At 40.5% G+C, this 279,328-nt stretch overlaps 7 protein-coding genes across 21 annotated transcripts; 3 read left to right on the forward strand and 4 right to left on the reverse strand.

Annotated features, from left to right (window-relative positions):
- Window positions 1-426: 426 nt before the first annotated feature.
- Window positions 427-33,771, reverse strand: CFAP97 (cilia and flagella associated protein 97). Of its 3 annotated transcripts, none has more exons than XM_082680360.1 (5): window positions 33,707-33,771; window positions 25,265-26,316; window positions 10,838-11,106; window positions 3,298-3,448; window positions 427-1,940 (listed from the first exon to the last, which is right to left on the reverse strand). In XM_082680360.1, the coding sequence occupies exons 2-5, from the start codon at window positions 26,310-26,312 to the stop codon at window positions 1,813-1,815; spliced, it is 1,596 nt and encodes a 531-aa protein (XP_082536486.1). In that variant the 5' UTR covers window positions 26,313-26,316; window positions 33,707-33,771; the 3' UTR covers window positions 427-1,812. The 3 variants fall into 3 exon arrangements, with proteins under 3 accessions (XP_082536486.1, XP_082536487.1, XP_082536488.1); XM_082680361.1 differs by having other exon boundaries at window positions 33,605-33,750; XM_082680362.1 differs by having other exon boundaries at window positions 33,601-33,750.
- A 34,751-nt stretch (window positions 33,772-68,522) lies between these two features.
- SNX25 (sorting nexin 25) lies at window positions 68,523-152,522 on the forward strand. Of its 4 annotated transcripts, XM_082680459.1 has the most exons (19): window positions 68,523-68,559; window positions 72,686-72,902; window positions 76,483-76,655; window positions 77,786-77,972; window positions 103,128-103,198; window positions 120,543-120,724; window positions 123,664-123,795; window positions 126,054-126,326; window positions 129,262-129,426; window positions 132,473-132,604; window positions 133,933-134,049; window positions 135,653-135,793; window positions 138,216-138,329; window positions 142,351-142,515; window positions 144,302-144,419; window positions 148,115-148,181; window positions 150,996-151,177; window positions 151,443-151,543; window positions 151,962-152,522. In XM_082680459.1, exons 1-19 carry the CDS (start codon window positions 68,538-68,540, stop codon window positions 152,040-152,042), a joined length of 2,640 nt encoding a protein of 879 aa, XP_082536585.1. In that variant the 5' UTR covers window positions 68,523-68,537; the 3' UTR covers window positions 152,043-152,522. The 4 variants fall into 4 exon arrangements, with proteins under 4 accessions (XP_082536585.1, XP_082536586.1, XP_082536587.1 ...); XM_082680460.1 differs by lacking the exon at window positions 133,933-134,049; XM_082680461.1 differs by lacking the exon at window positions 133,933-134,049 and having other exon boundaries at window positions 144,308-144,419.
- Window positions 152,523-155,338: 2,816 nt separating this feature from the next.
- Window positions 155,339-193,189, reverse strand: LRP2BP (LRP2 binding protein; the record flags this gene model as incomplete). Of its 3 annotated transcripts, none has more annotated exons than XM_082680506.1 (8): window positions 155,339-155,569; window positions 173,284-173,458; window positions 175,073-175,296; window positions 176,178-176,283; window positions 176,365-176,507; window positions 189,234-189,347; window positions 192,228-192,340; window positions 193,069-193,189. In XM_082680506.1, the coding sequence occupies 8 exons, from the start codon at window positions 193,172-193,174 to the stop codon at window positions 155,504-155,506; spliced, it is 1,047 nt and encodes a 348-aa protein (XP_082536632.1). In that variant the 3' UTR covers window positions 155,339-155,503. The 3 variants fall into 3 exon arrangements, with proteins under 3 accessions (XP_082536632.1, XP_082536631.1, XP_082536630.1); XM_082680505.1 differs by having other exon boundaries at window positions 176,365-176,504; window positions 193,069-193,174; XM_082680504.1 differs by having other exon boundaries at window positions 193,057-193,174.
- Window positions 193,190-208,882: 15,693 nt separating this feature from the next.
- ANKRD37 (ankyrin repeat domain 37) lies at window positions 208,883-211,555 on the forward strand (the record flags this gene model as incomplete). 2 transcript variants are annotated; one of them, XM_082680376.1, is made up of 5 exons in its annotated part: window positions 208,883-209,039; window positions 209,244-209,396; window positions 210,263-210,354; window positions 210,889-211,092; window positions 211,344-211,555. In XM_082680376.1, coding segments are annotated over exons 1-5 (477 nt in total). In that variant the 5' UTR covers window positions 208,883-209,012. The 2 variants fall into 2 exon arrangements, with proteins under 2 accessions (XP_082536502.1, XP_082536501.1); XM_082680375.1 differs by lacking the exon at window positions 211,344-211,555 and having other exon boundaries at window positions 210,889-211,096.
- Window positions 211,556-211,648: 93 nt separating this feature from the next.
- On the reverse strand, window positions 211,649-236,242 carry UFSP2 (UFM1 specific peptidase 2). 3 transcript variants are annotated; one of them, XM_082680422.1, is made up of 12 exons: window positions 236,192-236,242; window positions 228,068-228,146; window positions 225,500-225,683; window positions 225,352-225,418; window positions 222,953-223,110; window positions 222,372-222,564; window positions 220,902-221,048; window positions 218,309-218,473; window positions 217,974-218,098; window positions 216,706-216,782; window positions 215,674-215,798; window positions 211,649-211,815 (listed from the first exon to the last, which is right to left on the reverse strand). In XM_082680422.1, the coding sequence occupies exons 1-12, from the start codon at window positions 236,192-236,194 to the stop codon at window positions 211,729-211,731; spliced, it is 1,410 nt and encodes a 469-aa protein (XP_082536548.1). In that variant the 5' UTR covers window positions 236,195-236,242; the 3' UTR covers window positions 211,649-211,728. The 3 variants fall into 3 exon arrangements, 2 of the variants coding, with proteins under 2 accessions (XP_082536548.1, XP_082536549.1); XM_082680423.1 differs by lacking the exon at window positions 236,192-236,242 and adding an exon at window positions 233,231-233,263; XR_014298436.1 differs by lacking the exon at window positions 216,706-216,782.
- Window positions 236,243-236,335: 93 nt separating this feature from the next.
- Window positions 236,336-250,239, forward strand: CFAP96 (cilia and flagella associated protein 96). 5 transcript variants are annotated; one of them, XM_082680424.1, is made up of 8 exons: window positions 236,336-236,393; window positions 238,602-238,789; window positions 240,454-240,673; window positions 242,484-242,621; window positions 242,722-242,797; window positions 244,390-244,569; window positions 248,344-248,513; window positions 250,074-250,239. In XM_082680424.1, exons 2-8 carry the CDS (start codon window positions 238,690-238,692, stop codon window positions 250,120-250,122), a joined length of 933 nt encoding a protein of 310 aa, XP_082536550.1. In that variant the 5' UTR covers window positions 236,336-236,393; window positions 238,602-238,689; the 3' UTR covers window positions 250,123-250,239. The 5 variants fall into 5 exon arrangements, with proteins under 5 accessions (XP_082536550.1, XP_082536552.1, XP_082536554.1 ...); XM_082680426.1 differs by having other exon boundaries at window positions 242,538-242,621; XM_082680425.1 differs by lacking the exon at window positions 236,336-236,393 and adding an exon at window positions 236,571-236,654.
- An 8,868-nt stretch (window positions 250,240-259,107) lies between these two features.
- Window positions 259,108-270,576, reverse strand: CCDC110 (coiled-coil domain containing 110; the record flags this gene model as incomplete). The annotated part of the gene is made up of 7 exons (XM_082680249.1): window positions 259,108-259,157; window positions 259,470-261,522; window positions 262,198-262,257; window positions 262,357-262,467; window positions 263,684-263,749; window positions 264,013-264,068; window positions 270,117-270,576. 7 exons carry the CDS (start codon window positions 270,574-270,576, stop codon window positions 259,108-259,110), a joined length of 2,856 nt encoding a protein of 951 aa, XP_082536375.1.
- Window positions 270,577-279,328: the final 8,752 nt, after the last annotated feature.

Consider the following 279,328-nt stretch of genomic DNA (forward strand, 5'->3'; position numbering starts at 1 on the left):
ACATTAAAAGTGCAATAAGTTAAAAAACAAAACAAAAACCGTGGTTTAGTATAGCTAAAATTTATATATAAAGCAGAGCACTAAGTGATGGAAAAATCTGTTCACCAGAACAGAATATCAAATAACAGCGAAGGAACATTATAAGCTCAAAGGAAGCAGCAGAAAAATCTCACAATCAGGTTGTGTTCACACAAATTTTTTAACCCCATTCTTCCCCCGTTTCACAGGCCCTATCTGAAACAAAATCTATCAATACAAACTAAGACCAAGAAATTCTGAATTGATGTTCAGTAAAATGCAGTTTGGCTTACTGCCAAAGGTATTAAGAAAAGTAAGTTCGGCGTGCACGCTACAGAGCTTGAGTTAACCCAGAAAAACAAAAAACAAATCTTACTGTGGTTACAGATAAAAAATCCACACTAAGAAAAAGAAAGATTTAGCATTTAATATAGAAACTTGCCAATACATTTTAAGGTATACAGAAAAGGCCAGTAATGAAAACAGTGATAATTAGGACAGCAGAAGCAACATGACCTAGATATACTTTGTTGTATAATATAAGAGCCTTTAGATTGACAGAAAAATATTCTAATTTTAAAAGTCAACTATATTACACCCCACTCGCCATTACTAATTCTATTTAAGATTATTAGGACTTTAAAAGTGGGACTGATAAAAATGATACTTCCAGGATTCAACACAAATGCCCAAACCAAAACAAAGCAAGAAAGTTAGCTGACATTTAAAGTAGCCTCAACAAATTTTTTTCCCCTTTATCATTCACATTTTTAGTTTTCTTTTTCAGCCCTTAAAAACACTAGCTGGAATTTCTATAGCTGCGAGACAATGCATTTCTTTCTTTTCTTCTCACTTAAAACAATAAACTCTAAGGATAACACAACTCATTAACAGCATCACTTAAAACACTGTCCTGACACAACTCAGGATCTGCTTCTTGGCTCTTCAAACTGGTGGTGCTATTTTGCTGATTCAATAGATACTTGCTTTTGCTTATGATGATCTGGTCCTTGGACAAACTATTCACAATGCAGTAGCTCTAAAGAAACCTAATTTCTCAGAATCATTAACTACTTTCCCTGAATATATAAAAACATGAAAGAGGAGCTTCTAAGTTGAGCTTTCTAATACTCACAGTTTGAAATGGTTCAGAATGGTTGATAACGTGTTTGAGATCTAACTCAGTTCCCTTCTGCGGAAGTAGTAGGCACCTCTGGTGAATCCCAAGGATTGCCCCAGTTCAAGCTTCACTCAATCTGCTCATCAAATCTAAATCAGCTCCACCAATGAAAACAAATTTCAAGATTTGTTTCATAATAACTATCTTACAATTAAGTTATAAGTCACACTGCCCAAGTTCTGAAGCAAAGAGAAAACAAAGTCAGTCAGGAGCTATGCTCATGGTATAAAGCTTACAAGAAATGAAAAAAACAACAAACAAGAACTATATAGCTAAACATCTTGGGTCCAACATTCAGCGATGCTATCACAACTGTTTTGTCAGTCTGACAGCTGAACCAATTTCTATGTTGAGAAAATACACCGGCATACTACCATTTCTCTGTAAAATACATACAAGTCTCCTATAAACTCCTCCTCACAGGAAACACTGATTTTATATTAAATTGTCTTTTTCAAAACAATTTTGCATCAAATTACAATAAATTACAAGTCACTGTTGTACACCTTAAATTGCTTAAAGAAGTATTTAGATGTTTATACAGAGAATGATAGTAATATACAAAAGCACTTCAATAAGAATTTGATGATCAATGTTTAAAGTAAAAAGAGTTTTTATAACCAAGCTGTACGGACATTAGGGGGCTTAGGTCTTAGCAACAGGCCACTGGATGTGTCAAAAGCTGATTGCTCACTCTTACAACTGAGACCACTGGTAGCACTGGATGTCCTGGAAGCTCCTCCTGAAAATACATAAAGAATAAGAAATGATTTGAATTATTTAAACTAAATCATCATCTAATAAACAACTTCTCCTATCTTGAAGCCCAGAATAAAATTGTCTTCCCTATCTCACAGGTGTTTTTAAGTCTAATGTGATTCTCAACCAGGAATGTACTTCTGAATTCCCCATGGAACTTAAAAATATAATAACAAACATGCCCAAACGCTATTTTAGGGCATTTTGATTCAATAGATTTGGAGTGGGAATAAATGTTTTTAAAAGCTTCTCAAAGGATTCAAGTGGGAAAAAAATCTCTATGTATAACCATTTATACATTTATTCAACAAATAATTTACTGCTTTCAAGGCATAATACTAAGTGTGAGTAACTGGAATAAGACCCTTTCTTAGTCATGAACTCTGCCAAGGAAATGATGCTTGAAGGATGAGTGAATGGAATTACTAGTCATTTGAGTGTTTAAGATTACAAGCGGTTCCAACTTTCTCTTAGGATTAGCTTCTACAGACTTTATAGTTTTTTTTTTTTTTTGGCAGTACGCGGGCCTCTCACTGCTGTGGCCTCTCCCGTTGCGGAGCACAGGCTCCGGAAGCGCAGGCTCAGCGGCCATGGCTCACGGGCCCAGCCGCTCTGTGGCATGTGGGATCTTCCCGGACCGGGGCACGAACCCATGTCCCCTGCATCGGCAGGCAGACTCTCAACCACTGCGCCACCAGGGAAGCCCCAGACTTTATAGTTTTGAACACGTACATGAACTAACAAAACAGACTTCTGTAAGGAAAAAAGGTCTGGCCTTTCCATGCGTCACACGCCCTAGCACTCAGTGGTCACTCCCACCTGCGTTCTCCGGGACACACTACCCCGGGACACACTACCGGCCAGGCATGTAACGGATCATATATTAAGTATTAAGAGGGATTAATCTGATGACTACAGATTTGCTAATTCTTCTTTTAGTTACCAATGAGGAAGAAAAAGCACATATTAGGGCTGGAAGATACTACTAAAAATTCTTAACTGGCTAAAGAGAATGTTACAGTGACTTTAAATAGCATATCTGTTCATTTCTTCCTTAAATAAACATATTGAAAGTAAAAGTGTCTCCTCCATTATCTAAGAGATAACTGGTATTTTCAATTGTTTTTTCTCCTGGTTTCCTTCCTATGCTGCCATTATACACTGTAAATGAAACCTGAAATTAATGAAGTAACACAAATAAAACAAAGCATGCCAGTGAAAAACAACAGACAGCATTCCAGAAGTCAGCATTTTAAAACTCTATCATAAGAACCGAAGTTATATGTTTTTAAAAGGACAAAAGACACGAACAAGTACAAAATAATTTTGAGTATGCTTACTTAACGGGCTGTACTGGCCAAGAGTGGACCTCACTCGTCTGGAGGTCGGGGATGAGCTGAAATAACCCATGTTGCGGTGATAGTCTGTCAGCTGTTCTGAGCGTTTCATACCAACTGTTGGTTTCACAGCTTCAAGCCGTTTCAATAAAGCCTTCATTTAAAGACAACCCATTTAAAAGCCAACGTTAGAAAAATAGCAATAGTTTTTTAAAAAGGCGAATACTTTCTAGAACCTGAAATTCACAAAATGAAGTAGAAAAGACTTTAAGTCACTGTGAAAAAATATTTCAAATAATGTACTTTCAGGAAAATCTAAGGGTTTTCACCTAACCTATGGCTAACCAAAACCACTATGATTTTAACAACCGACTGTAGGCACATCTCTCTTCTTTGTCGGGTTACAATCTTAGAAAAGGTGCTGTAAGCTGAAATACATTAAACCTGATTTTCTCATAGAAATGACATAATGGGAGCAATAATGCTAAGAGCCCAGTGTTCAACCCTAGAAATGACTGTGAACACATCTAAGCTACTATTATAAGTTCTATCTATATATGCGCACAGAGCAGTGACTGTCAACCTGTTTACTTTCCAGTGGTGCCTCAGGGCTCCTAGGACGTTGAGGAAAGGCCAGTGGGCCGGCCTCTCAGGTCTCCCACTCCTAATTTCTACCGGCCCAACCATGCTTTCTGTATTGTCTGTTTTATATATTGAAGATTCTGCATAAAATTGTTTGGAAAAAAAAAGTTTTTGCTCTTAAGAAGTTTGAAATCAACTACTACAGAACATAAAGGTTTTTAAAGATTGTATAAACCAACTAGCCAAGGCAAGACAGTATCCAGTAGCGTGGTATGTGCATTAATACGATTTTGTAACAGAGGCTAATGTGTAATGTCCCTAATTTTATACATAATCCTTCCTTCACAAATCAGAAGGTGAAAGAGTTTCTTTTGTTTGATTTTCACAGGCTTCAGTGAGAAAGGAATGTTTAAGTAGACCAAATGGATGGGGGAATTGATCCATGGTTGTGTTTTATTATTTTCTTTATTGACTTAAACTTCCTCTGTAGCAAGTTGATCTTTGTTTGAAAAGAGAATGCTGTCCTGCACTAAGATTCACATTATAAAGTTAGCCTCATGAGTTTAGTCATAGGACAAGTTTTCTCTGGACAATCTTTTTTCCTTCTCCCTCAACTTAGTTTTATCTTTGTATTGTGGTATAATCCACATAAGATTTACCATTCTAACCATTTTTAAGCCTACAGTTCATCACCACCAACTGTCTCCAGAACTTGTTCTCAACTGTTATCAGCCCCCTCCCGCCCTGCTATTCTGAGGCTCCATTATCAGTGTGTTCCTGCGCGATTCCAGAGAAGCCAGAATATTGAGGGAAGAGCTATCGAGGAAAGGAGAGCAAGGGTTGTAGAATGAAAGGAGCTTGCAGACAAACGGCAGAGGCGCAGGACACAGGAAGAAGCAGCCGGACCCACCCAGAGGACTCAGCCTGCCAGCTCACCTTCCTGCATGAAATGGCCTTCTTCAGTTCTGAGCCTTCAAAAGCTAGAAAAGAGTCAACTCCTCAGTGAAGTCTTACACAAGTAGAGGAATGGTTCTCTTTGCTGAGTTCAGAGTCAGGATTTATCTGTGGTTCCACCTGACTATAAAGTCTACGGTCTTTCCATAATAACATGCTGTCTTTCTCTCTTTGTAGACAGAGAACCTGTACAATTTAGGTGCCAAGACCGACCAACTAATATATCTCCTCCACCTGCAGTTTATAACTGAGTAAGAAACTTGCTGGGTGTCACATCATCGATGTATTTTACTGGGTAGAGAACCATTCGCTGTTTTATCTGATTATCCTATTAACTACCCATTGAGCTGTGCACAGTGGAATGGACAGCACAGAAAACTTGGTATTTTCAGTTACCTACCAATTTTGTTTTCTTGCTGGTAGAAGTCTCAATGTTTTTTAGATAAACTGCTAATTCCCTAAATTTATTCATTTGGTTGTATGTATATTTTTCTTTTACAAACTTTAAGAAAATTGCAATGCTTATTTATCAGATATAAAACATATAAAGTAATGTGATCAAAATCAATTTGGAAATAAGTTAACAATAAGGCAAAAAGTAAACCCATTCTGTAATGCTGATATGTCACTTATCAAGTTTACATGCAGAAACCTGGGGAAATAAGAGCAATGATTTGGTTCAGCTATCCAAATCACACGGAACTGTGCCATGTATCTGTGTGCGATATGAACACAACAAGCTCAGCAAAAGCTAAAGGAATGATTTCAGATACAAACAGCTCTTACTTGTAGAAACAATATATTGATTAAAATATGAAGGATTACAGTAGAAGCCCTATAATCAAAAGTATATACATTTCAATCTAGTCATCAATTTACAACTCCTGAGTAAGACTTAAAAATGATAGGTCAAAATACTGTAACACTTGTAGTTGAGTGATAAAAAAATATAAGTTTTCTAGTCAGAAAGACCTGGATTTAAACCTTTGCTGTGCCATTGATTGTGTGACCTTGGTCAAATGACTTAATAGTGATATTAACAATGAAATAAAACTCAAAGAGTCAGTTTAGGGTACTAAATGAGATAATGCATTTAAAATGCTCAGAACAGTGCCTGGTATATAGTAAGGACTTATTAAATATTAATTGCTATCCTTAATACTGCTTTGATTATTTTCTAGTTGTTTGACACACTCTAGTATTATCTTCATAGCTAAGTTATATATTAAATGACAGGGTAGTATTTTATATTTTTTCTTATATCCATTCCAGTTTCTTACATAGCTCATAGCAGACATTAAACAAATATCTGTTTAAGGGATTGAAAAATGTAAGAATGGTTACTTATATTCCCATTTATGGTTTACAAAATCTTAGAACTGCTACTCAAATCAGATTCTAATAATGAATTCGAACAGTTTGTTCAAATATCTCTGTTCTATCTAGGAAGTATTCTTTATCGAAAGAAAATTAACCTAGCCTGAATCCTGTCTTCTGAGGTGGAAAGGTTAAAACAAATGAATGGACAAACAGTGAGTTAATGATTTCTGCAGCTGCTAGCAGAGGAGAGTTGCTTTATTGTTTCTAAAGCGAAAAAGCAAAGACCCTGAAGGACATTAAAGAGTAACAAGTGTCCTACAGTCTGGGACAATCACGACTGTTCTACATATTTGTCTATAGCTGGAGTTGTATTCAGTTATCATTAGTTTGCTTTCTTCTATGGAAGGAGATAACAGACAATAAGCAGAGAAGGAAAACCAAAGCGAGTGAACTGTAAATTATTTCAAGACCTTGGAACAAAGGTACTGACTAATCCACAGATAATACTCATACTTGGTATGAGATTTGCTATAAAACTTCATCTTTGTGACAACATATCACTCTCTAATAGTTTTCACATCTATCTAACATTACCTCCCTAAACCAGCAGACAAAGAACAGAAGAGGGAGGATTTTATTGCTCATCTAATGTTTTTAAGATTGGTTTGAATTTTATAAATTTACATTGGGTTGGCCAAAAAGTTCGTTCGAGTTTTTCCGTAAGATGTTACAAAAGCCCGAACAAATTTTTTGGCCAACCCCATACATGCGTTACTTTTACTTTAAAAATAATATTTTAACACAGTAACTCATGAGTGGAAAGATTATGGTTTACTTTATTCAATTACTCCTCTCCCCACCCCCTTTTCACAGCTCAGGAAACTGACAGACATACATTTAAGAGCATGAAATAGCCTCATTATTTTTAGAGTAAGGTGAAACTATATCCTCACTGACCCCTTCTCCTTCTGCTAAGGTTATTCTTGCACTCTTTCATAAAAACAGAATTCATATTATGTCCAAATGAATATAAAGAGACATGGTTTAACAAGAATATTTCAAAATTCATGAATTAAAAAATTTGTTCCCTTTTGAAATAATGAAGTTCTAATATAATTGAGTCTATATGTAGCAAGCATGCCCTCTACTGGATAGAGGGCTCTCCTTTTCTACCTCTTCTGCACAGCACTACTTTGTCTCAAGTCTAACAGCCTCTGGATTACTAAGGAACTAATTTGAGAGTACTGGAACAGAACTGCTTTAGTCATCATGCCTGTTAGCCATCTGAACTGGCCTCTATCACTGGAGATGGAGCAAAGGAAGGATTATAAATCATGAAAATTATAAAGTAATGGACCCTGCTTGTGCAGTACACCTGACACAAAAGTGCTGTATGAGCACGTCTGTACCCATGCATGTGTGTTTTGACTACGAACAGTTTAGCAAACAGGTTAAAAAGTATATCATCTCACCCTGAGGAACTATTAGAGCCAATGTGGCTCTAAATAAGGATTTGGTAGGTGGCTGCTTATATAATAAATACACAAAAAGTGATGGTTTACAAAAGTAACCAATTAGAAAATGTAATGAAAAATTTCATGGCAATAGCATAAAAATATACAGTTTTAAAAAAAACTATAAAACCTTACTAAGGTAGAGTATAAGAAGGCTTGAGTAAATGGAAAGACATACCATATTTCTAGATAGGAAGGTAATATTTTAAGAGTGCCAAACACTCTGCAATTAAAATGTAAAGTCAACACAATTCCAACAAAAATTTAATAAAAAAACTTTTTATAAAGAAAAAAGTCAGTCAGTATGAAGAATAAATGCAAAGGAATAGCCAAGAAAAAATTTTAAAAGGTATAGAATTAGTTTTATTTTGGTATAGACGGTGAAGAGTTAAGCATAAATCTGGAAGATTATTTTTCCTTACAATAACGTAACAATATTTTATAATAAATTATGTTTATTTTCCTGTTTAGCTTTAAGCTACTTTTTCCACTTATGAATTAAGCTTTTGTTTCAGAGCTGCACTGCCCAAAGCCACAAGCCATATGTAGCTACAGAGCATTTAAAATGTGGCTAGTCCAAATTGAGATGTGCTCTAAGTATAAAATATACAACGGATTTCAAAGACTTAGTACCAAAAAAAGGTAAAATCTCAATTTTTTATATTGCTTACATGTTAAAAAGAAATATTTTTGATTTAGTCAGTTAAAATATTATAGCAGAATAATTTCACCTGTTTCTTTGAACTTTCTAACGTGGCTACTAGAAAAACTTAAATTATACATGTGGTTCACATTATATTCTACTGTCCTAGAGTATAACAAATAAGACCTTACTATGAAATGGAGAAAAATATTGCTCACATATACATATTACTAAGCATACAAAGTAAAAAGAATAAAATAGTGGTAATTTTCCACTGTTTATTAAAACAGCTGAGATGTACCACTGATATGGGGGATGATAAAAGCTGTAAACAGAAGCTGCTTAACAGTTTTCATCCTGTTCATACCAGTAAAGCCTCTAGACAGTATGGCTTCAGCTTCTCAAAAGTAAACCCAAGTTCCTCAAAAAGATAAACACAGAATTACCATATGACCCAGCAATTCCACTCTTAGGTATGCACCCAAAGGAACTGAAAGCAGGGACCTGAACAGATACTTGTAGTCAGTGTTCCCGTGCAGCATTACTCACAGTAGCCAAAATGTAGAAACAACCCAAGTGTCCACCATCAGATGAATGGGGAATCAAAATGCGGCACATACATATATGGAATATTATTCAGCCACAAAAAGGAATGAAGTTCTGATACAGGATACAACATGGATAAACCTCAAAAACATGCTAAGGGAAATAAGCCAGACACAAAATGACAAATATTCCATTATTCCACTTATATGAAATATCTAGAATAGGCAGATTTATAGACAGAAGGTAGATTAGAGGTTACCAAGGGCTGAGGAGAAGGTGGAACGGAGTGTTATTGTTTGGTACAGAGTTTCTGTATGGAGTGATCAAAAAAGTTTTGGAAATAAGTAGTAGTGATGGTTGCCCAACATTGTGAATGTAATTAATGCCACTGAACCAATCACTTAAAAACAAAATGGCAAATTTTATGTTACGTATATTTTACTACAACTTATGAATTGTACACTTTAAATGAGTATGGCATGTGAATTATATCTCAAAAAAGCTGTTAAAAAAAAGTAACCCCAAAGCTAGGTAACCGGGACATGATTCTGCCACCTGCTAGCTGTTTAACCTTGAGGAAGTCCCTGCGCCCTACTCAGTGTCTCATTTTCTCCTCCACAACAACAGTAAGTGTGTCTTTAGGTTGCTACGAGGATTAAATGACCTAAAATTGTAAAACAGTATGCACTATGCAACTGCTTGTTAAATAAAACAAGACTCCAGAGCCATGTGGGAGAGTGAAAATAAGGTAAAACCAGATGTTCGTGACACACACTAATTCCAAATTTTTTAAAATCATGAATGAATCTTGAAACTGCCAGAGTGACGTGCAGGAAGTTATCATGTAGCTCACTACCCACCAACCTCACTTCAACTCGTTTTGCTGTTACCTACTTCCTGCCACATTCAGGGTGACTCTCCTAAAGGGCCCAAGAGTACTATTTTTGTAAATATACCAACCCAGCTCGCCAACTCCTGGTGCTAGTGATGGTAACAAAGAAATTCACAGGAGTTGTTACTCTTGCAAGTTCAGGTTAAGTACATAGTCAAATAGAACTGTACTGATGACGAAACATAATGAGGGTGAATTTTGCTAATTATTCTAGTAATTTTAATAATAGCTTTACCAATTATTTTAGCTCTGAATGTATGTGCTCATTAAGGGTCTAATTTTAGTTTAAGATGCTACGTGGGTTTAAAATCTTGGCTTAGCCACTTCCTTACCAGCTCCTTGTCCATGGATTAATTATTTAACCCTTTTAGGTCTCAATTATTCCATTTGTAAGATGTGGATAAAAATAAAGTACCTACCTGAAAGAATTATTGTCAGGATTCAATAAGCTAATATTTAGAAGACACTTAGAACAACGCCCAGCATTAAAGAGCTCAATAAATATCATCAATTATTATGAACTGCATTTTATAAAGAAAATGATATGCTATGAATAAATAGGTTTTAATGTGAAGATTTTCAACAGTTTCCATATATATTCCTTAGGACATCAAAGCGTACTTATATGGTTTTTAACAATCAATGTCTTTCATACATTCAAGCAGCAGGGCAACAAATTTGACGTCTCTGAGAATGTATTTATTATTTAAAATAAATGATATTTAAATTATTTTAGCTTTCGAGGATAAAATGAAGTGAAATAGATTTAGCTCTCCAGAAGAGACATGTATCTCACCCTTGGACACCATTTCCTGTACTACTATAGTGATTCCACAGATATAGTCAAATAAATAATGGAGCTTTCAGTATTTTCATTTAATATTCCCTTAAAATATAGTTTCCTGGATAAAAAAGCATACATTGTACCTTCCAGGCTCATAGCTCATCATGTATTTCAGGCCATACGTATCTATTCCTACTTTTATATAAGTAAGTTAGAAAATTTCGCTGTATTGGGTTTCCTGAAAGTTGGACTAACAAATCAGTACAAATGCATTTTCTTTGATGACTAAAAAAATCTCAGTTACTTACCAAATTTTCTCTTTCAATCCTTTGTTGTTCCCTCTGTCTGTTGAGAGCACTATGATATAACCTAGGTGGAGGACCAGTCGATCTTCTTGGAATCGTACTTTTGCTTCCCGGTTTTTCAGCCTGTCTCGACAGTTCTTTCAAAAGCCTCTGATTTTCCCGATCAATCTGTCTCACCTCCTCTCTTGTGAAAGAGTAGTTTTTCCTAGGTGCTACTGAAGGCTGATCAAAGTGATGTTTTTGTGGTCCCTTTTTATCTAATTGCAGAAAAGCTACAGAAGTGAGCAAAAAAAGGGAAAATGGCTAAACAAAGTAGCACAGAAATATGATGGTATATGCTTTAGCTCCTATAAATGGAAACAATTACATTAAGTCATGAAAAGGGATGTATGAAATAATGCCAGTGACATCCAGACTACAATTGGGTAGAAAAAAACTCAGCGGCAGCTTAGAGGTTTCTGCTCGTTGGGTTCTTTGGGAATAAAATGCTAATATAAAACCATGAAGATATTTTAATGAGAAATGTTCATGGCACTGGTTGTACACTGCTGGTATAATTTATGGAAAATGCCTTTGTCACATTCGTTTTATGTTCTCCTAAGGCAGTTTAAAAGTTAGAAACCTCTGGTGGAGTGTACTGACGCAATACTTAGTTGAGATGGTTCTTACTGGTTGGAGGGTATACTTCAAAAAATAAAATGTCCTCAGCAATGCAAACAATGGCCAGAAAATGGCAAAAGCAAACCCATAATATTCTGAAACCTTCAACTTAACCTGAAAATATTTTACTACACAAGATTTATGACCTTAATATTCGCATTAAAACAAATACTTGTATAAAAGTCAAACTTTTATTCCTGACTAAACAAAAGCCAAATAAATACATTATATAAAAGGAGTTTTTAACAAAGAAAAATATTTTCCATACTATGATTATCAAATGAAGCTTTTATCAACATGCTAAATTCTTAAATTTTCATTATTATAACAATTTTCAGTAAGTCACAATTATTACTAAACATTTGTCAGAAGTTTCTAAAAATATTAAGCTGGCTCAGTGTTTCGGCTTAAGTCTGTGCTAAAAATGAATACATTATATCAGATTAACAGAATGGTACATTTGTTTTGTTTTAACAATATTTTTTTAGAGTAACCATTATTTGTTTTTATTAGAGTGTAGCTTTATGTAAACTCTTTTAGTTCCTTAGTATTTTATACTGTTAAAAGCACAGTGCTGTAAGGTAAAGAGGCATTTTAAACTCCATTTAAAAAATGTGACTGGTGCAAAAAAGTTAAATCCTTTGAGCAAAGTCACAAAAACTGTAAATCTACCTCCCAAAGCTTAAACTGAACACTATCAAAGATTACAGAAACTTTAAAAAAAATGAGTAACAGTGGCTTCCTGAGGGGAAAACTTAGGAAATTAGTGGTTGGTAGTTTGTTGAAAACCATACCACACTAATGACAAAACCTGAATAGGAACCCATTTAGAAAGATATATATGGGGTTCAAGATGGCGGAGTAGAAGGATGTGCGCTCACTCCCTCTTGCGAGAGCACCAGAATCACAACTGACTGCTGAACAGTCATCGACAGGAAGACACTGGAACTCAACAAAAAAGATACCCCACATCCAAAGACAAAGGAGAAGACCTAATGAGACGGTAGAGGGGCACAATCACAATCAAATCAAATCCCATAACCGCTGGGTGGGTGACTCACAAACTGGAGAACACTTATACCACAGAAGTCCACCCACTGGCGTGAAGGTTCTGAGCCCCACGTCAGGCTTCCCAATCTGGGGGATCTGGCAATAGGAGGAGGAATTCCCAGAGAATCAGACATGGAAGGCTAGCGGGATTTGACTGCAGGACTTCAACAGGACGGGGAAACAGAGACTCCACTCTTGGAGGGCACACACAAAGTAGTGTGCACATTAGGACCCAGGAGGAAGGAGCAGTGACCCCACAGCAGACTGAGCCAGACCTACCTGCTAGTGTTGGAGGGTCTCCCGCAGAGGCGGGGGGTGGCTGTGGCTCACCGTGGGGACAAGGACACTGGCAGCAGAAGCTCTGGGAAGTACTCCTTGGCGTGAGCCCTCCCAGAGTCCAACATTAGACCCACCAAAGAGCACATAGGCTCCAGTGCTGGGTCGCCTCAGGCCAAACAACCAACAGGGAGGGAACCCAGCCCCACCCATCAGCAAACAAGCAGATTAAAGTTTTACTGAGCTCTGCCCACCAGAGTAACACCCAGCTCTACCCACCACCAGTCCCTCCCATCAGGAAACTTGCACAATCCTGTAAGATAGACTCATCCACCAGAGGGCAGACAGCAGAAGCAAGAAGAACTACAATCCTGCAGCCTGTGGAACGAAAACTACTTCACAGAAAGATAGACAAGATGAAAAGGCAGAGGGCTATGTACGAGATGAAGGAACAAGAGAAAATCCCAGACAATCAACTAAATGAAGTCGCGATAGGCAACTTTCCAGAAAAAGGATTCAGAATAATGATAGTGAAGATGATCCAGGACCTCAGAAAAAGAATGGAGGCAAAGATCAAGAAGATGCAAGAAATGTTTAACAAAGACCTAGAAGAATTAAAGAACAAACACCTAGAAGAATTAAAGAACGAACAAACAGAGATGAACAATACAATAACTGAAATGAAAAATACACTAGAAAAAATCAATAGCAGAATAACTGAGGCAGAAGAACGGATAAGTGACCTGGAAGACAGAATGGTGGAAATCACTGCTGTGGAACAGAATAGAGAAAAAAGAATTAAAAGAAATGAAGACAGCCTAAGAGACCTCTGGGACAACATTAAACACACCAACATTCTCACTAGAGGGGTCCCAGAGGGAGAAGAGACAGAGAAAGGGCCTGAGAAAATATTTGAAGAGATTATAGTCAAAAAAATTTCCCTAACATGGGAAAGGAAATAGCCACCCAAGTCTGGGAAGCGCAGAGAGTCCCAGGCAGGATAAACCCAAGGAGAAACATGCCGAGACACATAGTAAGCAAACTGACAAAAATTAAAGACAAAGCAAAATTATTAAAAGCAACAAGGGAAAAATGACAAATAACATACAAGGGAATCCCCATAAGGTTAACAGCTGATTTCTCAGCAGAAACTCTACAAGCCAGAAGGGAGTGGCATGATATTGGGGGATTGGGATTGAAATGTATACACTGATGTGTATAAAGTGGATGACTAATAAGAACCTGCTGTATAAAAAATATATAAAATAAAAAGATATATTTGTACTATATATAATTGAAGTATCTTCTTCCAAGAAATATCCATTTTGTAGAATTTAATAAGGTTTCTTGATTAATTTAGCCATTTATGAGAGGCTTTAAAATTAAATTCTAGAGGGAATTAAAAGTAAGCTATTTTCCTAATATCATTTTAAAAAAGGTTTTAAAAATAAAAGAAGGCAATAGCTAAAAAATAAAATAAAACAAGAATTTCAGTCTAATTCATTTAAAAAGATAGCATTCTAACTCTCCTTGATGGAGAAGTATATGTTGGATGTTATTTAGTGACACCAGGTATCACTAGCACATTTTTCTAAAGTGGCTGCTGTGTGCTTCAGCACATGGCAACCTCCAATATATAATCCATTGTCTTTCCAATTAAGATCTAAAAAAAGTTAACTTGAATAAACTTTCAGGGATACAAACATATTTATATAAATATGTACATATTTAAAGTCACACATTTAAGAAATATTGCTTTTTCCTCATTTTCTTTAATGAAACAATTTTGCTCAAACTCTTTACAGTATTTCAATATGTCCATCATAGCTAGAGCCACTTCTTGATTCATCTAACTACTGGAAGTACCAGCTTAACTTGCACCTAAGCTAATTGAGATATGACAGCATTTAAATATGTTATGTGTAATGTTATTAATGGAAAATTTATCCCAAGCCATATTAAGTCCTTATTCACATAATATTAGTTCTTAAAAAAAATCCATCCTGTAGGCATATTCATGATCCCTATTTAAAAAAATCAATGATATTTGCTTTTTAAAATGATTTTTAAAGGTTTAAAAAAAATCCAACTCTTATAATTGAGAGGTGACAATTCAAGGAATAATAACTAAGTTTACTAAGCTTCTTTGTCTTCTTTATGAACATCTTGTCAGATGAGAACTTCTGTGACATTCTTCTGGTCTCCTTCCTTTGCATCTCGGCAGGCCTGTGATGGCGTGGACCAACACAATATAGCCCAAGGCTCAGCAAAAACGGAGACAGACACAGGCCACCCCCCCACCCCTTGTTGGCTGGCCCAGGGGCCCAAGCACAAGGATTCCAGCATCCTGGAAGTATCAATGGTTTATTTTACCACAATAATAAGACAGGATAGAAAGAGATGAACTAAAAAAAGGAATGGAGGGGGCTTCCCTAATGGCGCAGTGGTTAAGAATCCTCCTGCCAATGGAGGGGACACGGGTTCGAGCCCTGGTCCAGGAAGATCCCATATGCCATAGAGCAACTAAGCCCGTGCGCCACAACTACTGAGCCCGCGCTCTAGAGCCCGCGAGCCACAACTACTGAAGCCTGCGAGCCACAACTACTGAAGCCCGCGTGCCTAGAGCCTGTGCTCTGCAACAAGAGAAGCCACCGCAATGAGAAGCCCACGCACCGCAACAAAGAGTAGCCCCCGCTCGCCGCAACTAGAGAAAGCCCGCGCATAGCAACAAAGACCCAATGCAGCCAAAAATAAATACATAAATTAATTAATTTTAAAAAATGGAATTGGTCACTTTTCAAGCAAAATTTAGACAGAATATAAGAGTCAGGACTTTTGGGATTCAAAAGTATAATTACTACTTCAGCTTCCTAGTCTCTCCCGGCAGAAGATTTTCAAAGTACTCGAGCTATAACCGAGGAACCACGCCCGAGGAGCCACAGCCGCACCTGGACTCGATTTAAACCCTGGATCTCCAGGTTGGAGGATGTATTTGGAAAGGGGGAACATTTTTGCACTGGGGAGGAATGTAAATCAGTGTATGGCCAGAGGCTGGACTGAAGAGGTTTTGAAACATGTCCATGTTATTTGACACTCCTCCCATTAAGAAGGAGCGTCTATGCCCTGGGAAGGTTTATAACCATTTAAACCAATAGAACATGGAAGAAATGATGCTATGTGACTTCCAAGGCTAGGTCATAAAAGGTGATGAGGTTTGTGCCTTGTTTCCTGGAACACTGTCCTTGGAGCCCTGAGCCAGCTGCGCTGAGGCTGCGGTATGTGAAGAAGCCAGGCCACGAGGAGAGGCCACCCGTGGGTCCTCCACTCAGCAGCCCTGGTCTTCAAGTCACCCCAAGCCCAGATATCTGACGTGTGAGTAAACCAGCACTCAGATGATTCCAGACCCCCAGCTGTCAAGTCACTCCTGCCTTTGAGTCTCTCCATACCCTAAATGTTGGGGTGATTTGCTATGTAGCAACAGAAACCGATATTTCATCACTTAAAAATTTTTTCTGTGTGATAGACAAACAAAATACCCATGGCCAAGAGCAGTCTACAAGCAGGTAGTTTATGCTTTTTTTGTTTTTTTTTTTTTGGTCTAACTGATTTGGTCTAACCAATTTGATCATCTAGTTCTGCTTTGCTTTTATTATACATTTTAAATCAATGGCTATTAAATCTTTTTAGCACATTTGGTCAGTTTATTAATGTAAAACACTCTTCTTTGTCCCTTTCAGTAATTTTCACATCCTGAATGCTATTCTGTGTACTACTAAGATTGATATTTCTATTTTCTCCTTGTTACCTGTTTGGCATATCAAAGCTCATTCCTCCTATACTTTTTAAAATATCTTTGCAGGTTGGATTTGATTAAAAAATTTTAACCCCCTCTGATATTATCTTCTGATAAAACCATTTACTTATATTGTTTGATCTCTTTTCTCACAATTTTATTTCTTTAAAAAATGCTTTTTTGGTTATTTCTTCTTTTTTCCCCATTTTTCCCCCTTTTGGAAGACTATGATAAATTTTTTTTTCTCTAATTGACTACAAATGCTATATTCTAATTCCATTCTTCTGGAATAGAAGTTCTTAAACTTCTTGGTCTCAGGACCCTTTCATTACATCTAAAGATTATTGGAGACCCCAAAGAATGTTTATGTGGATTACATCTATCAATATTTATCATGTTAGAAGTTAAAAGGGAAAATTTTAAGGTATTAATTCGTCTGAAAATAACAATAAACCAGTGATATGTGAACATCACATTTTTATAAAAAAGGTTAGTGAGAAGAGTAGCAGAGTTGAACATTTCTGCAAATATTTTAATGCCTGCCTTAATAGAAGACAGCTGGATTCTCATATCTGCTTCTGCACTCACTCTGTTGTGCTGTCATTGTCATGTAGCCCCTGGAAAGCTCCACACGTGACAGGAGAGAGTGAAAAGCAAATCATGCCTTCGCTTTACGAGTGAAAATAGTTCTGTCCTTGCAGATCCTCTCTAAAATCGTTGAGCTTGCTCCTTTAACACTGTTTCAGGCATTAGGTTCTTCACACGAGCATGGTGCCTCTGTTGATTTGAGCTTTTATCAAACCTTCGGTAGTATCTGGTGGTGGGCCGAGGGTATCTGAGATTTCCTGCCTGCCTATATGAACCCTGTCTGCTGCAGCCTGCCAGCAAAGACAAACAACGTGCTGCCAAGGGATGTGCCAGCAGCCACTAGTCCCAGTGTGGGCATCCTCTTTCTTACCGAGGGTAACGGGGGCTGTATCTTCCCCTTGAATACCATACTGTTTCATTTCCTCCTATGTTGCTATCTCTGCTCATCAATGCTTCCTTATCCCGTTTCTTTCTCTTATATTAGTTTTTCTTCCCAGGATACACCCTCTAATAATGAATCTAATTATTTCCTACAGAATCTAGGTGGTAAAATCGGAAGTGGTGCATTTCTAAACCATCTCTGTTTCGCCCTCCAGATTCTTCCTAAACTGACCTCATTTTACCGTTACAAAGGATGAAAGGTACTTTAAAATCTAGTCATGTCAACTTCACTGCTCTCCAAACAGGAGCCATTCATGCCATAAGCCAATGCCTAACTTTGGTTTCCTCCACTACTCCACTTTCCAATGCCCTCTCTGCCTATTCAGGGATAAACAGCCCAAGGCCAAAGAACTAATTCCAATCATACCCTTTCGACATTTGCACAGCAAAGGAAGGCTGGGGATGGGAGTGGGAAGTCCCCCCAAAGTAAGATGTCTAATAATTCTAGTCTCCACTGACTTTCCCTTCTCACATTCTCACAGAACCCCAGAATCCTGTATTTAGAATGGACCTTAGCAACCTATATCAACTACCCCCATCTTACAAATGAAGAAACTGGGGCACAGAAAAGTTACTGCTTGTCTATGGTCATGTGGATGACACCCAGAAGCCTAAAAGTTGCTCTTTTTAAGTCTTTATTGAATTTGTTACAATATTGCTTCTGTTTTATTTATTTTTAAAATTAATTGATTTTTGGCTGCGGTTGGGTCTTTGTTGCTGTGTGCGAGCTTTCTCTAGTTGCAGCGAGCAGGGGCTACTCTTCGTTGCGGTGCGTGGGCCTCTCATTGCGGTGGCTTCTCTTGTGTGGAGCACGGGCTCTAGGCGCACGGGCTCAGTAGTTGTAGCACGTGGGCTCAGTAGTTGTGGCTTGTAGGCTCTAGAGCGCAGGTTCACTAGTTGTGGCACACGGGCTTAGCTGCTCCGCGGCATGTGGGATCTTCCAGGACCAGGGCTCGAACCCGTGCCCCTGGAATTGGCAGGTGGATTCTTAAACACTGCACCACCAGGAAAGTCCCTATGTTTTGGTGTTTTTGGCCCCGAGGCATGTGGGATCTTAGCTCCCTGACCAGGGATCAAACCCACACCCCCTGCATTGGAAGGAGAAGTCTTAACCACTGGACCACCAGGGAAGCCCCAGCCTAAAAGGTTCTGATTCCGCTTTCAGAATTTTCTTCACCCCTCTGTGTGAGTATTCAAGTTCAACACTGTTTCATTATCCCATGGCCTATAATTGGGACACTTGATTTTATGTTCTTTTATTATTAACTTTTCTTTCACAGGTTTAATATTTTTTCGTTTGAACTCACAAACTTATTAACAAAACATTTTTAAACCAATAAATAATGTTAACACTGTTAGCTAATAGAGGCATCCCTATCTAAAGTCTCGCCCAATATTTGCTGTAATAGCTTGCAAAATATTTACCTCAGAATTCACTATCTGAACGAATGAAGTGTTTTACTGTAGCTGTACTTGAGCTAGTGAGAATGTTTAAACTGAGAGGCTGCAGAGCATGCTGTGTTCCTACTCAGCTGTTCTCTGATGGGATCACAGGTCCTGCTCATACTTTTTAAAATGTGTTACCATTATCACTATCATCTTCCTCTCATTAAGTGAATTTAACTTCCCAGGAAGTGGAAAAGGCTGTGAAGAAATTAGGTGAGCCAAGGAGACCTAAAAGGCCCACAGAGTGGGGTAAATGTTGGAAGTAATAAGGCTTATTGAGATATGAGTGCAGAGGGGCATAGCTTGGCCAGGCACACATCGCATCTGACATGTCCGTGGAAACTGGACATGTGAAAACTTAATGAAAGAAATGAAGAAAACTTAATGAAAATATTCTTGGATCTGAAAAGCTTCACTGGGTAAACCGAGAATGAAAAATAATTTGAAAAATCTAAAGAAATACCTTATGCAATAGACTGATCTCCATAATTAATATTTAAAATACTTTACTACCATAAAGAATCTTTGGTGGTTTATTACTGACTCCAATAACAGATGTATCAACGGGCAAAACGCTGCTTTGTCCCTGTGCCTGTAGAAGCCCTGAATACCGCCTACTGGCAGGTCACTGCGATCAGGGCTCCCTACGGTGCAGCAGTATGAATAAAGCTTTCCTTTTACATTTTAGCTCAGTTTCCGGGTTAAACCAGTGTTTCAGTGTTTCAATTATATTTGGGAAACGGATAAGGGATTTGGGGTGGATTATCATTTTTCCAACTTAAAACTTAAAAATATATAGGCTTTCTGTATCTAAAAAGTTTCAGAAATGGACTAGCTAAGAGTTTTAATTATTTTCAATGGGACCAGGTAGTTTTTTTAACGTCTTGATACTCAGACTAGGGTCCTTGAATCAGCAGCATTGGTATCACCATCCGGCTGGCTAGAAATGTAGCTCCTTGGATTCTACTCTAGATTAACTGAACCTGAATCTGCATTTTAACAGGATCCCCAAGTGATTTGTATGTATATTGAAGTTTGAGAAGCTCTGGCCTAGTGGATAAAGCTGGCTGCCCAATTAGCATATATTCCTACTGTTGGGGTTCTGGGCAGGTCACCCCCAAACATGCCAAAGTGCCATATTGATGATTTTGAATTAAAGTTACTTAAGAAAAAGCTGATGCAGGAATGACACTTTGACCCTCCTGTCTCTCTGAAAACAAGAACTGAATCTCTCAATGTGAAAGGTGCCCTCCCTGTACCAGGAGGGAGAGAGCCAATCTTATCACCAGTGATAGGGAACCTAGGACAAAGAAGGCTGCATAAACAAGCCTTGTTCTTCTTTGCTGATTTACTACTCCAAGCCCAATCCCTGTTAAGATTCTTCACTAATTAAAAACCCAAACCTAAGTTTCTTTGTCCTGTCAATTCCTCACAAAATTTATTGTTTGTCTATAAAGTATGAAAGCTGCCTGCCTTGCTTACTTCTTAGCTCCTATTTCTCTGAGACCTCCGTAAGTACGATTTAAATTTATTTTTTTCCACTGTTAATGTTTTGTCTCAATTTAATTTTTAGGCCAGCCAAAAGAACTCAAGAAGGAGAAGGGGAAAATTTTCTCCTCCCTGACACTACTTTCCCCTCCTTCTTACTTATTAACACATCCTGATTTTTAATTTTTTTTAATTTTTTTTAAGACAGCTAGCTCCTCCCCATGAAGCTATGTCCTTAAGAGGAAGTTGACCTCCCTCTCCGGACTCCCAACCCTGACTCCAGAGTGAGTTTACTGGCCTGGAATAATCCCATTCCCCTTGCCAGTCACTGTTTCAGGAATGGGAGTGTAACTCAGTTCTGAGCAATGAGACATAAGTGGAAGTCAGTTCAAGGTTCCTCCACTCTAAGAGAGCCAGACGTAGAGGCAGCTTCCATTTCTCTGGACACTGTCATGTCTGCATGTGGATCGTAAAAGTTGCTGCAGACATCTCTTGGTAGCCTAAGGATGAAGCCAACACTAGGGCTGGGGGAATACAGTGACAGAACCTGGGTCCCTGAGGACATTTTTAAGCCACTGAGTCAGTCAACCCTCAAGCTGGTCTATCTCTGGACTTTTTGTTATGTGAGAAACATTGTTTCATTAGGAATTTCTGTTTCTTACATCCAAAATCACCCTAAATAATACAAAGAGATAATCATTGATGGTACTGAACAAAAAGCTCAGATATCACAGACTATTTTCCATTAGATGGTTTTTTTTAAAACCTGACAATTCCAAAAGGGTCAAATGTTTTCTCCCTAAAGCAAGATAAGATTTTTATTGGCTGTGTCCTCTCTCATTCCTAGAATGGAGTGATGCTTATAATTTGTGGAATCAAACAGTACTTATAAGAATAAAAAAATGGAACAGTGAGCCCTTAAAATGAACCTACAAGTCATATTATACATTTTCATTTATCTTCTGTAACGTTTATTTTCAATATACTTACTTTTCTAATCTAAGAAAATTTTGTAAGATACTTTATAATGCCAAACGTTTGGCTGCTACTTTTAAACACATATAAATCACAGTAGAAATTATTAAGAACAATGTAGCAATAGACATTTGACACAGAAGAAACAGCAAATATATTAAGATGCATATTATTAATACAAAACATTAGGAGCAGTCTGCATTATCACATCAGATAGATTTTTATGCTTTAATTTCTTTTTTAATTTTTATTTATTTATTTTTTTGCAGCACGTGGGCCTCTCACCGTTGTGGCCTCTCCCGTCGCGGAGCACAGGCTCCAGACGCGCAGGCTCAGCGGCCATGGCTCACGGGTCCAGCCGCTCCGCGGCATGTGGGATCTTCCCAGACCGGGGCACGAACCTGTGTCCCCTGCATCAGCAGGCGGAATCTCAATCACTGCGCCACCAGGGAAGCCCCTTTATGGTTTAATTTCAACTACCTTCCAATTTTTTGCATTACAAATATGATTTTAAGAAACCTGTCACTTCAAGAAAAACAACTGACAGTATCTGTTGGCAATCATAAAATCTGAGCATTTTAGCAAAAATTAGAATTTTTGATAAACCTGAGTTTGATAGCTTCCCAAGAGCTTTCTAGTGAGATTGGTAGTGATATTAACAACTGTGATTTCTGTATGGTGTACTATGAAATATGTCAACATTTACATGCTCAGTGAACCAACATTTTCCAAATAACCTGTATATCATGTTACAAAACCATGCAAGGGCAAACAATACGTTCAAAATGTAAGACGGAGCAATAAATTCTAATGTAATGGACTACAAATTAACATCAGTTTCAAATTGTACATTGCAACTAACATTTAAGAAACTACTACTTGTGGAGTCTTGGTGTGGTATCAAAAAAATATCTAAAATTAACGGAAAAGGCTATTAAAACGCTCCATTTCCAGTTATATATCCTTGTAAAGCCAGATTTTCTTCATATACTTCAACCAAAACAATATATCACAATAGCTGTATGCAGAGGCTGACATGAGAATCCAGCTATTGCCAGGCATTAGAAACTAGCAAAAATCACTAACTTTTCTGGAACTATAGTTATGTTGTATAGAACACGTTACTTATATTAATACATAATGGGTTTACTATTACTTTTTTTTTTTTTCAGTACGCAGGCCTCTCACTGTTGCGGCCTCTCCCGTTGCGGAGCACAGGCTCCGGACGCGCAGGCTCAGCGGCCATGGCTCACGGGCCCAGCCGCTCCGCGGCATGTGGGATCGTCCCGGACCGGGGCACGAACCCGTGTCCCCTGCATCAGCAGGCAGACTCTCAACCACTGCACCACCAGGCAAGCCCCCACTATTACTATTCTTAAATGAAGTAATAAATATTTTTTAAACTTCTGATTTAATTTCTAATATGGTAAATATTTATATAGATATAACCCACTAAACAAAAGCTTCCTGGGGTCCTCAATAATCTCTAAAAGAGTGCTTTTAGTCTTAAGGTCAAAAAGTTTGAAAACTGTTACGCTAGAGCACTGGGACTGATGCTGGAGATCCGGAAGAGATGAAGACAGAGGCAGCCCTCAACCTGACGAATTATCAACCCAATTTGTCATACACCTGATCTTACAGACTGCAAAGTGGCCATTACAATTATTTTTTAAGTGAAAATTGTTACACTGAATGGCTTGATAAAAAATTAGAGATATTGGGGCTTCCCTGGTGGTGCAGTGGTTGAGGGTCCGCCTGCCGATGCAGGGGACACGGGTTCGTGCCCTGGTCCGGGAAGATCCCACATGCCGCGGAGCGGCTGGGCCCGTAAGACATGGCCGCTGGGCCTGCGCGTCCGGAGCCTGTGCTCCGCAACAGGAGAGGCCACAACAGTGAGAGGCCTGCATACCGCAAAATAAATAAATAAATAAATAAATACTGTCTATTATGTGCCAATACTTGCTAGATTTGGGGATTCCATCAAGAAATAGGATGCTGCCCTCATGTTGCTTACACTGATTCCAGAGTCTCATGGAAGGAAATATGTTTTTGTGACAGAGAGGCAGAGGTGGGGTACGCAGCTTCTACACAGAATGTTCAGAAAGAGTATCCCTGAGAAGGTGACATAGAAACTGAGACCCTAGAAACAGACTGAAGTAGCCTCTACAAAGAGAAAGGCCAACGGCAAGTGCAAAGTGCCTCATGAATGCAAAGTATTCTGAGAACAGTAAGGAAGGAGTGTGACTGGACCAAGAGGTAATGAGAGAGAGAGAGGAAAGGAGATGTAGGCAAGTATCCATATGACGGACAGCAATGAATCATTCATCACTCTTAACTGCATATTAGACCAAGTGCATCAGAATCTCATGGCAGAGCCTAGGCATCAGTATTTAACAGTTTGTTTTGATAATTTAACAGTTCTCCAGGTGATGCTAATATACTGCCTCGGGTGAAAATCACTGATGTAAAGTCTGTTAGCCTATGATGAGGAATTTGGATTTAAACTAAGAGTAAGCCCACTGAAGAGTTAAGAAGAAAACTAATAGGATTGATTTATTTTTTAAAAGATCACTCTTGGTTGTTAGGGGAAGAAGGAGAGGGGCAAGAATAGAAAACTCAATCCTGAAAGTTTTAAGAGACTGAATGAGCATTTATCAGGAAAGATATATTGAGTAGAGTCTTAACCACTAGATGGTAATAGCCAATGCCAAGAATCTGATTTTTCAGACACACTAAACAATCAATAGGTACGATCAGAGCAAAGAAAACCTATAAAAGAAGGAACATTCACAAGTGTAAACTGCTCCAAAATACACTTTATCAATCTATGCGACTCATTTGACTAAATAGGGGATTTACTTATGCCCTTACATTGCCACCATATGTAGCTGAAGATTTATTCTTTCAAATAACATTTCAAACAAACAAAGACAGTGAGTCCTATTTACAACTTAAAAATTTTATCTCCAACTGCCTCAAAACCTAACCAGCAAGCTCAGTATTTTTACAGTTTTATATTAACTAGTCAAAGATAAAGTTCAAAGTTGCTTTTATTTCACCTGGAATATTCTGTTCCTTTCAAACTAAATAATGGGTAATAATAAATTGAGACAAATACAGCAATCAGGATTATCCTAATTCTAAAATACTTCTATCTTAAAGTAACTACAACTTGAATTATGCTATTTTATCAACTTGGTAATTACTTTCAAGTAATGCTCTTCAGCCTTTCATTTAAAATCTGAAGAGTCTCCTACAGTTTACTTTACGTTCTCTAATTTGCCAGCATTCTTGCCACTTTCCCTGAAACAGGTCAGGTTATTTTAACCTTAGTGCTTCTGCCTTTCTCAAAGAAGAAAGTGAAACATATCTTATGCCTGTGTCTCTACCAAAGGTGGGAAAACATCTGGCTCCCCTTCTCTTGTTTACTTTATCCATCTGGTCTCTCCAGGCATTTTGAGTTTGTAAGGCACTAAACAGAATCAGTATGAAGTAGTTTCTAGTCCTAGCTGAGTAGCTTTGCAGTAATATAAACAATGATATTCCAGATATTTTTAAATGGAATATTTGGTAAAGCTATGATAATATCAATGATTCCAAACAATACAATTTTTTTAAGTGAAAAATCAAGGCAAATTCATATCATTTAATATTTAAGCTCAATATAATATTAAGTTTAATATTTAAATTCAATACACAGTTTTTAAAATTACCTTTTAAAAGATGATTCAGGTCCATTGTGTCATGTAAGACTTTTTCCTTGTATCTGTGGTCTAAACTGGAATCCAACACTGCCGACACTGAGGCAAGACTGGGCTCATGTTTTTCTTTCCCTTTTTTGTCTGATTTCAAAGACTTTGAATTATTTTTAAAATCCTCAACATTTTCATATACTTCTTGACTCACGTTCTCTTGCCTTTTAACTTTCATTTTTTGATTGTTTGATGCAGCCAGTTCAAAAGACTGAACAGGGCTGATGTCCGGAGTTGATAAAGGACTGACATCTGTCACAGTATCTTCAGATTCCTCGGTGTAGTCACCGACTTTTGGCTTAGTACCTGAAGTTTGTGCTCCTGTTGATTTTTCTCTCAGTTTATATTTCTGTTTTGGTGGCAAGTGGGTTACACCAAAGAGACGCTTCTTTAATGACGGAGATGAATCAGATAAACAGACATCAGACGCGGTATTTGAACAGTCTGTATCAGAACTTGAAGACGAGGAGGACAGAGAGGAAGAGGAATTACTTCTGGAATCCTTTTTACTTACGCTTTTCTTGAAGTTATAAGATGGTTTAGCTGACTTTGACCTGACATGATGCTTTTTCTCATCATCACTGCTTTCCTCTCCATCTGTATAGTAATCACGTTCACCTTCTTTTACAATTTTGGGAATGCTACTTGGGATGGGCAAGTGTATTTTATGTTCTACTGTAGCATCACACAGTTTTGATCGTGAAGAAGTGGTCAAGAACAAAGAGTCCCTAGCTTGTATATTATCATTTTCTATGGGGTGTTCTTCTGGAGAAATTTTCTCATTTCTTTCAGTTCCCTTCTCAGTAAGATCACTTTTCCTTCTCTGTATTCCAAATTTCAAGTTTACATTTTCCGTATCTTTATCTATTCTCTCTTCAGCGTCATCATTTTGCTTGTCAAAAACTGAGTTACTTTCACATTTCTTTGCTTCTTCAAAGTCACTGTCAAAGAAAGAATGGTCCACTTCACCTTCTGATATATCTCCAAACTGATCCATGATGGCAAACATATATCTGAAAAGAGGGAAAGTGTAACCATCAGACAAAAGAGTAATTTCCAAATACTTTTCATTTTTATACAGTAATTGCAAATTTTCCAAAACTGAGAAGTTTGGGTAATAGATAAAGAGAAACATGAAAAAAACAAAACAAAAAAACACTACCAAAAACCAATAACTTGGACTTCCCTGGTGGCACAGTGGTTAAGAATCCACCTGCCAATGTAGGGGACACGGGTTCGAGCCCTGGTCCAGGAAGATCCCACATGCCGCGGAGCAACTAAGCCTGTGTGCCACAACTACTGAGCCTGCGCTCTAGAGACCATAAGCCACAACTACTGAAGCCCGCTTGCCACAAGTACTGAGCCTGCACTCTAGAGCCCACAAGCCACAACTACTGAAGCCCGCGCGCCTAGAGCCCGTGCTCCGCAACAAGAGAAGCCACAGCATTGAGAAGCCTGCGCACCACAATGAAGACTAGCCCCCATTCGCTGCAACTAGAGAAAGCCCATGTGCAGCAATGAAGACCCAACGCAGCCAAAAATAAATAAATTTTTAAAAACACCAATAACTCAGTGAAATGATAATGGGGCTACAGGGGTAATATCAAATAGCACCAATGATCTGAACAGTAAGTAAGTCTAATAGTTTGGTTCACAAGAAAATAATAAGAGATCGTCAGGCATATCACAAACATGGATACCTAGACTGGCCTCCAAGGAAAACCTGAATGCTATAAATTAAGTACAGTTAGAGTTTAGAATAAGAAAGGATGGTGTTAAAACCTCTTCAGATCAGCCTAGCCAGCCCAAACACACATCATTCTGGTAGAAATAGTTCAATGGGGATTAACAAACTTCCCTATTTCAGAACTTGTCTTTGTCCTATTCTGCTCCTCCACTGCCCTCACTGGGGGAGCAGCAGGAGATAAATCCTATTAAAAGTAAAAGTTCCCTCTGTCTCTTCTTAAAGAGGAACAAAACCTCTAAGACACATGTATACACAGTACAGGGAGCTTGGAGGAAAAACTTCCGAATATTTAATCACATATTGTTACATAACCACAATAAAAAGGGGGAAGTATGCATGTCTCATTGTGCTAAAGGGAGTCCAGCGTAAGAGAGATTTAGTATCTACTGAGATAGTAGACAGGCTTCTAAAATGGAAAAATTAAGGCATATTATTTAGACACGTGGAGTTAAATATCAGAAATGGATTAAAAAGTTCAAAGCAATTGCTGCTAACGTGGTGCCGGGACCACTATTTTGGCTATAAATCTTAAACTATTAGTTGACCTGTAAATTTATATGTGTACTACTAAGGTAAAAAATCAAAATTGATTTTAAAGTATTTTAATACTTCATGCAATTGGGATTAAACTGGAAATGTCAGTATAAAGTCATATTTTTCTTTCTCTCCTATTACAGGGGTCTACGCAGCAGTGTCACAGTATCTGTCACTAATAATCTAGAATTCAGAGTTTGACCTCTCTAATACTATTCTCCACTAAAACCACTCCCCAAAACCAAGATCCTTTGGAAGGCAGCTGATTCCATTTCTGGAGGTAAAGACAAACAATAAGCCCAGAGTAGTGGTAATAAAACAAAGGATTCAGTTTAAAGGGGCTTCCACTGTCCAAGCTGGACAATCCTGCACTGAAGAACAAAAAAACACAAAATACACTTAAAAATAAAAAAGTAATTCTGTGGAAAGCCATTAGTTGATAATGAATTTCAAAAGAGGCAAATAACATGAGCTATGTCAAGGGAAAGGTATATACAAAATTCCAATAATAATAATAATATGTAGCCAACAATCCAATTATGGGTTCACTATATTCAAATCATGATTAATTCCATTACACCACATCAAGCAATAAAAGACTATGTAATCTGTATCCTAAATCAGCCATGATACTCTGCAGCCTTTGTTTAAGTGACCCTGCAATCTATAAAAACAAGTAGGTAGAGACATGATTTAAAAAGCAACCAAACTTATACTATTAACACTAATGTGACAGATTAATATGATAGGTTAAGGTTTCTGCCGTTAAAGTTTTGAAAAACTTAAGAGATTCTGATATATTAAACTTGCAAAAATTTAACTGTAATCAACTTTTAAACACTTAAGGGAATCTGATTAAATCAGTAAGTTTAGACTTAGGTTTACAAAAAACATCTAAGTACTTAGGTTTCCTTTGTGAGATCTATAAGTGTGTCTTGTTAGCTGTTTGAGGTACTTAAGAAAATCAAATATACTAAAATTGTAATCGTGCCATTAATTAAGCAGGTTTGCAAATGGTATAAGTATTCAGGAAAATTTAAGCTAAATGAAGATAAATTAAGAGAGGATTAAGTACAAGTGAGTTTTAAAATTCTAACACATTATTATATTTAAACTGAAATAAGATGTAAGTAGATTTTAAAGATTTCAGAGAAATTAGACTAAAACATAATATTTATTGTATTTGATAAATATTAAATACAAGAAATATTATTTCCCGCAGCATGGATTAATGCCCTCTTTATGTTTTAAAATTCAAATCAACAGAAGGAAGCCTTCTCCCCAAAGGATTTACATATGTTTAAAAAAAAGAAAAATTCAAACAAGTACATTTTAAAGACCTAATTGGCTTTATTGAACAATTCATGAATCAGGCAGCATCCCATCCAGAGAGTAGAGGGGAGCTCCAAAGGGCTACAGAAAGGGAAAGGTTTTTAAAGGCAAGACAAGGAACTCATATATAAAAAAGACTATTTCAGGCTTAGGTAACCTACCCATGGGGGACGAAAGGGGTCTGTGTGGCAGTTTACCTCATCTCCCTTTGGGGGATGGACAGGGCCCTGTGACAGATTACCTCACTGGTGCTGACCAGAACATTTATGACTGACCGGTTAAGACTACATTTCTGGGGGAGGTTGAAGCTTCAAGTAGGTTAGGTATGAAGCCCCAGTTTGGTGGGGCGGCCCAGCAGACGTGACTCCATCTGGAGCCTGTAGTTTTCTTTTTAACAACTCCCCCGTTTTGATCAGACTCAGCTTAAATGAGAGATGTGATTAAAATCTAAGGCATTAGCACCACTCTCAGCTACTGCTCTGAAGTTCTCAAAGTTTGCTGTTCCTTTGTGTGGCATCCAGAGGTTATGATGCTTTTGCTTAACCCATGTGATATTCACAGGTCACAGCTTCAGGCTCAATCTTTAAGTCAGTCGTTTTCTTCTTTACTTTTCTGACGTTCAGTCTTAGGGAGATCATTTCCTTGATGGTTAGTGGCTGTGACTGTGCATTACAGCATTTCTTTTAATACAGAAAAAAACTTGAATATAGGAATATTATGAATCCATTAAAATAATTATTTAAATCAGGGGTCAGCAAACTACTGTGCCTGGGCTAAATGCAGCCCACCATTTGTTTCGTAAATAATGTTTTATTGGGATACAGCCCCACTTACAGGTTTAGGAACTGTCTCTGACAGCTTTCCCACTACACCTGCAGAGTTAAGTAGCTGTGACCAATACCATAGGGCCCACAAAGCCTAAAATATTTACCAACTGATCCCTTTAATGAAAAATTTTGTGGACACCTGATTTAGGTGCTATTATCAGCATGAAAAATGCATAATACAAAATTGTTATCCATCTTGGGTTAATAATACAATTTAGACATTTAAACAAAAACTAGGGGAAAAAAGAACAAAAATGAAGAGTTGAAAAATCAACAATCCCGCTGCATTTTTAATATTTCCATTACTGTTATTGTAATAGTGTTCATGCAATAAACTAAGCAAGTAAGTGATGACAGGGAGTCTGCACAGTGAAAGAGAACAAATTGAGCCAGACACTCAGGCTCAAAACTTGGTTCTGATGCTTCCCAGTTGTGTGTTCCTGTGCACAAGTACAAGGATGTTCATCACAGCCCTGTCTGTCACAGCACTGACTTAGAAAAAACTCAATGTCTAGTAAGAGGAAAATGGATAAGCAAAATGTTGTATATGATATATTATATATCAGTCAAAAAGGATAAGCTGAGATCTACAAAAGTTATGTTTACCAAGAGAAAAGAATTAAATGAATGACAATACAATTATGAAAAACAACACACACACACAAAACAAAACTAAATTCTCAAGGGCACAAACACATAAATAAAATTCTACAGCATGGGCTGGGAGGACATACACTAAACATCTAAGAGTATGAGCCTATAAGCGGAGGGAGGAATGAGGCTGGGAAAGTGGACAAAGGAGAAAAGTTAAGAACCTGGGCAGAGGCGCAGAGGCCTGTGATTACGGGTCATCACAGACCTAAAGAGTACGACTGATCGTTATCAATCCAATTCTGCCCACCTGAGTTCAAAAAGAAAAACAACAAATCAAATCAGCTGCTGAATGATGGGCAGCTCTTATTAACATTGCCATTAAATTCTCCCCAAAGTCAGCCTTTTTTGTAAGGTAATTCACCCTTTAATCCAAAATGTCAAGGGCTGGAATAAAAGAGCTGTGGTTAATGTTTTTCCCATGGTTAAGACTGCCTTTAGGACTCAAGAATTTTTTTTACAAGGTTCTTAAAATTTTAAAAGCGAATGGTTTCATAGCACAGCCCAGAGCACAAATTTCCTAGCCAGTTTAAAAAACAAATCTTTTAAAAAGCTAATCATCCAAATCATTCCAACTTCCATCCCTCTGCAAAACTTGTTTACATTTCTATGGAAATAAAATTACTAACATAACTAAGTCTCACTTGTACTAGTGCTGTTATTCTACTACTACTAATAGCCGGAAGTATTGAGTATTTACATGTTAGCATCATTCTAAGTGCATTACAAGTATTAACTCATTGAATCTCTACAATAACTGTAAGAGATATCATCACTCCCATTTGGCAGAGAGGAAGCTGAAGCAGACCAAGAACTTGCCCGAAGCCATAGAGCTAAGAAGCTGCACAGCCAAGATTCTAAAGCAGGCTGTCTTGAGGACCATGCTACTAACCACTGTTCTACTCTGCTTCAAAGTATGGTCCTTCCAAAAGGCTAGGAACTGAGACTTCCTTTTTTGAACTTTAAAACACATTGTTGTGATATCTATTATTTATTTGATGGTAAACAGTGGGCAAGATAAGAAGACCTTCCCCTCACAGGGATTTTTAAGGGAAATGGGACTTGTTTAGCAATAGAGCTTTAGAAACAGTTCTTTGCAAAAAAGGGTGGTCTGTACAGTTAAAATTAGATACATATGTCAGTGTTTGCCACGCATTTTACTAGATATATTTGCTGTGTAGCAGTTTTCCTCTAACAAAGTAATCTGGAACAAATTTCATTGCCATTGCAAATTAAATAAACCAGTCACCTTAGGTAAATTGTTAACCTAGGTAATAAGAATTCAGAACTTTGAATCAACTTGTGACTCTCTATCCCAAGCTGAGCTTGGGACCCAACCCCCTTTCCAAAGAGAGTAATGAATTCCAAAGGTATTTCTGGCAAGGAGAGTGACATTTCTGGAAGTCATTAAACCTGGAGTAGCAACATACAGTGTAGGACAACTTGCATTACATTCTGCTTGGTCAAACCATTGGGTTAGCCAAAAAGCTCGTTCAGGTTTTTCCGCAACATCTTTTTGAATGAAGCACTTAGCCCTGGGTGCGCTATGGTGAAGAGTCTAGAACTGAAGTTATGATTAATTGTTTATCAGACCAAGGGCTCATAGGAATAAAAGAAATGACTAAGAGAAAGGGTGTGTTCAGATACTTGAAGGACTGTGATATGAAACAGACTTGAGAGCTATTATTTGTAGCTCCAGAGGTAGAACTTGCATCAACAGATGGAGTGCATACGAAAGCTGTTCTGAGTTTAACATTAGAATTGCTGAAAAATGGAATGGGCTGCCTTCTAAAATTAGGAGCCATAAGTCACTAGATAATGTTGGAGCGAAGACTGGATGGCCATTTGCTGGGATGCTGCAGAGGGAATTTATAAATTTGGAGGCTATGATCTTTCCCAGCCCTAACATGAACTAGGTCTAAATCCCAAAGTCTAACCGTAAGCCAAATGATTACAGATCCTTCTTTGAAATCCCTGTTTCTCAAAGTTGTTTCCTGCCTTTCCTGTCTTACCAGACTGGGAACTCCTGGTATCTTGCTCATCTTTATATCCTAGTGCCTAAAGTAGGACCTGACAAATACTAGACATTCAAAGAATGTTTATCTGATGAAGGAGTTTGGAGTTAGGAGATTTAAGGCTGGGCCCTAGTTCTGCTCTTTGCTAGCCAGTTATGTAAGCACAACAATCACCTCTTTCACCTGAGCTAGTTTCCTACAGCTGTCCCTCATTCCCCGCCTCTCACACACACCGGAATCAACTATCCCCTTATCTGCATTTATAAGCTTCCTGTAGTCCCCAGTAGGTGTAAGCATCTGTCTCCCTAAGGGGTCACAGTTCACGAGAGGGGTGCATAGCCCATTGCCTGGGAGACTTTTCAGGTTTAAGTTTAGGTTCATAACATCCAACAGACCGGTTATTGTAAGGACTTAAACATTCAGGTGATTTAATTAACGGAAAAATTATCCAACTGTCCCGCTAAGCAATCCTTTTGATAACATTCACTTCAAAGTGAGATTCAAATCAAATGACAGTTCATCAGGCTGCAATAACCCTGCTCGTGCTCAATGAGGACAAATACTTGCCAAAGGTGCCCGGGAATCACTTGGACACACAATTTGTACAGCCCCTGCAGAACCAGCAATAGAAATACTGATGCTTTCACGTTCCATCAGGAAAACACACAAATAGGAATCTGGCATTTTTAACTGCCATTTTGATACTATGACATTACATTTCTGTAGTTTTGACATATGATTTGGTCCAAAGAAGGTAACCGATTGGGTACACGAAAATCTCGGGCCAAAGTAAACACCTGTATTCCAGGAACTCTGGTTCTTTACACGACCCCCTCCTGATCTCGCTAGGTAGCGGATAATAACTGACATCCCCCTCCCGCCTCAGGGGTCAGGGTCAAGTCCCCGGAGGTGGAAGGCTGTGCCCTGAGCCGGGATCCCGGTCACGACCACGTCTTAAATTCACGGCCGATCCCGACCCCCAAGCCACCCGCGAACGCGCCCCAGGGCAGGCCGGGCCGTCCCACCGCGGCCGGCTGGGGTTGCGGGCCCCGTGGTCCCGCCGGCCCAGACGCCTCCGCGGTGGTTACACCCGCCGTGCGAGGGTCTGCCCGTGCCGCAGAGGAGGCGGGGCGCAGGGCTCGGGGCCCGGCCGGCCCGCCTTCCTAACCTCCCGCGCCGGCTTCCGCATACCGACCCTGCGTGCTCGCCGAGGCCTGGGCTCCGGAGACGAAAAAGTATCCTGAACGGGGGGCGGGGGCTCTGCGAGGGGAGGAAGGGTCGCCCGCGCGCCGCTCACCTGGGAACCGCGACCACCGCAGCAGCCCAGCGCCGCCCGCGGCGTTCCGGCCTCGCGCACGCGCACGCGCTCCCGCAGCCCCGGCGGCGGCTCGAGCTTCCGGAGGCGGAGAGAGCGGAACTGGAAAAGAGGTCGCAAGGGTACGCGGCGAGTCCCGTGGGAACGGGGCGGTGCCAGAGGCCCCGCGCGGCGCCGTTCCTCGCGGCGGGCGTCACAGAGTGCGGCGGGCCGGCCCCGCTCCGGCCGGCGGGGGGCGCGAGGCCTGCCCGACGACCCTCCTCTCGAATGGCAAGGGACGCGGGAAGAGAGTGATCTCCGCGCCCTCGGCTGCCCGGTGCCCCGCCAGGGTGTTACTGCTGCTGCCTCTCGGCTGTTAACCGCAGTGCGGGTGGACCTAGTTGTTGCAGTGGCTGATGTCATGGGGAAAGCTGCTTTAATTATCTTGTACCCGAACAGCAGCAATGATAATAAATACGAAGGCGGCTGTGCCTGTGATTATTTCTATCAGCAAAGTTCAGTTCAAAGAATTAGTTAGCTTTATGGGCCAGGGGCTGGTAACACATTAGAAAGTCCTCTGACTACTGGTAAATGAGATGGGTAGTTAAAACAATATAGGAGGGGCTCCCCTGGTGGCACAGTAGTTGAGAATCTGCCTGCCAACGCAGGGGACACGGGTTAGAGCCCTGGTCTGGGAAGATTCCACATGCCACGGAGCAACTAGGCCCGTGAGCCACAACTGCTGAGCCTGCGCGTTTGGAGCCTGTGCTCCGCAACAACAAAGGCCCGCGCACTGTGATGAAGAGTGGCCCCCGGTCTCTGCAACTAGAGAAATCCCTGGCACGGAAACGAAGACCCAACACAGCCAAAAATAAATTAATTAAAAAAAATAACAACAATCTAAGAAAAATGATTTCTGTCCAATGTATTGAAGGCAGCAATTTTTCGCTTTTGAACTTGCAGGCACATAGTAGGTACGGTAGAACAATGGTGCCCCGTAGATGCCCACCTCCTATTCCCAAACCTGTGAATATGATGCTTTACATGGCAAAAGGGACTTTGTGATTAAGGATCTTCAGATAGGAAAATCAACCTAGGTTATCCCAGGTGAGCTCTATGTAATCATAAGTGTCCTTATAAGAGGGGAGGCAAGAAATTCGGGGTCAGTAATAAAAGACATGGCACTAGAAGCAAGAGGTTGTAATACACAGCATGGTGACTATAGTTAATACCCTCTTGTATATTTGATAGTAGCTGAAAAAATAGATCTTAAAAGGTTCATCTTAAGGAAAAGAAATTTGTATATATGTGAGGTAATCAATGTTAACAAGACTTGCAGTGATCATTTCGTATTATGTACATAAATCATTTTGTTGTACACCTTAATGTTATATGTCAATTATACCTCAATAAAACTGGGTTAAAAATTTTTTGTTTTAAAAAAGAAGCAGCAAGAGGTTGGAGTAAGGGGCCGTGAGCCAAGAGTTGAAGGCACATCTGGAAGCTGACAAAAGGAAGAAAGGGGATTCTCCCCTTGAAGCCTCCAGAAGAAATGCGGCCCAGCCCATACCTTGATTTTAGATTTTGACCTCCAGAAAGGTAAGAGAATAAATTTGTGTTGTTTTAAACCGCTAAGTTTGTAGTAATTTGTTACGGCAGCAACAGGAAATTAATACAATAGGTACCCAATATTTTTTACATGAAAGTATAGGGAAAGGAACTGGTTAGCCATATCCTAGGGAGTCTCATTAAGGAATTGGCTCTATTTTTGTTCTTCATTATGCATTTTGTACTTACTGGTCGTAACTACCAACAAGCACAGAGAATCATTTCTCTGTCGTTTTAGGAGGCTAAAAGGAAGGATTTCACTTAATTTTGCTTGAAAAAACTATGCTAACACCATTTTCCAGGGATGGTTGTCCACCCTGTGGTCAGAAGTTTATTATACAAAGGAGTTGAATAGCCATTTCTCCAAAGAAGACGGCCAATAAGCACATGGAAAGGTGTTCAATAGCATTAATCATTAGGGAAATGCAAATTAAAACCATGAGATATCACCTCACACACATTGGGATGGCTATTAAAACAAAACAAACAGAAAATAACAAGGGTTGGCAAAGATGGGGAGAGATAGGAACCCTTGTGCATTGTTCCTGGGAATTTAAAATGGTGTTGCTGCTGTGGAAAACTATGGCAGTTCCTCAAAAAATTGAACACAGAATTACCATCTGACCTAGCAATTTCACTTCTGGATATATACCCAGAAGAATTGAAAGCAGAGTCTCAAACAGATATTTATACACCCATATTCAGAGCAGCATTATTCACAATAATGCTTCCAAAGGATGGAAGCAACCCAAATGTCCATCAACAGATGACTGGATAAATGTGGTATATACAAGTAATGAAATATTCAGCCATAGAAAGTAACGAAATTCTGACACATGCTACAATATGGATGAACCTTGAAAACGTTACACTAAATGAAAGAAGCTAGACATGAAAGGACAAATATTGTATGATTCCACTTACATGAGGTACCTAAAATAGGCAAGTCATAGCAACAGAAATTAGGGTCGAAATTCCCAAGGGAAGAAGGGAATGGGGGAGTTATTGTTTAATGGGTACAGAGTTTCAGTACGCAATGACAAAAATATTCTGGAGATGGATAGTGGTGATGTTGTGCAACAATGTGAAAGCATTAATGCCACTGAATTATATTAAAAATGACTAAAATTGTAAATTTTGTGTATATTTTACTATGATAAAAAATAAGATTATTACATCTCAAGCTTTAATTTTGGCTCTTTTCTGTGCTATGAATTTGTAAGTTTTGCCCTTTCCCTGATTTTCTTTTCCTGAAGGAGCATCTATATTGAATGAATGAACCAATGAACTATATTGTAAATAAGCTCCTTCATGACAGAGATTTTATTTGCTTTGTTCCTCTTCATAGTTCATATGAGGTCATCAACTCATAGGTGAAAAAAGGTCTTTCCCCAAATTCACTGAATCTGGACTCTTTTGTCAGAAAAGATGTAAATATTGTCCCTCCTGTCCTTTTTAAAAATTGTTCCTCACTTATTTGTAAACCTCCCGAAACAATTAAATAGAAGAAATTCAGAAAGCAAAATGACTTAGATTCCCAGGAAAGGTAACATTTGAAATTTCCTTAACTCCCACAAAGCAGAAATAGCTCGCCTCTTGTCACCCTAGAACTCGGTAATACCTTTCTTATAATATGTATTACATTACTTTATGCCTCCCTTCCCCACCCCCTTTTTCCTCCCCCCACCCCAATTAGACTGTGAGCTCTTCAAGGACAGAGACCGTATTTTATACTACTTTCTAGCAAAGCCCCTGGCTAATATTTTTGGACTGAGTGAGAGAATGACTAGAAGTCACGTACTGCCTTCCAGAAGTTTACAATCTATTTCCCTGGCAGTCCAGTGCAAGGGGTGGGGTTTGGATCCCTGGTCAGGGAACTAAGATCCCACATGCCGTGTGGTGTGGCCAGGAAAAAAGCCGAATGAATACCATTATTATTGTATTAGTTTTGTAAGGACATTTTCATGTAATGTAGAAAGCAGTTTGTTTTGTCCTTTGACATTACTTTTAACTATTGTATTTGAAGGATAGCATAATGAAGGAGAATCCTATAATTTAGGTCCTACCACCAACTAGCTATGTGATTTTGGGCAAGTCATGTAACTTCTTTGAACCTCAGTTCCCTCATCTGCAAAATGGGATTTTAATATTTAACTCTATATTCCTTTATAGAGTTGTAGTGAGAAACATATGTTTTAAAAAGGATTTCTGAAAGTTAAAGTTCCTGTTCAAATATGAAATATTTTTATTACTGTTATTTTGTCTGTTCAATTATTCTAGATATATTTTCCTAGAAGGATAACATTTATTCATTGAAAAATATGTAAATTAAGGACCTACTCTGTGCCAACCCCTGTTCTGAACTGTGATTAATTCTCTAATACTAATTTTTACTTCCCCAAAATATGTTCTCTTTCCTATAGCAAATAAATGACAAATCAGAGACACTGGCTTCTTTTAGGTAGTGTATAAAAGCTTTATATAGGGCTTCCCTGGTGGCGCAGTGGTTGAGAGTCCGCCTGCTGATGCAGGGGACGCGGGTTCATGCCGCAGTCTGGGAAGATCCCACATGCCGCGGAGCGGCTGGGCCTGTGGGCCATGGCCGCTGAGCCTGCGCGTCCGGAGCCTGTGCTCCGCAGTGGGAGAGGCCACAACAGTGAGAGGCCCGTGTACCGCAAAAAAAAAAAAAAAAAAAAAAAAACTTTATATAATCTTAAATGCATAGCATTAATCTTAAACTATTCAAGATCCTTTCCTAACTTATGCAAGTACGTGTAATAATTGTGCACTGCCTACTTTATATTTTATTCTACTCATGATAAATATGAAACAGCATATAAGTCAGTTCAAAGTTTTTCAGCGTGCATATATTTTGGAGAAATTAGATAAAAAGTAAACAATTTATTTTCTTTCTCTATAATCTGCTGTCCAATAATACTGGATATCCAAATCTGAATGAGCTTAGAATTTTCTTTTATGCTTTGTGTTTCATAGCTTGAAAATGTTAGGGTAAAATAAGGCTAACGGCTACATCACCAAACTTCCAGCTGACATAGTTGTACACTGCCTCCTATGTCCCTATCCTTATCCAGGCTCTTTTCTCTATCTCATAGGTAGGTGGACGCAGATTATGAACAAGAACAGGAACAAGAAATGTGAACTTTAACATGTTTGAGGGATAAGTCCTTAGATGCTACTGATTTTGGTGACCAGCTGGATGATCCAACAAAAACTGATGAGTGTATTCTGTCAAAGTAAATTGTGGTGGGTTGTTAAAGTAATGGAACCAATGAATTACACTTCCCAACGTTTAACTCCACACGTAGGCCCCCTCTCCTATTTAACTCCTGGTTGGGCCATATGATTTGCTTTGGCCAATGGGATGTAAGCAAACATAACACAAGTGAAAGCTTAAAAAGAACTTGTAGTATATATCACATCTCTGAGATTGTCATGTGAAGAAGCCCAAGCTACCTCTTGGAGGATAAGAACACAGGGAGCAGAGACAAGCCATCTCAATGGAGGCTCCATAGTCCAAGCAGCCCCAGCTTATGCACCAGGAGATCACAGCGTTGTTAGTGACCCAGGCAAGAAGAACAGAACTAACTGCCCAATGACCCCAGCCCAATTGCTGACCTACAAAATCATAAGCAAATAAAATGGTTTTTATTTGGTGGTAGTTTGTTATACAACAGCAGATAATTGACATGCTCTATTTCCCTAAATTTCAGGTCAAAACTTAAGTAAATTGAAATTATCCTTTTTTGTGTGTGATCTACCCTCGTCAATTCTTTATCTTGATACCAGCTAATTTAGTTTACAATACTTTCCTTTGTAATTCTCTTTCTCTTTGAAGATTAATACAAAGACACTTCTGCCTGAAAGTTTCCCAATATGAATAATTTTACTTACTAATAAGGAGCCTCACTCAGCATAATTTATATATCTGTGTTCTAAAATTTTGTTCAGATTCACCTTCCTCTTCGAAATGTTGTATATGTTTCCTTTAAGCTTTAACAGTCCACTATTTTTTTAATAAATTTATTTTAGTTATTTAATTTATTTTTTTGGCTGCATTGCATCTTCGTTGCTGCTCGCAGGCTTTCTCTAGTTGCTGTGAGCGGGGGCCACTCCTTGTTGCGGTGCGTGGGCTTCTCATTGCAGTGGCGTCTCTTGTTGCAGAGCATGGGCTCCAGGCGTGCAGGCTCAGTGGTTGTGGCTCGCGGGCCCTAGAGCGCAGGCTCGGTAGTTGTGGTGCACGGGCTTAGTTGCTCTGTGGCATGTGGGATCTTCCCGGACCAGGGCTCGAACCCGTGTCCCCTGCATTGGCAGGCAGATTCTTAACCACTGCACCACCAGGGAAGCCCTACTATTTGTTTTTAAAGTATTTTATAATTTTTTCACTTTTATTTTTTGAAGTTTGACCATACTTATATCTGTATTTTCTGTAAATCACACTCTGCTTGAAAGTTACAGAAAAGAGAGGTTAACGGACCTGTTAGGGTCTTGCACTGAATCAGTAGGAGAAACTATAATGATACCTAGGTCTTTTGATTCATGTTAATACCTATTCACAATTTTATCCAAAGTGGTCAAAGGCAAATACTGTGGTTTTCTCTCTAATCCTGTGGTTACCTTCAAGGAGAGCCAGGGGGTTTAAGGAGAAATATACTAAATAGTGAAGGGGAAGATGCATCACATATTTTGACAGAGATTGGGTGTTGTCTACCTATTTACACTATCTAATATTTTAAATGTCAAATTTTCACTTAATTTGTCCTTATAATATCCCAGTGAGTTCAGACAAACACCATTCCCATCTTACATAAGAGAATAATGAAGATAGCCTGTGGAGCATTTAATTATAACCTGTCAGAATATGCTGGCCATAAGGAATATAAATAAGGCATCTCTACTTAATTTGGTCTTTAACTTAGACCTGGTAGGACTCAACACCGACTTCTGGGAGGGAACACCGGATTCTAATTTAATACCTGACTTCTCCCTCAATACCTCCTGATCCCGGGCACTCCCTTGTATATCGTACCACCTCTCAGTGTTCCTCAGACCTTGCACAGTGTAGAAACCCAACTACTACTTGTTAAGTAAATTTTTTTTTTTTTAAGTAAATGTTTGAATTGTCAATGCTGACTTAGCAAATACGACATATACTTTAAGGAAGTTTTCTGACCACGAATGTACATTTCTCCAGATCTGCATTCCTGGCAACAATATACAGGTGTGTTGGAAAGATCATGGTCTTAAGAGTTACAGACCAGGGCTCTCAATAAAAGATAGTTTCCCCTTTACTGATTGTGGTTTTACTGACTTTAGTGATTATTATAAATCACTTTGCACTTGTCAGGGGGCTGGCTAAGATACGAGCCATACTCACAAAGCAACAAAACTAAACACTTTTAAAAGCATGGAATACAGGTACTAAGCTCATGGATTTAAACCCTGTTTTTTCTCCTTTGGAATAAGGGATGACGAAACGAGATAGAGTTTTTACGCCTGCGTGTCCGGAGCCTGTGCTCCGCAGCGAGAGAGGCCACAACAGTGAGAGGCCCGCGTACCACAAAAAAACATAAAAAAACAAAAAAACAAAAAAAACCCAATAAACTTAAAAAAAATGACAAATGTGAACATATTTATTTTTATATAGGTACATAAAATAATTCATTTCTATGCTGTTTTGTTAGGGCTTAATATTAGGGATAATTTTTTTTAGACCTCCTACTTCATCTCCCACTTGAAATCCATGCCATTCCAGGAAAATTTATTACAATGATGTGAATACATGGGTGGGCTGTTTATGGACACTGGTATTTCTTCTTTTGATTAATAACCTCTTCGATAATACTTTGTTTTAAAAGAATAAATATCCACTAAATAGTTTACTTTGTATGAATGTTATATATTTTTTCCTCTGTTGAAACGACAGATATTGCTTACAGAAAAACCCAGTATAGTCACAGTATTTGAAAATATATTTTAATGCTTACTTTTCCTAACTATGTCTCCTGGGAAGCAGGATATAACTCAATTTATTAGGAAACAATAGCGCTTTTAAACTGTTGAAATTCTTCATGACTGCTGCATGGAGAGAGTTCTGGGCTTTTGCTTTTTAATGTTTCCCGTATCCTTCTCGGCTTCTCTCATCTGTTTACCTCTCTTTCCCTTTCTTCTCCTTTCTATTGTTGATTTGCCCTCTCTATCACCCCCTTTTAAATTATCATTAACGTCTTTAGAATTCCTTTATTCATTAAAGATACATCTGCTGCTTTGCTGGCGTTCATAATTTCTAGTATTTCGCATGTTGGCATCTTCTCAGTAAGCATTATCTGTATATTAACGCTGGGACCATGATAGGAGAAGAAAATATGTACTCTCAAAATTATCTGGACTACTTTCACTTGCGTGGGTAGTAGCATTTGTACTGAATCGTCGGCGACAAAAATACAGGGACTTGGAGCCAGTGACTATGGCAGCTGTGCACACCCTCTGGCACCAGGCAGACTTTTTTGGGCCTTTCCGTAAGTAGGAATTGCAGGCTTCATCTACTGCTCCACATTTGTCTGATTCCGTTCCTGAGGCGGCTGCGTGGGAAAGGGAAGGTTGTTAGGAGAACTGTGTTAAAAGTGAGGATCAGGAACGGTTGCCTATTTAAATAGCAGGTGCAAACGGCGCAGAAATTTTGGGGGCTGTAAGCATGCGAGGAGGTTACTTGTCAGTGATGCGCGGGGAGAGGATTAAGGGATCACCTGAGCTCGAGAATTACAAACGCTTCTAACACCTGCAGCAAAAATGTCCATCAACAGACGGTATGCTGGGGGAGGGGCGGGGAGGAGCGCAGGAAGGCAGTTTTCGCCGGGATTGGTGGCGCCCCTTCCCCGCTGGGCAGCGGCGAGTCGGACCCCGCCCCCGCACCGCGGGTGGGCGGCCGGGCGGGGCGGGGCCGGGCACCTCCCAGCAGTCGCTCAGCCGGCCGCTGTGGTTCTCCGCCCCCTTCTGACACGCACTCCACGGCCGCCCCCGCCCCCGTCCCCGCCCCCACCCGGCCGGCTCGAGTCCCAGCCGGGTCCGGCTACCTGGGCACGCCCGGCCGGGCTGCTGAGGGCCCGGCGCCGCGTGGCGGCGCTGAGGGGTCGCCGAGAAGAGCTCCGCGGCGTCTGTTGGAGCCGTTCCCTCGTTGGGCCGCCGGCGAGGGCATGAGCGCGGACTCCCTCTGCCTCCAGAGCGGCGGGAGCGGCGAGGGGAGGAGGCGCCGCTTGGAGGCCACCGTCCAGGGCAGCGCCGGGAGAGAGCAGGGCGGGAGATGTGCCTGTCCTTAGCGGCCCAGGAAGCAGCATGCACCCCGAGGCCACCGACAGCAGCGGCGCCGGCCTCACGGAAGCCCCGGGCGAGCGGCGGCCGGATTCCCGGGAGGACGCGGCAGCCCCCGGGGGCCCTGGCGGCGGGAGCTGGCGGGCGCCGGTGGCCGTGGCCGCCCTCGCCGCCGTGCCCCTCTGCTTCCTGGGGCCCGGCTGCTGGGAAGCGGGAAGCGCGGGGCCGGGCACCGTCCTGCTCAGGCTCAGCCTGTACCTGGGCTGCGCTGCGGCCGCCTTCTTGCTGGGGACCTTGTTCTCTCTGGTCTGCCGGAGCCCGCGAGCTCCGCCGCCCGACTTCGCTGCCGCCTGGAGACGGCTGGCCGCGGCCGCCCGCCGCCCGCCGGAGGTGAGTACGGGTCTCCCCGCCGCAGCCGCCGCCGCCGCCGCGCGCGCCCGCCCGCAGCCTCGCCCGGCCCGCCCGCTTCCGGCGCCCGCCGCCAGCTCCGGGAGGGCCGGGGGTCGCGGCGGGCCCGTCTTCTCGGCCTGGCTCGGCGGACGCCCGAGGGAAACGGGGCTTGGGGTGGGCCGGCCCGGCGGGGAGACGCTCGCGTCCCCTCGGCCCCCGCGCGGGGCGGGCTCCGGGCTCCGTGGGTTTGCCGAGATGCACGTTAGTAGGCGATGTAGTTGCTCGACACCATCCTCATTTCCAGCCTCGGTAGTTGAACAATCCTTCCAGACCTTCGCTGTGGCTCTGCAGCTAGCGAGTGGGAGCGAGGGGAGCGCGGCGGTCGCTGTACGCAGGCGCTGCTCCCTGGGCTGGTCATTACCTTGGGTTCCGATAACCGTTCCCTGTCGGGATGACTTTATGCCCTGTTACAGACGAGGAAGCTTGACGCAGAGGGGCTGACTTGGCTTAGGTCACCCACCCGGTACCTCATGCCCAAGCCTGGGTACACTTTTTACCACGCTGTCCTGTCTTCCACCATGTTAAGTATCGCAGTTTCAGTGATTAGGAAGGGGATGCCCGAAATCACTGTACTTTGCGTCAAAAGGAAGGCTATCATCAGTGAGGTGTGGCGATATAGTAAAGAACGGTGGTTATATAGGGAATATAGGGAAGGACAGTATTTTAAATGAGCTCTTCGCTTCCTTAGTGCCAAACCACTGCTTCCCCTATCTCCCAGCATCCGTCTCACCGCCCTATAAAAGAAACTTTATTCTGTCGTAGCTTGACTCTTCCTGCTTGACTGAATGATACTGTCATTAAACTGAAATTGACCAAGAACTCTGGGGTAAGGGAAATAACAGTGGCTCAACTTCCTAAGAATATTTGTTGGAAGTGTCATTACCCCCTGAGTTTTGTGTTTGCTTATGATATGACCTGCTTACTTTTTTGTGAAAATCATCACACTCTTAACCAAAAGTACCGTTTCCTCAGTGTGTCAGTTCCGAATGCAGAGCTGAGATAATGGCTGAAGGGTTGTAGGTAAAAGAGTGGGGCATCCTCACTGTGTAAGCTGAGCAGCAATTCAATATAGTAAGGAACAGGAACTTCTGTTTTCATAAGTAGTCTCAAATTACGTAGTTGTGTTTATTTCTCTTAAAAACCTTCACTCAGCTGTCCATTTTTTCATATCTAATTTAGCAAGACTTGGTGAGTAGGTGTATTTTTCCTCTTGCTTCTTCTCTACAATGATAAAAAAAATAAAGATCCCAAGATTTTACTAGTTGGTTTATCGATCTGTGAATGACGTTAGAATTCTTTAGAGTATTGTAAGACGTAATTCGTTCAGGACGTAGTTATTGAGTATTTTATGCCAGCCAGGTATTATTTTGGAAGCTGGGGTTGAATCAACAAGGCAAAAGCCCTGCTTTCTGGAGACTGTATTCTTATGGGGGAATCAGGCAATAAATAAATGGAGTTACTTTTGGGTAGTGGTAAATGCTTATGAAACCAAAAGTAACTAAGAGTCAAAGTGATTAAGAGTGCCTGATATGTGAGGGCAGGAAGTTTAGATGGTGGGGTCGGGGTCAAAGCTGTAGGATTGCAGCTCACTCTGAGGGCTTGGAAGACTCATGTTGTGGGTTACCTCCCCTTTTCCTGGAAAATACATCCCCTCAAACCTCCCAACTCACTTGTACCTCTGGTAAAACTTGGGTTATCATCCGGGAAGGTGCTTTAGTAGAGGAAGCAGAGAAAATACTACATTAAAGGTGACAGAAAATGAAGCAGCATATGTAATCTCTCATGTATACTACCCGAAGATTTCAGGCAGTAGAAGAGGTGAAGTATGATTTAAGGAAAGTAGATTATTGGTCATTTCTTTTTGAATTCAGATTTCTACAGTGTTAAATAAGAAAATAAGTACACTAGGATGTTTACTTTCTGGTTGTGTTACTTAGAATTGAAATGCATATTATTCACATAAAATTATATATATATATTTACAGTACCAGTCAGTTTACTCAAGCCTTTTGTTGTGCTGTATTTCCAATAATTTATGCTTAAGATTTTAAAACAATGTTCTTTATGAATGGAAGCATAAGCATGTGGTGTAGTATAAACTGTCCTTTCTGTGGTGGTAGGAGCTGGACCACACCGGTCATCTAACACAGGTGGAGGGGAGGCTGTTTTGGAGTGAACCAAATGGTGCCTCTTACAATACAGTGACTACTTCACTACAGAAGTTTTGATTCAGCATTAAGAAAAGAATCCTCATTTGTTCTTACATATTTTGGGTTCTTCTAGTGTCAGCTAGACGTGTCAGACACGGGGATCTATCCTATCTGTCCATCTTTCCTTCCTTCTCTTTCCTTTTTTTTTTTTTTTCCTTCTTGGCTTCCTTCTATAGAGGAAAAAAATACATACACTATTAAAAGCAGGCAACCAGAGAAGCCTAAACTAAAAGGGAAAAGGTGTTTTCATGTCTAGGAGTGTTCAAATGCTCCTGCATGCTTCACAAGGTAGTTATTGGCTGTCAACTCTATGCGGTTAGGACTCATGACTGACATCTTTTGTGAGTGTTTGCTGATGATAATGAAGAAAATTATGTCAGTGTGCGGTCACTAACTCTGTGCTTTCCCCCTTAAGTTAATCTAATACTTACTGGGCGTCTCTTATGTGCAAGGATTTTGATTTTACTTGGCTGGGAATCACTATTGATTAAAGTGGTAAAACTAAATTTTCATCTCGGGTAGAAATAACATCCAGTGGTATATCCAGTGATCATTAACTCTGTGCTTTCCCCCTTCAGTCAATCTAATATTTACTGGGTGTCTCTTACGTGCAAGGATTTTGTTTTTACTTGGCTGGGAATCACTATTGATTAAAGTGGTAAAACTAAATTTCCATCTTGGGTAGAAATAACATCCAGTGGTATATTCAGATGGCAAAAACTTGTGTAAGGTCAGAAAGGTTGATGGTAAAGTCTTGACAGTTGCTACCTGGGCCCCACTTTAGAAACACTTGGGCTTTTTGTAGGCCAGCCGACTGGAGCTGTGATGCCATGGGGCTGGCTTGCTCCTGGGCAGCAGCTGCTAGCCCGCCTTTGCTGAGTACGCTGCCAGAGTGTGGTGTTTCGAGTCCAAGGTCGTAGTTTGGTCTTGTGCCAGGCCAGTTAACTCATGCGGACCAAGAGCCTTAGATTCACTAGCCACAGTTACTTGACCCTAGCACATGATCTAACCAAGGCAGCGCCAAGAAGAATATGGGAATAGTGAATCAGTAGTTCAGAAAACTTACTTTCATTCCTGGACCAGCAGGATCTAAGTGCATCTTCATAGAATGGAAAAAAGGGAAATAATTTCTTACATTTTGACGATAGGAATAAGAGGGAATAACTTCTTTAAATGTCAATCATGGGCTTCCCTGGTGGCGCAGTGGTTAAGAATCCGCCTGCCAATGCAGGAGACACGGGTTCGAGCCCTGGTCTGGGAAGAGCCCACATGCCGCGGAGCAGCTAAGCCCGTGCGCCACGACTACTGAGCCTGCGCTCTGGAGCCCACGTGCCACAGCTACAGAAGCCCGCGTGCCTAGAGCCTGTGCTCCACAACAAGAGAAACTACCTCAATGAGAAGCCTGTGCATCTCAACAAAGAGTAACACCTGCTCACGGCAACTAGAGAAAGCCCGTGCGCAGCAATGAAGACCCAACCCAGCCAAAAATAAATAAGATAAATAAATTTTAAAAAGTCAATCATTCACATAATAATTATGGATTTTTCTCTTTTACATTGTAGTTTATTAGATACTTCTTGATTTACATCCCATTAAGTTAAAAAATAAGCAGTTAACTAATGAGGATTGGAGGGCTGATGCAAGAAAGTCCACAAGTCAGGCGATTAGTAGCATATGGGAAACTGCGGTCCATTGCTATGTGAAGAAAACATTAAAGACTTTTCTAAGTTTAGACAGATAGCAAAGTTCAAGAAGTTCATCAAATCTCTTACATTTACTGAAGATCTGGTGCATATCTGCTTTTCTGATCTCGTGAGATCAGTTTTGGCCTAGTTAGTTGCTGAGTGTCAGTGCCAGGCACATAAGTAAGTTCTCTGTAGATGGATTTTTGTCCTGAGTGAATGGATTATTGTTTGAGATGAGAACAGACTTGAGAATCCAACTGACATTTTTAGATTTGAAGTTTCAACCACAGTTCCCTAGAGAAGGGATCATAGTCTTGCAGTAGGTGTCACTAAGAGCTTCACTAATTGCTTTCTGTTAAGTGCATGGCAGTGTTTTTAGTGTTGGGGAGGAATCAAAGGTGAACGGACTCTCCCTGTTCCCATCCTCTCAGGCTGAGTAGATTAGACTGATAGGGAAGACTGGAGGGGAGAGCAGATGTTTATAGAGACAGTAAAAACATTCACACAGCAACCCATGGTGCCACTTGGCTTGGGTAGGACTTCTAGAATCCCTAAATGAGTTCTTTTACCAATACAAAAGTGCTTTTGAGTAAAACAAACTTGATTTAGTTACTCGAGGGAAAAAGGAAAAGAAACAAGACTTAGGGAGACTATACACAGCCTCTTTGTGACTTCCCTTTATTATGCTAATGTGATAAACTAATCCTCAGTAATTTGATAGTGGATAGTGGCATAATACACTTACTGTCTTCAGAATATTTGATTGTATTTTGACTGGGGGATTTAAGTCATGGTGGCTACTGGGAAAAATGTTTTTGAGGAAGTTGGCTTTTGAGACCCCCTTAAATCTACCTAACTCTGTAGTGTAAGGTTTGTTTGCCTTAAATTCATTCAAATCATAATTTTTAAATTTAACTTTTTATGCAGGTTATACAATCACATGGCTTTCATAAAAACACATATAACAAGATATGCAGTGGAAAAAAAATCTCCCTTCCTTATAGGCAGCCATTATTAACAGTTGATTATTCTTCCAAATGTATATTATGTATATACAAGCAAATACAAATATGTACTCAAAAACGGGAGCTTTTGATACCTATAATCTCTTGATATATAAACAGTGATTACACATAAAGGAAAATTATTTTCTGTATCTTTATTATGAAGGAACTATTTCTAAGGGTTAGTAAACATAAGTTATATATGAATAGTGATAACTTCAAAGTAGGAAGCTACAATACACGATTAAACCTGAACATAAAAAAAATGCTCATCAAAACTAGCAAATGTATTCTAAGAAATGATGTGTGTGTTTTTGAATTTAGCAAAACTGTCTGAAGGCGGCAATATATATTTTCACAATTTGTACAAAACCAAAACAAACCCAGCAAATCGTTTTAGAGACGGAGTACATGTACTTTTTGGGTTTTGAGTTGCCGGCGAGTGTATGAGATGAATCCTCAGAGGTAGGATTGCAGAGGTAGTTTGGGCCAGGCTGTGGAAGTCCTCAGCTGGGAGAGTAGGGTTGGATTATAGTCTGTAGTTGGGGCAGGTACTCACACTTTCTGAGCTCTGGAGTGTAGCATCAGAGCTGGGCTTTAGAAATGTTAAATGGAAATGTGATTGGGAGGGACTCAGGAGAAACACTGATCAGTTGCATTGATAAAAAGTGAGAGTTAATGAAGTTGTGTGAATGGAGTCTGGAGGCGAAAAGTCAAGATTGAGTGAGACGGTTCTTTCATGTTAATTATCAGTAGTTATTACAGATTGGTTCAAGAATCTTTTCTAGAGTATCTTAACATTCCCTCTAAATAATAAATTCAAGCCCCAAACCAAAGGGTCCTACTGTTTATTCACAAATGTGAAGACCAAAGTCTCCAAGCTTGAGTGGTCTGCTTGGAGCCTAAATTCTGGTCATTCCCAGGAAGCTTATTTCTAACTCCCTTGAATCTTAAGCTGCTTTTGCTTTGGCAACATGCTACGATGTCACCTTAGTAATTGAATGTTGCCTTCTTAAAAATATCTTAGGTTTCATTTCCTAACCTTATCATTTTGGGGGTAGGAAGTGCCCTAGATTCCTTAGAATGTATGAACCCTGTGCAGTCAGAATAGTGCACACAATTGTACTTAAAAAAAGGTGACTCAGCAAGTTTGGTGCTGAGGGCTTAGGCTTTAGAAAAGGACGTGTCTGTAGAAGGCTGTTAGTATTAAAATGATGGCATACCAACTTGCCCTTTTTTTTTTTGCAGCTTTGCTTTTGAAAGACTTGCAAACTTGGAACTTGTATTTTTACCAACTTCACTGTTAGGTCACTTTCTAAATGAGGGTTGGTTGTTTGGGTGGAGATGACATGACAGGGGTAGATAGGCAGCCCTTCTCAGGGACTCTGCTGGGTACCCTGGGGGGCCAGGGCTTGGGTTCAGTTACTCACTCCTACACCCTCCTTTAGTCCTGGGGTGTGTTATTTAGTTTCTCTAAGCACAGTGGAGCTTTCCAGAAAGCCCAGTGGGGTTTGGTTGCATTTTGGTGGGCTTTTCAGCTCAGATGCTGCTTTGGGAGAATGCAGTTAGGAGAGTGAGCTCTGCCAGTCTGTCCCCAGGGCTGGCCCATGCTTATCAGTGACTCTAGGCACTGGCCAGTCCTGGTACATTTGTCAGTCAGCCTGGGGTTTCCATGTATGAACGCCATGAGCTGGATGTAGAGGAAAATGAATATGGTAACTCCAAGTAAAATGCCTCCGAGGCCAAAGGGGAAACCGGAATGAATAGTACATTTTTAGAATAAGACACTGGAACTTGTTTAGGTCACTAAGATCTGTTTAGTAAGCTTTCATTTTAGTGTAGAATACACTTCTTGGAAAGTTGGATGCATTTTTAACAAATACTCATTTCTAAAGTTACCTGAATTTCTGTAGTTCTCACCCACCTTGTATGTGTGAGTGAGTTTACATTAATAGCAGTAACTCAAATTGTCTAGGGTTTGCTCCTGTCGCCTCATGCAGGACCGCATCCCGCAGCTCTCCCCTCATTTCTGCCAGCCCACAGGCAGTATTTATGTGTTTATGAATATGTTCACTTATGTTCTTCCATTCCTGGTGTCTGGAAAACATTTGAGAGAGCCTTCTTTCTGTCACCCGTGCCAGTCTGTGAAAAAGCACATTTCTTCTTGGGCTACTGCTGTCTCAGTCCCCTAAAAGTGGATATCCAGGTGTGCTTGGTCCTTCTGTTTTGTTTTTGTTTTTCTCCTGAGCCAAAGCCGCTTTATGTGCTTTTTGGAAGTTGAGAATGTAGCCTTGTTTCTTTCACTCGGGTATACTTAAAATTTTTTCTTTTTTACCGTGTAATAGAAGCTGAGGAGCTTACGTCTTTGTTTGCATCTCCTGTGAAGACAGCCCCATCCCTTTTGTCTGTCTCCTTTCTGTACCTGGCTCAGAGCAGCCCCTGGGGTCAAGCTCGGGCTCTCTCTCCTAGCTCCAGAGCTTTCTCTGTCTCCAACCTTGAGCGGCTACACGCAAGGCACCTCCCAAAGGCCTCTTCCTCGTATACAAATATACTCCAACAAATATACACCTGAGGGCCATGTGCAAAGCCTGCCAACTTGTTAGGCGTGGAATTAACACCTTAAACATCCCAGAAATTGTGACGTTTTTCCTGAGTCACAGTTGTTAATCTCATATTCCTTCTGATTTTTTTTTCCCATTTCACTAAACCTTTCTGAGATTGCAATCCCTAGATTAGCTCAGGAGGTTGCTTTGTTTTCTAGATTTGAATTTTGATCATCCTTGAGATCCCATTTTTGGAAGTATCTCACTCTTAGGCGGGCTTCCCTGGGGACCCCTGCAATAACCATCTCTACACGGAGTCGAGATTTCCTCCTCAGGCTTAGACTCACTTATTCAACTGCTTAACTTGACCTTTCCATGTGGTACCCTCAGTGGTGCCTGAAACTCAACAGGTCCAAGGCCCCATCTGTCTTGTGATCAGTGTCTCCGTCCCTCTCCCATTGCTCCTTGCGTCAGTGACTAAGCACCTCCGAAAGTCCTGCAGCCAGAAGCCCGAGTCCTTCCTGACCTCTCCTTCTCCTTCCTCCCCACCTGTAGTCCATCCTCCAGACCTGTCTCCTTACCTCTTGAGTATCTTACGTCGATCCACTTGTTTCCATCTCTCCTGCTTGGTCCCAGCTGCCATCATGTGCCTCCTAGGTGACTGCAGTAGCCCCTCAGTTCATCTCTCTGCCTCCCTGTCGGCTCCTCCAATTCCTTCTCTTAAAAATGCACACCCAGTCCAATCCCTCTTCTGCAGCAGTTTTAATTAAGAGCCGTCAGCTTCCTGTTCTTGCCAGCTCTCCAGCCTGGTCTCCTGTCATAATTACCTTCACTTCTCATGCTCTATCCTCAGCCCTCAAAGTGCCAACCTTGCTCTTTGGATGGCAACATTGAACATCGCTTGCTCTGCCTGGAGCCCCGCTGCGCCCTTACCTGGCTAACTTCTCCTCAGTGCTCAGCCATCACTTTTGCAGAGAGGCTCATATATTCTTGTGGCACCGTAGACCTTTTCTTCATTGTACTTAGCACAGTTGTGATTTTATACTTGGACGTTTCCTTGTCCGTCTTTCTCATTAACCCTTGAACTCCATGAAGGCAGAAACTCCCCGCTGTGTCTTTAACATCTAGCATGATTAAGTAGGTAAGCAATAAATATGTCTTGAGTGACTGAATCCCTGGGGATCAGTAGAGCATAGGCATAAAGAGAATGGTTCTGGAGTCAGCCAGTTATTTGAATTTGAACCTAGCTCTGCTTTAATAACCCTGTGACAGTGGGCACTTAAGATTCCTAAGCCCCAGTCTCCTTATCTGAAAAGTGGAGATAGTAAATACCTTAAGAGGTTGTTTGGAACAATGTGATAGTATTTGAAAATATAAATACTAGTATTTGTAAAAGTGCTTTGAATTAGAAGGTGTTAAATGGTAGATGTTACACTTTCACCTTTTTAAAAAAACTTTTCTATAAGAATAAAGATGCAGCTTCAGAAAAATTACACAAAATAAACATATAGTTGGATGAGTGATTATAAAGACAATACCCTTGTAACTTCCAGAGGCCCCAGAAGCCCCCCTGTATCTCCACCCCAATGGCATTCCCTTCCCTTCCACCTAAGTAACGCCATCTTGACTCTATAATAATCACGTCTTTACGTGTTGTTACAGTTTTATCAGTCAACCATGTATCTGTGGACACTATGGTTTAGTCTTGCCCATTTGAAAAAATTGTCTTCCCAGTATCCTTTTCTTTTCCCTATGGGTTATCTGTTGAAGAACCTGGAGCAGTTGTCCTGTAGTGTCCTATAGTCTGGATTTTGCTGGCTGCATATGAATGATACAGCTCAGCTTGTTCCTTCCTCCTTTGTATGTCCTGCAAATTGACACTGGACCCAGAGGCCTGATCAGACTTGTGTTTGACCCCTTTGGCAGGACTGTAGGTGGTGGTGTGACCTTTCATCGGGAGGCACATAATATCTGGTTGTCTTTCATTTTGTCATGTTAGTAGCTGTTGATCCTCAATACCTGGATCTATTAATTTTTGGGGGGTGACAAATAGGGATGTTTTAATTCTGTCATTTGTCTTATTTATTGGTTTGAATATTTTTTTAAAAGAGACATTTTTCCATCATCTACTATTTGGTTGCACAGTGGTACAGTTCCTATAGAAAAGCAGGATAAATGCTAGATTCTTTCCCATTATCAGTTTTCCAGGATAATGAGTTGGTTCCCCATTATCCTCTGAAGGTGACCAATTAGTTATGTGTTTAAAAAAATATTGTGAACTCATGGATTTGAATGTATTTGGTGGGTTTCAATTAATTGTAATTATTATCTTTTTTGAAGCTTAGGCAGTCCCATCTCTGCCCAGTGGGAACCTTTTCAAGTTGGCTCCTGAGTCCTTTTGATATGACCCTACTAAGTCTGAGAGTTTTCTTGCTATCTGGTATAATAAGATATTTCAGGTTCATTTTGAGCATTTTCTGCTCACACCTGGAATTAGCCATTTCTCCACAAAGAGCCCTGATTTCTTTTAAGGGAAAATAGTATTTCATGAACTCATTCTGTTTCAGTTCTAAGCAGCACAGCCAGACTCAGAGCCAACTGTTGGGACTTCACCTGCTCATTTGTTTGTAGGGTGACCAGTTGTCCTGGTTTGCTCAGAACTGTCTTGGTTTTAGCACTGAAAGCCCTGTGCCCCTGAGAGAGTGGGGGACTCATTCTAGGTGTTAGGGAGGCTCATAGCTGTTGGTTTGGTCATTGTGTCTTGGCCTTCTCTGTGGAGAGGTTGGAAGAAATATGTATGAGATCTGTCTTTTGCAGAGAATAATCACTCAGTAGTTAGATTTATATACTCTATGTCTTCTTCAAGACAGGTAACACTTAGTTTGAACAGTGCTTTGCAATCGTCTTTGCCATTCGCTTATGATAGCCTATAAATTGACATTGTTTATGGGTTCAGGAAAATGGTTTCTATGGCCTCAGTTTGATTCATTTTACTCTAACCCATGGCTGTGAATACAGTGGACCAATAAATGCACTACAAGAGTCATAATGTGAATGTCATAAAGTGAATGCCTTAGTAATTGCTATAGCTAAACTTAATATTTATTGCATTTACTGTATGCAGGTGCATATATGCATTACCCAGTTAAATTTTTATATCTTCCACGTGAGGTAGGGACTGTTAATCTCATTTTACAGATGGGAAAACTGAGGTTTAGAGAGGCTAAATCATGTGCCTGGAGCAAGTGGAAGAACTAAAACAAACCCAGGTCTTTCTTATTTTGGAGCCTCTGTAGTTAACCATTTTATTACCATTTTAATTATTAAACATTAGTTTGGTCTAATTTAAAACCTGATTCACGTTTTAAAAAACTTGGGAATCTTTGGGCTGGTTCTAGGATCTGTTTAGGAATTAGTGTCACGTTAGAGGTCTCAGAATGATGTCACAGCTGCCCTTTCTGTGCTCATGGCAGTCATTGCTAATCAGGTAAGGCAGCTTTTTTTTTTTTCCCCCCCGAGTCTGGATGAAGCCTCAGAATCCTTTTCAACATAGCATTCCAGGCAGCCACTAAAATTTTACTAGAGTTGAGATATAATGTGAGACCCACCTGCCATTCTGAGTGAGAACCTCGTAGAACGGCAGTGAAGCCTCTGGGGTCCCATGGCACTTTTTCTGTGCTACTCTGCTGTCACTATACTGTATCGTAACAGTCAGTCATACATTCTTTTCATCTGTTCTAGGAAAAATCAGTTTTCTACGCTATGATCCATAAACACTTAATTTCAGAGATGCTTTTAGGTATACTGCAAAAACAGAAGAGGCAGGATGAGAGGCTTGCGGGGGTTGGGGGGAGTCGCATAAATTTGAGAAACCAAGTTCTTGAAGCTTTACACTGTGTATTGCTATGCTAACGTTGTGAGAAATCCTAGTAAATGAACCTGTTTAGCTGTTTTTTAACCCAGTGTTTTCTAAACATGACTTATACCTGTATCCCTACTTTTTTTTTTTTTTAAGCAACAAGGAGTTTTATTACCTTAAGAAATGATACATAACCCAGAGGTAGGGCAGGCTCCACGTGGGAATATCCAGCTTCAGCACCATCTCTGTATCTTTCTTAGCTCTGCCCTCCCCGTGGGTGCGCCTGACGCCCTGGCTAGTGGCTAGATGGCTGCAGGCATTTCAGGCACCATAGCCACACAGGATGAGATCTAGATGGGGAAAGGCCCTTTTGGAACAAGGAAAGTGTTCTTAGAAATGAAGTGGCAGTGTTCCCTTCGTGTCTCTTTGGCAAGGTTTGGGCGGGTACCCGCCTGTATGGAATTGTTGGCTGCGGGAGGGGACCATGATGCTGTGACTGGCCTAGCCAGCCCTTTAAGGAGGAAGGAAGCAGTGGAGTCCAAACAATGAATGTTTCGCTTCATAGCCAAGGTTTTCAGGATAGGAGGATGCTCTCTTTTTAGCCTTTCACACCTTCACTTACTCCTCACTTTAACCAAGCTTCTCGCTGTTCCTGAATTTACCTTTATGGGGTGTACGTGTTGCACCATGGGCCCCTGGGAAGACCTCTGCCCCCATTTCTGCACATTCAGTTCTTGTTGTTAAAGACCTAATTCAAGCTCTTCCATCCGGTCAACTCTACCACGCTCTTCAGTTCTGCCCAATAAACATTTGTGGAGGGAGGAGAGGGAAAAGTCAGGTGAATTCCAGGTTTCTGACTTGGGTGGCTGAATGGACATGGTCCACGTGGGCAGGTTTGGGATGGTGGAAGGTGAGGAGGTAAGTTTTGACCATGCGGATTTTGAGATGCCTGTGGTTATGTTCAGCCTGCACGTAGGCTTGCAGCTCTGCTATTAGAGGGAGAGATCGGGGGAACAAGTCTGGTGGGGGTCAGTGTGCACGTGTAGTTAAAGCTACAGGTCCATGAGACTGCCGAGGGTGGCCTGCCGTGGTTGAGAAGCAGCAAGCTGAAGGGCAGGCAGAGGAGGGAGAAGGACGGTGCATAGGAGAGAGAAACCCAGAGAAGCCAAGAGAGCAACAGGGACCCAGTGGCCAGAGGTGCTGGGTGAGGTGGGGGGAGTCCAGAAAGAGGGCAGGGAAGTGTCCTTGCATTTGGCCCTGGACACCTGTGCGGGTGGTGTCTGGGGAGGGCAGGGTGGACGTGGGGCAGATGTGGTATTTATCCTCTCAGGTGAGGGGTGGGGGACAGGTGGGGAGGCTGAGGCGGGGTGCACGGTGCCCCCTGGGAGCTTGGACGAGAAGGAGAGAGGGCGGCGTTCACAGGTGCGTGTGGTGCTTGTGCTTTGGGAATTTTTGTTGTTGAGGAGAGATTTAATCACATCTTTGGGTTAAAGAGGAAGCTTGAAAAGTAGAGAGGGAAATCCCAGAGACAGGATGCTTGCTAGAGCAGCGCCCAGGCTGACGGGACCAGAGCACTGGTGGAGGGTTTAGTCTTGAGACTAATGGGAAAGAGGTAAAAGTGGGAGCAGAGAGAGAAGCTCGCAGGCAGCCGGCAGGGAGCTGAGATGTTTCAAACTGGGTTGCCTCAACTGTCTTGGTAACTGAGAGGCAAATTAATTGCCCACAGTGAGGAGGATGGCGTGTTGAGGTAATTTTTAAGACAGGTGGAAAGAGCTTCGGTGAATCCTTTGTGACTGCCCCAATTTATGTAAAATGATTGCTCTACTCCTGTCTTAAAATAAATCTTCCAAAGAATAAAACAACTCAGCTTTTTTCAGGGGTCATAATCTTTTGTCGTCACGACCACTTAGTGGTGTTTCTCAAGATGGGGTCTAAGGATTTACAAATAACTTAGGAATTCTTGCTAAAAAATGCTGTATGTCAAAGACACACCTTATAAACTTTCTGAATTAAGAATCTTTGTGGGGGGAGGGAGGAATAGGATCTAGAAATCTGCATTAGAACAGATTCCCCAAGTGATTCTTGAAAATGAGTTAGTGTATTTTCAGGCAGCGGATGGGGGCCTCCGGATGTCAGCAAGGGCCGAGGAGACTTGGAACCGCGTGCGGTGTCCGTGTCTGACGGACCCACACATGAGAGTCAGCGTTGCTGCATTCTCTCTGCTCAGAGGTAGAGTGGCTGCCGCACTAAGGCTTGTCTTTAATACCATGTTTCTCATGAGGGAAGGTTTTATTCTTTGAATTTGAACACATTTATTTTAGATAGAAATGGAAGAAAGAATTTTTATGATCTAGACCTAGGCTGGGGCAGATGATTTTTACTCTCCAGTTAGGAGGGATGTAAAAATCGGCCTGTTTGAATTGTATTTTTGGTTTTTTTGCAACTAGTAGTTTTATGGTAGTAATCCATCTCACGCACCTCAATATCTTGTACATGTGTGTTATCCGGGCCACTGCCCAGAGCTCAGCTTTTCGCTTCAAGGGAACTATGAAAATAGAAATCCCGCTGGAATTGGAATCAAATTACCAATGTGATATTTTTCTAACCAGGTCCTAAATGTCTTATCACCAGTTTTCATTTAAAAGCCAATCAACAGATTTAATAAGAATGGTATTACGGTATCCAGGACAGTAACAGAGTTTAAAAAAAAAGTGATTGCTTTCATTACTAAAGATCTCTGTTGAAAAAAAGCAGTTCTGTGTGACTCATTGAGTTGTTGGGTTACATGATAGCTTTGAAGCAGGGGCAACCCCTCTTCTACATTTATGTTCAGTGGTTTCAGTGCGAACTCTTATGAAATGAGAATAATTTTTGTAACTTCAGTACGTATGACCTTCAAAATTCTCATGAAATGATCTCATGGATTGGTTGTATATTTGAGTAGCTGTTCTCCTGTGACCTGGACCGGAGTGTGGAATGTAGAGGAGATACCAGAATGGGAAGAATGTTAGAATTCCTAAGCAGAGCCTGCCCCATTGTTAGAGCTCATCAGTTACTGGATTATGAGCTTCTGTTCCATCAAGGATAGATTAAGCCCCTTGAGCACAGAGAATGTCATGTATTTACCTTTGTCTCTGGTACCCAACTAAGTGGCAGATGCACAGAGTCCTTAGTATGTGTGAGATGATTGAATGAGTTGATGGAAATGTGATTTATATCTTGGAAACCTCTGATTTCCCTTATGAGCTCAAAATTACAATGGAAGCCAGTGATAAAATGGCTACAGAATTTTTATTCCTACAGACCTTTGCAGGAATGCAAAAAGCTAATGCCAGTTTTCAGTGATCTTTCCTAAGCCAATGTGCTTTTTCTTCATTCTTCTCCCCCAGCCCTAGTCTTTGTTCTATATTTGCCGGTTTAGACAAACTGCTGCTGCCTGTATACTTTCAAGTGCATGTTATAATTTCAGTTTCCAAATCTGTGTCTGGTTTGAAATATACTTAAATTTCCCTTGTAATCAAGTGGAGTGTGTTTTCTAAGGATCTTCAGACTTGAGTCCTTGACATTAGAAATGAAGCACATATTTTCTTCCCACGAGTCTTAATTCTTCCAACTGAATGGAAAAACAATCCTTAGTATATTAGCCTATCTCAAGAAATACCTCTATTGATCAGTTAATAGAGATTTTGCATTTGCATTAATAATCATTTTTCTCTTAGAAAGCAGATTAATCACCAAGAAACATTATTAAAGGAATCTGCTTGTGATACTAGTCAAATCTGAAAGTATGATAGGTCATAATACTAATCACGTGTAATATAACTATAATCACTCTTTGATTAACATCGTAAAAAATTTGGACTAAGACTTTTGGCACCATAATAACAATCTATATTTGAATACTGTTTTGTAATGTAAAAAAACCCCTTTTACGTGCATTATCCTTCTTGAGGTGCATAATAATCCTTTAGTATAAATAGGGCAGGCATTATTTAAACTGAATCTCAGAGAAATGGACATGTTCATTATAAGCAGCAAGAAAATGGCAAAGAATCAACTATCGCCTACTTTTACCTGGGTCTCAATTAAGTGCTCTTGCCACTATCGTGTGATGTCATATGCTTTTGCCATAGTAATAATAATGGGGTTATGCTCCATCCTGAAGCACATTTGAGTTTCAGGTTTGTTCAGAGAAAAGATGTAGCTGATTTCGTGCCCAGTCATAGGATCTAGTCTCAGGATCTATCCTGATTATCTTTCATTGTAGAAATGGAAACAGAACCTTGATTCCTACATCCGCATGCAGGCAGGGTTGGCCTTCAGCCTGAACGCAACAATACTTCGATAACTGGAGTAATAAGCTACAGAAGCTACTGATAATCTAATCTACCATTGATCTCTTGCCAAATTCATTTAGGTAAAATCATGATAGAGATTTATGCTTTCGGAGGCCAGAGTGGTTTACTTTACTGTGTAAGTATCCCTGAGGGTAGAGAAGGCCCTGACCTGCCCGTGTGGCCATCACTCATCTCCCCACCTGGAAATAAATACCCTGCAGTGTTGGGCTTTCAAGGCACGTAGGTTAGTGTTGGTTGAAGAGTCTGGAAAGGGACTTTTCCTGTTCAGCTTTGCATAGTTTGTGCTTCAGTGTCCCCTACCCTCCACGCCCTGTTGTCCCTTCAGTTTCTCGTTGGCTGATAGAAGACTCTGCTTGAAGCACATCAACATTCTCGAGGCGCACAGTCCTTTGCAGTCAGAGTCCAAATCCACTGTATGGTTCACAGACACTTTTAGTATTTTTTAGAACATTTTTGGTGGTACTACACTTAGATCAATAGCATGGAAAGGAATATGTTTTTCATTTAAAATGGGAAAAAATGGTGAGGCCAAAGTAAATACACAGTAGTTATAGTTAAATTACAGTATAAGTCAGTCAAAATAATATATTCCAAATCTTTCATTACATAAAAGATGCTCATGATATAATACTGAGCATGAAAAACCAGGTGCAGAACTGTGTGAGTACTGTGATCCTAATTTCTTCAAAAGTGTATGAAAATAAGGGCTTCCCTGGTGGCGCAGTGGTTGAGAGTCCACCTGCCGATGCAGGGGACACGGGTTCGTGCCCCGGCCCGGGAGGATCCCACATGCCGCGGAGCGGCTAGGCCCGAGAGCCATGGCCGCTGAGCCTGCGTGTCCCGAGCCTGTGCTCCGCAACGGGAGAGGCCGCAGCAGTGAGAGGCCCGCATAACGCAAAAAAAAAAAAAAAAAGTGTATGAAAATAAAAAAGTACCAATAGTAATTTTTATAATTAATAATGTGTTGTCAGGCATTGTTTAAGTGCTGCATGTGTGTTAACTCAGTTAATGCTCGTATCAACCCTAAGAGGTAGGTACTGCTGTTATCTTTGTTTTACAGATGAGGACATGAGGTACAGAAAAGTACGTTGTCCAAAGTAAGTAATAGTAAGGATTGGAGTCGCTAACTAGGAGGAAATAGACCAAAATATCAATAGTGATTATCTCTGGATAATGGTGTTATCAGTTGATTTAATTTTGAATTGCATCTATAATATAGAATGTGTCTCTGCACTTGATATAATTAGAAATAGTATTTTTAAAAGAAATTGAAGCATCTTTGGAATCTAGAAAAACCATATGAGAACATTTGTAGGTTTGAATTTCAAAGAATAGCTTCTCCTAATATCTAAAACAGAAATTATTCTTAAGAGGGGTAAAAACACACAAAACCACTACTTTCTGTCAATACAGTCTCCCTAAATGATAACCTCTCAGTATATGTTTGACAAATTTCTTTTAGCGATAAGGAGAACAAGACCTTTTCTAACTCATGGTTAAACATTATATGATTTCAATTTTCTTAAATTTACCAAGGCTTGATTTGTGACCCAAGATGGGATCTATCCTGGAGAATGTTCCATGTGCACTTGAGAAGAAAGTGTAATCTGTTTTTGGATGGAACATCCTATAAATATCAATTAAATCTGTCTGGTTTGTTGTGTCATTTAAAGCTTGTGTTTCCTTATTAATTTTCTGTCTAGATGATCCGTCCATTGGTATAAGTGGGGTGTTAAAGTCCCCCACTATTTTTGTGTTGCTGTCGATTTCCTGTTTTATAGCTGTTAGCATTTGCCTTATGTATTGAGGTGCTCCTGTGTTGGGTGCATATATATTTATAATTGTTATATCTTCTTCTTGGATTGATCCCTTGATCATTATGTAGTGTTCTTCCTTGTCTCTTGTAACATTCTTTATTTTAAAGTCTATTTTATCTGATATGAGTATTGCTACTCCAGCTTTCTTTTGATTTCCACTTGTATGGAATATCTTTTTCCGTCCCCTCACTTTCAGTCTGTATGTGTCCCTAGGTCTGAAGTGGGTCTCTTGTAGACAGCATATATACTGGTCTTGTTTTTGTATCCATTCAGTGAGCCTGTGTCTTTTGGTTGGAGCATTTAATCCATTCACATTTAAGGTAATTAATTATCGATATGTATGTTCCTGTTACCATTTTCTGAATTGTTTCGGGTTTGTTTTTGTAGGTCCTTTTCTCCTCTTGTGTTTCCCACTTAGAGAAGTTCCTTTAGCATTTGTTGTAGAGCTGGTTTGGTGGTGCTGAATTCTCTTAGCTTTTGCTTGTCTGTAAAGCTTTGGATTTCTCCATCGAATCTGAATGAGATCCTTGCCGGGTAGAGTATTGTTGGTTGTAGTTTCTTCCCTTTCATCTCTTTAAATATATCATGTCACTCCCTTCTGGCTTGTAGAGTTTCTGCTGAGAAATCAGCTGTTAACCTTATGGGGATTCCCTTGTATGTTATTTGTCATTTTTCCCTTGTTGCTTTTAATAATTTTTCTTTGTCTTAATTTTTGTCAGTTTGCTTACTGTGTGTCTCGGCATGTTTCTCCTTGAGTTCATACTGCCTGGGACTCTCTGTGCTTCCCAGACTTGGGTGGCTATTTCCTTTCCCATGTTAGGGAAGTTTTTGACTATAATCTCTTCAAATATTTTCTCAGGCCCTTTCTCTGTCTCTTCTCCCTCTGGGACCCCTCTAGTGAGAATGTTGGTGTGTTTAATGTTGTCCCAGAGGTCTCTTAGGCTGTCTTCATTTCTTTTCATTCTTTTTTCTCTATTCTGTTCCACAGCAGTGATTTCCACCATTCTGTCTTCCAGGTCACTTATCCGTTCTTCTGCCTCAGTTATTCTGCTATTGATTCTTTCTAGTGTATTTTTCATTTCAGTTATTGTATTGTTCATCTGTTTGTTCGTTCTTTAATTCTTCTAGGTCTTTGTTAAACATTTCTTGCATCTTCTCTATCTTTGCGTCCATTCTTTTTCTGAGGTCCTGGATCATCTTCACTATCATTATTCTGAATTCTTTTTCTAGAAGGTTGCCTATCTCCACTTCATTTAGTTGTTTTTCTGGGATTTTCTCTTGTTCCTTCATCTGGTACATAGTCCTCTGCCTTTTCATTTTGTCTATCTTTCTATGAATGTGGTTTTCGTTCCACAGGCTGCAGGATTGTAGTTCTTCTTGCTTCTGCTGTCTGCCCTCTGGTGGATGAGGCTATCTAAGAGGCTTGTGCAAGTTTCCTGATGGGAGGGACTGGTGGTGGGTAGAGCTGGGTGTTGCTCTGGTGGGCAGAGCTCAGTAAAACTTTAATCTGCTTGTCTGCTGATGGGTGGGGCTGAGTTCCCTCCCTGTTGGTTGTTTGGCCTGAGGCGACCCAGCACTGGAGCCTATGTGCTCTTTGGTGGGTCTAATGTTGGACTCTGGGAGGGCTCACGCCAAGGAGTACTTCCCAGAGCTTCTGCTGCCAGTGTCCTTGTCCCCACGGTGAGCCACAGCCACCCCCCACCTCTGCGGGAGACCCTCCAACACTAGCAGGTAGGTCTGGCTCAGTCTCTAGTGGGATCACTGCTCCTTCCTCATGGATCCTAATGTGCACACTACTTTGTGTGTGCCCTCCAAGAGTGGAGTCTCTGTTTCCCCCAGACCTGCTGAAGTCCTGCAGTCAAATCCCGTTATCCTTCCATGTCTGATTCTCTGGGAATTCCTCCTCCTATTGCCAGATCCCCCAGATTGGGAAGCCTGACGTGGGGCTCAGAACCTTCACGCCAGTGGGTGGACTTCTGTGGTATAAGTGTTTTCCAGTTTGTGAGTCACCCACCCAGTGGTTATGGGATTTGATTTGATTGTGATTGTGCCCCTCTACCATCTCATTAGGTCTTCTCCTTTGTCTTTGCATGTGGGGTATCTTTTTTGTTGAGTTCCAGTGTCTTCCTGTCAATGACTGTTCAGCAGTTGTGGTTCTGGTGCTCTCGCAAGAGGGAGTGAGCGCACGTCCTTCTACTCCGCCATCTTGAACCAATCCATGGTTAAACATTATAAAGCACAATCCAGGAAACTGATTCTGATCAAACCAGGTTTCGTTTGAATACTTAAAAACTTCACCAGTGATAGAAAGTGTAGAGGCACATACGCAGTAGAACATCTCCAGGACATGGACACTTTGCTCTCTGCAAAGTACAGCCTCAAAAGCAACAATGCTTTGGGAACACTGTTCTATTATGTAGTGTCTTAATTTTGGTGACTTAAGTTTCAGCCCTTCTCTCTTGCTTTTGTTTCCACTATACCTTTACCTTCAGAAAACCAAGAAATCTGCTGTTAAACCAACCAGCTGATTAGCCTCAACTTGTCGCAAGTTGATTCCATTTTGAGCTTTATTAGTGATAATAGCTGTACTTTGCTATATGTGCCAGGAATACTGCTAAATTTTTTCCGTGAGCCAGCAATTACAGACCAGATGCCCAGCGTTCCAATGTGGCTCAGGATTTGGTCCAAACAGTGTAAGCCCACAGTGTTTGGAGTAAAATGAATTACTTGGAGATATGATATAAAATTCTTGATTTCCGTTTTTTGTTGGAAACAGTTGGGACCCCGAGCAACCCCCTTAACTCGTTTATTTTCCTGCCAGGCTCTTGCTGTCTTGTTTCTTTTTTGGACCCTTGCTATTATTTCCTTTAATTCTCTGAGGTGTTATAAGCCCACTTCAGCTAGAGAGGGAGTGGCTGGGACAAGGACTTACCATTAGTAAGAAGTCCTGTTGGACTTGGGAGCCCTCATAATTCCTCACGGTGGCCACTCGGCTTCCATTCTGACATGACTGCTGTCATTCATGTCACAACCTTTCGTCAGGGTCTTCCTATCTTCCTCAGAAGGGATATGTGTGGGTCCTTTGTTTCTTTGGTTTTGATTAAATTATTTTTTGAGGAGGAGGCAGAATATGGTTGGTTTGAAAGGAGCCATGGTTTTGAGAATAGCATAGTTTAAGAATGAGAATATTAGTCATGAGATCCCGGTAGACTGTCAGATGCTGAAAATACTTGGAAACACTCGGCCACGTGACAACTCCACGTGGATAATGATGATTGGGGGTTTGTGTTTGTTTTCCTAACATAAGTCACTCTTTCAATAGCTTTACAGGAAATTATACCCATCACTCCTTCAATTGCTTTTCCTTTTAAAATAAACCAAAATAAATAATTTTTTTTATTATTGTTGAAGTGTATAGCAAAGGAGAGAAACACTTGTTTATTTGAGTAGCTCAGGTAATAGGCATGAAAGGAATTACCAGTCATGGACTGGCTGTTCTAGCCCCAACTCTGCTCCCACAGCAAGGAACACAGTAAGCAATGTCATCCTTGTAAACAGTGGAAAATGAGGTGTATGTCTCAGCTGGATTCCAGATCATTCCTGGTTGTCTAGTTGCTAATGGTGTCAGAGTACCCAGGTCTCTCCACGTGGATTCTCTCCGAATGTTGTTCCCTCAGGAGAGGGTGTCTTTACTCTGACACAAAGACAATTTGAGTGTATCATGGCTATAGACTAACAGCTGACGTTCAGGAGTAAACAGAAAGCTGATATGTACTCAGGAAAGGGTTTGTTGATATGGCATCTATTCCTTGTTGCTGAGAATCATATATCAGAGAAGAGCTTTCAGGTTTTGCCCTGTCTTTGGAAAACGTTTTCTTTGGTTTTTATTTATTTAGTTTTTGGCTGTGTTGGGTCTTCATTGCTGTGCGCAGGCTTTCTCTAGTTGTGGTGAGCGGTGGTGCGCGGGCTTCTCTTGTTGTGGACCATGGGCTCTAGGCACGCTAGATTCAGTAATTGTGGCTCACGGCCTCAGTAGTTGTGCCTGGCGGGCTCTAGAGCTCAGGCTCAGTAGTTGTGGTGCATGGGCTTAGTTGCTCTGCGCATGTGGAATCTTCCTGGACCAGGGCTCGAGCCCATGTCCCCTGCATTGGCAGGTGGATTCTTAACCACTGTGCCACCAGGGAAGCCTGGAAAACGTTTTCAAAATGAGCAATTATATGTTGAGGCTGCTCACTTTCTCTCCCCAGGGAACTCACTGAGTGATTAAAAGTGATCTTGACAAGTTGGTTCTAAGCTAGGTTTACATCTTAAAATGAAGACAGGTTTCATTTATTTTAATTAAGTAAAAAATAAGGTGTATTTTTTACATGGCAGGGGTTCTGGTTCACCAAACTCCCATCTATCTTAATATTGGGATATGGAGGCCAAACATCAGATGAGGGTGGACTGCTCAGACTGTACTCGAAGTCCTCAGTTCTGGATCGAGTAGTGAAGACTTCTGTCACTTACCCTTTGTGACAGAGGGAGAAGGATGCCCATTTTTCTCTCACCTTTCCTAAAACCAGCATTCTTAGGAAAGTGGTTGTCAGGAAGAGGCAGGCTTTCCCTGAGGGATGGGAGGGACCTGCGTAGTGCAGAGAGAGGGAGGTTAGCATTTGCTGTAACACATCTTTTGGGGAAGTCTCTGTCGTGTGGAGTTCCTTTTTTCAAACCTATAAATGGAAGGAGAATGAAGACAGGTTTTGCTCCACTGCCCTCTGGGCCACAGGAATGCACATGTGCCTCTGTTTTAGTGCCGGCCTTCTCCCTTTCCTTCCCTTCGTCCCCTTCTTTCTCTCTTTCTCCACCTCGGGATAATGATTAATTAGTGAATTCCATCTCTGTGATCTGAAAGGAAAGGAGTATGTAGTGACTAATCTACACTCATGTAGTAGTTTAGTCACGAGGAGATTCTGGCTCCATAAATATTAAATCCTTAAAAAAGGAATTTCCATGCATGGTTACCCAGTTACTTTGGGCCCGTGATGCTTTCTTTTATCTTCCTGTTCTCCTTACTTACAGACTCGCCATCAGGCTGTGAGGATGGGACAGGGCTGAAGAACTGTTTTTTCTTTCTATTAAGGGCCAGTGACCCCCTGGGGGATGGGGTGCAGGGAAATCCAAAATCAGTTTGGAAAATGAGATGGAAAAAATAATAGCGCTTTTAGGTAAAGAGCCAACATAGAAAACGTTATTCTCATCTAAGCTTTTTAAATTAAAGAGAGTAAAGGTCTAATTCAGGTGCAGTGAGTAGTGACAAACATGTTTATTGTAGGTATTACATCTAAGTATGAAGCAGAGAGAGAAAAGAAATATGCAGACAGATGGCAATAATTAGTAAAGCCATAACTAGGGAGAGAAAGAAAAGATAAAAAGTAAGAAACTGTTTTGAAGGAAGTTGTAACGATAGACACAGGAGCTCACAATATGCTTAGATATGCATGTGCTGTCGTATTCACACCCGCTTCTCTCCCAGCCCTTAAAGACAGTTTCCATTTTAAGAACCCAAATTCAGGAATTTCTCAATTAAGCGTTGTTTGGCTGTGGTTTCATCATCCGGTTAGTACTGTGCCTGAAAACTGCCATACCTATATTTGGGAAGCTATAACAGACTGCCGAAGACTTGAGAAGTTGTGATTAAAGTTATTTATCAGTATAGCGCTCTAAAAGTATTAACTCAATTAAAATTTTGTCCCCAGTTCATAAGTTGTTGAAATATCTGCCTGATGTTCTAAAAAGCACTAGAATTTAAAAATTTTTATCTCTTTAACTTTTTTCTTTCACAAACTAAAATTTTTTAAATTGCAGTAAAATGTACTGACCCCTTAATTTTATAACAAGCTACTCAAGAGACTAGAAAATGGTTTTAAACGCATGAGAGTATATTTCTTTTAGGAATAAAGTGGCTTTTGTCTATAGGATTATGTATGATTAAGGTTTTTTTCTAAAAATGATTCCTTGGGAAAGTGTTGAATGTTATATGTTAATTTGTAGCATAAAGGGATTCTTGAGGCTTTTAAAAGTGTTTCAGCTAAGGAATCTCAAGACTATGGCATTTGGGACTTCCCTGGTGGCACAGTGGTTAAGAATCCGCCTGCCAGGGGACAGAAGTTGGAGCCCTGGTCCGGGAAGATCCCACATGCTGCGGAGCAACTAAGCCCCTGCGCTACAACTACTGAGCCTGCACTCTAGAGCCCCCGAACCACAACTACTGAGCCCATGTCCCACCACTACTGAAGCCCGCGTGCCTAGAGGCCGTGCTCCACAACAAGAGAAGCCACCGCAATGAGAAGCCCCCGCACTGCAACGAAGAGTAGCCCCCGCTCACTGCAACTAGAGAAAGCCCGTGCGCAGCAACGAAGACCCAATGCAGCCAAAAATAAATAAATAAGTAAATTTATTGAAAAAGACTATGGCTTTTGTTTTTTAATAACAGTGATCACAAAAATGGTTGATACTCTTGGCATTTGACCCATGGGTAGTGTGAAACTAAGCCAAGGACTAGAAGTTCTCTGCTCATGGTCGGGTGGTCCAGGGCCATGGGGTTGTTTGCAGCTGTGTTGGGGTGGTCTGCCCAAGAACAAAGGGACTTCCTCATGCTCATTTACTGGATGAAGGTGATGCTAACATGAGCCATTTAGATCTCCTGAGTGACTGTGGTGGTGCTAGTAAAGCACTTGTAATATTTCACATGCCTAAAGAAGTGCTCTACGTTCCACTACTAGTAACTTTTTTTTATTGCTCTGAAACCAGTAAGTGGCCCAGTTACATTATACATGCTTTTGATCACTTTGGTATGTGATCAATTAAAAGTTTTCCTCTTTAATGTCATCTTACTAGCCAGATAGTGGGATTTAAATCTGATACATTGCCTCTCTCTGTTTTTGTTTTTTTGTTTTTGCCAGCTAGTATCTTTTTATAATTAAAAACTTAAAATTTACTGTTACACAGACACATGTGGAGGAAGAAGTTAAAATCCTATGCCTCTGCCTATTAAAGGAAACCACTTTTAATAGTTTAGCATGTGTGCTTCCAAGCATTTTCCATCGTGGAAAACTTTCCATGAAGGCATATGTATCCCTAATTCATTCCTTTTAAGGGTTGCGTTATATTGTAAAATATGAGCATATCATAATTTAACTCTTTGGCTATTGATATGCACTTGGGCTATTTCCAGTTTTTTGCCCTTACAATCAACACAGCAGTGAAATTCTTGGTATATATACTTTTTTGCAACGTGGAGGTATTTTATGCTGGCTAGATCCCTAGGAGTGGAATTGCTGAGTGAAGGTAGTGCATTTAAAATAACTCTTATACTTTGTGTCTTATTTTAGAGAAATCTTCTCCATCCCAGGATTCAACACAGCGTCTCCCTTGTTTCCTTTAAATGCTTTTTTAGTTGAAAAAAATATTTAGCGTTTTAATCACTTTGGAGTTATTTATATATGAAGTGTGAGATAAGACTCTAATCTTTTTTGCCACATGAATATCAGATTGTCCCAACACCACTTATTGAGTCGTCTGTTTTCCTCACAGATTTCAAATTCTTTCTCATTATGTTCTTAATTCTCACATATAGATATGTATCTATATATAGGTATTTTTGTACTTTCTACCATTCTGTTGATTTGTTTATTCCTACACTGATATCATACTGTTTTGATATCTGGTAGGGAAAATCCTTCCTTAATTCTTCTTTTTCAAAAATTTCTTAACCTTAAGCATTTATTTACTTTTCCAGGAGAACTTTATAGTCTGTTAAGCAATATTTTAGTGCCTGTTTAAATGGTTTTTCATACCTTTGGTTTTATTTTTATGTATGATTTATTCATTCAGTAATATGCATTTTTTATTCTTCTTCTTCCATTTCAGAGTCCTGTGTGTGGAAACTCACACGAGTCAGTTCAGTCTAGAAGGGTAGTCATTTCTCATAACATGGACAAGGCTCTGAAAGAAGGTAAGGATTAAGTTAGGATATATAATTACCATGGGAAGCAATTCATTATGTTCTAAAAGGAAAATAATCATTCCTAGCAAATTTATCTATCCTTGTCTACATGTTGCATTTGAATTTTTTCTTCATGAATTTTTACTTGAAGACTTAATAAATACATCCATATTTTAGTTAAATGGATGGGATCTAAACATTGATTAAGTAGGAATTTGCAGGTCACATGAAACTACCCAGCTAAGTGGAGCTAGTTCCAGGATAGGAAGCAAGGATCTGCTCTCTGTTACCTAAAGTAGGTATCAGGAAACTTTGTTTCTTTTAGATATAAAGTAGAGAAGGTGCGTTGGGGATGAGTACACTCAGGCTCGCTCATGGACAAACCAGTTAACCAAATTTAGGGATATCAGTCATACCTTATAAAAGAATGAAGGACATTCACGTGAAACTTGTATTAAGGATGATTGGAAAGGGGATTGTGGGGGGTACAATATTATCTGTCTAGAAATGGGGACAAGTAAGTGTAATTACAAATATTAAAGTTTAAAAGAGAATAATATATTTTGATCAAATTAAATTTTAAAAAGATATTTTAAAAATTAAATTTCTAAAAACTGATAATTTCAGTTATATGTACAGAAAACAATGTCTGAGGTTTTTCAGATGAAAATACATGGTGTTAAATATGAAGTTAGGAGAGAACTGGCAGCTATACCAGACACCCTTAAAAGGTTTTCTCCTGAAGTTACATTTCCTAGAAAACTGACAGAAGATAGACTTGTTTGTTTGTTTGTTTTGTTTTTGCGGTATGCGGGCCTCACTGTTGTGGCCTCTCCCATTGCGGAGCGCAGGCTCAGCGGCCATGGCTCACGGGCCCAGCCGCTCCGCGGCATGTGGGATCTTCCCAGACCGGGGCACAAACCCGTGTCCCCTGCATAGGCAGGCGGACTCTCAACCACTGCACCACCAGGGAAGCCCAGAAGATAGATTTTTAAAAATCTTTTTGACTTGCTATTAAATCTCACTAGATCCATAGCCTAATTTTCACTAGACTCCCCTGAATTATCTCACTAATGTGGGCCAGAGAATTTAATTCAGTAATTATCGCGTACCTGCTGTTTGTTTGCTCAGTAGACCTGGACTACTCTAAGTAGACAGACTGCTTATACTGTCCAAGGATTAGATGCTGACACAGCGGAAGCAGAGCTAGTACCTCAAAGAGCATGACTTCCCCCTCCCCATAGGCTCAACTTACCTTGTTCATGACCCACTCTTCCTTCCTCCCTCCCTCCCTCCCTCCCTCCCTCCTTCCCTCCCTCCCTCCCTCCCTCCCTTCCCCCCCTTCCCCTCTCTCTTTCTTTCTTGCTGTGTTGGGTCTTCGTAGCTGCACGCGGGCTTTCTGTAGTTGCGGCGAGCAGGGGCTACTCTTCGTTGTGGTGTGTGGGCTTCTCATTGCAGTGCCTTCTCTCATTGTGGAGCACAGGCTCTAGGCGCACGGGCTCAGTAGTTGTAGCACATGGGCTCAGTAGTTGTGGCTCGCGGGCTGTAGAGCGCAGGCTCAGTAATTGTGGTGCACGGGCTTAGTTGGTCCGCGCATGTGTGATCTTTCCGGACCAGGGCTTGAACCCGTGTCCCCTGCATTGGCAGGTGGATTCTTAACCACTGCGCCACCAGGGAAGTTCCTCATTCATGACTCTTTACCTAGTGGTATGAAATATCTGTCCATTTTTGTTGAATGAATGAATAGATCAACCAGTGACATAACCTAATAACCTCAAAATCTTCCCAGAAGATGACTTTCGTTGTGCACACAGAGAGTAATTATTAATTGCATTTTTGAAAACTTTGTACACCGTAAAGGGCCATCTATATGATCAATGAAATTGTTGTTCTTATCATTATCGTTGGGGCAGTTCCTGGTGGAATGCGGACTGTTTCTTTGTGCCAAGAGACTCAGGTCATGGACATTTACCACCTGCGGGGCTCTACCTCTTGGGCATGGAAGATTGCACCCTGAGTTATCCTGGGGAGAAGGCAGAGATGGAAAATGGCTCTCTCGGAGCTTCTCTCTCATACTGTTTACTTAGGTTGAGTCATTCCTTGTTCTGAACATTTATAGATAGAGACTTAACCTAGCATCACATTTTCTAGACTACATGGTAGCTTTTTAACTGGTCTCTTCACCTCTAGTAATTCTCTACTTTGTTACCCTAAATCCTCTTTTCAGGTTAATCTAACTAAAGCTGAAAAGTTCTAATCATGTTATTTCATTCTCTCTAATCTTCAGTGATTCCCTCTTACCTACTTATTTCTTTGAGAGCCGTCCTAGAAATTAGATGTATTTGAGTGATAATAGCATCTGAATTTGTGTTGGCTGTTATGCCTTTAGAAGAAAATCTCTTTGCTTGGCAGTGAGAATAAGTGTTCTTTCACTTCTCTCTGTGGTTTGTTACATTTCTTACACTTATTTCTTAATGAAAACCATAAAATGATTTTATGCTCACGAAGTTCTGTCTTCTTGAATTGACCTAGAAGGTATATTTAAAAACATTTTGTTCATATGTGTACTTGTGTAGGTGAGTGTATGTAGTTAGGTAATACATACTTAGAATCATGGCTTTGTTTTGTACTTTTTATATTTGTTATATTTTTATGATACTTAGTTTGAAGAGGGTTACTGATGAGCTATTGATGGAAGATATGCCTGTGGCTAACATATATCTCTATTACTGAGTACAGATTTTTGTCAGTATTTATTTTTATCCATTTCTCACCAAAACATATTATCAGAGGAGTATTTTAGGTGTGTAATAATTAGAGTATGCAGTGTGGTTAACAAATGTAGTGAGACATTATGTAGGTGAATATGCCCTTCACATAAATCTTTTAGCTGAAAAGATCTTATTTTTAGAGATTAAGTCTCTTATAATTGCTCTTAATTTCCTGCTTTAATTTGAAATTAAATTTTAATGAAAGGAAAAATGCTTCTATTTTTCCAAACGTTTTGGTTTGCAGATTTATTTGCCACTAGCTAAAAATTCTTTGGCATGAAAACTTTGTTTGATACAAGAGTATGAGAGAAAGAATTGCAAATGAACGAATTAGCAGTGTTTTACTGGCAAGGTGTGTGTCATCATGCTCTTGTTGCTTGGCCTCGGGGTTCCCAGAAGGAGGGTAAAAGGCTATAAAAGCCTGGAGGTCATGTAATCCAGCCCCACCGTCTCAGGAAGTAATTTTTCCATGTCATCCTTGTCCATTAGATACTCAGCTTGTTTAAAAATTTCTTATGATGGAACATTCGTCATCTAATATGGCAGCCTCTCGAATAGCTTTAATGTTTTTATTCGGTTCTTCCTTATGTTGAACAGGAAAAACAACTTCCTTGTGATTTCCACCCATTGGTCCTATTTGTACTGTCTAGAGCAATTTAGAATTAAAAAAAAAAAAATCAGAGGGTTTGGTACCAAGATAGAATATTTAAAGATTGGGCTATCTGAGAAAATCCAGTACCTATGGCCACCACACCCCCAAAATTCTAGTTAGATGAGAATCTCTCATTTTGAAAGGCTTCAGGGAAGAGTGTGTCTTCCCTTGTTTTGTTTTCTACTCTCTTTAAATTTTAAACAGTGAGGGACTTCCCTGGCTGTCCAGCGGTTAAGACTTTGCCTTCCAGTGCAGGGGGTGTGGGTTTGATACCTGGTTGGAGAGCTAAGATCCCACATGCCTCTCGGCCAAAACACCAGAACATAAAGCAGAAGCAATATTGTAACAAATTCAATAAAGACTTAAAAAAAAAAAAGGTCCACATTTTTTTTTTTTTTTTTGCGGTATGCGGACCTCTCACTGCTGTGGCCTCTCCCATTGTGGAGCACAGGCTCCGGACGCGCAGGTTCAGCGGCCATGGCTCACGGGCCCAGCCGCTCCGCGGTATGTGGGATCTTCCCGGACTGGGGCACGAACCCGTGTCCCGTGCATCGGCAGGCAGACCCTCAACCGCTGCGCCACCAGGGAAGCCCGGTCCACATATTTTAAAGTGACTACTAAATAGCAGGTGGCCAGCTTCCAGTAGAAAAGCCGTCTCGGTGTCTGTTGCTTTCACCCAAGTTTGACGCGTTGCTCTGTCTCTTCCTGGTAGTGTTTGACTACAGTTACAGAGACTACATCCTGTCCTGGTATGGAAGCCTCAGCAGAGACGAGGGGCAGCTCTACCACCTGCTTTCCGAGGACTTCTGGGAAGTTGTCAGACGGCTGCGCCACAGGCTGAGCCGCGTGGACATGGTCAGAGTTGTCTGCAGTGATGTTGTGAGAGCTTTACTCGCTCACTTCTGTGACCTGAAGGCGGCAGACGCCAGGTAACTGTTATAATGGGAACAACCTCCCCTTCACCTTTATTCACAGTAGAATATTTTACTTATTGAGAGGGTCGTTGAAGTCAAGACAAAACTCGGGCACATTCATCCTGTTGCTGGCACTCGGCTGGAAATGTAGACATACTGGGGGGGATAATTATAATGTTCTGATAGAGTAAACTTAAAAAATTTTTAACAGAAAACCACTTTGTGGACTTGTTTGCTTTTGTAAATAACTGAAACAGTGACGTGAATTTTATGGAGCCAGCAGCACTATCATGAATGTATTTAGACAGTATTAAGGGTGCCTAGAAACAACATTTAAATATAGCGCTTTACACTCGGAAGAGTGTCAGTGAGTTTTCAGTTTTCAGGAAAGTTTAAATGAAGTTCATTTTTTGTGTGCATGTGAGTCCTGTGTTAAGAGCTCTGTTGCGTCACAATATCCTGAAAATTGATTTTTAAAAGGAACTCAGGGTTGGAGCATGTGGGCTGTGATTGGAGAAGGTCTTCCAATGTGAAAATTGCTAATATTTAGGCTTTAGTTAGCCTTTTGCTCTGTTACACGGGAAAGGTTTGTGTCTGTGAGTTGACTCTGCCTATGGAAGAAGACTGCAACAAGGCCTTTCTGTGCTCATAACAAATTCTTATTCTCTTAGGTTTGCGGATAGGATTTTAAGTGTTTGTCTTACTCTTGTGTGAGTGACAGCATGGTGACTCATAGCACCTCTAACTGGGACATAGAAAGCAGTCTTACTGCAATAAGTAGCCTTCTGCCTGTTTGCATCTGGACTCAGTTGGAGTAGCAGCAGGCTCCCTACAGCTCCTGTGGCCTCTTCTCATTGACACTGCTCTGCCTCTGCCGTCGGGGACAAGAGAAAGTATTTGCAAAATACGTAAGGGGATGAGTAAGCAGAGGCATCCTCGTCGGGCAGGTGGGAACTCACATTCTTCTAAGAAGCCCTGTCTTGCGGCTCTGTCAGAAAGTACTCCCTCTCTGCCTGTGAGGTTGCTCTGGGGCCTGGCTGCCAAGGGCACTCGGTCGTGCAGCAGCAGCCCTCTGTCCTTGGCTGTGCCGCCTCTTCCCATGAGTTGTCCCCTCTCCCCATGTCCACGCAGCTCAGGTCCACGTGGCCAGAATCCACAGGGCCGCCATATGCCTGTTCTTCTCCAGCTTGCTGACCCCGGTGTGTTTTGCAAACTTTAAAAATAAAACCAGGAATACATTCTATATTGTGATGCAGTTTCATCAAATAATGCTCAGTACCTGTGAAAACTTTGATATTTTTTGTTCTTTACCATTTAAAAAAAAATGGCATTTGAGACTAAATTTTATTTTGTTCCTTGTGGGTCACAACCCACGGTTTGAAAAAATTACTGTAGAGCTACAGTTTTCAGATTTCGTGGTCTCAGAATCCCTCTACACTCATAAAAGTTATCAAGGACCTGAAAGAGCTTCTGTTTAAGCGGGTTAGAGCCGTGGTGTCCCAGGGCCGGCTTGTGCTGGGTGCGGGAGCGGACGGTGCACATCTCTCAATTCTGAGGTCAGTGGTGATCACCTTGTCGGTTTGTAATTGGCCATGGCGTGGGTATTTACTCCTTGAAATCGGCAGATGCTACAAATCGGAGCTTTTTTTCCCCCTTGGAGAGCCAGTTGAACATTTACCAGCTCACCACTCATCCTATCGGTCAATATTTACCATATTAGATATTAAACTAAGACTTTTATTTATTTATTTATTTTCCTGGTACGCAGGCCTCTCACTGCTGTGGCCTCTCCTGTTGCAGAGCACAGGCTCTGGACGCGCAGGCTCAGCGGCCGTGGCTCACGGGCCCAGCCGCTCCGCAGCATGTGGGATCTTCCCGGACCGGGGCACAAACCCGTGTCCCCTGCATCAGCAGGTGGACTCTCAACCACTGCGCCACCAGGGAAGCCCGAGAGTATATTTTTCACTGAGACGTTTATTTACCAGCTTCTGAAATTACTGCTTTTGTGGATAATATAAAGATATTGTGATGAGTAAGCATCACAATAATAGAAACAGAGAATTGATTCCATTTTAGAAGCTCCTTTCCTGTGGAATTCCAGTTTTCTCGTGCCAAGGGTACATTTAGGCTATGCCTAGAAGCTTCTAGTTGATGATTCTTATTAAAGGAAAAAAAATCTACCATTGTTCTCTGACATTATGGATATTTGAAAAAGTGCCAGTAGGTCACTGGTGTTTTGCATATAGATGATCGTGCCCTGGAGGTGAATGCTGGGGATCTAATATCTGATTGTGCATCACTTTCTACAAATCACACAGTGAGAGTGGCAGAAACCTAGGTTCGATGGTTATCTTGGTACTTGCCTGCCCCAGGTAAACAGTGCCCTCGCCCTGGAAATCACCCTTGGTGTACAGGTTTCCACTGGCTGCAAAATGACTGTGGCAGCCAGGAAGCACCCAACTGAGTTGGCCACTATCAGGCAAGAGAATAATAAATTGCATTAATAAAAGCAACGCATCCTCTGGTTGACTGTTAGGCAGTTGTGTGAGGCAGTTTTCCGGTCAGCCTGTATTCATTTCCCAGCTGACGTTCTGTTGGCTGCTTTAAGCCAATCCAGATCATACTTAATTTTTGCCTCTGCTTCCTCTTCCTTTGCCCCATCTGTCTTGTCCAGCATGTTTCAGGAAAACCTAAAGATGATTGTTTTTATGCTGTTACATCAATGGCATCTTTAATTTCACAGCCTCCTTTTTACAATCTGTGCATTTTGTTTACTGGTCAAGCACAGGCATGTTGTTTAAGGCACAAAATAATGCTTGTTTTCACATATATTTCTTCTGTATCTCTGAAATTTTTTTCCTTTTCACTTTAACAATCTCTGATTATGGTGTAGCGTTAAAGAGTCTGGACTTGAGAGTCAGAACAGGACCTGAGAGTTATTTCTACCATTTGTTACCTCTGTGACTTTGGACCGTTCACGTGATCATTCAGATCCTTAATACTCTCATCTATAAAACGGTGATGATGATACCTGCTTCTAGATGTAGGTGGGAAGATTAAATAATACTGCACGTATGAAGTGTATGGAAGGGTAATGTCCTTTTGCTCACTCACGGCATGAGAACCCAGAGGTAAGTACTAGTAGTTGGAATAAACAAGTAGCAGATCCACACTGACAGGAGGACGCTGCCGGGAGCTGGTGACCCTGGTTTAATGCTTTGTTAGATTTTTTATTTTTTTTTGGAGAAATGAAGCTATAGATCACATTTAGGGAGAGAGCTAGGAGACTTAAAAATGATCTAGTTAAAGAGCTGCTCACCCCTTTCTAGATTGTTGCTGTGACTTGGGAGTCGTGTATGAGGGTTGATGCTACTTAAGGTTGGAAATCCCAAAAGGCCATGCATTTGCATTTTTCCAGATTAGTCTGTGGTTGAGAAAATTACTGACTGTTGATATAGTGAAAGAGTGGACATAGTTATTAAAACTGTGGCGTTGCCCATTTGAAATTTTTTTTTACCTAATGGTACATAACCAAGCTGTTTCTAGAAACGTCTTTCCTTCCCTTTCCCTCTCTTCATGTATTTATTTTTTTCAGACATGAAGAACAGCCGAGGCCCTTTGTGTTGCATGCATTCTTGAGGAACTCAGATGATGAAGTAAGATTTCTACAAACGTGTTCTCGGGTTCTGGTGTTTTGTCTCCTTCCCTCAAAGGATGTCCAGTCTCTCAGCTTACGCATAATGCTTGCAGAAATTCTCACAGCAAAAGGTAGACTTTCATAACTAATTGATATTACTAATGCGATACTTGTGCAAGCTAATGTGCTACATACGAATGTGATAACACTTTATACGACACCTATGCAGACCTTGTATACTGTGGGACATACGGGAATTAAAGTATTTTCAAAAGGTCAGGTTTAAATGTCACTCAGAGAAGGCATCACTTGGCCCTACGTGATAAACAGATGTTTCATATAACATATTACCAAATACATAGTCCACTCTGCTGTTTATAATAGGCAACCAGTCCTTATGCCCACCACAGTGTAGCATCCACCTGGGATAGATTTTGAGTCACCCAGGCCAGTTATGTGCTTTATGAAAGACTGTCTATACTCAAACTCCAGTATGCGTTTGCTTAAAATACCTTTGCTTCAGGATTCATTGGCAATGCCTATATGTGACTTAGAATAAATAGAAGAGGGACTGTACCACAAAATAATGTGGTTGTTAGAAGAAAAGTGTATCCAGGGAAATGCTTAGCTAGGATAAGGAAAAATGGAAGAAGATATCGTCTGAGAGAAACTTTTCCTATCTCAGAATCTCAAACAAATAACGTTGTGTTTGATGTGCTGTGATTTAATATCTCATTTATTATCTCTGGGTTAGCCAGCTGTACCCATTAGCTGGTATAGCTAACCACAGAGAAAAGGGGAACTTTCTAACCTAGTGGGATGAATCTGTCATAGTGTCATTGACTTTTTTAACAACTTCCTCCCTGACGTCTGTTTCACCGGTTGGGAGAATGTTAACTTTCATCTTTTGGCAGACAAAACATATTGAGCCTTATAAAAGAAATCAAAGGGAAAAAAATGAATGTACTTAATTTTGATAGCTTTGTTAACAACTTGGGTTCCAGATGGCTTTCTTTCATTATTCTTTTACATGTAACTCATTTGTTAAAACGGCCACTTGGTTGTAGCCATAACTAGTAGCAAACCCAGAGGGATGGGTAGCTGTGTGTGGGGGTGTGTGTGTGGGTGTGGGTGTGTGTCTGTGGCCCATTTGGGTAGTTTTAAAATGTTTCCCAGATGTAGTTTCAATTATATAACATGAAAGCGGTTCCTTTAAAGGAGAATACCCTTTTTAAGTGGTGCTCTCTTCTCTGTCCCACAGTCTTAAAGCCAGTAGTGGAGTTACTTAGTAATCCAGATTACATTAACCAGATGTTGCTTGCCCAGTTGGAGCACAGAGAACAGGTGAATGAACATCACAAGAGAGCCTACACCTATGCTCCCTCCTATGAAGAGTTCATCAAGCTTATTAACAGCAACTCTGATGTTGAGTTCTTGAAGCAACTAAGGTATTTGGTCTTCAATTATAGTGTGACAGTGCTACTGACTATCCTCCTCTACCTAGTTAGGTAAAAAAAAAAACAAAAAACTGTGGTTGTCAGGGAAGAAGAAATAAAGGAAGTCCATAAAACGTACTAATCAGTAACAGCAAAATGTATCCAACTTCTCCCTTGGCAGCGGAATTCGTTCAAAGTATCATGTTTTTCAAATAATTAGGTTATAATAGAAAGCTGTTCAGTTGTTAGAACCTGCGTAGCTGCTCAGGTGCTTACCTTGGAAAAGAAGTGGAAGGAAATACTGTTTTGGGGGGGGGTTTAAAGGATAATTTTTTTAAAAAAATTTATTTATTTATTTTTGGCTGCATTGGGTCTTCGTTGCTGCGCGCAGGCTTTCTCTAGTTGAGGCGAGCAGGGGCTACTCTTCGTTGCAGTGCGCGGGCTTCTTACTGCGGTGGCTTCTCTTGTTGCGGAGCATGGGTTCTAGGTGTGCGGGCTTCAGTAGTGATGGCACATGGGCCTCCGTAGTTGTGGCTTGCTGGCTCTAGGGCGCAGGCTCAGTAGTTGTGGCGCACGGGCTTAGTTGCTCCGCAGCATGTGGGATCTTCCTGGACCAGGGCTCAAATCCATGTCCCTTGCGTTGGCAGGTGGATTCTTAACCACTGCGCCACCAGGGAAGCCCAATGCTGTGTTCTTAAAATTACAGTGCAGACCATTTGTGTTGATTTTCATTTTTCTTAGGAAATACAGAGGCCCAGGTTTGGGAATAAAGGGTTCTTGACTAATTGTTTTGAGAAAACACATTTGAAATATACCTCAGGAATCTAATTTATAGGGGAATTCAGTCTCCTTTACGGTACTTGAGGTATTTTTAGGGGTGAGTGTGTGTGTTTATTTTTAATTTTTAAAATACAGGTTATGCATATACAGTATGATTATATAGTATTGTGTAGTTTGTGGATTTTCTAGGCTTCTGTTTCTCTACCCTTCTGTTTTAGTGTCCCCAAATAAACATGCATGGGAAGAAAGGAAACTCTGGCCTGTCAGTTTTGCTTCTGATAGGTAATTTTTGTAAGTCTCTGGCGGAAAAGTAAAATATTGGCTGAAATTGGGTCTTTGAACTGTTTGAGGGCTTTGGACTTGCCACATTTATTTGCCCCTGAACCAGGGTCAACATTAAAGTGAGTTATGCTGCTACATTTTCTAATCTGAATAATACACCCTCTAAGAAGCACACACTGTGAATGCCTCTGTGTTCTCATAAACTGTGCTGTGTCTTAATCTAGGTCCCACAAATGTATAATGATGGGTTCGATTGTATGACTTTGTTTATAAGTAATTTAATTCTTGTGAGATATAGTCTCTGAAGATTTTAATCATGTTTCTCTTTCCATTCATAATCTTGAATAGGCTATATGGTACTTATTTATTATAGATTTGTGATTATTTATGTCTGAATCTAGAAATTCCTTTTTCATAATTGTGGCACTTGAGCTGATAGAGAACCCAAGAGCCAGTATTCCAAGTTTGTCACCTGAGGCTTACAGGTCACATCTACTCAAAGATCATCCTTACTGTGGCTTCCTCTGACTCCTTTTGAAGTGTCATTCCACAGAAAGTGAAAGAGCCCACAGGTCAGACACCCTTGTTGCTTCCTCATCACCTTAAAATTCTCAACACGACAACCCACACACACCAAGCTCTGGTTCTAGAGACGCTGTTCAAACTTATACTCTAATATTCCTCTCCCTGGTGCTTTTATAATATTGTTCCCAGATGTGCTGTGTGTGGCTTGACCAAGGTAATGTGATGACCACCCTCCATGGAATTACAATTTCCTCCTAAGACTGTTTATGAGCAGGTGATACCTCATGTTGATAAATTGTGGGTGCATTGAATTCCTAAGCATTTTCCTCTGCCAGACAGTCTCTCCACAGTAAGGTCAGACATGGACCATTTGAAAACTCCAAGGAAGTTTAAGATAACAATCTAGAATCTAGTATTCATTCTTCTTCCAGACTTGTGCATGAGTGTTCTATTTTCTGAACCAAACAAAAGATTCCAGCACTGCACACATGGTGACATAGTTAATGGTGTAACAAAAAGGCACCAAAAGACATTTTTTGATCAGAACTAATTATTTTGAATGATCAGCTATTGGTACTCTAGCACCATCTGTCATTTTGTATCTGAGCACAGTTCCTATATTATGAGTGGATCTTGGTAAGAATTGATGGCTTACCTTCTTTAAAATGTACTAGCGAAAGTCTCCAGACTATTTGAAATACTATGAATGTCTTAATGTTGGCAGTCTGTCATCGAGTAGGTAAAGAAGTAGCTCAGCAAGAGCTGCCTTTTAGAAAAACAGAAGCATGGTATCTACTGTCCCAGGATGACTGGACAGCCTGCTTTCGTCACGGTCGGAGTGTTATGGATTGCCCTCACCGTGTGACAGAAGATTACACTAGAAGTGCTGCATAATTTTCCCCTTTCCCTCTCATACGTGATGGAACAAAAACAGTATAAGCACTTAAATCTTTTTTGACATCACTTCCTCTCGATCTCATAAATAGGGCAACACTGAAGGGTATCCCACTGGGGGTCCCAGGAAGCAGGCCCTCTGTTGAGCGCTGGGAGACTTAAGGGGCCGTAGAAAAGCTGAACTAAAGAATGGCTTTTTCAAAAATTGAGATATAAGTCACATACCATAGAATTCAACAATTTTAAAATGGACAGTTCCGTGGTTTTTAGTGTATTCAGAGGCCGTGCAACCATACCCACTAATTCCAGACTGGTTTCATCACCCTAAAAAGAAACCTTATACCCATTGGCAGTCATTTCTCATCCTTCTCCTCCCCCCAGCCCTTGGGCACCACTTGTGTGCTTTCTGTCTCAGTAGATTTGCCTATTCTGGACATTTCATGTAAGTGGAATCATACGATATGTGTCCTTTTGTGTCTGGCTTCTTTCACTCAGCATAATGTTTTCGCGGTTCCTCCATGTTGCAGTATATATCAGTACTCCATTTTTTTGGCTGAATACTATTCCACTGTATGAATATACCATATTCGGTTTATCCATTTATCAGTTAGTGGAAGATTTAGGTTGTTGCACTTTGAAGAATGCCTTTTGAATGATCATTGAGCATCTTCAGCAGTACTATCAGTGACTGCTGATAAATGAGAGTAAAATAAAGTGTTGCAGGTTCCTAACCTCTTCCTCTCACCACCTCCCCTCACTCTAAATACCTGCCCCCAACAAGGAGTGTTGGAGTACAGACACCCGGAAGGGGTGTTCGTTTAGTGCATTATTCCTTTTCCACATATTGTCTTCTCTTTTGTGTCCTCCACCCTACTGTTAGAAACACCTTACTTTAGGTTTCAATGGGGAGAACACTTGGAGGTACTTTGGTGATTAGACAATCAGACTCTTAAAGTGCCTTGTCTATTAGAAGCACAAAGAATCCATTTTCAGATTTAATTAAGTGGACGTAATGACCTATTCTTTTGACCTCCATCCCTTTGTAAGCTTTCAGTTCCTCGTGTAAATCTTGGGAAGTATGTTGATAACTTCCTTTAGACAGGCTGCAAAATTCTCTTGTAACAAGGGGCATGAACTTCTTCAGAGAGTCAGATGCACCTGACAACATCAGCTCTGGGATCGTAATCCTGAAGAATGTATAGTCTCCTCAACAAGCCTGGCAAAGAACCTTAGGAGAAAATACTGTGAAAGGCATTTTTGTCAATGATAGATACACACATCCAGAGTTGCTCTCTGTATACTTGTGTAAATAGTGCATTGTCCTGGGGCATCTTTCCTGGACCTGTGACCACGAGACAGTTCCTTGGGCATTGCTTTATTGTGACATTTTAGGTGGTTCTCTTCCATGTGGCACTGGTATAGCTTTCGTCCTTGGGGTGGGTGTCCCTTTTCCTTGTACCTGAGGCACAGATCTGAGGACTAAGTTTTACTCCCTGCTTCTTGCCCTAGAGAGGCTACCAGGAACAACTCTGTGATGGGAGAGATTGATCTTTTTGCTCAAAGAGTAGGTGATGCTGCATAAATTATCTTGTTACTTGACTGCTTACTGTTCACCTGATTAAAAAAAATTGCCCTCTATTTAAGGGTCAGTTCTCCTCACTCGTAGTGACAGGCAGAATTGCTTTTTATCAGACTTCTGTCTACAGCCCACGTTGACGAGGCCTATCGGCCACATAGCACGAGTGGAGCTGCTTTCTTCAGCCATAGTCTCAGCTCTTGTGTTGTTTTTCTGGTACAGTTAGAGTCCTCTGCCCTCTGACTTTATTAGGGTTTTAGGTCATTGTCTTCAAATTGCTCTCAGTAAAATTTTGGGATAGGCTGCATAAGCCACGGAATGCGTCTTATTTAGACTAAGTGAAACCATCCACTTTTATTTTATACATATTTGGGAGTTAGATGAATGTTTTCTAAAGGAAAGAGTCATTCAGCTCTGCCAGGCTGGAGTGCATTAAAAATAAACAAACAATAACAACAACAAACCCTTAAAGGTGCTATTTGTAATTCTGCAGTAGTTTGTTGTTTTCTCTGAGCGACCATGAGATCTTTTCACAGTAGGACTATAAAGCTAGAAATGTGTCCTTCACGTATACTAAGTTAGTGGGGTTGTTTGTTTTAACATCTTTATTGGAGTGTAATTGCTCTACGTTGCTGTGTTAGTTTGTGCTGTATAACAAAGTGAATCAGCTATACGTATACTTATATCCCCATATCCCCTCCCTCTTGCGTCTCCCTCCCACCCTCCATATCCCACCCCCCTAGGTGGTCACAAAGCACCGAGCTGATCTCCCTGTGCTATGCGGCTGCTTCCCACTAGCTAGCTATTTTACATTTGGTAGTGTTTATATGTCCATGCCACTCTCTCACTTTGTCCAGTTTACCCTTCCCCCCTCCCCATGTCCTCAAGTCCATTCTCTACATCTGTGTCTTTATTCCTGTCCTGCCCCTAGGTTCTTCAGAACCTTTTTTTGTTTGTTTTTTTTTTTTAGATTCCATATATATGTGTTAGCATACGGTATTTGTTTTTCTCTTTCTGACTTACTTCACTCTGTATGACAGATTCTAGGTCCATCCACCTCACTACAAATAACTCAATTTCGTTTCTTTTTATGGCAGGGTAACATTCCACTGTATATATGTGCCACGTCTTCTTTATCCATTTGTCTGTTGATGGGCATTTAGGTTGATTCCATGACCTGGCTATAGTAAATAGTGCTGCAATGAACATTGGGGTGTATGTGTCTTTTTGAATTATGGTTTTCTCAGGGTATATGCCCAGTAGTGGGATTGCTCAGTCGTATGGTAGTTCTATCTTTATTTTTTTAAGGAACCTCCATACTGTTCTCCATAGTGGCTGTATCAATTTACATTCCCACCAACAGTGTAGGAGGGTTCCCTTTTCTGCACACCCTCTCCAGCATTTATTGTTTGTAGATTTTTTAAAAATAAATTAATTTTATTTATTTATTTACTTAGTTTTGGCTGCGTTGGGTCTTGGTTGCTGCGCGCGGGCTTTTCTCTGCTTGCAGTGAGCGGAGGCTACTCTTCGTTGCGGTGCATGGGCTTCTCATTGCGGTGGCTTCTCTTGTTGCGGAGCACGGGCTCTAGGTGCGCGGGCTTCAGTAGTTGTAGCATGCGGGCTCAGGAGTTGTGGCTCACAGGCTCTAGAGCGCAGGCTCAGTAGTTGTGGCACGTGGGCTTTGTTGCTGCCGCGGCACATGGGATCTTCCCGGACTAGGGCTCGAACCCGTGTCCCCTGCATTGGCAGGCGGATTCTTAACCACTGTGCTCCCAGGGAAGCCTGTTTGTAGATTTTTTGATGATGGCCATTCTGACTGGTATGAGATATTGTAGTTTTGATTTGCATTTCTCTAATGATTCATGATGTTGAGCATCCCTTCATGGGTTTGTTGGCCATCTGTATATCTTCTTTGGAGAAATGTCAATTTAGGTCTTCTGCTCATTTTTGGATAGGGTTGTTTGTTTTTTTGATATTGAGCTGCATGAGCTGCTTGTATATTTTGGAGATTAATTCTTTGTCAGTTGCTTCATTTGCAAATATTTCCTCGCATTCTGAGGGTTGTCTTTTCGTCTTGTTTATGGTCTCCTTTGCTGTGCAAAAGCTTTTAAGTTTCATTTGGTCCCATTTGTTTATTTTTGTTTTTATTTCCATTTCTCTAGGAGGTGGGTCAAAAAGGATCTTGCTGTGATGTATGTCATAGAGTGTTCTGCCTATGTTTTCCTCTAAGAGTTTTACAGTGTCTAGCCTTACATTTAGGTCTTTAATCCATTTTGAGTTTATTTTGGTGTATGGTGTTAGGGAGTGTTCTAATTTCATTCTTTTACATGTAGCTGTCCAGTTTTCCCAGCACCACTTATTGAGGAGGCTGTCTTTTCTCCACTGTATATTCTTGCCTCCTTTATCAAAGATAAGGTGACCATGTGCGTGGGTTTATCTCTGGGCTTTCTTTACTGTTCCATTGATCTAATTTCTGTTTTTATGCCAGTACCGTACTGTCTTGATTACTGTTGCTTTGTAGTGTAGTCTGAAGTCAGGAAGCCTGATCCCTCAGCTCCGTTTTTCTTTCTCAGGATTGCTTTAGCTATTCGGGGTCTTTTGTGTTTCCATACAAATTGTGAAATTTTTTGTTCTAGTTTTGTGAAAAATGCCATTGGTAGTTTGATAGGGATTACACTGAATCTGAAGGTTGCTTTGGGTAGTATCGTTGTTTTCATAATGTTGATTTTTCCAATCCAAGAACATGGTATATCTCTCCGTCTGTTTGTATCATCTTTAATTTCTTTCAATCAGTGTCTTGTAGTTTTCTGCATACAGGTCTTCTGTCTCCATTGGTAGGTTTATTCCTAGGTCTTTTATTCTTTTTGTGGCAGTGGTAAATGGGAGTGTTTCTTTAATTTCTCTTTCAGATTTTTCATCATTAGTGTATAGGAATGCAAGAGATTTCTGTGCATTAATTTTGTAACTTGCTACTTTACCACATTCATTGATTAGCTCTAATAGTTTTATGGTAGCACCTTTCGGATTCTCTGTATAGTACCATGTCATCTGCAAACAGTGACAGTTTTTCTTCTTCTTCTCCAATTTGGGTTCCTTTCATTTCTTTTTCTTCTCTGAATGCTGTGGCTAAAACTTCGAAAACTATGTTGAATAATAGTGGTGAGAGTGGGCAACCTTGTCTTGTTCCTGATCTTAGTGGAAATGGTTTCAGTTTTTCACCATTGAGAACAATGTTGGCTGTGGGTTTGTCATATATGGCCTTTATGATGTTGACATAAGTTCCCTGTATGCCTACTTTCTGGAGGGTGTAGGCATATCATAAATGGGTGTTGAATTTTGTCAAAAGCTTTTTCTGCATCTGTTGAGATGATCATGTAGTTTTTATCCTTCAGTTAGTATAGTGTGTCACATTGATTGATTTGCATATATTGAAGAATCCTTGCATTCCCGGGATAAACCCCAGTTGATCATAGTGTATGATCCTTTTAATGTGCTGTTGGATTCTGTTTGCTAGTATTTTGTTGAGGATGTTTGCATCTATGTTCATCAGTGATATTGGCCTGTAGTTTTCTTTTTTTGTGACATCTTTGTCTGGTTTTGGTATCAGGGTGTTGGTGGCCTTGTAGAATGAGTTTGGGAGTGTTCCTTCCTCTGCTATATTTTGGAAGAGTTTGAGAAGGATGGGTGTTAGCTCTTCTCTAAATGTTTGGTAGAATTCACCTGTGAAGCCATCTGGTCCTGGGCTTTTGTTTGTTGGAAGATTTTTAATCACAGTTTCAATTTCAGTGCTTGTGATTGGTCTGTTTATATTTTCTATTTCTTCCTGGTTCAGTCTCGGAAGGTTGTGCTTTTCTAAGAATTTGTCCATTTCTTCCAGGTTGTCCATTTTATTGGCATAGAGTTGCTTATAGTAATCTCTCACGATCTTTTGTATCTCTGCAGTGTCCGTTGTTACTTCTCCTTTTTCATTTCTAATTCTATTGATTTGAGTCTTCTCCCTTATTTTTTTGATGAGTCTGACTAATGGTTTATCAATTTTGTTTATCTTCTCAAAGAACCAACTTTTAGTTTTATTGATCTTTGCTATCGTTTCCTTCATTTCTTTTTCATTTATTTCTGATCTGATCTCTATGATTTCTTTCCTTCTGCTAACTTTGGGGTTTTTTTGTTCTTCTTTCTCTAATTGCTTTAGGTGTAAGGTTAGATTGTTATTTGAGATTTTTCTTGTTTCTTGAGGTAGGATTTTATTGCTGTAAACTTCCCTCTTTTGCTTTTGCTGCCTCCCACAGGTTTTGGGTCATTGTGTTTTCATTGTCATTTGTGTCTAGGTTATTTTTGATTTCCTCAGTGATCTCTTGGTTATTGAGTAGTGTATTGTTTAGCCTCCATGTGTTTGTATTTTTTACAGATTTTTTTTTCCTGTAATTGATATCTAGTCTCATAGCATTGTGGTCGGAAAAGATACTTGATACAATCTCAATTTTCTTAAATTTACCAAGACTTGATTTGTGACCCAGGATATGATCTATCCTGGAGAATGTTCCATGAGCATTTGAGAAGAAAGTGTATTCTGTTGTTTTTATATGGAATGTTCTATAAATATCAATTAAGTCCATCTTGTTTAATGTGTCATTTAAAGCTTGTGTTTCCTTATTTTCATTTTGGTTGATCTGTCCATTGGTGAAAGTGGGGTGTTAAAGTCCCCTACTATGATTGTGTTACTGTCGATTTCCCGTTTTATGGCTGTTAGTATTTGCCTTATGTATTGAGGTGCTCCTTCTTTGTCTCTGGTAATAGTCTTTATTTTAAAGTCTATTTTGTCTGATACGAGAATTGCTACTCCAGCTTTCTTTTGATTTCCGTTTGCATGGAATATCTTTTTCCATCCCCTCACTTTCCGTCTTTATGTGTCCCTAGGTCTGAAATGGGTCTCTTGTAGACAGCATATGTATGGGTCTTGTTTTTGTAGCCATTCAGCCGGTCTGTGTCTTTTGGTTGGAGCATTTAATCCATTTACATTTAAGATAATTATCGATATGTATGTTCCTATTCCCGTTTTCTTAATTGTTTTGGGTTTGTTTTCGTAGGCCTTTCCCTTCTCTTGTGTTTCCTGCCTAGAGAAGTTCCCTTAGCATTTGTTATAGAGCTGGTTTGGTGGTGCTGAATTCTCTTAGCTTTTGCTTGTCTGTAAAGGTTTTAATTTCTCCATCGAATCTGAATGAGAGTCTTGCTGGGTAGAGTCATCTTGGTTGTAGGTTTTTCACTTTAAATATGTCCTGCCAGTCCCTTCTGGCTTGCAGAGTTTCTGCCAAAAGATCAGCTGTTAACCTTATGGGGATTCCCTTGTATGTTATTTGTTGCTTTTCCCTTGCTGCTTTCAGTATTTTTCCTTTGCATTTAATATTTGATAGCTTGATTAATATGTGTCTTGGCATGTTTCTCCTTGGATTTATCCTTTATGGGACTCTCTGTGCTTCCTGGAGTTGACTGACTATTTCCTTTCCCATATTAGGGAAGTTTTCAACTATAATCTTTTCAAATATTTTCTCAGTCCCTTTCTTTTTCTCTTCTTCTTCTGGGACCCCTATAATTTGAATGTTGGTGTGTTTAATGTTGTCCCAGAGGTCTCTGAGACTGTCCTCAGTTCTTTTCATTCTTTTTTCTTTATTCTGCTCTGCAGTAGTTATTTCCACTATTTTATCGTCCAGGTCACTTATCTATTCTTCTGCCTCAGTTATTCTACGATTGAACCCTTCTAGAGTATTTTTAATTTCATTTATTGTGGTGTTCATCGTTTCTTCTTTCCTCTTTAGTTCTTCTAGGTCCTTGTTAAATGTTTCTTGCATTTTCTCTATTCTATTTCCAAGATTTTGGATCATCTTTACTATCATTATTCTGAATTTTTTTTCAGGTAGACTGCCTATTTCCTCTTCATTTGTTAGGTCTGGTGGGTTTTTACCTTGCTCCTTCATCTGGTGTGTATTTCTCTGTCTTCTCATTTTGCTTAACTTACTGTGTTTGGGGTCTCCTTTTCACAGGCTGCAGGTTCGTAGTTCCCATTGTTTTTGGTGTCTGCCCCCAGTGGCTAAGGCTGGTTCAATGGGTTGTGTAGGCTTCCTGGTGGAGGGGACTGGTGCCTGTGTTCTGGTGGTGAGGCTGGATCTTGTCTTTCTGGTGGGCTGGACCACGTCTGGTGGTGTGTTTTGGGGTGTCTGTGAACTTATTATGATTTTAGGCAGCCTCTCTGCTCATGGGTGGGGTTGGGTTCCTGTCTTTCTAGTTGTTTGGCTTGGGGTGTCCAGCACTGGAACTTGCTGGTCATTGAGTGGAGCTGGGCCTTAGCGTTGAGATGGAGATCTCTGGGAGAGCTCTCGCCGATTTATATTACATGGAGCCAGGAGGTCTCTGCTGGTCCAAAGTCCTGAACTCGGCTTTCCCACCTCAGAGGCTCAGGCCTGATAATTGGCGCATAGCTTTGGGGAAGTCTGAGATCTTCTACCAGCGTTCAGTAGGTGTTCTGTCGGAGTTGTTCCACATGTAGATGTATTTTTGATGTATTTGTGGAGAGGAAGGTGATCTCCACGTCTTACTCCTCTGCCATCTTGAAGGTCCTCTCTCTTCACACCTCTTGTTTCTAGAGGATCCACATTTCATCTGGAAAGGACATAAATCTGGCAGTCTCACTTCAGGCCTAGCCCTTCCACCTTTTTTCCCTTTGTGCTTGGTCTGTTTCACTTGCTCATAGCGGGCCCCGTGCAGAGGCCTTGCCCCCGGCCCTTCAGACCAGAGTTCCTCAAGAAACGGCCGAACTGACACCTCAGCTTGGGGCGTTTTCTGAAGCTCCTCACAGGACACTCAACTCAAGATGGCCTAAATTAGTGGTTTTTAACCCTGTCTGTATGTTAGAATCAACCAGGCTTTAAAACATTACAGTTTGATATCCTGCTGTCCTTTTGAGATACTCCCTTTTCTAGCATCCAAGATGTCAAAATGAGGATATGGGAGCTAGACTGGTTTAATATTTTGAATTTTCTGGGTCTTCTAGTAGGAGCAGTGATCAACTCTGCTAAAAAAAGAGGAGCCAGAAATCTGAGTGTCATGTTGATGCAGGATTTTAAAGGGCAGATGAATAGATTCCCACCTGGTGTGGCTGGGGTGCGGGGGTGATGGCCACCATCAAGGAAGGCAGAGCAGTGTTCAGGGTCCAGGTGCATCCATTTGTGAAACCCCACGTCACAGCCATACTAGAGAAGGGACTGTGTGTTCCTTTATTTTGAAGATAAAGCAGGAGTCAAAGTGAATGTTAAGCAAAGGAGCAGTGAAAGGTTTTGCCCCAATGGAACCTCTTGTAAAGAAGTAGGCAGACCGTGGTCCAGGAATCTGCCGCATCCAGGGCTGCCTGCATTCTGTACTTCTTCAGTGCATTTGTGAAAAGTACCCTGATGGAGATTATTTGGTCCTCCATGGAAGGTACAGATGCCTAGGCTTCACCCCCCAGGAACTTTTATGTAACTGGTCTAGAGTGGATCTTGGTCATCAGTTCCCCAGGTGATTATAAAATGCAATTAATACACCGAGAATCTCTTTTAAACGTCATGTGCTTTCACATGCTGCCAGTCTGAAGTCTCGGCTAGATGTCGTGTCATGTGATTCATTATGTTCTGATTCTTTGAAAACTGTTTATTACTGTTTGAGATGTCTGGTAACTCTGTTGAGGAGAATACTGACTAATCAGGACACCTCATTCTTCTGCCATGATTATTGTAATGAACAGAGGGCATTTTATCACTGACCTTCCTGAGAGATGTGTTTAACCCGAGGTTTCTCAGCCTTGGCAAAACTGACACGTGGGGCTTGATAGCCCTTTGTTGTGGGAGTTGTTCTGTTAACTGCAGAATGTAAGCGGCATCCCTAGCGCCTGTACCCACTGAATGCCAGTAGCACCCGCACTGCTGTGTCAACAAGAAATGTCTCTGGACGTAGCCACATGTCTTCTGGGGGACAAAATTGCCCTTTCTTAAGAGCCACTGGTTTAACCCCGTGAACAGTTTGGAGGTACTGTACTTATATTAGTTAGGATTAGATTCAGCTGAAAATTATAGAAAACCCACAAAATAATGATGCCTTGTCAAAGTACAGAGGGTTTTTCTTCCTCCTTGCTTAAGGGAAGTCTGTAGTACCCAGTCCAGGGCTGGTGCGTGGCCCCGCCTTCCTCAAGGACCCAGGCTCCCCCTGGCTCACTGCTCTGCCATCCTGTGTTCCGGAGTCCTCCTGGCTCAGGATGTTCTCTAGGGTGCCATCCGTCATATCCTAATGCCAGGAAGTGGGATGGAGGCAGGGAAACATGGTGGCAAAGGTCCTGTACTGCTTGTCTTTTAAGGATATTTCTGGAAGCTGCTACATGACATTTTTGTTTATATTTCATTGGTCGAAACAATTGAGAAAAAGCAAGTAGTCTCATTCTGGGCACCCTTAGGCTTCGTTAAAAATGGTGGATTCTATTACTGAGGAAGGAAAAAGAATGGGTATGGAAGAGGCAAATAGCTGTTTTTGCTACAGTACTTCATGTTTTGTAGTTATAGTGAGGCAGGATAGCACTGCTTCCCACACAGGCATTGGAGAAATGGCTGCTTCCCTGGACTGGGCATTTGCCAGGGTTAAAGAGATGCCAAGCAGATGCTCAAGAAAGGAAAACTTTCTTTGTTTTTAAGCTACCATTTGTTGAATATCCAATATGTGTCAAGCACAGTGCTAGGTTCTTTATAATCATCATCCGATTGTTATAACCACCATGTGAAGTAGGTACTGTGATTCTCATTATTTGGTTGAGGAGGGGAAAGCGACTTGCCCCAGATTACAAAGCTAACAAGTAACAGAGCTGGGATTTGAATTCAGGTCTGTCTGACTTCAAACCCCATATGTAAAGCTGGGTAACTTGCTAGCCAGGTGGGCAGAGAACAGCAGTGACACATGGCCCCAGCCTTGTGGGATTTTCTGCAAGTGTGGAGATAACTCTCTACTGTTCGTGAGCCTTTGCAGGCACTAATCCTTATGTGGGGAGCAATACCATCAGAAGTACCATCACCTTTCTCTGCCAGAGAAACAAGTAGTAAGAAAGAAAATCAGAGCAGCCTGTCATTGCCATAATCTCATTTACCACCAGCCCAAATCTTTATTAGATTTTTCAGTTCTGTATTTGTTTACTTCTGACCCTCATTTAAACAGCAATGTGGAGAATCTAAAAATAGATAGGAGTGCTTCCCTGGTGGCGCAGTGGTTGAGAGTCCACCTGCCAATGCAGGGGACACGGGTTCGTGCCCCGGTCCGGGAGGATCCCACATGCCGCGGAGCGGCTGGGCCCGTGAGCCATGGCTGATGAGCCTGCGCGTCCGGAGCCTGTGCTCCGCAACGGGAGAGGCCACAACAGTGAGAGGCCCACGTACCGCAAAAAATATATATATATAAATAAATAAAATAAAATAAAATAAAAATAGATAGGAAATTCTAATAATGAACGAAAGGTTTAAAATTAAAGAGATTAAGGATTATTTAGTTTGGAGAAGAGAAGGGGAACCTTTTATCTAGCACATACTGAGATTGGTATGGTGTTTTTCAGTTTTACCATACTAAAGCAAGAGGCAATGGGCATAATGAATGGATTAACTTAAGAGATCATGACTAGCAATGGGTTACTGAGGGGTTGCGTAGTATTTTTTTCTTTCGATATCATAAGGGGGTGGATTTTCAACTCTGAATCAGTTTAGGTGCATTTGCACATGAGGATAATATTAAAAGTATTAAAATTCTTAAAATTGCATGCTTCTGTGTAGAAGAATTTAAATTAGTTGAATGTGCAGCGTTTTGAACAGTGATTCTGAAAATGTGAATCTTGCAGTAAAATAGGATTACGTTGTAGAGGAACAAGAAAAAAGAAATCAAGCATACCTAAGACAACCTGCTGCAGCGTGTAAGAAATCACTGAGCGCGTGTGGAATGCTGAGGAAGGCTCGTGTGGGTGGACAGGGAGATGGAAATTCGTAAGTGTAAAACAGAAGCCTGGCAAATTTTTATGAAAAGAATAAATGAATATAAATTTAGTTTAAAAAAACACATTAAAATGTGAGGCTGCCTATGAAAAGTGTTCTAAAATATCTTTCAGCTTTATGAAAAATAAAAGTACATTGACTTTAGAATATAACTGCTGCTAGTGTCTGAGAAATAGCAGAGGGCACAGAGGGGTGGGAGTTAAACATACCCGAGAACACAAATTATTTTCGTTTAGGAGGAAAGACAATTAAGTGTTGGCAGCAATGTAAAATTTGATATGAGAAGGGGAATCTTGGTATGAAGAAGTTTATGATGTCTCTGAAATTAAAGAATACATTACGTGCTTGTGTTTGGAACAGCACTGGTGCCGTGTTAGGTGTGGGTAGAGTTACCTGCTTTCTGAACGACATTTAGGACCACAGGTCAGTTCATGTAAAGCACTTGGCCCAGGACCTGCATGTTCCTAATTGTTAGCTGACACTATTATTGTTACTGTTTATGATCATTAGACTAAGGATCACAAATAGATTTAGTTTCTTTGGGAAGACTGGGCGGTTCCTAATGGCCCACTGGGATGCAGTGTTTCATCTTGGGGTTTGAGGAGGCCTAATGAATAGCAGTGGTCCTCTCTCCATCCTGAAGGCTGACCCATCTTAGGGCCAAGAAATAAGGCAAATGAAGACCACAGTGTCACTCTTATTACTGGAGATCCTGGACAATGTAGTTTATATATGCAGGCAGTGCGCTCTCTAAAACTGAGTTTCACGATTAGACATTCTTTCCCACCTGTCACTGCTGGGTCGGAATCCCTCTCCTTGTCCCCGCTGCTCCCTCCTTCCGTCTCCCTGGTAGGTGCAGTCTGCTTGCTGGCTGCCCTTTGGAGGCAGAGAACACACGCCCTTAAGAGGAAGGGGAACAGAAGGGCTGTGCTTCACAGGCACAGTTCCTCCTCTGCGATCAGATTAAAAGCTTATTCCTCTCTGGGGAGGAGAGGAGAGGAATGAGTGAGAGGTGGAGGGAGGCCAGAGATGGTGCTTCTTGGACTTAAAACATGAAGAGTTGAGGGAGCGGGGAGGTCAATAGGTACTGCTTGCTTCTTTAAAAAACAAAGACAAAAATTGTGCTGAGTGCCTCCTCAACAGAAAAGAACTTTATGGTTCACAAGTAGAGAAGGCTGGAGACTTCCCTGGCGGTCCAGTGGGTAAGTTTCCGCGCTCCCAATGCAGGGGGCCCGGATTAGATCCCTGCTCGGGGAACTAGATCCCACATGCGTGCTGCAACTAAGAATTTGCATGCCTCAGCTAAGGAGCCCGCATGCCTCACCTGTGAGCCCGCATGCCGCAACTGTGAGCCTGCGTGCCTCAACAAAGATCCCGTGTGCTGCAACTAAGACCTGGTGCAGCCAAAAAAAAAAGGTAATGAAGGCTGATGGAAGGGTGGTAGTGAAGGGTGGAGGAATGGATGTAAATAACCTTGAACATAGGTAATAGTAAAATGAATGAAATTATTAGGAAGCGATGAGTTCTGTTTTTGTTCTTTTTTTTTGTGGTACGTGGGCCTCTCACTGTTGTGGCCTCTCCCCTTGTGGAGCACAGGTTCCGGACGCGCAGGCTCAGCGGCCATGGCTCACGGGCCCAGCCGCTCTGTGGCATGTGGGATCCTCCCGGACTGGGGCATGAACCCGTGTCCCCTGCATGGGCAGGCGGACTCTCAACCACTGTGCCACCAGGGAAGCCCAACGATGAGTTTTGAGTACTTTTACTTTTAAAAAAACAGTAGGTTTGTGTAATTTAATTTTAATAATGATGGGTTTAATTGCTGAAATGCAACAGCCAGCTCTCCTGAGCCGGCATAGGCCTCGCAGGCTGACTTCAGCCCAGCACTGAGTAGCAGCAACGTGCGCTCTGTCTTGCGATTCCCCAGCGCTTGACAGAAATGCAGCTCTTCTAGAGGCCGAGGAGCATTCGCAGCACAAGAGGTCAACCTGTAGTGACCGGTCCAGCACCAAGGCAGACCCTGGCCACGAACACAGGCTCAAAGGTCCGGCAGGCCTGGATTTCACAGACCTGGTTTGCACTGTGGCTTCACTGCTTGCGGAGTGCATGGTCTGAGGCAAGTCATTTACACTCTGATCCTCAGTTTTAACTGTGAAACAGAGAAAATAGCTCCTACTTCATAGGGTTGTTGTGATAATTAAATGAGATGATGCATGTAATGTGGGACATCCAGGCTCCCAGTAAGAGCTGAAAAAAGTTCCAGCTGTTGGGAGCAGGCTAGAACATGCTCAGGCCCCGACTTGAGCGGGGTTAATGGGTGAGCCGAGATGACAATAACTTCTTTCAGAAAAACTTTGTTCAAAATGTATAAGAAGGGCTTCCCAGGTGGCGCAGTGGTTGAGAGTCCGCCTGCCGATGCAGGGGACACGGGTTCGTGCCCCGGTCCGGGAGGATCCCACATCCCGCGGAGTGGCTGGGCCCGTGAGCCATGGCCACTGAGCCTGCGCGTCCAGAGCCTGTGCTTCGCAACGGGAGAGGCCACAACAGTGAGAGGCCCGCGTACCGCAAAAAAAAGAAAATGTGTAAGAAGTCATTAGGACACTTTAGATATGGAGCTTAAAACTAGGCAACTGAAGATGATATTGAGTAGCCATTCTAAATGAAAATGCTTTAGGTAAGGGCTGGGAGTGGAAGATACTGCCGTGGTGCTAAACACACATCCGTAAATACTTTGTAGCTATATTAGTAGCTGATGTAAAAATATGAGGAACACAAGTAGAAACTAGATACAGACAACAGAGAGAAAACTTTGGCTTTCCTGAGGTTAGCTAAAGGGCACCAGCTGGCCTGTGGTGACAAAGCTTTGGCTGCTTCTGTACCATGTAATTTCTGTAGGCTCTGGGAACTAGAAAATGATATATGGTAGTTATTTTAGGAAGATAAAAAGATATAAACAAGATCAAGAAAATAGAAATCACTTATTGCAGACAGATAAAAACTGTGAATACTTGGTGTATATATATATTTCCAGATTATTTTCTGTATATATAACATGAATCCTGTGTGTGTGTGTGTGTGTGTGTGTGTGTGTGTGTGTTTGCATACACTCAGGATTCCTCAGGCTGCTCTGGTGCAGAACTTTTCTAGCTGGTGTAACTCAAATACAGTGCATGGGTGTTCAGAGATGACTGGTCTCTTAAGCCCACGAGGTAGCTGGGTAGGGCCTGGGATGGCTGTTCACCCCCGTGTCCTGATCAGATATTGTCACTTGCTATGTGTGCCACGAATGGAAAAAGGCTGGGAAACGTGCCTTAGACTCTCTGTGAAATCGGCTGCCCTCTGCATGCTGGAAAAGTGGAAAACAGGTTTAAAAGCCCCTTTAGCGGAAAGTGCCTCTTACTCCTCTGAGCCCTAACTGAAAATGTTTCCCCTGCTTGTGTTACAGCTCCGGCCACTTCCTGTTTAATACCATTAAATATGCCTCCTGAAAAGATAGCTCAGGACCTTGCTGTTATCCTCAGTAGTACTCAGTCATAAAAGCTAAAATGATATACTTTTCTTTGTTCATAATATTGGTGAAGATTAAAAATTTAACACCTAGTGTTATCAAGAGTGTAGGAAGATAGGCAACTTCATGTCCTGCTGGTAGGAGTAGAAATTATGGCCTTTCTGTTGCAGTTTTTATAATCTGAACAAAGGTCACAAAGTGTGCATTTTGTGATACACTCTTGTGATACAAAGTGTGCACTTTTTGATACATTCATTATTCATAAGAATTTATCTTAAGAAAATAACCATGATTACATGGAAAGATTTTTCCAAGAATGTTTCTTGTAATTTTATTTAAAATAGAGAAAAGCTCTAAATAATTAAAATGTCTAACAATAAGGGTTTGGTTTAAAAGGTTTTGGCTCATCTATACAATGGATTGCCGTGTAACAATGAGGTTGCATCAGAATATTTAATAATATTGGAAGATAGTAACTATACATTTATAAATTAAAAAGGCTCTAAGCCAGTATTTATTAACATAAATTCCATCTTATAAAACAAAAAAAATTGTGTTTGCATAGAAAAAAGTTTATAAAGATATACCAAATGTTAATAGTAGTTAACTTTGAATGTTGTGCTTTGTGTATTTTCCCATTTTCTTGGAAGAGCATATGTTACTTTAGAGAAAGTAAAAATGGGCTCGGACTGAGAAAGTAAAATCTGCCAGTCTGTTTATCAGGCTGGGATAACAGACACTAAAACCAGCTACCCAGGTAACAGGAAACAATACTTCTTCCAAATATATTCAGTGGCTGTAAAATGTCATAATGATTCTCCTCACTTAGTGACTACTGCTTTCTTATCCACTGAGAAGCATTGCTCTCTAAATTCTATCAGAAACTTTGCTGTGTGAAATTATATCCGTGGGAATGACACATCCTCTTCTTGCCTGGAGGATTTCAGTCACTTTGACACAGAGAAGCAGTCTCATTTTAATCCAGAGGCAGAGCTGCAGATAAGGGGTTTCTGGACTCAGCATCCCACATTTATCCTAACTTTGTAGTTTCCAAGGCAGTGGGACCCTATATCCATCTGAAATTGACTCCTTTACAAGCCCCGCTTTGAGCCTGTCACAATGCTGCTTCATTTAAATTTCATCCACACCCCACCCTTCCCCAGAATCCAGTAGTAACCTTATCTTTTGCTTTGTTTGGGGAGATGTCTCATGGTTCCTCTTGCTGATGGCAGTGGGTCAGTAAACCTGAGGCTGTTGGACTACAGTGACCCTGGTGGTCTTCGATTGATCAGGCTGAGACACTGTTATAGTCTGGAAAAAAAGTAAGGTTGCTTAAAATGGCTTTTATAGATATTTTACAAGCACACACACATACCATCTCCCTAAATTGCACGTATCTGAGGAGTCAGCAGCAGTGTTAAGGAACAATAATTGTTAACGGTCATTAAACTCTCACTGAGGGCAGGTGCTGTTCCAGATATTGTAAAGGTGTTCTCTCATGTAGTCTTCATAGCAACCCTAGGAGGAAAAATGCTGTTATTCCGCTTTTTGCAGATGAGGACTCTTCAGTTTTGAAAAGCTTGAATAATTTTCCCAGGGTGACACAGTAAGTGTCGAAAGCAGCATTTGAACACAGGCCATCTGGTTCCAGAGCTCACATTCTTAGCTACTCTGACCCACTCCCTAAATAACCCAGCAGACCTTGTCAGTAGTGCTGTGGATGTGGGAAGCAGCTCCAGCTTAGCTAGCGGAAGTCACCATGGTTTCATTTCTTAAACACTTTAATCGAAGTCTCTTTAATGAAAACATTATCCCTAGTAGCCTAGTACAAAGTAGCCTGTGGCAACTCTGAAACATTATTTTTAAATTCCTGATTTTTTCTTAAACATTTGTGTGTATATGGTATTCTGTTCCATAATAGATCCTTGCTAATTTTGATATAAAACGGCATTTTAAACCGTTTACCATATGGTACACTTAGACTAGGGTTTGTCCAGCCTTTGACTCCCCTGAGACATTCCAGCATGTGCACACCCAAGACAGCTCTAAAGTAACACTTAACAGGTGTGCCTGATGAGATGGCGAGACTAATTTTTTTGGTTTGGCTTCTAAGTAACTTTGAAATCAGTTCTAATAGCATCCCAAAGCTGTTCTGAACATTTGACAGTAGAAGGTGTTGATTTCTAAGGTGATTACTTTGAAGGACTGTGTAGCATTCAGGCGAGATTAACATTGTGGGAAGAGTTCATCAAAACAGTCTTCTTCCAAGTCTGTTAATTCAGCGAGGTGTATAAAACTAAAGAGAGGTGAGGTGGCAGCTCAGAGGGACATTGGCAGCTAGCTGTGTGTGACGTTTTCGTTATCCAGAGACAAGGGGTGCTCTGGGTAGGATCTTGCCAGAACTGGAAAAGAGCTGAATTCTTGGTCCGCTGCTTCCTCCTAAAACTTGAGTTTACAACGTCATTTTGGAAAAACGTACTAACAGTCTCTGCTTTTCTGATCAAGAGCGTGTTGACAAATAGTAGTCCTGATTGTAGAGCCTCCCTTGGCACCAGCTAGGCCATGTCCGCCTCTGGAGGAGGAAGGCCAGGTGAGTGCCGGGTGCCCCCAAATACCCCCCAGGTGACTAAAAAGCCTGTGCCGTCAAGGATGGCCAGCATTTGGATGTATGTGTTGCATGGTTTCGCTGAGAATGAGAAAGTCTCTCATTTCCTACTTTGCCTCTTGGTATCAAGTGAAAGTGAATTCTACAGGTTCAGTAATCATCTCCAGACGCCTCCTGTGCACAAAGCACCGTGTGAGGAGGGCCTGGTATTTGTAAAGATGAATCGCTTGCGGATCTTTGGATTCTTTCCCCGCCATCAAGGTGTTCCTTGTTCAGTGTAGGAGACCCCTGTGGGTGTAAATAGCTAAATATGAAGCAAGGTAGGCCAGAAGTAGAGTGTGAACAGCTGAAGAAGTGGGTAGGAGCAAATCTTTCATCCTGTAGCCGAGAGGAATCTATGAGGCCTGGGTGTTTGGGAGTGAACAGGATTTCAGCAGGTGAGGGGGGAGGCTGTGTGTGAGAGGGAGAAGAAGGGGAGCAAAGGCTGGGAGGCAGGAAAGAGCTGCGTTGCGTTTGTGGTGTTGCACATGGTCTGGTTTGGCCAGAAAATGGTATGTATCCAAGAGGGATATGGAAGGCAGTACGGCTGGAAAGATGGTCTGGGCTTGGCCATGCTGATGTGCTTTGAAGGGCCTTAGACAAAATAAACACTAACCTATGTTGAATTTTAGGGCAGCCAGAAAATGGTTAAGAAGGTGAGCTTCAGAATCAAGCCCTAGGTTGTAATTTTGGCTGTTGTACTTAAAAGCAGTGAGACCTTGTATAGATTTCTTCATACACCTGCACTCTAATCTCTTCCTCTGTAATGTGGGGTTAATTACAGCACCTTGTGAGGATTAAATGAGATACTATAAATTGTCTAATCTGGTACCTGATGAAAGGACTCTGTTAGGTGGTGTTACTTTATAATTTTATGGATTTGTTTGAACATTTTACCTCTTTCTCAGACGGCATGTATTTTCTTCAGTACCATTGATGACTTATTTGTCGCTGAGTGTGAATCACTAAGAATATCGAAAGAACAGATGGTTCAGAATGTTACGTGTGCCTGTTAAGTGTTACAGATGTTAACACTTATTAATGTAGCTCATTAATAAGTCAGTTTGGACTGCTATCACAAATATACCATAGAATGGGAGGCTCAAACAACAGTTATTTCTCCTAGTTCTGGAGGCTGGAGAGTCCAAGATCAAGGTGCTGGTAGGCAAATTGGGTTTCTGGTGAGGGCTCGCTTCCTGGTTTATAGACAGCAGTCTTCTTGCTCTGGCCTCATGCGGTGGAGAGAGCTCTCTGGCTGGGGGGTCTCTTTTGTAAGGGCACATACCACCCTCGAGACCTAATGACCTTTCAAAGGTCCCACCTCCAAATACCATCACACTGGGCATTAGGCTTCACATATGAATTTTGCAGGGGACACAAACATTCTGTCCCTAGCACTCATTAATATTTACTGCCAAGCTAGGTTCGGTTGGAGAATCCAAGACTCAATCCCTATCTTCAAGAGGCTCATGATCTAGTTGGAGAGAAAAAAAAGGTAGCATATCTTTTTTTATAGACAAAGCCACAATTTTGTCTTAGGCTCAGACGTGTGACCATTTTAAAAAGAAGGGCGAGGCCCTGAACACACTGGACACACCGTTTTCTTTGTTCACAACACTCTTTGTGGAAATGTGACTCTTTAAAATAACAGTATAAAATAGTAGATAAATGGGTACCATTATAGAGCAGAAGTAATTTAGGGTTTCAGCGAGGAGAAATATTAATGTGAATTAGGGGGATTGGGAATGACTTGAGGGAAGAAATAGCATCTGTAAGATCTAATTAGGTGGACAAGAAGGGAGATGGTTTTCAGAAGGAAAGAGCATGAGCGAAAGCCTGGAAAGTGACTACAGGCTGGGGAGAGCAGTGTGGAAACGGTCGGGGCTTCAGTCCAGGCTTATATGGGGGTCGGGTGAGGGGGCCAGTGCCAAGGTGCAGAGCGAGCGGGAGGCTTGAGTGGAGGCTTCCTCCTCTGGGGGCGTCCCTGGAGGGGGTGAGTGGGGGTCGAGGAGCTGAGAGTGGGCTTTGAGGAAGGTGTTTTGACAGGGGTGCTCGAAGTGGGCTGGGTGGGAGATAGAAAGCTTGACATCAAGGAGACAGACCGTTTAGCTAATGCAGCTGATCCACGGGTGAGAACGCCTGGAATAAGGTGGTGACAAGAGGAAGAGGAGGAGAGGAACTTATTTAAAGATTCAAAGGACTTTGAGATTCATATTTATGGGAGGGCAGATATCGAAGATGATGAGATCGCAGTGTAAAGGATAGAAGGATGATGAGGCTGGTGTAAAGAAAGCTTCCTGTGCAGGCAAGAAGGTAAGTCTGTTTGAACTGGCTGAGATAGATAAGCAGTTTGGGAACAGTTTTAAGATGACTTATAATTCTACCATTTTAATACGGATGCCCTTCATTTTTATCTCTGTTTTGCGTTGTAGCCCTGGTTCACATACCCACATATTTACGTATCTGCCATCATAAGCGTACATGCCATTTTGCATTTTAGAATCAGTGTGTCATTAAAATCTATTTTTATGTAGTCTTTCAAACATTATAGGCTGAGCGTTTTCCGCTTAGTCTGATATATCCCCAGAGCTTTCTGAAAGCAGATACCGTATTGGTGTTGTTCATTTCAGTGTGTCTAGAAACTGATTTAAAAAGTGTTTGTTTAGTGAAAGCATATTGCCCACATAGATTATTCTCATGCTTTTCTTCGTAGAAGTTTCTGCAACAAGCATATGTTTGGAGTTGGGTGACATGTGTTGGAGTTGAGTGAAAAGTCAGTGCTTTCTGCTTAGAGAACCTAAGTCCAAGGTTAAATTAAAGACTTGGTTAAGGAGTGTTTGACTTTGATGATTCCAGGTTTGTGTATGCTTCTTATAAGCTGTTTCCTCATCTGTTCATAACTGGCAGGAAAAATCACGTGAAAAGCTACTTTTGTGTTTTACCATTAATGGAGGAATGAAGGCAGTTCCATGAGACAACTTTATTGATCATTAATGTCCTAGCAAGGCCTCCTTTTGGAGAACATCACCTGAGTGTGTATTCAGCCTGGAGATAACTTCTCTATGGATGGAGACTTCAGAGAGCTGTCTCTCAGCCAGACAGCATTTGGCCGTGAGACGTATCGACGCACAGTTACTTAAACAAGTTAGGGATTTATTCTCCTCAATAACAAGATGTCCTGAGATGGACAGGCTGGGGCTATTTTCATGGCTCAGTGATGTCACTGGACACCTGAACTCCTCCTGTCTTCTCCCGTCGCCACGTGGCTTTCCTCCTCATGGCTTCTGTGCTTTCATCCAGCTGCATCCTTGTTCCATGGAGGAAAATTGAGGAAGGACAAGGACAGAAGACTGAAAGGGCTTTTCCATGGAGTCTGCCCCTTTAAAAAACCTTCCTGGAATCCCCTCCCGGCAAGTTCTGCTCATATCTCACAGGCTAGAACTATATCAGATGGCTGTCCCTAACTGCTAGGGAGGAGGTTAGCGTTTTGAGCTGGGTGCATTGCTTTCCCCTATAAATGTGGTCCAGTTAGCGGGGAAAAAGGAGAGGGAAGGGTGTTGGCAACCAGCAGTCTGCCAGAGTCTCCCGGTGACCGCCGGCAGTGCCCCTGACAGCCTGTTCTCTGAGGTGGTGAGAACGGGCATCGATATTCTTACCGCACAAGTGAAGAAACAAAAAGATGTAAAGTTGTGAGGTGTCCACGAATAGCTGTGACAGATGAATTCACGTCTGTCATCTGGATTTTAGTTGAAAAGCAAAAGAACATATCTTGTGTTCTAAAAGCCAACCAAATGTAGCATTAAATCTTAGAATGCTGCAAAGTTTGTGTTCAGATAAAGAGTTAATGTTAAATAGCTTTATTATAGGCAGACTCTTAATCAGTCAACATAATTAAGGGCTAAGAAACACTCAGGGTAGATAAGTTTGGTTAGGGCAATACTTAATAATAATTAAATAGCACTTAAGAACTTGGGGTCATAACTCACCTGACTTGAATATGCTCAAAATAGCCACAATTCTAGGGTTGTACTTGGCACTAAAAATGTAAGCTTTTCTTTTTCCTCACACAGAGGTGACCTCAGTCACATGTACATCTACCTGGTGTTCTGCTCTAGTGGCTGTCAACTCTCTCTGTGCGTGGGAATAACCTGGGGAGCTTAGACACTGTTGACACCAGAGTCCCACTGCAGATGCTTTGAATCTGTTGGTCTGGAATGCTCTTCTAAGTGAGGAGTAATGCAGGAAATCACGAAGGTGGTGACAGTGGGACTGGAGGGGAGAGGACAGCTTTGAGAAGTGTGTAGGACAGTACCATCCAGTGGAACTTTCCGCAGTAATGGACGTGTTCTCTTTGCACCGTCCACTGTGGTCCATGAGGTCCATGAGGTGGCTGAGCACTTGAAATGCGGCTGGTGCAACTGAGGAGCTACAGTTGTGGTTTAACTTAAGTAGCCCACGGGGCTCGTGGCCACTTCATTGGACAGTGCAGGCCTAGGAGGTAGGCTCTGGTTACTGGTAGGCCTAGGCTCTGGCTCTGGTAGGCTTAGGAGGTAGGCTCAATAGGCTCTGGTTACTGGTAGCAGGGAGGAGAGCAGAGGTCGGGGTGGGGGAGAGGGAGCAGCTGATCATAACCTCAAGGTTTCCCTCTTCATTGGGGGGCCAGGTGGGAGTGCATCTGTACAGGGAATGGAGTGGGGGAAGTACGTTCACAGCTCTTACATTCCGGTCTCAGAAATGAGTAGCATGTGGCCCAGCACCCGGACCAACGACTTCATCCATGTTGGGTGGTTTAATGATACTTGGGCAGGATTCACAGTGTTATAGTTGATTAGTACAAATATAGTCTAAACGCATCTCTGAAAAGAGTACTTTTTTCCTATTCAATCTTTTCTTGTTTTCTCTTTTTAAAACTCAGGTATCAAATTGTAGTGGAAATAATCCAAGCAACTACAATTAGCAGCTTCCCCCAGCTGAAGAGGCACAAGGGTAAGAACCAGTTTGTTTTCTTCACGTAGACATACTAAAGGTTGTAGGTCTGTCTCCAGCCTTCTCTCTCCTGTCAGAGCTTTGACAAGTATGAGCGTATATTTAAATATTTCAGATTTGTTTAAATAATGGTATAACAACGTAAGAGAAAGTAAGTGTAATTTCATCCTAATAAAAATCTTTGTTTGTAGTTCTGTGTTCCCTTATACACTTTATTCATCTGTAGTCATAATTTTTAGAATATTAGTCAGTGAGTACATATTGCTTCTCTTCTGTTATTAAACTAAACATGGTTTCATAATTTTTTCTCATTAAAATTTAATCTAAATATTCATTGATATTTCTATATTGGAACATAATCTTGATAGTGATTTGAATGACTTTCGTGAATTGATGTTTCATAATTTACTTAACCTTTTCCTTTATATTTTTATTAATTTTTTAAAAAATATTTATTTATTTATTTGGCTGCATTGGGTCTTAGTGGCGGCATGCGGGGTCTTTCATTGCGGCACGCGGGCTTCTCTCTACTTGTGGTGCGTGGGCTCCAGAGCACGTGAGCTTAGTTGTCCCTTGGCACGTGGGATCTTAGTTCCCCAACCAGGGATTGAACCCATGTCCCCTGCATTGGAAGGCAGATTCTTAACCACTGGACCGCCAGTAAAGTCCCTCCTTTAGTTAAACATTTGTATTGTGAACATCTTTCCTCCTCTACTCTTGTAGATTTAAAAATATACATAAATATGTTCTATAATTTTTTCCTGTTTATTTCTCTTCAAATAAAGAGTTGGTTATCCAGGCTTTGATACTGAGGAATAATCAAGGTCTGAAGTTGGCTCCCACCTCCCTACAGTTTGCCCAGTGCTTCGTTTATGAAGTTGCAGGACATGTTACTCTGTGGAGGGCAGAGAAGGTCAGGATTCCTAGCTGATAGGCACCAACACTACTACCTTGTAGGCTTGACTTCCCACGGAAACCTCCAGGCCCCCTCAAGTTCCTGTCTGGGAGTGGAGGGTCCCGAAAGGACAAGAAGACGTGGGCCAGAGACTCTAACCTGTGCCCAGGTTTCTAATCAGCACACAGAGGCAAAGGGTGCTTGGGGACTTTTACTTGTCTTTCTGAGTCTCTGACAGAAGGTAGGAGCCATATTCAAAAAAAAAAAAAAAAAAAAAAAGGGTATAGACTCTGAAGAGGCACTTACTCTTCATCTCAGCCCAGTGAGGAAGATTGCGCAAATGCATTCATTAAAAAATGTTTATTGAACGCTGACTAGGTGATTAGGATCCAGCAGTGGACATGGCGAAATCTCTGCATTCACTGAGTCCCTGAACTAGGCTGGGAGGCAGTCGGACAGTCAACAAGTAAAATGCACAGCATTTCAGACGGTGAGACGTGCTTTGGGGAAAAACAAGTTCTCCCTTCTTGTTGAACTGTGGCGAGGTGGGGGCCGGTGATAAGGAATGCTGGCTCAGCTAGAAGGGGAGGATTTTGCACTTGGATAGGGTGACCTGGGGAGACCTCGCCCAGGTGGGGACCTGTGAGCAAAGCCCTAGTGGCCCGAGGGGGTCTGGAGAAGGACAGGTGCAAAAGTCTGAGGCAGAAGCATGCAGACTTGCTTGAGGGGTGGGTGGAGGGAGAGAAAGCCAGAGATCAGAGGTGGCAGGAGACCCTGTCCTGAAGGGCCTTATTTATGCTATAGGGGCTTCAGCTTTTTCTCTGAATGAGGAAGTCTTTGGAGGCTTTTGAGCAAAGGAGATGTGATCTGATTAGTTCCTCCAAGAGTACAGTTCCTCCTCTCCTTTTCCTCATTGTTCCTGCAGAGAAGATAGTTTATTTTCAGACAGTTTGACAGACATTTTAAGGAGAACACTAGAGAGGGACTTCTTGTTGCCGCCACTGTCTGGCTTTTCTCAGTGCTTCCCCCTGTTGTGTGTTTAGTCAGAGACACCTTTCTTATCTTCGTTATTGTGTTAGTTTACTAAGGCTGTGTAACAGAGTGCCACAGAGTGAGTGGTTTAAATAACAGAAACATTTTCTCATAGTTCTGGAGTCTCAAAGTCTGAGATCCAGGTGTTGGCAGCGTTGGTTTCTTTTGAGGGCAGTGATGGAAGAATATGTTTCAGGTCTTGCTTCTTGGCTCTTACATGAGAGTCAAGCAGTACATCTTTGGCAGGACATCTGCAAAGACCTGTTTCCAGGTAAGGTCACATTCACAGGTACCAGGGTTTAGGACTTAAGCGTATCTTTTGGGGGGACACAATTCAACCCGAAACATTATAACTGGTAAGTTCAAGATAGCATTGTAGGAACTTGCCTGGTGGGGCAGTGGTTAAGAATCCACCTGCCGATGCAGGGGACATGGGTTCGAGCCCTGGTCTGGGAAGATCCCACATGCCGCGGAGCAACTAAGCCCGTGCACCACAACTACTGAGCCCGTGTGCCTCAACCACTGAAGCCTGTGCACCTAGAGCCCATGCTCTGCAACAAGAGAAGCCACTGCAATGAGAAGCCTGCACACAGCAACGAAGAGTAGTCCCTGCTCGCCGCAACTAGAGAAAGTCTGTGTGCAGCAATGAAGACCCAACGCAGCCAAAAATAAATAAATAAATTTATTTAAAAAAAAAAGATAGCACTGTAGTTCCTCTTTCGTGAAAATGCTAGAAGCATTTATTTTCAGTAAGGTCTATAACCACATTAAGATTTACTACATTACTTTTCTTTTGGGTTAATTCTGTTACCAGTAGTTAGCTTTTCCTAAATTAGTCTCTTTTAAGTCTATAATAGGGTTTAGATTAAGAAGTAAAATCTCAGAAAAAAGTTGGGCAGCCAAAACCATATAGGCAATTTCAGCTACCGTGTGTCTTCATGTCCAGAACAAAGACAGGTTCCATGGAATCAGTGTTCTAGCAAACTGTGTGGGTCTGTATAAGAATGAGGGGAAGTATAAGTGACCAGAAAAAGGTAAATTGGATTTCATCTAAAGTTAACAACTTGTGTCTTCTGCAAGAAAGTAAAAAGACAACCCTCAGAATAGGAGAAGGTATTTGCAAATCATGTATATGATATAGCGCTTGTATCCAGAATACATAAAGAACTCATACAACTCAGTAATCAAAAGACAACCCAATTGGATAATGGGCAAAGGATTTGTATAGGCACTTCTCCAGAGAAGATATACAAATGGCTAATGAACACTTGAAAACATGCCCTACGTCATTAGACGTTAGGAAAATGCAAATCAAACCTAATATGAGATACCACTTCACACCCACTAGAGTGGCTAAAATAAAAGACAGAGGGTGACACAGTGTCCAGGAATGACGTATAGCAATCAGGGTGTAGATAATGGTGGTGAAAAGGAAGGGATTGATAAGGAAGGTTATAAAGGAAAGACAGCCTAGTTGGCAACTAATTGGATGTGGGGAGGGATCAGATGGGGGGACATGATGGCGCTGGTACCACCTGCTGCCTTTACAGATGAGGACATGGCTGTCCAGAGCTTACGTCTGAGGTCCCAACTCCTAGTCTGCTGCTGTTCCTGTGAGGTCCTGCTGCTTCAGGTTGGTGAGATGAGGTTTGGGTGCAGAAGAAGAAGTGCGGGAGCTGGAGTTTAGGAGGGCTTGGTTCTCTTGCCAGCTTCCCAGTGAAACCTGGGCACGTCCTTCACTTCTCTAGGCCTCAGTTTCCTCAGTCTTTGGGTTGCCTGCTCTTGGTGATCATAAAGGGTTTCTCAGTGAAGACACTCAAAGAGTCAGGAGATGTGTAGGAGTCTGGGTCAGGGGTGAGAGAGCTCACCGGTCCTGGCGTTGTGGACCTGGGATGACAGGAGGGTGGAGAAGTGCCCATCCGGCGTTTCTAAGCTGGGATTCACGCTGTGGGGAGAGAGCAACCCTGAGGAGAAGTGCTTGGAAGTGACAACAAAGAGGTAATAGTTAATCGTCTCCTATTTATGTGTATCTTTACACAGCCCATTGTTAGGAGAGAATAATGTGTTAAGAGTCTGAAGTGACTTCCCTCATAAATAATACCATCTGCTGTCTCACTCTTGAAGTTCATGTGTAGGTGGTTTCAGTCTTAAAGAATTAGGTTGTTATAATTTAAGTGCAGGTTTTTTGTTTGTTTGTTTGTTTTTTTTGAGGTACATGGGCCTCTCACTGCTGTGGCCTCTCCCGCTGCGGAGCACAGGCTCCGGACGCGCAGGCCCAGCAGCCATGGCTCACGGGCCCAGCCGCTCCGCGGCATGTGGGATCCTCCCGGACCGGGGCATGAACCCACGTCCCCTGCATCGGCAGGCGGACCCTCAACCACTGTGCCACTAGGGAAGCCCATTTATTTTTTTAATAAAATGGAAGGTCAAATTGAACATTCCCCATTGTCCTTTTTCTTTTAATAAAATGTCCAGTAACATATTATTATTGGAAACAGTTCTTATTTCTCTGTGACCTTTGATGTACAGCTGTCACATAAAAAGTTACTTTATCTCATTCTTTCTCAAATTAATCTGTAATTTATTTCCAGACAGATGTTTTTTGTGTGTGTTTTTTTCCCGCCCTGTAAAAGGCACTACAGAAACTTTGATTTTTTTACCATTAAAAGGCTCACCTCAAATAGAATCGTTTTGTTGTTTTTTGAGGATAGTGCGATCTAGTGAAAATATCATCGAGCGGAGAATCTGGGGAAAGCCTCAGTCTGTGTGTTAACCTCTCGTCACCAGCTGCACCTGTCTGCACTGTTTCCTTAAACCTGGAAAATCGGGCTGTGCTCAGAGTGACCGTGTAATGATGCTGCCGGGTTGTGTGTGAGGTTTTAAGCAGTTTCGTTTCCAGTGTTGTTTCTCCTTATTTCCATGTCCTGTTTGTGAGTGGGAAACTGAAGAAGTTTAAAAAAAAGAATGACCAGGTGGAAGATACTAAGAATACTTAGGATTCAAACTAGAGATGGGAACTTTATTTATGAAAATAGTATATATATGCTAAAGTATAATTTTGTTGCTACATATAAATATGTTTCAGGCAGGTCTTTTTCAACTATAATTGTTGATGATTAAGAAATGGTATGCAATTGTGAAAATAGTTTGAGGATTCAGCGGAAAAAATGCCGTATAACAAGTGGGGAGAAATTACCTGATTGTGTTTCCTCTGAAACCTTAAGGAATTAACCAGCTGACTCTGCATTGACTTTTTTCAGGATGATAGAGTAGGGTCGGGGGGACCGCTTTACTTTGTATACACAGGAAGGTTCAAATAAGGCTTCTGAGCGTCAACAGACTCCAGCAAATTCACACAAAACTCTGTACATGTTTTAGGTTCATAAGTAGATTAGTTTATCTTAAATGCAGAGCAAGTTCCTCTCTTTAACAATGTAGAAATTTCAGTTTGATTCTTTCCTTGATGGCTTTTTTCTTACAGTACTTTGATCTTTTTAAGAAATCAGGTATCGAATGATTTTAAAAGTCTTTACAGTGCCTCAGCTAGTTTAACTGCTGATACAATTCTAGGGAAAGTAAATAATCATAAAAATAAAAGTTTTGAGACCATCTAACTCAGATCCTTGTCCTATGGGCAAGAAAATTAGGTATGATTAGAGAAGGAGGTTCTTAGAGCAAATTCATAGATATTAAACAATTTGAAGCCCTTGGTCTCAGAAGTTAAGTCTGCTCACAAAATTTTCTTGCCTCTGACCTTATTTTACCATTCATGCTGGCCAAACGTATTGGCGGAGGCCTGAATTTTACCTGCTAACCACGTCAACTTCTTGTTGGTGATGGGATTTGGGAAGTTTAGTAAGTCCAGCTAGCTAGTTTCAGTGAACATTTTTCCGTCTTCATCTTTGACTGTTCGGCAGCATCTTTGAGACATTGGTGACTACTGTCTTGCTGAGCTTTCAGCCTGCCCTGGCTAACACTCTGTCATTCTAGTTGTTTGTTTGTTTTTCTGCTTGCTTATTTGTCTCTATTCAGCTTTTAGATGTTGGAGTTCCTCAGGATTTGTTTCTAACTCTCATTATTTTATACCTGTGCTGTCCAATATAGTAACCATTAGCATATGTGGCTATTTAAATTAACTGAAAGTAAATAAAAATGTAAAATTTTGTTTCTCAGTCACATCAGTTATGTTTCAAGTGTTCAGTAACCATGTGTGGCTACCGTATTGGATAGCGTGGAACGTATCCTTCATCACCACAGTTTCCTTGGGTGGCACTGCTCTGTGTTCTTTGTCTGGTTAGTCTTTCCTTTATCTATATGCTGATGACTTTCCAAATTTCTATCTACAGAACCTCTATTCTCTGCTTTTCTACTTACCTACTGTTTACTGCACATTTTTATTTGGATATCAAAAGACACCTCCAAATGAAAAGGTCCAGATCAGGTACCACGTAACTGGCCATCTTCTGTAGTTTCTTGTCTCTGTGAATGGCATTGCCATCCGTCCGAGTAAGTCAGAAACCTAGGAGTCCTCCTTGTTCATTCCTTCTCCGTCATGCGCTATATCTAGTCCATTATCGTCCCACAGACTGACCTCTAAATATATCTCAACTCGGCTCTTTCTCTACACCACCATTTTCCACCACCCGTCTCTCTCGAACTAAGGCAGTAGCTTCCTAATTGGTTTCCTTGTATCCACTCCTGCCCCTATTCAATTTATTTTTCATACTGAAGCCAGAGTGTTTTTTAAAAATACAGATCTTAATCATGCCACCCTCATGCTTACCTTTCATTGTCTTCCCATTGTTCTTAGAGTAACAGTGCTTCGAAGTGAAACCTGCAAGGCCCTGCTTACTCTGGCCCCGCCTCCATCTTCAGCCTCATCTCCCGCCAGACCACCCCCTCCCTCTGAACTCCAGCCACCCTCACTTTTCTCTTTCCTCAACTCACCCCAGTTCCTCCCGCCTCATATTCTTTGCACATTCTGTTTCTTCTTCTTGGAATGCTGCCCTACACTCAGTATCACTCTGCCTAGGTAACTCCTACTTATCCTTTATATTTTATCTCGAATTTCTCTGCTTTGTTCACAACACCTCCCCCCCGCCCCCCGCTGATCCTGGGTAGATGAAAGACCACCTGAGTTCATAGGACCCTTCACGTCCGTAGAGAAAGGACTCTGAAGGATATCTTCCTTCAGAGAAGGAATCGCCAGAAGTAGGTCTTCAGTCACTCAGCAAACATCTTGCGAGTGCCGTTATGTATGAGGCACAGCTGTGCAATGCATGAAACGGTCCCCGACCTTCAGGAGGAGACAGGTGGATACACAAACAAAATCACAGTACAATTTGGTAAATTCAGTGAGTGTTGCAGGTTCAGGATTGAGTAGTGGCACAGATGTGTGGAGTGTCAGCTCTACCTGGGCCAGAGCTCAAGAAAGACGTTTTCTTAAGGGTAGCAGAGTTGAGTCCAAAAGATTGAGTGGCTCTCATCCCCTTTGGGCTTGTCGGGTGGCTGCGGCTGGATGCTGCCCCGTGTGCGTTTGTATGTGGGTTATGTCAGCTGAGACACTGTGCAGGTGCTTGGGATGTAATGGAGAGATGAGCCTTGATGGGAAGACGGGGGCCGATCCTAAAGGGCCTTGGGAGCTGTCCTGAGAAGTTCGGGCTTAATCCTGGAGACCAGTCGTTCTCAAACTATAGTGTGTGTCAGAATCACCTGGAGGGCTTGTTAAGATGCAGGCTTCTGGGCCCCAAAGTCTGTGATTCTGTGGCTCTGAGTGGGCCCTGAAAGTTCGCATTTCTCACAGGTTCCCCAGAGATGCTGATGTTGCTTATCCAGTAACCACACCGTGAGGACCGCTGCAGTAGAGCCAGTGATCTGTTCGCGTTTGCATTTTAGTGCCCAACTCTAGCTTTTTATTTACAATTAGAACAGCCCAGGTAGTTGAGAAGTGGTCTAGTAAAATTAGCTGGCTGCTAGGGTCTCAATAATCGTGTTCCCCCAGAATCCTTTCGTTGAAATCCTAACATCCGAACTTGATGGTATTAGGAGGTGAGGCCTTTGGGAGGTGCTTAAGTCGTGACAGTGGAGCCCTCATGAATGGACTTGGTGACTTATAAAAGAGGCTGCAGAGAGATCCCCAGCCTCTCCCATCGTGTGAGGACACAGCAAGAAGGTGGCAGTCTGCCACCGACAAGAGGGCCTTCACCAGGACTCAACTGTGGTGGCACCCTAATCTTGGATTCCCAGTCTCCAGACTGTGAGAAATACATTTCTGTTGTTTATAGCCAGCCGGTCTGTGGCATTTGGTTATAGTTGCCCGAACTAAGATACTGGCCAAGTGTAGGAATTCTAGTAGTAATGGAACATGTGCTACATTTTCCCTGCAGTTGGATGTGAATGAGACCAGTATTTCAGCTCCCTTTAAAGCTTTCCCCCACCCCACTGCTGTTCTGGATCCTGAAATGTTATCAAGAATAGTTAAAGTGGGGCTTCTCTGGTGGCGCAGTGGTTGAGAGTCCACCTGCCGATGCAGGGGACGTGGGTTCGTGCCCCGGTCCGGGAAGATCCCACATGCCGCGGAGCGGCTGGGCCCGTGAGCCATGGCCGCTGAGCCTGCGCGTCCAGAGCCTGTGCTCCGCAACGGGAGAGGCCACAGCAGTGAGAGGCCCGCGTACCGCAAATAAACAAACAAAAAAGAATAGTTAAAGTGATCACTAATTAAGAACCTGCTGTAGAGCACAGGGAACTCTACTCAATACTCTGTAATGGCCTATATGGGAAAAGAATCTAAAAAAAAAAGGGTGGATATACGTATACATATGACTGATTCACTTTGCTATATACCTGACACTAACACACAACGTTGTAAATCAACTATACTCCAATAAAAATTAAAAAGCAAAACAAAACAAAACACATAAGCTGTTTCCCCGGTAGGAAATAAAGGATCCTCTATGGACAAACAGACCCTGCAAATTAACAAGACTTCTGACTAATGATGCTGAAACATTAAATGAATTGTTAAAGACAAAAAAAGAATAAAGTGATTCAAGAGTAGTATTTATTCAACTGACTGCAAAGAGGGACATAACGTTGATTTGAGTCTGGTAGAAACCGCCGTATATAAATACTGCACTCTGGGGGGTGACGTGCTCAGAGTGTCGATTGGGAGGTGTTGGCAGCATTGTGTGTGTCTCGTTTAGAGTGTAAGTAAAGAGTTTTGGAACCGCATGTGTCAAGCAGAAGTGTAGAAGAACTTCAGGCTGTATTGAGTGCGTACATACACACAGTTACTTGTTGATAAGAACCATAATGATTTCCATTAGGAATTATTTTTTTAATAATATTTCTCATCTGATTTGGGATGTAAAGGTGTCCCTGCCTGAACGAAGGAGCTACTCTGTAGACTCTAGCGGACTTCTCAGAGTCCTTTCTAATGCTCTGTGATCTAACTTCCTAGCATTGCAGTAATTTGACACAGTTTCTAATTTATAAATGACCTAAACTTAGAAAGCACCCCAGGCCATTGCTGCAGGGCACTTGCCAGGGTTTCCCTCTGCCCAGCCCTGATGCTCTGAGTGCGGCAGCGTCCAGAGCCTGCGGTTCCTTCCCCAACATCCAACACAGCCCCATCCCTTACCTGCCTTGCGGGACCGAGGACTCAGGGCACTTCCATCACACTCTCTACAGAGAGTGTAGTTTTATATAGTTACATATAAAATTACACATATATAATTTTATATCCAACTCTGCTCCCACCTCTCTTCTCCCAGAAAACTTTAGTCATCTTCCATTCTAAGACCTGCATTTATACGAATAAAGTTCAGGTCCAGAGATGTTAAACAGGTACCTGGTTAGTCACATGCTGATCTGGAACCTGAACCCACGTCTCCTGGACTTTAGTCCTGGACTCTTCCCACCGCACTGCTCACTCACACAGGCAGATGCTACGCGAGTCATGCTCCAAACTTAGAAATCATACGCGTCAGAACTGCGTTCTAAGTGTCTGTCTTCTGTCTGTTCACATCACAGTTCTAATGTGGGAGAAGGGTTCTCCCGGCAATTTGATGTGTGGATTTAAGTGATAGGACGCTATTATTTAAAGAATCTATTGCAAGCATGCTGGAGGGCCTTAAGCCAAAGGAAGTACTGGAAGTTTCAGCCCTTGAGATGTTTAAAGGAAGGAGATAAAAAGTGCGCTGTAGGCACCCTGACTTGGCCTTGCCTGGCCCATGAGGCCCCTGTATTCTTCTCCACTATAACATGAGAGGCTCCACCATCAGCTCCTGCTATAGGATCTCTGCTTATTCCTCAAATATACTTTCTACTAAAGTGGAGTGACACACTCCAGACTTTGAAATTTCAGGTGTTTGGTGTGGTAAGAGAATCCCACTTGTAAAACAGAGAACATTCCGGCCTCAAGTTGAAAAGGAAGGTAAATATTGTTTTAGTTCCTGGGCAGCTTTTGAGGTGATTTTCAGATAACTCTGAAGAAGTTTGTGACGATCAGTAACTACTGAGAATTGCCATCAGCTTCACAGTAAGAAGGAAGCACCATTTCTCCTTTGGAAACTGGACTAGTCCCTGAGTAAATCCATACCTGTTTCTTGAACCCTCTTCTCAAGGGGGTTTATTGAAACTTGTATTTCAATGTCCAAGAAAGATTCAAAGACTTGTTAGCCTGTCGGTGACATTTTCTAGCGAGGAACCCCCTAATCCCTTCCCTTGATTGCATGGGGGGGTGTGAGGAGACCTGTGCATCGTGGGGGACAGAACCCAATGCTGGGGAGTCGGAGTAGTGTAGCCTTGCCTTCTGCACTCTCACAGGAGCTGTGCCTCTGTATTAATACTTCTCAGCAGGGTGGGAGGACAGGGCCATTTGACAAGGTCTGGAGACATTTTTGGCTGTCACACAGGGGGAAAGGGATGCTACTGGCATCTAGTGGTAGAGGCCAGGGATGCTGCTAAACATCCCATGATACACAGGACAGCCCCACAGCAAAGATTTATCCACCCAGAATGTCGCCGGTGCCCAGGCTGAGAGATCCTGCTGTGTGTCATCCGTGGAATTCCTCAGTCAACCTGCCGAGGCTGTTGCAGTTAGGCTGTGCCTTGGAATTTGATAGCGCACTATGAGAAAAGAAATAATCTATTGTTGACACTTTTGAGTACTTGAAAAATACAGCGGTGCCATTTGAACCCAGTTATACTTGTGCTACTTCTGGAGCCCTTGGTTTGCACTGTAGGTTACTTTACCCTCCTTTGCCACATTGGAAATAGTATCTAACAGTTGTCCCCTGGTGTTTTTGTTTTACTGCAAGTCACTTTACTCACTTAAGGAAGAACTATGTCATGGGCAGAAGGCTTACAGCAAAAAGCAGTTCTGTGATGTTGTTCATAGGTCCACTGAAATATCCTTAAGGGTTCGCCTAAGGTCTAGTCCAAATGTCTTTTTCCGCAAATGACCCCCTTTCCTTTTGCTCTGACCTCAGTAGAATCTAGACTCTATAGGAAGGAAAACAGTCGACATTTATAATTAATTGTCGTAGAAGATTATATCACTCGTGTGTTCTTCTCGGCACCCATGCAAAGAGCCACTGCCACCCAGTGTGTCACCTGCCACTGTTTGTGGTCTCGGCCTTCTTTTTTAAGCTGGATTAAACATTGTGTGGTTAACCGGTTTTTAACAGTGTGCAGCATTACCTAGGTCTCTGCAGAGAGACAGCTGCAGGAGTCTCGCTTGAGCTGGGCAGCGCATCTTCCACCCTCTTGCCTGCGCTTCTCTTGGCGTGAAGATTTCTTGGATGGACGGGTTCTCAGGTCACCAAGAAGCATATTCATCTGCATCGCTGGATTTACTGGGATTTTTGCACGGCAGTCGCGTGCGCTGCTGGAGTGCCCTGTTAGTCATTTAGCCCTGAACATGGCATTGGTTTTCTGAGGCAAAAATAAACAGAATTGTCTAAGCAGCAAGTTGCCGTAGCGTTTGTTAGCAACAAGCTTTGTCATCAGACAATGGCTTTGTCTTGCCCTTAACAAACAGAATGCATTCACGTGAGCAGGGGACATTCAGGCAGGACTCCAGAATGTTTTCTCAGCTCTGCAGCTGGGTTTTAGGGGAAGGTTTATTCTCTTTCTTCCTTCCCTTTGGAATTTGCCTCAGTTTTTGTCCTTTTAGAAAGACTTTTTTAAGCCTTCTCAGGAGAAGAATTTGGTTGTTGTTAAATGTGTGTCAGTTTCTTTCTCTATATCTTTCTTTTTATTAGTCTATTTTAACCCAAAATTAAAATTGCAGTCTAGGTTTATTCTATAAAAGGCAAATTTTTGTCCCCCAATTTTAAAGTAGCTTAAATGTTATGTACAGAATTTAGAGTTTAAGGATGTATGTTTCGAATGTTTAAAGTAAATGTAACCAAAGCAAAATAGTTTAAGGATATGTGCTTTAAATCTATTTAAAATAACTGTAATCAACATGCAGAATAGTGGATTATAACTGTAGGAGTTTAAGCTCCTTAGAATCTAAGTATAATGGAACTAACATGAGCTTTGGAGGTAGAAAAATAAATGAAAACTTTTCTGAAAAATTCACTAGTCCCAGCATGTATTTCTTTAGGTATACACGCGAATAGTTTTAGTTTGCAATAGGCTAATTTGGGGACAGACTGCATTTACTTTTGTCTTCCCACTAAGGGGGCTCTGAAATACACTTTTTTCCTCTCCAGATGAGTGCTGAGATAAGTTCTTTGGTCAGGGCCTCTCTGTCAGCCAAGAATAGGATATGCTGAGAAACCATCACTGAAGTCAAATGAAAATGTCTCCTCAGCACATGTATGGAAAACATCCTGTAATACCTGACAGACCCTCTTGAGCAAGGCTGACGTTGACTTGAAGTCTGCCTGTGACCATTGGTGATAAATGTCAGAAAAAGCTGCTCTGAAAGACACAGTGTTTTGTGGTCCTTGCCTGAGTTTTTCCAGTTGATTGTTCAGCCTGCCTAGGTGCTATTGTAAGCATCTGCACGATTGACTCTGTGACACGAGGGCAGTGACGACCACCCTAGAGAATTGGAGGTCTCCCTAGGTGTGTAAAACTTCACTTAGACTCCGTGTCCAGGGGCATCGAGAAACACAACACCAACCCTCTTTTATTGTCGCCGCTTCCAGTCTAAGTCATGTGTGTTCTGACTCACCTCCAGAGCTGTGCTCTGACCTGCCCGGGAAGGTTTATACCCATCCAGAGGTCGCCTCGTCCCTGGACACCACTGGAAACAATCCCGCCGTGTTTCTGAAGTGAGCTTGCTCTTCCGCTTTCCACAGTGGCTTTCACACTTTGCCCACTTTCCTCAGGCCTCTGTCCCCTCCCCCTTTTTACGCACCTCCCTGAGCAGATAACCTCCCTCCCCACTTCCAGAAACCAGAACCCAGGAAGGGAACTGCTCCAGCTCCCCATTTGCTTGTGTCTGCATCCATCGCTGTGCCTTGCCTGTTACCACAGTGGAGGAGGTGGCCTTTCCCAAAGCCACCCTCCTCAGGTGTCTACTGGGTACCCATCTGTCACCTTTTTTTCTTTTAACTGGTTCCTGCTCATCAGCATTAAAACCAGCTCATTTCTTGCCCATTTAAAAAAAAAGAAAGAAAAGAAAAATGCCTTCCCTCAACCCAGCCCTTCCCTGCCTTCAGGTGTGTATGCAAAGCCAGTCAGTTGTCCACAAGGAAATGCTCAGCGCTCATCGTTTTTAAAAATTAATTTCGTGTGAGTCTTTTGCTTTTTATAAGTTATATAATGTCAGCTTAAGAAAACAAACCATTGTATATGTTTTTGAGGTGATTTTCTATTTTTTAAAGAAATTTATTTATTTGTTTTTGGCTGTGTTGGGTCTTCGCTGCTGCGCGTGGGCTTTCTCTAGTTACGGCGAGCGGGGGCTACTCTTTGTTGCGGTGCGCAGGCTTCTCATTGTGATGGCTTCTCTTGTTGTGGAGCACGGGCTCTAGGCATGTGGGCTTCAGTAGTTGTGGCACACGAGCTTCAGTAGTTGTGGCTTGCGGGCTCTAGGGCATAGGCTCAGTAGTTGTGGCGCACGGGCTTAGTTGCTCCGCGGCATGTGGGATCTTCCCGGACCAGGGCTCGAACCCGTGTCCCCTGCTTTGACAGGTGGATTCTTAACCATGGTGCTACCAGGGAAGCCCATTGTAAATGTTTTTAAATTAAATTTTTAAAAAGTCTCGCTAAGACCGTGTAGCTCGTGGTGGCAGAGCCCGAATTCTAGTCTGATTCCAGACTCTACTGACAACTGTCTACTGCATTTGATATGGAGGTCCACTAGTGATCTTGGCCACAGCGGATTTGATGGAGGGGAGGGCTAGACACTGTAACAGAGTAAGCTGAAGAATGGGAGGTGAGGAGACTCACCCTGGTTCTCTCCTTCACAGCCAGAGTTCTAGAAAGAGCACAATACCTGATCCACAGCAAGCACTCAGCAAAACGTTAGCTATGTTGTGTTGATCTCTCGGTAACGTTTGACACAGATCATACATCCACTCAACACATTTTATGAGTCCCTCGTGTGTTGCCAGGCACTCTCGTAGGTGCTGATGGTACAGCAGTGTGTGAACAGACAAAACGCTACCTTTATGAGGACATACAGGATAACTAAGTCGAATATGCAGTATGGCAGTCGTGCTGTAGAGCAGGGGTCCCCCAACCCCCTGTCAGGAGCCGGGCTGCCCAGCAAGAGGTGAGCACTGAGCCAGTGGGGAAGCTTCATCAGCTGCCCCCCATCGCTCGCATCACTGCCTGAACCATCACCCCCCCACACCCCCTGTCCACGGAAGAGCTGTCTTCCACGAAACCCGCCCCTGGAGCCAAAAAGGTTGGGGACTGCTGCGCTAGAGAAGGAAAGACGGGAGAAGACTGGTGTTTTAGGGTGGAGGTTGCAGGTAGAAAGAGAGTGGCCAGGGAGGTCTTCCCTGAACCCTGAACTAGGGACCTGAAGGGGGCGGGGAACTGAGCCAGGCAGATTCCTGGGGGATGAAGGGGCCAGGCTGAGAGGATGGATAGTAAAGCCCGGAGCAGGGAGCTACCCAGTGTGTCCAAGAAACTGGTCAACGTAGACCACGTAGTGTGTGACTCCATTCATACGAAGTGTCCAGGATGGGTAGTCCAGAGACAGCCCTATAACGTAGTGATTCACTATTTTTATAGATTATACCCCATATAAAGTTGTTATAAAATATTGGCTGTATTTCTTGTGCTGTATGCTATATCCTTGTAACTTATTTATTTTATACCTGGTAGTTTGTACCTCTTAATCCCCTTCACCTGTGTTGGCCCTCCCCATATACTCCTTCCCTCTGGTAGCCACTGGTTTATTATCTGTATCTGTGAGTCTGTTTCTGTTTTGTTACATTCATTCGTTTGTTTTAGTTTTTTTAGATTCCACATATAAGTGAAAACATATAATATTTGTCTTTTTCTGTCTGACTTATTTCACTAAATATAATAGCCCCCAGGTTGATCCACATTGCAAATGGCAACATTTCATTCTTTTTATGGCTGAGTAATATTCCATAATATATATTGGGTGGGTCAAAAAGTGCCTTTGGTTTTTTAAGTAAAAATAAAAGACACATTTTTCATTTTCACCAAGAACTTTACTGAACAGTGTATTCATCCTTTTGTTCTACTACCTTCTGCCATTTTTCAGGCAACTTCATAATTCCACCTTCCCAAAACTTATCTTTTTGAGCAAAGAACTGTTCCAGGTGCCTTTTACAGTCTTCCAGGGAATTGAAATTTTTTCCATTAAGAGAAGTTTGTAAAGACCGAAATAAATGGAAATCTGAAGGTGCAATGTCTGGTGAATACGGCGGATGAATCAGAACTTCCCAGCCAAGCTGTAACAGTTTTTGCCTGGTCATCAGAGAAACACGCAGTCTTGCATTATCCTGATGGAAGATTATGTGTTTTCTCTTGACTAATTCTGGACGCTTTTTGTCGAGTGCTACTTTCAGTTGGTCTAGTCAGGGGTAGTGCTTGTTGGAATTAATTGTTTGGTTTTCCGGAAGGAGCTCATGATAGAGGAACTCCCCTCCAATCCCAACATATACACACATCATCTTCTCTGGGTGAAGACCGGCCTTTAGTGTGGTTGGTGATGGTTCATTTCGCTTGCCCCACGATCTCTTCTGTTCCACATTATTGTACAGTATCCATTTTCATCGCCTGTCACAATTTGTTTTAAAAATGGAACGTTTTCATTACGTTTCAGTAGAGAATCGCATGCAGAAATATGGTCAAGATGGGTTTTTTTTGCTTAACTTACATGGAACCCAAGCATCAAAGCAATTAACATAAAACCAAGCTGGTGCGAATGATTTTCAATGCTTGGTTTGGATATTTTGAGTATGTTGGCTATCTCCCACGTGGTATAATTGATTGTTCTCAATTTTTTTTTTGGTACGCGGGCCTCTCACTGCTGTGGCCTCTCCTGTTGCGGAGCACAGGCTCTGGACGCGCAGGCCCAGCGGCCACGGCTCACGGGCCCAGCCGCTCCGCGGCACGCAGGATCCTCCCGGACCGGGACACAAACCTGTGTCCCCCGCATCGGCAGGCGGACTCCCAACCACTGCGCCAACGGGAAGCCCTGTTCTCAATTATTGTTTCGATTTAATTGTATCAACTTCAGCTGGTCTACCCGCCCGTGGAGCATCTTCCAGCAAGAAATCTCCAGCACGAAACCTCGAAAACCACTTTTGACACGTTCGATCAGTCACAGCATCTTCTCCATATACTGCACAAATCTTTTTTTGCATTTCAGTTGTGTTTTTACCTTTCTTGAAATGATAAAGAATAATATGCCAAAAATGTTGCTTTTTTCTTCCATTTTCAATATTAAAATGGCTACATAAAAATTCACCAATCTTGGTAAGTCGTTTTTTAAATGCACGCTGATGTGACAGCTGATGCATACAATCTAACGAAATTGTTTCAAATGAAGTTAAAGACAACTAAGTGCTACTAGAGCCATCTCACGGAAACAAACAAACCTTTTGGCCAACCCAATAGATATGTGTATCACATCTTCTCTATCTAGTCATCTGTTGATGGTCACTTAGGTTGCTTCTGTATCTTGGCTATTGTAAGTAGTGCTGGTATGAACATTGGGGTGCATATATATTTTTGAATTAGTGTTTTCATTTTCTTTGGATACATACTCAGGAGTGGAATTGCTGGATCATATGGTGGTTCTATTTTTAATTTTTTGAGGAACCTTCATATTGTTTTCCATAGTGGCTGTCCTTTAGTACCCACTGCGGCTCAGAATGTACCACATCAGACATTAATTTGGCCCACAGCTGCTGTGTTCCCTCTTTTGTACCTTGTCCTCTGAATGTGTACTATCCATCTATCTCATTCAAGGTAAAGAGACTGCTGCCATGAAGGCTGATCTCCTGAGGGCCAGGAACATGAAAAGGTACATTAACCAACTGACTGTGGCAAAGAAGCAGTGTGAGAAGAGGATCAGAATCCTGGGAGGCCCTGCCTACGACCAGCAAGAGGATGGGCCCTTGGATGAGGGGGAAGGGCCTCAAAGCCAGAAGGTGGAACTTTGTAGTTTCTTGTTTTGCCATTTCATATTTGTTACGAACACGGCTTTAATCACATAGACAATCTTTTCACTTCTTGGTATTTAACCTAAGACATATATTCCAGAACATAGACTCACATGTTGTTCTTGTAGGGCTCTCAGTCTATCTTTCCTTCTTGACTTCCATACTGTTATTAGTTTGCTAAATTTTTTGGCCTGAATACAAATCAGGTAATTTCTTAAAGAGAGTAAATATTTTATTATAGTTAAGAAGCTGTGCTACAGAGTCAGAAAGCCTGGCTTTTAATCCCAGGTCTGCTGGGGATTGACTTTGGGCAAGTTAGTTAGCCTCTCTGTACTCTATTTATAAAGTAGGGTTAACTGTACATATCCTACAGGGCATGATAATCATTAAATTAAACAATGCACATAAAATGGTAAGTATGGTACTTGGTGTATAATGAGCACTTAATAAACATTTGTTATTACTGGCAGTAATTATTCAGGGGTATGTTTAGTGATGTTATAAATGTAAGAGGAACCCAGCTGTGGTCTCTCCTTTTGGAATAAAACATTAGTCCCAAGATCCTAATTCTCCACATTCTCATTAGTACGCCGTAGATAGTCTCGTGAGTGTATCGTAGGTATTCGGCAGCTAGAGAATCTTGGGCCTGGGTCCCTCTTGGTAACATGTTGGGGGTATTAAGAGCACATTTACTTACTCTTCTAGGCCTTGTGGTCCTTTTGAGTGCTTAGGGGGTATATTTCCTAGAGAAAAATTAACCTGCTGGTCAAGGGGTAATACACACAAAACATAAAACTAAGTTAATAGAGTATGCATCATGAAACCAGATCCAGTGGGTCTGGGAGATAGTGAAAAAGGAGTAAATAAAAATCCCTGAGGGGATTAAAGAACAATCTGCCTTCATAGGCTACCTTCCAGCCTGAAATACTTCATGGCCTTCGGCATATGTGACATCCACCAAGACAATTTTTTGTCTTCTGCCCAGAGATTATTGATTGTGGCATCAGCCCTCCCAGAATTTACCAGAAGTCTTAGGACAGAAGGAAACGTGCTGATCCAACAGAAGGAAATTAATGCAAGAGCACAGTGTTTGCTATATGGAAGCCCTTAGTAAATGTTAATTGGTATTACATTGTCTCTCTCTCTCTATATATATATTTTTTAATCATATATTTAGCAGTAGTGTCAACGTGGACCTACCCAGTCTTTTCTTTCCACTTCCACACAACAGGCTCAGAATTACTGAGATTAGTTCATCTTACATTAACACAATGAGATTGAGTTCATCTCACGTTAACACATTTGACTCAGAAGTGTGCAGTCTCCTTATCCTGGTGACACAGACCCACACCGTTAGTGTAGGTGTGAATCAGTGAAAGGCTTATGCAGGCTTCAAGAGAAAATAGAAAACAAATGGAGTAGAGAACTTGGTTAATTCACCACTAAGATATGAGATATATCAGATGTTCAGTTAGACTTGAGATATATTTGCTGTCATTTATTTGCATATATTTGCACTTTCAGAACTAAACATAAGAGTGTTCATAAGACACAATAAAAGAATCTAAAAGTGGCTAATTTAGAAGATGTTTTGGACTTGATTTTGCAAATATGTGGATTTGTATCAAACTTGAAATTCATTTCAGTCCATGAAATTATACTGGGAAGACTTCCTTAGAATTGTTGAGAGTCTTTCCTGCTCAGCTCCTCCCCATGTTAAAAATGGATTGCTGTCTGAGTGATCTGTCATTCCCAGCCAGAGTCGACATGGGAGCCTTCAGACTTCTTTGGAGCCTGTACGGTTAGGATTTGTACCGAAAAATGCTTCACTGGTAGGTGTACATAAAGTGAGGATACATGCTACAGTCTCCCAAAGTTAGTAAACTAAATCCTAAATATTAATGGTCTGTAGCAAGGGATCACTTTTGATTACTTAGTTATCAAAAGTTATTAGAAAAATGCCTGCCCCTTTCTGTCCACAGAACAGATTGAGGACTTACTGTCAGTGGCAGAAAGAGTTGAACATGCATTGATCATATGCACTTGATTTTAGAAAGATCTTAACTGGTAACATTTCTGAAATTTTTCCAATTGCCACGATATTAATTTAAAAAATCTTAAATGTAAGTTTTCTCTTTGTTGCAGTATACATAGACATCATTTTTATTACTAATTAATAACTAAGGATATAGGAGTTAAACTCCTTCTAAATTAATTTGAGGCATTTCTCCTAGTTGAGTCATGAATTATTATGAAACTCATCTGCTTTCTCATATTATAGCAGTCCATACTCAAGATTGATCTCACTGTGTCTTCAAATAGTGGTTTTTCTTTTCTGTAAGCATTCAAAATAGTAAACAAAGGAGTAATTGTGATACATCTCTACAATAGTTTTATGGGCCAATTAAAATGCATACAAAAGATTTTTTTAAACGAATGTGATATTATAAACAAAAAGACAAGGTATGAAATCATTTGTAGATTTCCTCAGCTATATGAAAATAGGATGGAAAGCAAAAATGCCAAATTATTAGGCTCCAGCTTCCTGGTCTTTTATATATTTCTCTTCATTTTTTCTATTATTGGCACGATTGCTTTTAGCAATACATCCCATAAGGCAGGGATTTTTGTCTGTTTCATTTCCTAGAAATGTGCCTGATACAGAGTAGATACCAAATAAAGCTTTTGCTGAATGAATGAATGATTAATAGAAAATTGGTATTTATTGAATATGTGCATTTTGAATATTCAGTAAACTTTTTAAATTTAAAATTTAGGAAGGTGAGAGAAGTACTCTATTACATTGACTATGAACTTAGAAAATGAGACATGTTTTCCTGAATGTAGAAAGTAATCCATTGGAAGTTAAAGCAAACTGATATTTAAAATTTGATTTTTAAAAACTTTCTCTTAAATTTCCTTCATAGATTCTTCAGTTCGAAGATATCTTGGCCAATGCTTCCTACCGAGAGCACTTTCGAACATACATGGAAAGGATGGACAGGAGAGCTCTGATTAGCTTTTGGGAGTCTGTGGAATATTTAAAGAATGCTCACAAGGTAGGATATATAGGCCCAAAGGAATATTAATCACTAGCTGATGAAAACTTGTATGTTAGGCAGTATGTCTGTGTTTCTTAATCAAGCTGTAAGATAAGATACATTAAAAGAATACTTTAAACCAAATATATTATCGGCATTATGTTCTAGCCCATAATGGTAAATAGAATTAGATTTCATTTTTACAAAAAGTGCTTTTGAATGTGTAGTCAAGGAAAAAAGATTTACAAATATTCCCAATTATTGAATTTAGTTTCAGGTAGTTATTTTTTAACCCATTATAAAAAAGGCATATACTTATTACCCACATGGCTGTTACAATAAATTTGGTCTTATCACCTATACTTCAATCTCATAACCTTGTTATTTTTAATATCATAATGTGCACATTTTACACAACTGTCCTCCTTTTATTTAATTTAAAATATGATTGTGTTAAGCAAGACAAAAAATAATTTTTGGTCACAGATGCCGATTACAGCACAAAGCCCAACAATAAGCATTGTGTTCTGCACTTGGCAAGTTCTCGATATATATTTAAGAGTTAAATTGAAGAGTGTGAAATATATGTGTGTGTGTGTGTGTGTGTGTATATATATATATATATATGTCTAAAAACATATATAACAATATGTACAACATATATAATACATGCATTTTGAGAGGCTTACTTATTTTTAACATTTTTATTGGAGTGTAGTTGCTTTACAACGGTGTGTTAGTTTCTGCTTTAAAACAAAGTGAATCAGGTATACAGGTACATATATCCCCATATCTCCTCCCTCTTGCGTCTCCCTCCCACCCTCCCTATCCCACCCCTCTAGGTGGTCACAAAGCACCGAGTTGATCTCCCTGTGCTATGTGGCTGCTTCCCACTAGCTAGCTATTTTACATTTGGTAGTGTATGTATGTCCATGCCACTCTTGAGAGGCTTATTAAAGTAAGCGTAAACAGCACTATGTACATTAAATTACTCATTTGCACTTCATATGAATGTTGCTAGGGCTGAATACCAACTTAAAATACATCATAAATTACAAACTACTTTGGTTAAGGAACTAAATCCAGTCTCATAGTATTTTTAAATCTTCTTAGGAATGTCTTTCATTGTTCATTTATAAGCCACAAATTACCTCATTTTACGCAATATTATATTTGCCAACTTTATTACATATTTTATTTACCAGACTTGACTACAAGCTTGACTTTTGGCTGCTCTCAGAGGAATATTGAAAAGAGCAATCTAAAAAATTTTCCTAAACTACTGAAAACAAGTTGAAAAATGTCAATGCAATAAGAGGATATAGCTTCCTCAAATAGCTGTATTTTGACCTAGCAACACTGATTTGGATGTAAAACTTCCGGATTGTTTGTTGTATTCATAATATTCGTTAAGTCGTTTGTCTTCATTTTTTGCTACCGTCGAAGACTTTTCGTAACATTTCTAGAGTTAATAAGTTGTCTATAGCGGCAATGTAAAGGTTATGTTAATGAGATGTTTGCACTTCCGAATTAGGCTTAGTACACTTAGGCGGAGACCTTGTTTAAGACCAAGCTGTGTAATACAAGCTTGATTACAAGGTAGTAAGTCATCATTCTGAAGAATATTTCTCTTGCTTTCTTTAATTATACAATTATTATTTTTGTGGTACGCGGGCCTCTCACTGTTGTGGCCTCTCCCATTGCGGAGCACAGGCTCCGGACGCGCAGGCTCAGTGGCCATGGCTCGCGGGCACAGCCGCTCCGCGGCATGTGGGATCTTCCCGGACCGGGGCACGAACCCGCGTCCCCTGCATCGGCAGGCGGACTCTCAACCACTGCGCCACCAGGGAAGCCCTAATTATACAATTATTATATTGACTTTCTTCTGAAGTGAGAAGTTGGCATTTCTAATTATTTTTACTGGATGAAAAAGTCATACTGAATTTAGCTGATCAGTTGTATTCCTGTGGAGCTGAGATTTATGAGAAGGAATCCACTGCAAGAAGAGAACTGTTCTCATTCTTATTTTTTTCCTTCCAGCATTAAAAAGAAATTACATTTGTTAACTGTTCAACGTAAAGTGTTCCTTTTAAGGAACCAGTTGTTTTTTCAGAGTCTGACACTCACCCCTTGGCCCTGAATGTGCCCACAAAAGCCTTTGCACACTCATCCTACATTCTACATGTCTCCCTTCCACCTTTAAAATGCAGATAATTCAGAAGAAAATAGTTTTTCTCAGAGATGGTATTACTTTCTTCATCTTCCTGTCTTTTCAGAACGAAATTCCACAATTAGTTGGTGAAATTTACCAGAATTTCTTCGTGGAGAGCAAAGAAATATCTGTGGAAAAATCACTTTACAAAGAAATCCAGCAGTGTCTTGTAGGAAATAAAGGAATCGAAGTGTTCTGCAAAATCCAGGGAGACGTTTATGAGATGCTGAAGGATAGGTATTACCCTTCATTTATTGTCAGTGATCTGTATGAGAAATTGATGATAAAAGAGGAAGAAAAGCATGTCTCCCAGTTGATTTCCAACAAGGATGAAATGGTGAGTCATGTTTAACTTTCTGCTCCCTTTTGAGTGGATAAGCTTTGAATATGATTATGTGGGTGCAGACTTTGTGAGCCAGATTTGGTGTGCACCTCTATCTTTTGGCATACAGCACTTTTTTTTTTAAACATCTTTATTGGAGTATAATTGCTTTACAATGTTGTGTTAGTTTCTGCTGTACAACAAAGTGAATCAGCTGTACATATACATATATCCCCATATCCCCTCCCTCTTGCGTCTCCCTCCCACCCGTCTAGGTGGTCACAAAGCACCGAGCTGTGCTATGCGGCTGCTTCCCACTAGCTGTCTGTTTTACGTTTGGTAGTGTATACATGTCCTTGCCATTCTCTCACTTTGTCGCAGCGTACCCTTTCCCCTCCCCGTGTCCTCAAGTCCATTCTCTGCATCTTAGCATACAGCACTTTAAGTGGAACTTTAAGTTGAATTTCCTTGTTGCTTCTCGTCCTCACTTCTGTCTTTGTCCTTCTGACCAGCTGGGTACCACCAGCCGCTGCTGAGTCAGAGACCGCCCCCTGCTCTGTCTGCCTGAGACACAGCTGGGTTTGACTCCTGAAAAGTGAGGGCAGAAAATCTGTGGGGTGGGACATTTGTGACCAAGTAAGAGAATCATTAGCACAACAGTCCCGCTGGAGAACAGACAAAAAGGACGGGGAAGAAATGAGGAGAGGTAGAGGATGCAGGAGGAGTCTGCAGGAAATATTTTGGAGTTTAAAAAAAATCAGATGAAATTAAGATGTTTTGAAAGAAACCTTGTCCAGCCATGCCTGAAGTCTGATTTTCTTATAGTGTCCTGGGTCATTTTGGATAGCCCCAGTTGCCGTCTCCCTTTACTACTAATGACCTATATGAGTTTGAAGGTTTTGAAGGTACAAAGGAAAAGTGTTTTAGAATCACCTTATATAGAAAGATTGTAATTTATCTTGGATTCTTTCTTTCTGTCCAGTTCACTGTATCTCAAGCCCTGAGGAATCAGGTACTTGTTCATGATGGTATTAGAAGCAGATGTCTCTGAACTGTTGGTAAATTCATTCATTCAGACTTTTGAAAAAAAGTTTTGTTACTTGGTTCTTTACATTTTCAGTGTATAAAACCACTGAACTAATTGGTCCAAAACTCGTTACTCCTTGCATTTTATTTTTAGGATAGCACAGCTAAAACAAACCGATCTCTCTACCTCAGAAATTAAAATGGTTAATATTCAAATGTTGTGAAAAGTTTGTCCAAATCAATACCCAACAGATAAACTGAATAAGGACTTGAACTGACAGTTAATATGAAAGGTAATAAATAGTAAACAAACGTGAAAAAATGTGCATCTTCACCCAGCATTCAGAGCAGGGTGGTGTGTATCACTGATCTTTTGAAAGCTCCTACTCTTTGTTGCAGTAGTCCCACTTCTAGAAATTTATCCTATGAAAAGAACTAAAATGTAGGAAAAGAAAAGTTTATGCACAGTGGAGTTTATTTTAGGTTTTGGGAAGGCAAAAAAGCAGAATCAACCCATAGCAATAGGGGTATGCCTCAGTATATTATCAATTCATAGAATACTATGCAGCCATAGCAGTTATAACTTGGAAGACTACAATACCCTCAAATATACAGCCTTGTATATTATGTGAAAAAGGCAGAATACCCTCTTGAATGTATACAAGGAGTAGGACGATGTCATAATATATATACTCATGGACAAGGATTAGAAAGAATATACAAAAATGCTTGGTGTTCTGGGATTATTAATACTTTATTTTTCTTTGAAAAATTTCTTTTACTGTTTGTTACAATTAATAAAAATCAGACGAAAAAAATCTGGAAGAAAGTTAAGGAGTAAATGAACCAGAAGACAGTTCTCAGCAGTTCTTTCCATGCTGTTGCTGCTCATGAATCTAATGACTAATATGCTATTTGCTGGTAATCTGTTCAGGTTTTTCCAAACTCTGTGGTCCTTTATGAATCTTAAGTCACTTTCAATGCTAACCATTTTACTTGTAAAATAATCTACCTGTTGATTAGTAAAAATAAGGACTGAGCAAAGTGTATACTGAAAATACTTTCACTAGTGGGAATTTGGGAATTCTATTTTAATGTATTCGTAGGTTCTGAAGATTAAGACACGCACATCTTTTTTTAATTTATTTTTATTTATTTATTATTTTTGGCTGTGTTGGGTCTTCGTTGCTGTGCGCGGGCTTTCTCTAGTTGCGGCAAGTGGGGGCTACTCTTTGTTGCGGTGCGGTGGCTTCTCTTGTTGCGGAGCACAGGCCCTAGAGCACGGGGGCATCAGTAGATGCAGTGCATGGGCTCAGTAGTTGTGGCTCGTGGGCTCTAGAGCGCAGGCTCAGTAGCGCACGGGCTTATTTGCTCCGGGGCATGTGGGATCTTCCCAGACCAGGGCTCGAATCCGTGTCCCTTGCATTGGCAGGCAGATTCTCAACCACTGGGCCACCAGGGAAGCCTGGAAATTCTATTTTAAAGGGACACGCGTGAATTTTTCATAATATTCTTAGGAGCCCAAAAGGAAGCCAGGTCTTAGTGTTTTTTTGTCAAAATTTAGGCACAGAACATTTGGGTTGAGCTGGGAAGATAACTCAGTTGCCTTCCTTGTTCTGTGCAGGTTCCCTTGGGTATACCATTTGGGAAATAGTGGTGTGGCCTTTCGCTAGGCTATTAAATGTTTCTTTTTTTTCACTGCAATTCCAAATACCAGTTACTTTGATTCTAAATACTGGTCCTTTGCTTTTTCACTTAGCTGAGAAAAAACAGTCTACTTCTAGGCTTTCTACCATGGATTCGTAGTGGAATCCAGTGCTTTGGAGCAGTGTATTGTAATGATCTAGAACCTATACTATAGGTAATACTTAGGGAATATTCCACCACTATAAGATATGGTGGTTCATGTGACGTTTTCCCCCAGGACCCGGGAGGTGAGGCTGGTGAGGAATCTGTGGATGACGGCACCAGTCGAATTAATGAACAAACCAGTTTTGCTGTAAACAAACTACGAGAACTAAATGAGAAACTTGACTATAAGAGGCAAGCTCTAAATTCTATTCAAAATGCACCAAAACCTGACAAGAAGGTAACTCTTCTGCTTTCAAGATTGTCTTTAAAAGTTTCCATTTTTCTAATTTGATAAATAGTAGTTTTCAGTTTATGTTGAGAAGTGTTTCTTTAAAAAGAATTTCAACTCTAAGATCCATTGGCTTTTTTTTGTTTTTGTTTTTGCTTCTAGTATAGAATTAGCAAAGCATTTGTCTTTTATCTATTATGATTTGGGGTTCTTTCCCATCCTCAGCTGTAACTCTGTGTCTTTTGTCCGACTTGCCTACAGTGCCTTTGGGGAAGGGGCTGAGCTTCCCCTTGTGCCACAGTTGTTTCTGGAAGTGAGTTAACTCTGCAAGGACAGTCTTAATTTTTTTCTTTTGAACACTGCAAGTACAACTTAGAGCACCTCACAGAATTATGCAAGAAATACATTGTTTCGCTAGAAACCAACAGAATTTGAAAGTTTAAAAAATGTAAACAGCATCTCACTGTGGTATTCCTCACACCCAAGGGGTGGTGTGGCTTTCTGCTTTGTGTTCATGCCTCTTTGGTGGAAAAAGGAGGCTTCCCTAATGTAGGGAGGAATGGCTGGCACTCCTTGCTTCCCCAAAGTGATCTCCTCTGGCCCTTTTCGAATGTGCGTTCAGAAGCCTGAGCGATGAGTAAGTGCAGGAGGCTGTGCTGGTCACCATGAAGAATCAGTGAAACAGAGTCTAACACCTGCCCTTGGGGAGCAAATGTGCTGACTGTGGAACCAAACATTACAGCCCTTACTGATGATAAACTGCAGGATGTGCTTCCTGCAGGCTTTCTGAGGAGGGTCCTTGTGGGCTGCATGTTTAGGAGAGTTGAACATGCAGCCATGAGGCAAAGTTGAGGCAAAGCTGCTGTCCTCAAACTACAGAGTTGCATAACCTTATAGGTTTTCTCATTAAAAGAGATCCAAGGAGACGGTGAGCACAGAATTTTTTAAAAATTATTTATTTTTTAAAATTGTAGCCAAGTATACATAACATAAAATTTACCTTGTGTACAGTTCACTGGCATTAAGTATGTTCACATTGTTATATAACCAGCACCATCCATCTCCCGAATTCCTTTTCATCTTGCAAAACTGAAACTCTATACCCAGTAAACAGTAATTCCCCATCCCTTACCCCCAGTCCCTGGCAACCACCATTCTCCCTTTGCCTCTTATGAATTTAACTACTCTAAGTACCTCCTGTGAGTAGAATCATTCAGTGTTTGTCCTTTTGTGACTGGTTTGTTTCCCTTAGCATAACGTACTCAAGATTCATCCATATGGTAGCATGTGTCAGAATTTCATTCCTTTTTAAGGCTAATATTCAATTGCATGTATATACAACATTTTGTTTATTCATTTATCCATTGATGGACACTTGGTTTGCTTCCACATTTTGGCTATGGTAAGAAATGCTGCCTTGAACATGGATGTACAAATATCTCAAGACCCTGCTTTCACTTCTTTGGGGTATTGCTGGGTCATATGGTAGTTCTGTTTTAATTGTTTAGGAATCTCTGTATTGTTTTCCATAGTGACTGCACCGTTTTACCTTCTGACCAGCAGCACATAAGGGTTCCAGTTTCCCAGTATCCTTACTGGCACTTGTTACTTTCTGGGGTTTTTTTTGTTTTTTTTTTTTGTGGTATGCGGGCCTCTCACTGTTGCGGCCTCTCCCGTTGCGGAGCACAGGCTCTGGACGCGCAGGCTGAGCCTGCGTGCTCCGCAGCATGTGGGATCTTCCCGGACCATGGCATGAACCCGTGTCCCCTGCATCGGCAGGCGGACTCTAAACCACTGTGCCACCAGGGAAGCCCACTTTCTGTTTTTTGATAGCATTTGTTCTAATGGGTGTGAGGTGGTATCTCATTGTGGTTTTGATTTGCATTTCCCTAATGATTAGTAATGTTGAGCATCTTTTTATGTGCTTTTTGGCTATTTGTTTTCTCTGGAGAAATGTCTATTCAAGTATGTTGCCCATTTTTGAATCAGGTTGTTTTTTGTTGTTGAGTTTTAGGAGTTCTCTATATATTCTGGATATCAGCCCCCTATCAAATAAGTGATTTGCAAATATTTTCTCCCATTCTGTGAGCTGCCTTTTTACTGTGTTGATAGTGTTCTTTGCACAAAAGTTTTAAAAATTTATGCAGTCCATTTGGCCTGTATTTTCTCTTGTTGCCTGTACCTTTGGTGTCATAGCCAAGAACTCATTGCCAATCCCGTGTCATGAAACTCCTCCATATTTTCTTCTGAGAATTTAATAGTTTTAGCCTTACGAGTAGGTCTTTGATCTATTTTGAGTTAACCTTTGTATATGGTATTATGTAAGGGCCCAACTCCATTGTTTTGCATGTGGTGATGATCCAGTTTTCTCAACACCATTTGTGGAAAAGACTGTCCTTTCCCACTTATGGTCTTGGCACCCTTGTTGAAAATCATTTGATCATATATGCAAAGGTTTATTTCTTGGCTGTCTATTGTATTCCATTGGTATATGTCTGTCTTTATGCCAATGGCATACTGTTTTGATTAGTGTAGCTTTGCAGTAAATTTTGAAATCAGGAAGTGTAAGTCCTTCAACTTTGTGGTTCTTCTTCAAGATTGTTTTGGCTATTCAGTTTCCCTTGAGATTCCACATGAATTTTAGGATGGATTTTTCTATTTGTGCAAAAACATCATTGGAATTTTGATAGAGATTGTGTTGAAACTGTGGATTGCTTAGGGTAGCATTGAGTCTTAGCAATATTTAGTCTTCCAGTCCATGAACATGGGATGTCTTTCCATTTACTTATGTCTCCTTTAATTTCTTTCATCAGTGTTCTGTAGTTTTCATCATAGAAGTCTTTCACCTCCTTGCTTAAGTTCATTCCTAAGTATTTTATTATTTTTATGCTATTGTAAATGGAATTGTTTTCTTAATTTCCTTTTTGAATTGTTCATTGCTGGTGTATAGAAACACAGCTGATTTTTGTGTGTTGATTTTGTATCCTGCTACTTTGCTGAATTGCATAGCATTTTAGATGGTTTCATGACTCCCAGGATGTTTTTCCTGTGGCAGATTGTTTCTAAGTTGAAGGAGGAAATAATTCTAATAGAGAAAGAACGCACAGAACTTCAGCTGCACATGGCAAGAACAGATTGGTGGTGTGAGAACCTTGGTATGTGGAAAGCCTCCATCACCAGTGGAGAGGTAGGTTTGTCTGCTTTTCTTCCCAGTTTATTAGGTATTTATTTCCAAAGTTTAAGTTTGACTTTATCAGACAAGATTTTGTTCCAAATAATTAAGGTTGGGAATAGAAAACTTATATTCATTCTTCTAGACTGCATTGGTCTTGCCTTCCTCACCCCGTATTTTCACTCTGGTTCATGACTGGGAGCTGTTACTGGGTTGCCTGGTGTAGATCTGATCTCCCTCCACTTCAGACAGAAAGTTGTCCTTGTTCATTGGAATCATAAGCAACTTTCAGATAGGAACAATTAATGTCCTTGAATTACCAATTTACTTTTCCACTGAGGGTTGAAATAAAATGGAAAGCACTGCTTGAAATTTGGAGATGAAGAATTTTAAATGTGTTTCTGATTGATCCGTCCTGCTGACTTCAGTGGCTCAAATGTCAATAGCGCTCAGATCTTTAATAATGAATATGTTTTCCCTTGAAGTAGAAAATATTTTGCTATTCTCTGAGGGATATGGGACAATAGTTTTCAGAATACACTGTATCCCTTTTCTTTTGTCTGTAAAAATAATTTCATTTAAAGGAAAGATATTTGTATGCATTTACATTGTTAGTGTTGACAACTCCTTCCTTCCCACCTGCCCGACTGTTGAAACCTGGAGATGAAGGTCAGGTCCAGAGCACCTAGAGATGATGTTACTAAGTGAAGTAAGTCAGACAGAGAAAGACAAATATCATAATGATGTCAGTCATATGTAGAATCTAATTTTAAAAAATGATATAAATTAACTTATTTACAAAAGAAACAGACTCACAGATTTCTAAAAGAAACTTATGGTTACCGAAGGGGAAACATGGCGATGGGGCAGAGATAAAATAGGAGTTTGGGATGAACACACACACACTACTATATGTAAGATACATAACCAACAAAGACCTACTGTATAGCACAGGGAACTCTACTCAATATTCTGTGACAATCTATATGGGAAAACAGTCTGAAAAAGAATGAATATATGTATATGTATATGTATAACTTTGCTGTACATCTGAAACTAACACAACATTGTAAATCAACTCTCCTCCAATAAAATTAATTTTAAAAAAAAGAGAAAGTCCAGTCCACCGTATAGCACACAAATGACAAGATCCTGAGTAAGTCATTGTGACTGTTTGGCCCCATCATTGCCTCAAATGGTTGGTCAAATACTCAGCTCCTGAGACTTGCAAGGGCCCACCTGCCCAACTTATGTGTCCATCCCTGCTTTTCCCGTCAACTCAGTGGCCTGACACTCTTACCGGGGGAAGGGCTTAGAATTCACAGTCTTAAATTCCCTTCTAGTTTAGGCAGCAACACCACGCATGTTCTCCAGGAGCCAGCCTGACAGCACACGTGTTGCGTGAGAGCTTACCAAGTGCCCTTAGTGTGTCTTTGGTGCTTGTTGAGCCTCCCTTTCAGGTGAGCTGCAGGGCCAGATACCTTTCTTGAGGGGAGGGGAGGGCAGTGGGGAGGGAAGGTTGCACAGAGCCTGGAATACCGTGTACAAACGCTTGGTCACCGCAGATGGAGTTGCCTCTGGGATGGACATCTAGGAAGGGGGGAGCTCAGGGGATGTGATGTCAAAAGGTAACAGGAGGCCCTTGGAGGGCAGAGAACACACATTCTGTCACCTTCTCACCTTTGCGTAGAGCTGCCTCTGACGTTTCACAGTTTATTATAACTATCTTCCAAAGGCAAATACTGAGGGAGGGAGGAGAGGAGGAAAAACCCTCACGAGGCCCTTTGCCCTGGTGATCAGCTATCGCTCAGGGGCTTGCCGCGACCTTGGTTCCCGAAAAGATAACGGAAATGGACCCAGAGGGGTCACCTGACTGCCGAGAGTTCACGAAGCAGCCCCATGTGCGAACCTGTGAAGGATGTGTTTGCCTCGTGCCAGCCTCCCTGGAGCTCTGAGAGGGCTGAGCCGCCGTGAGCTGTGTGCTCGCCTCCACCCCCCGTCCTCACAGGGGCACGGTGATCCTACCTGGTGGGGCTCAGCCGGTGCTAGGCAAGTTCGCTGTCTCCTTCCCTTGCCTTTCTGTTGATTCTTCGTCTCTAATTTCGGTTCATGACACTAATTCAAGCTTAGATTCAATGTATTTCCTTTTTGTTTCTTCTCTCATCCATTTACATGAAGAGCAATGGTGGCTATTCTGAATTATGACAGGGTGTGTGTGTAAGTGTTTAAGAATTACCTTAAGTTGGGAGGTAGGGGAAATTAGGTCTCCCAATGTGAAATTTCTCGAAAATGGAAATCACAGCTTGTGGAATCCTGTATTAAACTGGGGAAACCCTCATCCTTCTCTGAGAGAGGTTTTGGTCTCTCACACCTGTTCGCTTCCTGTTAATTTGCTTTTTCAAGGAAACCCAGTTAGGATGTTAAGTCTGCTATATTAGTTTTCTTTTGCTGCACAACAAATTACCACACATTTCATGGCTCAAAACATCACCCATTTATTAGCTCACAGTTGTGTAGGTTGAAAGTCCAGCGCTGTCTGACTGTGTTCTCTGCATCATAAGGCTGAAATCAGGTTGTTGGCCAGACTGAGTTCTTGTCTGGAGAATCTGGGGAAAATCCACTTCCAGGTCCATTCAGGTCATTGGCAGGATTCAGTTCCTGGTGGTTGTGGGACTGAGGACTCTGTTCTTTTGCCGTCAGCACGATGTTGCTCTCAGTTCCTGGCAGCACTCCCAGACCCTTTCCGCATGGCCCTCTCCATCTTTACAGTGGCACATGTCAGACTTTTCTCGTGCTTCCTCTGATTCCTCTTCTGCTACTCACCAGAGAAATCCCTCTGCTTTGAAAGGGCCCACATGGTTAGGATTAGGCCCTAGTTTAAGGTTGCTTGTCCATGTGGCATGCCCTAACTGCCAGAATAGAACCCATCATTTTCAAGTCCTGGGGACTGTGTGGGGCATACATGCCAGGGAGAGGGAGATCCTGGGGGACACTTAAACGTCTTGCCTACCGTATCGCTCACTGTGCTTTTCGTTGCTGTTGTGTTCGTCTGTTTTTTCCAAGGTTACAGAAGAGAATGGTGAACAAATGCCCTGTTACTTTGTTATGGTAAGCTTACAAGAAGTTGGAGGAGTTGAAACTAAGAACTGGACAGTCCCCAGAAGGCTCAGTGAGTTTCAGAATTTACACCGGAAACTTAGTGAGGTATGAATTCTTGTGAACACAGATTTAGAATAACTGAAGAAGAGATTTAAGCGCTCATTTCAATTTTTACACACAAAGAAACGGATTCATCTTTCTCCTTTGCTGTTGATACTGGCAAAGTGGCATTTTCAGCTTGACGTTTAGAAATTTACTTGAAGATCAACCATCTAGTCTAGTCTAAATCCTTCAGGATAGATAATTGTCTGACCTCCGTTGTATCCCCCAGAACCCCAGAGCTGGAGGAGAGCTGGGGAGCATCGATGGCCATTGGTTTCAGAGCTGCCAGTTGTGACCCACTGCGGGTAGTGAGATCAGTTCTGGGTTGCAGCAATAGAAAGAGGATAGAATATATTGCATTTCATCACATAAAGGAATTGCATCAGTAGAGTGCGGTGGTTGAGAGCACAGACTCTGCAGCCAGGCTGCTCGAGTTTGGATCCAGTTTTGATCCTCGCTTTACTATTTACCAGCTCTGTGACCTGGACCTGTCACTCTATCTCTTTATACCTCTTTTTATTAATATCTGTATTCTACTGATACTAATAGTGCCTTCCTTACCTATCTCACAGAGCTGTTGTAAGAATGAAGGGAATAAGCGTGTACAGAGCATTTAGAAGAACGTGCTGCACATAGTAAACATTATTTGTTTTTATTAGTAGTAGTTACAGTAGTAGTAGTAATGAGCACTGTTTCATGGTACTTTTGCTTCGGTTTTATGGGTGTGTATATTATAAGTATGGGTGTGTATATTGCATAGATGGATGTGTGTATGTCTGGGTGTGTGTATTGTATGTCTGGGTGTGTATACGTTTGGGTATGTGTACTGTTATGTCTAGGTGTGTGTACTATATAATATATGGATGCATGTATCTGCATGTGCATTGTGGGTTGCAATGTGGTATGTATTTCCTACTGTGGATTTTAGTTTAAAATGTTTGAAAGCTACTAATCTAGGTCAGTTCTTTTATTTGATAGATGAGGGAACGTGATCCCAGAGAGTTTAACTGACTCGTAGTAGGATGTATACATAACGGCCAAAGCAGGACTAGAATCCAGGTTGTCTTAGTTTCCATTCACGATTTTCCCATTTTTCTCAGGAGTTGCATCTTCTCTAACTCTCCATCTACTGGAGCTAATTGCCCTTTACGCCAGCAATTAAAGTGTTCTTCAGTTGTTTCTACCTTCATTTAAGTCCATTTTTCTCTTGCTCAGAATGAACTGATGCTGGTAAAACCCTACGGTCACCTCTCAGACCCTTCTTTTGCAAAGGAAATATGTCTGTTTCCTTTCACCTTTTCTTCTAGGGTGATTTTTTAAAAACACTTTTAATCAGTAATTTCTATCAAGAACAATTGCTCTGAAGCGTTAGAGGAAACAAGCCTTATAAAATTTCACGTCTGTCCTTTTGTCTCATTATATTTCTTCCTCTGTGGCCTGATTCCTGGGTTCTTCTCTCACCTTTGGCATTTCGTATTGTGTGAGTTTTTTTCTTTTCTTACTTACTTTCTTTTTTTTGGAGTTTTCATTTCTTGAAAGAACTCTTCCTGTTAACAGCTGTGATAGGTCCCTGTCGGGGCTGCTGTGACCCTGAAAACAGTAGGAGGGAAGGCCGTTGCAGGCACTCTGTGCTCACTTACTTTTCAGCACCAGTGATCTAGTCAGCATATTCCAGTGGCCCCAGTGCCTTAGTGAAGAGGCAGCGTCTGGAGCATTTGGAACCCACTGTCCTCCCGGCGTCTGAGGGGCAGGCTGCAGAGTCCTGCGGGCACTGAGGCCAGACTTGATGGCCAGATGGATGTGGGTTTCAGCCCCGATCCTCAGTTGTCCCATATGTAAAGTAGGGGTGACTCAGAGCCGTTACACACACCCAGCCTCTAGCACAGTGCCTGGCAAAATGCAGGATTTAATCCACAGAGGGAAGTTTATTATCTGTTAACATACTTTATTATTATTAATATATTTACATTCTGCAGTTTGCCCTTGAAAGGCAGTGATAAAGCTACAACCTGAGTTATTCTTTCTCTCCATGGTCTTCTTTTGTCAACCCTGATAACTTTTTACAGAGATGTTGTAAACAGAGCACATTCTAAGAGAAAAGTTCTTGCTGGGAGCCACGTGTCCGTACCCCACACACTGTGCTCCGTGCCTGTGGTGCAGACCCACCTTCCCAGCCCAGCTCCACAATTTCCAGCTTCCAGGCGTTTGTAAGTCCAGGGACAGGCGTTAGCTTTTTTCGTCACATGTCCTGTTCCTCCGGATTCCTTGAGCCTGGTTAGAACAGGGAGGTTTTCAAGGTCTTCAGTCTCAGAGGAACCTAGTATAGGAAGAGGATACTCGGTTTGTTCTTATTAAAAATCTAAAATTTTTTTAAAGATTTAAATGTAATTTCAATATACTAACATTTAATTTTTTTCCCTCACAGTGTTTCCCTTCTTTAAAAAAAGTCCAGTTGCCTTCTCTTAGCAAGCTGCCTTTCAAATCTGTAGATCAAAAGTTTATGGAAAAGTCAAAGAATCAATTAAATAAGTTTTTACAGGTAAGCAAACTTTCTGGATATGGGAGGAAAATTAGTTATTTGGGGGTTATTGGGGGTTGAACCGTCATCATTCTCAGAGTTTGCCTGTTTGCTTCCTGTTCTCACAGGTCAGGACAGATCCTCAAAATATCTTTGGTTTTGGGTTCTGGGGTTTGTTTGTTTTTTGGTGATATATGTATGTATATATGTGTATATATATGTATACTCTAGAGACAGAAAATGCAGATACCATGTGTACGGCTTTCTCCAGTTTCACAAACTGGACACACCCTCATAACTAGCACCTAGTCCCAGAGACAGAGTGTCACCAGTCCCGCCAGTGTCACCACAGGTGACCGTGGTCCCGACTCACGACCATGCGCTTACAGCTGGTTTTGAACTTCACATGAGTGGAGTCACAGGGCGTGGACTCCCTTCACTCAGGATCGTGGGCCTGAGGTCCTCCCATAGGGCTATTTCAGTTGCAGACCGTTCTTTGATTTCATTTTTGTTCTCGTTTTCATTGTTGAATGGGCTTCTCCTGGCGTGAAACCCCTGCAGTCTGTTCATGCTCTTGTTGATGGGCGTTGGGAGAGTTTCCAGGTGGAGGCTATTAATAAGCTGTCAGTGCTTGTCTTTCGGTGAATAGCTGCTGGGGAATCCCTAGGCATTTGGGGTTTTCAGTTTTTGTGAGTGGTCGTAGCGGTTTGTACACTCTCACCAGCGGCATGCAGGCTTCTGTTCACTCCACACTGGACGGTTTCTTTTGTGAAGTTAAAGTTGTGTCTGCTTTTCAGTCGTGTTGCCTGTCTTTTCCATATCGCTTTGCAGGAGTTTCGTGTGTGTTTTGGATGTGCATCTCTTGTCAGAGCAGATGTGCTGTGGCTATCTTCTTTCTGTGGGTTGCCTTTTCAGTCTCTTAATGAGCATAAGTTCTCAATTTTAATTTAGTCCAATTTATCCATTTTTTTTCCTTTTGTGGTGAATGTCTTTTGTGCTTGTGGAGAAATCCTTGCCTACTGCAAGGTTCTAAAGGTAGTTTCCTTATTTCCTCTAAACGCATAACTGGTTTCTTTCACTCTATCTTTAGAACATAAGACCGAACAAAGGTATACTGTCTTCAGTAGCAAACCACTATTTATTTTTTCCTTAGGTGGGGCCTCTGTATTCAGGGTCTTGTTAAGTTGCTCACACCACAGCCCCCAAAGCCCGTATAGTTCTCGGGGGGCATGGACCTTTGCCTTGTGAAACACTTTTTGCCAGTGCAGTAGTAGCTAGAAGTCCTGAGACTTAATAATGGATGTTGCCAAATTCTTAGTAAAGGTTATGTTATATTCAGTTGGACCAGGGTGTGAATCATAGTTAAAGTAGGTACATTTTAGCTGGAGTTCCCTTGCAAGTGTTCCTAACTATTTTTCTCTCATATATTCATCTCTCTCTAAATATATATGTATTTTTTATAAATATATAAATCTGTGTGTGTGTGTGTATATATATATATATATATGTATGTATATGTATATATTTCCCTCAGGAAATAAAATAATTGCACCTTTGAAAAACTTTCCGAGTTTAATTATGGCAGAACTGGGATAGAGAATCATTAATGTTTAAATGCTATTACAGGAGAGAATTTAAAACTGAAATATTACCATCTCGTTGCTGATTCAGAACGTCTAGGAAATATTAAACCCACTCAAGCATTGTACCTGATTAAATTGTTCAGATGAACTAAAGGTCTTGTTTGTGAAACGAATATGTATTATTCAAAATCGAAGCTTGTGAAGCCCCACGTGTGTAGCTCTGGGATCTTGCAGCTGATGCTTCCGTTTCCTTCCAGCCTCTGCTGTTGGGGGAGGGAGGGTCTCGGGTTGTCTGGCGCTTCCAGCCCTTCAGCTGCCTTTCCAGTTGTGCTGCAGAGACTGGGGTGCCCCCTGCACTTTTGGGGATGCAGGGAGGGGTCACTTGTGCCCCTGTTGGGTTGCTGGTGATGGAAATGGGTTAGTGATTCCTGCCCTGGTGCCAAGAGAAGCATGTGCTCTGTGCTGCCAGTAGGTGGCGTGGGTGAGGCTGGGGGCGGGGACCATCTGCCTGAAGAGGTGGAAGGGGCATCTCAAGGGGCCATTTGTCTTTTGATCAAGAGGATTGTAAGTCAGAAAGTAATGGTTTAAATTGCTTTTCATTTCCTCAAAGACTTCACGTGAAAGTGCTCACTATTTAATAACTTTAGGTAGATTACACAGCAAACTGAAGTTTCAAAATATCATCCCACCAGCTGCAGACAGGAAAAGCAAGATGCAAAAGGTTTAGTCTGAAAGGCAGATATTATTAGGTCCACAGGACCTTCCAGAAAAGAGGATTCCATTGAGTGTGTGTTTGTGTGAGTATTTATATATGACACATGGTTCCCTTCGAGGTATAGTGATAATAGATAGTAATCCAGCCAGTCGTCCCTCACACACAGGCAGCTTACTCTAGCCGTCCCCGCAGTAGTGCGGCACCCACTTCTGGGTGTGCACGTGCTGTTCGCTCTTCCTGGAATGTTTTACTCTCCTCATCTCACACTGACTAGTCCTCTTAGAGACTCCACCTGTGTAGGACAACGTGCTCTAAGCCTTTGGGGGGAAGGAGTGGGAATTAGGATTATATTCTCAGCTTGAAGATGTGATAATATCCCAATTACACCTTGCCCCATAGACATAATCTTTGAGAACATTTCTAAGTTCTCATACATGTTCAATTTGGTTACTTTCCCTCATGATAGTATATAACTTAGTCCAAAGACTTGTCATCCTTAATGATTTCCTTAGTTACGTTGATTGCATTATTTGAGACTTAGCATTGGTTATCATTTGCTACTATTTGATAAAAGAGTGCTGGAGTGGAGATTAGCTAAAGGAAATCAAGGTGGAGGGAGGCTGTCTCACTCCTAACCCACCCTCACGTGCAGCTGAGCATCTAATGCTCTACAAAAGGAATAAAGGCTCGGGGGCCTGCCTGGGAAGGCAGTAGTGACCCCAACTGCCTGTCCCCTAAATCTCCTTCCCCACGTCTGAGGCAGAACCTCCATCTTCAGGCCAGTCTTCCGCAGGACACAGGAAGCTGACGACCACTGGAATGCGGTGGGGGGGTGCCCGGGACCCCCGTCCCCAGTGTGGCACTATTGGGGTGCTCGGAGGTGCTTTTCTAGGGAGGGTCACAGGGTTTATCAGATTTCAAGCTTCGTCTGAGCAAACATAATGTGAACGTCATGGACCAACTCCTCTGGGACCAGAATGTAGCCTGTTCTCCCAGCAGAGAGGGTTCTGCCATCAGAACCCCAGTGTTCCAGCCCCCCAGGGAGTTACATCATCCATGGGGCAGGATTTCTCATTGGTTCATTTATTCCTAAACCCTGTATCTGTGAGCACCAGACATTTACGCGTTCTGTGGTCACACTGTTAATTTTCCTGTCTTACCAGTAGTACTTGCTTCATACGTCAACTTGATGCACGTTCTCCCTTCCTTTCTCCTAAGGCCAGAGAACATGAGCACATTTCCAGTTTATGGGCCAATAAAAACAGTTATAAAATTATGTAAACATACGCTGCCTGGGGAAGGTGGAGCACAGGGACAGAAAACTACTGGCTGCCAGGCAGTTACCACCACGTGACAACCCAAAGCTCTTTTTTCAGCTCATGTACAAAGTCCGCACGCACGTAGCCATGAAAGGGTTGGGTGGGATCCTTGTGTAGTGTGCGGAAAACACCCATGACTTTTGAAGGCGGCAGCCCCCGGACCCGCAGGCAGTTTGCACAGTGAGACTTCACGTCGCCCTGAGCACGAGCAGGGCGCTCCAGTTAACCCACAGAGTGCAGTTTGCCATCAAGCTCGGTGAGAACTCATCTAATATATTTTATTTCAGGAGGAAAGGGAAGTGGTTTTAGGTTCAGAATTACGATGAAAGTAAATTTCCCGGGACAGTCAACTCTGCCTTCACTCCTCGTGGCTCCCAGCTCACAGACGAACCACGCAGGAGGCATTAATCCTCTTTCTCCCACAGAATCTGCTTTCAGATGAAAGACTGTGTCAGAGTGAAGCACTTTATGCCTTTTTGAGCCCTTCTCCTGACTACCTCAAGGTTATTGACGTGCAGGGGAAAAAGTCCACGTTTTCATTATCCTCATTTCTGGAAAGACTCCCTCGCGACTTCTTCTCCCATCAGGAGGTGAGCTGTCTGAAGGTTGTACGTTTTTGAAGCATATTTAAGCACACGTCTTCTGGAGGCTGTTTGATGTGGCAGGTGTTTGTGGAAGGCCTGCTACAGATGGGGAGGAAGCAAATACCTTGAGTCACCATTGCTGTCATATTTGGGGACAGGGTTGATAACAAGGTAGGTGAGTGGCATGTGGATGGAGGTTCTGTGGGAGGCCCTCTGCGGAAGGTGGCCTGGCCGGCGCCCAGGACGGGGGCCGGCACCGCAGAGGGCTTGGAGCTAACGTTGAGGTTCAGGAGCAGAGGGTGCGTGTGCGGAACAGTCAGCAGGTCTTTGGGCCGAGGGGAGGCTTCGGGAGCGTGCGCTGAAGGAAATGAGGCCGAGGGTAGGAGGAGGGGCAAGGCCGCCGCGCTGAGGAGTTTAGGTTTTATCTGAAGGAATGGAAAGCCGTGTCACGTCCTGAAGCACGATGCACCTCGCAGTGATGCGGGTGGGTGAAGGAGTGAATAGACAGGCTGCAGACATTTGCCATCTCATGCCTGGCCCTCGGGCTTCCCTCCAGGGGCCCCTGACTTGGCTGAGGCCTGCGGCCCCTCGTTTGGCTCTCCAACAAGCTGCACGAGACCATCTCCGAAATGTGGCGTCTCCTTAGTTCAATGCCAGACGCCACCGCCTCTTCACCAGAATTGGTTTAACGAGCTTGGACAGAGGGAAGTAACCGTGGAAAGGAGCATCTGCTTTGCCGCGTCCTGAGCTGGAGCAGAGCCCACGAACCACAGGGTTCCGCCTGCCTGCCTGCCTCCCTCCCTCCTGGGCACCTCCCCGCCTCTTTCCTGCACGCCACACGTGTCACGTCTGGCCGTACTTGGCCCCTCCCCTCTGTCACCTCCCATTTATCCCTGCACCTCTTGGGATTCACCCTGTGGCCCAGTCACTCCGGGAAACTGCTCTCGGCAGGAGGAAGGCCAGTGGCCGACCGGCAGCCTCCTGCAGCCTCTGATGCTGCTGGACGTGCAGTGAAGCTGGGGGTGCCCCTCCGGCCGCTGACTTCTCAGCCCTCTGCTCTGCTCTGCTCATCACGCCTCCAAGGCCCTGTCGTTGGGCCGCTGCTTGTTCCCGCAGCCTCAGCTGCCCCCCGCACACATCCGAGTGAACTTCCTCAGCTGTCCTTCCACTGCCTGACGTCTGCACCCCTGTTGCAGCTCTTCACCCTGCTTGGAGAAGCAGCCACGTGCATGCTGGCCACCTCCCCGCAGAGCTAAGGGCCTCTCAAAGTCGGGATCCACATCACACTCGTTGGCACTAGCCTGGTGCCTGGCATAAATGAGTTTTCAACGGAAATTTGCTGATACGCAGATCAAGAAGTGAGACTAGCTGAAGTACAGAATAAAAGCTTGAATCAGAGCTTTAAAAATAACTAAATTACTTTAAATTATACATGTCTTTAAAAAAACAGTGAATTTAAAATATTTCAAGTTAAAAAGGCTTCCTTTTAAAACTCAAAATGGTTAGAAAGCTGTTTTGTTATCTCCGAATTCACTCCTCATTAATACAGTGACAGAGGCTTTTCAGAATTATTTTAGACCTTGAATGAGGCTTTAGGATCAAGCTATGCCCTGAGTTTAGATACACTTTGGCCTCTTTGTGAAAATGCATAGGTTTCTGCATGTAGGGAAGTTGAAGGATTGTGTGAGGTTGAACTATAAGTGCATCATTCGGAATTGACCCTGGGAGGAGAACGTATCACCTTCCTTGGATGAGTGACCTGCTGCTTCCTGTGACTTTACTGTTCCCCCAGGAGGAGGCAGAGGAGGACAGTGACCTGTCAGATAGTGGTGATGACGTGGATGGAAGGAAAGACTCTTTGGCTGAACCATGTTTCATGCTGATTGGGGAGATTTTTGAACTTCGAGGAAGTAAGCTTCTTTATTACTATTCAGTGGTTTTGCTGGTTAAGTGGTTACACACACACACACACACACACACACACACACACACACGTACAATATCCCTTTGTTCCTGAATCAGACATGTATTTATATTCATTCAGCAAATACTTTTACAGGCCAACCAGATACCAAAGCAGATTCTGAGGACACAACCTTAGGACAGATATCCCTGTACTCATGGAATTTAGGGTCCTGCTTTACCCTGCACCATGTTCCTCTGTATACAGAAAGCTTGAATGCTTTGAATTTCTTTTTATGTGACTTAGCATCGCCTCATTGCTTCATCACCAAAAGGTATACAAAAGTTAATTTTGCATAGCAGAGGAAGAGCCCTGTTGTTAAAGGTGAATATGTGGCCAGGGACGCAGGGACGCCCGAGCCTGCTTTCAGCCTCCTTTCCTCCCTAGAGGACTGGTCATCCGTGGAGGCGTGGGGGCATTTTGTCCACAGGGGACACTGGCATGTCTGGAAACAGTTTTGGTTGTCACAGCTCGTGGGAGGGTGCCGCTGGCATCTCGTGGGGCGGAGGCCAAGGGCGCTGCTAAAGCATCCTCCAGTGCACAGGACAGCCCCACAGCAAAGAGTTATCCTGTCCCAAACGACAGGAGTGCCAAGGTGAGGAATCCTACCCCAATAGTTCCTGAGGGGAGACGTACTTAGAAGAAACAAGAGCAAAAGGAGGATCAGAATACTCTTTTGTTAAGACCTGAGCAAGTGCCTCTCTCCCGAAGCAGTACCGGGGTGAAAGGTCAAACAGTACTTCTTGGCTTTAGTCTTGAGTCCTGAATAGGACTGTCTACCCGCCCTCACCTTCCACAGTCCCCAACCTGTAAATGGCGACGCCAGCATACTCGGTCACACCTGGAGCCTCGAGTCCTAGCTAGAGGTGTGCCAGGTGCCTAAAGGCACAGCTGAGCGCCTAGCAGAGGAAGCGCACAAGAGGAGCAGGGTTTCGCAAGGCACAGCAGTGCTCCAACCGGGAGCACGTTGCTCGGAGAATGTCCTGGGCTCTGCCCACTTGGATGAGCATCTTTTCCCTTTGGGCAAAGAAGGTGGGCTGGGAGTTGGTCCTATGCAGGAAGCCGGCTGTGCATTGGTTCTTATTTATATATCCCTTAACATGTCGCTTAAAGAATTCTTCGCAGATGAAGAAACTTCAAGTGCTTTTACAGGCTTGGGCGCGTCTTTTATGTCTTCTAATCCTTGGTATCTTTACAACGATTGATGCATAGTAGGTGATCAATGAAAATGCTTGGATGGATGGATGGATGAATGAATGAATAGGCAAGAAAATTTTCAGTGCCGGGATTGTTTTGGTCATTGAACTTTTTCTTCCTCTAAGCCAAATCTTAAAATAATCAGCAAACACTTTGGGAGCTTATGTTTTAGATATCGCTCCATAGGGGAAACAAAAATATCTCAGAGGTAGATTCTTTCTTCGGTGAATTTACAACATAATGGTTTCAAAAATGTAATTCACATTAAGCAATAGACACAAATTCTAAACTCCAGGCAGAGATTTATAGATAAGCATGTTCCTTTGAGCATAATTACAGTAAGGAAAAATTGGAACTAAGCTAAATTCAGAAATGGGTGATAGTTAAATTAAGAAATATCCACATGATGGAATATCGTCCAACTATTAAGGATCCTTGCAGATGAAAAAGCTATAGCTGGTCCGACACTTTAAGATGTGTGCTGGTGTTGAACTTGGTTCAGTACAGGCTGGAAAAAACAGTTCTCCCCCAAACCCAGAGGCTGGCTCCTCCACAGTGAAGTCTGCCCATTAAATCATGAGTCCTCCCCATGTCCCACAGAGTCGGTAAGAACGAGGAAGCACCGTCTTGGCCTTGGGTCAGCGTGTTCTCTGCGACACAAAGAGACTGAGAAGCCTGGTGGACGTGCCAGAGGCAGTCAGGGCAGGAGTAGGGCTCCAAGTCCTCTCTGTGGTGTGCATCTCCTCCCTCATGTGCACCTGCTCAGAATATTTGGTTTTGCTAGTGACTTTCCAGAGGGGAGTAAACAGAACATCATTGATAATGAGATGTGATATATTTGCCATCAGCAAAATCCTAGTGTTGCCGCAGCTGCCTCCATGGCCTCGAACGAATGAGTCCTTGGAAAGAATAATGGGGCTATTCTGTGTTGGAGTGGGGGACTAGGGAAGGGCAGGAAGATGTCGTAGAGTCAGGGGCATCAGTGATGGGAGAGAATCTGTAGCAGAGCCGTTTTGGGTTCCTGCTCTAGTTCAGTTTATGAAAATGGACCGGAAGTGTAGCTGTTTTAAACATTTATAACCAGTCACTCGGCTGTCCGGCACTCTTCCTGGAGTTGCTCGTGTCTCCAGACCCTCTGGGTCTGAGCTACCTGTCTGCTGCCTGAGAAGGGTGGAGGGAAGTTCTCATCCCTGCCAGACACACCCCTCCCAGCCGGGTCGCCAGCCTCAGATGGGCACGCCTGCAGCGCGCTCTGAATTCCATCAACACTTAGGGCATTTCTGAGGCGTGGTCCTGACCCCAGGACTTGACACTTACTTGAAGGATTACCACCACTGCACCTGGACACTTAGATCCATTTTTAAAGTTAGAAATGACTTGAGAATGTGTTAAAGTCTAGCACCAAGTGTGTGTTAACTGTTGATTTCTGTTTGGGTGCCTTCCCTTGTACAGAGGTGTTTGTGAATTTACTCCTTTTTTTCTTTGGTGCAGGAGCCCTGAATTCTTGGCCCCATCATAGCCAAGTCATGTGTCACTAGCTAAACATTGCAGTGGATGGAAGTGAATATATAAGCGGAATATTTGGTTTCGATTCCAATTTGCAGACCAGAAATATCCTCACAGCATCTCTTTGCCTTCTTTTGGTTTATACTCATATTCTACACTTAGAACAATGTGTCTCCTAACCTAATGCTAATAGGAAAAGTTTAGATATGTAGGACCCTTCACAAAACTCTTTCACACAAAGTAGTGCCATGACTCTCCAGCAAAACGAAAGTACATGCTAACACTGTCCTTTTCCAGATGAGGAAACTGAGGCTCGGAGAAGGCGATGGTGGCCGCCTGCTCCGGGCGGTGGTGCAGGAGCGATGAGTCCATGGCTCACTCGGAATCCTGGGGCTTCCCAGTCCCCCTTTCTTCCCCCACGGGCATAAAATATATTAAAATGCATGATCTACAAACTACTATTCAAAAGGGAGCAGTTAGACCTATCAATTTCTTAATATTTCAAAATATTTGTCAACATCTGACTACAGATGCTTCTCGTTCAGAGCCGTGTATTAGAACACTGGGTTCAACAAGCCAGGCACAAATCTAAAAGGAATTGCACTGTCTGCTAGTGGAAAACAGACGTCAGTAGCCCGGGGACACATGAAGTGAAGTTTTAGTTCCACTTGCTAGCTCAGCTGTTGTTAGGCATTGAAAAGCTGTAAGAAGTCTTAAGTTTCCTCTCATCAGTTGCAAAGTAGAAAATGAAAGCTTATTCATTCGAGTATTCCTGGGCAGAAGTTTGCTAACCTAGACCCAAATTCTGTGGATATCAAAGCCCCTTAGTGTCCAGACTTGGATTGAGTGACGTGGTTAAGATTTATGCTTTGTGCTGCTATGAAAATGTCACGATTGTGATAGCCTGTGGTAATGCTTTTCCTCTGATTTATATTTTAGTGTTTAAATGGGTGAGAAGAACATTAATTGCTCTCGTTCAGGTCACTTTCGGAAGAACCATCAACAAGTGAGTTGCACGAAACTAATGTTTGAATTCATGCCCTAGCCTTTGCCTTAACAGTCCAATTACATCCCCAACTAAAGGTTTTTTCGTTTCTCTCTTTATTTCTGATATGATTCTAAGATTGGATAGGGAAGCAGATTTCTACAAGACTGTCTCCTCCAGAATGCACGGTGCACCAGATAACAAGCTTGGGCTGGCTCTGGCAGGCTGGTTGGCAAGGGTCAGAAGATTGTTCTGGAAAGTTCTCTGTTGACCATGATGACTGGTTTTAATATCTTGGGTACAGCGTTTTTATGTCACATGATGTGGATCAGTTTAAGGCTTAGACTCTGAGCCAAAATGAAAGTAGGATGAGCATCGCACGGCAGGTATTTATTTGAAGGGAAATGCAAACCATATATTTTTTTAGAGTTGTGGTGATATTAAAATAGTAATTCCTCATTAGTTGATAGCTAGGTATCCATGAGGGGTGTGTGTACCCTATAACACTATTATAAGCCATACGTGTATTCTGAATTGTATCACGTTACCCATATCCTTAAGGGTTATACTCTATGCCCAGTACCCAGTGCTTACGAGGCTGTAGCATTATGACGTCCCCACACAAAAACTGGGAGTCAACTGCTAAAACTAAGGGGAAAAAAAAATCTAAACTAAACAAGCCCCATATTATATTTTTATTCAGTTGCAAATAGAATATATTTTCCTTGTGGTCATAAACCAAAATTTACTTCTGTTTATTTCTAAGTTCTTTTAAAAAATGGTGGGGCTTCCCTGGTGGCGCAGTGGTTGAGGGTACGCCTGCCGATGCAGGGGACACGGGTTCGTGCCCCGGTCCGGGAAGATCCCACATGCGGCGGAGCGGCTGGGCCCGTGAGCCATGGCCGCTGAGCCTGTGCGTCCGGAGCCTGTGCTCCGCGACAGGAGAGGCCACAACAGTGAAAGGCCCATGTGCCACAGGAAAAAAAAAAAAAATGGTGTTAGTGGCTTGTTTAGTTGACTTTTAGTATCGTGAGCTTTTAAGCGGAAAAATGCCCTGTTTAACTTAGTTTCAGTCTGAGGCAAACCTCTTAACCTTAGTACTGACAGGCCTTGGATAAAGAAGTTTTCAAAATGGCCCTATTTTTCTCAGAACTCCAGACTCGCTAACTTATTTCTTTTTCAGTTTCAGAAAATCATGCATACATTCCCTGCTCCTATTTATGATATTGGCTCTTAATTTTAAGACGAGCAGCTGTGGTCTGAGAGTGGTGAATACATTAGGCGGGGGAGGGGCACCACGTAGGGAATTTTCAGTCTGTGGGTTTCAGTGGGCTTTTTTATCAGGTAGAGAAATTACGGAGCATCTGGCCCTGTGCTCTTTTGCCTCAGGCAGACGAGGACACATCATAAAATTAAGTAGCAGCACAATATGTGCCTCTCGCCTTGTACCAACTGTAATTTCACATCCCAGAATTGCTGCAAAAGCTTCCTCCAGTTTTGGCTAATACAAAGTCAGACCTAAATTGATAGAAAATGCTTAGGTGATGGCCTTTGGTAAGTCACTCACCTAATTTTAAGTTGCAAACTGAAATTTTCCTTCTTCATTTCTTCACGCAGTGCTGGTGAGTAACCCAAAGACTACAGGCAAAACAAGCTGTGTTCTTATGTAGATTTTACTTAGGCAGGTCAGCAGGTTCTCAAAGCCAAAGCCCCATTGAATTAATAAAATTGTTTTATTTGATCTAGATATGAATTGCACAGTTCTAAGTAGTATCGGGAAGTATCTTAGGAGACATGCAGTTACAAACAGGATTACCATGGTTCTGACTCACAGTGGAATTTAGACTTCATTGGTGACTAGTTACTGTGTGCAAAGTGCTGGGCTTGAAACATCTATTTCAGATATTATTTCTGAAAACCTCACATTGTCCCTTTAAAAATCTGGTTGGGAAGTCAGATTCTTAAAGGGCTTTCTGATTTATTATTCGTGAATTAAGTTTGAAACTTCAGGTCTTTCTTGCACTAATAGTCCAAGGTGATTCTGCTCCCATTTTCTGCAGAGAGACTTCCCTTCCCAACCTCAGCACCGCTCCTGGCTCTGTGAGCTGTGCTGCTCTCTGCAGCAGTCCAGTGGTTGGCTGGAATTTGATGAAGTTGGGTTTATGGAAGACCTGGGTAACCAGATAAAAGCCACTTATTTATAACCGTGCAGGTCAAGATCTGCCCGATTTTCACTCCTGTGGGAAGGTGACGTGGCTGGATAGCAGTGTATCTTTTCAAAGTCCCCCCCTTTGTGGTGAAAGGGGGGTGTCTTTTCCCCCTTTGCCCCGTGAGCATGTGAGATGTTTCCGGGGTCAGACAACTCTGCCCAGCATCCTCTGCCGTGGCCGCCCCAGGGGACAACTAGTGAAGAAGCTTGGTTCTCCCCAGGACTCCCAGAGCTCAGGGAGCTCGTCACAGTCTTTTAAAACGGATTGATGCTTTCAGTTTATACCACTTCATGGAGAAATTAGTATGTTGAGTACCGTGCACAGTTAAGAGTAGTTGCAAGCTTCAAACAAATCAGTCTCCTCTCAGTTCTTGCTTTTCCAGATTGAAAGACACCGTGCGGCAAACATTTAGAGAATTCAGTACCAGTGAAAATGTGAGCTCCAGGAATGAATGGCTGTCAGTGTTACCAAAATAAAAAAAAACTTTCCGAGTCAGAGTTTAAAAATCCAATTCCTAGTTTATTCATCAAACGCTTATCTTAACCTACTCATTGATAAATGCCTTGTGAGAATAGAGAATAAGATTTTTAAAAACCTCATCCAAGAAATATTTTGCTCTTGAAAGACAACTCCGGGACGCAGTGGACTGGGCTCTCAGCGAGCAAATGGTGGTCTACTACATCGGCGCTCTCCGGGATGCTTTGTGGCCCGGTGGGAATTTGGCACCTCCGAACACAATCCCAAGTGAAGAGCAAAGCCAGGAAACAAAGCGGAGAGCACAGCAGAAGCTGCTTGAAAACATTCCAGGTGAGGCCTGGGCTCTGACCCTGAAAGTCACATGAAAAGGGAGTGTTGATGGCCCTTCTCCTTTTTCACTTATAGTTTGTATAAATGCCTTATATTGAAAAATTCTAAATTTTCTCCTTAAACATTGGAAAGAGCTGATCACTCATGTTCCTCGCGTCTCCGTGCCTTTATGTGCTGTGTGTGCATATGTCGTAGCCCCTCACTGAAGGTCCGTGCAGGGTGCACTTTATCAACAGCAGCATGGAATATAAACTTAATTTTTCAGATATGCTTCAGAGCCTTGTTGGACAGCAAAATGCCCGTCATGGTATAATAAAAATATTCAACGCACTGCAAGAAACGAGAGCCAATAAGCATCTGTTATATGTGAGTAACTTAAAGCCTCCCAGAGGATTCAGTTTCTTCAGTTCTACGTTTCTGTTCATATACGGGGGTAGATTTTAACTTTTTATACGCTTAATCATTCTTATTGCTTGTAACTCTGAACCCATTTTCTCTGCTTCATTTTTGTTCAATTTGGTTAAAAAAAATACCCCCCTGTGGGTGCAGCATCCCCCTCCTCGCCTGCTGGCTGTTTCTCTCAACTTGTGCTGTAACGTTTCTGCCTGAGTGCTTGGCTTGCTTATTTCAGCAAAGCAAACTGTTTCCCAGTAGTCTGATAATACTGTTGGTGGTTATAACGGACCGTGAAATAAATCAATCTGATGCTAAATGGAGTTTATAGAATACTAATTCCTTTTAACCCTTAGAGAAAAAGACATTTTTTTTTTCTTTCTTGGTTCAGGTGCTGATGGAACTGCTGCTAATTGAATTGTGTCCTGAGCTGAGAACTCATTTAGATGAACTTAAAGCTTGTCAGGTTTGAGACTCCACAAATAAACCACCAGAGAAATGTCTGTAATAATAGACATGAAACATTTTCCTCTTTTCCACAGAGGGCTTGACTGAGAACCATACCGATCTTTTAGTTACCTCCCTCTAGTTTTATGTGAATTAAGCAGAATTGGGGGGAAAACTTGATGCTGTATATTAGGCAACAGAAAAAAACACTTGTTAATTATTTTTATTTTAATATAAATCCTTTAAAGGTCAACATACTGATTGAAATATAAGTGTTAATACGTGATAAGAACCTAGGAAATATTTTAAATATTTATTGTTTTGTTTTTAAAAAGTTTGTTTTAAATGAATTATGAACATTGTACAGTTAATTTCCTCACTGAGGATTCTGAACATTCCTATATTCGTGTGTGTTGAATATTGTTGTGCAATGCTTTGTGTGAAGTTATTGTGAAAATTTTATTGTCTTTATTTTTACCAAAGATTTCCCATAGTTTGAAGCATCTGAAGCAATAAAATATAAAAATGAATCATAGCGCTCTGATGTTTAAGATGCTTATATCTCAAAAAAAGTTGAAGCACTTAAGATAGTTCAGATACTTATCAAGTGCCTTTTCTGTAGAAAACATTGCACATGTAAGTACTTCCGTAAGGAAGTATAAAGTTTGTTGCCTTTCTCCAGACACAGAATGAATGTGAAAAATATGATTTTTGGTGTGAATGAGAAGAGCCAAAATTGGTGCTTGAAGTGCTGTTATTAGGGAGGTGGGATGGATGGGCAGGAATGAGATGGGGAAACAAAGAGGAGGGAAGTTACTTCAGGCTGTTCAGGACTTGATTGTGTCATCAAGTCTTGGGGACCAGTAGGGGCATTAGGCGAAATCCAGGGTGCAGATGTTGCTTTGTTTTTAGTAGTGGGACCATGGACAAGTCACTTAATTTTCCTGGGTTTTACCATTTATTATGCAGTGATAATGAAACACTTTCCCCTTTCTAACCCCCAGGAATATTGAAAGCAAGCCAATTAAGCAGAAATTCAGTTTGAAATCCATGAAAGAAACATACTATGTATATATAAAGTGGTATTAATTATATCATTGTTAGATCATACCTGCTGAGTTCCTGATATGCCTAGTTCTTGATATGAAACATAAGTGCTGAAAGACAAATGGTTAAAAATTAGTAAAGCAAATTTTATCTTTGATATTCTTTTAGCTACAGCTCTTTGATCCTTATTTCAAACCAAGATATTTGATACTTTCGAAAAAACTCAGTTGGCTATTTATATGGATAAGAATTATCCTTCATAGGGATGTAGAAAAGACATTCAGAGAAGAGAAGCAGTGTGAAGTCACCAAGCCCCAGGAACTCATAGCAGTTACTAAAAGTGACCATCTTCTGCATAATTAAACCACGGCTGTTATGACTCCTCAATCCTTAAGAAGTCGTCTTACTTTTTCATAAGTTATCAACTGTAAGGACTCTTACAGAAGTTTTGATTTTTTTTTTGAAAAAAGTTTTAATGACCTTGAAGCTTCACCTCACTTAAAGGGTGACTCCAATCACAGATCAAGGTGTGCACCATGTTGGGAGTAGTGGTAGTTTGCAGGGGCTCACCTGGGCCAGGTTTGCCAGCTTTATGGTAACTAGAGTAAACTGAAATTTTAAATTCTGTGTTGGGTTCACTTAGGACATTTAAGCACAGCATATTACCAAATATGACATGTCAAATTCCTACCTTTAGGATTTCTCAAACCGTGTTTTAATGGCAGTTAAAGTGGCCTTCACTTTGGGGATGTAGAGTGAGTGAGCTATGAAAGTGCTATTACAGTCCCCATACACTGCCTTATTACATTTCTATTTTAAGATTCTTAAAGGCTTAAGGAACTGGATTGAGTGTGGAGAAGAGAATACCGTTGGAAATTTGGATCTTCAAACCACTGAAGGAATGTTCTATGGATGTTATTAAGAAAACAAGAGCAAAAGCAAGTAGGCTTGTATTGTAGAACGATTTACGTTAGGTTTTATGAAATCTTTTAATGGGCTAGAGACATGGAAATGTTGTTACTGGGGAAGAAGAGCGTCTTCAGCAGAGATTTTAAAAGCAAAGGAATGGGTTTCAGGGATTATTTAAGTTTCTACTCTAAGATTTAAAGGAGAAGTATATGGCCTATGTTTGTCTTTAGATACAGGGAAGAAATTTCAACAAAGTTCAAATAATATAGACAAACCAGAACATAAAACAAGAGCAAGTAGTTTTGTGCCATATAATACTTCTTTAGTGACAGGCACCTACATATTAATTGCATTTTCCCAGTGCTAAGACTAGATCTTGTAAATCACTTTGGAAAGGATGGTTGTGATTTTTAAAATAAAGCCATAACATTTACAAAGAAGGTGTTGTTCAGGTATCTTAAACGTTATTTTCAATATCTGTTTCACAGATGTATATTTCTTTAGAATCTTTTGCATATGGATTCTATTTTTACTGTCGGATTTTGCCTCTGTAGATGTAATTGATAAGGAAAGCCTCTTGCTAATTTAACAGTTTAGTTATAGTTATATTGGTAGATGATTTGAAATTTTATCTTGTTTTGAAATACATTAAGGGTTTTTAAAATGTAGAAAAGGACCTGAAGCACAGAGAAACATCTTGTTTCAATTGATTACCAGGAACATAGCAGTTTTACTCATTAAGATGTTTAGGGGAAGATATGGAAAGGCAAGATTGTAAGCAATTTCTTAAACCCACTTATTTTGAAATTTAGATTTTTAATTTTCAATTTGGAATTTTCTGTTTTAGAAGTCTTCAATGACTGAAATAAAATTAAAAGTTATTCAAAATTCACAACACTAAGGAGTAAAGAAATTTAAAGAATTAAACTTCAGATTTTTTAAAATAAGTTTGTAGCATTTATACTTCTGAAGTTATTAAAGCTAAGATGACACTAAGTCTTTCAGGACACTATTTAAGAAAGGAAAGAAATACTTGCTTTATGGAATGGTTTTCAATATTTGACATGGTCTTGGTCAGTCTCTAGCCTAAGAGCTGGATCTTTGAAGACTCTTCCTGCAGTTCGATCCTGTAGCTACGTTTCAAGTTGCAACATTTTACAAATTCAAGAGGGGTGGGATGGCGGGGTGGGATAGGGAGGGTGGGATGGGGGGGTGGGATAGGGAGGGTGGGATGGGGGTGGGATAGGGAGGGTCGGAGGGAGACACAAGAGGGAGGAGATATGGGGATATATGTATACGTATAGCTGATTCACTTTGTTATACAGCAGAAACTAACACACCATTGTAAAGCAATTATATTCCAATAAAGATGTTAAAAAAAAAAGAATGAAGGTAACCTGTCATCAGTAAAATACCCAGGATAATGTAACATGGGAGAGCGAAAACAAACATAGCTATTATAAAAAATTATAAAAATACACACATTCTAAGTTGTTAGGATCGATGATCTTTGTTGAAATACATTGTAGTCTAAATTCTCTGACGAATAAGTAAAGTGTGAAGTTCATCTGCCAATGAAGGATTCAGAAGACAAGCCTTAAAAATCAAAGAAAAAGTTATTTAGACATATTTTGAATTGTTGGATCTTTTGTTTTTAAGAAAAAGAGTGCAATGATTTAAGGGAATTTCATAGTTATACATTTCTATTCTGATTTCTTAATTAGGGAGATTCAAGTTAACCTATACAAAGTATTAATAGATCATAACTAAAAATAACCATGCTATTATCCTTTGGGAGAGAAAATTCTCAGTGCTAAAAATAATGGATTTACACATTGATAGTATTCTAAGTTATGAATTATCAAAATAAGTAAAATAGAAAGCATTAACATTTGGTCTCAAACCTGTTATGTGAATAGTAGCATGCATAATTTTTTAAACATATGATCTTGTTATGCCTAAATTAGCAATAAGGTGCATAATTTCATAATATGCCAGGAATTTGAAAGACAGAAGTTACCTCATCCAGACCTTACTCCATGCAGAAACTGTCCCTTTTAGTACCCATGACAGTTGGTTACCAGATATTTGCTTGCTTGCTTCTAGTGGCAAGAAGTCAGCACCTTGGCTTCTGCACACAGCCCCCCAAGCTGAGGTGTTGGCACAGCCATTTCACACTAGGTTCAAGGCCTCTACATGTGGCACCCTATGAGCTAGTCAAACTAGAATAAGCACAAAAGGAAAAAGAATGGGACTTACACCATTGGTTCTCCTGGTTCTCAGGCCTTCAGACTCAGACTGGAACTAAACCACCAGCTTTTCTGAGTCTCCCAGCTTGCAGATGACAGTCAGTCTTTGCAGTCCCCATAATCATGTACAAATTAGTATATATAGGGGATGAGGATAACATGGCAGACTAGAAGGACCTGAGCTCACCTCATCTCACAAAAACACCAAACTCGCAAGTAACTGCTGAAAAGCACTGACAAAAAAAGGACTAGAACCTACCAAAAAAGATAGTCTACTTTGAAAAACAAAGAAGCCATAACAAGACGGTAGGAGGGTTGTATTCACGATACAATCAAATCCCATATCCACTGGGTAGGTGACTGACAAACTGGAAAATAATTATATTGTGAGGTTCTCCCATAGGACTGAGAGTTCTGAGACCCCATGTCAGGCTCCAGTGGTCTGGCATTGGGAGGAGGAGCCCCCAGAGCATTTGGCTTTGAAGGCCAGCGGGACTTGATTGCAGGAGCTCCAGAGGACTGGGGGAAACAGAAACACCACTCTTGGAGGGTGCACACAAGGTCTCATGTGCACCAGGACCCAGGGGAAAAAGGCGTGACTTAATAGAAGCCTAGGCCAGACTTACCTGCTGGTCTTGGAGGGTCTCCTGGGGGAGGTGGAGGGCAGCTGTGGCTCACCATGGGGACAAGGACACTGGTGGCAGAGGTACTGGGGAGTACTCATCAGCGTGAGGTGTCCTGGAGGCTGCCATTGCAACGCCAAGACCTGGCCCCACGCAACAGCCCAAGGCTGCAGTGCTGGGAAGCCTCAGGCCAAACTACCAACAGGGCAGGAGCACAGCCCCACCCATCAGCAGACAGGTTGCTTAAAGTCTTCCTGAGCCCACAGCCACCTCAATACACCCCTGCCCATCAAAGGAACAAGACCCAGCTCCACCCACCACTGAGGAGACATCAGTCCCTCCCACCAGGAAGCCTGCACAAGCCTGTTAGATCAGCGTCACTCACGAGGGGGGCAGACACTACAAGCAAGAGGAGCTACAATCCTGTAGCCTGCAGGACAGCAAACACAGAAAGTTTGATAAAATGAGATGGCAGAGGAATATGTTCCAGAGGAAGGAACAAGATAAAACCCCAGAAGAACTAAGTAAAGTGGAGATAGGCAACCTACCTGAAAAAGAATTCAGAGTAATGAAGTAAAGATGATCCAAGGTCTCAGAAAAAGAATGGAGGCACAGACCAAGAAGCTATGGACAATACAATAACTGAAATGAAAAATACACTAGAAGGAATAGCAGAATAACTGAGGCAGAAGAACAGATAAGTGAGCAGGAAGACAGAGTGGTGGAAATCACTGCCCCGGAACAGAATGAAGAAAAAAGAATAAAAAGAAAGCAGGACAGTCTAAGAGACCTCTGGGACAACATTAAACACACCAACATTTGCATTACAGAGGCCACAGAAGGATAAGAGAGAGAGAAAGGGCCTGAGGAAATATTTGAAGAGATAATAGCTGAAAACTTCCCTAACATGGGAAAGGAAACAGTCACCCAAGTCCAGGAAGTGCAGAGAGTCCCATACAGGATAAACCCAAGGAGGAAAATGCTGACACACATTAATCAAACTGACAAAAGGTAAAGACAAAATATTAAAAGCAACAAGGGAAAAGCAACAAATAACATACAAGGGAATCCCTATACAGTTATCAGCTGGTTTTTTAGCAGAAATTGCAGGCCAGAAGGGAGTGGCACAATATATTTAAAGTGATGAAAGGGAAAAACCTACAACCAAGAATACCCAGCAAGGCTCTTGTTGAGCTTCACAGACAAGCAAAAGCTAAGAGAATTTAGCACCACCAAACCAGCTTTACAGCAAATACTCCAGGAGCTTCTCGAGGTGGAAAAGAAAAGCCCACGACTAGAAACAAGAAAATTACAAATGGGAAGCCTCATCAGTAAAGGCAAACATACAGTAAACATGGGAAATTATCCACACACAAATATATTGAAACCAGCAATCATGAGGACAGTACAAATGCAGGGTATTGGAAATGCATTTGAAATTAAGAGACCAGCAACTTAAAACAATCTTGTATATATATAGCCTGCTATATCAAAACCTCATGGTAACTGCAAACCAAAAATGTACAATAGATAAACATGCAAAAAGAAAAAAATCCAAACACAACACTAAAGTAGTCATCAAATCACAAGAGAAGAGAACAAAAGAGGAACGGAAGAAAAAAGACCTACAGAAACAAATCCAAAACAATTAACAAAATGGCAATAAGAACATACATATCAGTCATTACCTTAAATGTAAATGGATTCAATGCTCCAACCAAAACACACAGACTGGCTGAATGGATACAAAAGACCCATATATATGCTCTCTACAAGAGACCCATTTCATATCTAGGGACACATACAAACTGAAAGTGAGGGGATGGAAAAAGATATTCCATGCAAATGGAAAGCAAAAGAAAGCTGGAGTAGCAATTCTCATCTCAGACAAAATCCATTTTAAAATAAAGAGACAAAGAAGGACACTACATAATGATCAAGGGATCAATCCAAGAAGACATAAAAATTATATATGCCCCCAACATAGGAGCACTTCAATATGTAAGGCAACTACTAACATCCATAAAAGGAGAAATTGATGGTAACAATAATACTGGGAGACTTTAACATGCCACTTACCTCAATGGACAGATCACCCAGACAGAAAATCAGTAAGGAAACACAGGCTTTAAATGATGCATTAAACCAGATGAACTTAGTAGATATTTACAGAACAATCCATCTGAAAGCAGCAGAACCCACATTATTTTCAAGTGCACATGGGAAATTATCCAGGATAGATCACATGCTGAGCCATAAAGCGAGCCTCAGTAAATTTAATTGAAATCATATCAAGAATCTTTTCTGACCACAATGCTATGAGATTAGAAATCAACTACAAGAATTAAACTGTAAAAAGCACAAACACGTGGAGGCTAAACAATATGCTACTAAACAACCAATGAATCACTGAAGAAATCAAAAAGGAAATAAAAAAATACCTAGAGACAAATGAAAACAATGATTCAACCCTATGGGACTCAGCAAAAGCAGGTCTAAGAGGGAAGTTTATAGCAATATAGTCTTACCTCAGGAAACAAGAAAAATCCCCAATAAACAACCTAACCTTACACCTAAAGCAACTAGAGAAAAAAAACAAAACCCAAAGTTAGCAGAAGGAAAGAAATCATAAAGATCAGATCAAAACTAAACGAAGTAGAAATGAACAAGAGAAAAGATCAATGAAACTGAAAGCTGGTTCTTTGAAAAGATAAACACTGATAAGCCTTTCGCCAGACTCATCAAGGAAAAAAGAGAAACGGCTCAAATCAATAAAATTAGAAATTAAAAAGGAGAAGTTACAACTGGCACCACAGAAATACATAGAATCATAAGAAACTACTTACTACAAGCAACTTTATGCCAATAAAATGGCAACCTAGAAGAAATGAACAATTTCTTAGGAAGATACAATCTCTCAAAACTAAACCAGGAAGAAATAAAAAATATGAACAGACCAATTACAAGTACTGAAATTGAAACTGATTAAAAAACCGCCAACAAATAAAAATCCAGGACCAGATGTTTTCACAGGCAAATAATATCAAACATTTAGAGAAGTTAACACCTATCCTTCTGAAACTATTTCAAAAAATTTCAGAGGAAGGAATACTCCCAAACTCATTCTATGAGGCCACCATCACCCTGATACCAAAACCAGACAAAGATACCACAAGATGAGAAAATTACGGGCCAATATCACCAATGAACATAGATGCAAAAATCCTCAACAAAATACTAGGAAACCAAATCCAACAACACATTAAAAGGATCATACATCATAATCAAGTGGGATTTATCCCAGGGATGCAAGGATTTTTCAATATATGCAAATCAATGTGATACACCATGTTAATAAATTGAATAAAAACCATATGATCATTTTAATAGATGCAGAAAAAGCTTTTGACAAAATTCAACACCCATTTATGATAAAACCTGTTCAGAAAGTGGGCATAGAGGGAAACTACCTCAACATAATGAAGGCCATATATGACAAACCCACAGCTAACATCTTAGTAGTGAAAAGCTGAAAGCATTCCCTCTAAGATCAAGAACAAGACAAGGATGTCCACTCTTGCCACTATTATTCAACAGTTTTGGAAGTCCTAGCCACAGCAATCAGAGAAGAAAAAGAAATAAAAGGAATCCAAATTGGAAAAGAAGTAAAACTGTCACTGTTTGCAGATGACATGATACTATACGTAGAAAATCCTAAAGATGCTACAAGAAAACTACTAGAGCTCATCAATGAATTTGGTAAAGTTGCAGGATACAAAATTAATACAGAGAAATCTCTTGCATTCCTACACACTAACAATGAAAGATCAGAAAGAGAAATTAAGGAAACAATCCCATTTACCATTGCATCAAAAAGAATAAAATACCCAGAAATAACCTAGCTAAGGAGGCAAAAGACCTATACTCCAAAAACTGTAAGACACTGATGAAAGAAATCGGATGACACAAACAGATGGAAAGATATATCATGTTTTTGGATTGAAAGAATATTGTCAAAATGATTATACTGCCCAAGCCAATCTACAGATTCAATGCAATCCCTATCAAATTACCAATGGCATTTTTCACAGAGCTAGAACAAAAAATTTTTAAATTTTTATGGAAACACAAAAGACTCCAAAAAGCCAAAGCAATCTTGAGAAAGAAAAACGGAGCTGGAGGAATCAGTCTCCCTGACTTCAGACTATAGTATAAAGCTGCAGTATGGTACTGGCACAAAGACAGACTTGCAGATCAGTGGAACAGGATAGAAAGCCCAGAAGTAAACCCACGCACCTATGGTCAATTAATTTACAACAAAGAAGGTAAGAATATACAATAGAGAAAAGACAGTCTCTTCAATAAGTGGTACTGGGGAAACTGGACAGCTGCGTGTAAAAGAATAAAATTAGAACATTCTCTAACATCATACACAAAAATAAACTCAAAATGGATTAAGGACCTAAATGTAAGACTAGATACTATAAAAGTCATAGAGGAAAACATAGGCAGAACACTCTTTGACATAAATCACAGTATCTTTTTGGTTCCACCTCCTACAGTAATGAAAAAACAAACAAAAATAAATGGAACCCTAATTAAACTTAAAAGCTTTCGCACAGCAAAGGAAACCATAAACAAAATGGAAAGACAACCCACAGAAAGAATATTTAATCCCTTGTTGGTTGCATCATTTGTAAACTCCAAAATATATTGGGTTGGCAAAAAAGTTCATTTTGGTTTTTCCATAACATGTTATGGGAAAACCCAAATGAACTTTTTGGCCAAGCCAATGCAAAATAATTGTGCTTATGCAGCTCAATATATTTTTAAAAACCCAATCAAAAAATGGGCAGAAAATCTAAGACAGATGGCCAAAAAGCACATGAAAAGATGCTCAATGTCACTGATTAGAGAAATGCAAGTCAAAATTACAGTGAGGTATCACCTAACATCCGTCAGAATGGCCATCATTAAAAAGTCTACAAGAGGGGCTTCCCTGGTGGTGCAGTGGTTGAGAGTCCACCTGCCAATGCAGGGGACACGGGTTCGTGCCCCGGTCCGGGAAGATCCCACATGCCGCAGAGCGGCTAGGCCCGTGAGCCCTGGGCACTGAGCCTGCGCATCTGGAGCCTGTACTCCGCAACAGGAGAGGCCAGCATACCGCCAAAAAAAAAAAATCTACAAGGGGAGGATGGGGGAAGATAGCGGAAGAGTAAGATGTGGAGATCACCTTTCTCCCCACAAATACATCTACACGTGGAACAACTCCTACAGAACACCTACTGAATGCTGGCAGAAGACCTCAGACCTCCCAAAAGGCAAGAAAGTCCCCACGTACCTGGGTAGGGCAGAAGTAAAAAGAAAAAACGGAGACAAAGAATAGGGACGTGACCTGCACCTCTGGGAGGTAGCTGTGAAAGAGGAAAGGTTTCCACACACTAGAAGCCCCTTTGCAGGCAGAGACTGTGGGTGGCAGAGGGAGGAAACTTCGGAGCCACAGAGGAGAGCACAGCAACAGGGGTGCGGAGGGCAAAGCGGGGAGATTCCCGCACAGAGGATCGGGGCCGACCAGCACTCACCAGCCCGAGAGGCTTGTCTGCTCACCCGCTGCGGCGGGTGGGGGCTGGGAGCTGCAGCTCAGGCTTCGGTCGGATCCCAGGGAGACGACTGGGGTTGGCGGCGTGAACACGGCCTGCAGGGGATTAGTGCACCACGGCTGGCCGGGAGGAGTCCGGGGAAAAGTCTGGACCTGCCGAAGAGGCAAGAGACTTTTTCTTCCCTCTTTGTTTCCTGGTGCGCGAGGAGAGGGGATTAAGAGCCCTGCTTAAAGGAGCTCCAGAGACGGGTGCGAGCCGGGGCTAAAAGCACGGACCCCAGAGACAGACATGAGACGCTAAGGCCGCTGCTGCCGCCACCAAGAATCCTGTGTGCGAGCACAGGTCACTATCCACACCTCCCTTCCGGGGAGCCTGTGCAGCCTGCCACTGCCAGGGTCCCGTGATCCAGGGACAACTTCTCCAGGAAAATGCACGGCGCGCCTCAGGCTGGTGCAATGTCATGCTGGCTCCTGCCGCCGCAGGCTTGCCCTGCATCCGTACCCCTCCCTCCCCCCGGCCTGAGTGAGCCAGAGCCCCCGAATCAGCGGTTCCTTTAACCCCGTCCTGTCTGAGCGAAGAACAGACGCCCTCCAGCAACCTACACGCAGTTGCGGGGCCAAATCCTAAACTGAACCCCCGGGAGCTGTGCGAACAAAGAAAAGAAAGGGAAATTTCTCCCAGCAGCCTCAGGAGCAGTGGATTAAATCTCCACAATCAACATGATGTACCTGCATCTGTGGAATACCTGAATAGACATCATCCCAAATTGAGGAGGTGGACTTTGAGAGCAAGACATTATTTTTCCCCCTTTTCCTCTTTTTGTGAGTGTGTATGTGTATGCTTCTGTGTGAGATTCTGTCTGTACAGCTTTGCTTTCACCATTTGTCCTAGGGTTGTGTCCGTCTTTTTTTTATTACTTCAAATTTTTTTTCTTAATTATTTTTTTATCTTTTAATAACTTTATTTTATCATACTTTATTTTATTTTATCCTCTTTATTTCTTTTTACTTTTTCTCCCTTTTATTCTGAGCCATGTGGATGAAAGGCTCTCGGTGCTGCAGCCAGGAGTCAGTGCTGTGCCTCTGAGGTGGGAGAGCCAACTTCAGAACACTGGTCCACAAGAGACCTCCCAGCTCCACGTAATATCAAACAGCAAGAATCTCCCAGAGATCTCCATCTCAACACCAACACCCAGCTTCACTCAATGACCAGCAAGCTACAGTGCTGGACACCCTATGACAAACAACTAGCAAGACAGGAACACAGCCCCACCCATTAGCAGAAAGGCTGCCTAAAATCATAAGGCCACAGACACCCCAAAACACACCACCTGACGTGGACCTGCCCACCAGAAAGACAAGATCCAGCCTCATCCACCAGAAAACAGGCACTAGTCCCCTCCACCAGGAAGCCTACACAACCCACTGAACCAACTTTAACCACTGGCGACAGACACCAAAGACAACGGGAACTACAAACCTGCAGCCTGCAAAAAGGAGACCCCAAACACAGTAAGATAAGCAAAATGAGAAGACAGAAAAACACACTGCAGATGAAGGAGCAAGATCAAAACCCATCAGACCTAACAAATGAAGAGGAAATAGGCAGTCTACCTGAAAAACAATTCAGAATAATGATAGTAAAGATGATCCAAAATCTTGGAAATAGAATAGAGAAAATGCAAGAAACATTTAACAAGGACCTAGAAGAACTAAAGAGGAAAGAAGAAACGATGAACACCACAATAAATGAAATTAAAAATACTCTAGAAGGGTTCAATAGCAGAATAACTGAGGCAGAAGAATAGATAAGTGACCTGGAAGATAAAATAGTGGAAATAACTACTGCAGAGCAAAATAAAGAAAAAAGAATGAAAAGAACTGAGGACAGTCTCAGAGACCTCTGGGACAACATTAAACACACGAACATTCAAATTATAGGGGTCCCAGAAGAAGAAGAGAAAAAGAAAGGGACTGAGAAAATATTTGAAGAGATTATAGTTGAAAACTTCCCTAATATGGGAAAGGAAATAGTTAATGAAGTCCAGGAAGCACAGAGAGTCCCATACAGGATAAATCCAGGGAGAAACACGCCAAGACACATACTAATCAAACTGTTAAAAAATTAAATACAAAGAAAACGTATTAAAAGCAGCAAGGGAAAAACAACAAATAACACACAAGGGAATCCCCATAAGGTTAACAGCTGATCTTTCAGCAGAAACTCTGCAAGCCAGAAGGGACTGGCAGGACATATTTAAAGTGATGATGGAGAAAAACCTACAACCAAGATTACTCTACCCAGCAAGGATCTCATTCAGATTTGATGGAGAAATTAAAACCTTTACAGACAAGCAAAAGCTGAGAGAGTTCAGCACCAGCAAACCAGCTCTACAAAAAATGCTAAAGGAACTTCTCTAGGCAAGAAACAGAAGACAAGGAAAAGACCTACAATAACAAACCCAAAACAATTAAGAAAATGGGAATAGGAACATATATCGATAATTACTTTAAATGTAAATGGATTAAATGCTCCCACCAAAAGACACAGACTGGCTGAATGGATACAAAAACAAGACCTATATATATGCTGTCTACAAGAGACCCACTTCAGACCTAGGGACACATACAGACGGAAAGTGAAGGGATGGAAAAAGATATTCCATGCAAATGGAAACCAAAAGAAAGCTGGAGTAGCAGTTCTCATATCAGACAAAATAGACTTTAAAATAAAGACTATTACCAGAGACAAAGGACACTACCTAATGATCAAGGGATCGATCCAAGAAGAAGATATAACAATTGTAAATATTTATGCACCCAACATCAGAGCACCTCAATACATAAGGCAAATACTAACAGCCATAAAAGGGGAAATCGACAGTAACACATTCATAGTAGGGGACTTTAACACCCTACTTTCACCAATGGACAGATCATCCAAAATGAAAAAAAATAAGGAAACACAAGCTTTAAATGATACATTAAACAAGATGGACTTAATTGGTATTTATAGGACATTCAATCCAAAATTAACAGAATACACATTTTTCTCAAGTGCTCATGGAACATTCTCCAGGATAGATCATATTCTAGGTCACAAATCAGGCCTTGGTAAATTTAAGAAAATTGAAATTGTATCAAGTATCTTCTGCGACCACGCTATGAGACTAGATATCAATTACAGGAAAAGATCTGTAAAAAATACAAACACGTGGAGGCTAAACAATACACTACTTAATAACGAAGTGATCACTGATGAATTCAAAGAGGAAATCAAAACATACCTAGAAACAAATGACAATGCAGACACGACGACCCAAAACCTATGGGATGCAGCAAATGCAGTTCTAAGAGGGAAGTTTATAGCAATACAATCACACCTTAAGAAAGAAGAAACATCTTGAATAAACAACCTAACCTTGCACACCTAAAGCAATTAGAGAAAGAACAAAAACCCCCCAAAGTTAGCAGAAGGAAAGATCAGATCAGAAATAAATGAAAAAGAAATGAAGGAAACAATAGCAAAGATCAATAAAACTAAAAGCTGGTTCTTTGAGGAAGATAAACAAAATTGATAAACTATTAGCCAGACTCATCAAGAAAAAAAGGGAGAAGACTCAAATCAACAGAATTAGAAATTCAAAAGGAGAAGTAACAACTGACACTGCAGAAATACAAAGGATCATGAGAGATTACTACAAGCAACTCTATGCCAATAAAATGGACAGCTTGGAAGAAATGGTCAAATTCTTAGAAATGCACAACCTGCCAAGACTGAATCAGGAAGAAATAGAAAATATGAACAGACCAATCACAAGCACTGAAATTGAAACTGTGATTAAAAATCCTCCAACAAACTAAAGCCCAGGACCAGATGGCTTCACAGGTGAATTCTACCAAACATTTAGAGAAGAGCTAACACCTATCCTTCTCAAACTCTTCCAAAATATAGCAGAGGGAGGAACACTCCCATACTCATTCTATGAGGCCACCATCACCCTGATACCAAAACCAGACAAGGATATCACAAAGAAAGAAAACTACAGGCCAATATCTCTGATGAACATAGATGCAAAAATCCTCAACAAAATACTAGCAAACAGAATCCAGCAGCACATTAAAAGGATCATGCACCATGAACAAGTGGGGTTTATTCCAGGAATGCAAGGATTCTTCAATATATGCAAATCAATCAACGTGATACACCATATTAACAAATTGAAGGAGAAAAACCATATGATCATCTCAATAGATGCAGAAAAATCTTTTGACAAAATTCAACACCCATTTATGATAAAAACCCTGCAGAAAGTAGGCACAGAGGGAACTTTCCTCAACATAATAAAGGCCATATATGACAAACCCACAGCCAACATTGTCCTCAATGGTGAAAACTGAAAGCATTTTCACTAAGATCAGGAACAAGACAAGGTTGCGAACTCTCACCACTCTTATTCAACATAGTTTTAGAAGTTTTAGCCACAGCAATCAGAGAAGAAAAGGCAATAAAAGTAATCCAAAGCAGAAAAGAAGAAGTAAATGTCATTATTTGCAGATAACATGATTCTATACATAGAGAATCCTAAAGATGCTACCAGAAAACTACTAGAGCTAATCAATGAATTTGGTAAAGTAGCAGGATACAAAATTAATGCACAGAAATCTCTGGCATTCCTATACACTAATGATGAAAAATCTGAAAGTGAAATAAAAAAAAACACTCCCATTTACCATTGCAAGAAAAAGAATAAAATATCTAGGAATAAACCTACCTAAGGAGACAAAAGACCTGTATGCAGAAAATTATAAGACACTGATGAAAGAAATTAAAGATGATACAAATAGATGAAGAGATATAGCATGTTATTGGATTGGAAGAATCAACATTGTGAAAATGACTCTACTACCCAAAGCAATCTACAGACTCAATGCAATCCCTATCAAACTACCACTGGCATTTTTCACAGAACTAGAACAAAAAATTTCACCATTTGTATGGAAACACAAAAGACCCCGAATAGCCAAAGCAATCTTGAGAACGAAAAACGGAGTTGGAAGAATCAGGCTCCCTGACTTCAGACTATTCTACAAAGCTACAGTAATCAAGACAGTGTGGTCCTGGCACAAAAACAGAAATATAAATCAATGGAACAGGATAGAAAGCCCAGAGATAAGCCCACGCATATATGGTCACCTTATCTTTGATAAAGGAAGCAGGGATGTACAGTGGAGAAAGGACAGCCTCTTCAATAAATGGTGCTGGGAAAACCGGACAGGTACATGTAAAAGTATGAGATTAGAACACTCCCAAACACCACACACAAAAATAAGCTCAAAATGGATTAAAGACCTAAATGTAAGGCCAGACACTATAAAACTCTTAGAGGAAAACATAGGCAGAACACTCTATGACATACATCACAGCAAGATCCTTTTTGACCCACCTGCTAGAGAAATGGAAATAAAAACAAAAATAAACAAATGGGATCTAATGAAACTTCAAAGCTTTTGCACAGCAAAGGAAACCATAAACAAGACCAAAAGACAACACTCAGATGGGATAAAATATTTGCAAATGAGGCAACTGATAAAGGATTAATCTCCAAAATTTACAAGCAGCTCATGTAGCTCAATAACAAAAAAACAAAGAACCCAATCCAAAAATGGGCAGAAGCCCTATATAGACATTTCTCCAATAAGATGTACAGATTGCAGGGCTTCCCTGGTGGCACAGTGGGTGAGAGTCCGCCTGCCGAGGCCACAACAGTAAGAGGCCTGCGTACCGCCAAAAAAAAAAAAAAAAAGATATACAGATTGCCAACAAACACATGAAAGAATACTCAACATCATTAATCGTTAGAGAAATGCAAATCAAAACTACAATGAGATATCATCTTACACCAGTCAGAATGGCCGTCATCTAAAAATCTAGAAACAATAAATGCTGGAGGAGGTGTGGAGAAAAGGGAACACTCCTGCACTGCTGGTGGGAATGTGAATTGGTACAGCCACTATGGAGAACAGTATGGAGGTTCCTTAAAAACTACAAATAGAACTACCATATGACAAGCAATCCCACTAGTGGGCATATACCCTGAGAAAACCATAATTCAAAAAGAGTCATGTACCAAAATGTTCATTGCAGCTCTATTTACAATAGCCAGGAGATGGAAGCAACCTAAATGTCCATCATCGGATGAATGGGTAAAGAAGATATGGCACATATATACAATGGAATATTACTCAGCCATAAAAAGAAACGAAATTGAGTTATTTGTAGTGAAGTGGATGGACCTAGAGTCTATCATACAGAGTGAAGTAAGTCAGAAAGAGAAAGACAAATACTGTATGCTAACACATATATATCGAATCTAAGAAAAAGAAAATGTCATGAAGAACCTAGGGGTAAGACAGGAATAAAGACACAGACCTACTAGAGAATGGACTTGAGGATATGGGGAGGGGGAAGGGTAAGCTGTGACAAAGCGAGAGAGAGGCATGGACATATATACACTACCAAACCTAAAATAGATAGCTAGTGGGAAGCAGCCGCACAGCACAGGGAGATCAGCTCGGTGCTTTGTGACCACCTAGAGGGGTGAGATAGGGAGGAAGACGCAAGAGGGAAGAGATATGGGAACACATGTATATATAACTGATTCACTTTGTTATAAAGCAGAAACTAACACACCATTGTAAAGCAATTATACTCCAATAAAGATGTAAAAAAAAAATGTCTACAAGTAACAAATGCTGGAGAGCATGTGGAGAAAAGGGAACCCTCCTACAAGGTTGGGGGGAATGTAATTGGTGCAGCCACTATGGAAAACAGTATGGAGTTTCCTCAGAAAGCTAAAAATAGAGCTGCGATGTGATCCTGCAATCCCACTTCTGGGCATATTTCCGGAGAAAACCATAATTCAAAAAGAACATGCCCCCCAGTGTTCATAGCAGCACTATTCACAATAGCCAAGACATGGAAACAGCCTAAATGTCCATTGACAGATGAATGGGTAAAGAAGACGTGGTACTTTAGTTGCTGTATGCCAGGTGTTCATTGCAGCATGCAGGATGCTGCAACTAAAGATCCCACACACCGCAACGAAGATCCCACGTGCTGCAACTAAGACCTGGAATAATGGAATAATTCCATCTGCAGCAACAATGGATGGACCTAGAGATTATCATACTAAGTGAGTAAGCCAAAGAAAGACAAGTATATGATATCACTTATATGTGGAGTCTAAAAATGTGGTACAAATTAACTTACTTACAAAACAGACTCAGACTTCAGAAACAAACATGGTTACCAAAAGGGAAAAGTGGGGCAGGAGGGATAAATTCAGAGGTTGGGATTAACATATACACACAACTATATATAAAATAGATAATCAATAAGGATCTACTGTATAATACAGGGAACTCTACTCAATACTCTGTAATAACCTATATGGGAAAGGTATCTGAAAAAGAATAGATACATGGGGCTTCCCTGGTGGCGCAGTGGTTGAGAGTCCGCCTGCCAATGCAGGGGACACGGGTTCGAACCCTGGTCCGGGAGGATCCCGCATGCCACAGAGCAACTAAGCCTGTGCACCGCAGCTCCTAAGCCTGTGCTCTAGAACCTGCGAGCCACAACTGCTGAGCCCACGTGCTGTGACTGCTGAGGCCCACGCGCCTGGAGCCCGTGCTCTGCAACAAGAGAAGCCACCACAATGAGAGGCCCGCACACTGCAACAGAGTAGCCCCCAATCGCTGCAACTAGAGAAAGCCCACACGCAGCAACGAAGACCCAACACAGCCAAAAGTAAATAAATTAAAAAAAAACAAAAGATATATGTATAACTAAATCACTTTGCTGTCCACCTGAAACCAACAACATTGTAAATCAACTATACTCCAATATAAAAAAACTTTTTTTAAGTCACCACCTTGGGTTTTCCTGGTGGTACAGTGGTTAAGAATGTGCCTACCAATGCAGGGGACACGGGTTCAAGCCCTGGTCTGGGAAGATTCCACATGCCACGGAGCAACAAAGCCCGTGCACCGCAACTACTGAGCCCACGTGCCACAACTACTGAAGTCTGTGCACCTAGAGCCCATGCTCAAGAGAAGCCATCACAATGAGAAGCCTGCGAACTACAATGAAGAGTAGCCCCCACTTGCCACAACTAGAGAAAGCCCACATGCAGCAACAAAGACCCAATACAGCCAAAAATAAATAAATATTTAAAAAGTCACCACCTTTAGGAAATAAAAACTAAGGTTTTACCTATAAACAGTTATTTTAGAAGATTCTTTGTATTAAGCTAAAATCCCCTATCCCCAACCCTTTAGAATCGTTGACTGTTCCTAGGAGGACATACATTGCTGGTTTCCTGGAAACTGAGAGGGAAAGGAGTGGGTAGTCACCCAGTCTGAGGGTGGCAAAGCTGAGACCAGGCCTGGGGCTCCTGACTTTCAGCCCAGGGTCTCTTCATCTGCGGCCTTATCTTTTCTGTAACATACTGCCGTGGGCTGTCATTCTCCCTTCCCTACAATGCCTCTTTTGTAGGACAGCCTTTCAGTCTGATGAAGACTGCTATCAGAAGCCCCTCACGTCTTTTCTCTGAGTAAAATACTCAGAGTTTGTTATTGTGCCTCATCTGACATGATTCCAGGTCCTTCACTGGCTTACTTTTAAAATGGAGAAAACTTAGAGGAAGTATCTCCCATAAAATCCAGTGGCCAAAATTGAGTAACGGGGCTGTATTATCTCCCACTATAAGGAAAACAGTTTTAAAATTGTAATTTGTTTATTATGCTTTTATTTAGGCTGAACATATACCATATTTCAGGATATTTTCCACCCAGAGCTCTCTGCTATGTTTACTTGGAAAGGGTACCAAAGATAGCATAGAATCTGAAATTGACTTGGTTTGGAAATTGGTATAATATACAGAACACTTAGATTAAACAAAGACAGCTGTTATTCATACTAATGGTGTAATGGTAAATATCTCAAAGGTCAGTTGTATTTGTTTTTTTGGCTGTGCTGGGTCTTCGTTGCTGCGCATGGGCTTAGTCTAGTTGCGTCGAGCGGGGGCTGCTCTTCTTTCCAGTATGTGGGCTTCTCACTGTGGTGGCTTCTCTTGCGGGGCTCGGGCTCTAGGCCCGCGGGCTTCAGTAGTTGTGGCTCGCGGGCTCTACAGTGCAGGCTGTAGAGCGCAGGCTCAGTTGCTCCACGGCATGTGGGATCTTCCCAGACCGGAGCTCGAAGCCATGTCCCCTGCATTGGCAGGTGGATTCTTAACCACTGTGCCACCAGGGAAGCCCCAGGTCAGTTGTATTTTTGTACTGTGTTCCTCTATTTGTGTTGGTATGGGTTTAATACTCTGGAAATTTTAAATTTCCAACAAAATAACTTAGATTCCAAACTTGCCTACACATTGGAACCCCCTGGGGAGCTTAAACAAATCTGCTTGTGTCTCATTCTGGGAGATGGTGATTTAATTTTTCTGAAATAAGGCCTGAGCTTTAGGAATTATTAAGAGATTCCCCATGTGATTTTACTATGCAAATAATTTTGAGAACCACTGCTGTAACGTGATCAGATTTAGGCAAGGGACTTAGAAAATTGTTCCTTGCCTTGTTCCCTGGCTCCAGCTTGAACAGTTTGGCATTGCATGAAATTTTATGATCTAATTCTCATTTGGACTTATGGATGTCATGGACCTAAGTTGTGCAGTTTTTTGTTTTTTAAACTTGCAGTTACTATTCATGATTCCCTTTCACACTCCCTCTGCACTTTTTTTTTTTTTTTTTTTTGGTACGCAGGCCTCTCACTGTTGTGGCCTCTCCCGTTGCGGAGCACAGGCTCCGGACGCGCAGGCTCAGCGGCCATGGCTCACGGGCCCAGCTGCTCCACGGCATGTGGGATCTTCCCGGACCGCGGCATGAACCCGTGTCTCCTGCATCGGCAGGCGGACTCTTAACCACTGCGCCACCAAGGAAGCCCCCTCTGCACTTTTTAACAGTTGATTTTAGATGTGAAATCCATTCACTATCTAAATAAATTGATCACATGGATTAAAACATGAAAAGGCTTATTTTAACTGGTGAACTCAAATTCATCAATATCCACCTAAGTGTGGTAGATGTCATGCAAAAAGAAACCTTAATGAAATGTACTCTAATGTACTAGAATGAAATAGAGATTCACACTTTTTCTGGGTGAAAGAAGGCATGCACGTTCTGGGTTTAAGGTCTTGGTGCTGGGCTTTAGGCGGCAGACAGTGAAATAGAATAATTTGCATCTAAGATAGAAATTTTAGGGCTTCCCTGGTGGCGCAGTGGTTGAGAATCTGCCTGCTGATGCAGGGGACACGGGTTCGAGCCCTGGTCTGGGAGGATCCCACATGCCACAGAGTGGCTGGGCCCGTGAGCCACAACTACTGAGCCTGCGCGTCTGGAGCCTGTGCTCCGCAATAAGAAAGGCCGCGATAGTGAGAGGCCCGCACACTGCGATGAAGAGTGCCCCCGCTTGCCACAACTAGAGAAAGCCCTCGCACAGAAACGAAGACCCAACACAGCAAAAATAAATAAATTAATAAACTGAAGGTGTCTTGTAGGCACAGACTATTAAAAAAAAATAGAAGTTTTACCATCTGTGTTTAATTATTAAAAAGAATGACAGAATTGTTTGCAAACAAGCTGCATGTCTGACATCCTCTTGGTAGACAGAGGTTATGTGCACAATAAGTAGGAATAAAAACACTGATTTAAAAAGATGTCCAAGTCTCAACTAAAAACCTAGAAATTTCTATTGAGTCAATTTATATTTGTTGTCAGGCTTACTTTAGAATAATAGTGTTTAGCTGTTGCTTCATCCTTTGTGATACCCAAGCCAAGCTGCAGACACCGTGCGTGGTAGAAAGAGGCCATGGCCATGCCTCTGCTGATGAATTCTGGGAGACAGTCCGTGACCTGGGCTATCATGGGGATGTCATGAATCTCATCGTAGTCAGCAATCCTGTTACAACATCCAGTTGTGAAATTAAAAACGGTATCAGTTATAGTTTACATTTTTATAAACATGCCCAGAAACTGTCCATGTGCCCCAAGTGGTTTCTCTATTATTTCTACCAGTTTGAGAACAAAATTGTTTGCTCTGTGGTGAAGGGTAAATAGAACAGTCAACTAACACCAGAAGAATCGGAACTAACTACAGTGGTTACTATATGGCTTCCTAGGATTATACTGGTCAGGCTTAATAACCACTAAAAAAAATTAAGTTTAAAATATTACAAGAACTTGGGCTTCCCTGGTGGCGCAGGGGTTGAAAGTCTGCCTGCCGATGAAGGGGACACGGGTTCGTGCCCCGGTCCGGGAGGATCCCACATGCCACGGAGCGGCTGGGCCCGTGAGCCATGGCCGCTGAGCCTGCGCATCCGGAGCCTGTGCTCCACAACGGGAGAGGCCACAACAGTGAGAGGCCCGTGTACCGCAAAAAGAAAAAAAAAATATATATATATATATATATATATATATTACAAGAACTCATCACTTTGCAGATTTAAACAATGGGAAAAAAATATTTTTCTATCTCTTTGGGTATTTAAACATCAACCTTGAATTTGGACTTTAGTCACACAGGACCAGAAAACACATTAATAAACTTACACATCTATGATAACGGGCAATAAAAAGTCCTTCTCTATAACCCAGATACAGCAATGGAGAACTACATGAAAACAAGTCAACTCCACGTCAGCCATAATACTGTGGGAAATAGGAACATGGAAAGTTTCAAAATTTTTAAAAGAACTGTTCGAAGTCTTAGTTTTAACCATATGGGCACTAGAGGATTTGAGACATCAGAGACCACACCTTTAAGTGGCCTGCTGCCTGGAGGCCATGATGTTGGGGAGGAGAGGGTAAAAGCAATTCCTTCATCCTTCAGTGTGGATGTCTGCCTCACACTGGGCTCGGGGAGAGGGGAACCTGTGGGCTCCGTGGGAAGGGCATTATTGGGAGGGAAATGGCAGCATGGCCTTATAGCCATTTTAGAGGACACCCAGGTCTGTTGCATTTGTACATTGTGGGTAAATGCAGGAAAGTACATGGCCTCAGAGAAGAGAAATTTCCATATAATTTATGTTAGTGTTGGAGTCTTTTAACCATTCTCATTGTGCAGTCCTCATCAAGCTATATTGTAATTGTGCAGTTATAGAACCTATGGCTAAGGGTGTAGGAAAAAAAGTTTAGTATTTCTCATGTGCCAAGCTGTGTTAAACACTTTATATTCACTATATTTTTTAAATCAAGAAGAAAATACTTCTGCAGGATTACAAAAGAACTGATGCCCCCAAAGTTAAACTTGTGTAAGATTACTTAGCTGGTATACAGAGCAAATAGCACTGAAGTTCTGCAGACTAACAGATGTACTATCCAATATGGTAGCCAGGAGCTACGTGTGGCTATTAAAATTAAAATCCAATGAAAATTACAAGTTCAATCCTCAGTTGCACTGGCCACACTGCAAGTACCAATAGCCATCATTTCCAATACTGCAGCGAGTTCTATTAAACAGACCTGGCATAGAACATCTAGTAAGAGTTTTTGTAAATACTTTTATCCAGCTTACCTTTTGGAAAATGCAGCACACTTTGTAAAAAATTTCATCTTATAGTAATACTCCACGAGATTCCCTTGAGCGTAGACATTTCCACGCTCTGCTGCTTCCCTCAAGCAATGCAGGGCAGCCTCGGTATCCTGGTGGATGCCTTGTCCATAAAAGTACATGAGCCCAAGCGCACCCTGGGATTCCAGGTTTCCATTGCCACAAGCTTCTGAATGCCAATAAAACGCCTAGGAGAAAGCACAATTCCCTAGTATTCACAAGGCGGATTATAAATGGAATATCTCTATAAGATAGTACTATTAATTCATCTCTAGGACACCGTTCTAACCCCCTGAATGTATGTCAGACTAGCACCAACTTCGCATGCCTGAGAGAGGGTGCTGAGGGGAGCCCGCCCGTTGTCTGCCCACAGTATAGGCGAGGTCACTGGCTCGAGCTCAGCTGTTCAGGTTTCAGGATTTTCAGATTTTTCAGAGGAAGGACCAAAAAGGTGGGAAATAGGAACCAAGCGTCTGAAAGGCTTTGTAATGAGGGACAGCAAGGAGAGGAGAGCAGCTGATGTGAGATTGCAGCTATCTCTCAGATCCTCTTGGAGCTCCAACGGGATCAAAGAAAACCAAGGATAAAAACCTGCATGTGGTCCAAGCACGTTTGCTCAATACTCAGCTACAGTGCATCTGAGTTAGTTCAAACCGATTTCCAAGTAGCTCCTCAGTTATCTGACAAGGATCTTGGGGGTTATGTGCCTCCTACAAGTTTGCCTTTAACGCCTCATTTCCTTCTCCTTGTAAGATTTCTTGGAAAGGGTTTTCCATCATTGGTGATTAAAGAGGTTGTACTGACTCTCCCTCCTCTTTTACCTTTTATGGTAGAATATTTTGTATGTGTGCTTTTTATAGCATACAAAGTGCTCACATCCGTGGTCTCCTTTGGTAGAGGCAGGGAAGGCAGCATTCATAGTTGAGGAAAGGTGAAATGAGTTTGGAGATCCTAAAACGTAAGCTTTCTTTACATTGAAAGAAATGTAAGAGATATTCAGACTACATACTTACTCCTCACCAAATATTAATCTACACAGGATGCTAGGATTTAAACAAATCACTGTTACCTTCTCTAACTCTCTGGGTTCCTTTGTTGAGTAATACAATCCTAGGATACTTTGAGCCTTCACACTAGCTTTTGGATTTCCATTGTCTGCAGCAAAAAGCCACAGTCTAGAAGAGAAGGGCAAGGCAAGTTATTCTTTGTTTAAGGCATTTGATTAAAACAAAAATCTTGTTCTCAAGTCAGATTACCTTTCAGCTTCCTCGTCTGATTGTTTAACACCTTTTCCTTCATAATAAGCTCTTCCAAGGTTGTAAGCTGCTGCAAATTGTAAGTGTCTTGCTTTGGGACATGGAGAATCAACGATTTTCTTCATATATTCCACTCCTTTTTCCTTCCACAAAGGAAAAGAACAAAACAGAAAGTCCTAGTTTAGTTTTACCCAAGTTAAGTTTTCTCCCAATAATGCTGTAAAGCGTTCACCCTCCGACATGAGGTAGAATGTCATGAGTCTATACCTAACAGGTATGGTTGTCCTGGACTCTGCAGGGCTAGAAATAAGTCAAAGTCCATCTCCTGGCTCAGCGTTCCCAGGAGCTCTGGGATATAAAGCATTCTCTTCATTTTATAGCTTCCACATTTGCATTACCTCTCAATATGGTTTCCTTCTTCTCTCCTCATAGCCCTTATTCTGAATTGGCACAGTTCTTAGAACTTATAGTGTAAGGATAGCCAGTAACTTCCACATTTTTAATCCTTACAGGACACGTGTAAGCCCCAAACTCTGTCTTCTCTCTTCAAGCACACGTTCCCTAGCTGTGCTCAGTGATAAATTTACGTCTACTACACTCATCTTCATACGACATCTGCATAGTCACAGAACACAGAGGACGTTCTAACCACCAACAAAAGGCTTTCCTCCCTCCAAAAACCCAGACACAAATTGTTTACTAGACTATGTTCCTCTTGTCCAACGCACAGCAAGCCAAAATGCTGAGCCCACGAGGTTTGCAGCAAAGAGGGTTTACAAGGCAGCCAAGCAGGAGATGGGAGAACAAATCTCAAATCCGCCTCCCCAAAGGCAAGGAGCTCGGGGTATTTATAGGATAAAGAAGAAAGCAGCGGGCAGTTGGAGGTGTGGGGAGCCTGGAGAAAGACGATTGGAAAAGGTGCGGGAATCTTTGCTCTGCACAGGTGTAACTAAGCTATAGCCCTCTGCACGTTCAAAAAGTCACTAAGCAACAGACACGCATGCCCAGTTGAAGGGTCGGTGGTTCTATCCAGTCTTAACCAGCTCAGCTCAAACTACACACAGCTGACTCCAAGTTCCTAGAAAACAACTCAGGCAAACATCTTGTTTAGGCTACATGCTGCTTGGAGCACATGAGAGTCTTAAAAAAACCACCTTGATTACTGAAGGCAGGTGAAGTGGATTTGACCCACGGTTTCAGTCCCCCCTTGCTTTTCGATCATTACTCAACCTCTTGAGGAAAAAAGGTGAGGACAGCTCTGGCTAATTCCTGCTGATAAGGGGCATAGGCCTAACAGGGGCTTGAAGAATCAAACTATTTAGCACTCATTTGAGAATATTCTCTTGTTCCTGGTTTCAAGTTAACATTTTGATCCCAAACAAGTACCACTTATGCACCAGCTGTCAAGGCATTCATAGGCCCAAGATTGGTAATAAAAACTGTAGACAAATAGGTATGGGGTGGGGCAAATATGTACACTGTGAGGGCACACAGAACACCAGACGTGCGAACACTTTGACTCATTTTTAGGGATTTTACCTAGGACACAGGCGAGCCAGGGATCGGGGTCTTACTTTTTTACGAATTGGAGTGTGTTGATCATTATCACCTTTGACTGAAACAGATAGTATCGAAGGAACACAGGCTGGGAGAATTAAGTGTGGTTTCTACAATATCCTCACCAAATAGAACCCTAACAAGGGTAGGGGCCATTTTTTGTTGTTTGTTTTTTGGTTGTTTTTTATTCTGAGGACACAAGGAGACCAAATTTTGGCTTATTCAAGAAAAAAACACGACAGGACATTTTGTTGATTAGCCTAATTTGATATGTGCACAACTGAAGTCACAGTGAAGTCAGGGATGGTCAAAAATTAACGACAGGCACAACCAAGGGGTCAGCATGATCAAATACAGAAGGTTTTAGATGACATATCCAAAAGCTAGAGAAATTACCTACTTTTGCCAAAGATTGAAAAATCCTAATCACTGAATTGTCCAAGCCTGGGAGGTTCGAAACAAAGAGAAGGCAGAACAAAAGAAAATCAATCTGGTTACTAGCAAATTATTTAAATTGCTTCCTAAATTTTACTTTTCAAAGCCACCACTGCAGCAATCCCACTCACCTTAATTGCTTTCCCGTGGCTTTTTTCTGGGGGTTTGCTTGCCCACTCGGGAAAGTCAGCGTCAGGGTTGGAACCACTGCGGTATTCCTCCCGCAACGTGCTTTCTCCCTTTTTCGCTGCATTCCTCATAAGGTCCCAACCCGCGAAGATGGACCTGGTCTTCAGGATGTTTATCCTCCATGATTTCAGTCTAGATGTTCATTGTCTCCTTTAAGAGCTTCCTAAATGGGTTTTGCTATGAGTCCAAAGTTGGGGACCCAAATACGGCAGAACCCAGCCATTCCCAGAAATTCCTGCAATTATCTCTTGGTGGGAGCTGCAGCCCTAGCTAGAGCTTCCCTTCCATTAGAGGGCAAGTCTCTCTGTCCTTGTGAGAGTTCAAAACCCAAATATTTAACAGAGGGATTGAGAACTGTGCTTTTTCTTGGATACTTGATAGACCTGTTCAACCAAAAAGGTTGAAATCAAAACCATATTCTGAAAAAAAAAAAAAAACCCACCATATTCTGGTCTCAGGTGTCCTTTGTTTTACTGGTAACCAGCATCAACCACGTCCTGGAGCAGGGCTCCCTCATTTAGTTGAGGGTCCCTCAAATCTTTTGCTAGGATTTCTCCAAACATCGCGGGTAAAGTTTTAAATCCCTGAGGAAGTACTGTCCAGCAGTACTGTTGTTTAATTCTTAGTACCAAGATCTTCCCATTTGAAAACAAACAACTCTTGGGATTTAAAACAAGGATATGCAAGAAAAGGCATCTTTCAACTCTAATACAGTAAACCAGCAATGTCTGGACAGATTAGTGAGCAGAGAATATGGGTTAGGGACTACTGGATTAGTCTCTTTTACAATCTAACTGTTCTTAAATCGTGTACAAGCTGACCTCAGGTGGTATCCTAAGCTGTATAGGCCTAGCTCTTTGCTATTCCCAGCCTCCCGTCTGCACAGGTCTTCGGACTCCCCTTTGCAAATCTCTTCTGGAACAGTTGCAGGCTGTTCTTTTGGGGACTGGAGTAATAAAGCCTGCAATGCGCAAGCCTGCTCTGGTGGTACTTTAATGTCTGTCCACTCAGGGGCAAAGGTAACCCTGATATTTAGTTAGTAAATCTCGTCTCAGAAAGGGAATGGGGCATTCAGGCATGTATACAAAGGTATGCTTCAGATGCGTTTTCCCCAACTGACAGTTTAGCAGCTGGAAAAAAAGGCATTTTCAAGGTTTCTTTGGACACCCCAGTTACTAACAGTTTTAGAAAGAAGCTTAGAAAGCCAGGTATTTAAAACTGAGTAAATGGTCCAATATCAATCAAAATCCAAGTTAATTTCCCACGGTCATAGTCATCCAGGGCTCTGCTTAGGAAATGATGGACTTCACAAGATTTAAAGGAACCCCTAGGGCCTGGCATTCTTGGTCACTGTCATTCTCAGCTCGGGCATCCGATGTGCCAGCTGTTTACCTTCAAGAGGCTTACTTAGGACGGGACCCTCTTTTCCAGTGTCCCTCCTGTTTGCAATATGCACACTGGCGGAGTCCGGCTATTGGGTGCCCGTGTGAGCGGAAGCTTTTGCCGAGTCCCTTGTGAGAGTCCTTGATTCCATCCAGCTCTTCCCGGTGCTAAGGTAGCCGCCCGCAGAGCAGCCTCTTTCATTCTCCATTGTTCCCTTTTCTCCTGAACCTGGTCTCCGCCATTAGAAACTTTAAAGGCAGTTTCAACAAGTCAAGACATAGACATTCCTAAAGGCCCTTCCATCTTTTGCAGTTTCTTCTGTATACTGGGTGCGCTCTGACCAAAACTGGTCACTCTGACTTTTATAAGTTCTCTTTGTATGTTGCCTATAAGCTTTAAAGACCCTTTCTGGAAATTCTGAAGGATCCTCATTTGGTCTGTTTTACCTCCTGTACTTTATTAAGGCTTGTTTTGGCATCCCTCTTCGCAATCCTGCAAGAACGCAATCTCAGTAAAGTTCGGGCCCGTCTCCAGCATTCACATCCCCATCAGGATCTGCTTTTGTGTAGCCCCGCATGCAGCAGCCCTCACCGGGTTGCCAGGGGTTTCTGCACGAAGCAGATCTGCCTCCTCTCGAGCTTTATCCAGCACCATCCTATGCTCTTCTGAAGTGAGGAGGGTATTTAATACATTTTGAACATCTGCTCAGGTTAGTTTGTGGGTTGCAAAAAAAAAAAAACAAAAAACAAAAATCAATGAAGGTTTTCCATTCTCGAGTCATCTCTATAAGTTGGCATATTATTCTTCCAGTTAAATAAATCCAAAGCGGACAGGGAAGTGGACCCAGATCCATCCCAGCAGCTGCCCAGCCTCGGCATTCACAGACCCCGTGGGGACCTGCCTTAAGGGATATTGCCCTATCCGCACTTGGGTCGCACCCATGGCCAAGCTGCACACCCTGGCAGGTAATGAGAGGGGAGGCCATTCCTGTTTCTCAACCCTCAGACACTGGGGTGGAGGGCACAGGGGCCCGAGAGCCTGAGGCTCAAATGCTGACAGTGAAGGAGCGGCAGCGCCACCCTGTAAGGGTGGAGGGGAGCGTCCGAGCGGCCACTCAGCCCTCAAGCCACCCTCCTTCTCATTAGAATCCAGCAAAACAGATGTCTGTGCCTTTCCTTCCTGTTGGACCATTACCTTACATCTCCTCTACACAGGTTTATTCTGATACAAGAACATAAGAAACTGTACATAAGGTATTTCATCCCGTTTTTATTCCTGTTTACAAAATAAATCTACTTGCAAAGTTTTATTGTAATTTAAGGATCCATTTTCAGGCCATTGTGCTCCCGAGTCCAGAGAATATTATGGTCACTTAGTGTTACAAAAAATAACCATCTTTTATTTCTCCATGGATTCATAACAGAAAGTCTCCCAATTTTGGAGAATGTAGCCTAGACGGCTGCAAGAGGGAACTGAATTAACATTGCCCATTTTGAAGGAGCTTTGTTCCCAGGTGGGTGCAGCAACTAAATCTTAGGGTCCTTGCTACAGTCGCCAAGAAGCTCAACCCCCGGTAGCCAATTCCTAACAATTAAGACAATCAGACATAGACAAGACATGGACAAACAAAACAAAAACAAAACCAAAACCCAGAGCCCTGGGCCGTAAACTCAGGTACAGAGTACCTCAGCAGCAGTAACCTTTTATATTGTCTACCAAAATCCCATCAGGTGGGCCTCTGACCCACGATCCTTCAGGGTTCCAAAGACAATCTAGGCACAAGTACATTTCTTTAACGAGGTTTACCCTAAAAACATGTTCCAAATCCAAAAGCCCAAAACCCCAAAAATGTTACTAAAAGACAGGTCTAGCTGCTCACCACTCAAAAACCAATATTCAAGAGGCAAGGCTACTGGAAAGTCTGCTTTATTTCTGAGGCCGGCAACGGGGAGAATGGTGCACTTATGTTCAGAGACTGATTCCTCACTGACAAATCAGAGGACAAGCACACTTTTTTTTTTTTTTTTTGCGGTACGCGGGCCTCTCACTGCTGTGGCCTCTCCCGTTGCGGAGCACAGGCTCCGGACGCGCAGGCTCAGCGGCCATGGCTCACGGGCCCAGCCGCTCCGCGGCATGTGGGATCCTCCCAGACCGGGGCACAAACCCGTGTCCCCTGCATCGGCAGGCGCACTCCCAACCACTGCGCCACCAGGGAAGCCCTGGGCAAGCACTTTTAAAGGGGAGTTTCAGGGGTGTTTAGGCGGAGGGAGGGGGCTACATGCAGAAACAGCCCAGTCAGCTCCGACAGTCACCTTGAAATTGGGCACGTGGTGGTCTGGTCAGCGTCATCTTCATTGTTTTAAGTACAGTTAGTCTTCAGTTCCAGGGTCGGTTTGTTCCCATTTCCTTGAAGCCAGTTCTCAGAACTGTGGCAGCTTATGTCATGGCTACACAGCCTGGTCATCATGTAGTTAATTTCTTTCACCTAGTGCGGGTTTCAGTATCTATAAAACAGCTGAAAGGAGACGGCCCAGAATATTATCTATAGCCCTATGAGGAGGGACTAATGGTCCCCGACTTCATTCAGTGACTAAACTATTACTACTTGGTCATGTTTTCCTTTGCTTCTGCACTTTCTCACATCTCTGAATTTATTCTTTGACTAAAGTTTTTCTACAGACAGAAGACAGGCAGAGGGCATGGAGGGGAAGCACCATAGGGTCCTGCTCCATTTCCTCTCCTTGCTACAAGATGAAACTAAGCACGGAAGGTCAGCAGTGCCTCCCTGAAAACCCAGGGTCAGTCTGGGAACGGACACACCAGGGAGCTGCTCGGGCTGGCCCACCGGACCTCAGTGCCTGCAAGGGGCCGACGAGCCGTGGGCCAAAGGTTCGCCTGGACTCACCTCTTGGCTGGCTCACCACATGTGTTACCGAACCAGATCTGTCTTGCCAGACGCACAGCAAGCCAAACGCGGAGACACCGAGGTTTGCAGCAAAAAGAGGCAGCCAAACCGGAAGACGAGAGAACAAATCTCAAACCAGCCTCCAGCAAGCAGGCAGCTCGGGGTATTTATGGGATAAGGAATAAAAAACAGCAGGGCGGTCCGAGGCATGGGGAGCGTGCGGGGCGTGGCGAAACGTGATTGGGAAAAGATGTGGGAATTGGCGGGTAATCGTCTCTCTGCGCAGGTGTAACTAAGATGCAGGCCTCTGCACGTTCAAAACATCATGAAGCAATGGACGCCTGTGGATGCCCAGCTGGAGAGTCGACGGTCTTATCTAGTCTTAACCAGCTCAGCTCAAACTAGATGCCACTGGCTCCAAGTTCCCAGAAAACAACTCAGGCAAACATCTTATTGTTTATGCAAGTGCAGCTTGGAGGACACACGAGTCTTAAAACGACTTTGATTAGTGAAGGCAGGTGAAGTGGATTTAACCCACAGTTTCAAAACCTTCAAAAATCACTCCAAAGAGGAAAATAATATTTGACGGTCACGTACATTTGTATACACTGCATTCTAACTTTTACTCCTCACTAGTCTCTCAAAGTGCTATTGCTGGCTAAACAACACAGTAATAGATGAGAAAATAAAGGTGTTTTACCGAGTCCCAGATCATGTGGATTTACTTCTGTGAGTGTGTGAGGTAGGTGTCTACCATTTTTTCCCCCAACTGGTTAGTAAGAGAGAACGTACAGTATAATGGTAGTAGAGTGAAGTGTTCGTGTAAATCCTCCCACAGATAGCAGTGATTAAATCAGGACCAAACATAAAGAACAACTTTCTAAAGGCACTGGGAGGGACTTCCCTGATGGCACAGTGGTTAAGAATACGCCTGCCAAGGCAGGGAACACGGGTTCGAGCCCTGGTCTGGGAGGATCCCACGTGCCGCGGAACAACTAAGCCCATGCGCCACAACTACTGCGCCTGTGCTCAAGAGCCTGCGAGCCACAACTACCGAAGCCCGCGCGCCTAGAGCCCATGCTCCGCAACAAGAGAAGCCACCGCAGTGAGAAGCCCGGGCACCGCACCAAAGGGTAGCCCCTGCTCTCCACAACGAGAGAAAGCCTACACGCAGCAACAAAGACCCAACGCAGCCAAAAATAAATTAATTAATTTTAAAAAAGTTATTAAAGGCACTGGGAAGTTTATCAAAGCAAACACAAACTGGAAGAGGAATGACTCTTTAGAACTGCAACTGAAAGGGATCATTGAAGTTCAATGAACTCCAGAGAGGATAAACAAACACCCTCTCCTAGGCATGCATCATAGTCAAACTGCTGAAATCCATAGAAATCCTGCAAGCAGCCAGAGAAAAAGGACACATTATATACAGGGAACATAATACAATCAGAGACTGAGTTCTTGTCAGAAGCTAGAAGAGTTTACAATGGCATTGTTTTTTTTGGTTTTTTTTGCGCGGTTCGCGGGCCTCTCACTGTTGTGGCCTCTCCCGTTGCGGAGCACAGGCTCCGGACACGCAGGCTCAGAGGCCATAGCTCATGGGCCCAGCCGCTCCGCGCCATGTGGGATCTTCCCTGACCGGGGCACGAACCCCTGTCCCCTGCATCGGCAGGCGGACTCTCAACCAGTGCGCCACTAGGGAAGCACTACAATGGCATTTTTAAAGTGAGGAAAGGAGAAACTCAACCAGCAAAGCAATTCATCAAAAATGAAGGCAGAGTGAAGACATTTTCAGGTAATTATAAAATTGGAGATAACTCATTACCTGCATACTTACAAGAAATGCTCTTTAAAGGAAATTCTTCAGGTTGAACGGAAAAGGAATATGGTGCCAGATGGCAACGCAGATTGATAGGGAGGAATGTAAAGCCTCAGAAATGGTAAATATGTACAAATATAAAAGGATACCCAGGCACATATATACATACCTGTGTATGTTTTCTTTTCAATTTCTTTCAAAAGTTATATGACTAAAGCAAACATAATGCAGTTTTGTATCAATATTTTGGGGTTTATAACACGTAAATTTCAAGACATTTCAAACCTACCACACAAAGCATATTTGTTTCCACCAGACCCTGGACCAAATTAGTGTCAAGAACTCGGTAAATTAATAAAATGATAAACATTAAAAGAATTTGCTCTTTGCCCCTTTACCTTGGGTTAACTGAACAGACCTACAGAGGCCATCTTCTTTTTTGCTCCACTGGCCTCCATATGTAATTAAATTTAAGCCATTCTATTTTGGAGTTGCCATATGCCAACCCGTCGAATCTACCAATTTTCCTGGTCTTTCTACACCTTCGTGTTCTTCCCACATCAGCTTATTCTGTATCTGTCACTGTACTCATTCCTTTGTCCCTCTTTCCCTCCATGACACTCACTCATGTGGCAGATATCTTATTTCTCCAGCTACTCTGCTGTACTTAAACCACTGAACATGGCTGGAGAAAAACATAACCATGCTGACAGGTCCTTCCTGCAATTTGTGACTTCAAATTTCAGAGCGAGCTCTCCCCTCACAAGCAATACTATCAGTTTGTCTCATCAATGATCTCTCCCACTTATCTGGAAGAGAAGATACTACTTCAAACCTTTTCCTTTCTCTTCAGACTTCTGCTGTCCCCTCGCTCCCTCTCCTCAGTCTCAGCTCATGGCTTCAACTTTTTAAATATTTTTATAAAAAATATGGAACAGTTCATGGAGTTGTGTGTCATCTTTGCACAGGGGCTGTGCTTATTTTCTCTGAATTGTTAGAATTTTAGGATACATGCTGCCACAGCAAACACATGGCTTGTCTTTTATTTCACTGAGAAAACAGAAAGAATTGAAAGAAACACCAAATCTATCAGTTTACCTGATTCATCATCAATTTTTTCCTCTCTACCAGATCGTGTGTCAACTTACAAATAATAATGTAATATCTTTGATCTGGGAGAAAACTCTCCCTTGATCCCATGATCCCTCCCAGTTATTGCACATATATTTGTTCTACTTTATAACAAAGCTCAGTGCTTATCTCCACTTCCTTACATCCATATGCCTCCTCCACCCACTCCAATCTTGGTCCCTTATGACCTTGGTCCCACTGAAATGGTTTTGTCAAGATCTCCAGTGAAATTCATCTTAGTATGTCTGATAGTAAGTGCTCAGTTTTCATTCTACTCACCTCTCAGCAGAATTTGATACAGATGATCACTCCCTTCTTCTTTTTTTTTTTTTTTTTTTTTTTTTGCGTTATGCGGGCCTCTCACTGTTGTGGCCTCTCCCATTGCGGAGCACAGGCTCCGGACGCGCAGGCTCAGTGGCCATGGCTCACGGGCCCAGCCGCTCCGCGGCATGTGGGATCTTCCCGGACCAGGGCACGAACCCATGTCCCCTGCATCGGCAGGCGGACTCTCAACCACTGCGCCACCAGGGAAGCCCCACTCCCTTCTTGAAACAATTTCATCGTTTGACTTTCAGATCACCACACAGTCCTCATTTTCCTCTGTCCTCCCTGTCTTCTCCTTCTCATTTCTCCTTTGCTGGCTAGCTGTTCTTTCCGTTATGACCATGAAATACTGGAGGGCTTCCAGTCCCTGGCCTTGACCTGTGGCTCTTGTCTATGATACTCACTCATTCAGCAATCTTATCCAAGCTGGTGCTGTAACTCCCACTGCTCCACAGATAGCCCCCCACTGATTTCTCTAGTCCTGATGGCACCGTTGAGCTCCAGACTCTCTACCTGACATCTCTACTTAGGTGTCTTAACAGGTACTTCAAATGAAACATTCAAACATAAATGTTTCGCTTTTCCTCCTGTACGCCAAATGTGCTTCTCCCTCAGTCACCCCATTGTTATTAAATGGCAACATCATCCACTCAAGACAAAAAGTAGGAATCATCCTTGATTCCTCCCCTTATCTCTGCCCCTCTCCCAATCCATCAGAAAGTCCTGTATCCTCTTAAGAGCACATCCTAGATCTGTCCACTTTTCTCTATTCCCACCACTATAATTTCAGTTAAGGCTGCTCTTTTATCTGCACTGGCTTCCTCACTGGACTTCCTGCTTCTACTCCTGCCTCCATTCAATCCAATCTCCACACAACAGACAAAATGATCTTTAAAAATGTTAATCATATTAATTGCACTCTCTTTTGGTGTCTTCACACTGCATTGAGAATACAATCCATTTGGCCGTAGTTTGCCAAGTTCCACGTGGTTTGGTCCCTGTTTCACTGTTTTGACTGTATTCCAGCTGTACCATCCTTCCTCAGGCCTGAACACTAGCTATTTCCTCTGCCTGGAATGTGATTCACCTAGACCTATACGTTGCTCCTTCTTGCTGCTCAGTTCTTCATTCAAGTATCAGATAAAATGGTGGAATGACACAGGGAGGAAAATGTAATCCCAGAGCCAAAGTCTTCAGGTTAACATTAGAAAATTCCCAATAACCAGGAAATTGATAGAACTAGGAAAGCAAGGAGTTGGTATGAACTTCAAAGTAGGTACACTTTGTGCCTGAGGTGAAGGAGAAATAATAGCTAGAAAGTGAATTGGGAAATGAAAATAATACCAGCTCTACCTTTGAGCACTATGGTACTTTGGGAGGTTGTAAGGAGAGGCCTCCTCTAAAGAGGGCTGCTTGTGGGACAACCAAGTTTCTGATAAGGCAAGGAAGTGAAGGAAGTAGTCTGAGAAAAAGGCTGAGAATACAGAAGATCTAAGAATGGCATACAGAAAAGTAGAAAGAATATTACATAAAAATTTGCATAGGGCTTCTCTGGTGGCGCAGTGGTTGAGAGTCCGCCTGCCGATGCAGGGGACACGGCTTTGTGCCCCGGTCCGGGAAGATCCCACATGCCACGGAGCGGCTGGGCCCGTGAGCCATGGCTGCTGAGCCTGCATGTCCGGAGCCTGTGCTCCGCAGCGGGAGAGGCCACAGCAGTGAGAGGCCCACGTACCGCAAAAAAAAAAAAAAAAAAAAAAAAAAAATTTGCATAACTACCACATAGATTGTCAGTAATAACATTTTGCTATATTTGCTTCATCTGTCTTTTTTGGTGACTTGTTTCAAGTTATATGCCGATATGAAAATATCAGGACACTTCACCCCTAAATATTTCAGTATGAATTACAAAAGAAGACATTTTTCTGCATAAGTACCATATAAGTGTCACTTCTAATAAAGTCAGTATTATGAAAAAAGGCAGGAGAGAGAGTTAATCTAGATTAAAGAAACTTGTAGATATTACAACTCAATTCATTGGGTGGTCTCTGACTGAATGCTGGCTTGAAAGACTACTTTGGGACAATTTGAGAATTTTGAATATAAACTGGGTATTAAATGGTATTAGGGAATATGTGTTAGTTTTGGTAGATGTATTCAGTATAAATTCTATTTTTGGAAAGTAAAATTTTTAAAGATTTGTTTTCACAAGTTTAAGTTGTTTCATTGCAATTTGTTCCCCAGTCTTCTCATGTTTGATTGACAAAATGTGTTTTGTTAACTTTTTGAGACTAGAGTTCAATTGTCATCTAATTTCTATTGTATTTCTTCTGGTTAGGCCCTGTCAGAAATTAAGCATTTTATTGCTTTCCGCTTTATTTTTGTGCAGCCAATATTTTTCACTGGTATTATTATTATATCTTTGGTAAACTCAAATTGTTGATTCTTTTTGTTTATGTAAATTCTTTCTGGTTAGATTGTTTAAAAGTTTTAAAAAGATATAGTGATGAATATTATCCTACTGTTATTACCATTTTCCAAGGACCTATTTCTAAATTCCATGTTAAATAATCCTATAACTTGGGTGATGGTGCAGTCATGATACCATTTAAATAGAAATAGGGAACCATTGAGTTAGAAAGTATAAAAACCAATTTTTCAAAAAAATTCGCATTCTAGAGAGAGACTTAAGAAGTTTCATAGCAAGTGTGACTGTCTAATGAACACATTCTGGTTTCAGCTTATCTTTTTTTTTTTGCATAGGGCAATACATGGAAGAATATACTCTAATAACAAAGTTCATATTTGATAGTAAAATTTGGAGTGATCTTATTTTTGCTTATTTTCTAACTTTTCTCCATGTTCATGTAGCTTTGAAGTAACTTTTAAAAACAAAGGAAAACATTTTAAAGCAAAAATGTTATTGACGGCTAATAGTAGCAAGGAGAGGGGCAAAAAGAAATTTGTTTTTCACGTAAATGTAAAAATGACTACTGCTATCCTTTAAATGCTGAAATGATAATTATTTAAATATAAATAAGAAATATATCATTAAAATATAATTTTAAATATATCAAATAATCCATAAACAATGAAATCTTAAACACTGTGAACAAAACAATAACTTACAGCGTCTGCGGTCATCCCCAGACCATCATAATACATCACTCCTAGCTGGTAAGTTGCCTGATGATCCTTTTCCTTGATTTCTTCAAACTGTTCTAATGCTTCTTTATACCATCCCTGTAAGCTCCCAGGAAATACTGAATTATTTTCATTATTACCTTAAAGTAATCCCAAATACTTAGTTCCCACCTAACTCTAGCTAGCAGCACCAAATAAAACAAGACAGCAACAAATTTATGGAATTTGCAAGTAAGCTATTGACAACAATCAACACACTATAAAATCAATAAAATAAACCTAAATATGGCAACTGAGGGAACTGACCAGGAGGAACCTGGGTCAGACTCTCTTTGGCTTTCACCCTTACTCTTGGCTATTGCCAAACCGCTGTCTAAATGATAGCCTAGCCCTCTGCTCATTCCAGCCTGCCATATCACCCGCTACTCCTGGAGTCTGAGAAACTTCAGAGATGGGGCCAAAGACTCTGAGAAAAGATAAACATCAGGATATCCGCTACTACTAAATATCCACTATGATATGGCTCTTCCAGTTTTGCCATTTTCTAGCTAGGGAGAAGACACAGAAAAACAAACATGTGATTCTCCAAAATTATCTTTCTCCCATACTTCCTATGAAAACCTACGTGTTATACGTCATTCATTTAAGGCTCCTCAGCGTTATAGGATATAATAACAAATACGCTGAAGTGTAAGGAACAAAAATGGGGCTTGGGCTTCCCTGGTGGCACTGTGGTGGAGAGTCCACCTGCCGATGCAAGGGACACGGGTTCGTGCCCCGGTCCGGGAAGATCCCACATGCCGCGGAGCGGCTGGGCCCGTGGGCCATGGCCGCTGAGCCTGCGCGTCCGGAGCCTGTGCTCTGCAACGGGAGAGGCCACAACAGTGAGAGGCCCGCGTACCTCATTAAAAAAAAAAAAAAAAATGGGGCTTATGTCTTAATCCACCATGGAAAATGCCTTACGCTAAAGAATAAATCATTTGTAACAGTGGAAAGAGAGTCTCTGAGTTGGAAGGTCATTACTAGGAAGAGCAGGCCAGAGAAAAGCAACTTTTGGAAAACACAGAAACAATTGAATTTCTCTTTTCATAAACTGTAATTAATCAACAAACTGATAAAATTAATAAAAACTGTACCAAAATGCTAACAAATATTTATCTTAAAGAACATACAACAATGAGTAAATGACTGTGTTGTAAAGATTCATTCTCCTTTCTGGCTAGTGTTTGGCCAACATATAAGAGGGCTGGAAAACTTAGAATACTCTATACAGAGGAAGAGAAAGGAAGTCCTTTTAGTTTTTCATGATTTTAAATATCAGATACATGCTGGAAAATCTCAGATATATACTTTCAACTCAGACTTCTCCTTTGAGATCTAGAGTCTTACATGTAGTTTCTACTTTGAAACATGTATACTTGGATGACTGAGGGGAATCTCAAACATAAAATGTCCAAAAACTGACCTCCTGATGGTTCCCTCAAAACTCACTCCTCCCCACTTCTCTATTTTTCAGTCCATGATGCCATTACTTGTATCTCCAAAATAAATCCAGGACCCAGCTCCACCGCTGGGTCAAGATCACCATCCTCTCTTGACCCAACTAGTATAATTTTCCCCTAAACTGGTCTTGGTTCTATGCTTCCCTTCCAATCCATTCATCACAGTCTCAAAACACTTCAATGGCTTCTCACTACATTTTAAACAAGGCTTATCTAGAGTCATTCTCTGCCTCGCTGACCATGACATTGGTCTCTTAATTCCTAGAGCTCACCAAACTCTTCCTCATCTCAGAAACGTTGCATTTGTTTTCCCTTCTACCTGGAATGCACTTCCCTGTGGCTGTTTGCATTAACTGTTTCCTTTTCTTCAAGTTTTAGTTTCAACAACAGGTATTTCCGCCCTATCCCTAAGTTAGTCTCTCTCAGAGTACCCAGTTAATTGCTTTCATAGTACTTTAACTTATTTTTAATTATATATTAATTTAATTTCTTCCTCTAGACTGTAAGCTCTATGAAATGGGGCCCATTCTAACCCCCTCATTACTGTATAGCTAGTACCTAGCATAATAGTAGCAAATACTTATAAAGCACTTACTAGGTGCCAGGCCCTGTTAGTATTTTTACAATTAATATACCCTCATAATAGCTCTATGAAATACATATTATTACCCTCTTTTATAGATGAGGAAACTGAGGCACCAAGAGGTTAAGCATTTGTGCCCAAGGATACAGTTAACAAGAAATAGAACCGTATTGGAACCTATGCCCAAAGCTGAAAGATCATTCTCTGAACCATTGTGCTACGTGATCCTCACAGTGACAGGTGCGTTATGAGTCCTCAACAAATATTTGTTGCCAGAATGAATGAAGGAGCCATCAAAAGATAAGTAAGTGGGATATAGTTGAACAGCTGCCCAAACATTCAATGGATAGTGAGGGGTTGGGGACAGCTGGTCCCTTTTCACATCTTCCCTTGGGGTTCAATGAACAACTGAAGCTATATTGCTGAAGTTGGAGTGATAGTTTGCATAGGTCCTCCTAGACCTACTTTGCAAACCTCAGCATAATGTGGATAAAGAGGGAAATTCCCTCCTTACTCCATATAGGAACATATAAAGCTGCCTTTAAGTACTAGATAAGAATCAGGATTTTTCATTGTTAATAAAATGAAAATATTTTATAAATGATGTTGAATATATCGGGCAAAATATAAAAATTAGATTTTTAATTTATCATGTGAAAATGGATTTCATACCAAAATGACTCCTATAAATGACATTAATTAGAATGATTTTTATGGAGAAAGGTTGAATATTCCGTAAGCTGGGACCAATTTATCATACTTAAATCCACAACAATAATCTATGGAATTTGACAGAATTTCCCTGGTTTAACAATGTAAGGAACTCTATAGGAAATTTTGCTATGAAGATCTAACAGCAGCTTTATATGAAAACAAATCAACAAAAAACGATACCTCTTCAAAATACAGTTGACCTCGTAGGAAATATGCCAGAGTATCCCCTCTTCTTATTCTTTCCTTCAAGAGGTGCAATGCCTTTTCCACCAAACTAGCATGGCTGTAATGATCTGATTTTTTAAAAAGTAAAGAATTCCATCTTTATCCATACAATATGAATTTTCTCTCTTAAAGTAATAAATTAAATAGAATTCATCTGACACTGTACTAGTTTCCCTCCTAGTTCTCATTCCTAAAACTGACCTCCTTAGTTCAAGGAAAAAGCACTACCTTAAAAAAAGAAAGCACTATCACAATACCTGACACTGTACCTTATATATAATTAAGAAATATATTGGCTGGTTGTCAAACTAACCCTCTTTTCTACTAGGCAGGAGCTCTAGCAATGCAGTCTACGTGGAATTCTTTAGACAAAGCTGGCCTCTGGGTGAGTGAAATTCTTAATTTGAGCCTTAATTAGAACTACTCTAACTAGATGAGCTAACCATCCCCAATTTAATTTTTTTAAGTCTATAGAAAAAAATGGTAGCTTTAAATGCTAATTTCAAGTAAAGCATGGTACTGTTCTCTTTAACAGAACTGACATCTGGCTTCTCTTTTCCAGAAGGGTGTCCTAAAGTCCTGAGAGTAAAACCAGGATCAGGATCTCATTATGAAACTTCTTCACTGATGATCTGCTACCAGGTAGCTTCAAGCAATTTCACAGATTCTTACAGAAAAGCTAGAAAAGACTGTAAACTTAACCGCTTGCTTGCCAGCAATAAGACTCATATTTCTTGTTTCTTTTGCTCTGGTGTACCTAATTAACTTTTAGTGAAAATATTATCAGGATTTGTACCAGTCTTTTCCTTTCTCCATTGGAAGAGTTTTTGTTTATTAGCAGCATAGTGGGATAGAGAAGTATAAAAGGGGTTCTTGGGCAACTTTTCACTGGTCAACTTCATCCTGTCTCCACAGTAGGTATTCTGTAAATTAAAAAATTATATTAAAAAATAATATGGTAGAATCTTCCCCCAGAAAATGCAAAGAGAGACTCCACTCCAACTTGGCAGTCATTATAAAAAGCATCTTCCTCTCATCACCTAGGGATAGGGCACCAAACTACCAGCTCTGGGATGTGAACATTCCTTCTTAGGAAACCAGGACCCTCTATAGCTATGAGAAGCACAGCACTCCTCCATGTCTGTTTCCACAGCATGGGATTAATGATCAGAGCTGTTTGCAAATCCTTTCTGGCTATGAGATCACACACTCCAGTGAGTTATGTCACCCACCACAGCTGCTGCCACTAGTAGGAATTGGTGACACTGCCCATAGATACAGTTCCTGTGCACTGGTACCTTCCTGTTGCCTTGTAACTGAAGCTCATCAAACTAATCCATTTTAAATGAAAGCATTTGTCTATTTTACCTGGGAATATACTTTATTTTAGCTGTGTTCTTCAGTTTTATCTTCCTGTCTGTATTGGATTGCCATGTTATAAGGTGGATCACAGTTGAAGGGAAAATCAGAGCCTTCGTATAAAATGTAGAGGCCACCTCATCTGGGATGAAGGAGTCCAGGTTGGCCTAGGCTCAGGGTAGTGAGACAGCAAACTCAGTTGTTGCTATGCTTTTTTGTTTACTCCTTGGAATTCCACTGTTACAGCAGGCTTTCACCAATCAGGAACAAGCTTCCAGTAAAGGTTCCTGATTGGTGGTGAAGAGAACTCAATAGACCTTTAGTATTATTGGAAAGCAGCATTTATACAATTTTATGATACTATTTTCGACAATAAATTGCTTCATTAATGAGAATGAAGTTGCAGAAAAGGGAGATAATTCAGTATACCAGAGAGAAAAAATCACCGAAGTATCTGTGATTTTGGAAGAGTCATATAATCTTCTTAAGAGTCAATTTCCTCATCTGTAGTTTAGACTATAAGTAGTTTGAACTAGAGGATTTCAAAACGTCTGTCCCTAGATATGTAAAATTCTTTGATTATAGGACTCTAAAAATCTATGGTTGCACTAGTAAATGTAAAAGCTTCCAATGAACTTTAGGGTGAAGCAATATTAGGTGAAGTATTTAGAAGAAAGACAATCCAAATAGGATGATGTCTATAGAACCATCAGTTTACTCAGAAACTGGTTATAGAAGTTTTTATTTCACTGAAGACTTAAGCCCATGTGCTATTGTATCCAAAAAGGCTAAGAAAAAAGTTGACACATTCAGGAAGGTCATCAGAAAAGAAACAAATCAGAAAGCAAAATCCATTTAAACTCACGTTGCCTTCTGTGGTTACAATACTCCACAGGGTTTCTGTTGCTGAAGCTTAAAAGAATATTTGGGGAGGACCTAGAAAATATAAGCAAAGATTTATTGAGCTCTTACTATAGGCCAGGATTTGTTCTTTGTTCTAAGTGCTTTACAGGTACTAACTCCTACAAAACTTTATGAAATACTGGTGGTTATGAGGCCCACTTAATGTGGGAGGAAACTGAGGCACCAGTGAAGAAGTTAAGCAACTTGCCTCAGATCACAGGGCTGGCAGGTGGGACAGCTGGGCTGCCAGAATGCCTGTGTACTTCATCATTATTCCATACTGTTCTCCAAAAAGCAGAGCTACCATGATTGTTTAAAATGGCAGGACTCCCACAAGAGGGTAAGCTAAAATTCAGTACTTTTTAATTTCAGAAAATGAGAACTAAGAGAAGATTTTAAACAGCAAGAATATATGTTTATTTCTGCCAAATCTTGGGATAAGATATAAAATTATAATTTGAAATTTGACAAGTGTTTGCATAGCATGCAGTGAATTTAGAAAATGCTACAATAGAAATTATAGACCTTAATCGATGATGTAAAATCTGAAAGAAATATATGATTTTAAAAGGAAGGGCAGGTGTAGTAGAGACTGACGGTGACCTTCCCAGACCCTCTTTACTAGTTAGTGCCCTATCTCCAGTGCTGTGAATGTTAATTGCTTAAGGTTGTGCAACCACCACCAATATCTAATTCTGGAACATTTTCATCACTTCAAAAGAAACCCTGTAGAAATTAGCAGTCACTCCCCAATCTTTTCCTCCTTTCAGCCCCTAGCAATCACTAACCTACCTTCTGTCTCTACAGATTTGTCTATTCTGCATACTCCATATAAATGGAATCATACAGTATGTGGCCTTTTGTGTCTGGCTTCTTTTACATAATGTTTACAAGGTTCGTGTATGTTGTAGCATGTATCAGTACTTCGTTCCTATTTTTGGCTGAATAATATTTCATTATACGGATATAACACATTTAAAAAAATCTGTTCATCATCTGATGAACATGTGAGTTGTTTCTAGCTTTTGGCTATCCTGAATAATGCTGGTAGTTTTCACATATTTGTTTTTGTGTAGACATAGGTTTTTAATTCTTTTGGGTATAAACCTAGGAAGGGGATTGCTGGGTCACATAGTAATTCTATGTTTAAGATTTTGAGACATTGCCAAACTGTTTTCCAAAGTGGCTTTTTGCTTTTCCACCAGCAACGTGTGAGGGTTCCACATCCTCACCGACACTGGTGATTGTTCATCTTTCTGATAATAGCTATCCTAGTGAATGTGAAGTGTTATCTTGTGGCTCTGATTTGCATTTCCATAATGAAAAATGATGTTGAGACTCTTTTCATGTGCTTATTGGCCACCTGTTTATCTTATTTGGAGCGATGTTAATCCTTTGCCAATTTTGTAGTTGGGCTGTCCTTTTATTGCTGAGTTATAAACATTCTTTATATATTCCAGATACTGGACTCTTATCAGGTATATAATTTGCAAATATTTTCTCCTATTCTATGGGGTCTTTTCACTTTCTTGTTTCTTTTGATCCCTCGATTTTTTAAAATTTGATTAAGTCCATTAAAAAAAATTCCCAAATCTTTTCTTGTAAATTTTTTCTTTTTTAAAAATCACTTTGAGGTGTTTCTTCCCTCTTTGTTTCCTGGTGCGTGAGGAGAGGGGATTAAGAGCGCTGCTTAAAGGAGCTCTAGAGACGGGCGAGAGCCGTGGCTAAAAGCGCGGACCACAGAGACGGGCCTGAGACGCTAAGGCTGCTGCGGCCGCCACCAAGAAGCCTGTGTGCGAGCACAGGTCACTCTCCACGCCCGCCTTCCGGGGAGCCTGTGCAGCCCGCCACTGCCAGGGTCCCGTGATCCAGGGAAAACTCCCCCGGGAGAACGCACGGCGCGCCTCAGGCTGGTGCAACGTCACGCTGGCCTCTGCCGCTGCAGGCTCGCCCCGCATCCGCACCCCTCCCTCCCCCCGGCCTGAGTGAGCCAGAGCCCCCTAAGTCAGCGGCTCCTTTAACCCCGTCCTGTCTGAGCGAAGAACAGACGCCCTCCGGCGACCTACACGCAGAGGCGGGGCCAAATCCTAAACTGAACCCCCGTGAGCTCTTCGAACAAAGAAGAGAAAGGGAAATCTCTCCCAGCAGCCTCAGGAGCAGTGGATTAAATCTCCACAATGAACTTGATGTAGCCTGCATCTGTGGAATACCTGAATAGACAACGAATCATCCCAAATTGAGGAGGTGGACTTTGAGAGCAAGATTTATTATTTTTTCCCCTTTTCCTCTTTTTGTGAGTATGTATATGTATGCTTCTGTGTGAGATTTTGTCTGTATAGTTTTGCTTTCACCATTTGTCCTAGGGTTCTATCCGTCTGTTTTCCTTTTTTTTTTACTTAAAATTTTTTTTTCTTAATAATTATTTTTTAATTTAATAACTTTATTTTATCTTACTTTATTTTATTTTATCCTCTTTCTTTCTTTTTACTTTTTCTCCCTTTTATTCTGAGCCATGTGGATGAAAGGCTCTTGGTGCTACAGCCAGGAGTCAGTGCTGTGCCTCTGAGATGGGAGAGCCAACTTCAGGACACTGGTCCACAAGAGACCTCCCAGCTCCACGTAATATCAAACAGCGAAAATCTCCCAGAGATCTCCATCTCAACACCAACACCCAGCTTCACTCAACGACCAGCAAGCTACAGTGTTGGACACCGTATGCCAAACAACTAGCAAGAAAGGAACACAACCCCACCCATTAGCAGAGAGGCTGCCTAAAATCATAATAAGTCCACAGACACCCCAAAACACACCACCAGACATGGACCTCCCCACCAGAAAGACAAGATCCAGCCTCATCCACCAGAACACAGGCACTAGTCCTTTCCACCAGGAAGCCTACACAACGCACTGAACCAACTTTAGCCACTGGGGACAGACACCAAAAACAACGGGAACTACAAACCTGTAGCCTGCAAAAAGGAGACCCCAAACGCAGTAAGATAAGCAAAATGAGAAGACAGAAAAACACACCGCAGATGAAGGAGCAAGATAAAAACCCACCAGACCTAACAAATGAAGAGGAAATAGGCAGTCTACCTGAAAAAGAATTCAGAATAATGATAGTAAAGATGATCCAAAATCTTGGAACTAGAATAGAGAAAATGTAAGAAACATTTAACAAAGACCTAGAAGAACTAAAGAGAAAAGAAGCAACGATGAACAACACAATAAATGACATTAAAAATACTCTAGAAGGGTTCAATAGCAGAATAACTGAGGCAGAAGAACGGATAAGTGACCTGGAAGATAAAATAGTGGAAATAACTACTGCAGAGCAGAATAAAGAAAAAAGAATGAAAAGAACTGAGGACAGTCTCAGAGACCTCTGGGACAACATTAAACACACGAACATTCGAATTATAGGGGTCCCAGAAGAAGAAGAGAAAAAGAAAGGGACTGAGAAAATATTTGAAGAGATTATAGTTGAAAACTTCCCTAATATGGGAAAGGAAATAATTAATCAACTCCAGGAAGCAAAGAGAGTCTCATACAGGATAAATCCAGGGAGAAACACGCCAAGACACATACTAATCAAACTGTCAAAATTTAAATACAAAGAAAACATATTAAAAGCAGCAAGGGAAAAACAACAAATAACACACAAGGGAATCCCCATAAGGTTAACAGCTGATCTTTCAGCAGAAACTCTGCAAGCCAGAAGGGACTGGCAGGACATATTTAAAGTGATGATGGAGAAAAACCTACAACCAAGATTACTCTACCCAGCAAGGATCTCATTCAGATTTGATGGAGAAATTAAAACCTTTACAGACAAGCAAAAGCTGAGAGAGTTCAGCACCACCAAACCAGCTTTACAACAAATGCTAAAGGAACTTCTCTAGGCAAGAAATACAAGACAAGGAAAAGACCTACAATAACAAACCCAAAACAATTCAGAAAATGGTAACAGGAACATACATATCGATAATTAATTACCTTAAATGTGAATGGATTTAATGCTCCCACCAAAACACAGACTGGCTGAATGGATACAAAAACAAGACCTATATATATGCTGTCTACAAGAGACCCACTTCAGACCTAGGGACACATACAGACTGAAAGTGAGGGGATGGAAAAAAGATATTCCATGCAAATGGAAATCAAAAGAAAGCTGGAGTAGCAGTTCTCGTATCAGACTAAATAGACTTTAAAATAAAGACTATTACCAGAGACAAAGAAAGACACTACATAACGATGAAGGGATCAATCCAAGAAGGAGATATAACAATTGTAAATATTTATGCACCCAACATAGGAGCACCTCAATACATAAGGCAAATGCTAACAGCCATAAAAGAGGAAATCAACAGTAACACAATAATAGTAGGGGACTTTAACACCCCAATTTCACCAATGGACAGATCATCCAAAAATGAAAATAAACAAGGAAACACAAGCTTTAAATGATACATTAAACAAGATGGACTTAATTGATATTTATAGGACATTCCATCCAAAATTAACAGAATACACATTTTTCTCAAGTGCTCATGGAACATTCTCCAGGATAGATCATATCTTGGGTCACAAATCAAGCCTTGGTAAATTTAAGAAAATTGAAATTGTATCAAGTATCTTCTCCGACAACAACGCTATGAGACTAGATATCAATTACAGGAAAAGATCTGTAAAAAATACAAACACATGGAGGCTAAACAATACACTACTTAATAACGAAGTGACCACCGAGAAATCAAAGAGGAAATCAAAAAATACCTAGAAACAAATGACAATGCAGACACGACAACCCAAAACCTATGGGATGCAACAAAAGCAGTTCTAAGAGGGAAGTTTATAGCAATACAACCCTACCTTAAGAAACAGGAAACATCTCGAATAAACAACCTAACCTTGCACCTAAAGCAATTAGAGAAAGAAGAACAAAAAAATCTCCAAAGTTAGCAGAACGAAAGAAATCATAAATATCAGATCAGAAATAAATGAAAAAGAAATGAAGGAAACGATAGCAAAGATCAATAAAACTAAAAGCTGGTTCTTTGAGAAGATAAACAAAATTGATAAACCATTAGTCAGACTCATCAAGAAAAAAAGGGAGAAGACTCAAATCAACAGAATTAGAAATGAAAAAGGAGAAGTAACAACTGACACTGCAGAAATACAAAAGATCATGAGAGATTACTACAAGCAACCCTATGCCAATGAAATAGACAACCTGGAAGAAATGGACAAATTCTTAGAAATGCACAACCTGCCAAGACTGAACCAGGAAGAAATAGAAAATATGAACAGACCAATCACAAGCACTGAAATTGAAACTGTGATTAAAAATCCTCCAACAAACTAAAGCCCAGGACCAGATGGCTTCACAGGTGAAATCTATCAAACATTTAGAGAAGAGCTAACACCTATCCTTCTCAAACTCTTCCAAAATATAGCAGAGGGAGGAACACTCCCATACTCATTCTATGAGGCCACCATCACCCTGATACCAAAACCAGACAATGATATCACAAAGAAAGAAAACTACAGGCCAATATCTCTGATGAACGTAGATGCAAAAATCCTCAACAAAATACTAGCAAACAGAATCCAACAGCACATTAAAAGGATCATACACATGATCAACTGGGGTTTATCCCAGGAATGCAAGGATTCTTCAATATACACAAATCAATCAACATGATACATCATATTAACAAATTGAAGGAGAAAAACCATATGACCAACTCAATCGATGCAGAGAAAGCTTTTGACAAAATTCAACACCTATTTATGATAAAAACCCTGCAGAAAGTAGGCATAGAGGGAACTTTCCTCAACATAATAAAGGCCATATATGACAAACCCACAGTCAACATCGTCCTCAATGGTGAAAAACTGAAAGCATTTCCACTAAGATTAGGAACAAGACAAGGTTGCCTACTCTCACCACTCTTATTCAACATAGTTTTGGAAGTTTTAGCCACAGCAATCAGAGAAGAAAAGGAAATAAAAGGAATCCAAATCGGAAAAGAAGAAGTAAAGCAGTCACTGTTTGCAGATGACATGATACTATAATTAGAGAATCCTAAAGATGCTACCAGAAAACTACTAGAGCTATTCAATCAATGAATTTGGTAAAGTAGCAGGATACAAAATTAATGCACAGAAATCTCTGGCATTCCTATACACTAATGATGAAAAATCTGAAAGTGAAATCAAAAAAAAAACACTCCCATTTACCATTGCAAGAAAAAGAATAAAACATCTAGGAATAAACCTACCTAAGGAGACAAAAGACCTGTATGCAGAAAATTATAAGACACTGATGAAAGAAATTAAAGATGATACAAATAGATGAAGAGATATACTATGTTCTTGGATTGTAAGAATCAACACTGTGAAAATGACTCTACTACCTAAAGCAATCTACAGATTCAATGCAATCCCTATCAAACTACCACTAGCATTTTTCACAGAACTAGAACAAAAAATTTCACCATTTGTATGGAAACACAAAAGACCCCGAATAGCCAAAGCAATCTTGAGAACGAAAAACGGAGTTGGAAGAATCAGGCTCCCTGACTTCAGACTATACTACAAAGCTACAGTAATCAAGACAGTATGGTCCTGGCACAAAAACAGAAATATAAATCAATGGAACAGGATAGAAAGCCCAGAGATAAACCCACGCACATATGGTCACCTTATCTTTGATAAAGGAGGCAGGAAAGTACAGTGGAGAAAGGACAGCCTCTTCAATAAGTGGTGCTGGGAAAACTGGACAGGTACATGTAAAAGTATGAGATTAGAACACTCCCGAACACCATACACAAAAATAAGCTCAAAATGGATTAAAGACCTAAATGTAAGGCCAGAAACTATCACACTCTTAGAGGAAAACATAGGCAGAACACTCTATGACATACATCACAGCAAGATCCTTTTTGACCCACCTGCTAGAGAAATGGAAATAAAAACAAAAATAAACAAATGGGATCTAATGAAACTTCAAAGCTTTTGCGCAGCAAAGGAATCCATAAACAAGACCAAAAGACAACCCTCGGAATGGGAGAAAATATTTGCAAATGAAGCAACTGATAAAGGATTAATCTCCAAAATTTACAAGCAGCTCATGTAGCTCAATAACAAAAAAACAAACAACCCAATCAAAAATGGGCAGAAGACCTAAATAGACATTTCTCCAAAGAAGATATACAGATTGCCAAGAAACACATGAAGGAATGCTCAACATCATTAATCATTAGAGAAATGCAAATCAAAACTACAATGAGATATCATCTCACACCCGTCAGAATGGCCATCATCAAAAAATCTAGAAACAATAAATGCTGGAGAGGGTGTGGAGAAAAGGGAACACTCTTGCACTGCTGGTGGGAATGTGAATTGGTACACCCACTATGGAGAACAGTATGGAAGTTCCTTAAAAAACTACAAATAGAACTACCATATGACTCAGCAATCCCACTAGTGGGCATATACCCTGAGAAAAGCATAATTCAAAAAGTCATGTACCAAAATGTTCATTGCAGCACTATTTACAATAGTTGCAGGAGATGGAAACAACCTAAGTGTCCATCATTGGATGAATGGATAAAGAAGATGTGGCACATATATACAATGGAATATTACTCGGCCATAAAAAGAAACGAAATTGAGTTATTTGTAATGAGGTGGATGGCCCTAGAGTCTGTCATACAGAGTGAAGTAAGTCAGAAAGAGCAAAACAAATACCGTATGCTAACACACACATATGGAATCTAAGGAAAAAAAAATGTCATGAAGAACCTAGGGATAAGACAGGAATAAAGACACAGACCTACTAGAGAATGGACTTCGGGATATGGGGAGGGGGAGGGGTGAGCTATGACGGGGTGAGAGAGTGGCATGGACATGTATACACTACCAAATGTAAGGTAGATAGCTAGTGGGAAGCAGCCGCGTAGCACAGGGAGATCAGCTCGGTGCTTTGTGACCACCTAGAGGGGTGGGATAGGGAGGGTGGGAGGGAGGGAGACGCAAGAGGGAAGAGATATGGGAACATATGTATATGTATAACTGATTCACTTTGTTATAAAGCAGAAACTAACACACCATTGTAAAGCAATTATACTCCAATAAAGATGTAAAAAAAAATCACTTTGAGGTATGATTGACATATAAAAAGCTGTATATATTTAATGTATACAACTTGATGGCGTTGGACGTAAATATATACCCATGAAACCATCACCACAATCCATGCTAAGTATATTCATCATCTCCAAAAGTTTCTTCCCACCTAATTTATTTGAACACTAAAGCATAAGAGGTACCCTCTTAGCAAAATTTTAAGTATACAACACAATATTGTTAACTGTAGGCACTGGGCTGTACAGTAGATCTCTAGTACTTGCATAACTGAAACTTTATACCCTCTGCCCACCACCTCCTCATTCCACACACCCCCCCAACCCCTAGTAACAACCATTCTACTCTCTGCTTCTATGAGTCTATTTTAGATCCCTCGTATAAGTAGGATCATGTTATATTTGTTCTTCTGTGTCTGGCTTATTTCAGTTTGCATAATGTCCTCCAGGTTCTAAGGCTGAATAATATTCCATTTACATAGCTACCACATTATCTTCTCATTCAGTGACAGGCATTTAGTTTGCTTCCTTGTCTTGGCTATTGTGAATAATGCCACAGTGAATGTGGAGGGAAAAACCTCTCTTTGAGATTCTAATTTCAAATCCTTTGGCTATATGCCCAGAAGTGGGGCTGCTGAATCATATGGTAGTTCTATTTTGAATACTTTGAGGAAGAGTGATAGATACTGCTTTCCATAGTGAATGAAGCAATTTACAGACCTAATTTTCAAAGTATTTTGGTTACTTAGTTCTTAAAAAACATTAAGCATGTAAGAAATTTATCAATGGCACCTGCATAAAACAACTGGATAATAAAAATGATTTATTAGATAATTTGGGAAAATGTGTCAAAAGTTTGAAACTCAGCTGTTTTACTTCAAAATTACACATTATTTAAAGTAGCTGGAAAATGTAGAATATTAGATATATGCTTTGAGTAGAACTTATCTTGACATCATATATTACTGTTATTTAGTTGTTTTAATAATTACTTCATTAGTAAAACCAACATTTTATCTATATATTTTCTCCTCATAGGGACAAAGATTAATTTGAGTAGGATGTTAACAAATTTTGACAAATCTGAGTTACTGTAAGAAAATGAGTTTCAACTTTCTACACTAGATAAATTATATATCAAATATATCAATTAGCTATGGCCTACACAAAAAATATAATGCATGCTTTTTCTGAAGGTATTCTATATATTCAGCTACTCTCTGTTTCCTAAATGAAAGAAATAGGTTGCACAATCAATGCAGTAAGAGCCCTCTTATCTGGTATTATTGGGACTTGTAGTTTATCAATTAAACAAGAATCAAGGTGGAACTTAATGTGAGTATACAAACATATGATATACATTTTAACTTAAAATATGTAAATGTAAATATATAGTTATTTTCCCACCTTTTCACTTAGGGTCAGAAGCTATTGCTTTAAATAGAGGATGAATGTGAGAGTTCAGAACTGTCTTTCTTGCATAAACCATATGCATACAAATTCCAGATTATGTTTCTTTAAAATGGAATATGAATTGAAAAATGCCTGTGGAACAATTTGAGGGCAGAACTATTTCTCCCCATCCTTTACTGTTGATTTATCCTCACCTGCTTTGAAAGCATTTTTCTTAGCTACTTGAGGAATCTGAAAGCATTCAATTTAGTCTTCTTAAAAATTATATCTCTCACTTCTTACCCATAGCTCACCAGTTATATAATATTTAATTATATTATATATTATAATAATCCTTATAGTATGGAAAAAAATTCAAACTGCTGTGATCCCAAGTAAACGAGTATTCTACAGAACAGCCTGGTAAGATCTCCCAGTGACCAGTGCAACCGGCAGTGTGTTTTACAGAGGAACTAAAGTGTATTGGTTAATCAGAATAAAAAATTAAATAGTGATCAGAATAAAAAGTAATAAAGTTGTGAGAAATTGTGAGATTTTTCGTTCCTTGTTTTATTAAAACTAGTTTCATACTGGTTTAGGTATCTTCTGTCATTACTAAATCTAGAAAATTAACTAAGTGTAACTTTTACAGTTTGAGGTGCGACAGCAAAACTAGCATAAATTTCTTTTTCCTTCTTCACAATTTCACAAACAGAAGATTTGTTCTTACTGTAGATCTCAACAACCGCAGTGTTTGATTTCTTATCTTTCCTTATTACATCAAGAATTTTCACCTTTTTACTTAAAGGAAGGACTTTATAACTTCTTTGGCATATCTGAATTGCCAGCATCACTACTCTTGTGCTTTGGGGCCATTATTAAGTAAATAAGGGTTACTTGAACACAGTAACCCAGTAAATCTGATAACCCAGATGGCTACTAGGTGACTAACCTGGACAAACGGATGATTCCTCTCCCAGGAGGGACGGAGATGGGGATGGAGTGAGATTTCATCATGCTACTCAGGGTGGCATGCAATTTAAAATTTATGAATTGTTTATTTCTGTAATTTTCCATTTAATATTTTCAGACCATGGTTGGTCTGAAACCACAGAAATTGAAAATGTGGATAACGGGGGACTACTGTAATTTTCTCTTTCTGTTCCAGGATCCCATCCAGGTTATCACGCTACATTTAGTCATCATGTCTCCTTAGCCTCCTCTGGTCTATGACAGATTCTCAGGTTTTCCTTGTTTTTTTTTTTTTATAACTTTGACAGTTTTGTACTGGCCAGATATCCTGTAGAATGTCTCCCAACCTGGGTTTACCTGGTATTTTACTCATGGTTAGACTTGGGTTATGGACTTTTGGGAAGATGCAGAGATGAAGTATCCTTCTCAACACATCATATCAGGGGTGCATGCTATCATCATGACTTATCACTGATAATATTAACAAATACCTGGCCAGGGTAGTATTTCACAGGTTTCTCCACTGTAAAGTTACCTTCCCCTCTTCCTATACTCTTACTCTTCAGAAGCAAGGCATTATGTGTAGCCCACACTCAAAAGAACAGTGTGGGGAGAGGATTAATCTCTGTTTCCTGGAGTGGGGAGTGTCTACGTGAAGTATTTGGAATTCTTTTGTAAAGAAGAGTTGCCTTTTCACTCCTTCTCTTCCTTCCCTTCCCTTCCCTTCCCTCCCTCCCTCCCTTCCATCTACCTATCTGTCTATCTAAATATCTATCTATCCTTTGTGCCACAATATCCTGGAGCAGCAGTTGTTTATAATAACTATATAATTTATTACCTTCTCCAAGAAGTTTGAGTAAGCAAGGCTGGAAGGGTTTATATAATAAGGCACAAGAAGAATTTATTTGTGGGAAATCTTTTGCTTTTACAATCATACAAGGATCATACATGGATTTCCTGACTGCGCATGCCAGTGAAGACAGAATTACATTTGATTAGTTCAAGCACATCTAGCAGCAAATTAAACATAAGTAGAATCAGCAATGCTTGGAAGAATGACTGTTGAATATGCATCTTAGACCATTTTCCACTTTAGAAAATTGATCCCACTTGCTACATGTTCAGTAAAATCTCCAGTTACTTGCCAGTAAGATATTGTCCCCCAAATGTATTTATTCGGTATATTTTTGTACTCTACCAGCTTTGTTCAGTTTTTAGACGGCTTTTAGGCCCATTTTTAAGACTAAACCAAATACTTACCTGAGATATAAAGAATTTTTTGGAAACATGAGCAATGGACAAGTATGCAGTGATTAATGGGATAAAAGCTTTAACAAGTACTCACAACATTCCCTTTCCTTGTGAAATTTAAATATGTCACCGGAAGTTAACAATAATTACCAGATTTAATGCATGCTGAACAGAATCTTGTTTTCAAGAGAAAGGATGTAATGTGGAAGTGCATCCATTACACAAATATCCCACTGCATGATACGTTAACTGCAAAACCTATGTTTAGAACTCTAGGAACTTCTTTGATAATACCTTGTATTAGTTAGGAAATCCTGAAAATGAACATCTGTGCAAATTTGAAGCTTTGAAAAACAGTACTTACCTAATTGAAAAATATGAGAAAAGGAAAACTGGCAATATGGACATGTGTTCTCATGTATCTCTGATATTCTTTAGCATAAAAATGTACTGTGAATAGTTTAAATATTTAAAAAAAGAACACAAGTACGATTCTATATATGTGTTTGAACATAAATACATATACACGTTTATGTTCGAGTATGCATATAAACAAAGACGTTTAAAACTACCCCTTTGCAAATAAAAGAGCAAAGAGCATTTTGCTCACCATCCAAGTCTTCAAAGATTAACCCGCTGCAGCCGCTGAACAACAGGGCACTGGATGCTTCAGATGAAGAGATTAAGGTGATAACAGGATGGGCAATCTGTGCTTCAGAGGAAATTTAAAGATGAAAACGGGAGGCTCTGTGCTTTGGACAAACAGGCCCTTAGACACATGCATTTCACGAAGAGTTTTAATGAACCCCGCTTCCCATACATAGAAAAGCCCTATAATCATTAACTTGGGATATCTGTTCTTTGTGACGGGCAGTGATCTTTTACCAAGATACATTTGACTGCACGTGTTCCCTAACAACAACAACAAAATCACATATAAAGTAGCCTCCCCCCACCTCTCTGGAGCAGTCCCTCAGAGCTATCCGAATGCTGTCTCTGGGGCTACAGTCCTCAGTAAGACCCTGAATAAACCTTAACTCACACCTCTCATGTTGTGTATTTTTCTCTTCAGTTGACACCTTGGATCACTGCATAAGTCTAGTAATATGAATTACTGCAAAATTATTTTATGGCTCTTATTACAAAATAAACAATAAACCGTAACCAAAATTAGAACTAAAAGACCACCTATCTTCACAGGACAATGAGCTTGTCCTCTACAAGCATTATAACAAACTATCTTTCAGTCCTGCTCTCAAAGGTATCAGCAGATAGAAGGGAATCGCTGAAGATGTTAGGGAAAACACATATATGGCTGGAGCTTTAGCTTTTAGCTAGATTAACCCGAATAAAAAAGTGCTTAGGGAAAGAGTCCAGAGATTATCTGACAGGCGGTCAATGGCTACGGTTTGAAGTCAGGATGTCTGTCTGTTCCTAAAGCTTTACAAAAACGAATGACTCAAGCTAAAGGAATGGCTCAGCATAAAGAGCTCCGGAGAGCCTTCCTCCCGCCACCCCCCAGCGGTTCAGAGCTAGTCCGCCCTGCCCACGGGGAAGAGCCCCAAGGGTCCTCAGCGTCCACGGCCCGGGCCCTTCGTTTATCCCCTAACTCTCCACATGATGAGTGGGGGGCTCCCGCCTCGGCAAGTTCAGGGCTAAAAGCTGGGGACCCTCAACACTTCCCTAGGCGGCAAGGCCAGCACTGCGCCTAACCCACCTCCAAGAGGGGTCACATTACAGTGGTTGGCTCGTTTTACATCATTCCCAGAACGGACATGGTATCATGTTAAACCCGAAAGGGTGGGGTTTGATAAACCATTTAAACCAGATGTTCAGTCCCGGGAGGGCGTGAGCTTTGACAAAGGCGAGAGGGGTGCTGGAGCTGGGGCGGGGGGCGCAGTCCCTGCGGGAAAACCCATGCCCTTAGCTCACCTTAGCCGCCCCTCCTCCTGCCCCCCCCATCGCCCCCTCAGCTTCCGCTTTCCTCCCTAAACGTCCAGGGCCTTGAGGGACAGAGCCAAGCCTGGGGCGATTTTGAACGTGAGACAAGAAGGAATTTTCATTCCTCAGGAGCCGGAGGCTGGGACCCCGGCGCCAGCACCAAGCGTAGCAGCTTCCAAAGGTCGTGTTGCAGCCGAGCTCCTTGTAGCTCCCTGGTTTCCTGGTTACGTGCGTGCCAGCAAAAACCAAAACCTCCGCCCGCGACTTCCGCTTCCCCAAAGGGCCTAAAGAGGTGAGCACGACAGCGTGAGACGTGCCGAACTCAGCGCGCCTCATGGCGGCCGCTGAAGCCCAACCGCCCGGAATCCTGTCCCTCACGACGCACGCGCACAGGGGCTGCGGGGGAGAGGCTCGGGGCCCCGCCCCAAGGTGGGCGGGCCTGACGCCTCACGCTGGGCCAATCAGCTGGCAGACCCGCGCTGCCTCCTCCTCCTTTCTCCCCGCCAGCGTTTCTGGGTTCCCAGTTGCACGTGTCAGTGTTTGTGTACGTGCGGCTGCAGCTGGGCGGAGAAACGCCGGCAGCCCAGGGTTGGGCTGCTGGGGCGCAGCCAGAGCTGTGGCGCGGCGGGGAGGGGCCGGCCCGCTGGCCCTGGGGATCTTTAAATTCTCCTGCTCTTGGGCGGCTTCTGCTCTCTTACCTGTTTGTCTGCAGCGAGCGCCTCACCGCTCTGCTCTCCCAAGCACTCCAGTCCTCTACTTTAGGTGGGAGATGCTGTTGCTCGATTGCAACCCCGAGGTGAGACTCAGGCTGCTTTTGCCCTGCAGGCTTAAGTCTTCTAGGGAGGGCTAGCTAGGCTGATGGCTTACTGACCACTTGGCGTTGCCAAGCCAAGCTTCTTCAGAGTTGGAAGGTTTTTGGAGTGGAGGAAGATGTTCAATCCAGGGAGGGCATGAGCCTTGACAAAGGCGAGGCGGTGCTGGAGCTGTTCTTTTCTCGCAGGTGGATAGTCTGAGGCATCTGCTGGAGACCGGGGCCTCCGTCAACGCACCCCCGGATCCCTGCGAGCAGTCGCCTGTCCACTTGGCCGCAGGTGGCGGCCTTGCTTGCTTTCTTCTCTGGCAGCTGCAGACCGGCGCTGACCTCAACCAACAGGTAACTAGGTAACTGATTGTTGCCGTGTGCAACCCTCCCCCTCCACCCCAAATCCACACAAACACTTCTTAGACGCCGAGATATTCAGTCGTTTCAATTATTAGAAACATGACTGTCGCAGCGATGTCCAATAGAAATATAATGTGAGACACGTATGTTAAGATTTTCTAGTAGCCACATTAATGAAGTAAAACGAAACATGAAAATTTTAGTAACCTAACCCAATTAATCCAAAATATTATCATTTCATATGTAATCAATATAAAACATTACTGATATTTTACATTTTCTTTTCATGTGTCGTCTCCATCTGCTGTGTATTTTACATTTACAGCACATTTCAATTCAGACTAGCCACATTTCAGGTGCTCATTAGCTGGATATATGGTTGCTGGCTACTACGTGGGACAGCATTTCCAAGGTCTACAGTTCATTTCCAAAGGAACAATTGCTCCATTACCAAATTAAAAGTCTCAGGATAGCAATACTTGTGAGGCATGCTCACAACCAATACAATTCCTTACAGAACTTTCTTAGGGTAGTTTTCATCTTCATTGAATATTAAAGTATGATGAATTTTAAATTGTAATTTTTTTACTTCTGTAGGATTGTAATTTGCTTTTATTCACTTAAAACTTAATGTATGTTTGTAGCTGTGGCTGCACATATTTTTATTAATGACAACTTTGTATTTAATAGGGCACCAAGTGAATTTTATTTTAAAAAAAGAATTAAAAAATTCGGTCCAGTACAATGCATTTCTAACCCCGCTTCCTCAAATAGCTTCCTCAAACAATAGACTTCTCCCACCAACTTCCACTAGAGTGTTTCGGGGAGAGACTAAAATGTGCTGTTTTGTCTGTAAGGATGTTTTTGGAGAAGCTCCACTACACAAGGCAGCAAAAGTTGGAAGCATGGAATGCCTCAGCCTGCTTGTAGCCAGTGACGCCCAAATTGAGTAAGTATGAAATCAGTGGCTTCAGATTTTATATTTTCTTGGATTAAACTAATCAGACTCCTACAGCTTAATTACATGATGCTTGCCGTTGATAATGTTAACGTTTAAATGTTAACTTAGGCTGTTAATGACATCTAATACTATGTATTGAATTTGAATAAATAAAAAATGGATCCTAAGCAATCAGAGATACAGTTCTATTCATCTGTCATGGCAGTGTTACATCTTAGTTTTGGTTTAGAAAAGCCATTCTATAGAAGTTCTCACTGACTTCCTTTGCATACTTAACTCATTGTAGTGAACAAAGAATACTCTTTCATTCGTGCAAAAATAAAATGCCCACTCTGTGCTGTACTCTGTGCTAGCCATTGAGGATAAATAGTGAGCAAAAATGGAATTCCTCTATGCTTCCTTTACCTCTTCTATTCTGCAACCAACATTTGTATGAGCCCAAAGCGCCTTTGTTAGGAAGATATAAAAAAAGGCTAAACTACTGTCAACTTTTACTTAACTAATTTTTTGTCTCAAATTCAGTTTATGTAATAAGAATGGGCAAACAGCTGAAGATCTTGCTTGGTCATGTGGATTTCCAGAATGTGGCAAGTTTCTTACAACAATTAAATGTATGCAGACAATAAAACCAAGTGAACAATCCAATAAAGATCATTGTGTTCCAGTGCTCAGACAGAAACGAAGTTTTGGAAGTAAAGAAGATACAAATGGGAAAAGGAAGTGTTGGTAAGGAATTCATAGTTTCTTCTTTCTTCCTCCCTCAAGGATCTCTTATTTAGCACAGAATTTATTGTTTCATTTAAATATTGGCAGTCTTATTTCTAGTATAACTTTTCATTCTCATTAACACATTTTAATACTCGTTGTAGTAACTACTACTAGATTCTAGAAACCAAAAATTGTCCTGCATGGTGGAAGATTGGGAAGGAAACCTTTTTTAAAAAAGTTTTTAATGTTAATATGTTTTTTAACAACAGATGTCGTATTGGTTATGAAGAGGTGTGGAGAAGGTCTTCACTTCCTGCAGATCTACTGCTCAGCTACAAGCTATGGCTTTTGGCTCACCAAGTGTGTCTAAACACCTTCTAAGAAGGAGGAAAACTTTCTTCTAAGTGAAGATAACATTCAAGAATACATGTATTTATATGCCTGTAACATTCTGGTTGTGCATGCTTTGTCTTTTAATTTATTAAAGGAGTGTCTAAAGAATAAATTCTTTTCTTTGTGTAATATTTACAACCTTTACAAAAAAATCATAGAAACCATCAAACTACACCCAGGATTCAATTTGAAATTAAATTTATTCTTTATCAACAAATTTATAAAGTACAACTTTACTACAGTCTTTGAGTCCAAGATATTTTAAATAGTATTTGGTCGCTGAGGAAGACATAAGTTATAGTAAGCATCGCTGTTCCAAAAGTCTGGACCCTTCCATCCACACCAGCCCTAGATTTGGGAGAAGGGAAAGGAAAACCTTTTACAAAGTTATAGGGCTACATGATTGAAACTGTAACATTTTACAATCCTGCTCTGTCAGCAGGGTCTTGGAATAAGGCTCTAAATACCTATATAATTCAAATATTTGAGTTCCTGTAAAGCATAGAAAAGTAGCTTATTTGGTTCCATTTCAGACAATTCTATGATATTTAATCATAGGAATCATTAAAAATGAAAAGCTTCATTATGGCACTGTTACTCAGTACCACATTTTATTGATTTTAAGATGCATAGTTTTATAATTCTGGCAGTCGATGGCATGTGATAGTTTAACTGGCATCTGTCCATAACAAGACTACAGACAGTGAAAAAGACTGAACTAGAAAGTGGGGAGCCACCAAACTGGCCACTGCCTTGATCCCGATTTCCCAGCAGTGGCATCTCAGCAGTGATACGTGGCAGCGAGAAATCTGAGATTGCCCTTGGAGTTGCATTCTATGCCCTTCGTTTTCCTCAGGCTGTAATCATGCCACTTTGCAATTTTATGTCAGTATTAATCCTTTTCCCCAGCAGAGAAAATTGCTTTCGAACAAAATCTCATTGTGAATAGAAGTTTATCAAATTTATTCTAAGGCCATTGATTTATCAATATTTTCTTAAAGACCGAGCTCACGACTTGTCTGTGTTACATCATTCTGAAATGAAATGCTTTGTTTGCAAATACTTGTGAGGAGACTAGTGAGGATTCAAAATGCCACCATGTGAGTGACAGGTAGTAGTTTTACCCCTTACCCTACCTAACTGGGAAGCTGCTGGGCATTCTGGCAGCGACCTGAAGTCAAACAGACTGTTTTTCAGTGTGGAGGTGGGAGGGTTGAGTAGAGATGCTCTTTAGGTTTTTCTTTTTTTTTCTTTTTTTAATAAATTTACTTGTTTTATTTTGGGCTGCATTGGGTCTTCGTTGCTGCACATGGGCTTTCGCTAGTTGTGGCGAGCAGGGGCTACTCTTTGTTGTGGTGCGCGGGCTTCTCATTGCGGTGGCTTCTCTTGTTGTGGAGCATGGGCTCTAGGCATGCGGGCTTCAGTAGTTGTGGCTCGTGGGCTCTAGAGCACGGGCTCGGTAGTTGTGGTACACGGGCTTAGTTGCTCCACGGCATGTGGGATCCTCCCTGACCAGGGCTTGAACCCGTGTCCCCTGCATTGGCAGGCAGATTCTTAACTGCTGTGCCACCAGGGAAGCACTAGGTTTTTCATTTTTATTCTTCTGATTGCAGAAATAAAGATACATATAAAGTTCAAATGAGGTGAAAAGTAAAAATAAAAAAAAATCCTCCACCAGTCCTGCCCCCCCCCCACAGGTAACCACCATTAAGTTTGGTTTATTATCGTTGAGAACTGTTTCTTTACATAAACAAACTTTTTTTTATCATCTCATTTTTTTCAGCAAAACTTTCTCTAATGAATTTCATGTCCTAAAATCTGTTTTCTTAATAATAAATAGAAACAAGGCTTATACTTTCTCTGTTTTAATCTTTCTGTGGTCTTTTCACACATGTGGGCCATCTCCAGGTAACCAGACTCAAATTGTTCCCCAGAGAGGTGGGTAGAGAGGGTACCCAAACCAGAAACTGGGGGAGTCAGTAGGGGAGCCAGACTTCTTTCCTTTGAGGTGACTGACTTGGGAACTTCAAACAGGAAAGCTCCCCAAGTGGGTAAACAGAGGTCAGGCAGAGGTGCAAATGGCCCTCTGGCCCCTGCCATAGACTGAATGTGTCCAAGATTCATATGTTGAACCCTAATCCCCAATGTGATGGTATTTGGAGGTGACTGGGTTATGAGGGTAGAGCCCTCACAAATGGGATTAGTGCCCTCATTAAAAGAGGGCCCAGAGAGCTCCCTCATCCCTTCCACCATGTGAGGACAGTGAAAAAAACTACCATCTTTGAACTAGAAAGTGGGCCTCACCACCCACCAAATTGGCCAGCACTTTGATCCTGGATTCCCCAGCCTCCGGAACTGTGAGAAATAAATTTGTTGTTATAAGCCACCCAGTCTATGGTATTCTGTTAGAGTAGCCAGGATGGACTAATAAGACAGTGCCTTAGATTCTTGAGTCACGTGAGAGTCAACAGCACTTCTACTGATGGCCCGGCCTTGGCCTCAAGGTTTCTTGCATGTGTGAAGAGAGCAAAGGGTTTTTGCTATTATAAAGTTCTACAGAAATATAACTAGCGAAGGAGGGCTTCTCTGGTGGTGCAGTGATTAAGAATCTGCCTGCCAAGGCAGGGGACACAGGTTCGAGCCCTGGTCTGGGAAGATCCCACATGCCGCGGAACAACTAAGCCCGTGCGCCACAACTACTGAGCCTGCGCTCTAGAGCCCATGAGCCACAACTACTGAAGCCCACACACCTAGAGCCTGTGCTCCGCAACAAGAGAAGCCACTGCAATGAGAAGCCCGCCCACCGCAATGAAGAGTAGCCCTCGCTCACTGCAACTACAGAAAGCCTGCGTGTAACAACGAAGACCCAAGGCAGCCAAAAATAAAATAATTAAAAAAAAAAAAAGATTATTGCTAATCACAAAAAACAGACATCTCAAGTTAATGCTTAAAAAAAAAAAACCTAGCAAAGGAGAGTGCAGTTCTCAGAGAAGGCAAGCAGGGACAATGCCTTACTCTATCTAATCGCATCAGAAAACCCTACCTAAATAATTCCATTTAGTCCAAAGTCCGTCAAGCCAGCCAAAAAGAAGTAATTTTCTTATCTGTATTATGCCTCTCATTAAAATCCTAAGGCGTCTCACTGCCTTTAAGATAAAATCTGAATGCCTGGCTCCTCTGCCTGGCTCCCGGCACCCATCCCCGATTCACCTCCTGCCTGTCCCTCCAGCTATCAGCCACACCGCTTCACCAACTCTAATCACGTTAAAACTGCCACAGCTCCTGGAACATGCCCTGCTTTCCTTTCACTGTCTGTAAGTGATGCCTCTGCAGGAGCAGCCTTGTGAGCTCCAAGACCCAACGCAGCCAAAAAAAAAAAGAGCAGAGAAACCTTTTTATGGGTACTAATGATATTGACTTAAGTGACAACATGACAAAAATGAAGGGTAGTGGATAGGATATATTCATTGGCTTATAGCTGGAAAGGCTGTATGCATTCTTTGTAATTTTAATATATTTGGCAAAGAATATAAAACTTATTTAAAACTCAGGTTAATTATGTCTTATAACACTTCCCTCCTAAAGATTTAGTACTGAGTTTCATGAAAATTTAGTACTAATTTCTCATGAAAACTCAGTACTAAGTCTGAATTAGTTGCCTATATATTAACTTAAATTTATACCTTCTTTAGCTGGTAGTTTAAGCATCAACAAATACTCTTAAATCTGTTTCAAATATAACTCCTTCATAGAGTGAGATGAAGTTATATGTAAATAAATTAAAGGCAGTCAAGCCTCCATAATGTCCAGCATACTGCTTAACTAATTTCTGGTTAATTCTAAAATTATAAAGGTTATATACTCCACTCTATTTCAAGGCATTGATATATCTCACTATATTTATATTTATGCAAAGCTGTAAGTCTCCAGAGGAATATATTTATGAGTTTCGCATTCTATTAAGTTTAATAACTGAGAAAGTCTTGATAAATCTAAGCTAAATTTTGTCTTTCACAATTTACTTTAGTTCCCCCTTGTCCTCTGTATCTAGAGAGAGAGTTACTCATCACAGCCTTAGAATCCCTCTTTACAGTGAGGACCCCTGCCCTCAGTTCATAATCCATCTTTCTGTTAGCTGCCAGTTTTCTATCCTTTGGTTCTGGGTTCTTTGCCTTGTATCTAAATTTGTGTTAAACAGACACTTACCTTTTCTAAAATAACTTGTAGATCTTCAGCGCCTGTATAATGCGGATCTAAAATCAGAAATTTTATCTGTCCTGTAATCTCATTCCATGCAACTCCTAGTATTGTGTGGGCCAAAACTCCTCCCCCTATTGAAAAGGAAATATGAAATGAGAGGGCATATATTAATCTCAACTTCCCATTCAATTTCAATTTAAAAAGATTATTTTGCCTATTAATTGATCTAACAGCATTAAAATCAACTGGCGTACACTGTAAATGACACAATGTCAAATATACTCTGAAAAGATAAAATTACATCTTTAAGACAGAAAAGAAACAATTGTATCTATAATCATATTAGGTTTATATTTCACTGCAATATCCATGGAATTACCTAGACTGGATTTAAAAAGGGCCACAGAGGGTCTAAACTCCACCCAACGGAGTAACAATCACTGCTGTTGGTACCCCTCTCAGCAGCTGGGCAATGCTGCCTCTGCTCTGAGTACCTCCAATGGTGCTGCCCAGCTACTCTTTCAATACTCTCTGTATTTTGCTGAAATCTGCCTACCCGCATTTCTTACACACCAGTCTTACCTTGCCTTCTGTCATCACAGGACAAGTCTTATTTCTCACAGAATCGTGAATCTTTAGATTAGCTAATCCAATCCTCTTATTTTACAAATAAAGCCCGAGAGGTTAAGCAATTTGCATAATGTCACACAGCCAGCCAAGTTAGTGCTAGCCATGACTTACAATGCTCAGCTCAGTGACCACTGCCTCTTTTCCATTCTGCTCTCAACTCTTCAAGTATTTGAACACAGTTATCATTTCTCTTCTTAGCCTTTACTACTTCTGGTTATTATCTTTTTTGTAACTTTCCTCCTGGCCTTGGAAATTTTAAAATAATATCCAGAGAAAGTATGCATGATGTAAAAGCTAATTTTAATGTGTTTAAAAATGACTGATTTTATATGCCATTACATATTTTTATTAACCATAAGTTTCACATACTCTCCACTCTACCAAAAGAACCCGAGATATCCACCTTACCAATCATTACTGGCGTTCCTTCACTCTGGAAATGATTAACCAGTTCCCGTCCCTGAGAGGCCATTTCAGAACCTTGGCTAGAAAGAAACCATTTTCTATCAGATGAACTATTTCTAAGATAGTTGGGAATATATGAATAATGTTTTGTTGTGCCAAAACTCACTTTTTAATCACCATACGCTTCACTACTTAATCTATCACTTATTTGTTAGCACTGATTTCCACAGCCAATCCAAACTGCAATTGTGAAATCAGAGATATTAAAGTACTTGGACAATAAAAATAATAACACTATAGTTAGCAAGGTTGTTGTAATAGAAAATGTATTGAAAACATAAGCTCATAAATAAGGAGTAAGCTAGTGATGGTCATAGATATCAATCTTATATTAATACTTGCTCATATTTTAATACTAGAATTGTGATTAAAATATATTGGAAAAGATAAAATGAATGTATTATTTGGACACATTATTAATTTATTAAAATCTTAGGAAGAAAAAGAGTAGGAGATAAACAAAAAGGTCAGTCATAGATCAACATTTGATTTTTTCCTTTCAAGACGTCTCTGCCTTAAGCATTAAAAAACTAGACTTTCTGGGGACTTCCCTGGTGGTGCAGTGGTTAAGAATCTGCCTGTCAATGCACGGGACATGGGTTCGATCCCTAGTCTGGGAAGATCCCACATGCCGCGGAGCAACTAAGCCTGTGTGCCACAACTACTGAGCCTGCGCTCCCTAGAGCCCACGCACCGCAACTACTGAGCCCACGTGCTGCAACTACTGAAGCCCGTGTGCCTAGAGCCCGTGCTCCACAACAAGAGAAGCCACCGCAATGAGAAGCCCACGCACTGCAATGAAGAGTAGCCCCTGCTTACCACGACTAGAGAAAGCCCAAGCACAGCAATGAAGACCCAACACAGCCAAAAAATAAAATAAAAAACTAAATAAAAAGAAGAACAAAACAAAAAAACTAGACTTTCTGTAACTCTACTCAAAACTGACATATTTGCAAGTTTTCCTCTTTCAGACTAAGATTAGGCCTAGAGCATATAAGCAGATACCACAAAGTTCACTCATAAACTCAAATATCTTCTAAAAAATAACAAAAAAATTTAGGGCTAGAAAAATGAGATTTATAAAGCAAGGAGGCAATGTGGAGGAAGAGAAAAGAGTGACAACAAATGTGGGGGAAAATGCGCTTTTTCTTTTAATAAAAATGACAAATTCTCTTTGAAATGATTTCTCAGATTTCTTAAAGTGTCCTTACCTGACAAAAAGTATTTTTGAAGTTATACCAATCAAATGGTTCAGTACCAGCTGCACCTCGATAGATCCAATCCACTGCCGTGATCCGACAAATGTTGCTGGTTTGTCCCCAGCATCAACTAGAGCCTTTGTGTATTTAAAAATACAAAAAGATCCATACACAAGACAGCTATTAAAAATTACGTTTAGGGCATTTTCCCTGATTACCAGTATTTATACTTTTTTTCTTCAAAACAGAAATAAGTCTGCACCATGAGGTAGGAATAATTATTAATGGTATATTAAGGGTTAATGAAACATCCAACTGATTACAATTCAAAATGGCATGTTCTGTACCTGCTGAATTTCTCTGTGTGTTGGAATGGATCTCTCTGTGTATCCCTGGTGTTTGAACCAAGAGCAGATAGTCTGCAGAGACCGATAAGCACAGCCCCAGCCATTGTCATCGATCCGATCCTGCATATAATGATGGTAACCATATATGCCCTGGACCACAGAAATCTATATAAAAAGAAGAAACACAGTAAAATATTAACTTAAGATAGATGTATATATTATATTACACATACACATACTGAGTCATTTTACTATTCCTGGAGCTAGACTTACTTTATTTAGTTCCTTATAAAAAATTTTTTAAAAAAGAGGAAATACTCCCCAACTCTTTCAATGAGCCAGTATACTACTGATACAAAAGTAAAGTAAGAACAGTATGAGAAAAGAAAATTATAAGACAATATCATTCATGAACACAGATGCAACAATCTTAATAAAATATTAGCAAACTAAATCCAGCAGAGAATAAAAAATAATAATCATAACCAAACTATCATGAATGCAAATCTAATATTGTTTGGAGATTTGCGCTGGAAGTATTTAGGAGTAAATATCATGATGCCTGTAATTTTCTTTGAAATGGCTCAAGGGGAAAAAAGGAGAAATGAAGCAAATATAGCAAATTGTTGACATTGTTGCATATATGTAACAAGAGACATGTACAGTAACGTTCATAGCAGGGTTGTCTAAATAGCAAAACAACCTGGGGGAAAAAATGATACCAAGGTATATTATCCAGCAATAAAGATAACTGAACTACAGTTATACACAATACCATGGATAAATCTTAGCTACATGATACTGAGTGAAAAAGCAAGTTGCAGAAGACTATACACAGAATGACACCATTTTGGTAAAACTCAAAATCAAGCAAGACTAAAAGCAACACTGTTGAGAGAATATATACATATATGGTGAAACTATTAAAAGAAAGCGAAGTGAATGATGAACCCAAAACTCAGTATAATAGTTCCTCCTGGGTGTCGGGGAGGCAGAGGAGTGGATAGGAAGGAGAACACAGTCAGACTGGCCACATCCTAGTTCTTAAATGGGGCAGGGAGCTCTCCAATATTGATTTCTTTACTGTGCTTTATAACTTACATGTATGTTACATGCACAAATTAAGTATCATATAATAAATATTAAGAAATATATAAATGCTTCTTGCATTTTTGCAATACAGATAACCAACCCATTTCATTGTCAGAAAACAATCAGTATTTATTCAGTACCTTCTGAGTGTCCCGGCGCTTAGTAAAGAACTATTAGGAATGAAAAATGAATATATGATATAATACTTACCCTAGAAGAGTTCCAAATATAATCTGAGAGAGAAAACATTTATGTAATAATCTACGGGAAAACTATCAAGAGTTATGTTGCTTGTTAGAGACTCTAAATTTTGTATTTCCTATTCTATGATTCTATGACTGTGACAGAACAAGATTTTCAATCAGGAACAGTTCTCTCAAGATTTCCTCCCATATAAGCAAAATAAGTGAAATCATTCAATGTCACTGAAATGTTGACTAAAGTCTCATTTGTATGCACGTAACGGTGAGTGCCCAGCCAGAGCTGTTCTATGCGAAGCTGGTCTGCCCACAGCTCTCGCAGGTGAAGCTGCTGTCCCAAGTGCATGCTGATGGCCAGAACCGGAAGCAGGCCCCTAACTGCCCTAGGGTCAACGTTGTATCCCGTACTCATCTTTAATTCTTAAGATTTCCTTACAAAGCACCTGGAGGCTCAGCAGGTATTGAATGCATGCCATGACAAGATGGGCCAATCAAGTTTTCTCTTATGGGAATTTGAATTGAGAGGTGCAGAGTGAATCAGGCAGTAAGTGCAAGGAATGAAGCTGAAACAATGCATGCAATGAGCAGCTCTGAGGGAGAGTAGGAAAAGTTATGTCAGGCTGAAAAAATGAGGAAACAGAAGACGAGGCTGAGAAAAGTAGAGTAAAGGGAAGGAACAGGCCAGTTAGGATCAAAAGCACCCCCAAAGAAAGCTGAGGAATGCCATCAAGGAGTGAGAGTACGCCTTGAGACCGAGGCCAGCCACAGCGCTGCTTTGTTCTAAGAGGCCCAGCTGTACGATTCCTATTCTTGGTTGCCCATGAGATCCTCTCTTACTAGCCTGCATGCATCCTTAGAGGAACCCTTCCCCCACACTCCTTTTCTGAGCTACCTTTAGTGAAAAGATCTACCCCTTACAACTAGGTATGTGCTGTACAGGAAACATGTAGTGCTTTATTAGCCTTTTCCTACAGTGTGAGTTGTGTAGAAATATGCCCTTAATTAGCATGATTTCTCAGGTTCAGAATGGAAATCAAATGGGACAAGCCTTTAAAGAAATTAAGGAGTGGAATTTTAGTAAGAGAAATGTGCTACACACTATCTAGTCCTAACCTTTTTAGACCACTGTGAATTACTGCCGTCTTAAGCAATGATCATTAAAAGGAAAGGGTGGCAAAGTATGTTTTAGGGACGATGATACCTGTTATGAATTGATCCTTACAACTTCCACTGCGTACAGACAAAAAACAACTAATGACACTTATGATCAATTGACTCACATAAAGAATTACTAAACTCACCATACCAGTCTCTATGTTAGGTGGATTGAGATAAGTATGTGGATTTCTAATGTAACCATCTTTGTACGGTTCATCTGGAAAGTGATAAGCATTAGACCTTTTGAAATAAGGTCTGTCATGAGGCAGATTGAAGAGATTGTGTAACTCCTAAATGAAATCAGAATCAAGAGGAAAGAAGAGAAAAAAAGTTAAATGATTTAGACTCCTAGTCAATAAATAAACTCAAACTAGATACAAAACAGAAAATTTACTATATATTGGTTATAAATGTTATCAAACTCACTTATGATTTAATTCACTAAGGTCAAAGAAAGTGAGATTTAAACTAAAACCAAAAATGATTTATTTTTGTTTATCTATGTATATGGATAGAAACTGGAAGAGAATGTAGAAAAATGATAATAATTCGTTAGAGTCAGAGAACTGAGATTATTTAAAATTACTCACTGTAACACACTCTGTTAAAATACATCCAGGCTAAAGACTGGTTTTGAAACAGCCTCATAAATGAGTAAATTATAATTAACAATGATATAATTATATCAAAATATTTTTTAAAAATCATGCTTAGAGTACTTAACAAATATAAGGGGTAGTGATTAAATTATAGAGATTGGTGGCATGAAACCAACCAATACGGCATCAGAATAAAAATACACATATATGTTTAAAAGGAAATATATTCCTGAATGTTAAAAACATGTTAATAGTTACTTTGAAAAGTCTGACATCTTCTTCTGCTATTTCCTATGTATTCTAGCAGTTTGAATGGGATCACTAGCTTATGTAACTGTTGCCTCTGCAAATCAATTCATCTGGCACTTACAGAGAGGTACAGAGGGTTACATTGTTATATCTCTTTTCAGGGACAGAAGAAACTGGGAAGATAGTCCCATGGTATAATTTGATGGATGCCAGGCAAGGCCACACATCAAAAATATGTACTCCCAAACCAGTCATTTTGCCAAGAAATCTCATTTCTTTGAATGCTGATCATGTTTTCTTCAAAATGCCTCTAATAAAAACCAAATAACCCTGGGATGTGGGGGATGGAGTAATACTATAAATCCTAATTAGAAACAGCATAAATCCTAATTTCCCTTCTCAGACTCTAATCTTGTCTCTTTCACAAATCTGGAAGTAACGGAAGAGAAAAGGAATAACACTCATCAGCTGCTCCAGGCATGTAAGCATCTTTTCAGTTCTAAATTTCATTACAGAAAAATAACATATGAACTACACTGAACATATGAAATTAAAATGTTACATATGGTTTAGCAAAGTATTTTTTTATTAATAATACTTTAAAAAGTTATAGAACAGAAGTTAAATAAGGTGTAAAGCTAATAGTCTGCGTCCACACTTTAAAATTAAATCACAAAACAATGTCCATTTATTAGAAACACATAATTAAACACAAAATGAATGATAGCTGTATTTTTTTTTTAAGAAAAAATGAATTGGTTTCACCTTTCTATAGGCCTGCAGCTGATCATCTGGAATTCCTGATGGATATGAAATTGTTACAAGATTTTTTTCCCCTGGTAATAAAAAGTGCAGTGGTTCAGGGACCACGATAGATGTTCCTTTCATGTATTTCAAAATGCATTTTTCCATATCAGTTAGTTGATTATGAATTGCATCAACCAGACGTTTACGAACTCTGAGGGGGGGAAAATATACAAGTGCCTTAAGAGAAGTTATAGTAGTTTATGATACATGAAAGTGTCGAGTGACTATATTCCTAATGTATCCTCGATTGGACCAGGTTTATTAAAGGAAGTCTAAAAAATGCAAAGTTAAATGTTAAATAAACTAAATTTCCTCTGTGTAGATAAAGGGAAAACCCTACAGGTTTTGCATATTACTCTACTTCCTCCAATAAACATCTAATTACTAGATGACTCTTAGTTTAATAATAAACAAAGAGTAAATCATAGTAAAAACAACAACAACCCTGAATATGCCTATATGATAATTTAAAATGAGCTCTGATTACTTTGGGAGAGGGTCCTCATTTAAACGTGGCAGTAGTATTAGAAAATACCTACTTTCCCCACGTTTCTTCTGGAGCAACAGGTACAACTGCATCTACTGGTAAAGTCATATTAACATAGTGGTGTCCTCCGCTTTCTCTTTCAATGATGGGTGTTACAGCTGCCAGAGGGGTTGACATTTCCAGCATAAGATCTATATTTACTATTTGATGCTATAAAGATAAACAGTAAAAGTTAACTTGTAGAACATCCAACAATAATATAAAAGGTAAGTAAAAGGACTTTTTAAGGACCATATAAGCTATATTACAGTAAATTATTGAAAAGCACAAATCTTAGCTTAAAGAAAAAATCTTCCCTGCTTCAAAATAATCTGAGGAGAAGGGGAGAGTGAGTGGGAAGTAAAGGTGAAATCAGATTGATCACGTACTGGTAAACATTAAAGTTAGGTTCACCAGGCTTCATTTAACTATTTTCTCTACTTTTGTATACATTTAAAAATTTCAAAACAAAACAAAACAAATCAAATGAACAAGATACAATAACCACACACTGAAGCAACTTTTAAACATATATTATGACTATATACCTGTGGTCTAAAGACATAAAAAACTATAAAAAAATATTGAACTCTATTAGTAGGTTTGATTTTGATAGTGGTATGGGAAAACAATTCTGAAAATGATTTCTGTATATTAAACAAATTTAGCAAAGTATTAAGAGTACTGGAAGCCAGGTTTCTCACTGGGAAAAGGTCAGGAATTGTGTGAGGCTGAAGTAGAACTGGAGGTATAATATGATTTACACAGATAAATATGGATGTATGTGTTATATATGTATAGTATGTATATATACATGTGTGTGTTCCTTGGGGAAATGGCTGATTCCTGAGCTAGAACAGGGCAAGTACAAGATGTGTCTGGAACATCCTGTGGAAGAAAGTAGCAAGTACTCAAAAATATGGTGTCAAGAGGACACTGGAGCCAGCATGAAGTTTCTATTGGCCAAATCTTAGAAAATGTGAGCATCAAAATAACTAAAGACAGTAACGGTAACAGATAACTCTTTGCATAAAATAGGAATCCATGCTTCCATGCAGTTAATAAACAAACAGGGAAATGGAAAATGTCCCCCTCACAGTATAATGTCGTCTAATAAATGTAAAAGGAAATGATAGACTTAGAAAAATCACTATTTTGCAACCATCAGATTAATGCTAGATTCTGGCAAAAATTATCAATTGATGTTAGAAGTGATGGGTGAAAACTTGATGAGGAACAGGATATATATATAAACTCAAGGTATCTTCCCACAAAATACTTACTAATTTTAAGGGCAAAAAATAGTACCCTCACCGTGGAGAACACTGGCAGATACCACATTAAATGATCAAAGTTAACATCACTAATACAAGAACAAACTGAGCATATGCTTCTTTCATATGACGTGCTGAGAAGGACACACATTACTTCTGTGGTATTCCTACCAACAATGAACACATGAATCTATCACGAGGAAGCCTAAAACAAACCCAAACCCAAACTGAGGAACATCCTACAAAAGAACTGACCCGTATCCCTCAAAATGTCAAGCTCCAACGACTGGTAATTCTCAAATCCTTATCCACAGCCCACAGTTTTTTTGTACACACTCCACATTTATAAATCTAACAGCTCATGTGGACTCCTCACTGCTGTCTAAAACATAATGTGACCGAAACCGACCTCATGTCTTCCCCATCTTCCATCTTTACCCAAGCAAGAAGCTGGTCATCCCACATCCAATTAGTTTCCAGATATAACCTATTCAATCCCCTAAATAGTTCTTGTATCCATTCCCTCCTCTTTATTACCGTAGCTACGTTTTGGTTTGGCTTCTCCTGAGTGGTCCCTGCCCACATCTCCAACCTCACGTCCACTCTATTTTCCTTACTAGTCTGGAAAAACACTAAAGGTATACTAACTTTGTACAACTTCCTGCCTTGAAGCAGCAGCTCCATTTTTCATCTCCAATATCTGGCAAAGTTTGTGGCACGTGGCAGGTACTCAATAGTACTGGTTCAAAAATCAACAGAACCGAAACAGTGTGAAGAAAAGTAAATCATTTATTATTTACTACCTCATATAGCATAATGTGTCACTGTCATGTTTCAGAATGACGCCTTTTTATTTGTTTTAAAATAATTTGTAAGCGGACTCAAGCTGTTTTATTTCTGTGGGAGCAAACAAGGCATCCAAACAACCCATTTAAGATATATATTATAATGGGACAAAAGTTTAGATATGTACACCAGAGATATAACCTCTGGCAAGACATTTAATTTTTCTGGACCTGAATAATCTGATCTGTAAAAAAATTAAGAAAGTTGGGTTAAGTAATTTCTAAGATTTCACTCAACTCCAAATTCAAGGATTGAACATTTTTATCACTAAGAAGACAGGTGATTTGCTTACCATGTCTGACAACTTTTTGTCTTTCTTCCTCATGAATTTTCGTTTTGTATCTTCTTCCTGTCCAAATCTAAATTTTTAATACACAAAGATGTTTACCATACGAAATGACGTTGTGAAAACACTTCTAGCCATCTTCAAGCATACTCACTGAATAAAGCGCATTATGTTCTTACAGGTGGAACTATCAGTCAGTTCTCCTGGAATGGTGTTCATGTCGCTGTTAGGCCATATGTACACTGAACTGTGGCAGATTCTGAACACAAGTGCATTTGAAGAAAGCTTGGTTGATAGGTCACTCAACATATGTTTTAGTGCTTTCTTGACAAAAATTTCTAAATTAAAAGAACATAAATAGAATAAGAAAAATTGTAAACTTTTCAACATGAATGCTTCCAAGCGTACAAAAGTACAGCACAGTAAAACTGACCCCCAAATATCCATTCCCTATATTCAATAATATAAAAACTTTTTTTGCCTTTTTTTAAAAAAAATTGACAAAAAATTCACAGACCATAAAATTCACTGTTTCATGTTTACATTTCAGTTGCTTTTAGTATACGACAAGGTGTAAAATCATCACTATTTAATTCCAGAACATTTCATCACCCCCAAAGAAACCCTGGCCTGACCAGAGGTCATTTCCCATTCCATTGTGCGGACATACGTTTTTAATTCTCTTAGGTGATCACCTAGGAAGAATTGCTGGGTCATACGGTAACTGTCTTTTTGAGGAATTGCCAAACTATTTTCCAAAGAAACTGCACCATTTTATATTCCCATCAGCAATGTATAAGGATTCCAATTACTCTCAAAATACCTTAGTACTTATAGCAATAAAACTACTGAATGAAATTTAAATTTCTTTATAGTTCCATTCTTCCTTGGACTATATCCCACTAAGACTGTACAAAGTACTGTGCTGTGAAGTCACAGTTTTTTTCTCTGTGTGCTATGTCATCAACCTGATATTTGTCTGACTTCATTTTCAGGGATTTCCTTTTTACTTTATAGAATTTTTTTAATATGAAAAACATTTTCATGATTCCAAAGTCAAAACTATAAAACAGATATATCTGAAGAAGACAATATTTAAATACTTGTCCTAGCTTTATACTCCTAAATCCTAAACCTAGTTAACCTTGTGATTAAAATACTTATTTAACTATCACACTGATATCTTCATAAATAAACACCTTGAGATTGTGGTAGAGAAAAGATTACTTGTAACAAGTCAGATTAAAAGATATCCTGATATGTTTCAGAAAGCCAAATTTAAAGATTTTTAGCTGCACTACAAAAGACAAACATAATTCCTGGATTACCTTCTGTTTATCCCTGAAGGACCATGAGGTAAAGTACCTAAATAATTGTGATGTCTTTAAGTTAAGCACCTTCTTCCCCTCAATTTCCTCATTAATGATTCCCTTCATAGAGTGTTTCAAAGAGTTTGATACAGGAGGAGGAATACTATCAAGTCAGAAGAAAAGTTCAAATACATTAATCACTAGGTAAAAAGTATCTGTAGTCCTTATTTACATTTGAAATTACATCATTATATCTGGTGACTAATATATTAGTTATACTTTGTGATAAGTTCATAGCAAAATATACCTTCAATTTATATTAAGTTGTAAAATGTAAGGCTTTATCCATACCAGTAACATATTAAGGAACAACAATACTTTACTGATAAGATAGGCCTAAAAGTGAGCTTTAGTCCTTGCAAAATGATTCTCATCTTGATGGTACATTAGAGAGTCACCTGAAAAGCTTACTGATGCCCGAGTCTCTGTCCTTAGAGACTTTAATTGGTCTGGAAGTGGGGATTCGAATATGGACCAAGATTGAGAACAAGTGACTAATATGAAGGGATGGGTCAGAGAGAACATTCAGCTTTCACTCCCTCTTTCCAAAGGGCGAGTAAATAATCGTCAGCTGGTGATCTCCTTCAAGGAACTCTGACACTGCTTATTCCTTATCTTTCTGAACTTCTTTGTGGCTCCTGACACCACTGATCATGCTTTTCTTGAGTGATTTCATTTAGTATCAAGGTATTAACTAGCATCCTTGAGAGATATGAAGTTCTCTTCTCTCCAGTTCTGACCACTCCCCGCTAAGTTTCAGGCTCAAATGACCAAATGCCTGTTGGGAGCTGGCACTTGGCTTACTGTGGCATCGCAAATGAAACACATCTCAAACACAGCTCTTCATCTTCTTCCTCTGTTATTCGTTGCCTCAGTTCGTGGCAGTAGTCAGAAACAGGAAGACATCCTAGAATCTGGTTTATACAAACACTGCTGATTTTTCTCCCATAGAGCTTGCCTACCATTCCTGAACAACATGCCATTCAAGAGGGTGGGCTCTTGAGACTCAGGGTTATGTACAATTGTAAGTCTACAACGTACAAGTCTGGGTGCCTCTTTATGTTGTGCTCATGGGGGATATTTATATTTACCGTGACAATTTTCTTTGAGAGGGCAGTAAAGTTTCTTAAGTAAGGGGACACCTTTTCCTAATGTGCACAGAGAGCCCCATGGGCTAGAGGTGGTGGGGAACAGTGTCTAAGTTTAAATCCAATTTATATCACTTACTAACTATATGACCTTAGACAGTTTATTCATCCTATCTCTCAGTTTCATGTGCAAAATGGTAAGAATCTCACTATATTTCATAATCAACTTTATAATAAAAAAGCAGAGTATTGGGGCAGACCTACCATTAGGAGTAGCTAGCTGAAAAGCTAGATCAAGGCCACCTCTCATTCTGAAGAGTATATCCATAGTCTCTGAAATAACCTAAGACAAATGAAACCAAAATTTCATTGTAAAACAAAAACTCATCCTCATATAAATTAGAATCAAACTGAATTTAGGTTTAGGCATTAATTAACCTTGATTTTTCAAGCTATTTCATGAGTTAATTCCTTGTTTTATGGAGAAAAACAAAACACCATAATTCTAAATTAGAGGTTCTCAACCTTTGTTCCACATTGAAATCACCTGAGAAGTTTAAAATACTGATCCCTGGGCTACACCCCCCGAGATTCTGATTAATTGGTCTGGGGAGGGTCTAGGCACAAGGATATTTAAAATGTCCTCCATGTGAATGAGTCTAATGGGAAAAGGTTGAGGACCACAGCTCTAAGAAAGTATTTCTAAATTACAGTTTTAATAAATATGGGGTTTAACAATGACATGAAAAGATCAATGGAAAATAACTAGTTTAAGAATGGGACAAAAACACTGACCCTATTATGATAAGAAGTGATGGTCAAGACAATGAGAGGAAACTAATATATCACTGACAGTGGGAGTATAAACTCTTAGAATTCTTCATAGGGTGATATGGCAATAAGAATCAAAAGCCTTATATTCACGAGCAGAAGCAAGAAGAACTACAGTCCTGCAGCCTGTGGAACAAAAACCACATTCACAGAAAGATAGACAAGATGAAAAAGCAGAGGGCTATGTACCAGATGAACGAACAAGATAAAACCCCAGAAAAAGAACTAAATGAAGTGGAGATAGGGAACCTTCCAGAAAAAGAATTCAGAATAATGATAGTGAAGATGATCCAGGACCTCAGAAAAAGAATGGAGGCAAAGATCGAGAAGATGCAAGAAATGTTTAACAAAGACACAGAAGAATTAAAGAACAAACAAACAGAGATGAACAATTACAATAACTGAAATGAAAACTACACTAAAAGGAATCAATAGCAGAATAACTGAGGCAGAAGAACGGATAAGTGACCTGGAGGACAGAATGGTGGAATTCACTGCTGCGGAACAGAATAAAGAAAAAAGAAGGAAAAGAAATGAAGACAGCCTAAGAGACCTCTGGGACAACATTAAACTCAACAACATTTGCATTATAGGAGTCCCAGAAGGAGAAGAGAGAGAGAAAGGACCTGAGAAAATATTTGAAGAGATTATAGTTGAAAACTTCACTAACATGGGAAAGGAAATAGCCACCCAAGTCCAGGAAGTGCAGAGAGTCCCATATAGGATAAACCCAAGGAGAACCACACTAAGACACACAAGAATCAAACTGGCAAAAATTAAAGACAAAGAAAAATTATTGAAAGCAGCAAGGGAAAAATGACAAATAACATACAAGGGAACTCCCGTAAGGTTAACAGCTGATTTCTCAGCAGAAACTCTACAAGCCGAAAGGGAGTGGCATGATATACTTAAAGTGATGAAAGGGAAGAAACTACAACCAAGATTACTCTACCCGGCAAGGATCTCATTCAGATTCGATGGAGAAATCAAAACCTTTACAGACAAGCAAAAGCTAAGAGAATTCAGCATCACCAAACCAGCTCCAGAACAAATGTGAAAGAACGTCTGTAAGTAGGAAACACAAGAGACAAAAACAAACCCAAAACAATTAAGAAAATGGTCATAGGAACATACATATCGATAACTACCTTAAATGTGAATGGATTAAATGCTCCAACCAAAAGACACAGGCTCGCTGAATGGAGACAAAAACAAGACCCATATATATGCTGTCTACAACAGACCCACTTCAGACCTAGGGACACATACAGACTGAAAGTGAGGGGATGGAAAGAGATATTCCATGCAAATGGAAATCAAAAGAAAGCTGGAGTAACAATACTCATATCAGATAAAATAGACTTTAAAATAAAGAATGTTACAAGAGACAAGGAAGAACACTACATAATGATCAAGGGATCAATCCAAGAAGAAGATATAACCATTATAAATATATATGCACCCAACATAGGAGCACCTCAATACATAAGGCAATTGCTAACAGCTATAATAGAGGAAACCAACAGTAACACAATAATAGTGGGGGACTTTAACACCTCCCTTACACAATAGACAGATCATCCACAATGAAAATAAATAAGGAAACAGAAGCTTTAAATGACTCAATAGACCAGATAGACTTAATTGATATTTATAGGACATTCTATCCAAAAACAGGTTACACTCTCTTCTCAAGTGCGCACAGAACATTCTCCAGGATAGATCACATCTTGGGTCACAAATCAAGCCTCAGTAAATTTAAGAAAATTGAAATCATAACAAGCATCTTTTCTGACCACAATGCTGAGAGATTAGAAATGAATTACAGGGAAAAAAACGTAAAAAACACAAACACGTGGAGGCTAAACAATACGTTACTAAATAACCAAGAGATCACTGAAGAAATCAAAGAGGAAATCAAAAAATACCTAGAGACAAATGACAATGAAAACACGACCATCCAAAACCTATGGGATGCAGCAAAAGGAATTCTAAGAGACAAGTTTATAGCTATACAAGCCTACCTCAAGAAACAAGAAAAATCCCAAATAAACAATCTAACTTTACACCTAAAGGAACTAGAGAAAGAAGAACAAACAAAACCCAAAGTTAGCAGAAGGAAAGAAATCATAAAGATCAGAGCAGAAATAAATGAAATAGAAACAAAACAATAGCAAAGATCAATAAAACTAAAAGCTGGTTCTTTGAGAAGATAAACAAAATTGATAAACCATTAGCCAGACTCATCAAGAAAAAGAGGGAGAGGACTCAAATCAATAAAATTAGAAATGAAAAAGGAGAAGTTACAACAGACACTGCAGAAATACAAAGCACCCTAAGAGACTACTACAAACAACTCTATGCCAATAAAATGGACAATCTGGAAGAAATGGAAAAATTCTTAGAGAGGTGTAACCTTCCAAGACTGAACCAGGAAGAAATAGAAAATATGAACAGACCAATCACAAGTAATGAAATTGAAACTGTGATTAAAAATCTTCCAACAAAAAGCCCAGGACCAGATGGCTTCACAGGTGAATCCTATCAAACAGTTAGAGAAGAGCTAACACCCGGGCTTCTCAAACTCCTTCCAAAAAATTGCAGAGGAAGGAACACTCCCAAACTCATTCTATGAGGCCACCGTCACCCTGATACCAAAACCAGACAAAGATACTACAAAAAAAGAAAATTACAGACCAATATCACTGATGAATATAGATGCAAAAATCCTCAACAAAATACTAGCAAACAGAATCCAACAACACATTAAAAGGATCATACACCATGATCAAGTGGGATTTATCCCAGGGATGCAAGGATTCTTCAATATACACAAATCAATCAACATGATACATCATATTAACAAACTGAAGACTAAAAACCATATGATCATCTCAACAGATGCAGAAAAAGCTTTTGACAAAATTCAACACCCATTTATGATAAAACCGCTCCAGAAAGTGGGCACAGAGGGAACCTACCTCAACATAATAAAGGCAATATATGACAAACCCACAGCAAACATCATTCTCAATGGTGAAAAACTGAAAGCATTTCTTCTAAGATCAGGAACAAGACAAGGATGTCCACTCTCACCACTGTTATTCAACATAGTTTTGGAAGTCGTAGCCATGGCAATCAGAGAAGAAAAAAATAAAAGGAATGCAAATTGGAAAAGAAGAAGTAAAACTGTCACTGTTTGCACATGATATGATACTATACATAGAGAATCCTAAAGATGCTACCAGAAAACTACTAGAGCTAATCAATGAATTTGGTAAAGTTGCAGGATACAAAATTAATGCACAGAAATCTCTTGCATTCTTATACACTAATGATGAAAAACCTGAAAGAGAAATTAAGGAAACACTCCCATTTACCACTGCAACAAAAAGAATAAAATACCTAGGTATAAACTTACCTAGGGAGACAAAAGACCTGTATGCAGAAAACTATAAGACACTGATGAAAGAAATTAAAGATGATACAAAGATATACCATGTTCTTGGACTGGAAGAATCAATATTGTGAAAATGACTATACTACCCAAAGCAATCTACAGATTCAATGCAATCCCTATCAAATTACCAATGGCATTTTTTACAGAAGTAGAACAAAAAATCTTAAAATTTGAATGGAGACACAAAAGATCCTGAATAGCCAAAGCAGTCTTGTGGGAAAAAAACGGAGGTGGAGGAACCAGACTCCCTGACTTCAGACTATACTACAAAGCTACAGTAATCAAGACAATATGGTACTGGCACAAAAACAGAAACATAGATCAATGGAACAAGATAGAAAGCCCAGAGATAAACCCACACACCTATGGTCAACTAATCTATGACAAAGGAGGCATGGATAGACAATGGAGAAAAGACAGTCTCTTCAATAAGTGGTGCTGGGAAAACTGGATAGCTACATGTAAAAGAATGAAATTAGAACACTCCTTAACACCATAACAAAAATAAACTCAAAATGGATTAGAGACCTAAATGTAAGACCGGACACTATAAATCTCTTAGAGGAAAACATAGGAAGAACACTCTTTGACATAAATCACAGCAAGATCTTTTTTGATCCACCTCCTAGAGTAATGGAAATAAAAACAAAAATAAACAAATGGGACCTAATGAAACTTCAAAGCTTTTGCACAGAAAAGGAAACTATAAACAAGACAAAAAGACAACACTAAGAATGGGAGAAAATATTTGCAAACGAATCAACGGACAAAGGATTAATCTCCAAAATATATAAACAGCTCATGCAGCTCAATATTAAAAAAAACAAGCAACCCAATCCAAAAATGAGCCAAAGACCTAAACAGACATTTCTCCAAAGAAGACATACAGATGGCCAAGAAGCACATGAAAAGCTACTCAACATCACTAATTATTAGAGAAATGCAAATCAAAACTACAATGAGGTATCACCTCACAGCAGTTAGAATGGGCATCATCAGAAAATCTACAAACAACAAATGCTGGAGAGGGTGTGGAGAAAAGGGAACACCCTTGCACTGTTGGTGGGAATGTAAATTGATACAGCCACTATGGAGAACAGTATGGAGGTTCCTTAAAAAACTAAAAATAAAATTACCATGGGCTTCCCTGGTGACGCAGTGGTTGAGAGTCTGCCTGCTGATGCAGGGGATGTGGGTTCGTGTCCTGGTCTGGGAAGATTCCACATGCCACGGAGCGGCTTGGCCCGTGAGCCATGGCCGCTGAGCCTGCGCGTCCGGAGCCTGTGCTCCACAACGGGAGAGGCCACAGCAGTGAGAGGCCCGCATACAGCAAAATTAAAAAAAAAAAAAAAATTACCATATGATCCAGCAATCCCACTACTGGGCATATACCCAGAGAAAACCATAATTCAAAAAGACACATGCACCCCAATGTTCATTGCAGCACTATTTACAATAGCCAGGTGATGGAAGCAACCTAAATGCCCATGGACAGACGAATGGATAAAGAACATGTGGTACATATATACAATGGAATATTACTCAGTCATAAAAAGGAACGAAACTGGGTCATTTGTTGAGACGTGGATGGATCTAGAGACTGTCATACAGAGTGAAGTAAGTCAGAAAGAGAAAAACAAATATTGTATATTAACGCATGTATGTGGAACCTAGAAAAATGGTACAGATGAACCGGTTTGCAAGGCAGAAATTGAGACACAGATGTAGAGAACGAACGAATGCACACCAAGGGGGGAAAGCGGCAGGGAGGTGGGGATGGTGGTGGGATGAATTGGGCGATTGGGATTGACGTGTATACACTGATGTGTATAAAACTGATGACTAAGAAAAACGTGCTGTATAAAAAAATAAATAAAACAAAATTCAAAAAATTTTTAAAAAAAGCCTTATATTCACATTCTTGGCCTAGTAATTCTGCATTTAGAAATTTAATTTCTAAGGAAATTTGCAAAACATACAAAGATTAGGGTATACAGATGTTAACCTGTCAACAAGAGGAGACTGATTAAATAATTATGAATATTATACAGTAATGAAAAATAATGCTTTATAAGAATATTTAATGCCATAGGAAAATGCTTGCAACTTATAAATGGGGAAAAAAGCACTTGTAAAGTGGAATCTATTAGCAGTTCTTAATTTGGGTCCATACATTGCAGGTAGTTGACATATGACAAAGACATATATCATTTTGCTGGGGGAGAGGAGTGGGAAGGAGGAAGGGGTTTCAAAGATTTCATCAGATACTCAAAATATGTCCCAAACAGGCTGAAGAACCATACTACACAGTAAGAACCCTATTTTGAAATAAATGAGTAAGTACTAACATTTACTGAGCCCTTAAAATGTAAAAGGCACTATGCTAAATGATTGGACATATATTTACTTTGATCCTCAGAACATTACAAAGTAGGTACCATTATTATTTTTCTCATTTACAAATCCTTGTCACATTTTTCTTTTTTTTTTTTTAGCTGTGCCACGCGGCATGTGGGTTCTTCCCCAACCAGGGATCGAACCCGCGCCCCCTGCATTGGGTGAGGAGTCTTAACCACTGGACCACCAGGGAAGCCCCCTTGTCACATTTTTTTAAGGGTGACTGCTTTTATTTTCCATAAATTGTAACTTGTTCAAAGGCCATGCCCTTTTCCCCAATTATACTTCTTGGAATTTATCCTAAAGAAATAATCAAGAAAGTTCAGATAAATTTAGCTTGAATGTTACCCACTTATCATGCTGTTATTCATCATAGCAAAAAGCAAACAAACAAACAAAAAACCCCACCTAAATAGCTATCAATAACAAGTCTGTTAAGTAAATAAGTCAGTTAAATACTATGCACCTATTTGAATAAAAAATATTTAATGGCACTGAAAAATACTGAAGATAAGAGTTATAAAGACAGGCAAGAGCAACATTTAACTGTTACTTTCTGTGTGACCTTGTAACTAATCACTCAAGTCTGTCTTCTCTTCTGTAAAACTGGAAAAATATACAACTTCACAGGGTTGTTGTGAAAGTTCCATAAGAGATCTTATGAGAATGCACTAGAATCTCCTCACACTTCTGAATTGAGATCCTTTCTGAAGAAATAATATTTAAACTGAGATCTGAGGGGTAAGTACGTAAGAGTATGAGCAATTCCAAAGGAAAGATGGGGGTGCAGGTGGACAAGCCCATTCCAGGCAGAGGCTCGGATTGGTGAAGGCCTGCTTAAAAGACCACTTAAGAGACCACAGCAGATGGTTAGATCTCATGGTGCCAAAGACAAGGATAGTTGGAGATAGTGACGACTGACAGCCATTTAGAAGTAGATTCCATAGCATTTGATTAGTGAACAGATGTTCAGGAGTTGAGAAAAGGGCGATGTCAAGGATGATTTCCAGGGTTTTGGCATGAACAACAGTGGGGTGGATGGTAGCGCAACGAACTAAGATGGGGATCACTGGAGGAAGAGCAGGTGTGGGACGAGGGGAGGTGGGAATGGTGAGTCAGTTTTGAACTTGCTGAGTCTGAAATACATATGAGCCATCCAAGTGGAGGTACGGACAGTAGATATGCGGATCTGGAGCTCAGAATACATCTCTAAGCTGGAGATACAAATTTTGGAGAAAGCACAGGGTGTAAAGAAAAGTACTGAACGCCACATCTAGGATACGGATTGGAGGACCTGCTTCAGCAATTAAGAGGGAAACCAGGGGAGTGTGACATCACAGCAGCTAAGGGAATACAGTATTTGCAAAGTCACTCATATCTTTCTCAGGTCCAATCCTTCCTCGAAACCTTCAAAAATGCCTCATAATTCCCTCGTTCTCAAAATGCATGCACAAGTAGAAGGTGCAGGGAGCGCGTATCCAAAGGCGGCTGCGCTGGGGCCGGGGGTTCAAGGTTGTGTGGGGCAGTTTCCCTCTGGTCCTACCGGGAGAGGCCGATGACAGGACGGCCCAGACCACGGAGTTCGCAACTACCACCGTGGGCCCCGGCAGACCCAGTTATTTCAAGGGCCATAAAGGCTCGTAGCAGCTAGTGAAGTCTGAGGGGAAACGCTGGGGTGGGGGACGAGCACGGGTACTCACCATAGCGGGTACGTGGAGCTGATACGGGTGCCGACGGCCGACCAAGCACAGGACGCTGGCCCGGAACTGGCGTCATCGGGGGCGGGGCTTGGGAAGACCGACTATAATTCCCAACATGCCCTGCAACGTACGTCACGGGGCGTACCAGCACGCCACATCTCGCGGATGGATAATGGGGCGGGAAGCAGAAGTCTCTATTTCGGTAAATTCTGTTGACTGCGTCATTCGTTTCCCGCAGACACTCTTAACGTCTTTCTTGATGCGGATTCGAACCCTCCACGTATCCTTCCGTAGGGTTAGTTCTTGGAATGGACTCTTCCGTAGCTGGGGTAACGCGCCACAATAAACCCTGAGGCGAGCGGAGCGTGCGGAGCAGCCTCGTAGCGACGTCCGGGGCGGGAAGCGCTCTTGCGGGGTTGGCTCCTGACCTTCTCAGAGGTGACTTGGTCCTCGCAGACGTCAGGTGTTGTCCTTTAGATACCTACATACTCTGAACCTCCGTTTCCCTAATGAGACATCATTTTCCTCATCACCTCAGCCAGTTTTCTGCCTCTCCTTCACACCCCATCCTCCTCCCCACACCCCCACCCCCACCCCCGGCTCTTTATCCCTACCTTTCGAAGGGAACTTGCACTGTTCCACTGTGTTATATTTAATTATGTCTTGTTTACTAGAGTGTAAGCTCCCTACGGGCAGGACCTATGCCTTTTAAAATCTCAGTTTTCCTAACTTCTACCAGCGAACCCTACTCAGAGGAGGGGTTTGCAAAACGTTAAATAAATGAATGAGTGGTTCTGTAAATGCTGCTCAGGAAGAGTTAAGTAGTGGAAAAATTCAAGGCAATAACTCCTTCCCTCCTTTTCTTATCTCCCCCTCCTTTTCGTTCCCTTTCCTTTCTTTCCTCTGTGGATCACTTTGTCGTGTGCCAAACACTGGTAAGGAAGTACCAGACTAACACCACGGTTCCTGCCTTCCCGGAGTCCCCAGTTTAGTGGGGGAAAACAGCTGTTAATTAAAGGATCCCTACACGGTGAATGTAAAATAGCCCACTAGATAACCATGATGAGGGCTTGGAAAGAGAAATGCATGGCGCTATGTTAGAAGTGAGGAATGAGCTAAACAGTCAGAAGGATCGGTATTAATTGGGCAACAAAAGGGGTCAGGGCAGTGAAATACCTGCCTAAAGTGAAACAGCATGTGTTAGGGTCCTGTGGTTGGAGAGAGCTGGACTTGAGAACTGAAAGAAGACAATTAGAGCTCGGGTGCCAGGGAGGGGGCCTTCCACTGGTGACAAATGAGGGTGATAGTGGCCTTGTGAGCCATTTAAAGGATTTGAGCCCCCTGTAGCAACACAAGAAGCCTTTGAGGTTGGGCAGTGAAGATGGAGCTTTGAAATATGAAACAAATCGAATCAGCACACTCCAGCTAACTGACTTTTAGTTTTAAAGCATACCTGATCAGAGGAAGAGGTGGGATGTGGGGGAGGGAAGGATGAGCCACAGTTTGAAATAGGCAATCCTGTTTAGTGTCGCTGAAACAGCTTGCTCTAAATTCAAGGCAAAAGTTTCTTACCTTGGATTAAAAGCTGGGAAGCATAAGCCAATGTTTGTTTTGTTTACTAATGTACGTCCAGTGCCTAGATCTAGTTGGTGCTTCAAAAATATTACAGTGAAATGGAAGCCAGTATTCTTAGCTCTTTGGTCTTACTTTTTAGAATATGTCTAATTAAAAAAAAATCCAAATAAGTAGTTGCATATTTAGAGTGATATTTCAAAAGAAAACTCATAGTTGTAGTATCTGAATTCATTGTGGATTTTTGTTTGCTGTTCTTTGTTTTTATGTTGCCTAGACAGTTGTCCTCTCTTCCCAACCCCTTTGTGAACTAATTTCACCAGGTGGCACATTTCTTATATACAGTTAAACTTGAAAGAATTCAAGAACTATAGGGTAATACCTATGTGTGTGGTGCATTCTGAAAAAGTAAGTTATAATTTTTAATACAAGGGACAATGCAATATGTTTACATAAAATGATTTAAACTGAAAATGACTGCCTTACGTAATTAAGATCTTTGAACTTCTCAAAAGAAGGATGTTGTTTACGCAGTATTTATACCACACTGTACAGTAATAATTTTATTATCTACGACAGATGAATGGCAGTGCAACAGATACACATTTCTTTGTAATTTGTGGATACTTCACCTGGACAGTCAAGGGGAGGGTTTGTGGTGATAATTTTGAATCCCCATTATTCCCCCTCAGCCCCACAAAGTAGATTCTTTCCCCACATGGTTTGAGACTGTTGTTTTATGATGTAACGATATGCATGTTAACTCTCAGACTGCAAGTAACTTGGACTGAAATTTAGTAAACACCTTTTCCCTAAACTTTTCCCCTGTATTTTTCAGTGTAGAGTAGGATTTTGCTATAGAAGAAGTAGCCCTCAGCGACCCATTGAAGTTACCTATATTGAGCACACCACCACAAGAAGCAACCATGCCTGTGGAAGGAGGGAAAACAGATATGGAGAGGATTGGGCTCTTCAGTGAGATGGGATATGTTACTGTTGGTGATAAATATGTGCCACAATTTAATCGTAAGTATATTTGGTTTCCTTTACAGCCTAAGAGTGATGTTTTCTGTATAAAATTTTGGCTTTAACGTTTGTTAAATGATATTTTTTAATAGTCTATATTTTATGGTCTTAATTTTATAAGAGCAGGAAGCTCATTTTATTGGGCTACCCTACCTTCATATATTCTCCTCATAGGTAATTTTATTTCTTTCCAAGGTGCATGGCAGTTTTCTCCCAGAATATTTTGTTTTTAGCTTTTTTTGTTCCCTTAGATGGGACACTCTGCTATGTAGACAGCATTAACATTTGCATCTGAAAAGGCCATCCATGATCACTTTCTTGAAAAATGAAATGCTAAATGAATAGCTGAGGGATTTTTAGAAGAGTCATAAATAAAACAATAAGAAAGAATACACTGATATGAAACATCTCCAAGATACACTATTCTGTACCTTGCCTTTTTATTTAATAATGTATGTGGTATGCTAAACATTGAAAATGGAAAAGGATAAATATGAAAATATTTACTGGAACATGCCTAAACATTCTCTGGAAAACAAAATTACTATCATGGGTGCCTGTGGGAAAGGAACTGGGTGACGGAATGTGGAAGGAAAATTTATTGTAAAAATATTTATACTATTGAATTTGGAACCATGTGAATATATTATCATTTCAAAAACCTAAGTTAAAGAAAAATCAGTGATACAAATTCACATTTAGATAACCAATTGAATTAATGGTTATTTGCACTTCAAAAAATTCTTTCACATTATGGAAGGACTTTACAAGTTGAGTTCTCCTAGATGCAAATTACAAAAGAAGTTTTAAATATTCATAAAACCAGCCTTTTAAAAATTATTGGGCTACTAGTACTTCACTGTATACCACAATTTATTTATCTGTTCCCCTGTTGATGGACATTTGAGTTGTTTGTGGTTTTTTTTGTTTTTTTTGCGGTACGCAGGCCTCTCACTGTTGTGGCCTCTCCCGTTGCGGAGCACAGGCTCCGGATGCACAGGCCCAGTGGTCATGGCTCACGGGCCCAGCCGCTCCGCGGCATGTGGGATCCTCCCGGGCTGGGGCACGAACCTGCATCCCCTGCATCGGCAGGCAGACTCAACCACTGCGCCATCAAGGAAACCCTGTTTGTGGTTTTTGATTGTTATGAATAAAGCTGCTGTGAACATTCTTGTTTACATCTTTTAGTGGATATAGGCACTCATGTGTCTAGAGTATATACCCAGGAGGGGAATTGTTTCAGTTTGAGTATGAAATACCCTTTCCCTCCAACCTAAAAATACACACTGACACACACACACACACACACACACACACGCTTATTGACATCTGACACAAATAGTTTCCTAGCATATTCTTACACAGTGTTCCGTAGTGTATAGATGGGGAAGCATTGGATTCAGTGACCTAAGGTGTCTTCCAGCTCTCAGATTCAGAGTTTAACAGGACCTCAATCTAATTATTAAAATGTTTTAATGGAATCCTCTTAGTTCTTATTGTCAGTATAGCCTTTGACACAGACCTTTCAGTAAATGTTTTGAAATAGTGTTTAAGAGCTCAAAACTCACTGGTCCAAATCACATTTTGAAACTTTTCAGTCATTTTTCATGTCCTTTAATTACTAGTGAGCTCAAAATTGTGATATTCCTAATTTATTTTTAAAGGACCGTTTAATGAAGCTGCAAGCAAAAATAGACAGATGCTACCTGGGGGATCCAAAGAGATGTCAAATCTCCAGGCAGGTTATTTTGATCCCCATTTTGTAAGGATTTTTGAAGGTGAAGGCTACGTAAACCTGAATCAAGTGAGGAGACGGCATATGATGGAAGAAGCCAAAAAAAATCTAGGCAAAGCGTTCCTTCCTAGTGATGGAGATAAGAAGCCGTAAGTATTTGGGGAAAAGTCTTAAATATTGATATATCTCCTGCATATCTCTCTCTCCTCCATCCTAAATTAAGTTTTGGTTTTTCCGTAGGACTTACTTATGTATGATTCATTTTTTAAAATATGATTCTTAGGTTAAGTTTGTCTTAGATGAAGACAATTATATTGGATGATTTAGGTTGACAGGTAATTTTGATTAAGTAGATTCTCATTATCACATTAAATTTTTGGTTATCTCTGTCACTATTCTCTATCAGTTTATACTAATGAAGTCAACTAAATAATGAAAATAAGTTTAGTTGAAAACCTTGCAATAGTCAGATTAGGAAGAAAATTGCCTTGGGTCATCATGTCTGTGCCCTTGATTATTTTATCTGCTTTTTAAAACTTTAAGAAAAGTGTAAATACAAAATGTGAAATTAGGAGAAATCTTTTTTGGATAAAGAGGATAATTTATCAAAGATACGTTATTTAAAAATCATGCATGAAAATACATGTATGGGGTTTAACAATATTTAAGTTGTGAAAATTGTCAACGTGAGATTCTTTTTTTCTTTAACCTTTAAATACTTAAGATCATGTAGTCTATGTGATATCATATAATATAGCTGAGCTTTATAATATGATGTTAATTCACACTCAATAACGTTGACTCTCAATCTAGAGTTTATGACAGACGAGGATTGGTTGAAAAATAATTTGGGGCTTATTTATGGTTTTGAGATTAGTAAAGCTGCGGTCTTCAAAGTTAAATTATTACGTTTTTGTTAAGAGTGGAGAATGTCTTCTGTTATTATAGTTTATCTTTTTCCACCTTTTCACACTTTTGAGAGGTTTGAATTATTTATTTTTAAACTTACTTTATTTATTTATTTTTGGCTGTGTTAGGTCTTTGTTGCTGCGCACAGGCTTTCTCTAGTTGTGGTGAGAGGGGGCTAGTCTTCACTGCGGTGCGCGGGCTTCTCATTGCGGTGGCTTCTCATTGTGGAGCGCGTGCTCTAGGCGTGTGGGCTTCAGTAGTTGTGGCACGTGGGCTCAGTAGTTGTGGCATGTGAGCTTCAGTAGTTGTGGCACGTGGGCTTCAGTAGTTGTGGCTCGCGGGCTCTAGAGCGCAGGCTCAGTAGCTGTGGTGCACAGGCTTAGTTGCTCTGCGTCATGTGGGATCTTTCCGGACCAGGGCTTGAACCTGTGTCCCCTGCATTGGCAGGAGGATTCTTAACCACTGCGCCAGGAGGGAAGCCCCTATTTATTTTTATTATTACTACTTTTTCTTGGGTTTCTTTGTTTTCTTCTTAGATATAAATTCAGATGTGCATTTTTTGGGTCACTACTTCACTTCTTTTTCATGTAATATATGTATTTTATCCTTTAAATAACTGTTTTGTATTTTTTAGCCTCTCCCACCCTCTGGAACTTATATAATATTGTAAATCAACTATACTTAAATAAAAAATAAATAATTAAAAAAAAACAAAGATTCTGTTTGTTGTTATAGTTAACTGAATTAATGTAAACTCTTCTACTTCTAACTTCCTAGAGATTATCAAGTTTTGTTTATGTAGAGCATTTAAAATAGGCATAAAAATTAAAAATATTATCTCAAAATCTGTGACTTTGAAAAATAGGGCAAATTAGATTACAAAATAAGAAAAAAAATTTTTTTCTTACCAAAGTTAGGCAAGTCAGTTCCATTGCATATATTTTGCTCCCCTTTTAATAATATTTTATAAATTATGGTAAAATATGTATAACACAAAATTTGCTATTTTAACTTGCTCCTTTTTGTTCTTGTGGTTAAACTGTATTTAAGATGTGGATTAGGAAGTTACTATGGAACAATAGGTAGACCAGTCCCATTTTTCAGTGCACAATCAAAACCCAAAGAAAAATATGAGCCACCTGGAAAGAATTTGTACACAAACCCAGGAAAGAAAGGAACTGGATATGGGTAAGATTTTTTTAATACTTTTGCATCATTTGTTTGGAATTAAAAAAAAATTTAATTTCTGAACCCTGAAGTCATCATCATTATTGTTTTCCTTCTTTAGCTATGCAAATGTTACCATAGGTAAACAGTTTTCCCACTCTGCTGATTTCTATGATGCAGCAAAACTAAATGACAAGGTAAAAGAATCTATTTTAACTTTTTCCAACCTTTCTCTTATTTAGTTGACTTAGAGAATTCACTTGTGATCTAATTAGGGTTTGTTTCATTTTATCTATTTGTATTACTTGGGCAATGGCAGATTGATGTTTATGAATTGTGATAATTTTACCTTTCTGATATTAGATTCCCAGAATGAGCTTTAACCCCTGCTATAGTTTACCACGTCTATCCTGTATCTCTCCAAACCAGCTGTGAGACTTCTGTTAAGTTGGCCTGATCAACTATGCTCTATTTTGGTTAGAAGAGTCCTAAAAGTATCCTGGTCCTTAGCCGTGTTCCCACCACACCCTAATATATTGTGCCTAAAAAAGTAGTGGTAGTGGGCTTCCCTGGTGGCGCAGTGGTTGAGAATCTGCCTGCTAATGCAGGGGACATGGGTTCGAGCCCTGGTCTGGGAGGATCCCACATGCCGCGGAGCAACTAGGCCTGTGAGCGACAACTACTGAGCCTGCGCGTCTGGAGCCTGTGCTCCGCAACAAGAGAGGCCGCGACGGTGAGAGGCCTGCGCACCGCGTTGAAGAGTGGCCCCCACTTGCCACAACTAGAGAAAGCCCTCGCACAGAAACGAAGACCCAGCACAGCCAAAAAATAAATTAATTAATTTAAAAAAATATCCTTACAATGGAGATATTATTAAAAAAAAAAAGTAGTGGTAGTACTTTTGGGCTGATCAGGCCATTATGGTGAATGAATGGGATGGAGGAGTGATGGGGAGAAGGGAGGAAGTGGAGAGTAGAGAATGAAAACCTACAGAAGAGAAAGTGAAAGGACGGGAGAAAACGACTCACTTTATTACATGGCAGAAATAAAAACTGAGATGTACTGGCATAAGCCTCTTACACTCACTTTCTACAATATTTGACTTACAGTGAAGCATATTCACATTTGTGGATACTTTTCTCTCTTTAGAGTTTTTACTTTTAGAACTTATTATTTATAAGTCAGAAATTTTATGTCCCTGGATTTCCTAAAATAATATTGTAATATAAAAATGTTGTAATGTAGAAAGTAAGTATTCCTTATTTTTAGAAGTAAAAGCTGACATTCTTTTGAAGACCTATCATATGCCAGGTACTTTGAACCCATAATCTCATTTAATCTTTAGAAGAGCATTAAGGGTGGGGGGAATAGTATCATCATTATTTACACTTAAAGAAAATGTGACACTAAAAAAGTAATTTTCCCAGTGTCCCTGAGAAATGCTAAAAAGCAGGAAGGAGTTAGGGTTTGAACTAGAGACTGACTTTTTTTTACTGCCTTATATCACCCAGATGGTTGATATAGATTTGTTCAAGTGATAAATAAATCTCTATACATCAAATAAATTTATATCCAAAATGAACAGTCATAGCTGTGCTTGTTCACAAGTAAGCATATCTTTTGTATCATAAAAATAGAACATAACAAAGGAATGTTTCAAAAAAGTGAACCCAGCGGTATATATTAAAAAATCTACATATTTATATTAAAATTTAAAGGTATATTAACTCTACATTACTTCCAGTTTGAGTAATTTTTGCTATATAATTTCAAACTCTTTAATTTACAGAAAGAGAATGAAGAACACCATCGTTTACTTAAAGGGACACCTTTCAAATTAAATCTTTACCCAAGGGAATATTTTGATACCAATCCTTATTTGTTTGAGAAACCTTTACCACCAATTAAAAAAGCAGAGAAGAAAGAAGCACTTGCACACCCTTTTAAGCCCTCTTCTCCTGGTAAAAAGGTAAGTTAAAAATTTTAGAATGAAAAAATATTAAGCATTATAAAGAAACGTTGCCTCTTGCTGTCATTTTATTACCCATGTAAATAATAAACTTGTTTATAATCATGCCATGAATCATGAAACTCGTTTTTATGAAATTATGAAAAGTCATAAAACTGGATAGCATAGGGCTTCCCGGGTGGCACAGTGGTTGAGAGTCCACCTGCTGACGCAGGAGACACGGGTTCGTGCCCCGGTCCGGGAGGATCCCACATGCCGCAGAGCGGCTGGGTCCGTGAGCCATGGCCGCTGAGCCTGTGTGTCCAGCGCCTGTGCTCCGTAGCATAGGAAATAATGAAGCTCTTATAATGAAATAATTATTAACCATTTCATAACCATTTCAAAAGTATTTTACTTTACAATGAATTTTCTAAGTGCCTCTCTAGATTTAGGTATAGTTTTTCTCAAAAGCATAAAAAGTCAGATCATCTTTAGTTTTTGAAGTGGTGATTAAAATGAACTGTCTCCCTTCTGCTGAGGTTTACAACAAGTGTGAATAGAAATGAAAATGCTTCTAACAGTAAACCTTAGTTTATGCTTTTGTTTACCTTCTGTGAATTGCTTGTTAATTTTCCTTGCGAATGTTCTATTGGGACATTTGTCGTTTTGATACTGATTTGTAAGATCTTTTCATATATTAAGGATATTGTTTTATCATTTGTGTTGAAAATAATTTTTCTAGTCTGGTGAATCTTTGACTTTGGTTATAGTATTTTGTGCTATTCAGAAATTTAATAATTTGATGTAGTCAAATTTATCAGTCCTTTGTGCTGAGTTTATGTCATTCTCAGAATGATTTTCCTTCCCAGCAGTATTAGAAAAATATGCATTCCTGATTTCTTTTACTGAAATGTATTTTGATGTAAAGAGCAAGGTAATGATCCAGCTTTTACCTTTTTCAAAATTCAGTTTTAAGGGCAGAAGGAAGCTTTGTGGGGAGGACACGTTCTGTGCCTTGACTGTTGTTGTGGTTTCAAGCGTGTATACATCTGTCAAAGCTCATAGAATTGTAAACTTAAAATGGGTGCAGTTTATTATACTTAAATTAGATTTATGTAAAACTGATTTTGAAAAAATTCAGTTGTTCCTGATCTCACCGATAGGATAATTAGCACCCCTGCTTTGAAATGCCACCCTTATCAAATCAAAATTCCCAGTTTTTAGGTATTTTTTTTCTGAATTTTCATGTAATTTGATTGATGTTTATTTCTACCAGTACCAAACTACTTTTAATTATTTTTGCATTTTAATATTGGGTGGGTCTAGTCTCTTCTTACTCTTTAAAAAAGTTGTATGGCTGTTTTCCAATATTTATTATTTAGAACTTTGGAATTATTTTGTAAAGTGCTGTGGAAAAAAAGACCTTTGGTATTTTGCTCTAAAATTAAATCTTTAGATTTTTGCTTGTATTAGCATATTTATATTTTGAATCTTCTGATCTAGAATTAAGATACTTACAAAAACCTTTGTCTTGTAGATTTTAATATTTTACTTCACGTAGATTTATCTATCTTATATTTATTCCTACTTATTTTAAGGTCCTGGTCAATGCTTTTTTCTCCCATCAATCCTCTTATATTATTTGTTCTTATTAAAACATCTGATTTTTTAAAATAACTGGCCACTTAATTAAAGTTTCTTATGTTCTAATGGGTATTCTGTTGATTCTCTTTGGATCTTTAGATATATGATTATATATCTGCAAATAATTTTGGTCCTGCCTTTCTAATATTTATCTCTCTTATGTCATGCTCATTCCAATATTTGGATATGTAATGGAGATCGTGGGAATTCCTCCAGTGTTCATTTTTATAGATGCCAAAAATAAGAATAAATCAAGAATGTATGTAGAATTATACTGAATGTTTTGGTGTAATCTGTTTAGACCATCTTTTTTTCCTCCATTGACTTGTTATGAGTAACAGTAATAGATTTCTTGGAATGATGCCCACTTGACTGTGTTGTATTAATCTTTAAGTGTAACACTGTGTTTTATTTTGTTAATATTAAGTATTTTCACATCAAAAATTTTAAGGGTTGTGACTGTCTGTACTTTTATTTTTATATGCCTTGTTCTATTTTGGTATAAGTAGATGCTAGCATCTTAAAACAATCGGGAGATTTCCTTCTTTTTCTATGTTCTGTGAGAGTTTAATAGCACCAGAAATATCTGTTCCTTGAAAGCTTGAAAGAATTCTCATAGGAAATGTTCTGGGCTTAATTTCTTGCATGATGCCCATCTGTTTTCCATAGGTGGTCTCTCTCTTTTTGAGTCACTTTTGACAATATTTTCTTTGAAAATCATTCATTTCATTCAGATTTTCAAATTTATTAACATAGAGGTGTACAAAAATACTATCTTACAGTTTTTGATATTCCATATATGTACAGGTTTCTTCCACCCATTTCTCAATCTTAATTATAATATAGACTTACCTATTTATTTTTTAAGTATCATCTAGTGGGTTGGTTTATTTACCATATATATTTTTACATTTTCAATTCATCTGTTTTGCTTTTACATTAATTAATTAATTAATTTTATTTTCTTAAGATTCCTTATTATTTGTTGCTCTTAAAAATAATCCATGTGTCTCTATCTGGAAAACTTGAAAAATTACAACCATATCTTTCAAACAAATCAAGTTTTCATGTATATCTGACTTAGACACTGTAAGAGAAAGGATGCCTAATTAAATGGGTTATTGTGATTGTATAGAGTTTTCTTGGTGACCATATATAATATAATGATAAAAATCCTGTTAGTAAGTCAGTTTAAAAGGTCAAAGCAAATGTTTGTTTGTTTTGTGTATAGCTCAAAAAATATTTTGATTGACTTCTCTTAATAGATTACAAGAAAAGTACAGTATATGGTACAGTATCCATGGGGAATTGGTTTCAGGACTCCCCCCGCCACTCTCAGGATACCAAAATTTGAGGATGCTCAGGTCCCTTATATAAAATGGCATAGTATTTGCATGTAACCTTTGTACATCCTCCTGTATACTTTAAATCATCTTTAGATCACTTATAATATCTAATACAATGTAAATGCTATGTAAAGCACATGTCAAGTTCAAGTTTTTCTCTTTGGAACTTTCTGGAGTTCTTTTTCTTTAAATATTTTCGATCTGAGGTTGGTTGAATCTGAGGATGCAGAACTTGTGGATACGGAGGACTGACTGTGGATTACATTTTCCTCTCTCTTTTTCTATGTGCTCTTCCTTTATTTTTATCAAAAAAAAAGTTTTTATTTCTAGTATCTTCCCCATCATTTACTGACATTTAGTGAACTCATGTCGTGCCAGGCTCCCTGTTGGACAAACCTTACCCTTGGCCTCTTCTGGTTCTGAGGCCTAACTCCTTTCTCTATCAGAATACATGTGACCTAGGTCTCATTCCCTCAGTAATGGGCTCACCTCCTATGTAGATGATAGCCTGATCTGATAAATTCTCACTAAAATATTAACTGTTGGCAACAGTTTAGAATATTACCTTCTTATAAATATTTGCATTTTAATAGAGAACTTTTGGAATTATAGTGTCTTAACCCCATAGAATTGGTGGTAGGGAGACGCTTTGGTGATATTTGAATTAAACAGTATAGACAATTTTCTTTAAATGTAAAACCAAACTCCATGTACAGTACACAAATATGTATGAACTTCTTCAAATCTAATTTTGTTAGAAGCATTTTTACAAAACCACATTAAATTGTCTCATTTTTATTTGTAGGCTGGTGGAATGAAGGCAGGAACATTTGATTCTTACCCTTCACATTCTGCTGACCCTTACGGGGTTAAATTGACAAGCCATATTTCCAGCAAAGGTGCTAAGGTTTTCCATCCACCAGGTGGACCAAAAAGCAGACCAACTGAAAGTATAATGACTTTGAATGTCAAAAGGTAGTAATGTTACATTTAGCCCATAAACCAGACAAATTATTTTCAGCTTTTAGATTTCTTCAAAATAATATCTTTTATTTATACATACTTTAAAAAATGACAAATTTGGGTGACTTTAGAAATCTCAGCTTCTTTCTTATACCTGCCCTCCCCCGTAGAAGTTCTTTCCCATCTTCTGAAATTCCCAATTCAAAAAGCTTAATTTATCTGTACCAAACTACTCTGTTCATAACTTTTAAAGCAAATCTATATAGCACCTTATTTCGAGTCATTTGAGACTTTAGATATATAGAGTTCAGTTAGCAGTACATGTTAACATTGTCTGTTTCTCAGTCTTTTGACCCTTGTTAAATTATTATCTCTCTGTGGGCCCCAGGCTCTCAGTAATTGTGTAGAATCCTAATGACACTTATTCTGTTCTTAACTTTCAAATAGCCTATGAAAGCAGGAAATATTCCGATTAATTAAAAATGCTTCGAGGAAAAGTATATATATATTATTAATGTATCATGGAACTTCAATTTTACCTAGATTTTGAGCACTCTCAAAACTGAAAAGAAGTTCTTACAAGTTCAGAGTGTAATTTAGAATGGAACAATCCATCATTCTTTTGATGTGTGTGCAAGATCATAAATAACTGAAGAATTCATTTGATTACCTTTCCACCTATTCATTGGAAAACTTTTAATGCCAATTTAACTAACTTACATATTTCTAACTTCAGTGTAATCATACAATGGATTAGGTAAAGGACATCAAATTCACATTCTTTCCTTTTGTAAAAACAGTAGTACATCTTGATCACTTGCGGACAGTGATTGTAATACCAACATGATTATTATATCACAAAAGACCTGCCCTTCATTATTTATGTAATTTGACTGTTGTCTGTAGGAATAATATTCTTTACAGGCTAGTTGGTAGACAGTCGGTCTGGGAAACAAAGGTATGAAGCCTTTTTTCCATGTGTTTGGACCTTTATCCTTTGGCAAGTTACCTATCAGTACTCTGGCCAACTTTAGTTATACAATAGAACTGACAGTAAGATTGGAATTTTCCTCACAACACTGACCCTCAAATAGATGGAATTTTTTTGGTGCAGGGTGGTTTCAGGTTTTCTGGCTATCCAGAGGACAGATCCAAGAAAGCTCTATGATGCCCTAGCATATATGTTTAGAGCACAGTAAAGAAAAAAGTCGCTGATTGTTCTTTTGGAAAATCAGCAGTTTATCTTTTGTTGAGTAATTTTGAGTTTATTCAATCCCTCTTTTTTTTACATGATCACAAATATTATCCTAAATCAAGTTTTAGCTTCTTTTATCCTAATTTAAAAACTAATAAACCTTTGGGCAATAGCATTTAAAATTGGTATCATAAACCAGTTATTCCCTCTTAAATTACATTTTAAAAGTATATCTGACATATAAAGTGAAGCTTTTTATTTGGTGAGAAAATTTGGGTTTGGATTGGTAATTTTTATTGCAAAATGTTTTTACAAGAATAAACAGATGTATTACCTGCACCTATAAAATTAAATGTGCATTTATTTTTCAATTTTAGGGCACTAAATATGAAGAACTACAAGACTGCTTCAGTACAGTCCTATTAGCATCTGGAAGACAAGTAGCCTTATAAGTCCTGACTACCAAAAATTCATTATCAAGTGCTCATCACTTGAAAAAATATAAGATATTGTGGAACAAATAGCTCAAGCATTTAAAAGAAATTTAGGGCTGTGACTCTAATACTCTTCCATCTTTTAGTACTATTACATAATAAATAGTATTTGTTAATAATTTAACATGTGCTTGCTGATCTGTGTTTAGATCTGTGTTTCTGAGGAGATGTTTAGGAATGTTTAGAAATGTTATAAAATCTTGAAGTGTAGTCTGTCATTTGAAATATTTTGCTCCTAACGTTAAAAAATTGCAGGGTTGGAGGGTAGGGGTGGAAATGGGGGCTGGAGGGGTAGAACATGCACAGTGAATTCTTAATTTGCTGTTCCTTCTTGGAGGTATTTGAAGGTTGAGTTGATAGTTATCCTAGTGTCATAGCCCGTTAAAGCATTCTTAACATCAAAGAGAAGTATTGATCCAGTCATATTGCATAGATTCATGTATACACACATTATATAGTGAGGCAGATAGCTCAATTTATGTGGTATCGTGCCTTCTATTTGTGGCCTATGTAGAGCATCAGATCAGCCAATGGCAGCCTCAGGATGAGCAGGGGGAAGGGAGAGTGGGGATGTACTTTAAGTTCAGTGTCTTACAAGAAATGGCCAGGTTTCAAAAGATAGGTGCAGTTGGTCTGTGGTGTCCTCTCACGCTCCTCGGTAGCTGCTTAGAGCTGCCTCTCTCGTACCTGCCTCTCTAGGTCTTACCCTCTCCTTTCTCTTCACTCATCCTACCACTTAAAAAATATTTATTCTTAAAAGATATGATTTAAATACATTACTGTAATTCATAGGTCTCTCTCAATAGTCCTCATTCTGTTGGGGCGGGGTGGCGGTGGTATTTAAAAAGAGAAATTTACAGTATCTATTAATATAATGTATTGCGGGAATTATTTTTGATCCGTGTTTTTTTCTTAGTACTTGTCTCTCTGCCATTCTAGACCTGTCAGAGCTGAAAACCAGAATATATAATATATAGGGGTGGCAGTAGTCTCCTTCTGGATCCACTTTTTTTTCAGTGGGGGGAAACCATGTCAATCCAGATCCACATCTGGCTTTTAAAGGGATTGCAGATGGTACAGAGAATTTTTAATGTTGTCAAAAATCTATTTTTATTTCCATGCCTCATAACTGTTTACTTTTTTCTAAAAGAAACTATTTTTTAAAAGATTTTTAAAGAAGACTTAAAAAATTTTCTAAGATATTTAAAAATTTTGTTTCCTATCCAAAGGACAGTATGGAATGAAGATCTTGAAGACATTGTCAGGGGTATAATGAGACTCAATGGAGAATACATTTGTCTTCAGAATAGCAGAGGTTTTGCCAGGTGGACAAAACTGAATAAAAACTCATTTAGTTGCATATTGATAAATGTTACCAAACAAGCCTTATAAGTGTATGCATTATTTTGAGGAAGAGGTTTATATATTCAGATTTTATTAAAATCTAAATAATTGCTCATTTTCACCTCTGCCTTTTGTTAGCTATTTATTAATGTGCCTCTCATAACAATGCACACTTCATATAATTAATTCATAGATGCAAATACTCATCTAATGCCTCCTGAAGCAGTGTGACAGTTGACAGAGCTTATCTAGAGTTTACATAAATATATTGTGTCAAATAGAGAAACCAGTAATAGGAATAGTGAAGCCTATAGAAAAGATTTTTGAAATGATCAGAAATAGAGGAACACACACATACAAATTTGATTTGAGGGGCACAAACTATTTACGATGCCCATTGTTTTCTTACAACTAGTGTCTCTCTCCTTTTAGTTTTGAAGATATAACAATACAGTACAACATTAGGTGGTTTCCTGTGAAACAACCTTTTTCCCCAGAGTCAGATGTGAAGAGTTAACATTAATGGACACCGGTGTCCTGTCTCTTGACAACTCAGGCGTGTAGTTATCTACTGCCCATTAGGATGCCTGTATGACTTGAGTGGTTTTCTGCATCCACCTTCAGAGAATAATGGAAGCAATAATATGCTTGCTTAGTAGTTGTTAATCTCTGTTATGAACCATCCAACCACACCTATTTAAGGCTCAAAGTTGAAACAAAGATTAAGGATGTTAACCTGATCATGGAAGAAATGCTTAACTTTGAGAGAGACTTAGATCAATAAGAAGCTCCAACAGGAAGTGGAGGGAATGTTAAGCAGTAGCATAGTGTATTTTTGGAAACCTTACCCTGCTTCTTCAGAGATTGCTTGCTCCTCTTGTATGTTAATATTGTGGACTGTGTATTAATAATAAGCCAGGCTCAACCTATGACTAGCTGGGTAAATTGGAGCAATTTAATTAAGCTTTAAACCATATCTCCAGCTTACAACATTATCCTGAATCAGAGTTCTATTTATAACTGCCTACAAGACATCTTTTCTCTTTTTAAAATGATCTCCTAGAGATCTCAAATGTAATGCTTCCAAAATGAAATCTATCATTTTTACCTCTTAAATTAGCTCCTCATTAATTATTCCCTCTCGGTAAATTGTGCTTCCAAATATCATATAACTTAAAACAAATCTTGAAATTATTCAGAAATCATCTCCCTTTACCATCCAATCACTACTTCACTAAGTTAAAAACTCTTTAGTGGATTCCCATTATCCTTAAGATAAAGGCAAAATCTATATCAGGGTTAAAAGGCTCTTCGAGACTTGACTCATTTCTTTTCCTTTATTTCTTGTTACTCTTCTTTGCTCTTTTCATTCTACCTAGGGTAGATTTATTTCACTTTTTATGATGACAGACATGCTGTCCCTTGCCTGGGAGGGATTTATCTACTTTCTATAGCTTGGAATTTTTCCCACCATCCATCATCTTCTTACTTTACTAACTCCAATTTGTAGACTTTCAGATCTCTTCTAAAAATGTTTCTTCCTTAAGTAAGGCCTTCCTGATCTTTGAGATGAGGTTAGGTCCCCTTGTTAAGTATTCAAATAACACCTTCTAACTTCACATTTATAATATTTATTAGCCTGCCATCTTCTGTGATATTATAAGTACTGTAAAACCGTATCTATTTTGTTTATGGTTATTAGCACCTAGCATAGCGCTTGACACTTTTTGTAGGCACTCAGTAAATATTTGTTGATTGAATGAATAAATACTATCATGGCCATATTTAATCATATTTCCCCTTCACCTTGAATTATTTGTAATTCCTTGAAAGTGACATGTTGTTTTGAGCTATTATGATGGCTCACATGCTTTTCCTTTCCTGGAATACCCTATGCCTTTCATTGTTTTGCTAACTTCCCAATTATTACTCAAAACTGAGATCAATACATAATAAAAAACCAAAGCTACATAAACAAGATGAGAAGACAACCCTCAGAATGGGAGAAAATATTTGCAAATGAAGCAACTGACAGAGGATTCATCTCCAAAATTTACAAGCAGCTCATGCAGCTCAATATCAAGAAAACAAACAACCCAATCCAAAAATGGACAGAAGACCTAAATAGACATTTCTCCAAAGAAGATATACAGATTGCCAACAAACACATGAAAGAATGCTCAACATCATTAATCATTAGAGAAATGCAAATCAAAACTACAATGAGATATCATCTCACACTGGTCAGAATGGCCATCACCAAAAAATCTAGAAACAATAAATGCTGGAGAGGGTGTGGAGAAAAGGGAACCCTCTTGCACTGTTGGTGGGAATGTAAACTGATACAGCCACTATGGAGAACAGTATGGAGGTTCCTTAAAAAACTAAAAATAGAACTACATACGACCCAGCAATCCCACTACTGGGCATATACCCTGAGAAAACCATAATTCAAAATGTGTCATGTACCAAAATGTTCATTGCAGTTCTAATTACAATAGCCAGGACATGGAAGTAACCTAAGTGTCCATCAACAGATGAATGGATAAAGAAGATGTGGCACATATATACAATGGAATATTACTCAGCCATAAAAAGAAACGAAACTGAGTTATTTGCAGTGAGGTGGATGGACCTAGAGTCTGTCATACAGAGTGAAGTAAGTCAGAAAGAGAAAGACAAATACCGTATGCTAACACATATATATGGAATCTAAAAAAAAGAAAATGGTCATGAAGAACCTAGGGGCAAGACGGGAATAAAGACACAGACCTACTAGAGAATGGACTTGAGGATACGGGGAGGGGGAAGGGTAAGTTGGGACAAAGTGAGAGAGTGGCATGGACATATATACACTACCAAACGTAAAATAGATAGCTAGTGGGAAGCAGCCGCATAGCATAGGGAGATCAGCTCGGTGCTTTGTGACCACCTAGAGGGGTGGGATAGGGAGGGTGGGAGGGAGGGAGACGCAAGAGGGAAGAGATATGGGGACATATGTATATGTATAACTGATTCACTTTGTTATAAAGCAGAAAACTAACACACCATTGTAAAGCAATTATACTCCAATAAAGATGTTTAAAAAAAAAAACCACCAAAGGTAAAGAATTAATCAGACGGAAAATTTACAGGCTTACACGCTGATGTTAATATTTGAAAAAGATTGAAAATCAAATAATTCAAAGAGAGAAAAACAACCAATTGAGAAGCAGATCTGAAAAACTTAAAATTGGTTTTTTAAAAAGCCCACCTAGAAAAAAAAGAGAGGTGAGAGAGAATACAAACTATCCTCTGAGTAAGGAATAGATTTAACCACAGATGTAGCAACGGTTAAAACATGTACAATTCCATGTCAAATACATTTGAAAATGAAATGTTACCAGAAGTAATTCAACAAGAACTGAAAACATGAATGGACCAATAAGGGTAGAAAAAATGGAAATAATAGTTAAACTTAGTAGCCAAAAGGTACTGTGTCTAGATTTAAGGAGCTAAATCCTATCAAATCTTCAAAACAGAGAAATCTTTTGTTATTTAAATTGTTTTGATCATAGAAAAATATGAAAGAGTTTTGATTTATTTTATGAGGATAGCATCACTGGACAAGGATAACATAAATAGGAAAATAATATTTCTAACTCATTAAAAAAATCCTAAATCAAATACAAGCCAATGGAATCCACATTTTAAATGAACATAAAATGATTTATTATTCTATGACTGCTAAAATAGCTTGACATGAGTGAATCTATTATTATAATAAAGTTCTTTAATATATTAAAATGAAAAAAATACATGTTCCCCTAATAGATGCTAAAAAGCCATTTGATAAAATTAAATACTCTTTCCACTTAAAACCTGTTAGGATGTGACAATTAGGAAGAACCTTCCTTTCTAAAGGATATCTATCACAATCATAACAGACATTAAGCTTGAGCCATAAACAAGACAAACACTTCCCTGGAAAACATATTAATATAAATATATTCATGCAGGAAGACAGGAAAAAATCCCAAGAGGAAATAAATGTTAGAAAAAGATAATATTATTGCTTGCAGGTGATATATAGTTATTTACCTACAATGTAAAAAGAATCTGTTGAAAGATATTTGAACTAATAAAATTGTACAATAAACAGATGTATATAATGACCTGCAGAAAAGACAGTTTTCCCCATATGTCCATTAGGAAATGTGAAAAGTATTCTATTTACAATAGGAAAAAAACTATGGAAACTTAGGATTAAAATGAAGATATAAAAGGAGGCCGGAGCAATAGACCATGTTCCAGGGAGACTAAATATTGTAAACTTGCTGTTTATCTTTAATATATCAATAAATTTAATGCAATTTAATAAAAATCCCTACAGAATAAAAACAATAAAACTTGACTAGCTAATTTAAAATTTTATTTTGAAGACAAAACATGAAAATATGTCATGAAAATTTGAAAGAGGATGTTTGTTCTAAGCCAAAATATACTAAAAAGCTATTTATACTATAATCAAAAACACTAATGTATTAGGGGCTTCCAATTAAAACTGGCAGGCAGAACACACATATTTGCTGGCTCTCCTCTGACCCTAATAACACAATAGTAAAATAATGAGTCCAGAAAAATGACTCATAAGGGGATCATCAGAGAATAAGGGGTTTCAAAAAAATTCTGTAGACAAAAGAAGTAAGAATAGAGCCAAAAATGTTTAATTAAAAGTGTGTTTAGGAAAGACTTTTTCAGTCAGTTTCTTTTTTTCCTCCTACCTCCTTCCCATCCTCAGTGCTTTCCCAGTTCAGGCAACCCGGAATTTTACCCCCAGATGAAAAACTAAGCATCTTGCCTCTGAACATTCTAAAGAGCTGCCTAAGGAGAATTGGGACTACAAGAGTAAGGTTCTTGTTCTGGCACTATTACTCCAAAAAGAATAATTCTGGTTCTCTTCTGGTCAATAGCCCTGTACACACATACTCATAGTTACAGGCATCTTCTTTATAGTTGGGTGAGATCTGATGGAAGAACATACCTACATATACCAGCTACCTAGAAGAGTCAACACTGTGTTCTGTCTGTTCATAGGACTTGATTTTCCAAACTTCCCAAACTTGACTACCCAGAAATGGCTTCTAGCCAAGATAGAGTATCAGGAACCAGATTTACACTTCTTCTTTAGGCAATTAAAAACTGTACAAAACATGCATAACAACTCTTTTTAGATACTGGACACAGACAGTGCAGGATTGTGATCCGTGAGGAAAAGGAAACAATTGAGGTGAGCCCTGCAATTGCTTTTTTTCTGGAGGCACTTTTGGACTGGAGAGGATGGAGGACTTGGAATCTCAAAGTATAGTAGCCTTGCTGAATTGAGACAGAAATTGGAACCCAAGGAATCTAAAGTGGCTCGAATTTGTGGAGTTGAGTTCTAGAGAGGAAAGATCTACACAGGAAAAGAGTTCAGAAATCTGCATAGGGATCCCCTTAACCCTGCTGACATCTAAGACAGGCATGCGTAAGGTTACATTCCATGAGGCAGAACAAAGAACAACACGGACCTGTCATGGTTCCCACAGCTCACAGAAGGCCAGGAACCATTCAAGGCTGGGACATTCTCACCTCTCTGCATTCAGTGGTGGTTCCAGAGGATCTAGAGTAGACGAGAGGCTGCTCTACACCCACCCTAATAAAAGTTTAAAAAACAAGCCTCAAAAGCATCAAATTGAAGCAGAAGTAATGTAATGCCTAACACAACCAATTCCAACAATCTGTAAAGGAAACAACAACATTCGGACAATCAACAATGTAAAATTCACAAAAACCCATCTTCCAGATGGATTTTTGGCATACTAGATATGCCAGGAAGCCAGAAAATATGACCCATAACTGGGAGAAAAATCAGTCCATAGAAATAAACCCCCAGACAGTAGAGAAGATGGAATTAGCAAATAAAGACATTAAAATAGCTACTTGAACTATGTTAATGTATTTAAAGGAAAATATGAACATATTGGAAAGAAAGTTATAAACAAGAACCGAATGGAAAATCTAGAGATGAAAAATAAGATAACTGAAATGAAAAACTTCAGTAAGTGGGAATAGTAGAAAATTAGGCATGGCAAAAGAAAAAACTAGTGAACTTGAAGATATAGTAATAGAAAGTATCCAAAGTGAAACATAGAAAAAAGACTGAAAAGCAAATGAAAATAATACCAGTGAGCTCTAGGACAATATCAAACAGTCTAACATATGTGTTATTGCATCTCAGAAGGGAGCAGAGAGAAAAAGATTTAAAGAAATAATGGCTAAAAATTTCCAAGTGTGATAAAAATTATAAATCCACATCCAAGATGCCCAAAGAATCACAAGAACCCCAGATTATCAATGTCAGAAGTGAAAGATGGGACATCACAGGTCCTCTAGACATTAAAAAGATAATAAGGAATATTATAAACAACTTTATGCCAAAACACTTGAGAACTTACGTAAAATTCTTCAGAACAACAAATGATCAAACCTGATTCAAGAAGAAATAGAAAATCTGAATAGTTCTATATCTATTAATGGGGTTGATTTTGCAGTGTAAAACCTTTCCATTTAGAAAACTCCAGGCTCTCTGGTGAATTATGTATTTAGAAAGGAATAATCAATAAGACCAATTCTACACTAATCCTTTCAGAAAATAGAGGAGGAGGGAACACTTTCCTCTTGGAAAACCTGACCTTATATTTTATGAGGCCAGGATTTTCCTGACACCAAAATCAGATAAAGACATAAAAAGAAAATAATATAGATACCAATATCCTGAACATAGAAGCAGAAATCTTTAACAAAATATTGTCAAATTGAATCCAGAAGTATGTTAAAAGGATAATACATGATATCTGATGAAGTTTATCTCAGCAACTCAAGGTTGGTGTAATGTTTCAAAATTAATCAATGTAGTCACCATATTTACAGATTAAAGGGGGAAAACACAGGATCACCTCAGTAAAATGCAGAAAAAGCATTTGACAAAATTCAGTAAGTTTATTTGTATAACAAGCAGTCTTGGAAGCTAGAGATAGTGTCTCTGCTGGAGCAAGGGCAGGTATTCTAACTGTCCTGTACAATAAAGGTAATGTTTCCATCTAGAGCAAAGGGCAGGCATGCTTACTGCACTCAGAAAAGTAATGGTTCCCTTAGCTTAGAGTTTTCTCTTGTAATGCAACCACTGTGTGACCCTTTTCATGTGGCCTATAGGAACTGGGGCTTGGAGAACCCGTGCAAAAGTGCTGTTACTCTGGCTCCTGCTATTGCTGTGAGCAACAAACTGTCCTTTATCTCTGACCCAGTAGTCTCATGTCTTCCACTAGAACCCATGAAACTGTCAGGCTAACATATTAGCTTACAAGTTGGATAAAGTCTCAGAATGTTTACAGTTCTTGACAACATAAAAATATATACCTAATTCCAATATCGAATTTAAAAAAACTAGTCTAATCAATTATAAGGTAATTGTAATCCCATGTAAAAGTGAATTTAAAATTTTTTGTTGAAAAAAGTACTTGGACAAAGGATTTTGAAACACTATTTCAGAAATTTATTTACATGGTTTGGATGGAAGCAATTGATACGGTTTACTTGGAATTCCTGGAAAAAAAAAAAGAATTTTTTAGAAAGTTGGACTTCTAAGTGTATTGCAGAAAAATAATAATTAAAAAAAATCCCTGTTTGCTGCCAAAGTTGCTTTGGTCATATACAATGTATAGAAGTAGTATAATAAAATAATATGAATTTTATCAAAAGAGCAAAATCTCTAAATAATTCCACTATATAATAAATTGGATACAAATCTTACAAAACTGAATTGTACTCACCTTCTTATTACTGTCCTCTGGCTAATGCCCGATAGGCTAAAAGAATCTTAAACGTATTTCTGCTAATCCACCATGATATACATACCTTTCAAATCAGGGGCTAAAGGCCTACTTCTGGGACTAGAGGTGTCTTCATAAATATCATAGATGTCAAAATGGAATTTCTCTCTTCTTGAAATGTAACCCATTTTTGATAGGTCAATATGATGATTATAGATTTTTTCACTTAGATTTAAATATTCTTTTTGAAGATTCCGCATCTCAAATTCCAAGGTATCCCTTTCATTCTCTATACTTCTTACATAATTTTCTAAAAGTATTTTGTCTTCCTCAAGTCTACTGATGCTGTTTTCAAATTTTATACTTTCTTGACTATGTTTTTTTAGTTCTTCTTTTAGAATCTGATTATCAGTTTTAATTTCCATTAACATTTTTGATAACATCTCACATTTGTTGCCCATTTCTGACAAACTATTCTTATAAATACTTGCTTTTGATTTTGCATTTTTTATTTCTTGCAGAAAATTCTCTTCGGCGGTAGATTGGTATGTTTGAATATCCTCAATTTCTCTTTCCATCATTTCTCTCGCAGCAGTAGATTCTTGTAAGGTTGTTTCAAGATTAAGCTTTTCATTTTTAACTGTTTCTATTATTTGAAGAAGTGTCTCTTGTTCAGTTTTTGCCAATCTTTCTTTCTCTTTTAGCTGCATTATCTCTAGCTGGTTTTCTTTTCGTTCATTTTCAAGTGAGCCTTTTTCCTTTAGAAGCTGGTATGTTTTTTCCTCTAATATTTCTTTTTCCTCTTGTATCAACAGAATATTTGTTTTCATTGATTCCATTTCTGTGATCAATAGTTTATTTTCATTATTGACAATGGCCATGTCACTTTGAGTTTTGTGTTCCTTACTTTTTAGTTGTTCTAATGTTTCTATTATTTGTTGCTTCTCCAAAGAAAGTTGACTATTTTTTTCCTCTAGGGTTTTATTTTGTCCTTGGAGAACATTATAGTTACTAATTATTTCTTTCAATTCTTTAACACATTCTTTGCCATCTTCTTCTGTTTTAATTAACTTGGGCTGAATAGTGTTCTTTTCTTCAGCCAATGTCTTAAGTTGTTTTTCATACATTTCAATTTTCTGTATCAGAGATTGTGTGGTAAAGACAAGAAGTTTAATTTTCGCTTTAAGGGTTAGGTTTTCATTCTCTAGTTTTAGTACTTTTTTCTGTATCTGCATAGATTCTTTCAGGTAATTCTGTAAGTACTGAATTTTTGCTACACACTGTTCAGTAACAGAATTGACTTTGGATGTCTTCTCACTTTCAAATATTATTGATCCTTGTTTTACTGCAAATGGTTGTCTTTCTTCGTCTTTCATTGCATATTCTGTTGGGTCACAGAATGCCAGTGTATGTTTTGGAACTGTGGAGTGGAGTTTTAAATCTGCAGTATTCTTGTCAGCGATAGGAATTTCTTTATTATTTTTCTCATTCTTTTCCCCCCTGTGTATTTCACTCTTAGATAGTTTTTCACATTTCCTACAAAAATTCACATGGAATTTTGACACTGTTTCCCTAAGTGCCTCTAATTCCAAAATTCTCTTTGATTTTATATCTTCATTTAAGTTACTTTCAATATTTTCTTCCTTAATAAAGTTAATTTTTTCCTTGTGAGAGGGGGGCAGGTCATAGTTACCATTCCTTGGAACAGCTTTTAAAGTTTGCAGTTCATTTGTAAGTGCCAGTTCCTTGTCATGTGACTTTTGAAGCTCTTCCTTCATTTGTTTGATAGAATGGCAGATATCATCTAAATTTTCACAAAATCCATGCTTGAGGTAAGGCACAGTAACTCTGGACTTATCCAGAATTACCATATCAGCTTGAGACATCCCGTTTTGAGGTACATTAGGTAGGAAATTATAAAGGTTATTATAATTCTTCAAGTCAGAATTTTCTGAAGCTGAATTATCTGTCGAAGTTAATATGTCCTTGAAATGTATCTGGCATGGGATATTTATACCTTGAGAGAGCCTGTTAACACTGTCACTACTGAATATTTCTTCTACGGAATGAAGAGTCCTAGGATCCTCAAAAGGCTGAATTTTCTCCATAGAAAGGGTTTCTTCTTGATTCTCTACAGGCTAGTAACAATAAAAATCACACTATAAATGTACTATCATTTGCTACATGACCAACAAATTAAGATAATATTTTGTGGAGGAATTGCTTTTACTACAACCAGAATGAACATTTTATCCATTTCTGCAGCAAAGAGGCTGACAAGTATGATTCATTTTCTCCAGAAAATCTACCGTTATTTTGAGATCTGTAACTCTGGTCTTCACAATTTGCTTAGAAATTGCACTTACTTCCTTAGGGGGTGAGATGGAAGGGCCAACCCCTCAATTCCAGAAATATAAATTCGGCATTTCTAGAGACCATCATAGATAGGTGGGGAAGAGAGAAGCAATAGTTCAAAGGGAAGTTTAAGGAAAATGAAAATTTCTACTTCTGGGCTATTTGTCAACCTTAGCTTGTCTTCCTCATTTCAAATGGGTCTAGGGTTGTGACTCTTCACAGAGAAAGTGTGAAGTTCTAATAAGTATAGACACAGTGACTCTAGTTTGGACCTGTTTTAGAGAACTCACTCTAGGTGTAAGTCAGTCCTAAAAGTAGAAAAACTCAAAGTGGACAGAAAAACTGCCGTGTATTTCAGTTTACTTGGGAATCTTTAGGTATATGGATTAAGTCAAATGCCCCTCACACGCTCTCCTAAGAGAAACAAGAAAATTGCAGAAGTACAGAGGTAAACGAACATCTTCTAGGGTTTTCAGGACAGGAGTTTCCTTATTTTCATCTTTGACAATCCAGTCGCCCTGTGAAGAAGGGGAGAATGTAAAGGTGAAGGTAAACTGGTTGCAGTAACATTTCTGAAGTACCTAAATGTAGGAATGATTTTGTACTGAAACACATACCAAAGCTTTTTCATTGCGTGTGCTGAATACTAGATTTTTTTCTGAGCTAAATTGTGGGTTTTCTACTTCAATAATACTTTTGTTCAGTATTTCACTGATTTCAGACTGCACCTTTAAAAGAGAAATTAAGAATGTCAGGCTTTGATTTCACACTTATAAAGTTATGAATGCACAAGGATGATAGATATTATACTTGAAAGATACCTTTACATTTCCTATGCATATTCTTTTCCATCATATAAATTAAAAATTAAATTTAATTTATTGTAATCTCTATCATTGAAGGAATCTTTAAGAAAAGGATGTCTTTACTACATGATTATAAAATCAGAAAGACTTAATTTAGGAAAACAATAAAATCTTATGAATTAAAATAATTTTAGATGTTTGATTTTTACATTGTTGAATAAATCAGAGGTCTTTGACCTCTGTCATCAGAATGGAATCTATTCCGTCAGCCTCAGGAGGATTTTATCTTCTCGTCCCATTTCCCTGCAGTTGCTTCAGGAATATCAGGATGAAGTTTATGTTGGGTCTTTGGCAACTATGCGTTGTGTTATGTACCCCCAGGATCCATGCCCTGTCCTTCTGTTAACACTACCCCTTACTTCTGGATAAAGTCCATGTGCCTTTGGTGATACAGATCCCTCCTCCAGCTCCAAGGGGTGGGCATGTGACCCAGAGCTAACCAGTCAGAGCGTTGCCTCCCTCTGAACAGTGATTGCTTCAAGCACTGCATGTGGGGCTGTCAGAATCAGGCCAAGAACTCAGTACACACTGTTAAGAGAGAAAGCACGGTCTCATCTCTGTCTAACTGGAATCTGGAAGGATAAGGGCCGGAACTTCTAGCAACCCTTTTGCTACCACATGGAGTCTGAGAATACATTACTGTCAAAAGCAGAACCAAGATAAGGAGTGAGGCTGGTTCCCTGACGACGTGAGTCCTGACCGTATGGATGAAGCCATCCCCAAGTGAACTATTCAGAGGGTTTGCATTACTAGAGCTAATAAAGTACACTTTTCCCTTAGTCAGTTTGACTTAGATTTTATTATCACTTATAATGAGAGTCCCTATTTGTAGACTATATATAGGTAGCACTTTAAACATATGTTTTAAAAAAAAATCAGTGAGTGTTATTTCTTTGGGCTCATATCCAAATGCAAGTATAACAGAATATAGTTTCCTGCCAATTTCGTGTCTAGAATAGGTTGTGGCTTTATTACATTCAATACAAACTCATCAGTTGGCTATAGTGATCATCAGTTTAGAAGTGTGTGACAGTGCTCTAAGTTTGGATATTTTCTATGTAAATTAGAAGAAACATACCATGCTAACATTCTGCAAAGTCTGTATTCGGAGAGCCTGAAATGATTCCAGCTGATGCTGAAGGGCCTATAACAAAATTACACAAGGTATGAAACTGAACATTTTTAGGTGAACATACATTTTGTTACAATTAAAAAAAAAAAAATCCCCTGAAGTTGCCTATTACAAGGATCATGTGAGGGTCAGGTGACCCGCATTCTTCATCATTCTTGCCCACTCTCCAGTGCATTTTGATGAAGACTTTTGTGGAAAACCCGTATATATTTAGGAAATATTCTGAGAAAGATCAGACTTTACACAGATTTTCTGAGAAAATGAAATATACTCACTTTCAGTGCTGAGTGTTGTTGGATTTGATTTTCTGATTCTGTTATGCAGCCGTTTTCTAAAAAGTAAAATTGAAAAACGATGTGATTTAATCCTTAAGTGTTATTTTTAAACAATGTTAATGGAAAGCAGTCTCCTAGCTTTCCTGGATGGTGAGGCAAAGAGATGATGAGACGATTGATGTTCACATTAAGAAAAACCCGATGCTAGCTGCATAGTGAGTTTAAGAGATAATTCTCATCTGACTTACAATACTGCACCTACTTAAGGTTGTAATAGTGGTTTTACTTTTATAATAAACCCTTAACTTGTAACACCAAACTGAGAACTCTCAGGAACTCAGATATCTTTGTTTGTTTCTGGGATATAAACTATATTTTTTGGTAAAAAATTAACAATTCTTATGTTAAGGGAGACCCTTGGCAAAGTCGTATATAGGTCTCAGTACCTATGCAACAGCCACATGATGTTTTTCTTCCTTAACATGGAAAACAGTTTGGATTAATAGAACATAATTTTTGTTATGCTCTTAAGCAAAGTGCTATAAGGATCCATGTGTTCCTTCCTAGAAGATAGATTTTAGTTCTGCAGTAGGGGAGAGACTATATAACGTTTGCACATTTCCTGACATACATTCCTTTTTTTTCCCAAATGTTAGGCTACTTGCTTTGTAAATTTTTATTGAAAAAATTAAAAACATGTCCTGAATGAAATGAGAGTTATGTTAGAATTTGCCCCAGGCTGACAATTTCTGCTGTAAGAGAAGGTTTTTAAAGAAGTCAGTGCATCTCTTTTGGAATGGCAGTCTGCCAGATGTTACAGAATCTGGTTGCAAAGTGTACTTCCTTCCACCCAGTCCCAATGTGGCCCTCATCACTGAGAGAGCTGCTGTGGTTCAGAGCCTGGAGCCATTTGGCCGGTTGAAGAATCCCGCCTTCATCACAGGGCAGGGATGGACCATGTGTGGGGGCTGGGCAGGGGTGCATTAATGAGTTATCTTCAGGATTCTGGCTTTCTTTATCGCCTCTGAAAGTCAGAGGGAGTTACGAGCCATGCTATAGATAGCCTTGCCAGAATCATCTGTTTTTGTCTTTGGCCTCCACTCTCCCATTTTATGTCCTGAGGGGGTGCCCCCTTCCTTCTCCAGGTACTGCTGGTGAAGTTTTTGCTGGTGTTTGTTCATGTCCTTTTGTAGTGGGGGAGGAAGGTCTGGGGTCTTCTTTGGCTCTAAAGTCTCTACCTGAAAGTCTAGAATAATTTTGATAAGTTCATGATTTGGCCTTAAATACTGTTTCATGTTCGAGTGGTTCATTCCTTCAATAATATCACACATTCAGATTTTGAGTGTCTAGTGGTGTGCCCCACTGTAGTTAATATAGACACAGCAATGAATAAATCAGCCGGAGCTCCTGTTCTCACTATGCCTACCTTCTAAAAAAAGTAAACAGAAAAAAGCAAACAAAGATATAAACAAGATACTTCCAAATAGTGATAAATAACACAAAGAAAATAGGCTACTGTGACAGTGAGGGGGGGTGAGGACAGCATTGGGGAGGGCGGTTAGAAAAGGCCTATCTGGTATTTTGTGGCTTCAGCCAAGACTCCTACGTGATAAGAGGGGGCCAGCCGTGTGGACATCTGTAGGAAGAGATTCAGAGCAGAGGAAACCGCAAGGTCCTGAAGCAGAGCACGTGTTACCTGTGTTTGGAACAGAAAGAAAGCCCATGTGGATGCAGCTTCCTGAGCAGATGGGAGCACAGTGTGCTAAGAGTTCAGGGGGAGATGGGGGTGAGGTTAGAGAGAATCTGGCAGGCCATCCTGAGGGGTTTGGCTTTTATTTTAAGAGAAATGAGAAGCTTTGGGGGGTTTCGATCACGAGAATGATTTGATTTGACTAAAAACATTATAGGACACTCTCCTGCATGATAATGGATTAGAAGTAGCAGTTGCAGGACTATTGGAATAATCCAAGGGAGAGACAAAGGTACCTTGGACTAGAATGGCAGTGCGGGAAATGGAGAAAAATAGGTGGATTCAAAATACGTTTTTGACATGAAGCATTGCTGGAGGATTAGATGTGGCCAGTGTCGAGGAAGGAAAGGTGACTCCTGGTTTTTAGTGAGAGCAGGTGGACGAATGATGATGCCATTTACTGAAATGGAAAAGAGTGGGGGAGGAACATATTTTAGGGAAAACTCGTTTAGGTCTGTTAAAGTTTTCCGTTGGACATCAAAGTGGAGATGTCAACAGGCAGTTGGATAGTCAGGCTCTGGGTCAGGGGAGTGGTTATGAGCACTGTGTTGGGAAATATGGACCCTGCTGCTGGCCTAGACAGGGGCACTTTCTGTGCTGTGAGCAGCTCAGAACCCCAGATGAAGTGGCTCGAGGGGAGATGGAATGTGAAGGTTCGTGGGCAACGCTTTCTGGTTTTACTGTGTCAGGGGATAAGGTGCCTGGTGGGGATAGGGGTTTTTGGAAGAGATGTGAAGGTTAAGAGGAACTTTTTTTTAACCATGAGAGAGTCTAATATGCCTGCTTACTGCGGGAATCATATAGTGGAAATGGAGGAGAAGAATAATTCTGGAGAATGAGGAAGGCTGATGGCCAAAGTTGAGTACTTGAGAATTACAGGAGAGGTACGATCTGGAGGAAATGACCTGTGGTTGAGCAGGGACAGTCCTTCCACTGAAGTGGGGGGCAGCAGAGAATACAGAACACAGGCGGTAGGTTAGCAGAGTTTAAGGTTGAAGGTTAGGGATTTGGGGTCTGACTGCTTCTATTTTTTTCATATAGTTTGAGGTCATGTTACATGTTGGGAGGTAGCGGTGAGAGGTGTTGGAGATTTGAGGAAACCAGAAGAGTGGAATAGTTATCTTGGACAGGGCTTGCAAAAGCATTTACTGGGGAAATAAAGTAACTTTTCCAAGTAGCATTGAGATCCATGGTATGACTCAGAAGTGAGTGTTTTTCTCCAGCAAAGTTCATATGATTCAGTGAAGATAGAGTAGGCAGAGAGTTGGATTCATCTATTTTTAAAAGCTACGAAAATAACTTTTTGTTTTTCTTATGAGTTTCAGAGACATTGGCTACTACTTATTCCCAAAGGGAAGATAATTTTAAAATTCATCAGTACTTAAAGAAACACATAGGATTATGTGATTCTAGAATTGGAAGGGAAATTATCAGTGAAGCACAGGAGAGGGAACACAGTCACAGGTCACCATTTATTAAGTCCTTGCTAAATGTACTATATTGGGAAGTATTTAGACTAAGTAGAGGATATGGTGCCAGCCCTGAAGAAGCTTATACTCTATTCAGATTGCAAGAAATATTATTCAGATTATATTCACCTTAAGTTCTCTAGCTGTTTCATATTTAAGTGTCAAAATTTAAAAACAAGATAGTTATCAGCAGGATGACTTTTGAGGTCATTAAGGTAAAGATATAAGGAATTTATTCTGAAGTCTGCAGAAGATTATGTCATATTCAATGTATAGAGAAAGTTTTAAGGGCATACTTGTAGCTAATAGAGCAGGGAGAACAAATGAGTTTTAAAAATGCAACGTGGTAACAATTCTATATAGGATGTTAGACACTCTGTAGTCAACGCCTTTTAATCCTCAGGTTCAAATACTGAGTTTTGCCGTGACAATTCACACTCACTCCTAGAAGTAACTGTTTTATTGAAGCCTTGTGAGCTGTTCTACCCAAGCCTTCATTCATTCATCTAACAACTATTTTTAAGCACCTGCTATGTATCAAGTACTGTCCAAGGTGCTGGGGATCCTACAGTGAGCAAAATATGCAAAATCTCTGCCCATGTGAGGGGAACAAAGGATACTGTGTGTAAGATGGGAGTGAATCCTATGGAGAATAGTAAGGCACAGAGCAGGGGAGTGTGCATATCTGCACGAGGCTTTGTTATGGGAGCTATGGAGCCAGGCTGCCTGAGCTTGAATCCTGGCTTTGCCACACGCTCACTGTGAGGGATCAGTGTCTCGTTTGTAGGTAAAGCCTTACACAGTGCATGGCACACAGTAAATGCTCAAGGAAAATTTACTCTCTTACTGTAGCAGCAAGGGTGTTATCAATATGATGATGATTTGGTAAATTTAAAATTTCTAATAGAGATGGAAGGGAGGGATGACTGCTCAAATTCTCCAGTGCCTCCCATTTTGCTCAGAATAAAACCGCACATCCTTACATGGAATTACAAAGCCCAGTATCCTCTCTGAACCCTTCTCCTATCCTCCTCCATGCTTATTCTGCTCCCGTCACCAGCTGATCCTCAAGCATGCCAGGCATCCTCCCACCTAGGGACCTTTGCAGCTGCTCTTCTCTCTGCCTGGAATGTTCTTTCCCTGGAAATCTGCACTGACTACTCCTTTACCTCCTTCAGGTCTTTGCTCAGATGTCATCTGCTAAGTGAGGTCTCCTACCATCCTATTTGAAATAAAATTGCACACTCCCCACCCACCTCTGACACTCCATATATATACTTCACGCCATATACTAACTCCTTGTTCTTCTAAAACCAGAGACCTGAGAAATATATACGACCTTGTAATTCGGCATTATTTATGCAAATCATGTTAGTGTTCTGTTGGTCAGTACCCAGCGAATGGATCACTTGGTGACCATGACGTGTAGCTAAGAGAACAGAAAGTGGGGAGGGCACAAGGTCACACGTCCTAGTTTTGCCTTGAGCTGTAAGCAGGAAGTCCCTGCCATCCTTGGTGGCGCCTAGCTTAGAATATGTCTCACCCATTGAGTCCCTGCCCTTACACCCGCCACGCTCTAGCAAGAAAGACTTAACTCTCACACAAGCATATGTGCTATTTTGTATGTAATTTCATTTTCTGTGAACGCTGGCATTTTTCTCCAGAGCCTTCCATCTCACTCACATTAGAGAACACACGGTCTTGCCACATGAAGCTCCCTCAGTCTCTTCTGACCTTAAACACTCTCTCTTGGTATGGAGCTGTCTCCGTGTCTAGACTCTCTGTGAGGGCTTTCTGCCCCACTCAGGGCTTCCCGTCGCCCCTCCTGTTGCCCAGGGATGCCTGCCTGGCCTCATGCAGGCGGGCGGGGCGCAGAAGAGCAGAGAGGGGGCAGGTCAGTGCACTGCCCTGCGGCCTCTACTGAGGTGTGGCTTATCCTGGTGCTCTGGGCATCCAATTGCCTTGTGTCTTTTGTCTGCCGGCTGTGGCTGTTCCAGCCTTTTTTTTAAGAGCCCTTGACAAGGCCGTTGTGAAGGTCCCCGGTTTATGGAGGTGGACAAACCCCAACCTGACCTCAGGTCTCGGGCTCATCACTTGTCGCAGCACCTCTGCGTCTGGATTGCCCACGTGTCCCGCGTGGCTTATGGGTAACCATAGGATCCCAATGTGGCCCCTCAGTTTAGATACTGCCTTCTGCCCACAGCGCTCTGCTCCTTCCCTGGTGTCTCACATGAACACCAGGCCCCTCTGAGAGCTGTGTAGCCTCCTTCAGCTTCTCTCAAGGAAGCGAGACTCCAGCTTCAGTGTTCTCAGATCCTCCACACATCTTATTCATGGTTTATATGGAACTTGAAAACTGCAGCTTTTTAATGACTTCAAACATCCTCCCTATACAGTATCGTGTAGTCTACAAATATTTACTATAAAAGTATTTCTTTTGGAAAAAAATAGGTACCTTTTTAGTGACTGTCCAAAAAATCAGCAATTCTTATCTGGTATTCAGAGAAGCAGTACAGTGTAGCATGGAGGTTAAGGCCTGGACGCTGGAGCTACCCCGCTGAATACTGGCTCTGTCAGTTGCTGCCTGTGTGACCTTGGGGAGTTAGTTAACCTCTCTGTGCCTCGGTTTCCTCACTTGTAATATGCGGAGAATGGTAGTACCTACTTCATAGGGTTGTTGTGAGGATTAAATGAGTTGACATATTTAAGTGCTCAGAACAACATCTAGCACAAAGTAAATGTCCCGTGTTAGTTATTATTAGTATCTTACGAGTAGTTACCGGAAGCACACCAGTTGGGCCGGTGGACTTAGGTAACGTACTGGTTGCCTATAGTAAAAGGCAGAAACATCACTGCCATCGGAGCCTTGGCCTGGGAGGTTTTACCTGTTTCACTGCCACTATTTTCCTTTACCCCCTCAGAGGAATTTAGGATCTTGGGTGCTGAAAGGAGAACGCAGTCAACCCCCTCCTCTTCGTCAGTACGCTTTTCTGTAACACAACAGTACGCGGCTTTTGGTTTTGCTGGGAGAAAGGAGGCGAGGCGTGGGGATTCGGGACGCGGGCGCGTAGAGCGGCCACGGGAGGGCGCGCTGGGGCCACGCCGCGGCGGCGGGCCGTGCTGCTCCAAGGCTGGAAGCGGGGCAGGCGCGGGGACGCAGGCGGTGCTTTCCTCCTGGGGAGGGCGGAGGTGTGCGGCTCGTCTAGGAGATCCGCACTCCAGACGGGACCCGCCCCGCGGGGGAAGGAGCCGGGGCGGGGGGAGGCGGCGCTCCCCACCACGCGTCCAATTCCCGGGTAGCCCCCTCCCAGGGCAGCCCCCGACCCGGCTCTTACCCGGGCTCATTTCTGCTGCTCAAGCTCCCTTTCCAACCGCCTTCCCCTCTCCCAGTCACTAGGCTCGGTTGCTTCCCGCCTGGGCAGCTCGTTGCTTGGTAACGGGGTGGCCGGGACACAGCGAGCGGCAGTGGGGCGCGCGCGAGGGTGGGGGTGGGGAGGAGGAAGGTGCGCGCTGGGGGCCGGGGTGCAGTACGTCCGCCCAGCCGGAGCGGCGCCCGCGACAGCTGCGTGCTACCTTTGCTGTGCCTCCCAGGCCCAGCGACAGTCTCACTAGGGTGTATCAACCCCCCACGCCCCACCCCCGCCGCTCCCCTGCTGACCCAGAACTTGATCTCGATCAGACTCTGATTTAACACAGCACCTGTTGGACCCAAGCTGTGTGGAGAAAGGGGAATGTGTGGAGACACGCAGACACCTAGGAACTTCCCTTCCCCCCCCCCCCTTTCTGATCGCCATTTCATTGTTTTATTCTGTTCTGTTCCTCTTGTTTCAACCCATCGGTCGAATTAGTTTCAGCGTTTGGGGATTTGAACGGTCCTAGACCATTATTGTGAAAGGACGTCTGTTTGCTGTGGTTAAAAGAAGACCCCTGTTTCCGATAATGAACTTTCAATAACCGTGTATGGAAATGTACACATTACAGCTGTAGCAGAGGCGCCCGTCTTCATCTGTAGAGCATGCTCATTTCCTGTGCACCTGGGCAAACCGCTTGCAAAAGATGAATGTTGAGTTGGAAGCTGGGGCTTGTTCAACTGAGGACTGGTTGGCGTGGCCGCAGTCAATCCCTGTGCCCATCAGGAAATGGAGCTCTTTAAGTAAAAGTTTTAAATGAGCGTATATTATTATTTTGTGATAACAGCCGTTACAGGTGATAGAATATAAAATAATTGAAAATTCAAATTTTAAGTCACAATAAAGAATTTAAAGTCATGATGACATAACTTATTATATAATAATTATGTGGCTTGCTTTCATGGAAATGAAATTCTTTATCAGAGGTTCAATGTTTACTTGCTGTAATTTCTTGTTTCTTAGCCTATAGAAATGGTCTCTAGAAGATTCGACAGTCTTGTGGTGTTGTAGACAATTTCAACAAATTGTAATTTTGAGAACTTAGGTTCTCCATTGATGATTGATATTGACAAAGTTAATTTTTTCCGAAGAGCTACGAAAGTTTTCATCAATGTGTCTGTTAAATTGCTATTCTGAATAAATGCAGTATTTTGAAGGAAGAATGTAGATAAAAAAGCATTACATTTTAGTAAGTTAACTTCCATACTAATGAAATTTCCATAACAAATAAGAAATTACTATAAAATATTCTATTTTGTGTAACATTATATTTTAATATGTAATAACCTGATAATTAACGTATGTAATATTCTATAATAACTAATTTGGCCATGTAATATTTGTGGATTATGATGGCAAATGTATACAGAGAAGTTACTTGTGGATTTAAATTAGAGGATTTAGCCACACAATTTAGCACAGAATATAAAAAGCAGATGATAAGAGCTATAATATCAAAAACTCAAACTTAGCCAGTGTGCTAATTTCAATAGAGAACCTACTCTAATTTTAAGATATTTCCCAATCAGTTCATCAGTTAGGGAAGCAGTTCTTTACTTAGAAGTTCAGTTGATTTTAGATGTTAGGTCAACAAGATCATTTGATTATCAAACTCATTTCTCTTTAGTAAACTAAATCACATATGTGTATTCTCAGGATAGGAATAATTTATTTGTCAGAAAATTATTGTAATTAGTATATAAAAAGCCCATCTTTGGAGCCAACAAACAATAAATTTTAAAAATATCTTTAGTAATTACAGTGTCTATGACATGAATGGCATCCCCTCAGAAAAGGCCCCATGTTAGGGCCTCACATCAACAATTGCACGTGGAGACCCTGTTCTTTGGTGAGAGAGAACCTGGAAGTGTAAGAAGAGAACATGAACCCCCAGAATACGGGTGGATGGTGGACACATCATTTTGGGGGTGTTCATTGCATTTGTGAATGTATGTCGAGGGAAGTCTTTTCTGATTACTCATGGCCACTTAAAACCGTTGTCACCAATCACAGCCTGCTTGAAACTCCCTCCATTTCTGAACTTTGCAGGTAATAGTGACTCGGTGACTTGCCATCTCTGAGCACGAGTTTACTTATCTCCACAACAGGCCAGGATTGCTGTAAAGGGTCCTACTACAGTAGGTTCAGTAGTTACATAGGAGGCTGCCAGTGATGGCACCTCTAGACCCCAGAGTCTCAGGTGAGATTCCATTAAGAGTGCTGACATTTTTTCCTGTGATTCGTCCTTATTTTTTAAAAATTGACACTTCAATTGGGCTTCCCTAGTGGCACAGTGGTTGAGAGTCCGCCTGCTGATGCAGGGGACACGGGTTCGTGCCCCGGTCCGGGAGGATCCCACATGCCGCGGAGCGGCTAGGCCTGTGAGCCATGGCCGCTGGGCCTGTGCATCCGGATCCTGTGCTCCACAACGGGAGAGGCCACAACAGTGAGAGGCCCGCGTACCGCAAAAAAAAAAAAAAAAAATTGACACTTCAGTTGAAAAAGATTCAACTACTTTAGCTCAAATACCGGAACACGTATATATTTTAAAGAGATAGTTTGTGTTGTCTAATTTGTATTGTGCATCCACTTTGTGATGAACTTGCCAAAATTCAAAAAATAAAAAATTTTATGTTTCTCAGTCAATGCACATTTATATGGCCTATAAAATGTAAAGTCCTCATTAAGTTTTATTTATTAAATTATTTTTTGAGAAATTTTAAAATGATGGAATATGCAAAGAAGGCTATAATTAACCCTTTGCTTCCATCTCCCAGAATTAACAGTTATAATTATACTGGCATATTTGATTTTTATTTAGAAAAATAAGAATCATATAGGATGGAACTCCCCACCACTTCCTTTTCTGTTCCTTCTTCCCTACACTCCTCCCATAAGAAACCATTGTCATGAATTTAGGGTACAATTTTACAGTTCATTCTTATATTTTTATACTAATTATAATGAGTAATAGAGATGATTGCCCTTGTTTGTTTTAAAGTTTTTCATAAATGGTATCATAGTTTACGTTTTATTCTGCAGCTTGCTCTTTTTCAGCAAATATGTTTTTTAGGTCTATGCATTTTTAAAGAATAGATCTTTAATTCAATTGTAAAACTGGACTTGAGATACCTTTCAGTTCCTCCAGTGTTTTTGCCCTTTTGGTCTCCACTATGTTTTAAATTTTGAAATGAGATCATCAACTTATAATAAGGTTGGAAGTATAGTCTGGTACATATTTCATTTTCTCCTGAGCCATTAAGAGTGAGTTGTTGACATGTTGTCCCGTCACTTCCGAATACTTTGATGTGTATCTTGTAAGGACACTCCAACATGAGTACAATACAGCCATTAAAGTCTGGAAATTAGCATTGATACATTACTGCCACATAATCCTCAGACCGCACTAAAGTTTGACCAGTTCTTCCAATAATGTCCTTTACAGCAAAGGGATCCAGTCCAACATCTTGCTTTACATGTAGTTGTCATGACAGGTCTCTTTACTCAGAGTCTCATGGACCCAGAGTTGCCTGTTTTATTCAGTGGGTTAGAATGGATTATCTTCTGTTGCTGACATGATTTATATTGTTGCTTAAATTTCCCTAATTGGGTCAGTGCGAGTGTCTCCAGCTGGCCTCTGCATACTTTTGACACATCTCCTTCATTACTAGAGCACTTTTTAATTTGCTTGATGCACTCAGATGTTTCAGGCTTATCCTGAATTTTCCCTGCCCTAGCCCTGAAATCAGCCATTTCTCCGAGGAGACTTGGTTTCTTTTAGAGGAGAATGGTATTTAGAAGCCAGGATGTGAGTGCTAAGTTGCTATCTAGGTGTAGCTGCTCCCAGGCCATCTTAGTAGATAGAGCAAGGGAATGTCTGCCTGGGTATGTATGTACATATACACAAGCACACGTGCACATTTGCATCCACGTTTATTTATCTATATTGAGAACCCTGAGTTCACAATGCCTCCAGTTCCAATGCAACATCACAGTGCTCTTTCTAGTTTTCTCCCTTTCCAGATGAGAAAGTTGACTTCCATTATCCCTTATATATTTACTTATATGCGCTCTCATGCCAGTCTTTCACCATCACCCCCACGTGGATGCCCTCGTTATCCCACTTAGGTTCCAGTACTCTGTATCGCCCCTTCCCAACTCCACTGAGACCCTGAACCCTATGCTGGGCTCCCTCTCCACCTAGACACACTCCTCACCCCTTTGGGCTCTGTCACTGTAGGCTGGACCTCCTCTCTGTGGAGACGACCCTCACGGCCTCCCTGCCTCTGACACCATGCACCACCCAGTCCCATGCACGGCCACCCTCCCCACCTGCTTGAGCTCTGACCACTGATGCCAGTGTTCCCAACCATGCGGATGCTTCCTTTTCCCACCTTGGGATGGGACACCCAAAGCCTGCTTTTGCAAGGTCATGAGATGATTCTTCCATGCTTTTTTTTTTTTTTTCTAAAAGCTTGATTGTTTTACCTTTCATTTTTGGACTTGCTATTCATCTGGAATTGATTTTTATAGAGAGTGTGAGGTAGGTGTCAGTATCCAGTTTTTATATGCCTATCCAATTGACCCATCATTTATTGTAAAGAATGTGATTTTCCATACCAGCTATATATTTTAATATATTTTACAATGTGTTTTTCTTTTGTGTGCTTATATTCTACTAATCTTGAACCTAAAGTTCCTCATTGCCAAGTTGCTAAAGTCAGGTAAAGTGATTATTTGCTTACCCAGCATATAGATGAGAATTAGATAAAAGGAATAGTATAGTGAAATTTCCTTTAGACTGCGGAAGTGGGGAAAACCCTATTCTCCTGAGTGAGACCCGGAGAACCCTGGGTCTCTGAGATTCTCTGTTGAGTACCCAGTGTTTTCTATAGCACTCAGGTTTTCAGTACACAGAAATGAAGGCTCAGTGATATTCAGAAGAATCTGGCAAAAATTTGCATTACACTTGCCCGGCCCTACCTATCATTGTTCCTGCTCCTGTGACACTGGATAGGTTCATTATTCCATTTGAAATCGGTAAACAAAGTTGAGAATTAAAACACTTAACTCTGGTGGATGTTCAATTTTTTCCCTCCCTAATGTAATTATCCTCCCCCACCAACCCCCAAATTAAGTTTTTGGTGACATATTCTTGCTTTTACTTAATGGTGTTGAGAATTGTGGAATTTTATGGAAAAAAGTTATTTTCCAGATTTGTGTGGGGAAAACTGAAACATGGGGAGGTTTAGGAACTTTTCGAAAACTCTCTTAAGTGGTCAGTGCTAGACTTCCTGATTCTGAAACCCTGGTTTTGCCCAAATCAGTTTATTTTGATGTTTTGTCCCCCATAACAAGTTATAATTTTATGAAATAGGACAACATTTCATCTAAATTTTCCAAAAGTATAAAGGAGGTATAAATATTAATGCTAGAAACTAAGAATTCCTGTTTCCTGATATGGTGTCAAACATCACCTGCACTACTTTCTCAGTGTGGTGAGATTGTTTCTATTTCATTCGACCTCATATCAGATAGACAGTGGAGCATTTTCTGTCACGGGGTATGCTTTCTCTGGTCACACGTGTCAGTCAGTCCAGCAACTGCCCTGAAAAAAATCTGATTTTTTTTTTTTATTGTGAAGTTCATTGCGAAAGGTTGGAATTAAAATCTGTACTGCCAATCTTTTTTAAAAAAACTATGAGTCACAATATTTCAGAGTCTTCAAAGAGTAGCTCTTCTTAAAGAATCCATTTTCACCTGTTGACTAACAGCTGCAGATTCAAGAATCTGGAACAAATTCAAGAGCTTGAACAAAAACAAGGTAGTCAAATCTATTCTTAGCAATTGATGACCAGACTAAAATACTTCTGGGTTTTTCAGCTTCAGGAGATCTTTTTTAAAACCTGAGATCACAAGGCTATCATTAATCATAGCTGAGATCTATAGTAGTGTGAAAAAGTGACCAAACCACTCCTAAAACATAACAAATTTGGGCAGTTGTCATAAGGCTGGTGCTTTGGTCAGACCTGTGTGCTGGTGCCTTAGGACTCTTGGATGGGTAGTGGGCCTTCAACAGCTTAAAGGCTTTGTGCCACAGCAGCTTTAAGTTTCTTTTAGAGTTAATTTTAACCTGATTTCATCTATATAAGAGAATGAACCCCACAACTCACTAAGAATAACCACAAGCTTTGGCTCTTAGGAAGTTGGCTGCAGCCTTAAGGGGACTTATTAATATGATATACTGTAGTGGGGATACTAAGAAGGTGGAGTCCATCTACCTGTATGAAGTTTGGTGTGCTCAGGGGTAGGCAGAGGAACATCAAGGGAGCTTGAGAAGGAATAGATGTTAGGGAAAGAGAGATTTCCGGGCTGGTGTAGAGTACTTGAGCATGCTTGCAGGCTGAGAAGAGTCAGTGACACAGAAACACTGAGTGGGAAAAATAAGTTGGAAAGAGAACTTGAGGAATAGAGTGATGGAGATGAGTTGGACCAAGAAGAAAGAGGGACGAACAGCCTCTTTGAACATGGGAAGGTTTGGCCGTTCTATAGAGATGATAATATAGAGCTTTCCTCCCTCTGACCAAGGCAGAAGCGATGGGGAAGTACAGATAAGTGCTGTTTGTGAAGCTTATCGAGGCTACGTAGGTGCTTATTGGTTTGAATAAATATAGCTGTAGGAGTCTCTGTAGCTTCTTGTAGACTTCAATTCAGCTCGCAGTATGGGACCTTCTTCTTCCTAATGCTAAGCTGCTTTATGCTTTTTAGATACCGAAGGAGCTGCACTAACTCAGGTCACTTGATCACACATTAATAATAGGAGTTCGTTTCCCTTGCTATATATAGATACCTAGAATGTGTGCTTCCAATGGAGCTAATGAATTTGCAATGATAAATTCATATTCCTTGCTTGATTTCAACTGTGAGCTATGACACGAGTCAGAGGTGGTATCCGTGACCATGGAACAGAATGAAACTTCTAAATTGAACCAAGAGCCTGGTCACATTGACAGCATGCCTTCACTAAATTGAATGTCTAGCCAGTTAACACCAATAAAGACAATGTCAAGAACACATCAGTGACTTTTTGAGCTGGTAGAAGTCTCAGGGGTCATCCAGTCCGTTTCCCTCATTCTGCAGAAAAGAAGTCGAGGCCCAGTGAGTCCAGTCTTTATCCAGAGCTATTTTCATGACAGTCTTTTTACTTATGCCTTACTTAATCATATCATTACTTAATATTTTTATTATTCCACACTACCTTTTTCTAGCACTCATGGAAGAAATGATTTTTCTTATAAAGAGAACAAACACAGACAGTAAGTAAACGTCGATGTAAATAAAATAATACAATAGAGAATTATAACAATGTCTAGGACTTTTAGGTTTAAAGATTTCCAAGCCATATGACTTACTACTGGAGAATATTAGTGAGGTTAAATGCTGTTTTTTCCCTTACTTGTTTGGTCCTGTACCGAAGTTAAACTCTCTGAAACTTTTCCTCATCTATAAAATACTTAGTTGGCAAAGTTGTAAGGAAATAATTACATTTGAATGTGACCAATATTATGTCAAGAATTTTGTAAGCATTCAATTAAAAATATATATACTAAATAAAATAGATATAGGCAATTGAGGGACCTTAGTTTTCTTTCTAGCTATAAGATTATAATGTAGAATATTGCCAGTGAATCTTTGGTGGGGACAGGTTGCTTGTGAGCTCAGGCTTTTTAAATTGTCCTCCTCAAATGAAGAAAAGTTCCAGTGGACTTCCTGAACCTGATCTGTCTTAGTGTGAAATGTCAGTTCTTCTGGGATCACCAAGGATAGGAATCTAGTTCTGTGACTCTTCCAATTGGACACAGTTGTGCTCATTGTAATTGGACCCGGATTTCCAACACCAAAGAACAATTAGAAGGAATAAAGCCACCATTTTGAATCTAGGATTAAACAGTGAAAAGTATACATAATAATCGTTAGGTGCTTACTTACGTATTACTTGCTAGGAAATTTGTTAGATCTTTTGATACGAATTATCTTGATTTAATCCGTATCACAAACCTGTAAAGTAGGGATTATTGTCCTCATTTTATGGTTGATGAAACTGAGGTCTGGAGAGATTTCATGATTTCCCTATACCTTACAGCTAGGAGATTGTAGAGCTTGGTTTCAACTCGGCTCTGCCCGTGTCCAAAGCTCATTTTTGTAACCACCAAGCTCTAATACCTGGAGTAAGTTATACTGAAATGGAATCTAGGTGATAATTTTTACAAAGCTTACTGAGGGCTTTGTTGTCCCATGAAAGCCTTATAATCATCTTAAACTAAAAGCTACTAAATCTCTTGTGCAGAGATAATGTGAGGTGGTCTAGAGCATGGATTTGGAAGCCAGGCCACCTGTGGTCAATTTACTACAGGAGAAACCTTGGATAACCTCTTTGTGTTTGTTTCCTCAACTGTAAAATGGGAAGAAAAAGAGGACCCACCTCACAGGGCTGCTGTTAAGATTGGATGAATTAGTATCGTTAAAGCACTTAGGACCCTGCTTGGTACATAGTAAGAGCGATGTAAGTGCTGGCTATTTTTATTGTATCAGCAATGATCAAGCATTTTCCGCAAGAGGAAAATGAAGCATCTAAATAAGAACGAACATTCCTACCCATGTTGTTTCTTTTGCTCCTGTGCATTTCT

Source organism: Grampus griseus, assembly GCF_964374135.1.
Source record: "Grampus griseus genome assembly, chromosome: 21".
NCBI classification, from domain to species: Eukaryota; Metazoa; Chordata; class Mammalia; order Artiodactyla; family Delphinidae; genus Grampus; species Grampus griseus.

Bases quoted from the DNA above. Each gene is read 5' to 3' on its own strand.
- SNX25 (XM_082680459.1), top strand. From the start codon at position 68,538: ATGGACAAGGCTCTGAAAGAAG. The intron at 129,427-132,472 runs GTAACTCTTCTG...TTCCTGTGGCAG, and splicing joins CACCAAAACCTGACAAGAAG to ATTGTTTCTAAGTTGAAGGA. The intron at 148,182-150,995 runs GTGAGTTGCACG...TGCTCTTGAAAG, and splicing joins TTCGGAAGAACCATCAACAA to ACAACTCCGGGACGCAGTGG.
- CFAP96 (XM_082680424.1), top strand. From the start codon at position 238,690: ATGCCTGTGGAAGGAGGGAAAACAGATATGGAGAGGATTGGGCTCTTC. The intron at 242,622-242,721 runs GTAAGATTTTTT...TTCCTTCTTTAG, and splicing joins AAGAAAGGAACTGGATATGG to CTATGCAAATGTTACCATAG. The intron at 248,514-250,073 runs GTAGTAATGTTA...TTTCAATTTTAG, and splicing joins ATGACTTTGAATGTCAAAAG to GGCACTAAATATGAAGAACT.
- CFAP97 (XM_082680360.1), bottom strand. From the start codon at position 26,312: ATGTTTGCCATCATGGATCAGTTTGGAGATATATCAGAAGGTGAAGTG. The intron at 3,449-10,837 runs GTAAGTAACTGA...CTTTAAATGAAG, and splicing joins GGATTGAAAGAGAAAATTTG to GCTTTATTGAAACGGCTTGA. The intron at 1,941-3,297 runs GTAAGCATACTC...ATGTATTTTCAG, and splicing joins TGGCCAGTACAGCCCGTTAA to GAGGAGCTTCCAGGACATCC.
- UFSP2 (XM_082680422.1), bottom strand. The intron at 218,474-220,901 runs GTGAGTTTAGTA...CTTTTTATATAG, and splicing joins CTAACATAGAGACTGGTATG to ATTTCTGTGGTCCAGGGCAT. The intron at 215,799-216,705 runs GTAAGGTGGATA...CCTTTTCAATAG, and splicing joins AGGAACGCCAGTAATGATTG to GGGGAGGAGTTTTGGCCCAC.